Below are 284,476 nucleotides of genomic sequence, written 5' to 3'. Positions count from 1 at the left end.
CACTCTGCCTTGTCAACAGCCCGCTCCCGGGGCGACTGCTCCGCTAATTTAATGAGCGGTATCGAAAATTCGCGTGTTTTTTTTCTTTTTCGGCCGCTCAGGCGCCCCCCACGGAGACTGCGCCCTGGGCGGCTGCCCACATTGCCCATAGCTAAGACCGGCCCTGTCTGCAGCTGTACACTTCATCAACTCCTCTTCCTCTCTGTGGTTCTTTTCTTCTCTTGCTGTCTGTAGGCCTTTTTTTACATTGAGCCCTCCACCAATTAACTAAGCAATTAGCATTAGCATGTTCATGCTGATGTGCTATAGCGCTAGCTGCTCTGCTGTCTCTGTCTGTCATTTTAGACAGACAAGTTCAAATTAAGTGCCAATAACTGCTAAAATGGCCGCCACTCGGCTTCTGCCTGCTGGCTTCTGCAATTAGCATAGCCCCCATACATTATTACTGACACTGCTCAGCAAATTCAGTATTAATACAACAAGCTGTGTCATCATTGCCTTTTTAATGGGCTCTTATTTTGAAGGGACTCTTATTTTGAAAGCCTTCTGTCTTGTCTGTGTGTGTGCAAGTGTGTGTGTGCGTGCTTGTGTGGTCTTGTGTCTGTTAATGAGAGAGTTTTACAATGTCTTTTATTTTAATTGTGTGGTATTATTTCAAATTCCTACAAGTGGGGACGTTTTTAGTTCACTTTTAATAAACTTTATGCAATAAACCTGCAGTTTGGAGCAATTAAATGCTTGACCTTGGGGAGGGAGTAACAAAGTAAACAATGAAAGAAAGTAGTGAACATGAAATAGTAGTAAATAGACAGTTGTGACCATTTCGTCATACAAATATGCAGTGACTCATACGAGAGAGGACATGTTGTATCAAGATTCAGTGTTCATGAATATCCAGTTAGAGTTATCAAATATATATGGACCCCTTTATAATTTGTCTAAGGGGATCAATATCTCATTATGGAATCTGATTTGTCTCTTTAAGCACAATAAGAAAGTACATGTAACAGAGAATAAATCCAAGAGCAGCAAAATTACAGTTCAAATCATGTTTGATTATTATAATCATCATTAATGATAATCAATATGTTTTACTGATCAATACAGATCACCTCCTGATCTGTAAATCTACTCTTTTTACTTTTAAAGAATTTGTTCAACATTTTAAGAAATACATTTAGTCACTCTCTTGTAAAGAGTTAGATGAGAAACCTGGTCATTTAAACCCAAATAGACATGACAACTGAGCTAAAGGAGTATAAGCTCTACTACAGCTGGGAATTCATTCATAAACTGTTTATTGTTGTTGTTTTGTGACATAACACATTATCTATATGCTAATGCATAAACATCCTCTGCATGAAGTAGATAACAAGATAGGGTGGCCTCACCCTCATCTACGTCCACCCCCTCTCTACTGTCTCCTGCAAGGAATGACTGAGCCCTATATGTCAACAGGCTTTGGATCTCATCTAAAGCCCACCTCAATCTTTTCTGTCACATTCACTTCAATCCCCGATATGACTTGAGGACAGACCATCAGTTCTGGTGTCTCACGGCCCAGTACCCTTTCTCCCGGGTTTATATAGGAACTTGAGCCCTATGAATTCATCTCCTCTATTGCTGCAGCAAGCTTGAGAAATTCCATAAGACATTATCTGAGTCAGACAGCTGATTTATGGAGCAAAGAAGCTGCTTCATGGTGCCATGTGATCAAGTGAAAATTTCCAAGCTACAGGAGATAATGCTACACAAAATCATTTCATATCGAAGGTTTTCTTGTTTCGCAGTTTTCTTTACGAGTGAGCAAATCGCTGCAGAAGAGGCTACAATGTTGAAGGCTCATGTGGGATTGCAATAACACTGTTTGTCTCCTTATATCGAAAACAGCTGCGTGAAATGGAAAAACAACTTCTAATAACATATAATGAGGTGAAATAATCTCTGACCCAAGCAGCACAAGCTTTAGATGGCCTATTGTTCTCCTCTCCTCTGGGTATTCAGAGCAGAAACAGTGAAGTATCTCACCTTGGCTCATTGTAACACTACCAGGATTACTGTACCATCCTGTACAGTGCTTCGAGTGTCTCTGAGGAGTTAGAGTGCAGCAGAGAATCCAGGATATTAGAGAACTCTTAGAGTGCATACTAGTTTGAAGTGTAAGACAGAGCAGGGTGGGATTTAACCTTGGCTTTAATAAGGCCTCTTGGGTGTGCCTGTAAAGGAGTCCACTGTCTAGCAGTTCTTTGCTTTTTCAAAAGAAGTGGAGAGGAGCTAAGTCTCGCCTCAGTGGAATGGCAGGGAGAAAGGGACAGTTTGAGTAAAGGGGACAAAAGATGACAACACGGAGATGATGCAACAGAGAGGAATAGTGAAAGGCCTGAGTGTAATAAATAAAAATGTCACATTTTAGATTCTGGTCACATGTGTTCACCCTGTCGCATTAATCAATGATTTCTCAATGTGGAGCGAATCATGTTGTTAGAAGTGGATCAGAGGTTTTTTACTATTTTTGTATCCTTGGCGTTAAATAAACACTGGCTGAGAAAAACCTAATATAATAACAACTAAAGCATGGTGTATTGACCTGTCTGCTCATGCTTGTGTCCTACTTTGTCTATGTGCATGTGGCTGGGTACTTTAGTGATTCACAAGTCCAGTAAAAACACACTGTTAATGCCTCAATGTAAGTGGATGATGGGTGGTCCACATTGAACTGGGTGCTTTGCGTCTGCTCTGGGGTCATATCGTTGCATAAACATAAGTGGCTGGTTGCAGAGAGCTGACAGCATGGTCATGTTTTTTTCCCCACAAAGCACTGAAGCACAGCCGGCTCCTGGTTGGTAACTTTGATGATGCAACCGCTGAGTGCAAATGAAGGTTAAATAGAGAGATGCGGAAAACAGAATTTGATTTTTTTTCCCCTCTTTAATATGCAAAAGTGTCTTTGACAAACAAGTTGTGGTAGTTTGATCACAGGGTTAACACATTTCACAACTTCATTTTCTAATCTTCTTCCTCATGAGAGGGGTCTCTTTGTACTGGCCCCCCAGAGAGCTTTACATGAGACATGAATACCGAAAGCTGTTATGAGAATTTTTTGAAACTTTAGGATCAAGCGATCCCTCTTCATTGCTCCACTTATACCTGTGTGTTACTCAAAAGTGTCCCGTAAACTGCTGCTGCTTTTCTTCTTCACCCTGAAGAGAGAAAAAAGGAAACTCTGTCTTGTCTGTGCAAACCTGTTAATTTGATTTTGTCTGGCTCCTTGGATGTGAACGTCTTGGTTTCAGATATCACAGCCTGCTGACTGGTTTTATGACAACCACCCCTCCTTTATCCCCCTCTCTCTTTCTCTATCCTCTTCATTCTCTCAGCTCTTTGGATATATTCCCCTACGATTATAAATAGATTCTAATTAGCTCCTCCAGCCATGGGCAATAGAATTGTTCATCAAGTAGGGACTGCACTCTGAGGCCTTTATACATTAAAGCTTGTGCAAAAGTCAGAATAATGGCAAATCCCTACTCTGCTTCAATTAAAATTTCCCCCCTGCAAAGCAGGGATTCATTTTCTTATGTTATATCACTTCAAAAATAATTCTTCGGTGTAATCAATTTCATGGGTCAAAAGGACTATTTAGGTCAACCCAAACATATGACTGAAAGTCACACAGAGCTAAAGGACAGGAGGTGGTACAAAGTAATGAAACACAATATGCACAGCTTTTGAAATGAATGCAGTCAGTTATCAAGATATATACACATTGTGTTTTTAGGACTGCCTTACCTGATTGAAATGGGCCAGGGTCAGTACTTGACCCTCAGTCCACTCTGTGTCTCTGCATCATTTGGGTGATAATTAATAGACTGATTTTGACTTCTCTTTTACCAGTGTTTGTACTGTTCACTACACTGATTCTAATTTACCTACCTAAAACCTACATTTTTTTTTCAAACTTTCCACTTTACTAAAAGCTTGTCAAGACCAAAGACTTGATTTCTGAAGAAGAGACATACTCATTCTCTCCTTCTCCCTCATATACACTTTTCCAATTTTGCTTGTCTGATGTAATCCAATCAAACAAAGTCCTTCACAGAGTTTTGCTCTTAAAAATTGTAATTTCTGTTCTCTAGTTAGGCTGTGATGAGTAACAGTCATTAAAACTCCCTGTTGGCAGATGAAATTATGATGCAAATTTGTCCCTGAAATATTGAAACATTTTATCTCTTTGAAATAAAAGATTAAAACAAATCCCCTATCCTGAAGCCTTTTAAAGTTTGTGCACTCACATTGAGTTTAATTTTTTATAACATACTTAAGTTTTGAAATGTGTTCTGCATGTAACTAGAGAAAATAATAATTATCTGTCTGTGAAGTGAATTCATATGAGCTGAATTCTATAATACCTGATCATCTGCAGACAAAGAGCCCAGCCAGAATCTGGTTTCAAGTTTCTGCTCTATTATATTAATAATAATATCCATCTGCTCACCTGGCAGCTGTCTGTCCTGTTATTCTGCAACTATCTATACAGCTGCCTTTTGCCCTACCCTGAGCAGCATCAGCGCTTTGTCTCTAAAAGCCTCCTCTAAGAGATATGCAGGGAACCTGAAAAGAACGTCAGCTGTCAGCCTGAAACTCTGATGTTATCAGCAGTTTTATTCTTGTTGCAGGAGCAAAAGAAATCATCTAATAAAATAATAATCTAATGTTTCTTTTGACACCTTTAAATCCGACTATGTTATCTACATCCTTTATCAGTGAAGAGGGTTGCACATAATCGTCAACATACTGCATGTATGGCATGTTTTCAAATTACCATAAGGAAAACAACCAACAATGTAAACAGAAGGCAATTATTTTGTATATATAATAGCAGAGTAGTTACACTGCCTTTCAAGACCTAACACCCACATGATGGTTCGCATGGCTAGCAAAGTGTAGGTCATTAGCCTTGAAAAAGCCTATTTTATCTCCTACTCAGAGTGCTTTAGTATTTTCCTGAAAATGAGTCCTTAATGCTGATAGCCAAAGGGCATCAATTAAACTCAACAACTAGAAAAGAGCTCCTTAAGCATTTATCCACTCAGCATGTAATTGTATTTTATTTTGCTCAAATGACTTATTGTATTAAAACATGCTTATCTGCTAATAATTACACCAACTTACATCATAAATTTACACCATAGAGAGTCAGATGAGCATGAAAACAGTCTTAAACAGAAATATGTGCTTATAGGTTAAATATATTCAGTTGGGGTTACCTTCCACTAGGTGCCTGAACATCAGTCAACAGATGGTGAGGTGTAATAACATATTGTGTCAGGTCAGTAAAGACATATTGTATGCATTTTGAGTTTCTAAGCTGTCACAATCCTCTTGACAAGAGAGCTCATCTCATTTCCGAAATGTGAAATCTTAGTGAAATCTCTCACAACAGAAAATATTTAAGTAACAAACAGGTGAGCTAGATGAACAAACACAAAGAGAGATAGAAAGGAGGAATGTTGGTCAGGCAGAAAAACAGCAGACTGAATTTTTCATGTTCAACTGTAATGGGCAATTTGATCTGATTACTATTACGTGTGTTGTATAAAGTAGAGCCATGCTGCCCTCTGTCTGTAACATACCAACATGCTTCAACTCGAGAATCAGAATCAGCTTTGTTTGCCAAGTATGTGTTTGCACAGATGGAATTTGACTCCACCGGTTTAGAGTTGCTCTTTAAGTTGTAGATTTACACACAGTACAAAGAGCAATTTACAGAAATATAAAAATAGACATACAGCTAAAAACAAAGACAACAAAGATAAACATAAACATAAAGCTTCTATACCATATATACATAAATAGGTGAGAAAATAAGGTGTATAGAAATTCATAGAAAATGAAACAATGACCAGCAACACATGTATATACAAATCAAGTGCATGTGTACATGCTGTCTATGACAAAGGCCTACAATGATTTTTAATATAAATTAAAACAAATTGACTGAGGCAACTCTAGATAAGTCTATCTATATTAAGTTCCAGTATAAAACTTTTTTTTTTTAAATACAAGTATCCAGTCCCTTTAAATTTAGGTATACAGTCACCTTTGGTAGTAATTACCGTCTTGAGTCTTGGTCAGCAGGTCTGTATCAGAGTACAAGAGTATCACAGATACAACACTAAACAGCAGCTTCACGTGGGTCAAGTTAATTAGGTCAATGGTTAGTGGTGTAAACGTACACTAGCTCAAAGCTCATAATTTAGAAAGTGACACCAGTACGTACGGTTTCTCACGCGCTGACATCAAGCATCACTGCCGACCAAAAATGAGTCTTTTGATGCCACATGCATGCAATGGATACTTTTAGAAATGTCGATGAAGTCTACATAGTTACTTATGTTCCCTCCATATCATGAAGCAATGCTGATGATGAATTATTTGATGAATAAACAATTTTTATTTTTTTGCACATATTTCATTGATTTCCAAAGCAAAATAGCTGAAGTGGCAACTGAAGTTGCCCAGAAATCAAATTTAACTGACCACCAAACCCTTACTGACACTACATTTTACATCCAAAGACCCATCCTGCTCATTGACATATAGATTAATATACTTTGTTTATTTAAAATCCAAGTTTTACTGACATCATTCCTGTTAAACTTCAAAGATATTTTTTATTATTATATTTTTGGTTTGGTTTGTTCCCTCGTGTACTGTCAAGCATCTTATTAAGGTCTTATTAAGGAGGAACAACTTCAGTGCTGCATAGATTATATATGTCTCTGTAACTCTACTGGGGGGATGATGAATACCATTCCCACATTTGATGATCTGGTGGTGGTGGGTGGTGGTGAGTACTATCTAACACATCGCTCCCACATTTCTCATAGGTGTCCATTTGGGTTGAGATCCGATGACTGTAATGGCATAACATTCAAGAGCTCAGTCTGTGGGGACGTGGATGAGTCGGTGCAGTGTGTGGACTAGAAGATGCCAGTTCACCTCCTGGGCACTACAGAGCAAGGCACCGGACCTCTTAGTGTTCACAGCTCTGGCATCTCTCCATTAATGCAATATAGTAAAATAAAGTGATTCTCCAGATAATATTTATACTAGTGCCTTCTGCATTTATCATGTAAATGCATAATTTGTCAATCATCTGCATGCTGATATTTGCTTTGTTTGCAATGCCTCCAAATTATCAATATTGCTCTTTTATATGTATTTCTGGAAGGTTTTTAATACCCTGCAGCGCTGCAGCACTACAGCACTTTTAATTGTATTTATTTGTTATGTATCTGCACTTTGGGTACCGTAAAAAAAAACGTATAAACTTGATTGATTGATTGAATATTAATTACAATAATAATAATAAATTGCACTGTGTAACTTGTGTTATATGTGCCAGCAGAGGGAGCTCATGGTCTAGGAAAGTGGTGCAAAGGTTTACCATTGAAAGGGACAGGGCTGTGTTTATTTTTCCAGTTAATTTTCTCAGGGCTTCACTCGAAGAAACTCAATAAGTTGTAACTAAAACCGTCCCAGAAGAGCAAAATGCACGTAAATACGTAAACACCCACCGGCTACATTACATATTATGTGTAGCTGCTGGAAGCCGACCCCTGGGGGCTTTTCCGAAATTTAACCCCTGCGTGTACAGCATGTCTGCCAATTTGCAAAGCCTACCCTTATACTACCCAACACCCAACGCAAAGCCTGCACCAGCCTACGTGCGTGTGTGTGTGTGTGTGTGTGCAAGGGAGCGAAAGAAAGCAGGAAAGGGGGGACGTTGTCATGGGCTAGCCCGGTGGAGCTCCATGTAGTCGTGGTCTTATCTGAATGGATGCGAGCCTTGAACAACCACTACTGTACTCGCGTATTAAAGTTAATCCATCTGTGTGTTTCCTGTCCTTCTCCGGAGAAGGCTGACGACTATTGGAGTCACTACAGCTGCTGCTGCTGCTGCTGCTGCTGCTGGAGAAGATTTGCATGAGCTGGTTGGACAATCCCGCTCCCAAAGCCAGTCTCAAATCCAGGCTCCATCTTTTCGCGCCATCCTTAGCCATTATTTTATTTACCAAATGCCCATATCCCTCCGCAGGGTCAGAGAGTATTTTGAAGAAATTGTCAAACGATTTACGTGATATTTTCTTCATGTCTCGTTATCGATGTTATAAAACGCGTGTCACACTCGCGAAACATCCCTTTCACCACCGGCCACGCCGATTTGTAAAGATTTGAGTGCCGTTGTTGCGGTAGAGGGAGGCGGGACTAGTTTTTGAGGAGCCTAGAGGGGCTGTGCTACGGTGCCACTTATCATTAGATATGGCCACCGTTATAGAGTACACCGAAGCGTCATCTTCAACTTAATTTTTTTGTGATATTTCACAGTGATTTCGCTGCTCGGCCACTGTGGCAGGCGGGATGTGATTTCTGGCAAGCTGACGTTTGTTTTCACCTGTCTCGGGAGGCGGTTGTTACTGCGTGGCAGGCTGGCTTGCCGAGAGTCTCCTAACTGACTGGCCGCTTGGTCCCGCAGCTTGTCGATGCTGAAGAAAATAGAACCAGTTGCCAACCAAGCGGTCGGCAACCAACGTTCGCGTCGCGCGTCGCTGTACATTCGTTGAGGAGGATCCTCTGCGTTTAAAGTTGCCGTTTCACGGAGAGTTGACTTTTTTTTTTTTGTTTTTTTTTTCTGCTTTGCTTTGCTGCAAGCGCGCTTGGACTTCGGCTTTGATTTGTTTATACTGTTTAATGGTAAGAACATTTTTTTTTTTTTTTTTACTTGGGTGGCTAACACCAACTAGCTATATAAGCCGAACTCGTGCGACGACAGCTGTCATTGGAGAAAGGAAAGTGATCCCCCCCTCCACCACCACCTCCTTCTCCTCCTCCACCTCCTCCTCCGGTCCAAATGCGTGAGCCAGTGAAGCGGTTTTCTGTTGGATTTACATCATCTGCCTTTGCATCAAATGGGCAAAGTTGGGAATAACATTGCAACGTTGGGATACGATGATATGCGTGATGCATTTTTGAGAATCGCGGTGTTGCTTCATTGGAGAGAGGCTAGCTAGCTAAAAGATTAGCTCGCTAGCTAGCTGGGTGATTACAAAAAAAAAAAAAAAAAAAAAAAAAAAGTGCGACGTTTCATCCCTCAGTATTTTGGACATGAAGAGGATAATTCGCTATTCATAGGGGCTGGAAGGTAAGCCACGGTGAGATGTTAAATTTGTTTTATCGTGCAAGGCTTTGGTATTCACCTTGTGAAGTAAAGCTGAGCCAACATTATCCACCTCCAGTCTGATGTTGGGGGTTTGTCGCCGCCTTGGCTTTCATGACTCAGTCTATTCAACGGAACATTCAATAGAAAAAGGCTCAGAGGGTTTTTTTTTTTTTTTTTTTTTTGCTATATAACCGTAAATACAGAGCTGACGTTCACGGTTTACAACACCGCACACGGTCGACACACACACACACAACTAACGTTAGCCTGCAACGAAAAGCTGAAATAAAGGCTTACGTAATTGTATAAGGTATCATTTTCACTTTTTGTGGAGCATTGTAGTTCCCCAGAACAGTTCCGTTTCATTGAATAGACCGAGCCTTTGTGTGTGTGTGTGTGTGTGTGTGTGTGTGTGTGTGTGTGTGTGTGTGTGTTGGGCTCAGTTGTAAGTTGGCGTACATTAAAGCTACCCGTTAAGTTAGCCTTTTTATATCAAACATTAGGTGATTAGTTGCCTATAATGTTTGGTGTTTTGTTACAAGATGAGTTGGCCAACTAACTGCAACCATAGGTAACCTGTTTGCTATGTGAGCCCCCCCTCTCCTTTCAAAGTTGTATTAACAGGCTAATGTATCTCTAAGCCAATTAGCCACTGCCTGCTAATTTTGCTACATTTATTTCTGCTTTTTTTCCGGTCACCTTTAAACGATGTCAGTGTTTACTTTTTTTTTTTGTCTGTGGTCGCCAAAGATCAGGAGTTCAACACAACAGGCTAGCTATCGTTAGCTTGTGTGAAACTGCTTTGTGCCCAAGCTTTGAGTTAACAAAAGCTAACGTTAGCATCGCCTCCAATTGTGCCTGTGGTGGTCGTGACTGCCTTGCACTCACCGGATCCTAACACCCTCACATGCCCTAACAATCAACGTTATTTTTCGTTACTTTCACTTCAGGCTCACCTGGTTGTAAATCTGGTTTTAAAATGCTCCTTATCCAGCTAATTTTTTTGTTACATCACTGGTTACTTGCAGTTTTTTTTTTCCAAGGGGAACAGTGTAAGTCTCTGTTTGTCATCCAAGGATTTAAGCTCGGATTCATAGTTTCTGAATAATTGTACACACAGTCTACCCATTGTAATGACTAATATTTCTTGTGGTGTTTGGTGTTATTGGACCACCATCTGTCCATAGAGCCCGGAGGCTGGTGGAGGCCAATATACACATAAGAGAAAGAGATTTTTACCATCAGGAAAAAAACAGCATGACTAGTTCCCTATAGCAGCAATTAAAAAAAAAAATAACGTTAAAGACAACAGCACATTTATATAATATAAAGTTAGATGACATATCCCCTCAGCGTCAACATTACATTTTACAGATGTGCAATAAGTTGCACAGCATGTATTGTTATGCAGCAAATCCGGGCCACTGTAGTTTATAAACTGCTCTACTGCAAACCTGAAAATCAAGCAAAGTTGACTTTCTCATGACTCATCCATAGTCATAATGTAGTCTGATGTAATTGCATTGTGATACAGAAAAAACAAGCTGGTGAGATTTTTTCTTTTTTTTTGATTGCATTTATATTTCGTAAAAGGAGCAGTCAGTAATCAGTATTACTGTTGAGTGAAAACATGGCACTACTTTTGCTTTTTGAAAAAAGGATGTGGATAAAAATGGGGTACTCTGTCTTCCTTCTTTATTTTTAGGTTAATCCTGGAAATGTTAAGCGGTTGTTAAAAGCAGTAGTGTGATTCATCTTATCAAATGTTTACATTTTCACCATCAAGTGTAGTAAGTTGTATGTTTGACTGTATAATATTAGACGTCGCATGCAAAAAGGTTCGAGGGAGAAAATAAACATAAACTGAAACACAGCCGTCATATACACCAATATGGGCTTGTCAAACAGTTAACTATTAAGTTAGCAAACAGTGATCTGTTTACATGTCCAGTAACCCTAAACCAACATGTTTACTGTTACTCAATGTAAATTTAGTCTTGTCTTGTTTTTTTTGTTTGTTTGTTTGTTTTTTTTCCACCAACTGCTAGATACCCAAATGTATTAAACTGTTTATTAAAGGTCTTGGGAGGTCCTTGTGTACATTGGTCACATAGTAAAAGTAGCACAACAGCAGCAGCTGCAGTCAGCCATTGCTGTCTGAACTAGATGCATGCACAGTACTCCTGTGATATTAGTATTTTGACAGTGCTTTCATCCTGGAAAACAAAAAAAGATTATTTTTATTTATACAAACTTTTTAACGTGCAACAATTAAGCTGTCAGTGATGAGGAAAACACTCTGTGCTGCATCACTTCTATGCAGTACAGTCAAAGCACTGGCTTTTTGAGAGAGGCTTGACAAGACACACATGTGCAGGCAAAAACACTTTTCAAAACAACTTGTGCAACACATTAACAAACACGATAAAAACAAATTCAAATAAAAACCAGAATGAATGAGAAGCATAACAAATTCAGATGCTTTTGTACATCGCACAAGTGGTCACTGAATGGTTTAAACATCAAAATTAAACAAATCACACCCTGTGCTCTCTTACCAGGTCAACCCAGTTGAATACCATCTACCATCAGCAAAACATCAAATGAAGGAATATATTTTGTAAAAATTGTGTTCTCTCCTCCAGTTGAGTTCGAAAGACCAAGCAGAGCATTGAAACTGTTATGGCAACGCTTGGTGGACCAACATCTTATTATGACATGTTTATTATTATTTTCTTTTAAATTTGGCACCTATCTTTGGTTTTACTTGCAGTGGTGAGCTTTTCATAATGGAATTGCTTACTGTGAGAAATCCATAGGAAATGGCCAATAGTCAACATTAGGTGCGGTCTCTCATCATCATCATGTTGACATATCGTCTAACTGTAATTATGAGCAGCTGAGTGGGGAAAAATTGTTCACATCACCCTCCGACTTGTAATTCCAAGTTAGACCAGCCAAATTTCTGACACCGCAGATATCCCCCACTTTGTGTAAAGAACTATAGACATTTAACAAACTTATGGCAGAATTAATGCAAATGCACTATCTCAGTTGCATCAACATAAAATCCAATCTGGTTTCACTTGGGAGCAAACTGCTACACAGGCCCAACAAAAATAGTAATTTTGGCTATTTATTCTGCATGGCTTCCAAGTTAACACTAGGCATAGCCACCTTGGAATGGTCCATTAATGCTCCTAAGTTGGAATAAGGGTTGTTTTTTAGGCCAGCCATTGACCAGAGATTTTCCTAGACGACTAGCTAGGAACTAGTTGATGATATTATTTTTTATACACTCAATGAAAATATATATGCAGCAATTGTTTCGTTGTTTTCCATTCCAGTTATTGCATTGGTGTTCCTTGGACTCCAGTGTGACACATATCCTTTACAAAGAGTTAATGAGGTTGTTGATTGTGGCCTATGGATTGTTGGCCCACTCCTCTTCAATGGCTGTACCAACATGTAGGAAATGGGCATTCTAAGCAAACATAGTATTCAGTAATACCTGTGACCCATTTGACCATCCTTCAAATACCTATCATGACCCATCACTACTGAGTTGCTGGATATTGGCAGGAATTGGAACACACTGTCGTACACACCGATCCAGAGTACCCAGACATGCTCAATGGGTGACATGTCGGATGAGTATGCAGGCCATGCAAGAACTGGGATATTTTCAGCTCCCACAAATTGTGACGGATCCTTGCAACATGGGGCTTTCCATTAACATATCGCTGCATGAGGCGATGGGCTTCAGGAACGAGTAACTGTATCTGTATGCGTTTAAATTGCGCATGGGTTTGTTGTCTGCAGCTTGTACTGGCCCATACCATAACCCTACTGCCACTGTGCTGAGAAAGAATGTAAAACATAAATTTTACAAGTGCGTACAAGAAGTGAGCTGCATGTAAACGACAGTGGTAATGGCAAAAGCGGTAATGATTCTCAATGTATCAGGAAAAACCAGCAAAGAGAACAGTTTCTTTATTTCAACATAGTATAACATAGGTCTAACATTTACAATATTTATCAAATAAACAGAAACACTTTTTGAATTTTATTTTGTACTTGCCAAGTGAAATATTAGTCAATAGAAAAATACTGTGCATTCCCACTGGTGCAGTAACAGCAAACTCTGAAATGTGTGTCAAATCTGGCTCTTATGATTTTTTTTTTCTGTGAGTAACCGACCAATGGAAACTCGGTTAACTAAGTATTCTCATTGACAGAGTCAAAAAGCAAAGTGACCTTTTGAAGACACATTTCAGAGTTATGCAGGACGGAAACCATTGTGGAAAAGAAAGCAGTGTGTTTCCCCACCAACAAGAAGTCGACTGAAAATGAGTTTTTAAAGGCAGATAATAATTACAATTGTTTGGAGCAGGAAAAGTTGATAGCCAATTAATCCTGAACCCTGATATTATGATGGATGTAAAATGGTGATGTGTAGTTGTGGTTTGACTAGGAGCTAGGGTACTAGTCAGAGAGAGTCTGACAAAGATAGAAATTTTAGTTATGTACCAGTCAACCCATGTCTTTCAGTACATGACCCCGTAACAATCACTAACAACCAGGTTTTTCAAAAGACACCAGCAGACAATAAAAAGCACAAAACACACAAAGATTTGAAGTCCACCTCAGTGTATTATGCAGTCAATGCATAATACAAAAGCCACAGTTCAACTAACAATAAATGAATCCTTCTGTCAACAAAAAAAAAAGAAAACCCTCCTCTTTGGGATTTCAGGATTTCAGGAAGCAGACAAAAATACTCAGCCTGAGACTCAACACACAACCACTGGCCAACGAAAACAATCCCAAGTGATGCCTCTTGCGTCTAATAGACAAGCTTAGGCACCTCCAGAGTTGCCTCCTGTAGTCCAGCCAGTGCTCTGCTGTCAGCTCCCTAACTATGAATTACAGCCTTTTTGGCTTGTTGCCAGGGTTTGGCAAACTTACGGACGATCACACTCAGGATATATTAAGCCTCTTCCAATGGTAAGTAGATGCGCCCTTTTTGGTTTAAAAAAAAAAAAGCCAGTGTAGATAATCCCTTAGTTGACTGGTGTTTGGCCGATCCCCACGGTTATGCCCCTGCATGAATGAAGGAGGCTGTTCGGCCTTTGGCCACTAGTAGAACCAAGTTTCGCCAACAACGATAGGTTGTACAGCGTTCCATTGGTGCAGATTCATCTGCCAAAATGATGCATCGATCAACCATCTATAGAATCAGTGGCTGAAAATGCAATGCAGTTCAAAGACTTTTTTTTTTTTTGTAAAGGCGGTGATTTTGTGGTTTCCTTTTAACCACAAGAACTCACTCATGTGGTCCACAACACTTTGTCACTGAACTTGTAAGGAATAGATAAGTGTTAGACATACATAGATCATTAAAATGTAGAGCAGTCACACTGTTAAAACAAGAAAAAAACATAAACCATTCCTCAATTTTCCTTTTTCCCCAATGATCTAATGGAAGAAATGCTTGTATCTGTTCAGATATCTGATTGGACTAGGGTATGTGAGAGGGGTGAGTGTAAAACGTGACAATTTTTAAAAAAGCAGGAGTGTTTTCTGTCACTTTAGGGCACAATTACGTCTCATGAGCAAGCTGTGAATAAATGTTTTGTCTGGCTATATTTGTAGGAATTTGACTGCTGGAGTGTTTTTGTGTTTTTTGGATGCAAATAGCCAATGGATATTTTTACGCCGACTGTACAGTCATTCAAACTGCTTTAAAAGCTCACCAGGTTATTTTCCACTAGACCCTTTCTTTTTTGCTTTTACCACTGTACATGAATGAAGTTTGGAAATACAGCGAAAGATAACCATGAATTTTCGAATGTTTTCAACAAGAGTGAGCTTGTGGACACGTCTTTGCCTGAGTTCATGCTAGGGGTGGGCGGTATGATGATGATAATCTTTCACAGTATAGGATTTTTTTATAGCCCAATATTGCTATATAATATGATATATGATTTCTAGGTAAATGTGGATCAAAATGTTCATTTTTGATGTTTCCAGTGAATCTAATTTTTTTTTCTCCTTTTTTCTTTGTTCACTGATTTTGCACCATTTCTGACAATGGCCTAATTAACCCAGAGAAATTAAAGGCATAGATACATCGGTAAAATGGCATAGGATGATCTTTAGCTCGGTATACAGTCATTTCACCATCTCTGCTGTTTGCCTTTGTTTCAACAGTGCACTCATGCCACCTCATTTCTCCTCACAATATAATATGCAACTAAAGGGCAGCATTCCCCATATTTACCATTGAGCGGTTTGTAGTGGGTTTTCTTTCAGTGGGTGGGTTGCAGCAAATGGAAAACCCGGAGTGGCTGGATGTGGAGTGATGACAGAATGCAATGAGTAAGAAGTGGAAATTGCTACCACTCCTGCTCACATCAGCAAAAGCTGAGTTGATGAACATTTCTATGCTCAGAGTTGGATATTTTTCAATCTTAGGTGAAATGCAGGGATTGTGGGGGAAGGGAAAACGGTAATGCACCCCAGGCAAATAAACTGTATCCAAGATGATTCACTCCCATTGTGTATGATCAGAACTGGATTTCTTTCACGACTAAGAGAATGCACGGGGGTTCAACTCTCTCAAAATTTGAAATGTTGAGTTAATTTTCCAAACTTACTGTGTAACACCTATCATCATCTCATCTTTCTTGCATTTCTTTTTTCAGAATGTCATCAGAGGATAAGACTGTGGAACCCTCTGACCAGGGACCCTCACCGCCCTCAAGCAGTGTAGGGGCCACATCCACAGGAAGCCCTGCCCACGCAGACAAGCGACCACGTGGCAGGCCACGCAAGGATGCTGCTCCTATCCTACCCCAGGCCCCACCCTCATTTACATCTAAGAACAGAAAGAAGTAAGTTTTTATCTTTGACATCCAATGTAATCTCTTTGTATTTTAATGCCAGGTGGTGCTGCCAATATAATGGAGACTTAAAAATAAGTCTCCATTATCATGTGGCAAGATGCTAGGTCCATTATATTCTGTCCCCTCTTTTGTCCATTAGATATAAGAGTAGGCATGGTGCATCTGAACCATTAAGATGGCCCATTCATGTATGCAGTCATGAAGACACTTTACCTAAAATGAATGAATTAATTGAACCTTGTGCATGACCCACAAAGATATGAGAGACAGGTATCCATCAAACTGATTTATCATGACATTTTAAATATAGTTGTGGTCACTCTTTGATTACCATAACCTACAATAAACTGTAGGTCAACAAAACTTGCTTAGATTTAAAACATTTTATTGTTAAATAGTCAAGTAAACAAAGAAGTATCTTTTAAAATGTCTCTGTGTTTGAATGGAAAATCTCAAAAACCAATTGCTAGTTCAAAACGCGTCATGTCCTGGTCATTTAACTAGTAACGGCTAAAGATTTTTAATGAAAATCATTGTCATATAGGAGTATCAACAGTTCAAAGGCAAGCTTAAAAAGCTTGTTTTCAGGTAACGCCAGCACAGAAATGTCTTGTGAAGTATTGTCCCGGCTTCCTTGTGACTTCCATAGCAACATAATGCAGCTTAGACCTATGCTCTGTAATATAATGCCTGCAGGGTTCTTAACTCTCTCCTTAGTGTCCTCTCAATCAATCATAATACCCTGCTCCCAATGAATCGTTTAATCTGCAAGCATCCAGTTAATGCCACAGAGGAAGGATGAACTGGGACAGACTTGAATCGCTTCATGTTAATGAACTGGTCAAGAACGTACCATCATCAGAAATGTGTTTTTCTTCATCTTCTACTGTTCTTACAGCTATTTATATTGTTGCAATGGTTGCCATAATCAGAAGTAAAACTAGTTGCTTATAGGGTTGCAGAGCTAAAATAATTACAGCTATCTTTGCTCAATATTGATACACAATTATACATCCCATCTTAGATTTCATTGAAATAGATCCACTGCACCTCAAGAAACCTCTACAGTGAGTTAATTTTGACTAACTCAGTGATCAGCTTTGTGGACAGACCTTCAGCCAATTCAGTATACCCTAATTTGTGATCTCACTATTGGTCATGGCAAATGGGTGACTGGTTGACATTACCTGTTTGGCAGATTAGAAAACCAAACCATAGTGACTGTTGTAGGGTAATAGGTGACACACTAATCTCAATTACATGCACTTGAGAGCACAACAGCTTAACAGAGCTGTGAATTAATTATCTGCAAAGAACAATCTTGTGTTCAGACCAACTGGCTTCCACCTCTGATGGAAATGAGCAGTGTGTATAAATATTAAAATTACCCATGTTAAGTGTTAAAAGCCAGTTTGCTTGTGACAAAGGAGGATGTGTCAGAAATCGCTCTTGTAGACCTGGTTGTTGGAATTTACTAGATTTGCCCACGCTCCATCTGCTAATGAATCCATTTCAGAGCAGCACGATCCTTACCGGGTTTTCCAGCCAGCACCGTGCTAGCTGGGACTACTTACCACAGCATTATTTTCACCTTTTCCTTTTTTTCTCTCTCTCTCTCTCTCTCTCTCTCGCTCTCTCTCCCTGTGGTGGGACTGTGGGGGGGATAAGTTGTGCAGGGTATGGGGTTGAATGTTAGTCTTGAGCATTTTGTCAGTGAAATAACTGACTGTGTCAGTGCTGAAATTTGATGCCTTTAGTGTAGTTATATATAATTACAGCTGAATGTTGTTTAGCAGTCTAGGTAAAGACGTCACCACCAGCAGCTACTTTGTGTATATGCATCGGATTGTGTGGTTTTGGATGAAAATGTCACACAGAGCTAATTTCTGTTTCTGATTTGCCTTCTGGAATGAAAAAACTACTTGAATGTCATTAGCTGCGTACGATAAAAAGAGCCTGCTGCGAACATGTAAAGGAAACCCTGCAAGACAGACTCGAAACATTTGTATCTCTGCGGCTGTAAACTCATTTAACTGGGTTTAGACTGTAGCCTGTAGTTTTACATATTTCTATTTCTTTCTCATACTAACCAGGAGAAGTATCATACAGAAAATGCATATAATTAGTCTTATCAGACATACTTTTTACTTCCATCTTTACAAGCTCCTCTTGAAAGCAGTAATACACTGAACAAAGACCTTAAAAAAATGAGTAAATCTTTGAATTTTAATAAGAGTAAATTTTGGAAAATTTTGCAAATACAATTCCAATTCAAGACTGAAAATTATTATTGTTGTTGGAAATTATCTTGTGCCCCATGCTCATATCTCTAAAAGACATTAAGGCAGCCCTTCTTTGGCTCAGCAATTACTGTTTGCACCTTCACAGCTGTTAGCCGTTAGAGTTTGTTTCCACCTTATTAAGATATTTATGTTTGACTCGGGCTTATAGGTAATTAAGTTTAAGCCAAGGTTTGCTAGAGGCCTCTTCTGTCATTCTTAGGTTTTAGGGTTGCTCCTTATCTTGATATGGAAGTCATTTAGAGGGAGGGGTTGATTTGGCATCTAGCCATTTGTGATTTTTCTCTCCAGTGGCACTGAAAATTACCCCTCACCCCCACCCCCCAATCACTGCATCTCCTCCCTCACTGCCAAGCCACTGTATCCTCCCGAGTTACCCCTGAGACATGCTGCTCTCATTTGGCCTGCGTTTGCTCTCCCCACTTAGCATGCTAACAATTGATGTTGCTATTTAATTTGTATCCATGACAATTATCCCCTCCACATGGAGCTTCCAAGATTAGTTTAACAGAGCTCCCATTGGAGGATGCTGACACTGACAGATCTCTCCATACTGTACGTAACAGAGAGTCGTGTGTGTGTGTGTGTGTGTGCGTGCGTGTATGTGTGTGCGTGTGCGTGTGTGCATCTGTATGAGTTGGCACACCGGCATATGGAAGTCTGATATGCTGACGGAGCACATTCAGTAAGATATGGAAAGGCTTCACTTTCTGTATAATGGATAGGTTTTTTTTTTTTTCTTGTTTCAAAATAGTGATGGCGTCTTTTAATGAGATGACGGGGAGAAGTGGTGAAAAGGCTAAGTTTACATTTAACATGACACTCAAGAGAGAAAATCTTTGAAAAGGAGCGGTAATGAGATATTTTTGGGTCACTCAACAGGAGGTAGACATGTGAGAAGGGATATCCCGATAAGTTTTTTTTTTTTTTTTTTTTTTTTTTTTGCCTTAGATCTCAGTCCAGTCCTTTTTTAATAATGAATATTTGCCAGTCCACAGTTCTGATCCAGTACTTCTACGTCTTCCTTCAAACCACATCTGCAAAGTACAGTCGAATTTACTACTGTACAATATGTCCGACACCTCAATAGCTCTGCATTGAAATATATAACTAGATATAAAGCTTTGGTTGGATGGTTTTATATATTTTGAATTGTGTCCATCATTATGTGTGTTGAGTGTTGGTCGCCTGCACACTTAAGTTTTACTGCATTTTTCAGCTATCTTTGCAACATATTGTGCCATGGTTCACTTGCTTGCTACATTGTGCGTTAGGAATGTTTTGTAGTGTTTTACCAGGGCACAAAGCTTCTAAAACGAAATTTAAAAAAAGTCAGCATTGCTCCAGGTTTATCACAAAATTATTCATAAATTGATGGGGCTGGGTATTCTTTAACACTACTGCCAGTACAATACCTACTTTTGGTACTGTTACCAAAATGGTAGTTTTACTAAAATATTTCTCAAAAGGTAAATTATTATTTTTTTTCAACAAAATTCATTTTAACATTTAAAATAAGAAGCCAAAGTTTTCAAACGAAAGTGACTCCCAAAAAAACATCCAAAATTGCCATAATTAATATTTTTACAAGGAAATTTTCTTATTAAAGAATATATAAACAACATTAACAATGTGACCAGACACTAGGTCAATGCTGATGAGGTTTGGAAATGTTTTTAAGTTATGTTTCGTACATGCCCACCTGTAAACAGCTGTACTATACTAATAACACGGTTATTATTTGGTTCATCAAGCGTAGTTCACCAATTTGGACCAAAATGCGTACACCCACCCCTAAAGTAAGTAATAAATTGTATCTAGCTTCATATAACTAATTTATTTTTAAAAAGAAACAGTTGAGGCCAATACTGATTACTCAGGACATGTTCATGAGTTTTCACTTAAATGCAGTGAGGTTCTTATGAACAGTGTTTTGTAAAGAGCGTTTTCTTTTGCTTTTAAAACTAAATCAAACAACCTTAATGATTTTAAGTGCTGTGTTGGGTTTTTAAGATATTTCTTTGGTTTTTATACATTGTATTTTGCAAATAGGCCTTTCAAAAATGTGTTGTATATGACTTGCAGCTTGCCAATGACGACTTTCTTTGCATTAGTCAGTGAAAAATGAAACGTTGGAGCGTTGACCTTTTCACAAACCCGCTGTTCTGAAAACGTAACCATCACCCTATTTCTAATGTATCAACGTACATACATACCCAGCTGTGACGCATCTAACCAAAACCCCAAGTAGAGACAGACCAAGCCTTATTTTTAGAGGTTCAGTGTGCTTTCTCTTACTCTCAAATACGTAGTTTCCTGTCAACATACTGTATAGAATAGCTGTTGATTATATATGATAAAAGGTTGTAGCTTTGTCATTTTTAAAATATTTTTCTTGATGGGCTCGACCATCTATTCAGAGATTTATCTCTGTGTCTGTAATCCATGGTAATTCTTTCCCATATGGAGTAATCATTAAAACGGTGATTGATATTGTAGCTTTCACTTAAAGCACCATAATAATGAAATGTGCTGTGTTTTTACAACAAAAAAGACTAACATGTTTTCAATGTTTACAAAGATGTAAATTTAATTATCGTTGTTGTGTACACTCCGCATCATCGGTTTTGTTCAAAGCCTCCATAAACAATGCCCATTTTATTGGGATGCGACATAAACCCCAGTCATGAGTGATTGCATAAAACAATACGTCTCCCCGATACCAAACATTAGTCATGCACATTCATGATGAGATATTTGTTTTTGCTGTCTTAAATTACACAGCTATTAGCATATAATAAGTAATGTCTGTATTGTGATTTGAAATTCAATTACAACATGTTCAGTTGAGTCGTTATCCCTCAGGGGGGCTATCAATGATGAAGGTATTTGTTCCATGTCACTCTGAAGATGAACACACACATTTCAGTTATGGTGTATAAGCAATAATAAATGTGGCTTCGTTATCATGCTGCATAACCCTACATATACGATGTTACATTAAAACCATTAGTGTCTTTTTTTTTTTTTTTTTTTTTTTTAATTTCCAATCTGAATCACATTGCTATCCCAATTGGCCTGCCTCCATCTTTAAACTCCACATACTACCAGTCTGTACTGTACAACCCCCCACTACCACCCTTCCGCCTTGCCCAGCGGCTTGAGTGCCTCCATTAAAAATCAGTGACAGCTGTGACTATATTTAACTAATTCATGACCGCACCACCACCCCCATCCTCCTCTGAGGCAAACCCAGGCACTTTTTTTTTTCTTGTCTTGTTCTTTTTCGCTGCCTTTTATTTATTTGTTTGTGTCTCTTCCTTCACCCTAGGGGTCGCACCAGAGGGAGGGTTGTTGTGGATGAGGAGGACAGCATGGATGGGACTGAGATAACAGAGTCCATAGGCCCTCAGGACACAGGTGAGACTTCACATTTCCCTTTTTTTTGATCCATTATGTACACACTGGTTATGTAGGGAGTGATATATGACTTGAACTTGCTCATCCAGGCAGCCTCATGCAGAGAGTGCTTCAAATGGGTATTTCAGTAGAGGTAGAGGAGTCTCCCTCTCCTGGAGAAGGATGGATGAGAGCTTTTTTTTCTGGCACCCCATGCTTCTACTTCAGGACTATAATTGAAAGGGTTTAGCTTGAGCTGTGAAGCTGCAGTGGGTGTGTATTTTTTTTTCCTCCCCTTACTGCTTCCATCTTTCCTTCTGCTCCGAGATTGGCATTGAGGTGCATCGGGAAAGAGCCCAAGGCTAATGCCCTCTAAAAGCTTTTTAAAATCCCATCAGTCTCTCCAGACCCATTTATGTGCTTTTTTATGTGTGTACATCACATCATGTGACCATGCCTCCCATTCTCATACGTCTCAGTGCCGCCCTGTTTCTGTGCCGGAGATATTGGGGGGATGAAATTCTGCCTGTGGCTATCTTTACTTTTACTAGCAGTGGTTACATATTACATAAACTATAGGTGATTATTAAGTGTTTTTAGAGCATTTCAACAAAATGTTGTTGCTATTTTTGTTTTGAAAGAACAGAGCATGCACTTGAGTTTTGCCTTTTCAGTCTGCCACTGTGTCTGCTAAAACCATAGTGGTTCCCTCGGCAGTCTGTCTGCCTCCAGGCTTATGTCAAAATGAACTATATAGCCTCCATACAGACTCGTCCTTAAAGCGAGGTGTGTCTGCACAGCTGAGGTCAACCAGAGTATATCTGTGCAGTGAAAAGGTCAAAACACGGGCTTAAAATGACCCTCAATTTGTGTCATTGTACAACGTAACTGAAATGTTTTACACAAACCACACAATTACGCACATGTGTGCCTTGAAAATTGCAGCATAGTGACGTATTAAATGCTTAGCAGAATAACAAGCGTAATTGTTCAAATTTAGTTAGAAAAAAACAAAGAGGATATTCAATTTCCAACACGTCACTCTCATCCCGAGACCATAAGAAGTCTTACACAGGTATGTTCGGTTATTAGGAGGTAATGAGCTTGAATTTGTCCTTGTGTAATTCCATTGGATGACACTGAATCATTGCCGTATTAGCCTAATTACATCTCAATGAAACGTTAATAAAAATTTTGCATGGCCCAAAGTCTCAGTGAGAGATACGTTTGGGAGTTGTTTTATTTGATTAGCCCAGTGAATTGAGCCCTTTTTTTTTTTTCTTTTTTTGGAATTTAGATCAAACACGCTCATTATGGCAACAAAATTACGTGTAGTTGTATTTTAGGCAAAATCTTCCCCGGTAATATTAAACCCTTCTTCTTGAGACAATTTGTCACGCCGTGATTCTTTTTTTCTTTTTTTCCCCCTTTCTCCATTGTTGTTGCCATTCTGTACACGAGCTTGATGTTCCCAGTGGGTTTACTGTAATCAGCGCTTGAGCATATGGTCCCCATATTTTACCATCCATCTCACTAATAAAGGCTGTGTTTCTGACCTGGAGGAAACTGACTAGAATACAATCAACCTGCCCTGTGACAGCTTGTATCTGTCAGAGGCTGCATGCTGACAGTCATAATTGGCAATGAATTGAAGAGCACCTAATAACATGGAGGCGAATGTTGAATGGGCAGCAATCTCACAAATGCTCCGGAGGGATTTAATGCACTGTCATTTCTTACTAACTAATGATTTTATTTATTTATTTGTTTTTGGTACCATCAGAAATGCCAATCCAGCCAGTGGAAACCATGGACGTGGTGAACACTGAGGTGCCAGAGGAGGACAAGCCCTCTTCCCCTCTGGCCCAGAGCCCTCCAGCTGAGAGTTCAGCAGGACCATCTGTCCCAGCGAGTAAAGAAGTTAAAAGCAGGTTAGAACCACTAAACCTACCCTGAACCGTAACTGTTTGAGAAATCAAGATCCTTGTGTTTATACGAACGTTTACAAGTGTAAGCCGTAGTATGCAATTGTGCAATGTGTCATGCTGTTAGCCTTGCTGTGTACACATGCACGGATGAACTGAAATAGAGTCATCAGCTGATAGAGGCAGCGCTCACCTCCCAGGTGCCACTCTGTAAAAGGTTGTAATCAATCTCACGGCCTGTCTTTGCTATCGACGTTAGTGATGGAGAGCAGACGAGCAGCATCTCCTGGGACCTTATTAACAAGGCCGTCTTATCCCTTTAAAAACGTGATAAATATTTACCATCCATGTTATTTACCAACTTTCCAGCCATTATTTTATCTTCGTATTTCTTTACTGTGCTCTCTCCAAAGTCCTTTTCTCACACAAAATCTTCTTTTGCTTACTATTACATTTAATCTTATAGGTACATGTGAGAAAAGGTGCTTGTATACTATGTGTTTTTATTGAGTGGTTTATTTTATAAATAAATGTGTAGACAGTGTGTGTTTCTGCCTCACAAATAAACCGTTGCCAGAAGAACGAGGCCTTAATTCATTGTGACATCCGTGGCACTGTATTAATTCACAGTAGGTATATATAATTAAACACCCCTTTCCACCCATTTTCTTTGTTTCAGTGAGCGTCTCTGTGCCTTCTGTTACTGCGGTGGTCGTAGCCTGCTGGGTCAGGGGGATCTGCAAGTATTCAGCACCACTCCTCAGCTTGAAGCACTCTTAAGCCACAAGGGTGGAGGAGGCTCGACGAGCGATAGCGGTGATGGTGATAAAACCACTCAGCCAAAAATGGCCGGAGAGACCACCTCAGGACAGAGGGAAAAGTCAAAGTAAGTAGGCCTGGCAGACACGGTCCTTATAAATGTTTTGGCTGACGGTTTTGGCCACAACAGTAAAGTTATCTGTGATGAGTTCCTGTTGGAAGAAATCAAAATTTGCTTAGGGTTTTTGTTTCTGTGCAAACTGGATACTGGTGGAGAAATGACTGATGGCTTGTTGTCTTAATTGTGACCAAATTTTTAGCTGTTGACCAAAAAAATGTCTTCTTCAATTTTGGGTGAAATTACATGTTCCCCTTTTCCCAGAAAACAGTAAGCACCATCACCACACTGGTTAATAGATGGCCACATACTTCTACATACATGTTTACCCATGCACGAGCATAGGCAAACACACAAACCTCACAAGCTAAAGGGCTTCTTTCCGTTAGCAGGTTGTGTTGTCATCCTGCATTTGAAGCCTAAATTATCACTTTGTCTCAGCAGTCAGTGTCCCCGGGCCCAGGGATGCCTCATCAGGTGTAGGGTGCATATGAACCTTTGCTGTGTGTGTGTGTCACATATTTTTACACTGTGCCAACAAAAGACCCTCATCGGACTCTTTTGGACGGCTGCCTAATTTGTTTTGGTCCTTTGGAAGCAGTTGGGGCGTCTCTGGGCTCCCGGTGACGTAATGGGCAGTGGGAGCAATATCGGTCTGGCAGCATGCCAAGCCAACCAAAAGCTGTTGTGCTGTTGCCATGTGATTGGTCATTGGGGCCATTCCTTAGTTGTGCCACACAGGCACAGGAGGGAGCATAGGGCAGGAGGAGAAATCGTATATTGATTTGTCAGAGGAGCAGAGCTGGTGGACTTTGAGAAAGCAGGGGGGGGGGGGAATTTGAGAAAGCAGGAGAAGATCATTTCATAATTGGTGATGAAACTTTTTGTTCTACAAACAATAAGCTGTCAAGGCTGTTTGTCATGAGTGTGCCATCAGGCTTCCAGAAACCAGTCTCTTGATTTTGGCCGTTGGTTTGTTTACTGGAACTTAAGTCCTTTTTAAATGCTAATGCTCCCTCTCCACATTTTCCGCATGCTATGCAGCTCACTAGTGCAAGCCAGGGACTCGGGGAAACGCATCCTTTTCAACAGATTTTATGAGACAGAACAGCCAGCCTCTTGTGCACGCACCAAACAAGATGGCCCTCTTCCTCCTCCTCCTCCTCCTCCTCCTCCTCCTCCTCCTCCTCTTCTCCTCCCTCCTCCCCCACAGCTTTGTTTTTGCTCTCTAACATTTTTCCCCCAGCTCATTCTCTCGGTCTTCATCTCTCTGCTTTTGTAAAAACTGCACATCGTCCACTACCTTTATGCCTCTACTCTTGATACATTCCTAAATTGATTCAGACTGTCTTTCTCTTGCATTGCATATCTTAAAGCTGGCTTAAAAACAAAACAAAAAAACAACAACAAAAAAAAAAAACCCTGTGCTGACCCGGTTTCTCTGCAAACCTCTTTTGTTCTAGTGGGTCTGAAAACTCCGAGGAAGAACCAGACCCAGCCAGTCGATTTTGGGATGAGCTTTCTCATGTCGGCCTTCCACAAGATCTTAATGTCCAGTCTCTCTTTGAGTCAGGTAAGATCAATAGACACTTTTACTTAGATTTTTTTTTTACCAGGGATTGTTAGCACATTTAATGGAGAGTATTCAAGAATGCACCATCTGTAAACATTCAATATGTTGATGCAGAGTCTGCTCTAGATGGTGTATTTCATTTAATTAACTAGTTGTTATTGTTGCATTCTTTTATGTCTTCAAATTTTAGGGCAATACTGGGCACATCAGAGTTGTGCCTTGTGGTCCGAAGGTGTTTGTGAGGGCGAGGGACAATCTCTGCTTAATGTGGACAGAGCCATTGACTCAGGGAGCACAAAGGTGAGTCAGCGGAGAACATCCGTGGAGTAATAGGTGTTAACACCATCCTAATGTGTTGGGGCAGCAGGGAAGGGACTGCTTCATTGAGGCACGGCAAAGCTGATGGATCAGACTGGCTGGTAAAGGTCGGCCCGGCAGTGTGGATCTCTCAGCTGTGAAATGGGAAAAGGTCACGCCACTCAACGGGGCTGAGCTCTCATGGCAGCTTAGCTCCCAGTGTTAGTAGTGGCACAGCTCACAGCTCTCCGATTGCGTTTGCAGCCCATCGGTGGTGTAGCCCATCAGCAAGTCTTCCACTTCATCTCCAAAATGGCTATTAGTGCATGCACGTAGAACTGAGAGAAATGGGGTATGGGTGAGGTTCTGTAATGAATGCGATCATCTGGTAGCTAAAACAGAGGTATAAAATTACCATTTTCCCAAAAAGATAATAAAGTCCGTCTTTACCCGTCTTTATCAGCTCAGTCACTCATATAAATGTGTTATGCACATATTTTAGAGTTTGTTGTTTTCTTGGCTGTTCGTGGAATATATTAATTTTGATTTTTGTGGCAGATAAAGACATTTTTCGGCATGTTTAATGATCTCTCGCTCTCTGTTTCTGCAGCACTGTGCATACTGTAAGCGCCTTGGAGCATCCATTAAGTGCTGTGCTGAAGGATGTGCTCAATTCTACCATTACCCTTGTGCGGGGGCAGCTGGGACTTTTCAGGATATCAGGAGTCTCTCACTCCTCTGCCCAGAACACACTGAATTGGCCATTCACAAATGTAAGTTGAGCAGAATTAGATAAATAGTATGTTTATAAAAAAACAAAAAAATCATTTACATAAGTGAAGTCTTGACTTTGCATCAGCTGTTCTGTCTAATAGCCGATTATCTCTTTTATTTCCTTGACTTAAGCCCTTTTCTTTCTTTCATTTTTCCTGCCCATAGTTGTAGATGATGTAAATTGCGCGCTATGCGATAGCCCAGGGGACCTACTGGACCAGCTCTTCTGCACCAGTTGTGGTCAGCATTACCATGGGATATGCCTGGACATGGCCGTGACCCCTCTAAGGAGGGCAGGTTGGCAGTGCCCTGAGTGCAAAATCTGCCTGACATGCAAGTGAGTCACCTTCCTACCCACCTAAATAACGTATCTCGGACTGAATGTTTTTGTCCTCTCTATCTGTGCTTTTACTTTTCTTGTTAGTATTTTTCTTTTTCGCTACCAGGCATGGTGCTTACTGCTGGTTTGTTTACCTCTGTGGTTTTGCAAGGAGCTAACTGGATGTTGTACCCTGAAGCTCAGTCTTGTAACTTCTGACCTTATTTAAACAGCACAGGAGCTCTGTTAGCAACCAGGCCTGTTTGCCTTAGGTGAACAATGTCCATTGAGCTTTCACTGCTGTATTTACATAGAAACCCCAGCACCACCAGTTATTTCTACATAGCATGGTGTTTTTCAAGATGAGTAGGGCTTCATTATATGACGATGATATGATATTGTCCCAAACTGTGATGAATGGGATGGCAGCTAAGACTGGCTTCACATTTTCCCATTCCCTAGAATTGTTTAGGTTTAGGACACAAACACCCGTGTGTAGCTTTTATTGTGAAAGTTATAGAAAATCTTACCTGTGTTTTCAAGATGTAAAATTAATTCAAATGCATCCAGTGATTCACAGGTAATGGCCATTTGTGTGTTAACCTTCAAGCTTTCATTTTGTTTCCCAACCCTATTCATTGCCAACCCTACAATTACAGAAGTAGCACCCCCACACTGTGACGCACAGCTGCACCCCTCAAGTTACTTTATGCTCTATAAGTTATGCATCTGGTGTATGCGTTTATCAACAATAGGTAGTCAGTCAGTGAGGCACAGTACAATGCTCAGGCTGTCTTCTAGCTGGTCTGGCAAGCTGGAAGGTGTTTATTGTGGATGACTGTATTTTTCTGTTGTTTAGAAGTACAATATTAAGTTAGCAAGAGGTACACTAAAACATAAACAAGAAATTCTTCCACCATTTTCTAAAATATAAGAACAGGGAGCACATATTGGTTATAGCAGCAAAAGGCTGCATCTCTCTTCTGATTCATTTGTTCAATAACATGATAACAAATAGGATTGCTGTAAAATTGACATCCAGAATTGTAGAAACAGAAAAATCAGTTCAAACAAAAGATGAAAAAATCTCAAAGAAAACCCCTGATGTGCTTTTGTCTTGGTTTGAAAATTGAAAGGGAAACAAGTGCACAACAGAGAACTAAAGCGTTCTGTTAAAAAAAAAAAAAAAAAAAAGAAAAAATCTGTTCAGGAAACCTCTTTAAGATGACTGTTCAAACAAGAGAAACACAGCGACTGTGATCATCCATGTGACGGCTGTAAATAAAACCCTCTGTAGCTTTTGTAGTTTATGTGCAGTATGTCAAAGTTCTACGCTCCCCCATTTCACACAACCGTCTCGCTCTCTGTCCTTTGTAGGAACCCAGGAGAGGACACTAAAATGCTGGTGTGTGACATGTGTGACAAAGGCTACCATACCTTCTGTCTGCAACCTGCTATAGACTCTCTTCCCACCAACGGATGGAGATGTAAGGTAGGAAAGCCTTTATATGATGCCGGATTGTTTATTCAAGGCAATATGAAATAAAGATTGGTGTGTTTAAAATGCTATATTTTTTTGTGCCGCCCTGTTTCCACCAGGTGTGATTTTGCAGCAAATGGCAACACAAAATTGGCATTGTGTCTGGATGTTAATATTCAATGGAAACATATTCAAGATATGAAAACCTGTGAGAATATGATTGTGGTTTGTATTTGTGCATCCTGTGGTTGAGAAGTGAGTCACACCAGCTGATCTTTCAAAGGCCTCAGTTCAGCGTCAGCACCATAAGATAACGCTGTGTGTGTGTACATGCATCTGCATATTAAGTAGACACATCTCTTGGTTCAGCTCCACCCTTCACCACCAGCACCAGTAAATGGTGTGCCTGTCACTCAGGCAGCTGGTTAACACACCACGCAGTTTTCTGCGGTCGAAAAGGAGGCCGTGGCAAGAGAGAGCCAGCAGGTGATGAAAGGTCACACTTGGCTTCTTTCTCTATGTGACTCAGCACAGGAGGAACACAACCCACACACATCCCTTGTCACTTGCTTCTCCCCGGTGCCTGCCACCAACCCCTGTTCCCACTGCCTGCCCACATGGGAGTTTTGTTCTGAGTGCGAACATCTTGCTGAAGGAGAAGTCAATGAAAAATAAGTCATGGTTCCAGTTTCAGTGCTCCGTCATGTTCTTCTAAATGTTGTTTATCATGTACGAGAGTATGATAGAGAGTGGCAGGGTGTGCTTGAAAAACAAGCTTACTTCAGCTGAGTGGCTGGCTAGTCTACTGAACTCGGTGAAGTCAATAAATTGCAGAGAGAAAGTGAGTGCTGGTTGGCTTTTCATGAACAGGTTTTATGACCATGACTAGGAGGAAAATAAAGACTATTAAACAGCAATCATTATGTTCAATCCCCTTTAGCTTTTTCATAAAATTCTGTAATTTTATCACAGGCTTACTGAAGACTAAAATATCATAATGGTATCCATTGACTTTTTTCCCCTTGCCTTCGTGATACAATTGCATAGAGTACATTTAGCCTAAAGTAGCCCTGCATTAAAAATGTATAAAACTATTTAATTATGTTTGAAAGCTGAATAAGTTAACAAAATGTGGGTTAAGCAAACACAGCTTAATTAACTTTTATTTTTTCTTCATTAATCTTTTATCATGTTTTATGATGTTTTGTGCATGGAAAATAATCGCACATGAAAGTTTTTAAGCAAAATTTGGGCAGCGTCTGAGTCTCAGCCTCTTAGCCTTCACTCCGAGCATGAAGACAGTCGTCCTTAACAGTGTTTTGAATGGACAGAATTGTTGTGAATTTTTTAACACAAAGCAGCTCCGCTTGCTGGCGCACACTGTCGATGTGGATATTTCGTCAAATATGCTCGATGCCATTTACTTTGTGGTTCTGTTGTTCACGACTGTGTGCTCAACAAAGCCGGTTATTTGAAAAACAGTGGGACATTTCTATATTCTGTGTACGCAAACTGACCACAAATAGCAAATGAAATGGTCTTTACACAACTGAATCTGATCGATTTTAAAAATAACCCAAATAAATGTTTAAGACGAAGCAGGAAAACGCAAAAGTTCATAGATATGCTCCATGTTTGGATTAGTAGCCTGTTTTGATTTCAAGTGTCAGTTTTTTGTAACACTACTTGGCAGTATGTGGCAGCCTGTCATGCACAGTAGCCAGAACCTGATTAATTTGATGCTGACATTTTATCCATTTTAATCTTAAAAATAGTTAGGTCTTAATAATATTCAACAATGAAATGTTTGTACTGTTGTCTTTAAACTTGATGGCATTTATTTAAAACTATTTTGTCTAAATGATTCTTCTGACTGCAAAACTGTCCTTGTGAATCCATTTCATCAAGGTCTAAAAACATTGATATTTTTTTAGTTATATTCCCATCTCCACCTCATAAATGTTTTTTTGAAAAGAATCATGGTCAGGCACATTCGCTGTGGGTCTGGGCAGCTTTCACGCTTGTTTCCCATTCCATGACTTAAGTGCCAAATGTGTATAGCAGAAACGCTGTATTCATACTACATTGGATCTGAATGGTTTCCAGTGTCGTGTTTGTAAAGAAGCCCTCCTTTGCTCCTCAGAACTGCAGAGTATGCATCCAGTGTGGGACACGAACCAGCAGGCAATGGCACCACACCAGTCTGCTGTGTGAGAACTGCGTCCAAAACCAGGACCCTGCTCTATGCTGTCCCATGTGTGCCTGCATCCTGGACCCTGAGCATCAGAAAGACTTACTCCTCTGCCACACTTGTAAGAGGTAAGGAACATGAGTTTTTTTTTAATTCCTGTGGCAAATGTATGTTCCCTGGTAACACTATAAAAAAACACTAGGAAAACCACAGTAATAAATAAGTCACATTTCAGGATTTCACAGAAATCCCTGTCGGACAGTCCTTTAAAATGCCTGTGCACTCTTTTCAGATGGCTACACCTGGAGTGCGAGCGTCAGAACTCAGGCCAAGCAGAAATCCACCCCAGAGAGGACTATGTTTGTTCCAACTGCAGGTCTCCTGCTGCAGAGCAGGCGCTACAGGCAGAGGATATGGACACCGGCCCAGAGCTCAGCCCTCAGTCAGCCTCCATGCACACAGACTCTGAGACTGGCCTACAGCTGGCTAAAAAGCACACGGACCTAGAACCTGGCACTCAGCTGCCTCCTGAAATGCACAATGACCCCAAACCGGAATTACTCGCTGTTCCATTGCACTCAGATCCAGAGCCTGTTCAGGCTACCGTCCAGGAGGAGAGGCTGGCCACGTCAGCCCAGAAGCCTGGTGGGTCTTTGTTCCAAAAAGGTTAGATTATTCACAGGAAGATAACCGCTCTGATCTCTTTCCTTATCTCATCTTGAAGTCTTTATTTTCCTCTATGCCCAAGCATCCCTCCTGAGAAACTAACTGTTTTATCAGCATATTAATCATATTTTGTTATTGCAAGGTAGAGCCAAGGAATGTAACTTTTTTTTTTGATCATAAAAAATCATACAGAAAAGTACCGGGTTATATGATTGAAAATGAAAGAGAAGCTTTGTAGTTCAGGGTTCATTTATTTAGCCTCTAGCTATGCACAAGCGGTTGAAAGTTTTGGCCATGTAACACGAAATTTGGTGCATAGTGTCAGTGCTGATGAAGTTCTGAAAGTCACAGTTGTTGCTAATGAAAGGATTGTTTGGACCAGAGAGAAGCACTCTCTCTTTCATATAGAGGATGTTTCTGAGGACTCTCCAATAACCAGATGGTGTCCTACTAGCGACAGATTAAAGGGACTCTGTTGTCTTTGTAACTCTGTGTTTTGGAAAACTAACAGTACTTTGTCTCCTTCTTGTCTCATGCGGAGGTAGTACGTGCTGCCTGTCTATATAAATGACAAATTGAGACTTGAGAGCACTTATTTATTTTAATTTATCTTAAGTGCATATCCGAGGAACTGCACAGAGCGACTTGAGGCAGAGAGTTGGCTGCGCATACTTGACTTGAAGTTTCTTAACTTCAGACTAGACCAGACTTGTTAATGCTACTTAACGGAGAGTGATTTTGTTAAGGCGCTGTGACCATGTCTGTAATACGTGTGCATATATCATACACACTGTAAATTATTGGATTCAGGGACTTCGTTGAGCAGAACAGAAGAGCTGTTGCTTAATTGCGGTTCCCTTTTAATACCCTAAGAGAATGACAACGTACAGTATCACTAATCTACAGTGACATTTCTTTATCTAGCCATATTATTTTCAAGTCCGAAACCAATATGGAAACATGGGGCGTAACTCGAACTCCATGTCAAAGAGCAGGGATGCAGCCATTAACTGATTTCACCATTAACCATGGTTTAAAACGTCATGGTTTTGTAATTGGAAAGGCTCAGCCAGCTACACAGAGTGTTTCTGTCATTTACGGTCAATGAAGTGGTGGCGAGTTATGAGTTGGGCATTCAGTGTGACGTAAACCAATGGCAGCAAAGCGGTAAAAAGGAGCACTGCACAGTTTTAAAAAACACTCACGGCATGTAATCCTTTCAAGGGCTTAACGTCTGCATAAAAGATGTTTTCAATTCTTTGTTCATTTTCTCTAAAACTGCATGAAGATTTCTATACTTCCTGAAGGTTGTGCGTTACATTTATGGAGTTGGGATTTTTTTATACCATCAAAATCTATAATCGTAGCATAAGTACTCCTATATAAACCTCACCCTTCACAACAGGTGATGATCTGGTCATGATGCTTCTGTGATGGTCTGTGGTACGAGCTGTACCAACACTGATGCCGATTTCTGCTTGTGTGAAGCTCAAGGCTGCATCTCCGCTTTGAGTCCACGTGAGTTCTGCCTGCAGTGGCGTGGAGTATGAAGGAAATTAACGGTGAGCTGGGGATGCCAGTGGTAGCCATGCTGCCCACTCTGTCTAGACAGCAGACTCCACTGGCAGGAGAGACTGGATAGGAGTAAGCATGATGGTGATGATATGAGATCCCCCGTCTGCAAACCTGCCTCGGAGCTACGCTGGCTCATTCACGACTGCTCGCGCAGCTTGCTTGCTTCGCTCGCCGTACACATGTGCTCTCATTTTACAAGCTTTTTCCTGTGGTCATGAACAGCTTCATCCTTGGATTTCACTGGCAAGGCGATGCGTTTCCCACTGTGGTTTTAAAGATGAGTGTACATGAGATCTGTGTATATATTTAAGAGGAGCTCGAGGAGGTTTATGTCAACCACCAAAAAAATGATTGACTTGAGCTTTACCTGCTTATTTCTTATCCCCTTTTACGCGTGTCATATTGTTGTAGACAAACAGTTAAATTGTTAATTTATCTTTTGCAGCATATTTGGTAATCCTGTACTAAATGAGAGGAGGAAAATTATTTTAATAACGTGCTGAAATTTACTTAGATATTTCCAGATTCTTCATTGTTGGCATTGTTATGTGAGATCACGACTATGCTGCTATTGCCAAACGCCTGCACATGTAATGTAATTAAAGTCATTAACAGGATTCTCCACCACTCTGGAGTTTAACAGCAGGCTTACCGTGACTCAACTGACAGATGCTGTTCAATCCATTCTCTTGACTGCAAGTTAGACCTGGCTTTAGGCCTGTGCTGCATTAATCAAAGCCGTGTATTTATCTCAACCATCACCTTATTCACTGTAGGAGATATAGGAAGCAGGGTGTTAATATGAATGAGAATGTGTGTTCAGCTTGGTCAATAGTTGAGGGCTGGAGATGGTTGGAGGCCCATCTCCTAATTGACTTTCTGGCATCAGCACCGGATGAGCACCTGCAAGCTGCACAGTCATGAGCCCAGAGCACACAGACCCTGGGATGTTGGTTGTCATGGTTACCCCTTTCCCTGGCAGAGATGCTTAGCAGGTGCATGTGTGTGTCAGGATCAGTGTGACATGGGAACTTGTGGATTGAAATGGTGGGCGTCTCGTTAAGACTAGGCTATCTGTACGGTCAGAGGCTGTCTGGCAGAATATTGGCTCGATGTGTGGATGCCTGATAGCCAGGAATGACTAGTTCTATTCATACCAGACTAGCCAAATGTATTGATGTCTTTAATACAAAACCAAGTGGAGAGAGAGAGGGGATAGGAGACACTACAAAACCAAGTGGAGAGAGGAGGCTGGATGCACTAGATTAATGCTAAAATGTAGCCACGATAAAGGCTTGTCTCATTGTCTTTTTATGCATTGTGTTGTGACTGCTTGTTACTCAAAAGATCCTTTTTCACCGAGGCTAATGCCACAGTCCATTAAATCCTAGCAGTGAAATTAATGTCACATCCATATGTATAATGTATAACCTTTTTTTTACACTTATGCTAATATTGAACCTTATAAAAAAATGCCTTTTCCATTTATTGGCGCAAGGCACAATTTTCTTTTTTTTCCTTTTTGTGTTAAATTACAGGTTATAAAGGATTATCGCCCACGTTCACCCTTTTTTATTTTTTTAGAGAAAAAACGCTCAGTGGTTTTATGAAAGGGAAAAAGGTTTCTACGTCTTAGGGATTCACATCATAGCATGGTCTTGTTTGTTTTACTTTTTAAATTTTGGATAAAACTGATACAGGCAGAAATCTCTCTTTTCTCTCAGTGAGTTTGCCTGCCGGGCATCCAAGCATTTCCCTATGGTCCACTTTGTTTTATTCCCTTATCACTTCATCCTAATGTGTTTCCAGTCTCTCCAGGCTCTATTAATGAACAGATATCCTTTTTTTGGTAAATAATCTTTTTGATAATTATTTCTTTTTCTCTTTCAGAAGTCTCAGTGGAAGCAGACGTTGTCGAACAACAGGTTACTGACCCTTCTGTCAACAAAACTCTAACAGAATTCAAACCAGGTTTGTTCACACAGCATATTTACGACTGAATCAGCATTGTGGAACCTCGTATTGATTTGCATTAATGCAACACAACAACAAACAGTGATTGCTTTTGTAAAGTCTGATGGTGTGAGGTTCATTACCTCAAACCATTAACATAACATTATGCTGCTTTTTTTTTCATCTGTTAATGATGTACATGATGTAAAGAGATTCATATATGTTCTTCTGACCACTGCATATTTTCTCCTACAGAAACAAAACCAGCAGCAAGAGCCCAGCTTACATCTACAGAGAGTTCCCTGTCTTCAGTGACTCCCAACCAGGGGTCTGAGTCTTTTCCAGCCCAGCTCTCTATGGAGTCACTACAGACACAGGATACCACATTAAAAATCAAACCAGCAAAGACAGAGGCCTGCCCTGAGGAGGGCATGGCCAACCCCAGCACAAAGGATTTTAAGGCCATCATCTCAACCACCAAAGAACCAAGTACTGCATCAGTACCTTTCTCGGACCAACCAATGGAGATCTCACTACCCCAGCCTTCGAGTATGGATGTAGTCGGGGCTTCTTTCCTGGAAACTGCTCCAAAAGAACTTCTCAAGGAGAGAAATGAGGGTATTTTTCACAGGACCCTGGCAGAGACTGTTAAGCCCTCAGCCTCCAGTACATCAGAGGAGATGTACACTACACCGGAGAGCAACCCTAATCTGTCGCTTTCCAGCCTGTCTTCAGAGGAGAAACCACTGAAGACATCTGTGGAAAGGTTGGCTGAAATGGTTTCCTCTCCTTCCCACTCTTCCCCTCTGGGCCGAGGGACATCTCCCAGAGAACCACCCCAGACTCAGATCCTACCTTCACTGTCTGACCACAGCAGTGTAATACCCACCACCACACTTATACCACTTACCCCTAAGATTGGAATGGGAAAGCCAGCCATCACCAAGAGGAAGTTTTCTCCTGGGAGGCCACGAGTGAAACAGGTAGGAACCTGGATTATCATGTCACAGAAGACCGCTGATTCACTTTGTGTCACTGTCTGGCTCGTTCTGCCTTATTCACTGTCCCAGCCCAAATAATAAACCCATCAGTAAAGACCAATAATCGGTGCTCATACCTTGTGTATTCCTAAATGATGTATGTGTTCTCTGGGCCCTGCTCCGTGAAGGTGGATCAGGATTTTTTTTTTGGTGGTTGAAGGAGCTTATATGGTTCAGATATCTTTTTTTCAGTTATGTTTTTATTTATTTTATTTTATTTCTTTCAGTCGAGTTACACCTTGCAGCACACTAAGCATAGCAGGAGGACAGTATGGCTAATGACGCTTTCTCTCAGCTTCCCTGTGCCCTCTTCGCGTATTTGTCACCACAAGACCAGTCAGTCACACTGTTCATGCAGATCTGAGATGAAGTATTAATTATTTTTTTTAGTAGGAATTGTGTTTTTTTTGTTTTTTTTGTTTTGTTTTTGAAACAGTTCTCACCATAATCCACCTCAGTGGCATTGTCATCAGTCACTCTCTTCTTCTCATGTCCACATTACACACGCCACCTTGTTGTCACAATAAGTTACAAATTACAGTGACCATTATCATGTCCCAGTTATCTCCATATTATCACTATCACCTGCAGTTGGTTACTAATGCCTGAAGAAACTTTTAATCTCCTAATATTAGTATCCAAGTGTCGTTAAATGTAGTAGAATGTAGAGTCTGTCAAACGAATAATAATGGGAATTGAATTACACCCATGGCTATAATATATTATGAATGATGCTGGTGAGGAAAGACTAATTTAGTTTGCAAAATGTTTTTTTTCCCCCACATTATCTCATCTCTTAAATAAACATTATATGGCTCGAACTAATTTGTTCCACGAGGCCAGGGGAAATTTTATTCCAGAAATTTAAAATGTTGCTCCTCTTTAGTCCAGCATGCTTTTGTCTTTTGTCTGATGCGCTCGTGCTGCCGCGCTGACGCATTTCCTCTTGTTTTGTCAACATGCCAAACGTACATGGTTGTCATGGCAAGACGCTGCGCGGCTTCTTTGCTGCTGTATGGTGCCATGATGCCCTGGCAAATTATGCTGCGTTAAAATGCAACTAACACAGTTGTGCTTTTCCAATTTTGCCTTTTTATAAAACCGTCTATTAGAAACATGCCTCTTAGACTCCTGCATGAAAAACCTTGAGGATTGGCTTTAACATAGAACATAACCTCATAACTGTATTTTTGCACATCTGATGCTTTCTAATACTGTAGCTCTGCATACATGGATGTGTATTGAGTAGTTCCCAGATGGCTACATTAGAAGCTCACCACATCTCTCTAACATCTTTCTTTGTATGTTTTGTTTCTTCGCTGGCTTTGTTTTTAAGTTGCTGCATTTTGTCGCCCTCCTCCCTCCCTCTCTCTCACTCTCTCACCCGCCCTCCCTTACCTTAGGGTGCATGGAGCCCCCATAGCAGTGTGAGCTCCCCCTTGTCCTGGTCACCAGACCAGCCAGAGGGGTGGGACGTCCCAAAGACCAGGCAGTTCTCTGGCAACCCCGGCTGGAGCATCAGAGTGGTAAATACTGTGGCTCACCAGAGACAGCAGGGCAGCAGCTGCCCTCTGTCAGCCCTCTGTTTACCCTAGTGACGTGCACTCCCCGAGTGTTCCTGAATGTCACTGTGTGATGTATATCATAGACTGCACTGACAGTAACTAATTACCACCACCTTACAGTGCGATGAAGAGATTTATACACCAATGGGTAAACTAATGACTTGAAACTGAAAGATATGGCTATACTGACAGTGCTGGCTTTGCTCTGGCTCTGGAAGTGAGAGACCAAGAGTATGGTGTAATTAGACATTCCACAGTCTGCACAAATATTTTGGTAATAATTGAAAAGTGTTCTGTTTCCTCTTTGTCAGCCATACTCTGCTATGTTCTTTTCTTTTCTGTCAAACCTGTTCAAGTACTTTTTTTACCCCCCCTTTTTTTTCTTCTTTTGATTTTGACTGTCTGTGGCAGTTAGTTGCCATGGTGACAACCATTACTCTTAGCAAAGCTTGGCGAGGGTTAATTTGTACACTTTGGCAGGGGCCCAGTACAGGTTAAAAAACACCATCTTTACGGTGCATCTGTCAGGAGGCACAGTGGATGGGGGGGTGGGGGAGGAGGGGCCCTGGTTTGGGATCAGTGTCAGATGTGGGGTAAATGGGAAGGGATTTTGGGGCAGGTGCTGGAAGCTTCATTTACGCTTAAGTTTGACAGTCATGATTAGGCAGAGGCCTCCTGTCTGAACGCTGCCAAGGGCACAGTGGAACTCGTATTGCTAGAACAACAGCTCAGACGCCCGTACTTATCTCTCTCACTCGCTGGCAGTCTGGCAGAAACTGCAGTGTGCGTCTCAAATAACAGGATTTTCCACTAACTATTGAGATGGCCAGATTTCTGATGCCTCTCTTTTTTTTATTTTTTTATTTTTTTATTAAATGAACTTAAAATTAACATTTGGAACATCATGCAAACACAAATTCCAGTTGTTAACACTTCTTTTCAAAGCCATAGCAATGCCAATATAAATACTCGAATGCATTAGGTGAATCACTTGTCATGCAGCCTATACTTGCGAGAGCAGCTTGTATCCATGCAAACAGCACTGCAGAATGACGTTAGCTTTCTAGAACTGCATAACCAGTGCTCTTCCTGTTGTGCAATCTGTACAGTCACGAATATATACAGACCTAAAAGTGGAAGAGGTGAGAGGTTCGTTGTAAATCTTTGTCTGTCCACTAAGCAAACTATGACTTGAACGATTCAGCTTGTACAAGAGAGAAAGTAACTTTTACAAACAAGTGGAGCTCCCCATTTCAGTCTGTAAGATGGGGAGTGGCCCTGTTTCCACCTACAGTGTGTCTATACACCCACCCTTTAGGTGACAGGCTCCACTGTTTCTGATTGATTGATTTTATTTATTATTGTGTCTCGCTTCTACAGGGTCGAGGCTCAGGCTTCCCTGGGAGGAGGAGGCCCAGAGGGGCTGGTCTGTCAGGTAGAGCTGGACGTGGAAGAGCCAGAGGCAAGAATGGAGTGAGCCCCAGTATCAACCCTGGGGTATGTGCTGTCAGCTGGATGACATCTCGACATATTTGCCAAATATTGAACTATATGCAAAGCAGTGTTTGTTTTCCCTCCAGCTGAAGACACAGCTGATATATTGTCAGCAGCATTAATGTTAATGACAGTATGAACTGTTAGATAGTTGTGCGGGCTGCACATTTCTTGCACATTTCTTGAGGGCCAGTTCCTAAATATCTCCAAATAATGACTCAGCTGTTGGGAATATTATATAATAGCTAATAGTAACTATGCCTATGTAATATGTGGATCCTAACTAGTTATATTAGTTCTTATGACCATAGGGAGCATCTTTTCATGGTGAAAGATGATAATACTAACATTATATGTTTTGTTTGTGTGTTTCTTTTCTCTGACCTCCAGCTCACCACAATAGAAACACCATATCAAGTCAAAGAGGAGGAGGAGAATGCCATGCACAACACAGTGGTCATATTTTCCAGCAATGACAGTTTCACACTAAAACAGGTGTTTGTTTATTTAATTCTTGCTGATGTGTTTAATTTTAGGTCCTCATCCGTGAATTCTTCCATTCACTTAGATGGTCTGAAATGAAATCTGTGCGTAAAGACCTCTCCCACTGGAGATCATTAATTCTTGTGGAGATAACTGCCAGCTGCCTGCAGGAAATGCAGTCGGTTATATAACACAGGATTATATTGAAATTTTATTGTTTCTTACTTTGTGCCTTCAAAGTAATGGTCCTGTGCTGAATTTAATTCTGTACACAACGGTTGACTGATAGCCACTGTCAAATATTCATCAAGGTTTTAGAGACAGCAGTAACAATGAAGCTGGCAGTGTGGGATGGTACCCCTGTATTGTTGGAGAATAACTGTTCAATTAAAGTGACTAAACAATTTAACAATACAGCCGAGGAGCTGCTTATCACAGCGCTGAACCCTGAATGGCATTAAGTGAAACCGGTCATATCGAACATGATTTTCACAAGTTTAAATTCTGTAGTGCGAAAGGAACAACAATGGAATAATGAGCTGTAGCCCGCAATACCAACCAGATGTTGCATACATGTGCAGAACAGGAAAATGGCTGCCAACCACACGAAAAGGACTTTTCTCCCCCGAGTCAGGTGGACAGTAGAAAAAAAGGACAAGCTTCTGGAATCAGCATTCTGAAATCATTTAGTATAAACTCAGTGTGTGTGTGCGCTAAATAGTCTTGTGTGTGTGTGTGTGTGTGTGTGTGTGTGTGTGTGTGTGTGTGTGTGTGTGTGTGTGTGTGTGTGTGATTAAAAAAAAAACAGTTAAATCTGACGTTATGTCTGTGGTCTCCCACGTTTAAGATTTGAGGTTAAGATTTGAAAGTCCTTTCGTGCGCACTATGCACAACTGAAACTGACACCAACTGACTAGTTTCTTTGTTTTGTTTTTCAACATGGAAAAACAAATGATATTATCTCGGAAAATCAGATTCGGAGGGGGGTTTCTGACTTTAGCTTTAGAATTATATTGTCTGAACTTAATTGCCTCAAGGAAGTGGGGTAACTCATGGTGTCTTATTTCCTTTTAGGACATGTGTGTGGTGTGTGGGAGTTTTGGCCTCGGTGCTGAGGGCCGTCTTTTGGCCTGTGCTCAGTGCGGCCAGTGCTACCATCCATTCTGTGTTGGCATAAAGGTACATTTTACTATTGATTTTGTGCATCTTGAATACAGAGCAGAAATACCGTCCTATCATACACAGGCTGACATATGAATGTCTCATCTGGACTTCCACAGATCACCAAGGTGGTGCTAAGTAAAGGCTGGCGTTGCCTGGAGTGTACAGTGTGCGAGGCCTGTGGCCAGGCTACAGATCCTGGCCGCTTGCTGCTGTGTGATGACTGTGACATCAGCTATCACACCTACTGCCTGGACCCTCCGCTGCAGAACGTGCCCAAGGACAGTTGGAAATGTAAATGGTGAGTATCTTGATCTCACCCAACTTTGCTTCCAGTTGGGCAATTATTTAAATTTGGATTTAGGTTTAGGTTTTAATGCATGAAACTAAATTGTACTTATTAAGAACTGTTGCTTTGTTGTTATAATAAAAACGTAAGCTGTGCACCAAAATCAAATTGACAATCTGGAGTCAGTGTCTTAGTGTACAAACTGAATTTAAGGTTTAATAAATATTTTAATATTTGCAGCATGTGGACAGTGAAGTGGGTAGCCAGGCAGTACAGTTAATCTGCGCTATGCTCCTTTGAAATAACCTGGGTATAATGACCTCTGTCTTCCATGTGTCCTGCAGGTGTGTGTCCTGTACCCAGTGTGGCGCCACCACCCCAGGCCTAAGGTGTGAGTGGCAGAATAATTACACCCAGTGTGCCCCCTGTGCCAGCCTTGCAACATGTCCCATCTGCCTGGTGGACTACAACGAAGGCACCACAATTCTGCAATGCCGCCAATGTGACAGGTGTGCAGCAATATTACAAAACCTAACCTAAGGTCAGGGGGAGCTGGTCTGTAAACTATATTTTAACATCTAAACTTTTTCTTCTTCTATCCATAGGTGGTTCCATGCGTCTTGTCAGGGTCTCCATTCAGAGGAAGATGTAGAAAAAGCTGCGGAGAGTAGCTTTGATTGCACAATGTGCCGAACTTTCAAGACCACTAAAGGTTAGAGCTCAGCCATTCACTCTGAATGTGTATTTGTGTGTGTCTGCTATAGAGTGAATAGACTTAACTGTGACATGTGACCGTTCTGTTTCTGCTGTTTTGTGTTTAATGGCTTTTGTGTGTCTTGTTCTGCTGCAGTTGTGACCAAGGCCAGAGATGCCATTGAGCCAGTACTTATGACACAGATTGTCACAAAGGCTAAAGAAATGGGTAGGTTCACAGTATAAATGACAGATTTCTTTCTGTGAGATTGTGATTTGCCTTAAGTTTATAGAGGTATATGCTCATAGTCATGGTTGTTTTTTGGTCTCTTCAGATCTGTCAAGGACCTACACACAGGATGGAGTTTGCTTGACAGAGTCCGGCCTTTGCCAGCTCCAGAGCTTGTCTGCTACAGCGTCACGCCGCAGGAAACCCAAACCCAAGTTGAAGCTGAAGATCATTAATCAGAACAGTGTGGCAGTGCTGCAGGCTCCTGTAGACCCCCTCTCAGAGCACTCTCGTGATGAAGACATGGAGGACAACAGAGGTACTTGTTTTCCCGCACAAGTTACTTCTTTCTTAGACTGTTTATTAGAGGCTTCAGCATGCTTATGCTAAAATGAAGATAAAAATTCTTTCTCTTAAGTTGGAGTTAGAAAGAGTGTTTTTTTTTTTTTTTTTAAAAGAGAAAATGCATAAAATGTCATAACTTGCCATTAAGAATGTGTTTGAAAATCAAAAAATCTCCCTATAATTGAAGGTCCTCAGTAATGGAAAGGGTTTCAATCAGGCTAATGTCCTTCCGCTGAGTGGAGTTCAGATAGAATTGACCCCGGTGCTGTGTTGAGGGGCCTGGTCGGGGGTTTGCTCTGCTGCAGGCCTGTCACTCAACATCAACGCTCTCTCTCCCTCTTACAGAGGCGGAGCTCCTAGATTGTGAGGCAAAGTCTGACTCGAGCCTGGAGCGCGAGCCAGCAGAAGACGACTCCAAGGGGGCCGATGGTGGCAAGAAGAGGAAGAGGAAACCGTACAGGCCGGGTAGGGCACCTGATTGAAGGAGACAGCTCCTCTGAAGCGTAAAATGGTGCAGTACATGCCCGATGCTGTAGCAATGCACTGCCATCTCAGGACCTCTGATGTACAAAGGGCTCTATCTAGTGTTTCTGAGCTTTTATTCTGAACACACAGGACTGTAGAACCACACACTCAAACTCAGTACATCTCAAAACACATCCCCTCCCTGGTTGTATTGTATTTTTTTATAAGCACATGTATTGACCTATTCCTAACAAATAAATACCTACTCCTTTCAAGGCATCGGTGGGTTCATGGTTCGCCAGAGGAACCGCCCCGGTCAAGGTCCAGGCAAAGCCAAACGAGCCCTCTGCAGAAAGGATTCCTCTGGCTCTGTGACAGAGATGCCTATTGGAAAAGATGAGGGTCTGTACATTAATAAAACACACACACACATCTATTTTACATTAGAATGTCCTCTGATCAGTCAGTTTATGATTTTATTTGAATACATTTTTTTCTTTGTCGTAGGATGGACTGAGACTCTGCCTAATACCCCTGTGGATGAGGCACCCCCTGGACCAGAGGTTCCAGAAAAAATAAAGAAACGCTACCGAAAGAAGAAAACAAAACTGGAAGAAGCTTTTCCCACCTACCTGCAGGTCTGCCATCTTTTGATAGCACACTCCTACTGTTTTATATATATATTTTTTTATATATATTTTTTTATATCTGGACCAGAGGTTCCAGAAAAAATAAAGAAACGCTACCGAAAGAAGAAAACAAAACTGGAAGAAGCTTTTCCCACCTACCTGCAGGTCTGCCATCTTTTGATAGCACACTCCTACTGTTTTATATATATATATAATATATAAAACTAGCTTTAATAATAATCAACACTTAATTTATTTAGTTCATTCATTCTTCAACTCATGTATCATATTTCTGACTTCGCATATTTTAAAGTGACACTTTTTTTAGAAAGAGAGAGAAATATTGCATGACTTTATACAGCTTATTTCATCAGTCAATTGCAGATCTATTTTTGTTTTATTGTTATGCAAGCCTCCCATTCATATGCACAGATTGTCTGGTCTTGTCATGCCATATCTTCATAAAATGCATTTTATGCCACCCTTGGGAAGGTTGGGAATCCAAAGTACATTGCCTGGAAACCACTCACAGAACTTTTTTTTTTTTTTGGAAAGAAGAACAGCCTAGAGGAGCTGACTGCAGAGGATACTAGTCTGTGACCATCCTCTTTAAATGGCTCCTGTCTGGGCTGTGAATTGATGTACAAAATTGTAACTGAAGGTGACTTCGAGGCCCCTCTGTCTCTAGCCAGTATCTGTGTCACCTTTTGTTGGCCAAAACATAGATATGTGGTGTGCATAGGGCACTGGCACCTGTCAGCCCATGCCACCACAGTAGAGAGATGTTCAGTATAACCTAAAGATCTAAGACAGTGAAGCACATTTCATTAATTATTAAAATAACAACACATTGGGCTTTTAATGTCTCAGCGCAGCAGGGAGCTGCACTTGCATGTCGTTGAGGATAGTAGATGACTTGTGGGTATAAGTGGTTGGGGGAGGTAGGTGCTGACAGAAGTGAGGCCAGCAGCAACATGACTGTTAGTTAGTAAGGTAAACTGACAGTGCTCGAAGAAAAGTGTGAACACAGAGAATTTACCCAGTGCTTTGTGTTATGTTCAGGAGGCATTCTTTGGAAAGGACCTACTGGACAAAAGCAAGCAAAACAGGCAGCAGGGGGTCGAATCAGGCTTATTAGAAGAAGGCCAAAGCCAAGTAGAGAGGAAGCATCCCACCACCAGCTTCCTGGACCCTTCATCAGACCCTCTGCTCAGCGCATCAACAACATCTCTTCCCACCAGACCAGCAGTAGGACGTACGTATTCGCTTCAGTTCTCCAGGACAGAGATGTAATGATTCATTAATTGAAAGTGACCTGCTGGACTAAATATTAAATATGACCATAATTAAGAACGGCTTACATTAGAGCACAGGTATTGGAAAGGCCTGACACAACAGGGGTATCTTACTTTTATTTTGGTTCATAAGAATGACTTTTATTCCATGCATTTCTCTCCTTCACCTCTGCCCAATGAGAGTATTAACCCTTTTCATTCAGGAGTGAATGGGTATGACAGAAGTCCACTGAAAACATGTTTAAACTACATTTAACCCATTCATACTAAATGAAAGTCAAGGTGTCAAGGTTAATCTCTGGCCATTAGCATTCACTCACTCAGCTCCATTACTTTACTCCTACACTAAAGAAATACACAGAAGTCAACACCACAAGTGCCAAATGAAGTGAAATTTCTGCAAGCTCACTCTACCCACCCACTCACTCTGTGTCTCTTCCTCTCTCTTGACCCCTCTCTCAACTTTACTTGAAAAACCTTTCCCTGAATGGAACAAAAAAAAATGCCGTATGTCTGTAACTGAATAGTAACTGTGTAACTGTTGAGGCTGGTTCAAATGGAAAAGCTGTTATGCCGTCCTTGTCAACACTTGAAGAAAACTTGAAGTTTGCTTTAAATGAAAATTGAATACACTCTAGTGGTTTAAATGTTACTGAACATGATTATTACCTGTAAATTTTATACTTTGTGCATCACTTCCTCAACAAGGGGCACAGCTTTAGCTACACTGCTGCCACTTTTAACATTAGCTCATAGAGACTTCACATCACACCTGCTGCCTGCACTTATTTAAGCTAGATTGCTCAACTTGTGGCGCAGCACACCGGCACGGCCAAATGAAGCAGAGCCACAGCCGCAGTTTGTCAACACAACACTGATTTAATATCGATGCACAGTCTATCAATGAAGCCAATATGTATTGTATATTGACAGCAGAAACCCATTATAACCCAAGTGATTATTTCTTACTCTATTTATCCAGCAGTTAAACTGCAGTAGAAGGAGATGATGGTGATCCAGTAGCTGGTTTGTAATCTTGGGTTTAGTTACATTTTGCTATAATACTTGCACTTATTAAACTCATTCCATTAAATCTCTTATCAAACCTTTTTTTTACCTCCTCATAGAATTAAAGATGAGTGTCAGAGAGCCGGAGAGAGCTTAAAACCTTTATTGGCCAACGTACAAAACAGTAATTTAGTTGTTAAGCTAATAAGATAATTTGAAATATATGTTGTGTCATGATACTTGAACTTTAGTTCTTTAATTTGAATTTCTGATCTCGATATTAAGTACTCGAAATTGTTGTACCTTTAAACAGAAGTAGATTTGATTTAGAGGGATTGTGTTCACTACTGTGCTTAAAAGAATTCCTGACAGCTGTGACCTTCAGACAGTGATTAGATTTTTCTTTAATCAAATAAAAGATTGAAATAATGAAATTCTGTTTTATACACAACATGGAACAGACGCAGAACAGGACAGTCGCATTTTACAAGTGTGAATATGAAAAATCTTCAGACAATCCTGTTTTGACAATAGAAAGTGACACAAAGCTTGAAGCCAAGGCCAAGTCAAAGCACAGAAAGACTTTATCTTAAACAGAAAAGGATTTATTCAATAGATGCATAGTTATATGCAGTACGTACAAATATATGCAGTTTTCTCTTGTTTACTCAATCATCGTATGGCATCTAAAATAAATGGTTCCAAATCATATTCTCATGTCCGTTCAACATCACCATTGATTATGATTTTTTGGTTTTCTTTCTTTCTTTTTTTTTTGTTTCTTCCTTTTTTCTCCATCTACAGAGACGTCTGAGGAACCATTAGTTGATCTATCTGATGTTCTGAACACTGATGCAGACATCTTGGGAATGCTCGGAAAGCCAAGCAGTGACTCTGGTGCGTCATATATCTCACAGGCAGTCACAGTGGCAAGAATTTATAAATAGTCACCTAGTCGTGGGTTAACAAAATCTTTTCCTCGTGGTTCAGAAATTTCCTCAGACAGCAAGTTTATTTTGCTTTCACCACTTAATAGTTTTTTAAAGTCACATTCTTTAAAAATACTTTTGATTCATCTTTGGTTTTATCTTTTGTTTGCATTGTCTGAAGTGTGTTGTGCTTGTTCTGTCTTCACTATTTTTTCACTCATTTTATCTGGTTTTGGGTTCTTGTAGGTCTTGATTTTTGCCCCTTCCAGGTTGACAGCTCACCTCCTCCTTTTGGTAAGGGTGCTATGGCCTACTAATCCCTTGCTTTAATGCATTCTTCCTCCTCTTGCAGTGTGTGTCTCTATTTCAGTGTGCATGTATATAAGCTGCTTCATACTTAGCTTTTCTCAACCATTTCAGATTGTTTTAACACTCATAGACTGCTTAGTGCTAACCTAACCCAGTGCTCAGTATTCACCTAAATGCATATGCTGTGTCAGTCTTTGTTTGTGAGCCTCCGCAACGTTTTCACAGCGGTTACATTTTTAAAAATTAATAAGGTATAGACAGAATAAAAATAATAAAAAAGTCATAGCTTTCAAAATGTCTTCAGAATGGCAAAGAAACGCGTGGTTCTAAACTGCTCATTTCTTGAATGCCAGGATGTCCTTGTCAATTTAGAGAAGAGGCCTTGGTGAATGTCCTTTCAGTTCCTGAAGACAGTGAAGGCTGGATGACAAAAAGCACTGCAGCACACGTCCTTCGTTCTTTGTAAAAACTACTTTTTTCAGCTTAAATGCCTCATGGGCTGATAGAATTTAGTTTTAATACAGATTGCCAAGTAATGGCTGCAGCCTTTCTTATTTTGATAGAAATGTTGTGTTGAAGAAAGTATTGAGGAAACAGAAAGTATAGGCAAAAGTAGGAAAATAGTTAAGCTGTTCAAGGGTGAGAAATTCCAACACAACTTTGATTTAATCTTGATGGGATCGGTTATTTAAAAGATGAAGTTGAAGGCTGCATGACTTTCTTCTATAGGAATAGGTGTTTAGTACAGAAGACAAATATTAACAGTATTTTCCTATGCAAACATTCAAGTGTTACCATACTGAGAATTAGTATGACCTGTCTGTCTCTTCACAGTTCCCAAAACACTCCTTTTAAACAACACAGGAACCCCCAAGGAGCTGTAATCATATATTGTTGTGTTTGATTGCGTTCCACAGGCTATTAAGACAATAAACGTTCTATATTTATGATCACATCCCTTTGTCTGTTGGTTGGGTTGTTGTTGCTTTGTGTGCTTGCGTATGTGTGTGCATGTTGTGATTTGTTTTTGTATGTCTGTGTGTGTTTCCACAGCTGGCCTGGACATTGGGCCCCTGACAGACAGTTCCCCAGTGGCGCCCCAGTCGCAGGCTGGGCGAAGGACACCTCGAACCCTCTCAGAGGAGCCCCTGGACGGCATTCTCAGCCCAGAGCTAGACAAGATGGTCACTGATGGTCAGTGTGGGATATGAGTCATCCAGACACTTTCAATTGTTATTTTAAAACTTCATAGAAGATGACATTTTTTTTCTCCAACTCTTTTATTTCAGAATCAATTCTCAGCAAACTTTACAAAATTCCAGGTTTGTAATTTCATCCTGTCTTGCAAAACTGTAACCTTTGATCCACCATTGTGTTCCACTCTGTTTATTGTGGCTGTGAACTCCAGTTCCACTCCAGTTTTATGCAGAAAAATGCAATACAGACATATTATTATTAATTTTATCCAGCTTTACTCCTACCATAATGGGAAGGATATTTAATATACACATGTGTATAAAACATTGTGCTGTTGCACTCTAATTCAGAGCTGGAGGGTAAAGATGTGGAGGACCTCTTCACAGCAGTCCTTAGCCCCAGCACGAGCCAACCACCTCCACCACAGGTGCCTCACCCCCAGGGTCCAGGGCCCCTCCCTGCCACACCTGGCACTAGTATGCCTCATCCCAATGCAGGTACTTCATTAATTACCTTGTCGTTGGTTCAAGATAGTATTTCGCTGTTTTTGAAAATCGACTTCACCTTTTAAATCATGCGTGTAGGGAATTCCATGTTTCCAAGGATGCCAATGATCAACGGTATGATGGGACCAAACCAACGCTTCCCTACAAATCCAGGCGCCGGGCCTTGCATCCCAGAAAATTTCCCTCCCCTTAACCGTATGCCTTTCACTGACAATCCAAGGTAATGTACTGCTTCCTTACTTTAAACTATTGAATATTCCTAGATTTTTTTTTCTCTGCAATACCAGAATGCTGTTATTAAAGATTAGCTGTCTCCTTTGTTATTACAGGGATAGAAAGTTTAATCAGATGCCTAGAGATGCAGTTGGCCCATGGCCATCCCCTGCCCATGGCTCCGGCCCTACACCCCCTGGATCTCTGCCCGAAGGGGAGACTGAAGCCATGTCAAATGCCCAAAGGAGCACACTCAAGTGGGAGAAGGAGGAGACACTTGGAGAGCTAGCAACTGTAGCGCCCGTCTTGTATACCAATGTCAATTTCCCCAACCTCAGAGAAGATTACCCAGGTTTGTACATGGCACTGACATGTTTTTTATTGATATCATTTCAGTTATTTTTGCCTATCTATGCATATTTGTTTGGGTGTACTCACTGCACTGTGTCAGTCACATAGTACAAAAATACCTTGTATGCTCTGTGAGACTGTTGGCATGACAACTCCTCTTATTCTTTCAACAGACTGGTCTACAAGAGTAAAGCAAATTGCAAAACTCTGGAGGAAAGCTAGTTCACAAGACAGGGCCCCATATGTGGTAAGATCACTCATACTGTCAGATTTGCTTTCTTTTCCTTCCTATCTCAAAGCCTAAATTTGAACCATCAGATGATGGTACAATAATACCAGATATCAAACTGTCACTACTAGTTGCAATGACATATTAGTATGCAGAAGGCAGACTCCTTTATCGCATCTGGCCTCTTGCCTCTTGCCAATGCAATTTGAAATCCAGCCATTCACAGATGAACTAATTAACATAGGAAGCCCTGCTCAGTGTTAGAACTCACTATGGTCTCTGTAATTAAGTTCACTAGAAGTAATTTTATCTGACAGAGGCCAGTTTCAGAGACCTAGTCTTGATTTAAAAATGTACCCTGCATTTAAAGTTTTTTTGTCACAAGTTACATGTTGTCATTGCTCTTTCATGGCTTTTTCTTTTGATATCTCATTTAAACATCCCATTTATGATAAAGCCACTATAGAAAAAAACATTTTATAGTAAAAGGATGACCTCAATCTTTTGCTACATATACAGTACATAACAGGTTCATGCCAAAGAAGAAATTTTTGCATTTTAGTAATTCAGCTTACTAAATGGCAATCTGGCAGCATTGGGCAACTATGCTTTGAACGCCTTCAGTTAAACAACTCTTTGAGTTATATAGAGCTTTGATCAGTCTAAATCAAATATGAATTGTAAATTTCATATCCATGGGACCATATAGTTTCTTTATCAAACCATGCTCATGTTGTAGCATGTACAGCAAACCATCCTAGCCTTAGGTATGGAGAATCCTCTCTCACTGTATCAACTCTTTGCCAATGAGGAGGGAACCTCCATCCCAAACAACCCCTGTTACTTGATAACAAGTGATATGAAGCGAGTTGTTTTCTTCTCTTTGTGGATGCTGTAGCTTTAGCAGTGTTCACAAACAGCCAGCACTTTCAGGCTGTATCTATTGTATATAGGGATGTTTGTGCTGATGCTCGTCAGCGACTCATACATGTGGGAATGTCATGGCTCTTATGCATTGAGCTGTTGTGAGCATGAGGTCCGTTGGCTGGTAGCTGCACTCTTGAGGGAAGCTGTAAGTCTTTTGATATGAACATGCCTGCCAATATTTAACCCTCCATATATCACTGAGATATTAAAGCAAATGCCATGAAAGAGAATTTAATGTTAAATAGACTAGTTTTGTAGCAGTAGAGTAAAATTTCTGCAATATTACAGTTAATAAAGTGAATCATTGTTGCATGGGGAACCTTATTTTTCTGCAATCATCTGTTTATTAAGTATTTATGTCTAATATGGTATGTTTTTTTTCTTTTTTTGCAATTGTGATTGATTTGCTGTTTAGCAAAAGGCAAGAGATAACCGAGCAGCCCTGCGCATCAACAAAGTCCAGATGTCGAATGAGACGGTGAAGAGGCACCATCCACAGCAACAGCCCCCTGAGGTGTTTGATCCCAACATACCACTAGACACAGAACTGCTGTTTAAAGACCCTTTGAAACCAAAAGAGTCAGAGCATGAACAAGAGTGGAAGTTTAGACAGGTAAGAGTGTATGCAATGAAGTCAGCGAATGCAGCGGCAGGTCCACTTTATATTAAGACAGCTAAGAAGTGGTGGTTTAGTAAAGCTCCCTAAACAACTGCACTGTCCTCCACATTAACCCTGATGACATTGGTGGTTAGTAGGTCCAGTTCATTTTTGGCATGAAACTGATATTTGCTGTGTCCTTTTTGATGTCTAATCCCACTTTGTACTGTGTTCTTCCAACAGCAAATGAGGCAGAAAAGCAAACAGCAAGCCAAAATTGAAGCCACTCAAAAATTGGAGCAAGTTAAGAATGAACAACTCCAGCAGCAACAACAGCAGCAGCAACAGCAAGGCAACAGCCAATCAGAGGGAGATGGCAATAACAGTGGTAACCAGAGCCCAGCCTCCCAGCCCAGCAATGGCAGCATGTCCCCCATGCAGCAGTTCAACTCTAAAGAAGGCTTTGCAAGACCGCAGCTACCAGGGACGCCCACTTCATGTCCTCCAGAGGATGTATTCTTACGACCCCCTCCTCCGCCTCCATCTGGCCCTTCCTCCCAACCTCAGTCCCCACAGGTATTCTCACCAGGTTCCTCCGGTTCCAGACCCTCTTCTCCGTGGGACCCTTATGCCAAGATGGTTGGGACCCCAAGACCACCAACTCTTGGGCCAAATACATGTCGCAGAATGCCCGTGGAATCTGGTAAATCTCCCACCTCCTTGATGGACCAACAGGACAGAGGGAGGCCCTCTCCGGCTCATGAATCTTTTGGCTCTCCAACATCCATGAGCAGCGACCCTTATGCCAAACCTCCTGACACCCCAAGGCCAACTGGGGAAATGGACCCTTTCCTGAAGCCCATGGGTCCCCCTAGGGTCAGTCAGGCTGCTCAGGGAAGGCCCCCAATGGGTTCTCCAGGCAGAGACCCATACTCGAGGCCCATGATAAGAAATGAGGCCTATCAGCGCATGGCCCAGAACAGGATGATCTTGTCCGACCCTTACTCAAGGCCTTTACTAGCACCAATCCCTGGAAGTAATGAGTCTGGCTCGGTCCCTCTGTTCAAAACTCCTATGCCCCCTCCTCAGGCTCAGGATCCCTTCAACCGACCAGGTCCCCATCCTACTGACAGGTTCCAGAATCACCAGAATGATCCCTATGCTCAGCCTCCACATACTCCAAGACCATCTGGGAATGACAACTTCACCAGTCCTCCCAGAATGGGCCAGCATCACCCTCAAGTGCACTCATTTGCTCAGCCAGGACCAATGACTCAAATGTCTAGAAATCCTTATGCTCATGCACCTTCCACGCCAAGGCCTGACCACTTCATATATGACCCCTTTGCCCAGCCCTCTGGTCCCAACAAGCCAGCCACTGACCCTTTCTCTCAGTCTGCAGGTAACCAACGATCCATCAACGAACCCAGTGCTCAACCTCGCCCATTTTTTGAGCCCTATGCCCGACCTCCCGGCACCCCACGTCCACATGATAACTATGGTCAGCCTTCAAACACCCCTAGCCCATCCTCAGACCCTTACTCACAGGCTCCTTCTACTCCTCGGCCCAGTGGGATGAACCAGTTCGCTCATCAGTCACACCCTGGACAGAGGATGTCACCTTCACACTCAATGGACCCTTATGCACAGCCACCAGGTACTCCACGACCATCTGTGGGAGAGAGGTTTTCCAAGTCACCAGGTAGCCAGAGGGGACCAATAGAGCCTTTTACTAGTACACCTGGGACATCAAGGCCAGGGGCTAGTGACATGTTTTCCCAGCCTGGGGCCCTGAGACCAATGCTTAATGACCCCTACGCCCAGCCACCAGGGACCCCACGGCCTGGACCTGATGGGCTTACGAGACAAGGGCCAAGAATGGGACCAATGGGAAACCAGGATCCTTTCTCCCCGCCTCAAGGCAGGCTTCAAGAGCCCTTCCCTCATCCAGGTTCACAAACACCAAAACATCCTAGTGTTTCAGATGATGGATTTACGCAATCACCCTCGAGAAGACCCAGTCAGACACCTGGCCATGATCCATTTGAACAGGCCCCCATGACCCCTCATCCACAGTCAACAGACAAAATGGAAATGAAAGATCAGTCAGGTGTGGGTAACAATGGAGCTGTCCCTCAAGACCCAGGTCAACTGACTAACAACCCACAAATGCCCGGTGCTCCCTCTGAGGCTCAGGGTGTTGCTCTTGCTGAGAGCGAGGAAAGACTCAGACAGGTACATGAATACCGTTATTTATACTTTATTCTAAATCACATCATTCATACATTACTATTAACATTTTGTTTTCATTCATTTCAAGTTATTTCGTTTTTTTTTTTCTTATAACATCCTGGGTCATAGTTTTTACTGTCATTGCTATCAGTTATAATATTTTACTCAACAAGTCCGTTATTGAAATCTTTAAATACATTTCTATTCACAAGTAATCAGATGATCTTAAGTGAGCCCACCTGAAACCTGACAAAATCAGGTGTAATGCCTCATTCCACAGAAAAATGTGAGTGGACAACTATTATTGGTCAGAGATTGACCAGGAACTCGGTTGCCATAATGGATAATTAACACAGCTAGATTTGGTAATAGTTTTGTTTTCTTTCATTTTCTTTTCCAAATAAATAAACTTTTTTTGCAACTGGTCTCTATACCTGACGATGGCTCTTAGATGGTTTGAACCTGCAACCAACTCATAACACATTTGTTCAGATATTTAAAAAAACAAAACAAACATTGATTCTGTCCAGTATGAAACATCGACAGGCAAAAGGAAACACAAGTAAACGGTATATAAAACAAACTTGTAAACCACGTTTTACTCCATTCTTTGGTGGCATTGCATCACTTGACCTTAGAAATGTTGGTAAGTATAATGTTTTGATATCAAATGGAGTCATGGACAAATTTAAAAAATAGGTTTATTCCCAGTATATGTAGATGGAGAACTTCTTGCCATACAGAGGGTCAAATCTTTGCATAAAGCGGTAACATCACCAATCTGTCACAGGCAGACAGTGACACTGTCTAGCAGCCAGACAACAGCCTGCATTGAAAAACAACCACATTAGTATTCCTGCTTCTTATCTAACTTACAGTCTTGTCTTACACCTTAGCTTGTGGAATGAACCACGAAACAAACATTGACCTGGGAATAGTGCTCTACTAAAAAGATTTAGCAGACTAGATAGCTACTTAGATGGTCAACTGCCGCAAACTAAATACCATGTAAATGTACCTGCAAATTGCACTTGGTTCCATTTAAATGCTGGTGTGGTCTTCACCACAGCTAACAACACACACTCTGCCCGTGGCTTGTTAACAACAGCTCACGTTTTGCATGCAAGCTTCAGTCCCTTTCTTAAGTGGCTTTCCCTTTTTTTTTAATAATCAAAAATTACATACATTTTAAAAACATGTTAACATTATTTCTGGTGTTTAAAAATTATGTCAGTTTAAATTTCTAATCTTTATATCTACATACACCTGTTAAGAAAACAGATTACTATTATGTGTAAATAGTGAGTTAGGGGAAGTGAAAACTTGGGTGCATTTGCAGAATTGAAAGTAAACAATGACAGTCAAAGGAAAAAAGGGGACCTGCTACCCATTAGCTGTGCAGTTTAGTTGACCAAATGAACTAACAATGTCTCTGAACAGCTAAAATACAGTATTATTGTAAGCTATGAATGGCTCATGCACCTTGTGTCTGAAAAGGCTTAAATTTCTGTATGCCTGTTGTTTTTTTGTAGCGACAACGAATTAGAGAATTAATCCTCAAGCAGCAGCAACAGAGGAGTGCTATTCGACAGGAGAGGGGCCCTCAGGAGGCTGCTGGTAACATGGCCCCAGGAACACCACGGCCCTGGCCCCAGGAGGGACTTGGGCAACAGGGGGAAATGTTCAACCGGCCTCCTCCACCTTATCCAGGACAAGGACCCATGAGAGGGCCAATGAGGTTTCCTGGACCTTTTCCAGGTGATCAGCGTGTCCCTTTCCCTAATGAGGGACAAATCCTCCGGGGCCCACATCCTGGAGATCCTAATTTGAGACATCAGGGACCAAGGTTTGTGTTGTGTTGTGTTATTTTTATTACACCTTTTGTGTTTCACATTCTGTAATTGACAGCACAGTCTCATCTTCTTTATTTACATGTTTCATCCAATTCTAGGTTTGCATTTCCACCTGGGGTTCTTGGACCTCATGGGGCCCAAGAGTTCTTTCCCCGGGGACAGCACCCAATGCAGGATGTCCCTCCTCAAATGAGACGGTCTATGTCTGCCGAAATGGCAAAGAATATGGGTGGCAACCCTATGGGGCTGTCCCAGCACTTCCCACCACGTGGTATGCCAGTGCAGCAACACAACATAATGGGTCAGCCTTTCATAGAGCTGCGACACAGAACAGCAGAAAACAGGCCACGTATGCCATTTCCCCCAGGTGCTATGCAAGGAAGCAACATGGATCCCAACATGCAGGGTCAAAGGCTACCAGGCTTTCCAGGAGCTCCCGATTCCAGGTTCCCTTTAAATCAGGGACTTAGGATGGTAGACCCCATGGCCAGCCAGACTGGCCATGTACAGCTATCTGCCAGCATGGACAATCTTCATCAGCAAGTCCAAATGTCAGGAAACAACACACTCAAACAATCTTCTTTGATGAGATCCATGAGCCAGCCTGCTTCAAGTGTGACCCAGAACATGGCAGCATCTATGATCCTGACTGCACCCCCTGCTGGGCAGACTGAGACAGTGGCCAGCAGTGATGCTGTGGAGGAGAAACTGGATGCAGAAGAGTCAGCAGTCAAAGATCTTGAGGACGTGGAGGTAAAAGACTTGGTGGATGCTGACTTGGAAAACCTAAATTTGGATCCTGATGATGGCAAAGACCTAGATCTAGAGACAAATGACCTACACCTTGATGACTTTCTGACATCTGGGAAGTTTGACATCATTGCCTATACAGACCCTGACCTAGATGACATCAAGAAAGACATGTTTAATGAGGAACTGGATCTCAGTGATCCTATGGATGATCATGCTGACACCACAGACATCAACAAAAATCCAAGCACAGGAACCGAGGCTTCATCCAGTTCAGCCTCTGTACTGGCAAAGTCAGAGGCCTCAGTTGAGCAGTCCTCAGCTGAAGTCAAGCTAGAAGCCACTGGGAGTCAGGACTCTGCTTCTTCGGCACCTGGGCAGGAAATTAAAACAGAGGTCAAGGACTGTCAGAAACCCCCTGAGGTGTCAGACCAGCAAGCCATTGGAAACACCTTAACTGCAAACCAGCAGGGAGTGCTCTCTGACTCCACCCCGGTCCTGTCTAGTTTACTCATTAAACAGCAGCCTGAAGAGCAGTCATTAAATCCAATCGTTGAATCTGTCAATCAAGGAGGTAACCTCATGCCCCAGCAGAACCAAGTCACTGACGCTCCGCATACATCCGGACTTACAATGACTCAAACAATACCTGACGCCACCACTGCAGGAGAAGCTTCTATGGCTGGCTTTGGGGCAGACCACCAGGTGGGCCTAGCCTCTGGAATAGACCAGAGCAATCTGACCCAGGCACAGCAGGCGGCGTTAAACCAGGCATTGGGTCAGCACGGCCAGCACCGTCCTCTTCTGCTAGAGGAACAGCCACTCCTATTGCAGGACCTCCTCGACCAGGAGAGGCAGGAGCAACAGCAGCAGAGGCAGATGCAAGCCATGATACGACAGCGCTCCAGTGACTCCTTCTTCCCCAACATCGGTAAATCTTTTTAGACCAATTTCTAGTTGTCAGTATAGGTTCATGTTTAAGATTACCAGACTTTTTGCAAAGTGATTATTTCTGAGAGTGAATCATTCGTCATTTGCAGATTTTGATGCCATCACTGATCCCATCATGAAAGCTAAAATGGTTGCCCTGAAAGGCATCAACAAAGTCATGGTTCAGAACAACATGGGAATGACCCCAATGGCCATGAACAGGTAAAAAGTTCACTTTGTTATCGCTTGAATACAATTTCTTCCAGAGCAGAAAATACTGGTAGTGGGAGTTGATGTATTAATTTTGGTTTTAAAGCATTGTAATACAAACATAACCTAGCTATTTGAATAATTAATGAATTGTGACTATGGCTGATTTAAATGACTACTGTGTTGTGCCGTATTATCGCTGTGTTACAGATTTCCTCCTGGTCCTGTAGCACCTTGTCCTGAAAGCACACCGCTTCCTCCACAAGTTGTTGGACAGGTAATTGAATCATTGATCTGCTTAGATGTTATTTAAAATTATATATTAAAAAATATCTATGTTGCAAATAAAAAAATTACATTTGTCAACCTTTCTTTTAGGATGGCAAATTGACACAAGTAGCAAGACCAAATCCTCCCAACTTTGGCCCAGGATTTGTCAGTAAGTTCTCAGAAAATGTATATGCATCTTCAACTTTTTGTTTTGAAGGTTTGTCAGGCCTAGAAATGTTAAGATGTTTGTTTTTTTATGCTGTCAAAATTGCTAACAAAGAGCCTTTTTCTTCTTTCAGACAATGCTCAGAGGGCTCAGTACGAGGAGTGGCTCCAGGAGACTCAGCAACTACTTCAAATGCAGCAGAAGTTTCTGGAAGAGAAGATTGGGGCTCACAGGAAGTCTAAGAAAGCCCTGTCTGCCAAACAGAGAACAGCTAAGAAGGCAGGCAGAGAGTTCCCTGAGGAGGACGCTGAGCAGCTCAAACATGTCACAGAGCAGCAGGGTGTAGTGCAGAAACAACTGGAGCAGGTAAATGTTCGGCCTGTCAAGCTCCACCACTTAATTCTATCTCAGCCCTTCTCCTCACAATGGCTGCCCTAAGCATTGTCCTTTCATTGGTCCAGCGAGCAGAGTGTAATGCTTAAAGTAGGGATCAGCAAATTACAGCCTGTGGGCCAAATCTGACCTTGTACCAGAAGTAGTTGCCCCCACATGAAAGCAAATACCAGGGTACCTAGGAACATATTGTGTGACAGTGTGGTGCTTAAAATAAAAAATATATATAATATAATGAGTTTTATTTAACCAAAGAGACTTGGATTATTTTCTAATATGAAGTTTATTTGCAAAGAAACTGTCATTGGTGTAAAAGTAAGATGCAGACAAAGCCAAGATTCTGTCTTTGACTGTATCATGCCTTTTGTAGCCTGACCTAATTTGTATTAAATAATTGGTCTAATTGATCTAACAGATAGCATAGGGTATGCATTGAAAGATATGCATCTAGGTATTTTCTTTCTGAGCAGAAAGGAAAAATATCCAAACAAACCGAAGATTTCAAAACACACAGCCTTGTGTCTACATCGCACCTGTCAACCTGCTTTGACTCTCTAAAAAAGGAACTAAAACAAATGCCCCTGGCTGATTATACTTTTCAATTCCTGCTTTAAAGTTAAATTCCTCAGTTACTGCTTGACAGTAAAATATTTATTTTTTTATTTATTTTTATTTCTTCCCTTGGGTAATCCCCTGTCTTCATGAATTTGTCTTTTTGCTTGCAATACATCATTTCTTTTGTAATTTTCATAGAGACCATAAATTGCATTTTTTGTAAATATGTCTCATGTTATGTTTCAGATCCGCAAGCAACAGAAGGAGCATGCTGAACTGATAGAGGAGTACCGAGTGAAACAGCAGCAAAACAATATGACACCCATAATGCCTGGGATGCACCCAATGCCAGGCCCTGCTGGCATGGTCCCCAGTGGACCCCCTATGGTCCCCGGTGGACCCCCTATGGTCCCCGGTGGACCCCCAATTGTCCCCGGTGGGCCACCAATGGTCCCCGGTGGGCCACCTATGGTCCCCGGTGGGCCACCTATGGTCCCTGGTGGGCCACCGATGGTCCCCAGTGGACCACCAATAGGCCCCAGTGGGCCACCGATGGTCCAGCCTCCAATGAACCCTATGATGCAGATGCCACTTCATCCTGGCCAGCCAAATGCCCCTCAGTGTATACCCAACCCACCACCTGGTTGGCATCCTGGTGGTGGACCAGGAATGCCACCTATAATGCCCCCCCAGGTACCTGTAGTAAATCCAGGCCAACCTCATCAGATGGCAATAGGTAACATACCTCAGCACGCACAAATGCCTGTGGATCCCCAGGCAACACCAGCTCCACCAGGTGGTCCAAAACCCATGCAGGCAGGTGGTGTGAAGTTTGATGACAACAACCCATTCAGTGAAGGCTTCCAGGAGCGCGAGAGGAGGGAGAGGCTTCGGGAGCAGCAGGAGAGACAGCGGGTGCAGCTAATGCAGGAAGTTGAACGACAGAGAGCCCTGAAACACCGTATGGAAATGGAGCAGCAAGGGATGATGGGCCCAGACGGGAACATGGCACCGCTCGCTCAGATGCCTTTTTTTAATGCAGAGCTGCCACAGGACTTCATGCAGCCACAGAGGCCTCCTCTGCAACAACAGCAACAACTTGGACCAATGTTCCCCCAGCAGCAGGGCATGCAGCCTGGTATGGGCTCACCACCAGGGACGTTTATGCAAGGTGAAAGGAGAGCCATGATGGGCAATGGAATGATGCCCCGTGACATGGGGCCTAGCTTTGGGTCTGATAATCTTCCCCTACAAGCACCTAACTTTCCCCAGGGTCAGCCCAGACCTCGTCAGTTCAGTGGACCAGGAATGATGCTTCAGATGCCAGGAGAGGGTCCACCATTTGGAAGTGACTCAGCTACACCTCTGCCATCAAACTTTCCGGGCTCGGGTCAGTCTCTAATCCAACTTTACTCCAACATCATCCCAGATGAGAAAGGGAAAAAGAAGAGGAACCGCAAGAAGAAGAAAGATGACGATGCAGATTCAGTCAAGACACCTTCAACTCCACACTCAGACCTTACAGCCCCTCTCACACCATGTGTGTCAGACACCTCCTCAACTCCAACAAGAAACACCCATCTCTTCGGTGACCAGGACTTGTCAAGGTCCCCCTTACTGGGATCTTCTACCCCCAGTCACTCAGAGCTGGAGAGGCAGCTTTCTGGTGGCCAGTCCGGACATACTGGTCACTTATCAGACACAGCAAGAACCCAGGCTCAGGAACATGACAGGATCCTTAACAACATAAAGCTGGAGCAGACTGATGTCAGCGAGTGTCATGGGCCACGAGACGGGCACATGGGCTCAGAAATGAGCTCTGTGAAGGAAGAGGGTAACAAAGGGAGTGTGTCTCCCTTCCCCACAGGGCAAAGTCCAAACAAGGGGGAGGCTGGCAATGAACTATTAAAACACCTTCTGAAGAACAAGAGCACACCTCCACCTGGATTTTCCCAACAGAGGTCAGAGGAGAGCATGCGCTCAGAGGAGGAGGATCCCACAGACTGCAAATCCCTGCTGAGGCAAAGCTCCATGGACAGCAACGGGGTCAGTCATTGTGTTAGTCATACAGTTAGAGCGCTACGGGGGTGATCAGCATAGTGAGTCATAGACATGCTAAGTGATTCAGATGGGAGGCGCATCATAACTAAATTAGAATGAGTCATAGCTGTCAGGTTGTTGAATGACTCAGTTGTGTGTTTAAAAACACTTAACTTGAAGCCAAACTGCTGTTCAAGCAATGAGAACATTATTTATGCTTCTTTTTTTATTTTTTATTAATGTGTCAACTTTTTCTCATCTCCAGGCATATTCCGATGGCATCCCAGACTTTCCTGGACCTCTGCTCCCTGAACAGGAGAAGAAGAAAGGGAGGAACAAAAGGGCTCCGAAAGGAGGGGAGAAACCTGCCTCTCGCTACAAGAAGAGGAAGAAGGAAGGGGACGAGAGGCAACTGATGCACTCTGGTCCTGACAGTGTGATGACTCAAATCAAACAGGTAAGATTGATTTTTAGCACCCTTATAACATGCTCCTAAAATTGGTTGGAGCTGCACCACTTCCTGTCTTTGGGAACAAAGGATGGTGGAAAGATTGTAGCTTGAGATCTGAATGCTTTATTCAGAGTTTTACAGTATTAATTACTGCCAGAATAGAAAATTGTCTCCACCGAGTGCACAGACACTTATTTCACATATCATAAGCATATTACTGTAATTAGGCACACACACAGTTGCACACACAGGTATTAGAAGCTGTTATTATTCGGGAGAATGGAAGAGGATTCATGATTATATTGCAAGTCCCTCATTGATTGAGGCTTATTGATTTAAACTTTATGAAGCTGACTCGCTCATTAGAAATACAGTATAATAACATCTCATCATCACAGCAGAACTAGATGAGCAGGTACTGTAGTGTGCTAGTTTCTCACGAGTATTTCATGAATTTGGCTATAACTGTGTGGCTCTCTGCCCCCATTTACCTGCATTGTTCTGTCATTTACAGCGAGGTAGATAACTGGACCAGAGACTTTATTCTTCCAGTATTCAAACTCGAGGCCTCATTCTTAGAGATACCAACTGAGACATGATTTAGCTACATCCACGGTTTCTTTATTTGAGTTATTTAGAGGAGGTCAAATGAATATGTAATGAAACCCTAAACGGCAAACTCTGAATTGCTAATGCTTGTTAGCTTAACAACTAAAGGTTTATTTGATTTTTTTTTTTTTTTTTTTTAAACAAAAAAAAAACTTGCAACTGCTGCATTACTGTAAAAAGATAACTGTGACTTCTTCTTCTGCTGATCATTCAAACAAGGAAACATTTACACATTCTGCAGAGTAAAATTATGTTACACGTCATTTCATCCAAGATAAATGATTCTGGGTGTGCTAGGTTGATAATATACTTTCTCATTTGTTCTGATTTCATTCCTCTCCCCTCCCCTGGTTCTGTTTTTTTTTTTTCTGACACAGCAGCTCTCCCTGCTGCCCCTCATGGAGCCATTGATCGGGGTCAACTTTGCCCATTTCGCTCCCTATGGCAGCGGCCAGCTTAATGGAGAGAACCTCCTGTCTGGTACCTTTGGCAGCGCTTCACTTGATGGAGTCTCAGACTACTACTCCCAACTGGCCTATAAGGTGAGATGTGCTTACTTTACTAAGTCGGAGCCGTGTAAACAGTGTGATGCGTGTTAAGTGTGTCTGGAGCATGATGTGCTGACATTGCATCGGTTCTGATTACTACAGCAGAGTAACCTGAGCAATCCACCGACACCACCTGCGTCTCTTCCTCCCACCCCGCCACCTGTGAACCGCCAGAAAATGATCAATGGATTTGCCACAACAGAAGAGCTTGCCAGCAAAGCTGCTGCCATGGGTAAACATTCATGAAGATGTGTCAAAATGTCACATTTAACCCCCTAATGCCCCACACTGCCATCTAAAGGAATATTACACAAATCAGATATGCAGTATTTCTCATCACAGGCATGCATGTTTTAATAAATATTGTGCTCCTGTTTTCATATAGTGTCCAAAGGCCTGGTCCCAAAGCCACTACATGTCCCATTTAGGACTGAGGAAGATCTACTAGCCCGGGCCATCGCACAAGGACCCAAAACTGTGGATGTTCCAGCCTCCCTCCCCACCCCTCCTCACAACAACCAGGAGGAGCTCAGGTAACATATACATAACAGTATCAGTCATTTGGAGGGCTACTGCATCACTTACAGCTGTCATAACATTTGATTGTGTTGAGTGTTCATGTAATCATGTTACTTTCATCATTTTGCACCGCACAGCCTTGACTGAGTCTCTTTCTCTCCATTAAATGTTAACAGTAATAGAGGACAGGAGCCTTGTAAGGACAGGGACACACCTGACAGTTTTGTTCCATCCTCCTCTCCTGAGAGTGTGGTTGGCATGGAGATCAGTCGCTACCCAGATCTGTCTCTGGTAAAGGAAGAACCACCATCCCCCTGCTTGTCTCCTGTCCTGCCCATGCTTCCTGCACCTGCTGGGAAAGGTAAAGACACACCTCCAGCATAAATAATCAACACTTAATCATAATTTATTGGATTTATTGGAACACATGCCTCCAGCATGTCTTAACAGCGTGGCAGATTTTTATGAATGTTCTCCATTTTCTTTGTCTAGGGTCAGAAATCAAACTGCAGGATATCAAAACGGAGCCTTCTGCAATGTTTTTCGGCTCCCCCTTTGGCCCCGTGTCGAATGATTCCAAACAAGGGCTGGTGTCTGTAGCTATCACACTGAGACCAGCTGCAGCAGAGGTAGGAATACTTGACTTTATGGTGAATTTCTGTGAAAACATCGTACATCGAGTGCTGTCTGTCTGTAACATCGAGTTAAAAATGAACAAAATCTGGGCAGTCAGTGAGGGATGAGATGATAGCTGCTCGAAACTTGTGTTCTGCCAAACTTTATCATGGTTATTGCAAATGATGTTTGTTTTTTTTATTAATTTTTACACATTGTTTTACAGCCTTTCATATCTTATTCATTCTTGCATACATGCAACATAATAATTCAGTTTTTTGAATACATTTTACTAGTCTGTCCAGTCTTGTTAGAACTGCCCCTGATAGTTTTGATGAAAGATTTAATTAACTAACACGTTCACTGTTTACGTTTGTTTGTTTTCTCAGAACATCACAGGTGTAGTGGCAGCCATTTCAGACCTACTGTGTGTTAAGATCCCCAGTAGCTACGAGGTGAGCAGCACCCCAGACAGGGGATCTCTATCTATACTCAGCGGTACAAGGGTGGGCCCCCATGGCATGGAGTCTCGGCCTCCCATGCTCTTCCAAGGACAAGGAGACAATGGTGGGCTTCTCGGACGTCCGGGGCAAATGATAAGGCCGGCTGGAGCTCAGGCGATGATGATGCAGCAGCAGCAGCAGGCCCATCATTTCCGTTTCCATCCCAACAGCCCAGGTGAGGGAATAAAACTAAATTAAACATGAGTGTCTCTGACTCCCCCAAGTACTGTAATACAGCCTGTAATTGAAATGTCATGTCTGATTTAAGCTAAACATAATGGCTTTCAGTGCAAAGCAGCAACGTAATCACAGTATGCGATTGTTTATCCTTGAACGTCCACAGGAGCAATTATCTTTCTTAACAGTATTTACAAACTGCCATTTTGTCTTGCATATCATTATTAGTCTGGGGCTGAGCGTATAGCTCAGGTGCTGACAGGCATCCTTATTGATTTCACTGATTCTCTCAGCTAATGAAAGAGTCAATTATTTTTTAGGACACTGTGGCAAACAAACTTCTGCTTATTGCTGTAAAAACATAATGAGTGTTGTTGTTTTGGACAAGGGAACACTCAGTCCAAGGCCAGTCGCCTCACTTATCTTGTCTTTCTTTTACTTCTGAAATAGTTTTATTATCTGAGCTAAAATGTACTTCACTTTATTTTTAAAAACATTTTCTCTGTTGCTGCAGGTGCAGCTCTCGCCCGAGGACATGACCAGAAGACCCCCGCCAGCCCTGGATGTAAACCTCACTGGTGCTGCCACTGTAAGGTGGTAGTTCTGGGAAATGGAGTGCAGAAATCCATCAAAGATCTTCCCGCTCACATGAAGGTACCAAATTAATTAGACTTAAATACAACACGTTGAAGAAGTTAGGGTGGTATTTTAAGTAGGCAGGCCAACTTTTAGCTGTAACGCTTTGATGTTAAAAATGTGATTCTGAGACTAATAAAGTATGTCATGTTTTAAACGGATACCTGTTCGTAAAAAAATCTTCTCTGCCAACCAACTATGGATCCTTTCATCATCGATTTCACAGTTGGGGGAGGCTAGATGAGTCATGACTGGATGCCCAGACTTACTTTAGAGCATATACTTTTCAGCCTGAGGGGCCATGCACAACTTTATATACGCAGAGCGCCGCAGTAATTCTACTATATCCTCTGATTATGTAAATCCTGCCTGCTGGAGTTGAATCCATTTCAGATCAATTAGTGGGTTAAACAGCAATACCCTATGACTCCAGTCTTCAGAGTATTTTGGTAATTTAAATATTGTATGTGTTTGATGTTTATTTCATAGCTTCTTTTAACGTCAGTTGAGCTTAGGCAGTTCACATTGGCCAGGGTTACTCATTCTGTATTCAGTCTGTTAAAACTACTGATTTCTTTCATTAGCAATCTGAAGGCCGTTTGAAATCCGAAGAAGACCTGGTCTTCTGCAGTCACAGCTGTTTCCTTCTCTACTGTTCATCACCACTGCAATCCAGATCAACCACAGAAACTAAGGTTTGTAGCACTGTAACACAGAGAAAGACCACTAAATGAAATGTACATAATATGACTTCATATTATATTATATATATTATATATAATATGACTTTTGTTTTTTTTTTTGCTGGGCGTCATGGATCTCGTCTTATCTTTTCAGGAATCCGTGTCTCTTCTCCCTGCCTCGGAGCAAACAGAGAGCCTGAATAAGATTCTGCACCAGTACAGCAACAACATGTCATCACTGGATGTTCACTGCCTGGCCCAGCTTCAGCCCAAACAGTCTCCCCCCTCTACTCCTCCTATTCCCTTCCCCACAGCAGGTGAGACATCCAAGACAGAGGCCAAGTCTGATGCTATCAAAGTGACAGTGAAGCTGAAGGCCCGGCCAAGGTCTCATGACGGCTGGCATCAGGGGAAGAGACAGAAAGGACTCCGCTGGAGGAAGTGGACCGTCCAGGTGGTGGTGCCAAGAGGGAATTCCCAACTCCCTGATGAGGATAAGATTGATGAGCTCCTGAAGAAACTCGGGGCCTCCCTGCGCCCTCCTGCCTTACTCCGGGACCAGAGGCGGTGCTGTTTCTGCCACCAGTTTGGAGACGGGATCACTGATGGGCCTGCTAGGCTTCTTAATCTAGACCTTGATGTATGGGTTCACCTAAACTGTGCCCTGTGGTCAACCGAGGTGTACGAGACGCAGGCTGGCGCCCTCATCAACGTCGAGCTTGCACTGCGTCGCGGCCAAACAGTACGCTGTGCTTACTGCCAACAGACTGGAGCCACCAGTGGCTGCCACCGCCTGCGCTGTACCAACGTCTACCATTTCACCTGCGCTCTGCAAGCTCAGTGCACCTTCTTCAAGGACAAGACCATGCTTTGTCATGCCCATAGGCCCCGGGGAACAGCTGGACAAGCACTGGAGCATGAGCTGCGTTGCTTCGCCGTCTTCCGTCGTGTCTACGTTCAAAGAGACGAAGTACGTCAGATTGCCACCGCTGTGCGGCAGCCCGAGTTAGGCTACACCTTTCGAGTCGGCAGCCTGGTGTCGCATGCAATTGGCCAACTAACCCCTCTACAAATCGCGACCTTCCATTCCCCAACGGCGATCTTTCCAGTTGGCTATGAGGCTTGCCGCATCTACTGGAGCATGCGCCACGGCAACCGCCGTTGCCGCTACGTCTGTTCTGTTGAGGACCGAGAAGGACTGCCCGAGTTTACCATCAGAGTCATCGAACAGGGCTACCAAGACCTGGTCCTGACTGACGCCTCTGCTAAAGGTTTGTCCTTGATTCTGTACTCTGAAAATGACTTTAAACACACATTTCTGTTCAGTTTTTAACCATCACCTGTTCTTGTCCCACTGATATTAGGAGTGTGGGATAAGGTTCTGGGTCCTGTTGCTGAGAAAAGAACTGAATCAGGAACTCTAAAGCTCTTCCCCATTTACCTGAAAGGAGAGGACTTGTTTGGACTCACAGTCCCTGCAGTCACAAAGATCACTGAATCGGTTTGTAGCTGCTGTTTGTGGTTTTACTCCGATGAAATTATATTAAATTAAAATAAAGCTGTAGAGCATATTCTGAAGAGGATGCATGATATAACCCTTTTTTTTTTTTTTTTTTAATTCCAGCTCCCAGGAGTGGAGGCGTGTGTCAGGTACTCATTCCGTTATGGACGCAACCCTCTCGTAGAGTTGCCTCTTATGTTCAACCCAGCTGGCTGTGCCCGAGCCCAGCCAAAAACCAGCTCTCCTTGCCCTTCACTGGTGATAAGGTAACTGTGACCAAAGCTTACTTCTTTTGTTTTGTTTTCTAATTTGATTAACATTTGTTTTTAATATTTTTGTTGTTTCTCAACATAAAGGCCACAACCACAGGTTGTTTCCAGCAGCAGTGCAAGGTCTAACCAGAATGTAGCTCAAGGAGAAGGTGGTGCCCCCCATAGCAAGCCTCCAGTAGTGCACCCGAGGTCTTCTCAGTACCGCTGGATGAAGAGTGAGTGGAGAGCCAACGTCTATCTGGCCCGCTCCCGTATCCAGGTCAGTGTTAACGTGACTTATTTGATTTATTTCTCATTTTTGACAGAGTAAGGCTGGGACGTTTTCTGTGGACATGATGAATATCTGCTTTGAATACTGTGTTCACAGGGCCTGGGGCTGTTTGCTGCCAGAGACATTGAAAAACAAACTATGATGATTGAGTACAATGGAACCATCCTCCGAAATGAGGTTGCCATCAGCAAGGAGAAGATCTACAGATCTCAGGTAAATGTCTGTTTTTAATTATTCATTTATAATGAAATTCTTTTTAGTTAAAAATTTCTTTTGTGAGAAGTTACGTTTGCAAGAACAAACAGCAAGTAAATAATCCTCTTACCCCGACAGAACCGAGCAGTGTTCATGTTCCGCATCGACAGCGAACATGTTGTTGATGCCACTCGAACTGGAGGGCTAGCAAGGTACTGTGAGATTTTAATTGGTTATTTGACGACATTATTTTTTGTTCTTAATTAGACCAGATGTTTTTAAATGTGGATGATCTAAATATAAAGTGTTTTCTTAATGGGCATGTGTAATAGTGAGAAACATCTGTGTCATCTTTTGTTAAAATAAGAATATGATAATCATAATAAAATATAGTCAAGGTTTGGTTGTTCAAACTGGAAAAACAAAGACAGAATAAATAAAGGATTAGCTTTTCAAACATGGCAACCCATTCGTTTCAGTGAAACTGCTGACTCAGCCTTTAAATATTCGGTGCTGGACATATCGGTTCAAAGCGTGATGATACTTTTTCAACTGATGTTTGTGGGATAAAGTCTGTCATGGTCCTGCAGCTCTTGTCTTTCATCTTTTAATAAAAACACTGGATACTGTTTCCAGGGTGGCATCACTTTCACTCTGCTACGCCAACATCGCCTCACAGCCCGGCACTCTTCCTGGAGCCATAAATTACAAGCAGGCCCAGTGTGTAAGATTTAGGGAGCTTTATTTAGAGCTAGAAATCAACTCAAATGAGCATAACTGCGTTTTAATGAGTGTATAATCACCTAAAAAATAATATTTATGTTTGGGACCTTTCTACAGACATAGCAGGTCCTCTTCCACGTTGAACCGGCGAGTTTTTAAAGAACTTTGCTGATTTTCGACCAGCTTTTTATTATTACAGTGTAGGTAGTATATGCTAATACACAATTATGCAAATGTATGCCAGATGACGCAAAATAGAAATTCAAATATGAATCAAGATTATGTCACTGCATTGTCTGTTTCTTGCCTCAGATGTTTTCAGAAACCTTAGAACTCTTTAGCTGTAAACAATAAAATGGCTGCCATTTTCCCCTGCTTGAAAACAGAAAAGACCAAGAACTGCCCAACTTCGCAGTACGTCATCCACCAGCCAGAACATTTATTGGTCTGTTGCAGCCCAGTGCATTCTAGTTCTTGTAGGATTTATACCTTTCTAAGTGCCACAGTCTATTTTCTCTGACCATGTAGCACCAATTTCAAAAATGTTTGTCTCGTCTTGCCCAGTTTTATGAAAAGGTGAAATTCCTCTTTGATTTGTGTAAACGTGCCCATTAACAAAACAATTTCCAGTTTTTTGAAATTCAGATCCAAGAAAATGATTTTTAAACGTAAACTGAATGTACCATTACTTCATAGTACTGCATATCATGTTGTGTAATCTGAAATAAATCTCTTTCTTTTTGTTTTCCAGATATATCAACCACTCTTGTGGCCCAAACTGTGTTGCTGAGGTGGTCACATTTGAAAGGGGTTACAAAATCATCATCAGCTGCATTCGCAGAATTGAAAAAGGAGAGGAGGTGGATATCTTTTCTTTGTTTAGACTTCTTACACACGCAGTTGAATGAACATACGTGTCCAAAGTGTAAATGTGATGTTCAGACACTGACGTTTCCTTTTTTTTTTTTTTTTCTCCCCCAGCTGTGTTTCGACTACCAGTTTGACACTGCGGAGGGTCAGCACAAGATCGCTTGCCACTGTGGAGCTCCCGAATGCAGGAAGTGGATTAACTGAGGAAACACAAAAAACAACAAATCTAAATGCATTCCTTGCTTATATAGTGTGGATGCTGCACAGAGGGGGAAAAAAAAGGCTTCACACTAAAAAAAAAAAGAAAAATGAAAAAAAAAAGTCGTTTTATGAATGAGCAGAAGGCCTGAACCCTTTGGAGAGATGACTGAATTTATGTTGTTGGTTCATCAAGAGCAAGGAAAACAACTGGGCGGAGGAAGGGAAATGTAACACAGTAGCAGGATGTGACTTGTGCCATATGTGGGAGGCTCTGTTGTATGAGATGCCTCTGTTTGTCTGTCTGTATGTATCCGTGTGTTTGGTGTACATGGGGTGCGGAATCCACCAGCGAATGAGAAAGCACTGTGCAGGGTGCGGCCTTATTGCTTACTAAGGGCAGGCCCTTTTGTTTCATACTGTTAATGTATACCGTATGACTAAATGTAGACATCACTGAATGAGGAATGTACAGCAATGAATACTGCGAAGGGAATATTAACTTGCACTAAAAAAAAGAAAATAAACAAAAAAAACACAGACACACACACACACACACACACGAAAACTTTTAAAATACTTGATTCCATGAGTCAGTTTTATCATAGGTCTCTGTCATGTGATTTGTGTGGAATTCGAGAGGTTTTGTATTTATTACTGAGTGAATGAATTTTATTCTCAAAATGATGAGATTGAGTTAAAGAAGGCTAGATTGCTATTGTTTTTGAAGATTGAGGAAGACATGCTGTTACTTTTGTATAAATGTACATAAAGAAAACTATAGGAATAACCGACCAAATACTACCTTAACCTTCTTGATGTTTGGGTGTTTTTAAATTGTTTTTGTTCTGTTTGTCATTGAAATTTATTTAAGATGGACGTTATTTCAGTTTGAGAGTATATATTATGATTATTCTGTACAGAATTTGTAATATAACCACAATAATTCACAAAGTATTTTTGTTGTATTAAAAGTAAGGTATTGTAGCGTAGTGTTTTGTGACTTACACATACTTTGACCACTCAAAAAAGAAATATTTTTGTTGACTAACGTAACAAGTTATCGGTTACAGAATCGAGAGAGGGGGAAAAAAGCAAAAACAAAAAAAAAAGACTCTTCAAATAGTAAGAGATCAGTGTGATCTGTTTGCTGTTAATCAGGTTTGATTTTAAAGAACTGTGAATTAGGTTTTGAAACCCAAAAACAACTTTTTAACTTTTTAACACAGATAGGAACACCAACATGTATTTACCTGTTTTTGTTTTTACATTTCTTTTAAAATAAAGGTGCAAAACGTCTAATGATGATGTGAGTTAGACGAACCAGTGTGTGACAGAAAGAATCGTATGGCGAACTATTTGGAAACCATGAGGTTGTTCTACCTTTTTAGACAGAAATGGCATTCTCCTTAATCAGAAATATTTCTTATACTGACACTTCACAAGTCACATGCTTAGAAACGGAAGAGTTTTTGCGTGCACAATTTCAAGTTGACTGTAAAATTTTGGAGACAGTCCTAGAACTTGTAATGTATATGGCATGTATTTTTTTAACTTTCCGAAGACTCAATTGTATATATTTTCTCAATGAATGGTTGTAACAAAATTGTTTCTTGGATATTTTTCTTCTCTTGTATGATATTACATCAACCTGCCAGTGTGTTTGTGCTACATTTTCTTGGTCGTGTAGTCAGATTTTGTTTTTCTTTCTTTTGTTTCCTTTATTTTTTCTTTTTTTTTTTTTTTTGAAAATGCCTTTTGAAGTGTACAGAGTATGAGGTTTGGAGTTTGTGGAATTGAATTTAGAAACATTTACAAAAATAAACTATTTTACATGTTAGCCAGTTGTGTATGTGATATCAGCAATTACACATTTTAAATTGTAAATAAATATGAAGAAATTAAGCCATAAGAAATCTTCCCCTGGCATTGGTGGTTAAAATAGTGTTGTACTAATATTCAACTTTCAAACGAGCTAAGATCAAGGGGATATGAAATTTATTTACATAAGAAATATTTGGTATATTTAAGAGAGCATTTACATTTACATTTAGTCATTTAGCTTTTATCCAAAGCGACTTACATAGAAGGGAACAATCAAGGTACAGTCCATTAAGAAGTGCTGTGACAGTTCTTAAAGGGGTAGATTTAGCATGTCTAGTTGTTGGTAGTGCTGAGCAACCTTTTAAATGCAGTTTATTGCCAAGGAGCAGGCAAATACATCCACCGTTTTCTGCCGTTATTAGGGCTGTAACTAACGATTCGATAACTATAACAATCACGTCAGTAGACCAAATCAATAATTTGGTCTATGAAATGTCTGAAAACGGTGAAAGTGCCCATTATGATTTCCCCGAGCTCAAACTGACACATCTAGATTGTGTGTATTAAATGACCAACAGATAAAAACCCAAAGTTTATTATTATATAAGAATAAGAAAATCTGAAAATATTCACTTTGAGGATCTAACTCCTTCAGAACCAAAATTGTTTTGTTTGAAGTTATCTCTTCTCTCTCTCTACGCAGAGTATCACCTCAATGTAGGTATGAATTGTGAAGAGTTAAGCAATTTTCCCTTCAAACTTTGGTTCATTTGAAGGATTTTAGAGGCCGGGTGAGGTCAAAATATCTGAATTTCCTAAGGTCTATGTTTACTATGTTTTATTCAATCGTCATAAGATGCAACAGATTCATCTTGAGACCTTATGGAGGGTGACCTGACCCCACAGGTACAAAGATGCATGAGAATTTTGGCTATAATGTAACTAAATTAAACTAAACCTAACTTTAATTTCATCTGTTTGCTCTGTGTGCTGGGCCTGGATGTTTATCAAGCATCCCAGAAACACTCCTGAGAGTCTCAATGCAGGTTTGAGTCTAACTAAAAATACTGCTGCTGCCTCTAGATACCTGACACTGCTACGGTAAGAGGGAAATTTTTTAAATCATCTGAAACATCTTACATGCACTTTGAGCTGTTAAAGCTGTACTTACAGTGTGTGTTTAAATAACATGACACATAGCACACCTTACATTAGATCATATTTTATTGTTAGCTACTATTGGCAAGTTTTGGGGCAAATACTGTATGATTAATTAAACATATTGTCTGATGTGCATTGTACTAGATCTAGATGGTGACAGGTTACATGTACAGTGCAGGAGGACCTACAGCTCATTTGTTTCCAAAGGGGCAAATCAGGTTAATCTGGCTGAAACTAAATTGCAGCTCGAATGAGATATTTTACTATTTTTACTGCCAGAAGCTATCAGTATCGTATTTGTCAACAGTCTATCAGTGGCTCCATCTGTCTTTGTTTCATATCATTATTTCAGATTATGTAGCCACAGCAGTTCTGTGGAGTTCCTCAAGGTTCTGTTTTGGGTCCTCTTGTGTTGTCAGTCCTTTTGTTTCATTGTCATATATGATTGTACGAACTGGAAAAACAGATGGAATGAATAAAGGATTCGCTTTTTAAACGTAGGAACCCACTCTTTTCAATGAAAGCTGCTGACTCAGCCTTTATAGAAGTGTCTGTTGCTTCACTTCCTCCTCAGTTGCTCGTTACACACTGCTTGCCAGTGTGGTCACTGCATTAGAGCCTGCACACCTAATTATATCATTAAAGTAATGTCCTAACACAGCTGTTGATGGCTTTTACATATTAAATTTTTTTAAAACATACAAGTGTAACAATTTAATTGTTAATTATAATATAATTATTTAATTGGTCACACTCCCCACTTTCGCATCCATGCGCCTTGCACTGGCTACCACTGGATTTCACTGAAGAAGATACTGGCACTACTGTAAACTGTACATTTTAGGGTCTTTTCATAAAACCTTGTTATCAAGAAAAACAATAAATATATACTAATGGTGACCATGCATTTACTGTGATCTTTTTCATTGTGTACTTTTAATGTCAAAGTTTTAAAAAAAAGTGATAATTTGGGCTCATTATCTAAAAGTTTTGGCATAAAAAAAATAATTAATTAATTCGCAGTGACATTTTTATTATTATTACTACTATTATTATTATTATTATTGTTAGTCGTTCATTTTATTTGTCAGGATTAGTTTTAAATTATATAAAAATATAGAAATTGAAATTATTGAACAATGTACACAGTCTGTTTCTGTTTAAGTTTTCACCAAGCGGCAACCTCCGTGGCAGGGAAATGAAGCCAGCGCACAAGTGCCAAAAACTGCAGTTCCTCAAACAGCCACTTGAGGCTGGCTCCAGAAGTGAGTCAGTCTCCATAAGCGGATGTATTAAAATGTCCTATTTAACAGCAGAAATAAACACATTTACAACCTGGTTCAAAAAAAGGTTTCGGTCTCTATAGCTCATTTCCATGTTCATGACAACTGTACTGAGGCTGAATTCTCACCGGTTCAAATTATATGAAGGTTTAAAGTTACACATAATTAACTGCGTGGCCACTTTAACTGACAGGTAGGTGCTGTTACATGATCAATGCCAATTTTTAAATTAGCCGGGGGGGCAGAAGAGAAACCTATGGGTGATGTCATGCATACACTGTCTAATCTTATACTGCGATTGTAATTTTTTTTTTTTTTTAATTAAGAAAAATATGTAGTTAATATATGAAATAAATTAACTATGAACACATAGTCTATATACATACATATTAGTGGCTCTCCTCTGGGACTCTATATTGTGCTGTAGGTTTGAATTATTATTATTATTGTTGTTGTTGTTGTTGTTGTTATGTTCTTTGCCTGTTTGTTTACAGCAGGTCTACAGTGTATCTCCCTTTTGTCCAGTTAATCAGTCAAACTCTGAGTCGCACTGACATCTGTTGGTGAAGCATCTGCACACACGTGACACTGCCTGGTGTTATGTCAAATATAGCTTCCCCCTGCAGGCTGCGTGCCCTGCGCTTTACCTTTTCTTGTTTTGCCACCTTACAAGGAAATGATTGTGGCAGAGAAAGGAAATGCGCTCATGAAAAAAAAAAAAAAATGACACAAATTTACAGCCTTACTTCCTTATACAGCACAACAACAGCTCGTGGTTATAATCACCTCCCATTTTAAAGAAGCAGTAGGCAGATGAGTGCGGACAAAAGACGAGAGTGATGCTGTGTTTCCTTTTTTACTCTGAAAACACAGCAGGGCAAGGGGGGGGGACACACATTTCTCAGGGGTGCAAACTGTGACATAACACCTGTAAACATACAGTCCTCATGAGGTCGTTTGGACATTGGGTGCCCTACCTCTTTTCATGGCCAAACCTACTTCCTGGTGGATGAGACAGCGCCTCGGTGTTGTCGTAGTAAGTAGACTGGGCAGCAGCTGTGTGGAGTGAAGCTGGACTCGGTTTGCTGATGGTCTGCAGTCGTGATACAGCAGTTAGTTATCACACTTTTTTTTTTTTTTTTTAGTTTCTATTTCTAAAGAACAGAAAAAAAAAATTTAAAAATAAAAAATGGGAAGCACGGTGACGGAGTCTAACAAGGAGAGCTCAAAGAAAATGCCAAAGAAGAGGAGAAGTCTGCGGATAAACATGCCGGTGAGTCGGTGAAGTATCAACTCGTTTGACTTCTTGGTGTGACCGGTAAAAACGGTCAACTTTCATTTTTTCAGCCGTTATTATCAACCCCGTTTTGGTTGCATTTTGCACGCGATGTAAAAAAAAAAAAAAAAAAAAAAAAAAAAATGATTGGCAGCTGTCTGTTGTTGTGTCGCGCGACCTTTCACGTCGTCTGCTAAACCAAACACACATGCAATTTATTTTTTTCAAGTTTGATCTAACGTTTGCCACACATATCAATAGCTGCTTTTTAAATGTATATTAAAGCATGTTCATCAGCATGTTTTGCAGTAACCCTTTAATGTGATGTCATTGCTCTGATATTAGCATAAGACTGTAACTAAATCTTATTAGAGGTAATCAGATGACAGAGGAAATACTATCAAAATGGTTGAAGATTAACTTCTAATCAATGGATCGACTAATCACTGTAGCTCCAAACTTCAAACCTGCAAGTGATGATTCATTATGGCCACTTTACTGAAGGCCTTTGTTTATTTGACTTCATTTCAGTAGCTCAGCCTGATCCACAGAGCGTGTCTATTCATCAATCTAGACAGTTGTCTGGGACTGTGTTTGTCTTTGCTTCGCAGGCTGAATGATACCACTGTGATCTGTAAAGATTCATTAACCCTTCTGTTTTTCAAGGTCCTGGATACTGTGAGCACAGTCTGGTGACAACTCATTTGTTTTGTCTCTGGATCTGACTGGAAGGCATGTTTGCCCATCTTATTTGTGAATAGATTGGTTCAAATCTGTGCTCCAACAAAAAAATGCAGTCAAAGGTCATTTTCATGCTCCAGTCATGTGCAGCTGTATGGAGCTTTTTACCCACCACGTGAACTTCCACTTCAACTCTAATACAGTTGCATAAATTATAACAGAACAGGTTTGCATGGGTCGCTTCATTATGTCTGTTTAATTCGACTGACTTTCTGCTGTAGGATGCATACCATCATTTGTCTAAAGTGGAATGTAAAACCCAACCCTTCATACGATTAAGCAAAGGCTTCCGTCATGGCGAAACATGTTTTTCTTCTTTTTGACTGACATGCTAAAAGCCTGTAAAAGGCCGTGTTCATTCTGTGTTATAGATGTGGATAAAGCAAAATGCCTGCTACATGTTATGCATTTTTAACACTATGAAGGTATTCTTGTTACCTGTTGTGACATGTCACTTTGTTTTTCCGCTGTTTTTCCTGGAAGAGAGTTTTAACCTTGACACTTGACATCCCTTTATGTGCAGGACTTTGGTACATTTACTTCCCCACAAGTGGAGACGAGTGGCTCAACCAAAAGTGGTGCTCAGACGGTACAGAAATTATTTTCATTTAATCATTTTTCTGTCATGTTTTTTTTTTTTATTATTTACTTGCCAATTGTTTGTTTTCCCAAGCTTGTTTTTTTTCCAGCACATGATTTATCTTGTCTCTTCGGTTCTTGTTTGTTTGGCTTTGAACACATTTAGACGTGGATATGGGAGAGCAAAATATTACACAAGGCCGTCTCTCCTGTTCTGCCAACCCTCACTGGCTTACAGAAACATTACGCCCACTGTGACCAGGCATAGCAGGATCGCATACAGGAAATTGATTTTTCTAAAAGAAAGCAGCCTCTTCTTACTGTCTGCTCTAATTGATTAGAATAGGAGTAATCATTGATCATTACCTCATATCCACCAGGATACATAGATCAGGTTTATGTCTGTAATATTTGAGCAATGCTGATAACAAGCCCACATTCTCTCTCGTGTTTTGAAAGAGCTGATTTATACCCAGACAAAACCCTGATAGCTGTTCACTTGCCTTAACAAGCTCTTGCACAATGACAGAGTGAGAGTTGTTGGCAAACAGAAAAGATGGGCGTGTGCTCACGCTCCCTCAGATTTGTCACAGGATTGGTTTAAACAGAAATGTGCGAATGGAGTAGAGCCAGCCTTAAGCAAATACTGTTCTTGTCGAGGAAACTGGACAACACAACTCTTCCCTTTTTTTTTTTTTGATTTATATCGTTAAAAATTCAGTTTTACTATCAGCTCACTATCTTTCCTGCAGAGCAGCAGTGTTTTTTTTGCGCCTCACATCAACATCTTCTTTTTTTTGTTGAGACCGGTTATTATGCAGGCTTTTATCCACCAATAATGCTACCAAAACACTCCTGTTGCATTTTATTGTTTTCTGTAAATACAAACCTCCGAGCTGGAGATCACTGCATATTATAATGCTTCGCTGTATCAGAGCCCACAAATGGTTAAAAGATTTGTTGTTGGCACATCTAGAGCAGGCAGCAGTCAGCGGTGGGAGGAGGCTCTCTCTCTCTCTCTGTCTCCAGCTAGATTGGCTGCCGTCTCTCATGTTTTGTTTTGGTATCTGCACTGCGAATAGAGAAAGATTTCTCAGTCTATTTACATGATATTGACCTTGCAGAAACAGACCTATAAACACATTTATGTTGGAAAATATTGTTTCACTAAAAAGACGCGCTGAATGTCTGATGATGAACCTGATCGTACTTGTGTTGAGGGTGAGGCAATAAAACATGATGCCCTGTCAAGGCATTGTGCTGCATGGCATTATGTCTGGAAATGAAGACTGGTTTTGTGCAATGTTTCTAAAAAAAATCTTTTCAGTTGATTAACATGAATGCAGCTTGACTTGCAAAGTTAAAATGAGATGTTTCTGCTTAGGACTGTCCTCCAGTACCTTTTATCGCCTTCCCTTTTATCGCTTAATTGCACTTTGCACACGATACTCGCATACTTTTTATGAGATGCCCTGAAGAGTTACAGAATCAGAATGAGAAAAAGCTTCATTGCCAAGTACACATAAAAGTATTTTTTGTTCTGTTGTCGTTGGTGCATAACAAACGTTCTCTAAATATAAACTGTTGAAAATTACAGTGTGGCTAACTAAACAAAACAGCATTTCGCATGTGGAAAAAGAAGAAGTAGGCTAATCAGAACTCCTACAAAAAGTGCAATCAGTGGCTGTCATTTCGCAATGAATCTCCTCTTTACATTTCCTCATTCACTGTGGCCCTTTTTAGTTTGGATCTTTTTCTGTGCGCATGCTGTTTTTCACAGCATAACTCTGCAGCCTCTCACCATCTCACACAACACTGTGGGTACACACCAAACATGAACCACACATTCACCAAACTGCAAGACAGTAAAACCTTCTTATTGTCTCTCAGGGGGAGCGCCGCATCCGTTCAGCCAGCCCCATCAAAGGAGTGAGCAGCCCGGCCAGCGCCCTTCTGCCGCCATGTCCTCAGTCTGCTCCAGTGCCTGCAAAGCCCAGCTCAGGTTCACCCAAAACTATCTTCCCCTATCCCTCCCATCAGGACTCCCCACCCAAGTCCCCCCGTCGCCTGAGCATCAGTGGTATCTTCCGCTCCTCATCCAGCTCCTCACCTACAAGCATCAAAATCTTCTCCAGGACCAGGAGAGGTGAGTCAAAAGAAAAGTGGCCCCCTTCAGGATGAACACTCAGGTTGTTGTTGGTGTAAAACTGAGAGCGTGATTGTTGTAATGTCAGTTTGTAGATTGACTACAATATTATCAAAATGCAATCACAGGAACGTTGTTAAATGTCATCTGACGACAGATTTTATTGCTGTTTTTGTGCAAGAGCACATCAAGGGAGAAGACCGTTATAAAGGAAGTGAGACACAAACGATGAAACAATGGTGTCTCTGAGATTATGTGGGTTTCCTGATGTATGTGCGATGTAAAGCCACACACAGGAACCAGTGTCTACCTGATTGAGTTCACCAGTTCAGATCATTTCAAGCTTTTGACAGCACTGACCTAAAAACATGTCTTGCAGCATTTTCTGTGTTTAACACATGGGAGTAGGAGGAAGTAGAAGCCCGCATTTCCTCATGGTAAAAAAAAAAAGAGACAAAGAAAAAGTCCATTCCTTTGTTTGGTGATCCCCTGCAGACTGATGTGGTCATAACCTTCCTCAGATAAATGTTCCTTTATTAAGGGGTGACGTCTACTTTCTCTAGAAAAATGAAATGGTTTGCTTTGTTTATTGTCACAGTTTTTAGCTCCGGATTCCTAAAACTGAGCAGTGCATTTCAAAACTACTTTCTTAGATTGAGTTACAGGTTTGGCATGCTGCAGGTGGTGGTGTCCAAGCCATAGTACATTCTCCATGTTAAAATTAAAAGTCATTAATGACATAATGGCAATACTGGCATTTGTAAAGCGCTGGAAATGAGACAGGCTAGGCAGAACAAGGCCTTGTTTTATAAAGAACAGACCTGGGCAGATTTTCAGCTCTCATGTCTCCATGTATTTGGGTGGCTGATTATTACATAACAAAAACCAGCCTGTTTTATACGGAAACAGCCCTGCTGGAAGCAGCATCAAACAGCACAAAGATGAGTCATATGTTTTTTGGCTCGTACAAACGCCCATTCTTCTGTTTCCTCACGGAGGGTCACTTTGGCAGCGGCTGATGGAATAGTTTTTTTAGGGCCAGACCTCAAGAGTCAGCATGCTCGGTTTCCTCTGGAGACTGTTATTGATGGTAACCAAACTAAAACACACCAAAACACGCCGACTGCTCCAGCCAGCTGCCAGCTGCTTAAGATTTCTAGAGTCTGATGTGGTCTGAGACATTACATCTTCTCATTTCGTTTTCTGACTAATGATGTGGCTTTAAATGATGGGCCAATGATAATATCAACGAAACATGCTCATAAATGAATGTGACACAGCGGCTGAGGGGGCATACCATCTTCTCCTTTTTTATTAGAGGGATGTTTTTGTAGGCACCCTACTTTCGCCACAAGGGTGTGCTGAAGGCATACGTGTAGTCTAGTAGTTCTCAAACTAGTGTTGAACATGATGTCAGTGACATAGCCCCTACATTATTATTGTCAGTATGTTTTATTAGTAAACAGGAAAGTATTTTTAAGGTTCCTGAGCATCAGATTTGTATAATTTTTATATTTTTAAGTAGGTGTTTCTGAGGTGCTTTTATGTCCATGTTTGCTACAAATATGATCAGAATGTTTCCTCATTCCTCATCTGGTCTAAACATGTGTTTTCCCATTGCCTGGACATTGTCAGTCTCTCACTAGTGAAGGCAACTCAAGCGCTTTCATATCCTTATCTGGAAGTGACCAGACTCTCAGGAGCTCGTCATACAACCATGCAGAGTTTTTTTTTTTTTTTCCCCTCTCCCTTTCTCTCTCACTGTATCTCTCTGTTGCTACTGTGTGCTTGATGTTGTCAGTAAATAAAAAGGAACCTGGCAGTTTTGACTTTCCAAATTCACAAAACGTAGGCCTTACAAGGGCAGAACTTTAAGCTTAGGCTAGGGAAGAACTTCACAAAATACACCCAAGGACACCACATTTGAAATCCTCATGGATCTGAAACTTGGCAACCTTCAATACAAACTGAAGCTAATGCATTTCATCAGGATAATGAAAACTTTATCGCTCTGAACATCGCAGGTTATTTGAGGTGACTGATTTTATCATTGATGTTTTAGCCCCACGCTTATATATTGGCCATTGCCCCGCTTGAGTGCAGGGGAACACTTGTGTAACATGTTAATTGAGATCTGTACTGGATATACTGGAGTTAATGTGACCAACAAATACTGAGTGGGCCATCTGTTAGGGTAAGGGAGGCTGGTGACTTTCTGATCAGCTGACAGAACATGGGATGTCCCCCCTGCTGTCATCTGACAGGGGGTGGTTTCAGCACACTTAAAGGTCAGGAGCCTAAAAGTTACAGACAAGAGTGTGCAAATGACAGAGCTGCAGTACTCCCAGCTTAAAATCACAACCTTTATGTCTTTATTTCTAAATGTGAGCTACAAATTAAGAGAAATTAGACATTAAGACATTTCGTATTAGGAGACAGAGTATGTATGTTACATTGTGTGAAGACAGAGTGAGACAGATGTGCCTGTGCTGACTGTACTCTGTGGAAAGAGGGAGGGCAGTGGAAGAAAGAGAGGGGAGGGCGGGGAGATGTGACGCCTGAACCAATCACTGGTGTATCCCACATAGACTGGCCTCCTTTTACAGGCTGCTGACATGCGTGCTATATTAAAGAGACGCCACCCACAGCTGCACCTGACAATTTTACAGCACTGACACCGGCATAGAGGGGGGGGAGGCGCTCCGGTCCCAGTTGGTATTTGCATCACTTGCGAGAGGTGTATATACCTCAGCTGAAGCTCTGTGGGATTCACCGCTTTCATACTCTCCGTGTCTTCTCCATTAAATGTATAAGCTGACACAGCTGCTGACTCTATGCTCCGTGGCCGTGGAGGATTTCTTTATGATTTTGCCTGGATATGCAAGCTTAGCCTTGCTGCAGTTTTCATTTTGTCTGTAAGTAGCACTGCTGGCTCCAAGAAAACGTGAAATCAACTTCATGAACAGCCAAAATATTTTTTTCTTGTGTAGAAGCCAGAACAGCATTAATATATATTCTTCATCCATCGACTGATGAGTGACCAGTGAACATCTCTCTCTCTGAAAGAAGTCTAAACAGCTTCAAGACACAGATTGGATTTACTCACTCAACTCAAATTCAGTACGTCTTTCTTGATCTACAGTAGCAAATGGATTAACTGTCACTCCGGACAGATTTGAGACATCTCTGCACCCCCATCGTGATGCGGATGGTCATGGTCAAATTTAGTTTTGAACCCACAACCCAGTGCGTTCCATGAAGCGGTTTGGCAGCCTGCGAAGGAGCAAGAAACGGAAGGAGCAAGATGGGCTAGGAGGGAGACACCAGTCCGAGGCGTCATGTTTGTCTGGTAACTGTGTTTGCTCTTCACCTGATCCATTGCTCCTTTTTATTCAAACATTTTCCTGCAGTGGCCGATCTACGTATCTTCTATTGCTTATATCTAGTGAAGGCAATTAACTGCTAGAACACATTTTAAGGATATTATATTTTAAAATAAACTCCTGCATGAATATCTTAAGATGCAAGTTATTCTTGGCATAAAGAGCTATATATTCCTTGTGGTGTTAAGTGCTCCATATAGTTTAGGTGCTGGTTACATGGCTGGTCTCTGGTTTCACAAATACATGTGCATGAAGTTGTGGGACACAAACCAAAGTAGTAAAGTTATCTGTGAGGCGTTGATCTGGAGCAGGAGGTCAGCTGCCACTTTGCTTAAATTCATGGAGATACATCTGATTTAACTGCACACAGTAATGTGTCTCCATTTATTACAATGTTAAAGCGATGTTATTTAAAAACAATGGTTTGTGACGGCGGTTTGTCAATGCAATGTTTAAAATGAATACATGTGAAAGTTGTTTGTAGGAACCCTATTATATATGGAAAAGGAATTCATACTGACTGTGACATTGTGAGTTCAATGTCATTATTTCTGTCTTATATCCTGAGGGAGTCACTTCAGAATAGCTGCTCCATTTTGAAAACTAAAAACTAAACTGACACGAAGAATTATAGCTGAAGGAGGGATGTTTTTTTTGTGTGTGTGTATGTGTGGGAACAGTATCTCTGTACATAATATCCCTTTAGGTTTTCATGACAGAAAGCAGGCCTTGAACAGTGATAGAAAAGAAGATGGATCCCAAACAAAAAGCACGGACCACCATGCAGACTTAATGCAGTTATCATAAACCGTGAGGCGAACTGTGTGCTGTTGAAGTTTATCACAGACTTTACAGCTCCTGATTTAGAGCCATTCTGACCTCGGTGGAGTGGACGAGAGGAGCAGAGTCCTGTCATAGTGATGTACGTCCATATGTGGCTGTATAAGATATAGAGCTCATCGTAAAGGGAGTATACGACGTGGTGACACCTCAGCCTAAACCACACTTCCTTTGATCCAGAGCTTCTCTACGCTGTGACAGCGTAACTGTGTCGCTTACCTTGTTCACTGAACCATTTTAAGAAGCTGACATCTACGTGAGAAATTTCAGTAGTAGACGTCTCTGTGCTTCTCAGCAACATTGAATATTCAAACTTGTATGTCAGTTTTTCAATTGTTTGCCGTGGTGCAGTTTGCACACCTCTGTGAGTTCGTGAAGCTGCCATTACTGAACTGCTGCACAGTCTCGTCCTTTGTTGCAGAGAGCCTGCATTATAGCGTACCTAGCAAATGAGTTTGAAGCCCTTGTTGCTAATTGAAGTCGGTGACTATCCTGTCCCCCGCTGCGTCACTATCCACACATCAGTTCTGACCGGTGCGGCTATATAAATATAATCACTACTGTCGTGATTCATCGTGGCCGAAGGAAAGCTGCGGCAGCGTGTCCATTGGGCCTCATTACTTCTCTGACGTCAGCTGTGGAGGCTCACATTGCTCCCAGAGTCACCATAGCCCAACGTGACTGAAAAACCTCCATGTCAACTCCTCCGTGGGGGGGAACCCAAACTGAGAGGATCTGCTTTTATGGGCGCTACATTAACAAGCTTGCAATAAATTACAATTCTATAAACCAGTGTGATTAGCTTCTGCTAACCTTCTAACCTCTGAGAAGCCTCTGCAGCTCTGGATCACTGCCTACATCTCAGATTAATTTCCAAGGATTCAAATAGCGCTGCCGTTAATGTGATGCTACATTTTTTTTTGATTGTTTAGTGTATCAAATGTCAAAAAATAATTATAAATGCCACCATAAGTGTCATCCTTACATTGTTTAATTGCAAACATATTTAGTTTAACTTGATACAAACAAATCAGTAAATCCTTTTCATTTGAGAAGCTGGAACCAGAGAATTTTTGGCTTTGAAAATAACTGAAATGATGAAATGATTATGGACATAGTTACACAATATTTTTTTATGATTTCTAGGAAAGAGACATTGATGTTATTCAAATATGTTTTGGGGTTTTTCTGGCACTTTGACCACCACAAGCCAGGCCAGACATCTTTACGACCAATATCTGATTTTTGATTTTGGGGTGAACTGTCCCTTTAACCTTAAAAATTAATGCACCTTTTGTCTTTTTCTGGTGGTGGTTTTTATGGTTTTTGCTTTTTTTTTTAAATCTGTGTAAAGTTAAGTGAGCTGGAATATTACTACTAGTACTTCCAATCCTTTCCCTGTTTCCTGGGTGGTGTCTAGCTGTCCCCTATTAACCAGGCAGCAGAGAGGGCTCCCAGCCCTGCTGTTATCTCCTCCTGTGGAATGTGCCACAACAGCGTGGCTAAAATAAGAAGGCTACACAGCGGAAGCAGGGCACGCCAAAGAGGGCTGGTGCATGCCAACTAAATGTCAAGAGATAGTGTGGAGTGCACTCGGACAGACTAAAGAAAAATATTCAGTCAAGACCCAGGGATAAATCTATGAAGAATGTCTTCTAATTAAATATTAAATATATAAAATATTTTTATGAAGATTATATTTAGGAGTATGCACAACCTGTTAACCTTGCGTTGATCTGATGATTTATTTCGCATTAATGATCTCAGTTTGTTTCATATGACTGAATCAAGTCAAGTGATTCTTGGATTTTCATGCAGGTGGTTGGGTCGTCATGTAACATTTACATAATCTGGCTTTACTGTCAGTGTTGGATGTCTCACAGTGGAGGCCCTGTGATGTGAAACATTTGGTCCACATCACCCGTGTCACTCTTTGTCTGGCCTCAGAAATATGTCAGGGTGGAGCCGGGGCAACGTGAGTGTCGCATGTCACCCTGCGTAGGACTGTAATGCCTGATGTGAGAGAGCATGTGAGGGCTGTCATGTGACTGACACCTTCAGCCGGACTCTGCCGCAGGAGGAGCTGCGTCACAGACAGCTGACTGTTACACCAGGGTTAAGTTTAATGCGGCCGCTTATGTTGTAATCGGTCTTGTTACCATGGAGGAACAGGAAAATGACAACCCAGGTGATTCATTGTGTTTCTTTTTTCCAGTATTGATCCATTATTGATCAGTTTTAGAGCATTCAAATAGATGAGTTGGGCTCTGGAGCGCCATCAAGGGATTTTTCATTAGCACAGAGTGATGCAGATGTCAGTTCACTGCAGTGTTTTAGAGGAATATGCCTTAGGAATTATTATGGCCTAGAGATAGCGGTTAAATGTAATCAATTTCATGATACATTACTATTTTAAAAAATACATTTACATAAATATATTCAGTAAAATCAAACCATCATTAAACATTCAGTCTTATATTTTTTATAATATTATTCCCTTTTAAGCCTTCACAGTGTCTTTATCATCCACATTTTAATATATAAAGACATGCAGGCAATTTGTCACACTAAAACTTTAATGAGGTCCCAACTCACAGACACGTAACAGGAGCTCTCTGGACTGCTCCCTGATTCCACACAGCATTTGAGCCACCTTTTCCCGAAGCTAAAGAGTGTCTCTACTTTAAAAGATGAAATAAAACAAGACGGAAAACAAGTGTAAGTTTGGAACACACACAAGTGGAAGGATTAACAAAAACTTTAAGTCACTTCTGGTTAAATTAGACTTGTAGTCGGATGGCGCTATGTTATAATTACATCCACACAGTCATCAAAAGAAGTCTAATCAGGCTAATTAAGTGGAAACATACTCACGTGTTGGCCATTTTTGAAATGTAAATTTTGTAGATTTAATGATCGTTTAAAGACATAATGAAATACAATTTTACAACATTAACAGTGAATGGATCATTTAATCTTCTCTCGCTTCTCCAACTCTATGTAACTTACTGCAGGTATAATCTGCCGTGAGAAGTACGTAACGCTTTACAGTACTTAGTCACACACCACCAACTATTTCACTGACTTTCAGTGAAAATGGATCATATTTTATGGAGAAAATGTTTTCCTCCTGATGGACAGTATACTGCTGTAATCTATTTGCTGCTTTGCTGCAGCTAGTGTTGTATATGTCTTCGTGATGGCAGTTTACCAAATGTATCCCTGTCTGTCAGCGAGTGGGCTGAGGCTTTATCTCTGGTATCTGTGTTGTTCCTCAGTACCCAGGACTCTCTCAGTCCCTGATGGATCAGATATGCATTCCTTCTCTGTTATAGCATGTGACAGCATTGATGGTATCTGCAGCCATCACAATTGTTAGCACCTCGGCCTTAACTACAGCGAGCTTTTCAGCCAGGTCAATCCGTTCTGCATCACTAAGAACGCAGTATGGACTGACACTGAGAGAAAACAAGAGATAACTTTTGGTATCTTTTCTGGATCTTTTTATTTCTCTGCAGCCTCAGGACTCTCCACACCACCACCCACCACACCAACCCAGTCATCCAGCCAACCCGTGTTCACCCAGGAGGCCCAGCTGACCAGGCCCAGCCCCGAACGCCTGGAGCCCACCTCCCGATCCCGCTCACTCTCCACGCCTCCGGACACAGGACAGCGTCTCAGCCTTCCCTCTGCCAAACCCCCGATCCCTTCCTCAAGTCCTGTGCCATCTTATTCTACCTCACAACAAGTGAGTCACACTGCAAACTAATTTAAAAAAAAAAAAAAAAGCTATTTAAAGTTGAATGCCAACTGTTTTTAAATATTCATGTTATTTTCCTTGGGGCACTTCAGTCACTGCTTGTGAACAATGAATAAATGTGTCCATGACTCAGTCAAATAGACGTCAACGGCGACGTCACCTATAGGTTTGTAAAGAGGTGAGGATCAGAGTGTGGTGGTTCGGGCTGTTATCTTGGCAGTCCTGCTCCCAGCTAAGATGTGGATCATAGGTGGAGCTGAGGTTGGCTGAATGTAGCCTGGTTGCTCAGTTCAGCTGTGTGTGATGGCACCCACCTGTCAATTAAAACAACTAGGCTGTTAATTATGCATAACTTATAGAATTTGAATGGATGAGTTTTATGAAAATTCATCCCAAGTACAGAAATCAAACGATCAAGGAACTTTGTTTAGAGATCAAATCTGTTTGTACCAGGCTGCAAACATGTTTTTTTCTGCTGCTTAGTTTGGCATTTTAATATGGAGGCTTATGGAGATTGACTCATTGATTGACTCAGGCTCAAGTGGCCGTTCGAAGAACTGCGGTTTCACATTGGGTTCATTCAGCCACAGGGATTGCTGCTTGGTTTAGACATAACATCAAAGTCAGTGCAGCGCGTATTGTCTCAGAGAGATTTCACGTCACAGGTACAAATCTAGTTTAAAGGTCACCTCTCCAGAGAGAGAGGGGTGTGAGTTCACAAGTAAAGACTGAGGCTCAGCTATAACATATGCATGTGAATTCTCAAAACAGTACTCTGAGTATGTGACTGTAGCTGTGCACCAATTCAGTATCAAGAATGCTAAGTCATAAAATACTAATAAATACTGCATGGGTCACAAGATGTTGACACTAATAACTGTATTTCCTTGCACAACAATGGCCTTCTGTCTGAGTCATGTGCTTCAACAAGCATGGATGATGAAAATCTCCTTCATTCAAGTGCTGATACTTGAGCATACTGTGTATCAGCAGGGCTGTGTTTGCAACAGTGGCAGAGCGGAGGGTGTAAATATTATCTCGGCATCTAGGCAATATCTCACACAGCGTTGGATGACGGACTAAGTGGGTGCACAATTGACTGTTACTGCAAAAGCAGCTCAAGGCTTTTTTTTTTTTGTGGGTTTTATTTAGGATTCACTACAGTCTGACTCAGGGTGTGAGACCAGATTTCCAACAGTTGATGAGGAAGTACTTCTAGTGTCCGTGTAATGAATAATTATCTGAAGGTCTGTCTCGACCTGTCTGCTCTGAGTGATTGTGGATTCTAGCCACTGAGGATAAATCAATATTTCATCACCAACATTGTATACAATTGATATTACACCCAAGGACTCATGACAAATGGTTGAAGAGCGATGAATCAGTGCCTTTCAGTCCCTCTGTGCCCCTTCGCCCACATCCCTCCTCCCTCATACATAAGGGAGGCTCATAAAATAATCTTCCGATGCTGTAGTTAACTTTTTTTTTTTTTTTTTTTTTTTGCCAAATCCAATCTCAGAAGCAATTAAATTAATGGATTTGTGTACGCCTCTCTGGAGTTTGCTATGATGTCAAAGCAGCCTGCCGGGATGCAGCGAGGCCAGATTTATGAAAGCGCAGTAGTAGTTTTTTGGCAAGAGAAGCGCTGTGTCACCATTGCAGGGGCTGGGGGGGGCGACACTGGGGACTGTTTAGTATCCCGGAGCAGGTATGCAGGCTTTCTCACACTGCTGCAGTGGCTTTGTCGTGGATTTACCTGCAAATTAGGGACAGAGGGAAATCATGTATCAACAAGCACCCTCTGATTAGGCAAAATCTCATCAGCATGACACAGCATATTTCATGCTGGGAACTGCCTGCCTTTGTTTTGTGCAAAATGCAAATTGCGCAATTTGCATGTCAGGTTTTTTTTTTTTTCTTCCCCCCCCATGTCACTTGCCACTGAGAGGGTCCCAGAAGAGTTGCTGTTCTAGAGCTCATCTGTGTTGCTCAATTTCTTGCAAGAAATTAAGTCTGAGGATATGACAAGGCATCTCCCACCCCCCCTACCCACCCCAGCTTCTTGCTGCTAAGCAACGCAAGGGATTTCCTAATATGGTGAAGCAGCCAGGTTGCTCCGCATGGAGGGGTGTGTCCACAGCGTGCAGGAGCTTCCTGCTTTTTCCTCCCCATTCTTCATGTGAGAGACTTTTTCCTGTGGTGAGTGTCGTTTGGCAGGCTGTAACTATAACAATGAATCGGGCTTCTTTTATCGTGCTGGGGTTACTCCTCATGCGCATGGGTAGTGGCTGTTTGGGCAGCGTGTTTGGCATTGGTCCCCCCCCTGCTGCAGCAAATGGATCAGGACTGTTCCACTTCAAGTTTTAAGGGGTGTGTTTGTGTGTAGTCTAATAATAATGTGCCACTAAAGTTGCAGCTCCACTGCACAGGTTTTTTTTTTTTTTCTGTCACGTTACCTGTGTATATTTAGCGGACCTGGAGAAACTTTCATGTCATCGGTAAAACACCGGTGGCGCACGACGTTTGTTTGTATTTTGTTGCTCTTTTGCGGTTGTTTTGGTGTTTTTGCGCACCGCAGTCGGTGTGATCCAGGTCTGCTGGAGTCACCGGGAGGGGGAAAAGTCGCTTCACCCTGCTGATCACTCACAATTTAGAGCAAAGTTTTTGTGGTGGCGGTGCCGCGTCTTGTTGTTGTTGTTGTTGAGGATTTTTGCTGCGCATCTTCACTGCAAACTTGTGCGTTATTTCCTCTTCCACAGGTCTACGGTTTGTTCGAAGGCATGCTGGAGAAACTTGAACTAGATGATGATGGTAAGTGTTTATTCCCTTCAACGCACTTGTAACGTAAAGGTGACTCCATCAGGAGGCATTTTAGCTCAAAGGACAGTCAGAGCATGCTTCAGATATCTGTGTTCGTAATGCGCAGCGTCTGCTCGCTGCTCTCCTCAGAGATCTGCGATACATCTGATCTGAATTGTGTCCGAAATGTGAGGGGGGTTTCCTCTAAAACCGGGTGGTCATTCTAACAGACCTGTTTATCTGAATAATTCCCTTTAATGAGTTAATTTTGCGATCCTGCGGTCCTGATTAATAATGACAGACAACATTGTTTGTGAAACGCTGGGGAGACTGCTCCATTTAAATATTCAACAGGCCTCCTGTCTACAGTTTGTCATGGTAATTACAGCATTTTAAACTTATTGTCTTGCATGTAAGGCTGCAACTAAAGATTTAAAACAATACATTGAAATATGTTTGACGCAATAAGCATTAAATCAGTAATATCACAAAAAAATACCCAGATCCCAGAGATGTCTAAGTTTAAAATCATATAAAAGTTTTATTTTTTACTATTAGTGATTAAATATGAATTGCTTTTTTGTCAGTAAACTCATGATGGGAGGGGAAACATACTGTAATCATTAAGTTCCTGCAGTACTTTGCTGTCTGTGTTTTTCCACTGTTTCTGTGCTCGTTGATGAGCATAATTATCAGTAAGATGGAGCACTAAAGTGGCTGTAAGTGGTCCAGACCCGTAATGGTTGTTTAGGTTCCATGTAAAAGAGAGTGTGTTTTGTTTCCAGGCTCTCATATATATATATATAGTCCCTGTGAGATTTCCTCTAAAAGTGTTTTCCTGCTTTTTTATTTTTCTTCTTACAGCTGCTGAACCTGAGAGTGATATTTACATGCGCTTTATGAAATCCCACAAGTGCTACGACATCGTGCCCACGAGTTCAAAGCTGGTTGTGTTCGACACAGCGCTCCAAGTTAGTATCATGCCTGCAGACTAACCCATATATGATCTGGAGAGCTGAAAGAGACGTTCAGCCTGAGTTAATGTTTCATAAAATTAAACCGTAGGGACGTTTCTGTGAGTTCGGTGGTGAAATTGCTTTAAAGCTGTTAAACAGTAATCCCGGTGAGGCCTGACCTCTTTGATGTGTAGATCTTCAATCACTAAATCCACTGAAGGTCAGAGTTAAGAGTCCTTATCTAAAAGAAACGGAAATACTAGAGCCAACACGAAGCCACCAAGAGACCAGAATGTGCCTAATCAGAAATGCATCACAGGTGGCTCTTTTTCTCATGAGCATGTAACAAATAAGTTATCAGACGAGGGCTTCAAACAAAGATCATTTTCAATTAGTCATACATTTGTAGATTTCATAGTTTATGAAATGTGTGTATGTTTTATCCATCGAACAGACCAAAACCTAAAGATGTTCAGTTCCAAATCATATGAAACGCACAAAAGTGTGCAAATCTTCAAATTCAGAAACGTGGACCAGCGAATATTTACCATGAAAAGTGAAATGGATTAATTGATGATCAGAATTGTTGCAGATTCCTTTTCCATCTATCAAATAATATATATCATTGTGTTTCAACTCCAGAGAAGATACTCACATATTGTTATGAGTTATTGTGTTTAATCTAACTGGATTTTTCATTCATCGATTTTGCTGATTGACAGGTTAAGAAAGCGTTCTTTGCCTTGGTAGCCAACGGTGTGCGAGCTGCTCCGCTATGGGACACAGAGAAGCAAAGCTTTGTGGGTAAGAACCCCAAAACCACCTGTCACTAAATTGACTTTATGGCTTTTCCTGTCTGCTCTCATCGCATACTAAAATGCCTGGGCTTATAGTGTTAAGGAAATATTGTTTTCATAATATAATACTTTAGAGTTTTCAAAGTTTGTTTTCTGATTTTTGTAGCTCAGGTCAAAGTTAGGCATGTTTTTATGGGGTTTGAAAGGGACCAGTGTGTTGGATTTAGTGGCAGCGTTGTTGATGATTGCAACCCCATCCTGTCACCCTCTCCATCCTAGCCTAAAGGACAAACTATGGTGGCCACAAACATTCGAAAAAAGGAGACGGGCCCCATTTACAGCCAGTTAATTTGTGTTCTGGCAATTTAGTCCCCCAAATCTTACCCAACGGATCTTGTACTTAAAAGTATTTTTACCGATCAAGAGGAAAAAGAAAGGCTCCACACTCACACAAAGAGAAAGAAAGCAAGAGGAAATATGTTTTGATGCCTTTATTCTTCTTACGTCTTCTATAGGTTTGACTAGTAGAGACTTCAGTGTGCAGTCTACATGTGTTCGGTCGATAATATCTCTTAACAGAGATGGAAAATATCCGCTGTGCTGGTGCGCCCATCGCCAAATGAACACAGAGGAAACTGTGTATCAATGCTGCTGCTCATGGCTAGTGGAGCATGGTGCTATATTGAGCAGAAGTCATTAGAGCCGCCATAAACCATTAAACACAGGAATGACTCCTCTGTATTGACCGGTGCTTCGAGAGAGTAGGAGATAATATTTAACCACACCAAGAAAAAAGAAAAAAAAAAGAAAAAGGCAGCACATGCTCTAAAACAAATACATTTTCCGTTAGTCAGATGGTGTCAAAAGCCAAACCAGCTGTGAATCGGCTTTGTTGTGTCATTTTTTTTTTTTTTTTTTTCCTGCGGAGAGTTTAGTCAGCGTGTGATGAATAATGAATGCCAAGTCAGCGTGAGGATAAAGCGTGAGGGGAGGGGAGGGGGGCACGCCCTTGTAAGCACTGTCTCTTCTACCTAATTGCACAATGCCTGCAGGCACAGTGCTGTATGTTGTGTATAGGCTCAATGTTTTAATGCTTGTTTTCATTGCAGGAATGCTGACAATCACAGATTTCATCATCATACTACACAGATACTATAAGTCGCCGATGGTGGGTCCACTTGACAGATAATGTTGTTGGGATAAGGGTTGCATGGGAGATGTTTCTTTCTGTTTGTTTTCTTCTTACAAACTTTTATTTCTTGCTGTGTTTCAGGTGCAAATTTATGAATTAGAGGAACATAAGCTTGAGACGTGGAGAGGTTAGCATCACGGGCACACTGTCATGTTTTTGTCACATGCATAATGTAAGATTTTAGTGCTGTTTTCTAAGCACAATATAAAATACTTAAATATTTCATTTCTTTCTTCACAGAGGTTTACCTTCAAGCTACGTTCAAACCTCTGGTCAACATATCACCCGATGCAAGGTACATTATCCCACTATAAATAATGAATCTTGATGCTTTCACACAGTTTTGTGTGTGTACGTGTATGTGCAGATGTTCTTGTGCTTCTTGTAACCGGTCTCTGTGTTTGTTGTGTTGCAGCTTGTTTGATGCAGTGTACACCCTCATCAAAAACAAAATTCACCGCCTGCCTGTCATCGACCCTGTCACGGGGAATGCACTTTATATTCTCACACACAAGAGGATCCTCAAGTTCCTCCAGCTTTTTGTGAGTCCAACACACTCCCCGCCAGTCTGTCTGTGAATGAGTGTTTAGCTCGCATAGCATTTTAATCTACACGATGGATGATTAGGCTGAGAACTTGTCCTACTTTAACTTGTCTGCTGCCTCCTAGTGTTCACCGTGGAGATTAATAAGATGTGACATTAATGAATTGGGTGGAGAGTGGTCACACTAAACACGTCAATGCCTCATTGTTGAATTTATGTTCTCCAGATGTGTGAAATGCCAAAGCCAGCTTTCATGAAGCAGACTCTCGGGGAGCTGGGCATTGGGACGTATCACGACATCGCTTTCATCCACCCGGACACGCCCATCATCAAAGCGCTCAATATCTTTGTGGAGAGACGAGTGTCTGCCCTGCCCGTGGTGGACGAGTCTGGTGAGTTTACAACATAAAAATAAAAATGCTAAATTAAAAAAAAAAAAAATAACCTACTTACATACTGGAGTTCTTTTATGTGCTCTTGCAGGCAAAGTCGTGGATATTTACTCCAAGTTTGACGTGATCGTAAGTAGAAATTTCTACAATTTCTGTTTTTGAAGAGACAAAAAGCCAAAGATTAGACTTTAAACTGCTCCGTCATTTATACATTTTCATATGTGTGTGTAGAACTTGGCTGCTGAGAAGACGTACAACAACCTGGACATCACAGTGACACAGGCTCTGAAACATCGCTCTCAGTACTTCGAGGGAGTCATGAAGTGCCACAAAATGGAAACAATGGAGACCATTGTGGACAGAATAGTGAAAGCTGAAGTGAGATTTTTTATAATGACAAAGACACACATACTTTTATTTACCCAGGAATTACCTCAGGACTGATAAAGTTCTTCTGTAATCGTGTTTTCTTCCAGGTGCATCGGCTGGTGGTGGTGGACGAGCTGTCCAGCATCGAGGGCATCGTCTCCCTGTCGGACATCCTTCAGGCTCTGGTGCTCAGCCCTGCAGGTATAGATGCTCAGCGTCGCTAGCCTCAACTCCCCTTCTGTCCTGGACCCTGAGTTCTCTCCCCACCCCGCCCTCTAACCCTGTCCCGGGTAGGAAACACATGGATTTGAACTCCCGGCTGGTTGTCGTGTGTAGCTGGCTGTAAGATGGCATGATGCCTGACGTCCTGTTTGTCCTGCTGTTTGCAGCTGTGTGCAGCAGTGCTGTGTGGCCTTTTGCGTTAGGATGAAGAGGCACCGCTGATGGTACACAGACAAATGCAGTGCATTGAAATATATTTGGTATATAAACGTCATGTAGTTGTTGTTGATTATACAGCAAAAATGAGGAAATTGTGTCTGTTCATAGTTGCATAGATAAACAGATTGAAAGAAATCAACTTGGGCAACACGTCTGTTGCTTTCACTGGTAGTGTAAATTTTGTTAGGAGCATGGTCACACCAAGCATGTTCAGACTGGAGCTTTGAATGTGAAGAGATGAGCTGACATGTGACAGGCAGCAGTGATGCTTAGAGAGTCAAACTCAACACCATGAACTGAGGTCAGACTTGTCTGTGCTGATTCAAACTATTCATTCATGTATTTCAAACTCACAAATACCCAAACTCTGTCCATTCCTCAATATTTGTTGCACTTTATTGAAAACCTGTGGTCGCAGGTAAACAAAATGCAAAGCGTCAACAACGGTCACAGTGGTTTCATTCATAAATGTTCGGTTTTAACAGAAACAAAGGTGTATTAGTTATGTTTGGCTTTTAGCAAACGTAGCTGCATTTTGCCAGTAGCGAGCTCTACTTTGACATGAATATGTTTGTGCGAAAAACAGGTATCTGCATAATTTTAGTGATTCCAGTTTTGGAGGTTTGCTGTGTGTTCAGCCTGCAGAGCAACTTGGTCTGAAGGAAAATGTGCCTCCACATGGTTTAGGTTCACAGTCTTTCAACACGGGCTTAATTGAAATGTGTATCATTTATATTTGTGCGTAACACAACCTGAATTTTGTGAAACTAACCAGTCTGCAGCAGCTGGAGTTAAACAAGTCCAATGGGACAGGGGTTCAGAAAGAATGGATAATCTTGTGTTTTGAAATCGGGAATCTCAGTTTAGACAGACATGTTTTACGTGTTGTACAGTAAAAAAGGGCAGAATGATGCTTACTGACTTTTATTGGCTTAATTTCTGCTAGTTTTATCCTCTCAGACGTACAAAATGAGTCATCAAAACTTTGATTTGTGAAAATGTTTTGGTAGAATGCATTAAAATGTGTCTAACTAGAGATTTATCTTGGTTTTGAAGTCCTAAATTGTGTGTGAGATCCTGCAGCTGGTTAAATAACACTAACCCTGCTTGTGTTGTGGTGTTTAGTTTTATTTATCTCCCTGTTGTGTCCTAATCTGTGCTTTTTCTTCTTCTCTGCAGACGCCTGTAAAGAGGAGACCCTGACTGAGTGAGAGGGGGGGTGGGGGGCTTCAGCTATAGTGGTGACATGGTTGGGAGTAAATAAGTTTGAAGGTTGAGGTAGGGAACGTGAGACTGAGCAGAGTCAGTCTGAAGGACCCAGAGACGCCTGCAACTGATGCACTATAGAGGCTTAGAAACCAAAGAGCTAGACAGCTGAATGAAGTGGAGTTCCTGCACTGAGGATTGATTTTCTTTTCTTTCTTTTTTGTTTTTGTTTTGTTTGAACACTGATCAGATGAACACACATACACGGTGTATTGTATTTACACACACACACACACACACACACACTCATACGCAAACATACAAAGAGATGGTCACCAGCGGAGGGGAAAAGAGGTGAGAAAGTCGAGATGAACAAATCGGGGCTTCACTGTTTTGGTTGTGTAGTTATGATCACGCTGCTGTCATCAGTTTATTTTTAGTTGCATTTCGTAGTCAATACTGAACCTCCAGGAAAACCTGCATTCTTCTCAGTATTTGTTGTAGAAAGGTGAACATTCACAGATGCAACTTATTGTCTGGTAGCAAAACTACACTTCACCTACAATGTGGCCATTTTATGACTTCTGTCATTAAAGGAAGTGCCAATATGGAGGGACTGATGCCCGATCTTTATTTGTGCCTTTTGTTTGCCTTTGCCCTAACCAGTTACAATTGGCAGTATTTATGTCCTTTGACTTTTTATTGTCAAACGAGTGCAATTATTTGGAATTTCTTTAGAGGTGAATGTGTAATATTTTAGGAGTTGGCAAATTGTACCTGGAAAAAATATTTTTCTTTATTTGGTTGTATTTAGGGTGATTTTTAAAACCATGTCCGAGGTGTGGAAACATAAACAATAGATTTCATTCTAAAAAAGATCCTAAAATCCTAAAATAGAATCAGTCATTTTAGAATAAAAACACAGTGGCCAGAGGCAAATACACCTGTAGATGAATCAGGATTCTCTCAGCCAAGAACTAAGAGTCAGTACCATTTTACATCAGAGGGGTTAGAGTCATTGCGACTTAAGCATTGTTTTTAACGGTATAACACGACCGAGAAATGTCTTTTAAGATGTTTAAAATGATGAAAAGGTAGTTGTTGTTTTTTTTTTTTACCTTTTATTTTTTTCAGTTGTATTGATGCTTCAGATAATCTGACACTCAAACATGCAAATCAAAAAAACTCTATCTCAGCTGTAGCTCGACAGGACTCATCTCCATCTTTGACTGTAAATAGGATCGTTTTTTTCGGGAAACGTGTCACATAAAACTTTATTTTTATGAATGTGTCAACATGTTTAAAGAGACTGCAGTTTTAATGTTATTTTTGTAAATATATTGTGGCAATATGTCCGGTTCAAAGAGACTTTGTATCAGATCAACATGTACTGTAAATGTGCAAGCATGAGAAACTACACTTCAGCAGTATGAATGTTCTTTGTTTTACTTTTTCTATTTTTCTGGCTGCAGGAAAATAAATGGACACTGAATGTACTTTATAGACGTGGTCGTACGTTTTTATTTAACTGTGTGTGTGTGTGCCTTGTTTCACTGGTCAAAGGAAGTGTTTCCACTAGCTGAATGGTTCCCAATATTCCCAATCAAGCCCTGGCAGATGGTCTCAAATAACCCTTCGGTGGCTTTGTGGCATGTGAATTTATACGCAAATTACTGACCTGTTCAGTCAACATTCAAACTACTACTTAGGGTGAAATGTCCTGATTACTCACAGCTGCCTTTCACAAAATTTGTAATCCTACTTTTTCTTCCTGAACACAAAGATATGGATATGCTCCATATTATTTTTCCACAATATTCACGTATCCCCTGGTAACTGCACCCTGACTACCCTGCATTTTAACTCCTCGACTCCCAAAACGTATACATTTATAAAACCAAATCGATACGTCGATCAACAGAAGATTCATCTCCAACTGTTTTGATAGTCGACTAATCTTTAAAGTAATTGTTTTTTAGTGAATATGCCAAATATTCTTTGGTTGTACCTTTTCATTTACATCGTTGACTAAATATCTTTGAGGTTTTTGCTATTTTACAGACCAAATTATAATAATTGGCATATTAATAAAAAACTAAGATAATCGTTGCAGCCTTAGAGATTTAGTCGATATTTATTCTATTCAGCATTTGACCAGGCAAATGTGTATTTCAACTAAACAAAAAATAATAAACCATTAAAAAAAATCATATTTTACAAGAACCTTTTGTCTCTCTGATGGCCAAACACACAATGACCCTTTAAGACCTTCAGTTATTTTCATGATGGACTCACAGTGTTGCAATAGTTTCATATTTTTGCATTTTCTTTCATACTCCACAAAAAGCATTAAAGGGTTTTATCTGAGTTTTCTCAGCTTTGAACACACCGTCTGTACGGGTTTGCTGCTGATCACTTGATCACAAACATGATTTGTAGTTTGTGGTCAGACCAAACACTTTGCATGTCTTCTTTCCTGCTTATTACCATATTGCACGAGATTTTAAAGATGTTTGACTCACACATTTTTTTTCATTAGACCTTTTTAACTACAGACGGCTGAACAGTCATCACCAAAGCTGTGAGCTGCCGAGCTTTCAGCCCTGGAGCCTTTTCTCTTCATGGCATGCTGCCCTGAGGATATTTTAGTGCAGGGATAGGCAACCATGTGCCAGAGTGTGCTTTTTATTTCACTTGAACGCTACAGCAGCTGATGGTTCATCCTCTATATTTGAAGACGATCTGCTCAGTGAAATCAGCTGTCGTTTCCTGTAGATGAGGTAGAAATCTGCAGGCCTGATGTCTTTTTAAAACCCTGCTGGGGTGTTTGTGGATCAGCCACAAGGTGACACTGTAGTACACAGTTCCTTAAGCACAAATCAGTTTCTTCAGCTGATCCCATCCTGGTGTAATAAGGAACGACCTCTTACTCACTGAATATTTACATTCCAGTATAAGAGATGTGTTTTTTTCACTCCCTCTCTCTTTCAAGGAAATTGCTGGATTTCAGCAGGAAGTTTTTCAATGCAGTGAAGGTTTTCCCCAAATGAGGCTAAGGTATGGATCTGATGGACTTCCAAATGAGGGGTGAAACTGGACCAGACTTACCCCAGACAATCTGCTTTGATCTCCCAATCTCCCCTGTGATACCCAGCGCTGGGAAAGCCTCCTCTACACCTTGTAGCCCTAAAGCAGAAGAGGCAGGAGGGCTTCACTACCCTCTCCCCCTCACTTCACTGCCCATCTTTCTCTTTTTTACACACACACACACATACACATTCACCATCCACACCCACACTGGACTCTCTTTTGAAAGTCTAGGGCTTGATTTAAAATTCCTCTTCAGAGCGTGTCATGCATTTTATATGCATGGCGAGTGGGAGAGAAGAGGAGGGATTGCGTGGAGCTCTAGCCCAAATGAACTTCCCTCCGCTGATGTTGGTCTCCTCAGGGATGTATCCACACACACACACACACACACTACCACTTTCTTTCACTCCCCTAATTTCCTCGCACCCGCTCAACTCTTTCAACATTAGTTTTACTGCATCATGCTTTTCACAAATTCCACCAAGCAGCAAGAGTGCCGTGGCCTTTGAAGACAAGTGTGATCAGAACAGAGGCAGGGGGGTGTAAAAAAAAACCTGGCCGCAGGGCATTTGGGTTTTTGCACTCGTGTTTAGCAGCGTATGGAGCAGAAGAGGGAGGCTGACAAGTGCAGTGTTTGGGGACAGCTTTGATGTCTGATGGGGTGCGGCTGCTACTCATGCACAGTCCCTTCACAAGGAGACTTGTCACTGTCTCATATTTACAGTCCATAGCTGTGGATAGATAACAGATAATCAAAAGAGCACGGTTGATACACTGTTCTCCATCTAAACATCTCTTATTCTCTTTCTGTCTTGCTGACAAGCTGAGAGATGAAGCTGAGAATCAATAAAAAATAAAAAAAAAAGCAGAGGCAACATGAACTTGGACTGCAGCTGCTTGAGAAATCTGGTTTATTAGGAACAATGTGATCCCGCTAGCTTATCGTGGAATATAGCAGTAAACAACAGAACACAATTCACTTTTCTTAAGTGCTACAAGGTTTGTGATTATAGACATAAAACAGTACAGCAACCAGAATGCCTACATTCATATATGCACAGAGAATATAAAAAAAATTACAGTATATTGCTGTTAAACTGTTCCTTTACCTGCTCATAAATCACCCTCTGTTTGTCTCTGTACCTCACCAGGAATATCTCACACTGTGACCTGTAGTGAGAATGAGATGGTTTATGGTGATATCAGAGACAAGTGTGGCAGGTCAACATTTTACAGATAAGCACTGAGTTATCATGGGAGCACAAAGTTGACAAAAGTTAAGCTGATATAGTACAGTAACACTAGACAAACCCTCCACAGGGAGATCAGAAAGTGAAGCGATGTGTATTTTTGTGAAGCTACTTTTTTTGTTTGTTTGTTTGTTTTTTTAAATTAAAGATTAATACAAGTTAACTTTGGTTTCCAGCTCTCTATAACTATACTGTAAAACTGTGGCAGTTTAAGCTGTAAGTAAAAGTTAAATCAACAGTATAGCAGCCTTAAGCCAATATTAATACGACACAGAAATTCACTTTTTTAAACATTTTTCTTGTTATAATAGCAGCCAGGGGAAAAAAATGTAGTTACAGTGTGATTCCATAGAATAGAAAAAAGTGAAAAAAAAAAATTTCATTAAAGTACTGTTAAAAAATCTGTGATCTGGTACCTCTCAATAAATAGAAAATGCAACTCCTTTGATGTTATTTCTTATCTTCTACCCTATTCTTTATAAATATGGTTACACACAGTGAATATTTGTTGTGTGACGACAGTATCTTTCATCCATGCAACGAAGAAGAAGATTTTTAATGACAGAAACCTTTTTTTTTTTTTTCCATAACCAACTTGCTAAGTACTGTGTACAACAAAATATTTAGGAGCCCGTGAGCATTTCCAAAAAAATTTCTATCAGACTGTAACACAAGACAAACATCAATAAAACAGGCTGAAAGGAACAAATCAATGACTGAATGCATTTGCAGACCGGAGAGAAGGGACATCTCAGGTTCCAGCATTCGGGACACACTGGCTCTAGACCTGAACTGAAACCCGGCAGCCGTGGTGTTCCACTCAGTCATCTGTGGCCAGGCGAGGTTTCCACAGTCCACGTCAACAGGCGCTTTTGTCAAGAGTGGATTCTAGCATTACAGAGCCGCTGTGGGGCCTCAGCAGCTGGAGGACACATGTTGACAGGGTCAGGCTCTGAAACCTGCGTGAGCCCAAACAGTCTGACTACAAACGGAGTAAGAAAGCAACAGAGGTAGAAAATAGAAAAGAACTGATTTTAGCTTCTTTTTTTTTTTCTTTTTTTTTTTTGTTTGTTTGGTACTAATCTGATGATGCTTTTAAAGGGGAGTCGTTTCTTAGCAGAGGAGCAGTCTCGTTCATCACTTTGCTTGAGGAATGCACGCTTAAAAATCTTGTCCGTTTATGTTGCAGGGGCAACATACTCCTACTCCCTTCTTAAAATGCAAAACGCAATGTTTCTTTTTGTTTGTTTGTTTGTTTGTTTTTTACTTCTACCTCACTCTTTTGTGCTGTGCTCAAGATTCTTCCCAGCACTGTCACCAACATTTGACATTTCTATTCAAAGCTTCTTCTACGTGTTTTTTTTTTTTTTTTTTTCACTCCTTGAGAAAAATCCCATTGTCTCTTTCTGCAGCAACACGGCACAATTTAGGATTTGGCGTGCTGCAAAAATTAAAAACCGACATACAAATCTCAATCAATGAGCTTTCAACAAAAAAAAAAAAACAAAACCCTGCAAAATACAGATCAGCAGACCTCAGTCTTCCACCAGCTCTTTCTCTACTCATTAAAGGCCAGGGGGAGTATAATGGTGCAGTGTGTTCAGAGTTCACTGAAGCTGTCTGAGGAGTGAAAGCAGTAGACACACAACTCGCTGGTTGTAGCTAGATGTTTCCATTATACATTCTGAGCAGCTGTTCTGTGGAGGAAGTGCTTTGAAGGACGGCTGCAGGAGGAGGGGGGGGTAACTGGAGTCCACAGTTCAAACGGGGCTCTTCACCCTAACAAGGCGGGGCGGGGCTGCGGCCGTTTCCTCTCCGGTGCGTAAGCGTCATTGTCCCTGCACCCCCATCATCAAGGCCTCCAAATAGAGGTCCCGCATGAGCTCTGACACATGCAACGTCTACACTAACACTCAACATTCATGCTATAACTAGTACAGAAGCAGGCAGAACAATAAAAATCCTCCTTTCTCCTCAGTTCTACTCAGCTTAGTGTGATTACATCTAAGCCGCCTCTTTTTCAAGACATCCTTTGCTCAGTATGGGCCGTTCATCTGGTTGCTTCAGTTGTTTTTGATTTGTGTCTGTTTTGACATGAATACAGGCGAGGAAGAGGGAGTTTTCTTGAGAGAGGGGCTTTGAAGAGAGCCAGATTTGGAGTCTGAAGGTTTGTCTCGGAGGGGTCAGGGGTATATTTAAAAAGGAAAAAGAAAGAGGCACGAGGCGAAGGAGAAGGAGGAGGATGAGAAATAAAGTCACGCTGGTAGAACGAGGGCTCGTTCACTTCTGTGTAAGGTATGCCCCGATGGTGAGGCTGGCTGCCCCGAGCGCAGCCATACCGAAGACCGTCTTAATGGAGGGCCAGGAGCAACTGAAGACGGAGTCCCTCTGTCTGTCATACAGCTCTACAAAGGCATCCTGGGAGAGACACAGGGAAAAGAAAGAGAGACAGTTAATTGGGCTGTTAAAGAATATGTGTTTACCTATGTGTGTGTTCTTGCGTCAGTTGGTTATCTGATGGGTGGAGTCGAAAGAAAACACCACACAAGCCAAGACTGGCATCTCGTCTGATCCTGGAGATGCATATCTTCAAAAACAAGCCACAAGTATATTATATTATTGATATAAAAGGCTGGGCACTGTATTATTTATGAAGTGAACAGTGCAATTGTTGGGGACTATTGTATACGGTTGCAGATCAATACACATTTTGTACTCCATTCAGTATTTACAGCAGCAGGACAGTTACAAGTAAGTAGGACTGACTCCATGTTTTTGTAATGAACTCAACCTGTGCAACAGTGTGGCTCAATAATGTGTTTTTAATATTTTTGGACAATGGAGCTCTTTGGCACAAAGGAATAGGACATATCAGACTTTGACTACACATCCAATACTGAGTTCATTTTTGGTTTTGATCTTTTCATGGGATTTTAATATTTTTTAGTGGTTTCTAGTCATACAGCTAGAGCTAGTTTCACTTTGATTTCACCAGATTTTGAGATCCTTTGATATTTGACAATAGAGGTGAATGGAATTTGTGGTAATCATATCAATGAAAAATAATGTTAAAAGCAACGGTATGCTGCTAACTCTCGATAACCCACAGTGGGACTCATTTTTTAGTAAAGGTTGTTTCTGTATTTATTAAATCTAATTTTCAAGCGCTGAGAGCACCACAAACAAAAAACTCCACCATCGAATTGAAGGCAAAATCTCAGATATGTCTAGACCAGAGTAAATAAAACAACAAATGTCTGCATGGCTAGATATCTCTCAAGGTAATTGAGAACATATTTTTAAAATGTTTTCTTTGTTGTATATTTTTGGTATTTCGGGTGAACTGAACCTTTAGGATGTAAATCCCTCGCCCACCACCAGTAAAATATAGGTGGAAATAGAGTGTTATTACACCCATTCAACAAGCAGATCCATTAACGTTCATTGGCTCTCACACCCTCCTACGCACAACCTCAGATGTCCTTCATGAAGAGACACACAACACGCCCAGAAACACACTAAACAAACACAGGAATAAAGATGTTGTTTTGTTTTTTTCAGGATGAGCGCCGCAGCACTCATAACGCATAAATATATTATTGCTATTCAGAGGTTCTTTCTGCTGCAGGAGTTGAGGAGAGAATATGTGAGGGCGAGATCTGTGGAGAAAATAAGCACGGCTGTGTGTCATTAGACGAGGAAATAAAGGCATCTGCTATAGGCAGTGACAGCAGGAACAGCTGGACAGGAAGTCATGGTGCTAAGCTGCCCCCCCTCCACACACACACACACACACACACACACACACAAGTAGAAGATGAACTAGAATGAAGAGTGTATTTTAGCGTGGATATATCAACAGTTTCCTATTGAATATCAACTCTTTTGTTATGTGACGCTAACCACATTATTACCAGTGTTGTCGAGCTGTACACTTGAGCTCCTTTGATGCCTGTTTTTGTGCTGTAACTTGACCTATCTGTGAACAATGGTGAATTGTTAAGTTTAATTCACTACTACACATTACTGTGTCAGTTCCCATGGGAATGTATTATCATTCTATTTTAATCCGCCATCATTTAACTCAATTTACCTACCCGTAATTATGTTTTGTGTAATTCTAACTGGGGTACACATGTTTTATTCGACCTTGATCTAGTAGGAGAAAGACTCTTTTTTTCACATTCAGTGTCACATTTTAATACACAGTTTCCTTTTTATCAAACAAAAGCCCACACAGGACTAAAAAAAGGAATCATCCATTCTGAATTGCTGTGGGGAGACAAAAGTATTTCCTGTTTCCCTCTCCTCCCTTTCCGTCCTGTCGCATTCCTGAGGCTGGGGGCTTGTCGGTGTCACAGAGGAGGAAGGATCAGCAGTTTCTTCCGACTTTTAGGCCCTCTGGTGTCAAAACACATTGCACTCTTAAATCAGTCAGCAATATCTTTAACCGCATAGCATTTCCTTTGTTGTAACTGAGCGTTTTTAATTATCCATGCTAACATGGCCTATCGGCTCTGTGAGACAGGCTCGGCTGTGCTTGGAGCCAAATGCTAATGTCAGCGTGCTAAAATGCTCACATTGGAAATGGTAGAATGTTTAATGTAGGCGTGTATAATGTTTACCACGTTCACCACCATAGTTTAGCATGTTAAAGTATTAAACGCAGTAGGCTACAGCTGAGGCTGGGGAGCTGAGTTATGCAGGATCATCGGTTCATACAAGGACATGAATGTCTGACTAAATTTCATGGAAACTCATCAGATAATATATATTTCACTCAAAAACACAAACATTTACCTCATGGTGGCGCTAGAAGAGAGGAGCATCATAAGGATTCATCCTCTGGGTACCATGACTGTCTGTACCAAATGTTCTGCCCATCCATCTAATGTATGTCGAGATATTTTACAGGATAAATGGAAACATCGACCTGCTGGTGGTGTTAGTGGAGAAGTCGGGGATCACCAGAGTCCTCAGGATTTATCCTGTGGGGATCATGAATGTCTGAAGAAAATGTTTCCATCTTTGAGACATTTCAAACGGGACCAACCAACATTGCCATCCCTGTTTTGACGACGCTGACATAGCTGAAAATTACCATTAAAATGTCAGGTAGATTTATTGTAGATAACTTTGAGCAAGCCAGGTCTCTTAGCGATGATACATCCACTGCTTCTCTCCAGGATACAGGTATTAATTAGAGAACAGAGCTCCGCAGTCAAACCTCCAGCTGAGGGGAATGTGTTAGTTGGCAAAAACACTGTCTCCATGTCTTTCTTTTTTTTTACCACCTACTCTAGGAAAATAACGCTTTGCTGAGGCAACAACACAAACCAGCCACCGGATTCAGCAGCAAGTGCATGTGACTGACCGCTAGCAAGGCTTTACAAAATGGCAAATTCATGATGCGCGTCCTCAATATGTCCCAGACAGTCGGCATAGATTATCATCTATTTAAGTCTGAAACAAAAGCGGGCCAATTACTGTAAGAGGTTCATAAGAGCGATGATGGATGTTTGAAAGAATCCCACAAGGGCACGGACGGTAATAACTCCAGACTGACCCAAGGGAGGGCTGGGAAGCAGAGATAGAGAAGGGAGGGAGGGAGGGTGTCAGGTGGATATCATGAGACTGAGGCATGCTCCACTTCAGCTACGGGAAGTTTTTCACTCACACGTTAGCAAGCAGCCCTGCCACAACCATGTGAGTAGTGTGAAAAACAAACCTTGCTACCTTCTATTTTTTCCTTCCTCTCTTCTTTCTCCTGCTGTCATTATGAAAACCTTAGTCTTTGAAGAAAATAACAATAAGCAGGTGGCAAAGGAGGACATAGGAGGTTGACAGGGACAGGTAAGGACAAAACATCTGCATTCATCACATCAACAAAAGACTATAATCCTCAAAAACTCATCTCATTGCCCTGCAGCGAACCATCTGCCATTGACAGCAGGTGTGCATCTGGGAAAGGTACAGCCAGGCTGTGGTTCTCTGCAGTATTCAGTTTTTTTGGATCAATGGCTTTTTAAAGGTCACAGCCGCCCTACAGAAGCCAACAATCCAATGGGAAAATGCCTAGCGAGGTTTACACACTCCCTTTCCTTCCTTTTTTGTTGCGCACAATGAATCCCTCCGAGAGAGACATACAGAGTAAAGGAGTCAGACTGAACAGCAAGGACTTCAGAGGATCCCATACTCAGCCATAGGGTGACAACTTGCTGCCCTGAGTGTCATGGTTACCCAGACTGGAAGCTTCACACATGATTTGCTTTTCCCACCAGCGGGAGAGAGACTGTCCTCGACCTCTGATTTGTTTTTCACATGATTTAGACCTCTGGGTTTTGCTCAGCGTCTTCCTCATGGACACAAAGAGATTCTACACTTTTCCTTGGATGGCCGGCCTTATGCTGTCTTAAATTCAACAGGAAATACCAAACATTTGCCAATTCCTTTGGGAATCCCCCTACTATTGGGAATGATCCCTCGACTTGTGTGGAAGATAATGAGTCATCTTGTGCGCTTGACTAGCTCAGTTAAAACCCAGAGCAGCGCTTTTACCAAAACAGAAAAATGATTAGGCAGTCATCTCTGTTTTGGGACGTTTCTGTGGGTAATTGCGGGCAGACTGAGGCTGAGAGAAAGGGATGTGGGTTAAAGTTCAACTTGTAATTAAAGTGCCTGTTGTGGCTTCACTGCTATATTCATCCCTGAACCGAACTTCTCCCCACGCTCTGTTTATTTCCAAAGCATTCACATGGTAACATACTTATAATATTGCATACACTGCCGCTGCCGCCCTTCTTTGATTTTCTAATGAGCTTCTTGCAGATTTCTTTGCAGCTAATTAAAGTCAAACAAAACTCTCATTTCAGGAGCCGGGGGGAGGGGTAATGGGAGATTAAAAAAATGCAAGGAAGGCATTAATGTCCTTTGCAATCGATCTGTTTTAAATGCATACACAGACACAGGGGAAAAAAACAAAACCTCTTTCCAGACACAATAGGTGACAGGACAGTAAGCACTTGTCTGGCAGCAAGGTCAGATTCGATCAAATCTCTGGAGTGTCATTCATCGACTTGCCTGGCAAAAATGAGATGACGGAGGAGTTTGTTGCGATACTCATTACCCAGCGAATCCCCCTGTGTCAGCACTGCAAAACAGCTTGGAGCTGAGGGCACTGAGCCCTTCACTATGCTGTGACAATACTGCAATACTTGGAAACAACAACCTCACAGCCAAGTGATGACAAACTGAGTGGAAAGCTGTACAAATCTGGAAAATACACCCAATGAATGTACAAACCTTCAGCGGTGGCTCAGACAAACAAAGCTGTGATGCTTGTTTAAATGTCTGAGAGGCGTCCTTGGTTTATTGTATAGTCTATTACTGATTAGGTGATCAACAGAAAATTACATGTTTGCAAAAGAAATGGTTTTGGCAGTTTGGGAAATATGCTCATTCACTTTCTGAGAGATTGATGGCACTCTCCTCTCTGTACGCTAAATACAAAGCTACCACCAGCTTAGCTTGCAGAAAACTGAAAATAGGGGGAAATATTTAGCCTGACACAGGAAAGGGAACAAAATCTCCCTACCAGCACATTTAAATCTCACTAATTAACATGGTATACCTTGTTTGTCAGGCTGGCAGAGATTCCAGTAAGTTACTGGTCCCAGTCAAGATGTAGTTCTCCCTTAAAAACCATAAAACCATAGTCTTGTGTGAATTGTTTTTCTACCTTTTTTTATACAGATACATTTAAAATAAAGAGATATGTGTTAATTAGTGAGCTTTAGAGGTTCTGGTAGGTGGTTTTGTTATCTTTGGACACCCGTTTACTCCTGTTTACTCCTGTTTCCAGTCATCATCATCTTCACCAGGAAGAAAACAGGATAAAATTGAATGAAATGGAAATTGTAATAGAATATCTGTGGATTTTGGACTGCTGGTCAGTTAAAATGGTTAAGTTAGGATGTCACCTTGGACTCTGGGCACTTTAATGGGTATGTTTTTAGCATCTTGTGACATTAGATAGACCAAACAGTTAATCAATTAATCAAGAAAATTATCAGCAGATTCATTGATAATGTAAATAATAATTAAATGCAGTCTTTATCCAATGTGTGATTAATTTAATGAATCACAGAGAGCTTAAACCTGCTTTATAGAAATTAAATTGCTTCTGAAAACCTCAGAAGTGAGATGAATAATTGTTTTAACTAAACCATGAATTCTGTCTTTACAGTTACAAAACTGAAAGACATTTTCAGTTCACATAATGACATATGGCCTTTAAAATATCAGCCCCTTTAAGTATTCCCATAGATTTACCAAAGGAATTAACAGCCCTTTAAATGGCTAGACAAGATGGTAACTATGGCTGATTAAAAGGGAACAAAAAGTAAGTGCGGACTTCAAATTCAAAGGAAATGTGAAACCTTTTTAATTTGCTTTCGCTTTGGGTGCCCTTGAAGACTCAGGTTTCATACTTGGCAGTGTACTTTCATTAGGCTCAACTGTAACGGGAGAAATGGATTTAACGTTGGATGCTACCCTAAAGGTTCATAAATATTCAAATTTACGTCAGCAGCCGCATTTGTGTGTTTACAAAACAGCACGCTCTCCCGTGGGAGTGAGCCTGCTCTACTGGAACATGAAACGTGATCGCCAGTAAATCACCCACACTCCTCATGACACTCTTTTTTTTTTTTTATTGTCTCCATTTTTCATTGTCTGAACCGCCAGATAAACGAGGACTGTAACTTTACACATGAGACTTTAGTTTCTTTGGAGATGAATAACGCTTCACTTGGTTTTTATCCCATCAAGGAGACGAGAGGAGACAGAGGAGGAGGAGGAGGAGGAGAACCGCTGCAGTTAAACCATCCAATTTGTGCAGCAGCACTGAGATTTTTTGGATAGCACAAACAGATTTTGATTAGACAAACATTCCTGATCTATTTCCTCAACCTTGACTGAGCAGTTATGTGATCCTTGCAGGACGTTTATTCTTGTAGAGCCCATCGACTTGTATTGAACAGCTTTGATCCAACATGAAACGAAGGACTGGGTGACCTTGCAGCCTCACAGAGGTAAAGGGCGAGTGGATGGACACAGACTGTGTTTGCTCTCCTTTAACCTGCTCTCCTGGTTTATCTGCACCTCTGCACACTTTACCAAAGCTCAGTGTATCATTTACAATCAGCCACTTCTGCATGCAGAGCAAAGAGACATCAAAGCAATACCACAGAGAGACAATCCTTTTCTCTCACGATGAATCCGACAGCTCAGTCAATATGTTTCTTTCATTCATTTAAAAGAAGCCAGTCCTGTGATTTTGACCTTGAAAACTATTTCAGCCCCAACAATTCATCCAGAATCCTTCACTGTTGCCAAAACTTGGCACAATGGCTTTTTCAAATAGATAACAATGCAGCTGAAAAGGGATGTCTGACTTGTCTGAGGATGTCTGCACAGAGCCCATCCGGCCCCCACAGCGGAGGAGGAAGTGACAATACTCAAACCGGACAGAAGTGGCAAGACTGTTGTGCTGCTATAAATATCAAGAGGCTTCATATGAGCTCCTGGTTCAGGGCTGCTCGGTCTAATAAAACAACTCTCACCACCACTGCTTGGCCCATTTAAAAGGCCACTGATGACGTGCAAGAACAGAAGGAGAGAATGGAAAAGGGCCACTGAGTCATCATCCACACTTGTAGAGGCTGGTGTGTTTGGAGTGCATTAAACCTGGCTTGAGTGGCTTTCCAGTAAAGACAGGATGTCTGCCACTTGGCTGTCTAATAGCTCTGTGTTCTCTCCATGGGAGTCTTGCATAGTACATCGACTGTTCTGGTGACATGTTTGTGGTTTCAGAAAACCATGTAAGCATGTGCAAAAACCAAAATGCTGTAGTGTTTTTTTCCTGAGATAATCGTGTTTTGTTCAAATTTCGCACTGCAGGAATGCAGGGCCACTTGTGCAAAGAGCCACTTGGTAAACTGGAGTAGTATCTGTGGCATTTAAAACACGCCGAGGCACTCAGCTGACAAAAAAAGCAATGCCATGTTTCTCATTGACCCTGCAATTTAGGTCAATTATTAAACACAGAGGTAAAACTTTCACATTTCAAGCTGCTCTATCAGCTTTAAATCAGCTTTGAATTGCTGTATACAGGAACCAGAGCACCTCTTACTTTGGCAAAACACTGACTCGTGGGAGTCCCCCTTCATAGCTGAGCTGCTCTGCTTGATTGGTTCAGATAAAAACCTCTGATAGAGACCGTGGGAACTAGCGGATTCCCAGGTGGCCTGTTGCTTCTCCTGTGACAAACAGAGCCCATGGGAGAAGTTCATTTCCTGTGACAGGGGCGGCACGCTGCTTCAAGGCTTAAAAGTCATATCCACTGACCCCTTAAGACCTTGAGACCACACAACCACCATCTCAAATGCAGCAGTGCTCAAAATAGACCAAGCGATCTGAGCCAAAAACGACTACTGTATACGGTGTAATGAATGGGAACACCATCTGCAGCATACTTGATGCGCAACACGTGTGGGGGTTGATTGTTCTCAACTTGCCCAAGATATGAAGTCATCTGGTCTCGTATTTTCTTGAAATGGCGCAGCTTGCTGTGGTTTTTTCAAGCTCGTGTCAAAGTGTTTTTTTGTTTCAAGCCCTGATGTAACAAAATGACACAATCCTGATGTTCAAAAAAAGGGTTTGTCATGCAGCAATGATTGGGGAGGTCTTTGTAAAAGAGCTTGACATTTCAGTTAGTATTAAGTCACTTCCTGTGCCAGATGCTGTGGGGATGACATCACTGTCTGGTTTGAGACTATGGCTTCTCTGTGGTAGAGCCAAGTATGGTTAAATCACAGACTCTGTGCGGGTAACTAGGGAAAGACTAGAGGCAAGCCAAACATGTAGTCATACTAATGCCATGGAGAAAGGGAGGGGGAGCAGTAGCAGAGAGCTACAGTTGGTTAGACACTGTAACTAAGAGGTTTGTATTTGTTTGGAACCATTAACAGACTCCTAAATCCTAGCTCCGAGTCAAAGAAAAGGCAAACTGTTACACACTGGCAACTTTTATGATCACAAAAACGCAAGAATGTTGTTTTTCCTTTGATGAAGACCCAAGTTGCCCTTGTAATTTAGGAAGCACTGCCAAACAAATCGCGTGTAATAGCATCTAATGGAGAATTAAACGTGTCAGCGAAGGAGAAAGTATTAGAACATCAAAGCTAGATGCGAGGAGCCTCTCATAGTCTCCTCTTTCATGCAGGAGACGTCTTGTAAAGTCGGCTTGTCAGTTTTGGCAACAAGATATTGGAGCGGTTTACGTGATTGGAGTACACAGAGCCAGGTTTCAGGTTCAGCAGTGTTCTCCGTGTACCCATGTTAATGAGAGAGGCCGCAGTCTGGGAGAGGGCATGCTGCGAGCAGACCAGATTGACGATCTCAGATGTCCGATAATGTCGTAGACAACAATAATCTGTTTGAGGTGCAGCTCCCTCAGGAACACCTTTGAAGTGGTGGAGAAGAGGAGGCACAATGAGGAGAACCACAATGAAAATTTTCCACAAAGTCAAAGTGAATCTATTGCCAGTGATTGAAAGTGAATTTACTCAAGTGCCTTATTTGCTGTAAGTACACTTGAATGGCACTTTAGAGGGAAATATTGTACCTTTTACTTTGACTTTTTACTCCATTTCCCCCTGTGATTATTAAAGTATTTCAGATTCTGATTCTGATTACATTTATCTGACAGCTCTAGTTACTTAAAACCTTAAATAACCTGATGATAAATCTATAAAATACAAGCAGTGTGTAAGGTTTTTCCTTGCCACCATTGCCAAGTGCTCGCTCATGGTGGGACTTGTTGGGTCTGTTGGGTGAATAATATTAGAAAGAGTACAGTCTAGACCTCCTCTGTATGTAAAGTGTCATGAATGACTTCTGTTATGATTTGGTGATATATAAATAAAAATGAATTGATTGATTGGACTAAACTACTACACAGTTTGTAAAGTAGTTACAACTAGCTCTTCCTTCACTGATAAGTGTCAATCAGCATTAATTATGTTAATACAGCAATAATGAGGACCCTTTTTCTGCTTTCTGCTGAGTACTTTTACTTTTTATACTTTAAAGAACATATTGTTGATAATACTTCTGTAAGCCCCTGAAAACTTTGTGTATAAAAACTGAGTTGCAGAAATCATCAGCACGATGTGGGTGTGGATTTATCCTGATGGGTGCAATAGAAATATGTGACATCATCTTTTCCTAAGCCCTGCCCAACTCAAACTAAAATCTCTTGTGTGAAATAACCAAGTCATGTACGATCCTGTCACTTAAAGTAAAAGGTTAAGTAAGAAATGTAGGATCTCTACTTCTTATAGAGCGTTCTTAACTTCCTCTATCCCAGTGTACTGCTGTCATATTTAGGCATTAAAAGAAGAAGCTACCGTGTTGGAAGACAAAGCAAAACTCAATGTGGGACGGGAAGGAGCCTTCATAGGCTGAGGGCTGAAGTTGTGAAATGCACAACAAAACTTCTCCATCCTGAATGGAGCATGAGGTCATTTTGAAATCGGGCTGAAGGGGAAGCAATAATCATTCTTACAAAATCTAACTTCCGGCTGAGCATGACTGTATATTCACAGCATACACTATGTTTGTCAGCCCTATTATAAGCAATCACAGAATGAACTCTCCTGTTCTCCAGGGTGAGAAGACTTTTTTTTTTCTTCCTCCTCTCTTTCTCTTCTCAGGGAACACTGGGGAAAAGTTCAATGACCTCTCTCAGGCAACCAGCTGATTTTCATCCAGGGGGAGAGGAATGAGAGGAATGCATTGATGTGTGGAAACAAACAACTGCACTGTGTGTGCCTGAGAGGCCTGATATGAGAAGGAATGAACCTTGAGATAAGCAAGTGGACTGCAAGGAACTTAGCTACACCATACACTTGCATTATGTAATATAATAACTGCATTTAAATCCTTTTTCAGATATAGATTCATGTAATTTGAGCCTAATAAAGCAGCTAAAAGCGGGGGTGGACATCACTTCTATTCCTGGTGCTTAATCCTTTCTTTGGTCTGAGTTCAGTGTGACTTAAAGAGACCCTGGAGAGAGCTATGTTGAGCAGCGTGCTTTAAAAACGACTGATTGTTTGAACTATCTGGAGCAGGTTGACTCACTTGGAGCTGTGTGACCTTCCCTGTCTCTATGCAGAGACCAAAGGGAAACAAGCACAGGCAACCTGATGAATGATAATAAGTTGCCTATTGTGACACTGAAGGTCTGCAGTGAGAATGTGCAGAAAGCTAATAAGGTACATGCCAGAGTAAAGTTTTTTTTGTCTTTTGGCATTTTCCCTGTGGAATAATCCATGGGAAATGTCATTAGTGGTATTCAGTGACTGCCTATTGTCAGCTGAGGGGGCCTTGATGCTCCTATGCAGTGAATATTAGAAGATACTGCCTCAAACTTTAGCTCACGTGGAAAAATCTATACACACTATAGGCCTATGTTAAGCTGTGGTGGTTGAAAATGTTCTTTTTGTGCTATGTAATGCCCATGTGGATGTTTTCATCAGTACATTCCTCTGTTTCAAAGTCAGCAGATGGATCAGCTGAGAATCAGATGATTGTTGAGTCAGATGACTTTAACAGGCAACCTTATCCAAGTTTGCTCTGTACATTTCTATGGAGTGAGCTAATCTATTCCTACTTCTCCAGCTCTCCACAAAAAACATGAATTTCCAATGAACTCAAAATCATTTGCTCTATTAGCTCTGTTTTGCTTTGGTCTTTCAACCCTGGGCACCCTGGGCATTGTACTTTGCCAATCATCCGTACCTTTTTCCAGCAATTACCTCGTCTCAACCTGGCTGCTGCCCATATGTCAGTAAGAAGGACTGGACTGCCTGTTTTCGGAGTTTATAAGCCTCCTCCTTTTGCTTGCTCCTCATCCTCATCCTCCTAAACCCCGTTAGCCTCACCTCCTGATCAAAGACACCTTGTGAAGTCTGGTCATTTCATCCAGGAACATTTTCTAACACCCTTTCCTCCCAGAAGTGCAGGAATGCGGACTCTCATTAATTCAAACCTGGAAACATTGAAGGTTGAGGGGTCTGAGTGCCTGTCCTGATAGATTGGGTGGTATCAGAAAATGAGTTTGCAAACTCAGCTGATAATTCAGCACAGTCAAAATCAAAGATATGGTGCAATTCTGTTGATTTAATGAGAGAAAGTACATCTTTCTTTCTTTCTTTCACAGGTCTTTCACCACGAAATGAAGATGAAAAATAAATGAAGCACTTCATAGGTCAATTTGCAGAGTTAATTAAACCTCTGGTGGTTAAATTTGCCGACATGAGACTCGTCTAGACATGTCACAGTTAACACTCCTCTATAAAGCAAAATGGCGCCTGACATAACTGAATCCAGGCATCATAAAAATTTTGTGTTCTGACATAAGTCACAAGATGATTGCACCCTTAGAACATACACAGGCATAAAGCGCAAGAGTAGTGTCAAAAAATACTCAACAAAATATTTAAGAAGAAAAGGAATCGCTGCCAGTTCTCCTTTTTCCAATTCTCCCTGTTTTCTTTGAAGTATCTGTCATTATTTGAAGTTGTAATGACAGGCCAACAACCAATTAAAGGCAGCACACCTTCCGAGCCGACCCGATGAAATTGATGTAATATAACGCCATAGTGTTGCACAGGGTACAACACTGCCGGCGAGATGTCCTCATCAGAGGTAGCATGTAGTAGTCCTCTGAAAACAGCAGGGGTTATCTGTGAGGGTGACAACAACGTCTGTGTGCTACAGCATGATGACAGAATTTGGTTGTAGGTTTGTGTGGACATCAAGAGTTCAGGATGGCGAGGAACACGAATGCTGAACGCTGCCCTGAAACAATGCAGTAACATTCCCTTGGCAAAGCTTTTATCTTCCAAACATCAGGGGAGTATCGTTTTCTCTGCACTTCAAACCTAATCAGTTGCCATCAAAGGTGACTGCCAACAGGGTGGTGCTGTCTTACCAGGAGTGAGAGCTCCTGGTTGCACACACTCACACACACGCACACAAACGCACACACACCAGTTGAAAGCCTGTCAGCATAAAAGTGCTTAAAACATCTCGTCATGGTCTTTCCACAGACACTCTTTCCTACAGCATGCATATCAATAAATCACCTTCATATACATTCTGACATTCGCAGCCGCAGGTTCACAGCGTTAATTGAGTCTTCGCTCAGATATACCAACATAAACCATCGGAAATGCTCAATCAATACAACGTAGTCAAAGTGATATCCGAGCAATGGCTGACCTCACTCAGTGGGCCACTGAAACAGATCAGATTTCCTGTGGGCTGTTTGCTCTGTTGGCAAAAATCACATTGGGGAGGGGGTCCAGAGAATTATTTACCCCAGACCTCCATGGACGAGGCAGAGAAATCTATTTACCATTATCTGGCTGTTGTCATTTTTTTTTTGGGAGGGCATGTACTCAGCATTTCAGAGAAGAGCCAATAATGGCATGCTGTTTGTTAATGGCCAGTGCTGTGGCTAGTTGCACTGGGAAATCCCAGTGGAGATGGCAGTGGTGTTTGTGTGTGTGTGTGTGTGTGTGTGTGTGTATGTGCATGCGCTTGTGTGTACGTGTGTTCAGGCTGAATGGCATGGCTAACAGGAAGCTAGGCACCCCGGGGCCATCTGCTCCCTGCCATGGCTCACATGTCACCCTGTGACAACACAGCATTATTGATTCACACCACCACATCCGCTTCTGTGTGTACACGCTGAATGCGCCACAGTATATGTGTATGCAGATGTGTGTCATTGTGTACACGGCCATTTTGCAGACAGCAAAGAACTGATTAGCATTAGTACATCCGCTTTTGTGTTTGCCTGTGTGTGTATATGAACTCTATAAGGGGTCAGTTCACACAAATCTAGCCATGCAGATAGTTTCATTATGTAAAGTTTTAAAGATATGACAGACTGTATTTTTTTGTATTAAACATTGATTAAATGGTTTAGAAATTATTTTATGAATTATCAGCCAACTACAGGTTCCATTTTGACTACTTTCAGCTCATTGTTTTGGTTTCATAACCCACAGCTTTATTGTTTTGGTTCCAACTCTCTACTCTCAAAAACCTCTTTCATCCAGCAGACAAAGTTAGTGACTATCTGGTGAATGGCGTATTATTAAAACACACAGATATTTTCCCCCAGGCATCGATTTAGACCAAAATGGAAAGAAAAGCAGAGTGAACATTAAACATAAATTCGCCAAGCTGCCAAAACCATTAGTTAAAAAAAAGGCAAATACTGGTCTTTGTTTGAATGTGTAAATAGCCACTAGGCTATGCCAATATTGAGTTTACAGCTAGTTTCATTGGTAATTACTGCTTTACAATCTTTGCTGCTCAGTCTTCTGCCACAACCCCAATACAGTGGAGCCGTATGAAAACGTATTTATTGTCAGCTTAAAAAGAAAATTCATCACCAATGTTTTCTTCCCAGAAACAATGTAGTAGCAAATAGTTCCCACGTGTTATCCTATGCATGCAACAGGCTTTCTCTTTGTGAACAAGAAAGTCATTAAGGAGACACTCCCAGCTGTATTTATTGTTGCCCTAGAAATTAATTGAGAAATTCAAACCTTTTTTAAAAACCCTTTTGGGGGTTTGTCCCAAAAATATCTACAGTAGCTAGACAATGGGAGGAACCGTTTAACCTTGCCCTATATTGATATGCCGCGCAGCTTGCAAGGGTGTGCCCAGTGGCAAAGTCAACTAGTGTCTCAGTAGGCTCCTCATTATCCAGCTCCCACCATGACAGGAAAGGTGGAAAACTCTTTTTATCTGCCGTCTCAAACGGTTCATTAGGACATTTTTTTTCATGCAGATTGGCGGCGGGGCTTGTGATGTGAAAGTGATGATAGCACAGAAGCAAACAGGGCAGGGATTTATGTGTAACATGACAATTAAAGGACCACACGGGAGCAGTGATGGCAACGCTTCTATATTTAGAGGCCTCTCACATGTCCCTGCATTTTTCAGGAATCTGGAACGTTACCTGACACTAAAAGTCAGGTCTCAGGGTATTAGCATGTCGTTTGTGAAGGGACTGGGCACGTGTAGGCGTGTAAAAGAGTATATGTGTATGGCGGTGGGGTAATAGACAGACAGAGGCAGAAAGAAGATGTGAAAAAAGGCGAGAAAAAGAAGAGGTAAGCTCTCGACTGGAGCGCAGACAGCCTTTGGGGTTGTACTTGAGGGACATCCATTTAGTGTCCGAGTTTATCTGCTCCATATATTATTCATCAGTGTGTGTTCTGACTGGGATAGTAGTGCTTTTAAACAGCTCAGGCACGTGTCCCTCATGAAACAGGAAAACAGTAGGTTGAGGTGATTACTGACTTGAACAAAACACAAGGAAACACAATGATATAGCCAAACACACAAACACCGATCTGTATGCTCACATAGGCCCAGAGGCCTACACACATAGAGTATTAGGAAGAAACTAAATAAACAAAAAAACGCACAGATGTCAGCACTCAAACAGCCTACAGGGGTGATCCTGAATGAAGTACACTCAGCTGAAATGATCATCCAACGACAAAATCACCCACACCCTTCACCGGCCACTCAGGAAAGAAACACCCAGGTCGTCTACATTATTTATTTACAGTCGCCGTTCTCCAGCAGACATTCTTCCAGCTCTCCTGAGGAGGTCCAGAAATAAGCACACAGGACAGGGTGGGAGGTCTCTGGAGAGAGATGAGGTCGTAGCACTCACAGAGCACCAGATTTATGTTCTTGAGACGGTGACAGACGTGTATTTCTGTTCTAAAAAGTGATATCCATTCAAAACAAAGGTGCACATTTCCAGAGTGTTCATGAACTGTTCGGCATGTGTGGAATGGTAAAAAGCAAGGAGTGTCATGTTTGAGTGAATGCCTGACCTTACCTTCTAGTCAACAGTATGATAATACTCCTTTGTTTGACTGAATTTAGCTTTAGAGAGACAATGTGATATGCTGTCTTCATACCAGACGTTTCTATAGTTAAGACCGACAGCACGTCTACAGTTTGAGGACAGACTTCATTTTATTGTCAGAAAATAAAAGGATTCCAGTTTAAATTCTGAATAACTTCCTAAATTATTCATTGCATCGTATCTAGCTGCAACAAAATGTGCAATGCAGAAATTGGACTTGCTGTAAGCAAATAATTTTTGGTTTCTGGTTAAATTGGTCACAAAAAGTTTCAAATTTGGCATATTTCTTTTGTTAAGACGGTCATGGAAACACTCAACCACTACCTTCATTCAAGCAGTGACTCAGATACAACTGATCTCAGCATAAAGTCTCTTTACTGTCACTGAAACTGCACCTACTAAACTATAAATGGTTATTAAATCTGCTCTCCAAAGTATTTCCCCACACAGGACTGAATGTTTGGAACAAAGGTCTTTGTGCTTTGAGCACCTCAGATACCCAGATAGGAGAGAGACTAGATATCCCTTCGGGACTGTCCCTGAAAGAAAGTATTCATGTCAGACTGATTCAGAAAGTTACAGCCCAGAGCTCCCTGCGTCTGTAGGAAATGTTTCTGAGATTACAGTTGTTGGGCTGATGGGTGTAAACACAGTGGCAGATGGAGTTCAGTACAAGGGGGGCTGGGGGGGGGGGGGTTTCTTGGCTGCTTCTCTCCACGCTGAGCTGTTTTTGTGGTGCGCAGACTCCGTTTCAGAGCTGACAGTCCACATCAACAGATAATATTGTTGTCAAAATCTCCCAAACTTACAGATGTTTTTCTTCTTCCAGCAGTGAAATGATGTTATGTCTCTGTTTTGAAATGATGGGTGGGAGGGAAAAACCCCAAGATGCTATTTGCATGAGTAATGTTTTATTCCACTGTCTGATTGCTGTTCATCCTGCACACTAATTTTGTGAGGCCAGACTGATAAACAACTACAAATTAACACATGAAAACAACACACAAATGAAGAGAGAAGGAATGGAGGGATCAATCATGAGTTATAGGGCTCATCACACTGTAAAAGCACGTGTTCTCAAACATAGCTTGCCTTTTACTGTCTTTTTGTTGGGAGAACAGTTCAAAGTCATGGGAAGCAGCCATGAATACTTCCTGATCGTTTCCACGGTTAGTATTTGTGTTTAACAAACCAAATTTGCATCTAGGAGACACAAATTGGATGTAAGTGAGATCATCAGGATTTTCCTTATGAGTGGCTTCATGTGCCTCCTTTGTGAGCAAATTTGTTTGGATTTTTTCCCCCCCTCCTCTACTCTGCAGACATGTCACCTATATGGAGATTAATGACTTCCCCGCTGTCCCAGATCCACTCAACCTCAACAAGAGAGGAGAGGGGCTCAGCCAGATGCCCGCAATACCGTAGCAACATGCAAGTCCCACCCGCCGACGAGCAGATTGTGCTCAGGGAATCCCCCACAGGATGGACCCAACCCAAGCCAACTTACATTGTGTTCCCCTCAAACACACACATGCATGCACACAGACACACATACATACACACCTGTAACACACAGAGAAATAGGCCACCTGGCCAGCAGCATTCCACAGACACCTGATCCTGCTGTTTGAGACTTCAAAAAAAGGTTTACACGAGATTCAACTCCTTCTCCTCATCTGCTACATGAAAAGATGTGTTTATTAGGCTGGACAGGGCTGAGTGCTTATGTAAGAATGCTAACATACTGGTGTTTAGCAGGTATGTTTGCCATCTTTGTGTACCTGTTCATCAGCGGTAAACACAAAGGACAACAGATGCTGATATCATTTGTTTTAAAGGTATAAAGCAAAGTATAGACCAAATTCAAATGTTGACATTGATGATAGTGCTGGATGGAAAGTCAAGAGTTAACCAAACCAACCTCATGGTGGCACTATGGGTAAGGTAAAGGGATTACCAAAATAAAGGATTTATATTCTAAGGACAATAAATCTTGTGGCGATCCACCCAACAGTTGGACCAATGAAATTAATGTCCTAACATCATATCTGGAGCTGTTGACAGTCGGCCTTCCAAAGTTGTGAAACCACTGTTTTTCTCTTGCAGCACATTTTGGCATTTCGTTTCGAACCACCCCCTCAGCCGGATGAATGTCTGAGGTCAAGCATGTAATTTCAGAAGTTGGATGCCGTCTGCCACTTTGTTCAATCACTTGGTATTTACTGTGAAAGCGTGCAAATAAACACAGGTGCACCGTACGTGGGTGAGGCTGCTGCCTAAATGCAATTGTCCCCCTGATGGGTGCAATTTCTGCCACCACAAAGGATGAATTCATACAGGTGGAGGAAACTGAGTGTTAAGGACAATGGAAGGACAGTGTTTTACATACTGGAGTGTGGGAAGTAATCAGTACATAATGTGAGCCATTACACCCTCAGCTGGGTTTTTGCAAATACAGTAACTGCTTTGTTATTTCTAGAGGTCAGATTTTATTTAACTAAACTATTTGACTCATCGGTGATGCCTAGACTCAACAACGAGGGCACCCCTGTTTTGGGCTCAAATTGTCTCAAAAACAACAGGAAACAGAGGGTGGCTGATAGAAAGCTGTTTCCACACCACTCTCACATGTCAAAATGTCAGTAGTAGGTTGATTAGCCCCCACCTTTGTTTTAAAAGTGGTGGAAAACACAAGACTCACCTCTAGCACACAATAACACAATGGACAGTGTAAGTGACTATAAATACAACCTGTCCAAACACACATATAACTAGGTTTATTCAGTGTCTTCATTATTATAACATGTGGCCTCACAGGAAAGAAGGCTGCAGTGACTGAAGTGTAAAATTTGTTTTATCCTGACAGATGATGGATTAAATGAACAAAATATTTATGACCTATATGTATCTTCAAAAAATGTGACCCCCAAAAAGGATGGAAAGCCCTCAGCAAAGTCCATCATGAGCAGATTAGACATAAAAATATAGCACATGTGTGTCATTCACTCAACGTTTTCACACTAAAACAGATTGGCTGCAAGATTATATTCAAACAGTGGCTCAATTGTAGCATTGAGGACACCAAGGTCACGTCCTCGGTTTTTATGGGAATTTGTTTGAGCAACTTGGGGTGTTAACCTTCTACAATTAAAAATGTACATGTGGTGGGTAATTGACTGTTTCTAGTACTTTTAGGGTCAATATAGTTCAATTCGACTACTGTAAAGCCAGAAAAATTAATTAAAAATGAACAAATGACTCGACAAGACTTATTCCTAGAGTGGGTGTATTGGTGGGTGAGGGGGCCTCGTACCTCAGTATCTCTAAGAGCCTGGCTTCAGCTCTGAGACCACTTAGGAGGGAAGTGACTGATAAGAAATCTCAGGAACTTGGGGTGTGGATGTATAATTCAGGAAGAAATCAAAACCAAATCAACAAACTTTATACTTGCCCCATACACTAAAGAAACACCCCAGACTCTTCAGTATATATATATATATATATATATATATATATATGACACCATTTAGGCCCAAGTGTAGCAACAAACAACATGGTAAAACGACCTTTTTGAGCACATACTGAATTATCCAGGGAGTTTTCTACATTTTCAAACAACTGCCAGCAGGTAAACAAAAAAACAAGAAGCGTTCGAGAGCACAGACAAAGCTCTGCGTCTGCAGTGTCAGTTATTAAATGTCAGGTAATAACTGAAACACAAACACATGCACCTCAGGAAATTCCCCACCTGAAGGGCATTCAAATGATTCTATAAATCAACTGTTGTCTGTTAGACTCCTATCTGTCTAGGCTGAAGCCCAAAAAACTCACAAGCTCACATGAGCCAGTGTTAATATGTACTGTATTAGGTTTTAGAGTCTAGTTTGAGCCAAAAATAATGTGTATATGGTTTCCTAAGTGCTGGGAGCAAAGCTCTATGAAAATGACCCAAAATGGAAACACACGCTTTTGAATAATCCTGAATAATCCTTTGGATTAAAAGACTGCTCTCTCTCTATCTCTCTCTCTCTCTCTCTCTCTCTAAAGTGGACCTAGAGCAGCAGACATGCAGTCATCTCTGCCCAGCTGGAAAACACACACTATGATGACCTACATTATTGTACAGTGGGCACAGGCTCCAGAGACCTCGAGCAGCCTAGTTTGCGCCAGCTTCAAGGCACAGGTCTAAAAAAAAAACAGACAAAAGAGTTCCAACCTAGATGCACAGAGGATTGTATGTTAATCACAGTGGCTGCAGATTAGTGTTCTGTGTTCCTGGAGGGCCCTCCCTCTGTTGCCTGCCTTTGATATGTGGCACAACCTGCCACCTCCAGGGGCAAGCCAGACTCAAGGGGAATGTTAAACGGTCCTTCCCTTTGAGATGAAATGTTCGATATGAATCATTGATGACCCCCTACCCCACACACACACACACACATACATACACACACCTTATTCTGATACCTTCCGGCAACCCGGCAACACAAATGTTATGCTCTCATTAACAGCACCTCTGCTAATTAGGGGCTAATTCATGGCAGATTGGTTTAATCGACTGCTGTGCTCTTTGGTGGCTGCAGAAAAGTAGAAATCTTGCACAAAAAAATAAATTGATACGATACTGCATTTTTTCCCCCCTGATTAAACCCTCCTTTTATTTCTCTGTGGATGAGCACAGGTAAAAGCAGAGTGTAGATGCCTCTCCTCATTAGTACCTGAAGTTTATGTGTCATTTAGATGTGCAGCGAACAGCGCTGATAGCTGAGCCCTGTCCAGCTATGCCCAGAGGCCTAAACACATTAATTCAATAGTTCTCTGTTTGCTGACATGTGTCTGGCCTCTTCCCTCCTGGTACATCCATGACCTAATCATTAAAACATCACATCCCAGCAGCACTGGAGCACTTTTCAGCATTTACAGGTAAATATTGAAACGACTATTTGTTTTTGTTTTGTTTTTCTAGATATTACATAATGATCTTTAATTCCCCCTGGATTATACTGGACTATCACCCCTCCTCTCCATGACAGCAGCGTGGACACCACCGTGTCTGCGGATGACAGGGCGGCCTTTATTTAGAGCGTCGGGAGGTGTGACACAGTACGCCATCTGATTGGTCAAGTGAGTTTAACAGCCACCATGAACGTCCAATCAGAGCGGCACATAAGTGAGGACGTCCATCTCGAGCGTTGGCTCTGTCGCCCTAATGGGCGCATCTAGAGATTTATTTTCATTAATGATCAACTACAGCTGTTGTTTGGATACTATGGTGTATTAATATATCAGAAGGCACGTTTTGATGTGTGTTAATCATGCAAACACTCACTGAATTTACTAATTCAAGCCTCTTCAACCAGAGCAAAGGAGGACTTTTGCGCCCCCGTGGCACACAACTGCAAAGCGCTCAACTACACGGAATCAGACCTACCCATCCCCCGTTATCTTGTATCCAGCTGTTCAGAGGTCCATTTAAATACTCCGTCATCCACTCCGCGATGTTGTCCACCTGCGGTGTCATCTCCTCCTTGGCCACGCACTCCACGCACACCGTGCCCCCGAACTCGAAGAAAGCGATAATCCGGCCCCAGTTCACCCCGTCCCGGAACAGTTCGTCTATCACCTCGGCGAATCTCCTCTGCGCCGTGGTGGAGGTGAGATACAGCTGCCGTGACATCTCCGTGAAGTCCGGCTGGTACAGTCTTTCAAGTTCATCTCCAGCCTCGCGCAGGACTCTGTGGATGGCGGCGTGCGGGTCGGACTGGGGGAGACGTTTGCAGAGGTGGGGGATGCTCTCGGTGTCAGGCCCGGTGCTGGCCTCACGGCACCGGCGGACTAAAGTCGGTGGAGGAGCAACTATTGACCCGTTATTAGCAGCATCTTCATCCCGGACATCGTCAAACCCCCACACGTAGCCCTGTTTGGAGAGTTTATGGCAGATATACTTTTCCACAATGTTGCGGTTACGCTCGTTCGCCATCCCGGTTTGATTTGGCACTTTGTACACACAGAGGTTATCCTACATAAAATGCATTATGATCGAAATTGTGCACTGTTCAATGCACAGCACAGGCGTATCCACAACGCGATTGTATGTTAAATATAAGCAATGCAAGCGAGTAATCCCGCACAGGACGCAAATGCTTCGTGAGTTGAAAAAACCAAACAAACAAACAGCTGATTAAAACTGCGTAAAATGTGGTTCAAAAGTCAAAAAACACTGAGTCCGTGTCCGCAAGCAGTCTTCATTTCCCGAATCCTTGGAGGGACATTGGCGACCTTCTCTTTGCATAGAAATCCAATATGCGGAAGAGGTTGGAGTAGTGTTGCTCTATTCCCGTGCACATCACCCAGACGTGGATGGGTAGCGAATAAAAAAACATGAATGAGGGTTAAAGTTGAAGCGGCTTCAAACGCCGCCAACTATTTTAGCAGGCGCGAAACTGTGAGCCAGCCAGACAAGGTCGGACTGAGTCCTCTTCCACGATTGCTCCTCATATCCTCCTCACCGCCAGTTGGCCGCACTGTGCTGCTGGTGAGGTATGTTCCTGACGTCAGCCACGCAAAGTAATTCCTTTGGCTGCGCTCGGAGACTCCAAGTGCGCATGAAGAACTGCACTAAAAAAAAATGTCAATAACCCATATTGTCACGATTGCGTGTTCAAACCATCATTTTTCATGAGTGAAATCAAGACAACTTTACCCATGCTTACCCAGAGATGTGCAGGGAGAGCCCTTTCCTAAATGGATCCTGGGTAATTCATGAGGAGCACAGTACATTCTGCTGCTGTGGGGTTGCTTTGATGTGATCCGGCCACCCCCTTGTGGATGATCCAACCTTGCAGTACAAGATAGATGCACCTGTATAAAATGTCCCTGTGTTCTCTGATAGCCCATCTTATCTACCTAACCTGAATCTCATTCTCTGACAAGACAACAAGAGAATCTAACATCCCGTAATCTTCAAATCTGAGCGATGCTGCCCTGGAAAGCTCCTTCATGGAAGACTTAACTCTCATCTCCTCAAACAGAATACTTAAATCACTCCAGTCTCCCTGCAGCTCTATAAAGTAGAACATAACAGGAGAGAAATTGTTGTCACAAAGCATATCGGGGTCAATTTAAGAAGAAACAAACACCCAAAACTAAATGACAGACTAGAAGTTTGATTTTTTCGTCACAGGTATTTATTTAGTTTATCATGTAAGAAAATAAGACAAAGAAACGTTCCACTTCTCACATTTTCTTTCAATGGCACACAAGGTGAAGGTGTTAAGTTTTTTGGCAGAAAAAGTAATAAAAAGCAAAGAAAGGATAATGAAACAAGTGCGTTATGACTTTCATGTTCAATACTTAAAAACTCATTCAGTATCTGATGATGACACCGCTGAATAGGGGAAACTAGCGTGACTGTTACAGAATTCACATCTTGACTGTATGTTCAAACATACTGTAAGCATAGGCTTCATTTGCATAGCTTAAAAGGTTAAAACAAAACTGCTTTTATATGGGCTACATGTTCTATCAACTATGTGTTGCTACCTCAAGGTAAAAGAGAAATTCTGATGGCAATAAATATACAACAATGAAAAGCTTGAGTGCAGGACAGTATGCCTTTAACCAATATCAAATGAGAACATCATCCAACACGAGTCATCCATTCTCACTTTCATATCTTGGATCCCAGTAAGGCTTCTTTTTAATCATAGAAAGACAAAATACACACCAAAAAACAAAACAAAACAAAAAAAAACAGCTGGCATTTTACACAAAAAAGTATTAAAGATTAAGTTTTAAATGAACTGGTAAACAACATGTGGGTTAGGCCACATTGTTCTGTGGACGGGCCCATTCTTATAGCTTCATCAGTAGTCGCATCTTAAGGCTTAGAATGGGTCCCTACGCTGCTCCACAGCTTTAACGAACTAACTCTAAAGATCAACAGAGCAGCAACATCGAAATCAATCTCAAATAAATGAATTGCATCTACTGAAATTGTCTTAACACATTTTGGCATTTAAATATTGGTCTATTTAAAAATAATATTCCTGTGTTCTGATTTGTATGCTTTGTATTAAAGTACATTCTCCCCATTTGTGATGGACCAAAGGAAGACTTTCAACACTGTACTTTTAAATCCCACTGTATGCAAAACATAAAGAAATAAAGAAAGAAAGAAAGCATATGGAAAATAAGATTTTTTAAAGGCTTGACAGAAATCAGGAGGGAATCGATATTGAGGGAGCTACAAAGTCCCAACTGTGCATGACAGCAGAGGGGCAAGGATCACACTTCCGTGCTAGTCCCTCTACTATTTTGGCCTTTATGTAAAACAAATCTCTAGCGCCCCCACTAGACCTACAGGGACATGACTTGAACCAGCAAGTCTTGCCGTGCCCTGACTTGCACCACCCCAACAGATTATGGATCCTACTTGGATCTTGAAGGAGGGAGAGGCTGAATATGTGCACTGACACACATAACTGTACGTAAAAATGATACGATTCCCGTTCACACATTGAATGGAAAAGAGAAACATGCATTTAACTTGGTCAAATTCACAGGTGAGAAGTGAAATTACCTGTGCACGTCTTTCCCCGCCCCACCCACATTTTTAACCCATGAATGGCTTTGACCCATAGTACCTGCTTTCCAAATAAAATGGTAAGATGAGAAAATAATTTGGTGCTTTTATTCCCGAGACAATATAATCTAATGGCTTTTTTCTCCCCAGGGGTTGGCTCAGTCACAGTAAACACAGACACACATTCATTGCACTCAGTTCACCCAAAAATCTTTGCCCTGACAATGAGTCTAACTTTTTTTTTTTTAATTATTATTTTCTGGAAATTATGTTTTTGCATTAGTAAAATTTAAGAAACAATCAAAAACACCAAACACACACTCTCTCTCGCTCTCTGATATCAATGAAGAGGAGAGCTGTATCACATCTCAGTTCACACGCAGAGCACAAAAACAAAAATATCCCACAGCATAAGCAAAACGCTGAGGGTCACGACTGGTTTCACACACAGAGGTTATTCAGTCAAACAGGAAGGTGCTTCGCCTGCAAAGACTTGTGGTATGAAAAGTTGAAGAGGGAGGGCCTTATTTAGTGAAAACTGTAAAGTTCTTATAAAGGTGGGCCTACTTTTGAGATACATGAAACAATATGCAAAGCTGAAAGTCACTGTTCTGGTTTTCACTCTAGCCCCTGATGGGAAGGAGCCATATTTGGCACAACCGGTCAGACAGGCTATCTGTCACTTTTCCTCTATGAGAAAAACACACACACACACAAAAAAAAAACAGCACTGTGCGAGTGGAGACAGGGAGGCCTGATATCTGCAGTGTCAGTGGTTTAAAATCCTACCTACTTTAAGACCAGACTGTTGGATGTTTAGTCTGTCGTCATTCCCTTAAAGTGAGGCTGCTCCCGCAAACAAAAGCAGGGAGACACATTAAACTGAAAAGTCACTGGAATCCTCTGAGAGGAAAAATGAAAACAAACTATGAAGTCTATGAAGTGAGTTACATCACTGGACAAGCAAACAGTAAACATCTGCCACTTTCTTTCATCCCATCTGTTAAGGTGATATCAGTAATGCGCTCAAAGCTTGGCCTTTTTCTCACCTACGGTTGTGCACTAATACAGACTGGAGGAGGAGGGGTTAGGATGGGGGTGTGTGGAGAAGGAGGACAGGCATTGGGCTGTTACTCTGTCTTGTCAGCTGCTTTCGACTGCTCCCTTTGAATCATGCAGCGACGCACAATGCTGTCAAAACTACCCAGGTAGAAGAGGGCGATGGTCCGAAATAATCCCATGGTAACAATCTGTACAGAAAATAAAAGTGATGTTGGAATTTGCAGATTGCACAACAGTACTCCGGCCAATGTGATGATATTATGTAGACAGATTTACCTGCTGGAGACCTTCTGTGATGGAGGTGACGGGTGACATTCCACAGGTGAGGGCTGATAGCATGTAACCATCAGGTCCCACAGAGCTGTTAAAGTTCCCCTGCTACAGGAGTAAAGGAAATAACAGGCAGGTAGATTTACAATCGAGGTTTAAAACTAGACAAGAAGCATGGTGTGTTCAGTGGCAGGTGAACTAGATTTCTTACCACTGCATCCCGAACAATGATTTTGGCAACTTGGTCTGGTTGGCAAACTCCAGCGGTTTCAGAGATTAATTTGGTCTCTAGAGGCTGGTAGAGGAAAGAACAAAGAAGGACAAGGCTTTAAATAGGGAAGTGGATTGTGTAATTATGTTACTATCTTGTATTTAAAAAGGTGATTACCTTTGTTTTATTTTCTTCAGCCAATCCTGGAGTGTCAGTGTCAGGGGGGTAGGCCACAGTCACATAGATATTGTATGGCTTTATCTGGAGTAGAGAGACAACAACAGTCACTGAGCATCATCTCCTACCAGCTGACCTTGATGATAACGTTTAACACAAAAAGGTCTTCATAAAATAAACTATTAATAGCAGGCTAGGGACTTTCCACAAGCAACTCATTATCCTTCAACAGAGTGGTGGAAAAAACAATATGAGTATTCATTTAAGTAGAAGCATTGTAAAGTTGACTTAATGCAGCATGTTTGCTTGGTGTGCTGTGGAAATCTGTGCAAAAGGGTAATCAAGCCAAAGGCCAAAAACTCACCTCCATCTGCAGCGACTCTGCTAAGCCACGCAGGGCGAACTTGGATGGGGAGTATGCAGTGTATCCAAACAGGCCGATCTGGCCTGCTTGGGAGGACACAAACATGATACGGCCCATTCTTCGCTCCTTCATGGTGGTTATGACGGCCCGTGTCGGGTAAACGCTGCCCAGGTAGTTCACCTCCATCATTTTCTGATGGAAACAAGGCCGAGATTCATGCACGTTATAATGAGGTTGTCTACGGTGTAACACTGCATATCTCCCCAATATAATATTTGCTACTGGTTGTAATTTGCATTAAGTATTAGTTGAGTAAATACGTCTTTATCTTATCCGACAGTGACTAAATCATATAGAGCCAGACCAATTATGTGATCCTTGGGTGTAAATTGGTATATTTGTCTAGATTAAATAGATTCGTTTTTGTTAAGTAAATGGTTAAATTACATTAGTTTGATTGCTAAAAGGCAATTTCAATGGATTAATATTGCTTTCAATCTCACATCCCAAGAAAGATTCAGGAGAGTGGTTTAAGTATTGTTCCCATTATAACTTCAAATGTATGGTTTTACTTAAACTAATTTGAAACATAAACAAACAAGAACATGGCCACATCTTGGTTACACTCCCAGGTACGTACTTTAAAGCGGTCTACATCCATGTCCTCAAACTTTCCAGAAATTGAAGTTCCAGCACAGTTCACCAACATGTCAACAGGGCCCAGCTTCTCTTGAGCCTGCACAACAGGAAAAAGTCACTTCATTACTTCGACTGAATTATTAAAGGAATCTGAGATGTTTCACTGTTGCTAAGAGGGTAACATTACCTGTTTTATCACACTTTCCACCTGGCTATAATCACTGGAAACATCGACCGATATGCACAACACCACCTGAGGAAGGAAATCGGGTGTGACTTTATGCAAGGAAATGCATTTTTGCCATCAGTTGTTAAACCCTATACGAACATGTATACAGTCATAACAGGTCCTTTAAAAAAAAATCTTAAAGTAACATCTTTCATTGAAATAAGTACCTGCTTGTCATTGATGGCAAACTTCTCCACCTCTTTCTTTGCTTGAAGCAATTTAGCCTAAAGGAGAAAAGTGTTTAGTTAATCTTATGTAAGCACAAAATGCCAGAAAGCTCCACCTACAAACTAAACAAAAACAAGTCAAACACTCACATGCAGGCAAACAAATTTTACATAAAATAAACTACATTTTGCACATGGATGGAGTCCATCCTTAAATAGACAGGAAGCAAAATCCACCTCATGCTTGGGTTAGATAACAAAAGGAATGATTGGTTGAATGCAGTTTGTGCTGACCTCATCCCGGGCCACCAAAGTGATGAACGCTCCTTGTCTGTAGCACTCTATTGCAATGCACTTCCCAATCCCACTTGAGCCTCCTGTCACCTGAAAGAAAGGATGGAAGAACATTAATAAAAAAAAAGGTCAAACGTAGGGTAGTTGATCTGCAACTCGGGTAGAAACTGTACAAGTTACCAAAAATGTTATGCGACTTAATAAAAAAATAAAGACGTGAAAGTCAGTTCTGCTGTAATGAACTGAGTCAAAGCACTCTTAATTGATTGGTTGATAGTTGTGAATGAACCCTCTCTGCATCTGTTTCACCTAAACTCATTGTAGCCTTCATGCAGGTAGGATATATCATCATGCTGTAACGCGGTGTACCTTTAAAAACTGCTGACTGGGGTACGTTTTGACGTTAGCATTGGCTAATTAGCCGTGAGGTTATTTAACGCTGTCTGCCCCCCCGTGGGCGTGTCACTCCTTAAAACCGACGTCTTTAAATTATATATTTAAAAACATGTTGTTCTGTCTAAAAGTTATAACCAGTTGTAACGTCAACGCCAACGACGCGTACCATACGTTTATAACGTAACTAACAGCTAGCTGCGAAGCTACAGTCATGAGTAAGACGTTAGCGACCGTTACCAGTTAGCGAGTCAGTTAGCACTTACCACGACGTGGGACCCGTTCAGCTTCAAAGGTTTGGGACTAATAAGAGGCGATATCATGTATAACAGCAACACGAAGGCGACGATGAAGGCGGCGACTACGAGGAGCATTATGAATGGCAGAAGGAGCCACCAGGAGTTGATGAAAAGCCAATCCGTGACCGTTGAGCTCAACCCTTCTTCAGAGGACATGGGTGAAATCAGGCAATCAGTTAGCTTATTTGCTAACTAATAGCAGGCCAGCTTCTGGGCTCCGATAACAGAGCTACGAGGGAGGCGGTGGGCTTGAAAGGGAGAGGGTGGCGAAACACAGAGCTGGGAGGAGGAGTTGTTCGTCAGAGAGTCAAAAGGTGTGTGACGGCCAGGTTAAAGTACCACCGGTGGACTTTTGGCTCCCCCGTGACAAAGCGCAGTCTGCGTAAACCAAAACAAATCGAACTGTGCACTATAAACGGGCGGCCGCGTGGTGCACTTGGTACTTGTAGTTCTCTAGTCGAGAGCGTTCCTCTGGAATCCTAACGTCCGCTGGGTGTGCATGGACAGCAACTCCCACAATGCAACGCTCCGCTTCCTCGTTCGTCGTATCCGTTTCAAGTCAGCTACACTAACGCACGTACTGTAACATGGCACACTTTATACTGTCTGTGGTTCACACCCACCCAGCCAGCCAGCCAGCCGACAGGTATGAATGACACTGACACGCCCCACAACTCTGACACGTCTGCAGATTTTTAAAAACGACATGCTGCCTGCAAAACACTGAACATTAAACACACGTTAACACATCTGGACCCGTTTGTTTTTCTGTTTGCATAAAGGTCAAAGTTAGTGCTGTGAAAATATGTCACAAGTTTAATTTACTGCTAAGAAGGTGTCATTTGTCAGCTGCAACTGGGCATTTTAAATATCGAGTTTTAAAATTGAAGCAGCTGCATTACTGTAGTTAGAGCATCTGGAAAAAGGTCAAGTCAAGTCAACTTTATTATCAATACTGCTATATGTACAGGACATACAGATAATTGAAATTGCGTTTTCCTCTATCCCGGTGCAAACAGCACTAAACATGAAGTATAAAGTATATAAGTATATAAATACAAAACATAAGTGAAGATGTGGAAAAACAAATAAAAATATAAAATAAAAATATAGATATAAAAATATAGACAAGCTAAAAGACATCAGAGAATAGCAAAGACAGTGGTATGTCCGGAGATATAAATAGTATAAATATGGCAATATTGGAATGAACAGTATAAACAGAATTATCAATATAAATATAAATATGGCTTTATGGACAGATGGACAGTTCAGTGTTTGAGTGTCTTTTGAATGTTTCAGACAGTTTTTAACATTTATTTGTGCATTTATGTTTTATATGTGTTTAATTGCTTACTGTTAGGAGTTAAATTATTAATGTATTCATAGTTTGTTTGGATCAATTGGTGATTAAATACAATCTTAAATTCAAAGATTCTACTAAAATCATCTAATATTTATTTCAGCCTGATTGAGGTAGTTTTTAGTGTTTTTAAACGATTGTATGTGTGTGCTTAGTTTTTCTCAAAAACTGAATTTGACCACCACTGAAAACTTAGTTTTAAAGTTTAAAACATTAGCTATTTAAAGTTGTGTTCTCTTGAACCTTCATGTTTGTTGTAAATATTTGTCAAGTCTTGAATTCGTTAAACAAAAGTAAACAGCTTTTCTTGACGTAACTTTAACTTTAAAATCATATGCATTAGCGCCTACTTCACAATTTACAGTAAAATAAGAGATTATTTCAGTCAAAACCCAAAAGAAAGTGTTCATACTGTAGGAGCAAAGTAGCTTACAAGAAATGTAAAGACCATGCTTTACAGCAGTCGTTTAGCTTCTCTTAGTGCATAAAACATCCATTTTTGATCCTACAGGCTGTTAAACTCATTCTGAATTAATTCAAAATCATTTATAGCAGTGCCTCCTTGGCTCCTCAGATTTTTAAACTACATACCAGTAAAAAGTTAGAACCGGGGACATGCATTACTTTTAATTTCATTGACCACAACTCAGTAATTACAAATAACTCTGTTAGCTCATCAGACTTACCCTGCATCTGAATCAGGAACTTGTGTTAATACGGGGAATCGATCTCATCAATGAAGATGATCAGATCGAAGGCTTGCGCTCCCCTGCAAGGCTAATAAGATTCTTCAGTAATCTGTGGAGCAAAGAGATGTTTGAAAGAGAGAAATTACACGACGTGCAGCTGGCTTCAGTATATTTTATGCTTAACCCGTGATATGAATGACTTACTTTTTACTCTTCTCCCAGCCATTTGGAGTGAAGGTCAGACGAAGAATTGCAGAAGGCTGAATTATTTTGCCTCTGTGGCAACAGCTGACTGAGGTAATTTTAGGGTGCTTTATGTATTATGTATTGTATGTGCGCTTAGTTTTGCTCAAAAACAGAATTTTATTCTGGATCACCACTGAAAACTGAAAACATTGTGTTTAAAAGACAGTAAACATTGACTATCTTAACTTGTATAATCTTTTATTCTTGGAACCTACATTGTAAATATTTGTCAAGTCAATAACAAGTCTTGAATTTGTTAAACAAAAGTAAACAGCTTTTCTTGACGTAGCTATAACTTTTATTTACATTATGGAAATGAAAAACAGAAAATCGTATGCATGGTTGACCTCTTCACAAAGAAAAGGCTCGACAGGTGGCTATATGTATAGACATTTACAGTAAAATAAGAGATGTTCCCTATTGAAACTCAAGAGAGACATTTTTCACACTGTAGGAGCAAAAGAGTACAGTTGTATACAATCTCTAAAAGAGCTTACAAGAAATGTGCAAGTATTATACAATTGCCTTAGTTGTAGTGACAAAGCACTGGATATATGCAGTATGACCAATTTAGAAAATAAACCAATGATAAAAATTAAAAAAATAACTTTGCAGCTTTTCTAGAAGGCACATGGTGCACACTGCCACTTATGGCTACATAAAGTTCATGCTTGGAGATGCATTCCTATGTAGTAAAGTATACAAGAAGATGATCTCTCCACCTGAGACATCAGTGTCCATCTTCAACACTTCAGTCTAGTTATCAATCAAAACTCGCAATGTGACGTTATCTTAGTATAAGGCTTAAGTTTTTTGCAGCTTGTATTAAGGATATTCAGAAAAACCTGTTGATAGTAATGGAAAATATGTACAGTAGATTGTGAAAAACAAACCATGAGCTGAGTGAAAAGCAATAAAACGCTATTGAGTCCTTGAAAAATGGTCTGGCACCAATGGTGGTCCACCCTAATTGTTGGGTTTACTTCAAATGACAGAAAATGGTCAACGAATACAACTGTCATTTGTCAGTAACCTCATGAAACAATCCAACATTTCCACAGGGCCTAATGCAGCTCTCATCCTGAGTATATGTCTCTAAACATCCACCACCTCAACATGCTTCACTCCCCCAGACCAAGATTTATACATTCCACAAAGTACAGTATTCACTATAAAAATGCTAGTTTTTTCTTAATAAAAATAGATATGGGGGGTGGTATTTATTAGTCGTTTGAGTTGCTGACTAGAAATAAGGACACATGAGCAAGTCCTGACTTTAAATAAATTATCTTGATTTCAATAGTCTCATTTGCTTCTTGTTGTGTGTGCCTGCCATCATTTTCCTTAAGTTGCTTGGATGTTCTGCTCAGTAATACCTTTAGTCTTTAGTGCATAAGTTAAACAACCTTCTAAGTTCCCTATGTCGTACTGATTTTTTTTTTAATCAAGTCAGCTGCAGGTGGGAAGTTTTAAACTTCTTTGGACATTTGTGAATAGAAAATAAGTTTTCCACCCTTGGTGTGGTTATCAGATTGGAAAAACAAAGCAGTAACCTTGTCCATTTATGACGAACCACAAGGCCTGATGAGTGATTATGATGAGAGAGAGAGGAAAAAACAAAACAAGACAAGGACAGTAAAGAGAGACAATCACAATTCCTTTGGTTTGGCTTGGTTCACTCATCCCACCTAGCCTTCCTGTCCAAAGTCCTCTGTGAATTTTTTCAGCTTGTCCAGGTCTTGTTCATTGACTGTTGGCTTTGTGTTGGCCAAAGACCTCACCATGTCAGACTGAAAACACAGAAAACAGTGTTATGGTCATATGATCTTAAAGTGAGGGCCCTAATATGAATTTATAATACTGTGTAGTATTTTATATTCTTACCATGCATACTATTGGCTCCAGCAGCTTCTCCCCGGGGACTTCCATCCATGTCATTTCAACAGCATTGGGATCGCCAGGTGAGCAAGGAGTCAAGAGGTCATCTACAAGCATGTTGGGGTCATCTCTTGATGGACCTCGTACCTTATTTAATCATAAACAAGGAACAAAAGTGAAAATTAGTCAACTACAACACTGAGGGACAATACAGAGACAGACATTTTTTTAAAAAGACGTACCCGTTTGAAGTGGGTTGCTGACTGGACCTTTCGAACAGGCTGCATTAGAGCATCTCTGACAATGATGCTGATATCTGCTCCCGAGTATCCATCTGTCTTTTTGCCCAGGCTGGAAAAATCAGACTCTGTGAGGCTGTTGGGGGTCGAGCCCAGATGGAGCTTGAACATGAAGGAGCGGGCGTGCTCCTCAGGCAGCGGGATGTAGATCCTCTTTTCAAATCTGACAAAGTATTATTGGTGTTGAGTGAGTGCAGGTGAATGACAATAAAGTTATTAACGACATTCAACAAAGAAATAACCGTTACCGTCTCCTGATGGCTGAGTCTAGGGTCCATGGGATGTTTGTTGCCCCAAGTACCAGCACTCCCTCATTGTTATTACCCACACCTATGAAAAACAAACACACCTAAATACATAACATTTTAAACAATGACACTCTGCTGCGTTAACTGACACATAAAAGTCCCCGTAGCTTTTCTATAGAGCTGAGACCAAATGTTACATTTAAGGGGCAGCAGCCCTGATGCTGACACAAACCCAGTTATGCACACATAAGAAGTAAAGCTGCTGAACATGTAACGTAACTATAACAATGATAACAATGGATAAAAAGGTTATAATTGCAAATGACACTAATATAGTTTACTGCACCGAGTAATGGAATGCATTATGTTTTACAATGTTCATGATATTGGGTCCATAGATGTATTACATATGAAATGTAACTCTATTGTAGACATTATTCACTTAAACAGGGATGCAGTTGAATCATTTCTTTGAGCTAAAATAGTTATTAATAGAAGAAAGTAGCTGTAGCTGCACTTCTGGCCACACCTTATCAGTAATGTCATAGCAGGTGTTTTTCCCCCTCACATATTTGTTTATGTGACCAGAATCAGCATGCTGATAAAAGTTTCATTATTTTCAGCATCAGACTTTAAAGCACCGTACATCAGTCTGTTTAGTTGCTTCCCTTAGTGCATAAAACATCAATTTCACATCCAGATCACTTACAGCGGTGTTTCCTTGGCTCCCTCAGATTTTTAGAACTATTTTTATTTTATATTAATTTCATATATTTTTTAGTTCCCCAGACTTACCCTGCATCTGAACCAGGAACTCGGTCTTAATACGACGAGCAGCCTCACTCTCATTTTCACTTCTTGATCCGCAGAGGGAATCAATCTCATCAATGAAAATGATCGAAGGCTTGTGCTCCCTTGCAAGGCTAAAAAGATTCTTCACCAACCTGGGAAGCGAAAGAGAGGTTTTTCAGAAATTAAACAGCAACATGCTGCTGCTGATTTTGTGGATTACTGTTATGATTTGCACATGACTTACTTTTCACTCTCTCCCAGCCATTTGGAGACAAGGTCAGACGAGGAGATGGAGAAGAAGGTGGAGTTGTTTGCTTCTGTGGCAACAGCTTTCGCCAGATATGACTTTCCTGTACCTGGTGGTCCAAAGAGCAAGATCCCTCTCCATGGAGTTCTCTTCCCTGTCAGTCAAGCAAGACGGTAATTTAGTCCATGTTAAAGGAAAAGAGATTAAGGAAACGAGAATAAGGAAACAGGCTAAATTAAAATACTGGCAACAATTCTGCTTAAAATGCTCCATGACCACAGGGTGGAGGTGTGTTTGATTGTGCTGAGAAAAAAAAAAAAAAATTTAGAAAACATTTTATTTCCCTGTATGACAGGCATTCTGACTATCAGTGCTCCCTCTCAGTCATTCCCTATGTTACACAACAAGAGGTTCCTTCTGTCTCTCTCTCATACTAACAGTCTCAAACCAACAGAAACTTCTTGGTGTCACTATTTTGCAGTATTGGCTCAGTCGTAGAAGATTGGTACACGAAATAAACTATATTGAGCTTGTAAATTTAGGCTGCAGTGCCCCTTTTTATCCGCTAGCTGTCAGTGTTGCATATCGTTCCTTTAACGGCACCAAAAAACAATCATCTGCACTCTGACACAACTTTCGCCATTTAATACAGATGTTTAATTCTACCATTTAAGAGCAAAATAACGAGGTAGCCTTCCTAACGAATACGATTTAATACCTGTGAAAAGGTGGGGAAATTTGATTGGAAGAATAACAGCTTCTTTCAAAGCCTCCTTGGCTCCCTCTAAACCAGCAACGTCACTCCATTTGATGTTTGGTTTCTCCATAACAATTGCACCTGGGGAAAAAAAAAAAATAAATAAATAAAAATACTATGCATTACTGAGAAGTCTAAATAATGCCTTAATGTCATGCTACGTTATGTCAGATTTTATGTAACAAATTTACAAGAAATCAACAACTATTATGACCCAGTTCAGATAAAAAAAGGCCTAATATTCCCTTAAAGCGACATTACAAACCTGAGAGTTGATTTTGGAACTTCTTTTTCTCTGGATCTTCACCATCATCACTTTCATTCCTAGAAACACAAAAAACACAAATATAAAAACTCTATAAACTTTTGTCTACATATCTTCTACAAAACGTTATTAGATTTTCAAATATAACAAAAGGAACACTGATCCAGGTCACCCCGCCCATAAACATACCCTTTGTCATCAGACTGTGACTCTTTGACAGGCTTAGCGGGTGGAGCTTTCTCTTTCTTCTTTAGATACTCCTTCAGCTTCTCTGCTCTGTCCAAATATTCTGCACACTTTGCACGGATGCTCTGTCTGGCTTTGTCGCCCTGGGCTTCATCTGTCAAAAAAGAAGATACACAAAAAATTAATTCAGCATCGTCACCCTCCTCTTAACATTTCAGCATTAGTAACTGTGATTGGTACATGAAGAACAGAACAAAAAAAAATCACATCTAACACCTCTATTCAGCGATCTTGCCTTCACCACTGCTATGACAGATAATGAATTCATAACAAGCTACCAGCCATGTGAAGAAAGATCATCATCAGTCTATGGTTCCTGTTGTTACAAACAGACCATGAACTTACATTTCACCACATGAAGGAAGTATTGAACAGCAGCTTGGTACAGACGCAGAGCCTCCTCATAGTTCTGAGCTTTGTCCTCCTGAGCGGCCTTGCTGGCGAGATCGATGGCTTTCTAAGACGACAGAGACACAGAACGGAGTTAGTTACAGGTGAGGAACAATGTTTATGATTCAAGACATGACACATTTAAGCCAATTGACACAAATGTAACCACATAAAGTTTTGAAATTAACTGACTCAAAGTGATAAATACTTAAGTTAATATGTCAGTCACCTTTCATATGCGTGTACACACACACACTTAGTGTAATCTATAGGAAGGTCAGACTGAGTATTACACCTGTCTTGATGATGACATGACAGAGAGGTAGGAATGCCTAAACCTAAATTTAAATCACTTCCCTTTGTTTACCGTGCCTATAAAACACAACTAGAGCTTGTAACACAATCTGAACAGAACAATTTTGCTTTCCGTTTGAAGTGGATATTATTTTAGTTGCCAGATAAAAGTTAGCTCGCTGACAAAGTTAATCCCCATTAGCTGACTTATGAAACTAACGATAGCTACATGACATCAGCCACAGCTGCATATACCGTAACAACGGTTAACGTTGATATTTATAACCACAGGCTGGACACGGTGTCCCCCTTTGCTGATCTTTAGCTGCTCAACACAACTTGTTCACGTTAGCTACGTTAGCCTGCCATGCTAACTAGCAGCTAACGTCACGTTGTTTGTAGTTATGAGAGTTTATACCGAACTCCACCCAACAAAACCAGACCAGACGGATCGAGTGTTAACAACTGCAACACTTCCTCAGTTTAGTCTCCGTCGTGGACAACTTTGTGAGCGTATTTGGTGAAGTTATCCGCGTTAGCCTCCTCTCTGGGTTCGGTCCCTCAACTTACCTGTAAATTGTTGTTGGTAGCCATAACGGCTGATCACCCGTCCGATAATCGAAGTGAATATAACGCCGCCGCCGAGTAATCACTTTCTTTTTTCTTTTTTAAAGACACTGCGTTGTGGTTTAACCTCGCAGGTGGAGTTTTAAGTCGACGGTCGATGTTTTTTCGGAGGCTTGTTTTCGTTTGGCGGATCGCTCCCGAAGAGCCGAGGAGGGAACTTCCGCGTTAACAGTCGATACTCGCGTGCACGGAATGTGATGACGTCAAGACGCAGCCCCGCGACCGTCCTGCGTCTCTACGTCTATTTTAGATCTATGAGGTAAACACTGTTGGGACTGTGTTTGTGTCAAATTTAATACCTCAGTCTAATTATACTATGGTGATGTCTTTAGTTTGTATCTTTAGCTCGTACCTCTTTATGTGCCGTGTATAAGTTTACCAAAATAAAACACTAGCAGACTATAAATGAACTATTAATATAGTCCTTCTTAATCTTCTTGACATCCTTCAAAACATGTTGACATCTATCATCTCTTGGGCACTTGAATTAAGTTTAAAGAGTCATCTTACAGCATGTGACCAAATGACATTACTGTTACAATAAAATAATATCTATCTATGTAATGATAATGTATTGAATTTATGTGGCAACCTCTTTATTCGTTAGGTACTGCTGTAGTTCTTCCACCCTGTCCAGGTACTGTTTACATTGATCTCTGATCTTCTGGTTGCCACCTTTACCCTGAGGTTCACCTGATGGGAAGGGAAGGAGAACATTCATTCATTATCACTTTGTAATGTTTTTGATTTTCATTATGGACCTTTTATAAATAAATCTATTCCAAGAAGTTATGAGGATGGCACAACTTAAATTCAGTACATACACACACAAAGAAAAACATCAATAGTAGTAATTTCACTTGTAGATGCTAACAGTCAGTGGCATGACGCCCATCTATAGAGCATTAAGAAAATGTCTCAGTTATTGTTGGTGTGGTGTTTTAGCCTGACATTAGATGCATTTCTTTTACACCCAAGGTGACGCACGTTTAACAATGTGTAGAAAATACTTGACAGCATGTTGATAGGAGCGGATGGCCTCCTCATAGTTCCCATCTCGGTCTTCCTGTGAGGCCTTCTGTGCTATAGCAATAGCTTTCTGAAAGAGCAGGAAATTAATTAATATTTCATATCTTATGGTTCTATTGAAATCACTAGATGACAGAATCTGTAAAGGAACCTTAAGCTCACATCACATCACACCAATGTTGGTATACTAATGGTTAGATTATAAATAGGTCATTATTTCTTTCTAAAGCTAGTGCTGAAAAGATAAATTGACTCACTGAGCTGATTAACAAAAAACTAATTAATTCCACTTTTGGTAATCCAATATTTTTAGTCGTCATTTACTGTGTAATAACAGACCTGTTTAACAACATTTCTTGTACTTGTCATTGCAGCAAAAGTGCATGTGTAATTAATAACATGAATTATGGCGAAGTGTACAAGCAAGTAATTCCAGTAAGCCCACACAGTTTGAAGAGGAAAGGTGAGAGTACAGTCCCCTGCGGTGCTCCCGTACTGCTTACCACCCGATCAGACACACAACCCATCAGCCTCACAAACTGTGGTCTGTCCATCAGGTAGTCAGTTACCCGGGAGATTGTGGAGGTATCCACCTGCATCACATGGCGTTTCTCCCTCAGCAGTGTAGGCTGGATTGTGTTGAAGGCACTGGAGAAATCAAAGAACATCATCCTCACAGTGTTGCCAGCTCTATCCAGGTGAGAGAGGGCCTGCTGAAACAGGTAGATGATCGTGTCCTCAACACCAACTGAGGGACGGTAGGCAAACTGCAGCGGGTCTAGGGAGGTGGTCACCTGAGGTCTCAGATATTCCAAAACCAGTCTCTCCAGGACTTTCATGACATGAGACCTCAAGGAAACTGGTCTGTAGTCATTAAGCACAGCTGGGTGCGACTTCTTGGGTACCGGAACAAGGCAGGATGTCTTCCACAGCACTGGAACCTTCTCCTGCATCAGACCCAGGTTGAATAGGTGCTGTAGAACCCTGCATAGTGGTCCGGACTCTGGGGCTGATACCAAGGCTTCAGCTTTGTTCCAGCATAGTCTTTCCAGCTGTATCCACTAGCTGCTGCAAACAGTTAGGTGGGTGGGGTTCATTGCCTCTGTCCAGGTTTACCTCATTCTGACTCCCCCTCACCTTGAATCCAGTGGTCCTCATTCCTGACCACACATCCCTCACGTTGTTTTCCTGGAGCTTTCGCTCCAGCTTCTCCCGATATGCTTCTGTGCCTTCCCTTCCTTTAAAGTGTTATTGATTGCACTTGTGATTTTTGTGCTGTGAAATGCCAAAATGTCTCCTGTGAAGAAGGTCTGTCCCACAAATTTGCTCATGGATGCATGCATTATCTGTAATAACTTCATAGAGCAGGGGTGTTTAAAGTCTGAGACTGCAGGCCTCCCCTTAAACAAAGCTTGGAAAAAGATGCCACCCACGCCCCCTGTTAGTTTAATTGCTTATTTTTGCTCAATGCCTGGATGCCAACGGGATCATGATTATGTTCTTTGAACCCACAGACACTCAGCAATTGAGCTAAGATGGCCTAGTATTGCTGTTTGACTTCAGACTACATCAAAGGCACCTTTTAGTTTCTTACTTAAGGAAAGTGAAAAAAACTCTTTATTTTAAAACTCAATATATCTCTTTAACCAGATCATAAACATTTAGGCTATTCTACGTGATCTCCTAACTAATAAAATATAATATATAATAACATATTTTAAACTTCCATTCACTGAGCCTCCCTTGACACCGATTGGAGCCCCCCATGGAGAGGCAAACCTTTGCTATGGAGTTAAGTAATAAATGATAGTCAGTTCAAGTCATTTTTTATATGACAAAATGATTTAAGTGTCTAAACAGTAATGAATGAGTAATAAATTATTATATGGTATTATATTTTCTGTATTAAAACAAAGTAAGAGCAAACACTATAACTCTAAGTGAAACAAAGTAGCAGATGGTCTATGTGTCCACCTGATCTGTGAGCACCCACCTATTTCAGCACTTTAAGGGTACCTGATTTGCCATCATGGATGCAAATACATTACGTAACCCTCTCAGATCACAGACAGTATATTGTGTCTGATCACATTTCCTGCTTAAAACATTTAATTAACTGTGAGTGAATCCGTTCACAGGCTGACACTGAATGTGTGAACTTGATGTGAATCGCTATCTTTGGTCAGTGATGAAGTCTGGCACAAATGGTTCTGCATTCAAACTAGGAACTGCTTATTAAAACACGGGAAGTAGTTTAGATTTAGCACACAATACCCTGAGAAAAACCGAATCAAACTTTGTCAGACTGAAACCTGTCAGATTATACAGACAATAACACTCGGTAGGTTTTTTCCCAGCTCCCAGTTATACATTCATTCCACTCCACAGACAAATATGAATATCACAGATTATTATCCATCCTACCTGTAGATTTGTTGGCTCCATATGGAGTCCTGTGGGAAATTCAAAACCACAACAAAGTCTATCCGTGGTGATCCCTGTCCGGTCTGTTTCGTTTTACCAGTCGAGCGTCCCAGCACAACAAGTTCCTGTTTGCTTGTCACTCCCTCAGCACTGACACACACGCTCCGAGGAAAGCGGTCTGCCCAGTCTGAGGAATGACAACGACGCCGGGGCACAGAAACCCTCCTGCCAGTGAGTCACAACACTTCATTGTTGTCGTGCAAGTTTCAAATGAGACAGAAGTTTTAGAAATAAAATAAAAAACAACTTTCATTTAGTTTTTTGATGATGTGGGCAACAAAGTAAGTACAATACAACGGAGAGGAGTCGTTTTACCTGTAACATGGTCTGAGAGGTGTTATTACACACAGGTCAAGTAACATGTATAACCTGAGAGTTCAGCTGTGTGCGCATGCGCGACAACACCAAAATCCCCCTTCACTAATGAGTCTCATGTGATGAGTGTCTGCTCCACTAGGGGTCGCCCCAGCATCACTATGAAAGGAGCCTTACTAGTGGGGTACTGTACAGGTTTGGGATCTCTCTGATCCAGCTATAAGACATGATGCTATACTTTCATATCAAAATAAAAAAAAAAAATCTAAAATAATGTATATAAAATAATTAGAATATAAAGAGTGTATATGTGAATATAGTAGGCTTCCTAATTTTAAGGCTTTCATGTTTAAGGCACACAAATTTCATGTCGGAAACAAAATCTAACATTTCTGTTTGTGCATATTTTGTCACTTATGCAAGTTTCAACCAGATGAACTGCAGAAAACCTTCTGTTTTAAATAACACAACAGCATTATTTTTAAAAAAAATCTGTGAGGATAATGGTAAAATTATAGGATACGTATATATACAAGTTTCTACAAATAATAAACGCATAAACACTTTAAGCCTATGTGTGTGTGTGTGTTTTAAACTTGTAGGAGAGAGAGTATTTTGAGTTCAAAGAAAAGAAAAGATGTGCTGCTGGGAAACGCAGTGTACACTGTGACAGGAGACCTTTGGCCCCACACGGTGGATTAGCGTCGCGCTCAGACCATCCACAGCCTGACACCTGATAGCTCCAGTGTGGCGCACAGTATGGTCAGGAAGACGGAAAGCTGGCGTTGTTAGTTTGGAAACATGCGGCGGAAAGAGAGCACACCGTCAACAGCAGGAGACCAACTTAAAGCTTTGCCTCTGACATTAGAGGACGTCTAGTCCTGCTGAAGGAGTCCCCGCGCGTAACTCGCGCAGCCCATTAGGCGCATTTTATGGAGATCTATAGATGACAAGACCTGCGCGCTGCGGGTTGCTCTCAGCATCTACTGGGATCTCTAATGTGGAACATGGCGAGAGGGATGAGGGCAGCTCATCTCCTCGCTTTAATTTGTACCTTTTCAACAACACTTTTCAGGGACGCAGATGGCCAAGAAACTTTTGACGACTTAACAGGTTTTAGTTTGAGTCCTCCGTATTTCAACCTCGCTCACGGGTCTAGTATCTCCGCCACAGCAACCTGCGGACAGGATGAGGCTGGGAGACCGAGAAATGATTTATACTGCAAACTTGTCGGAGGACCAACCAACAGAGTTCTTACTCAAAATATACAGGTAAGAAAAACCTGGCTGAGGTTACGCTAAAGCTTTCAGTCCGTGCGTATAACAGCAATGTGCAGGAACTAAAATAGGAAATCAGATTTTAGTCGGATATATATGTGAACCTAGGTTGTATTCACTGTTATCAGAAAGAATATTTAGTAGTTTTGAGTGATTGTGTTACTTTATAAATGTTGTATATGTCTTTGTAACTCTGCCCGCCACGACCAACTTGTCCAAGTGCCAAACATAGTGCTATGCCATTGTAGTTGAGTTTTCTAAAGGAAATACCCTTCAAAAGTGGTCTATAGCCCCCTCAGGAGTTCTTCTGAAAGTCCCTACATTATGCTATAAGAGCAGCACTTTTTTTTAACTTAAGACTGTGGTTGCATGTCTTTCATATTTCTATTAGGTTAGGCATTTGCCAGTGCTTGCCTGCCTCTAATATAAAACCCACATGCAGTTTGTTGCAATTTTTTGGGTGTTTATGAATGAATGAATATGTGTCTGAATGCCAACTATTTGACACCATTTAGGGTCAGTTCTGTGATTACTGCAACTCTGCTGAACCAAACAAAGCCCACCCGGTGACCAACGCCATCGACGGGACAGAGCGTTGGTGGCAGAGCCCTCCTCTCTCCAGGGGACTGGTCTACAATGAAGTGAATGTTACCCTGGACCTTGGGCAGGTGAGATTATCATACCTTACTCTGCTATGAACAGCTGTTTACCTGCTGCTGCTTGCAGTTTGAATAATGATTGCTGTGTGGTGACAGTGAAATATAGCACCTCAGTGTTATTGAGGGAAGAGAAGGAAAGTTTTCTGCTTTGGTCCTTGTTCTGCAGTCTTGGGATGAGATATGTTATTTGTGTGAGCTGGTGTGAAACTGGAAATGTTTTTTGCACCATATTCTTCCTCTGCGCTGTGTTTTGCTGCTGCTCAATTGTTTTGGATATGCAAGGAAGCAACCTGATTGACCTATGGTTTCATTCACAAAATATTCCAGAGGTGTTACATGATTATTATTTTCAGTAGGAGCTTCATCACCTCAGCTAGCACTGATCATGTGAATAATGTGCTGCAGTTGGTTGCTTTCCAGGAATCAGATTTACGCCGCCATTGGTCCATCAAATATACTTCCATCATGACCCGTGTCTCTGGAAGGAGTTTGGCTCAAGGCCCATAAAACTGCACCTCACACTCAATTATCCATGTGAGGAAAGAGAGGAATTCTGTCTTGGGATTAGGGATCAGAAGGATGTGAAATCAGATTGGAGCAGTGCAGGTGGAGGCCTGGACATCTTGTTTGAGGAGGTTCTTTGACTAGTTTTGGAATAGACCTAGGGAGCAACAAAAGAGTTCCTCACCACACGTGTTGCATATTTGGGTTCCAGTGGGCACTGTGTCAGACAATGGGTGTTGGCTTTTCTATCTCTGTTTTTAGACAGACTGAGCTGTGCAAAAGATCCTGCACGGCTAAATATAGCCCGCACTTACAAGAGGATGGACACATGCAGGGCCTTTAGGGATGTCTGACTTTAATACGTGGTAATACTGAGTTTATTTGGGAGCAGGGGGTAAAGTAGCATTATTGCATTATGGTGTGCTAAAAAGAGCATGGCGAGATCTCTGACACAACACCCTGCCCTCCCTCACCACAACACCAACACCTCAACCACATGCACACACCTGTCACAAACATTCTTTCTTTTCATGGCATGTGATGCAATCGCCAAGAGTGTAAACAATGCTCACCTGCCACCATTGCATTTTTAGGGCATACATGTGTTTTGTCACTCAAATCATCTGTGAATAAAAATTAGTCTGCGAGGCAAAAAGATCTGGCATCTGGTGGAGCAGATTTGTGATTAACTAATAATAACTAAGAACAAGTTTCTAATCTCTTTGTATCAAAATAAACTCCTGTTTACTGACAAAATGCAAGTGGAAGAGTCTACATTGAGAGAAAATATCACTCTTTAAACCTGAAATAGCTTTTGATTTGTGTTTGGAAGGAGGTTTTCTTTAGGCGTCTACCTTCAAATAAGTGATTCACTTGCCCTCCAGCGTGCTTTATCACTCTTCTCCACCCTATCCAAGAAGGACTAAGAGCTGTCAAGTTGTTTGACTGGTTCATATAAAACTTTGATAGCTTTGAGGATTTTTTTTAAACCTGCAGGAAAAATTATCCGTTCAGTGAAATATGTGGGTTAGACCGAGCTGAATGGATTTTGTGGTTTCTTTTAAGACCAAAGCAGGTGGCTGCTGTTATCTGTATGGCTCTCAGTAGATTTTTTTAGATAATGGCACCGTTGATGTTTATGTTAAAATAGTGAGGTTCAAAGAGAGGCTTTTTTGACAAAGCTGTTTCCGGGTTTTCTGTAAAGGTGATTGTTTGAAGTTACTTTAAAGCTAGACTAATCTGACTAAAGCTGAACTAAATAGTTTGTCAGACAAATTGCACCAAAACTGGCCATACAATACAATTTTGTACCTTTTTTCTGTTTTGCTACACCAGCAGTATTGCTCTTGGCGGTTGCAGTGTTGATCGACCACCAGACTAAAATAAATCAAAAACAGTTTGATGTATATCCGTGACATCTTTTACAGGTATTTGTGTTCCCCAGAGGACTAACATTACTTAAGTAACTTTATATGCAGCGCCATAATGAGTTTGACATTTTTGAGTTTTAGACAAATGTCTCCAGACAGCTATTGAACATTTATTACCATAAATGTTTGGTACAGATATTCACATCCTCCTTAGGATGTAATGACTTTGCTGATTTTTTGTTTAATGCCATCATCAGGTCAAAATATTCATTATTCAGTATTTTGGTTTATGACTAAAAACTACCTCCATTTGTATGCAAGTATGCGTGCAACATTTCAATATGCTGATGTTAGCATTTACCTGCTGTGTTGACATTCTATCTTCAAAGTGATGTTATCGCTCTCTAAATCGCCTCCAGCTCTGAAATCTTCTCTTGGTGAGCCCTGTGTCTTAGACAGGCCAATGTGAGCAGATTAGACATTCCCTGTTTTTGTGACTTCTTGGCTTTTGACCCATGACCCATAACAAATCCTTTCTCTAGTCAGGAAATGACCTCAGTGATCTTTAGTTGGCTTCTGTATGGATAAAGATGTTTTTGGTATAAATGTTTTGTTTACCTTGAGAGTAATTGAGCACAAATTAGTAAATTTTATTTAAGTATATATTTATGGGAGCACAGATCATATCATATCTTTTACCATGTATATGTATACCTCTGTTTTATTTAGACAAGTGCACTCAGATGTCAAGAACAAGTCAAGCATTTCTTGACCATCCCTTTATAAATTGATTCTACATTTGTCCACACCAAAATACTGTCTACTTTTCCAAGAACTTTTGCTCTTGTTAAACTATTTACAGGACACAGTAGGCAAGCCATTGTTCTGGTAAACATTTAAACACCATGCATCAGACTGCCAGTCACTCCTTTTTTCTGGGGAATGTATTTTAGGAGCCCTGACCACATGTGCTTATCTGCCTGAGTGAGCCCAGAGTAGACCATGTGAGACAAACATACCAGGGCTTACCGCTGTCTGTCTCTCATCTGATGAGACTGTGTTGATTTTGATTATTCAGTATCATTGAATGATTATTGGACATTACTGGTTTAAATGAAGCTCTGTTTAGTTGCTGGATTAATGTTCGAGGGACTTAACTGATATTTTTATGTTAAGGTCAAGGCTGTGGATTATTTCTGTGGGTGACAGGTGTTTGTTGTGTTGATGATGGAGATTTGTGTGGTGGTTTTGTGGCTTTAAATGGACAGATCTCATTTTTTATCTGTGATTTATAGGTTATTTGCTCAACAGACTGTAAAGTTGGGTTTACTTGGTTTTCACTTTATTGGGAATGTGAATACGTGCAAGTACAATGATTTTCAATGCCAAAGTTGGTAGACTGGGAATGGTCTGGTTCAGGTTAACGCAGTGGTTTTGGCACTGCACACAGTTCTGCAATCGTCAAGAGACAAAGCTTCCAAGAACTCAATTTTAGAGACATTCCCCTGGAACCTAATCCCCTCTCTCAGGGGTCCACCTCCCACCGAAGTTGGTTTGAATGTTTTATTTGCAGCCGTCGCCCCCTTTTGTGTTAAAATCCTTCTAGGCAGTATTGTGTGACATCCTTTCTGCGCTCTCAGACTCTCACAAAGGTTTGGTTCTTTCTAAGCCTCACTGAAAGTGACCTGGTCCTCTCTTTTCACTATATAAATGGATAGAAATGGAGAGGTGGTGTAATTTGGTGGTGAGAAAGTACTTAAACAGAAAACACGCACACAAACACACAAGTCTCAGAAACCTTAGATTTTCCCTTGACATCTGCCCTCTGACAAAGTAGACGTTCACGCGTATGTATGATGTTTGCATACGTGCATGCTTTGTGTACGCAGATGAATTGTCCATGGCTGCATCTCTTTAAATCATGCGTTAAGTGTTTAGCAAACAGAGGCCATAATCCTAATCTTATCATGTTGTATATGCTCAGTAGTTAAGATTTGTTCATACTGTGCAGTGGGCTCAGTGCGACCCTAGTGACAAGGCTGTTTGACATATCCCTATTGCTGTGGTGACGATGGAGGTGATGTAAGTGCCTGTCTTTAGCCAGGCTGCCTCAGGCGCCAGGCCAACCCAGCAGATATTTACTACTACAGCCACCTCATGCTAGTTAGCAGTATAGCAGTCTGGCTTGGCGAGTGCATCACGGGTGACTGTTGGACTGCAGTTCATCCTAAATCTGGAGCTCCGATGTGGAAAAGCTTGTGGGGGTTAATGGGGGATCTAGTCACCTTTTCAATGCCTTTGACATCAATTCATATATGGAAATGCTAATCGGTGGCCACAGGTTTACTGACGCAGGCATTGATGCAATGGGAGAGCAGGAGTTTTCCTAGGCCCATTTGATATGGGTGTTTGGTGAATAGTAATATACCCATATGAATTGAGGTCACTGATAGAGATGGAAGGAAATACTGCATCAGTATAATCAGAAATCCCACACATACTGTATTGAAATGTGAGTGTCCAGAAACATTATATTTTGTGCTCTAATTTCAGGATCTTTGAATAAGGCAGAGTTTTTGGTCTTGAACCAATTGTAAGAAAGTTTCCTAAAATCATGTAGCATTTCCAATCAATGCTGAGTACTGTATGTTATAGACAATTTTGAACCCTGCATGAGTTCTCAAGGTTCTCTAATAATAAATATAATATAATAAGTTAAAGAATGACATTTCGTAAAAGAGAAAAACCTGTAGTGTTCAATGCAGAAAAGCAAACAGACCATTATTAATTAAGCAGCTGCACCTCAGGCTTTTACAGCGTGAAGAGTGCTGACAAGCAGAAACACATACTGTATGTTTTCTGATACACCTACAGTTGTCTTGTGACGTTGTACCCAACCTTTCTCTGTTACCGTATAACTAATTCTGTCATGGAGACAGAGAGAAATACACCAGACCACCCCGCTCCCCTTCCCCCGCCCACCTGTTGCACACAGACAAACAGTTGTACATTGCATTGTTACAAACCGGAGGGCTCCGGTATGCCGTGTCTGGTGGGGCTGATCCACTCTAACAGAAGGCGATGCCTCCTCTCCTTTGAATTGCATTCCTCTGATCTCACATCAACCTCTCAGGAGCTCGTTCAGATGGCCTCTATCTGTCAGGATCCTGATCTCATAGATTTAGCCCTCTTGGCTATGCGGTGCCCCTTTGGTTGGAATTTGGGATTCTTGACTGCACTTGCTGAAATTTTACTTATTGCTAGCTCACCTGCTGCTGCTCTGCCTGAATTATTACATTAAAGACATTTTCATCAAGTAAAGTGGAAATCCTTGTGTATGAATATGCTCAAATACAAGTAAAAAGGAGATTAGTTAGAATGTACAAAGGCTAATATAAATATAATATAAATACATTTTAAAAAGCCCCATGGGACACATTTTGATTTGTGCAGTCTTTGCATACAACAGATTATAAATACACAACTGCCTTCCTCCTGACTAGAATTAATCAGAACAAAACAAAAATGACAGACTACATAAAAAGAGTATAGACACATGGTGCAGCAAGCATTATAAAAGGTCCAGAGATTTAGGAGAATCTAATGGACTATATTATGCATAACCATGTTTTCATTAGTGTATAAACACCTGAGAATAAGATGTGTTATGTTTTTGTCATTTTAGAATGAGCTCTACAGACGCCACCGATCCTCTTCTGTCTGCCATGTTGAACAAACATGTAACTAAACACCGGTTCTAGATAGGGGTTCTTGCATTTTTTTGTAAGTGTCGCAGCCACTGTTTCCCCCTTCACGCTTTGAAAGAAATAGTTAGGCGAGGGGTATTTAGTTACTTGGAAAGTGCAACCTTGCTGCTAGATGCCGCTAAATCCTACACGTACTGGACCTTTAAGACACATAATTTAAATGACCTATAGAATCAACAGTAGCATAAAAAGATCGCCAAGGCAGACAACACAGAGACTGCAGCCACAAACACACAGGCTACAGTTTCACACACCATGTACCACACACACATGCAGCGCTTTAATTCTGGACAACACACTGTTTTTTGACATCCTCCTCTCTTACAAACAATTAGGGAGTTTATTGTACTCACAAAAGTACACAAGTACTCAAAAAGACAACTGTGTTATAGTAACAGTGATTGAATTACATTCAACTTACACGTATACTGTAACAGTTGTTTTGATCCCTGGATTTTCATATGTTCTGTGCTGTACACATATCAACTCCTCGTAATAAGACACATATCCTACTATTAAGGCATTAGAATATCAAAAACGTGGATTATAAAATCAAGGAACAGTCGCTGCAGACACTATAGTTTCTTATCGAGAAGGCAGCGAGAGATTCCTAACCAGTCTACTTTACTGTACACTTCGTTTAATCAACACAAAGAGATTATAATTGAAGAGATCCACGTGGCAGCGCAGCAGCAAAGCAACTGGCAAAAGGTCACGCAATCGGGCCTCTTTTAGAGATCCTTGATTGTTCTCTGAGCTCCACTCTAAAACCTGAATTACAGGCATGTATGAAGTTAGAGGGGAGGACTTCTGTGTAGAGGCTGCAGTTCACACTTAAGGGTGCACATTTATCACTCTTGAGTTGACACACACACACACACACAAACACAACGTGAACTGTCAGGTCAATAATCCAGCAATAATAACACACACATGAAAACACACTGTGGGCATGAGCCGTCATGGGTCAACAGATTTAAGAATGTGACTGTGTGTGTTTTGTCGAAATGCATTTACATGTTGCTGCAAGCGTATTGAAAGGAAAAATGTTAACATGCTGTTGTTAAAATGGTGTTTGGTCATGAGGGAGTTTGTTGGCTGTGTTGGCTGTGTTGTGTTAATTAGAAGGTTAGAGGAGATCTGGATACTTTATACCTTGTATATGTGACACTATTAGAGAGGGTCAAGGTCAGGAATTTGAGATGGGGTAAGAAGACAGAGAGGGAGGGAGGGTGCCAAACAGTCCATACCTGTCACAGTTCAACCCCTGAACTTTTTTGACACCCACCCACAGCCTCCTACACTAAACCTCCTGGCATGACACTCTTGTCTAAATGCTGCAGATGCAGGGCGGGGCAGAGGATAACTCTTCTCAAGTGTTATTCCAAGTGTTTTTGCCACAAGCTTGTCAATCTGTTTCATGTCTTTGTACGCCACTGGAATCCTGTGCTGATGTGCTTAGCACGCCATGGCGATATATTAGGCTCTCTGCAAACATTATGTAGGTGCTGGACATATTTCAAGAGTGTGTGTTTAGACTGGCAGGACACAGTTGGAGAGACAGGCCTGAAATTAAGGAAAGCCGTGCCAGAACAGGCCCTGTCTTCCAAGATCACGCTGTCTGTTTCTGACTGGGTTTGTTTCCGGAGCATTCTTCTAACCATCACTCAGTTATTGGCATCAACTCAGATACAGCTGTGTTTGGCATCACCACACTCAGGCTTGATGAGAATGATGTAAAGTTGGATCGATGACTTCTTGTGTTACCTTGTAGATAACTGAATTTATACAGTAGTTTCCAAGGAAGTGAGGGGGAACCATAAAATACAAGATAAGATAATATAAAATAGACTTTACTGATCCCACAACGGGGAAATTAACTTGTGGCATAAGCTTGTGCACACATCTCTGGATAAGAAATTGGTCTTTGCTCTGCTGAGTTACCAGCGAGACCAAGGTGAGTTCATTCAGCCATGTCTCTGTGAGGCACATGATGCTACACTCTCGATACTTCCTCTGTAGCCTGGGTAGCGCTGTTAGCTCCTCCATCTTATTAGGGCAAAATCTTATATTCCCCATCATAACAGACGCATGGTTTGAGGTGGTTGGATTGTTGGATTATTGGTCTTTTCTGATGAAACAGAGGTTAATTTTCAAACAAGACTTTACTATTTGCAGACATTCAGTTTGCTTTTTGATTGCAGAAAAATACTGGTATCAGTGTCATATCTTTTACCACTGAATGCTTTTGTTATATTCATAGTTAACATACTGACTCATATCCAGCTCTATTCACAAGTCCACAAGGTAAAACTTTTACACAGTTACAGAAGTACACCTGTGTTAGTTAGTGTAGGATTATCTTTCACATTTGACAACACTCGGGTGAGATAATGCAAATGTGTAACCAACCCCACAAATCCTCAGAGGGCACTTATTTTGGTGTTAGGCTGGACCAGAACTGGAACAAATTAGTTTTTTTATGAGTGAGGATGTTGTTATTCTTGGCAAAAGGGAGAATTTCTTGTAGTTACCTATATCTCCATGACAAGTGGAGAAGATTTTCACTGCTGTGCGTTGCTGTCTGTGACAAGTTCCTGAAAGCAGTGGCATGCTCTGCTTTGGGGGCATTAGGAGGGAAGGGGAATGTGGCGCTATGTTTGGAATCTGAGATGGGTCCGCATGCCAGCCAGCACGTCTCTAGCCACCCATACCCATTTTACCCTCCCCCCATCTGACTCTCCAGCCTCCCTTCCCCCTGCCGGTCCTCCCTTAACGTCATCGCGGCCCGTGTGAACTAAACATCCTCCTGGTCCTCAGCAGAACTAACATATTGATAGAGGGCAGCTCATCTGGAAAATCCTTGCTTCTTTTTTTAGCTGGATGGCAGCCCACATCTTGTTTGCCCGCCCCATTCATCTTTTTTTTGCACATCCTGTTGCATGAGGGTGGAAGTGTTCTTTGATTAATTTCAAGTCACACCCCATTCAAAGTTGAGGCCAGAAAGAGTTCTAGGCCACTTTATTTACATAGAGAGTGACTGTTTTGGTCAAAGGCAACGATGATTAAAAGGACGGTCAGAAAGGCTAATTTGCAACCTATTTTGTTGTTTGTTATTAGTGATTTTTGACGGTTTTCAGAGGCCAGACATTTCCCCGGCTGACCTCTAAACTCTCTGACAATCTATCAAGCCGAGAGCTACTTGAACATCTGGCCATTACTTTTTAGAGTTCAGGGGAGAAATCCATCAGGATTGTGGATCCTTTTTGACACAGTCCAGGACAGTGCTGTGTTCTACTTTGCTTTGATATGAGTGTTAGCCTGTTTCATGCAAAGAGAGATAGCAACATGACTGTTTCAAATGCCCGCGGGGGTTTTTCATCAAGGAGCTGAGGGATGCTAGACGAGTGCGGGCCTGCCTTCATTCTTCTCAAATAGAAGCCTGTCTATGGAGATGTCTTTTATTTAAATAGCACACAATATTTAGGTATACTTTTCATTCATCACTCAATCCTGATGGCGTAGCAAATATGCCTACTGTACTGTGTTTTTAAAACATGTTCAAAGTTGCTTTAGGATTCCCACCAGTGCTGAAATTCAACTGAGATGAAGTGTGTTTTAGCCTCAGACAAATAAGACAGGGGTGTGGTGGTCAGGCATAGGCAAGGCTTTTTGTTGACACTGCAGATGTCATGTGCAGGTTGGTGTCACAGTCCATTCCAGATCTTAACAAAGAGAGCTTTGATTTTCACCAATCACCGTTCCATTGTACAATGTTCAGTCATGCTGAAGTCATCCGCTTTTAGGGCTTGATGAGGATTGTTGATGAACGGCAAAGGAAATATACTGCTCAGAGCGTCACAGGCCTGACAGAAAGCTCAGTGCTGGCAGAAACAATCATTGGCATCATTTTCTGCCCTTGTATGGACTGCATATTCTGATGGAAGGAGATAGAGAGTTCAGAGAACAGAAGCGGATCATGTGGGCTTAGCTCATGTCTTTTCACTAACCTAGCTGCACCTGCACCACTTTTATTGACTTCATGCTGACAAATGTTGGCAAATTGTTTGTACTTTGCTATATGGCCACACACAGAAGCTGCAAGTATAACAGCACAGAGCAGGAAGCTTTGACTTTGGCTCATGGCTGCATCCTCATAAAAGTCAATTCTGTAATTCTATGGTGATTATTTTCAGATATACAACAATCAAACTGATGTTATGGCCTGGCTCTCCCAAGAAAGGAAATAAGAGTATTGTCAGAGCTGCCGGCCAACACTTACTTGATAGTACAAGGGGAGTACAGGAAATTACAATGCTATGCCAAAATCCGTTCAGAGGAGTGACTGCTTTTTGTTTTGCCTGCTCTCTGTGTTCTGGTTTTTAGCTCTTCCATGTGGCGTACGTCCTCATCAAGTTTGCAAACTCACCTCGTCCTGACCTCTGGGTCCTGGAGCGCTCTGTAGACAACGGGAGAACCTTTATCCCTTGGCAGTATTTTGCACGTAAGTTCCCATGTGATTGTATTCTGCAATGTTTTAATTCACTTCCTGCATACTGCCTCATTGCTTGTGCTATAACTCAAATGTTGAAACATTATGATTGAATTCCCCTCTGGAGTTGCTCTTATTATGGGCTGTAAAACCAAACCAGTTGTTTTTATGTGTAATATACCAGTTCCCCAGCTGTCAATGATTTGTAAGTAAATCTGGTGAATCTGGAATGCATGTTGGTATTTTAAAGTAATTAATTTTCCTGCAGATAAATGTCAGCAATTCTCAGTTTCTGACTGTGTAACACAACAGTGATTTTAGCTCATCTTCAACTTGACAAAAGCCTTTTGGTCATAGCGCCTTGTAGCAGGTTTTCTATTCAGATCCGACAATAGTGTGTTTGGAATAAACAGAACAAGATTGAAAAGATATTTCTTAGAAGAGCAGAGCGGAAACAGCAGCAACCACTCGTTAACAAAATCCTTTAAAAACATATATATGGAGGCTTATTGTGTCTTCGTGATAAACAGTTATTGAATCATAGTTAGCGGATTTTAGATACAACCATGACTTGTTCGCACAAATGCACAGATGTAACTAATAATGTCATGTTCTGCTATGCCATGCCTGGAATCAGTCACAGAGCATGGAACTGGCACTGCTGAATGGAAACATTATTATCTTTATTAATAACACCTGTGTTTCTCCTGCTATGACAAGCCTGCTCTGAAAAAGAGCCATTGTGAACAATGTATCTGAATTTTCTTCAACATCCTAGTCTAATCCTGGCACACTGATCAGACTGCTTAAGAATTTATCTCAGGAAGTGTGTGTGTTTATGGTGAATTAAAAATAAATCAAAACCAACAGACAACTCGAGCTTTAAAAGAAATCCAGGATTTTGTGTAGAAAGTAGCAGGTGGTGTCTGTCATGCAGTAAGACGTAAACCTAAATGCAAACCCTGTCATTTCTATATAACTTGAACCATATACTCAGATTTAGTTTGCTGAGTTGGCAAATCTGAGTTACGATGACTAACGTTTGTGAGGCACCTGTGCACACAGACTGCCAGGAGGCACAACTGTGACTCAACAGATATACAGTGCCAGAGCTTCTTTTTGCCATCAAGCTGATGTTCATTTAATGATCTTTCAAGAGTCCAGCACAGACGCTACTTCTTAACTCTCATGATTCATTCACTTAACTTTAATTCTCTTGAAGGCTTTGTCTCCTTTTTCATGTTTTGTGTATTACAGATTTGACTTATTCTGATGTTTAAAGTTCAGATGAATCCATTTAGCATGATACTTATTTGCTGTTTGCCTTCTGGGTTTGATTGTCCAACAACATAATTTGTAAATGCAAGGTATTTTGGCAGCCGACTTGAAGCTTCGTGCAAGCACCTGAATACAACAATTATCATGTTTCATTAACTGCTACTTTAGTTTACTAACTACTATTACTAACCTTAACCTTGGTGCGTTTTTAGTGATAGAGAGTAGCTTTGCTAAAGCCATCCATAAAATGAATTTTTAAAAAAATAAATAAAAACATTACTATCAGTTTAAAATGAAAAATAAATGGAATATGCTGTAAAAGTTTAATAGGTTTTATTTATTTTGGCAGATTCAAAGCATGAATGTATTGAAAAGTTCGGAAAGCAGCCCAATGCTCGTATATTAAGTGATGATGACCAAGTCTGCACCACAGAATACTCACGGATCGTCCCTCTGGAGAACGGAGAGGTAAAATATCATATCAAGTTGCTATATTTGATGAGGTATCTAAAACATTCTATGTGTAATAAGTATGTGTTGTCCAGATTGTGGTGTCTCTGGTCAATGGTCGGCCGGGGTCCAGAAACTTCACCTACTCGCCAGTTCTGCGAGACTTCACGAAGGCCACCAACATCCGCCTGCGCTTCCTCCGCACCACCACCTTGCTGGGACACCTTATCTCCAAGGCCCAGAGAGATCCCACCGTCACACGCAGGGTGAGGCACATACTGTACAACCTGACACAGAGGTGTCATGCTGGCAGACTCTTGTTCCCCATTTGGGCAAGCCAGATTTACGACTCTGCACCACCTACCCTCAAGCTTCCTTTTTGCTGACACAAACACACTGACTTGCTCCCTCCTGCTCACACATTCATCCTTGTCAAGGCTTGATGCCAGATCTGTCCAACCTTCATGGTAATTCATTTGGTAGAGACAGCGAGGACTGTCTTGGACAGGACAGACAGCAGGCACATAATATGATGCAGCAGGAGAAACCTGCAGCATCCAAGTGATGAGTCTAAAACCAGCATTTCTTATTCTGTCTTTGAGTAGTGTCTATTCTGTAACAGCTTTAGTTAACCTGAAATTGGATAAAGTAGACACAATTCCAGAAATGTATCCTCAAGATTCAATAAACAGCTCATTAATTCTTCTTTATTTGACTCTCTAAAAATAAAAAAACAATGTCAGCTGTTTGTATCTCATCTTTTATATACATAATGCACCGATTCACCCCATAAAACTAGCCCCAGCTCATGGATCGTGATTTAAGTTTGTACTTGTCAACATGTGTGACTCACTTCTGCTGCCAGACATTTGTTCTGGTGTGGCTGATGTTGCAAAATTGCTGATAAAATCGCCCTTACTTTGAAATCGTTGGTGGTGATAACATTTTCCTCATTTGTTGACAGTATTACTACAGTATCAAAGACATTAGTATCGGAGGACGCTGCGTTTGTCATGGGCATGCACAGGTGTGTGGTGGGGCGAGTAACCAGGACAATCCAAACAGGTTAGTAACGCTCATTATGTTCAGCACAGCATAAATATTTGACAAAGTTGTGTGGTCAAAGGATTTTTCATCACTTAATTACAAACTGAACTGGATCTGAAAGCTCAAAAGTTGACTTTAAAGTTGAACTTCCACCAGTAAATCTGTCTCGCTTGTTTATTCATTAACGTGGCTGAATAGTCTTTCTGTACAAAGGCCTCCTGTGTGTATCCAGTATACTGAGATGACTTAATGCTGAAAATGATGTGATACAGAACAAAGAGATGCTGCCAAATCTAGTGATTTGAATGATGGTGAATTGTTTTGGAGGGAGGGTTAGCTCATGTGTTTGTACATTGACTTCACCGCTGTAAAGGGCAGCAGATTATTTTACTTACTCTGATTACAGGCTGTGACGTTGTAAATAGTTGGTAAAAGGGCAAGATATGTGATAAAGTCCTACTTTGAATTACTGTTGATCTCTGTATCCTGAACAAATAAACAACAGAACAACATGGCGTTCATAAAGGGTACATTGTGTTTTATTGTTTCGGCATTTCAAATGAATGCTCCCATTGTCTTAAAAAAATATTTTTATACTGACAATGGATCAAATCAATGTTTTTAGTGATGAACATGCACACGATCACCACTTTATAAGGTAATGATATGTCAGTAGTTTGTTTAAAGTTTGGTCTGTGGTCACCAAGCGGTTAAGAAAATGTATTAATGCAGGTTGAAAGTTTTGGGATTTTTCACTATAAATCAGAGTGTTGTGTCTCGTTTCCTGTCTGTAGACTCCAGTGTGAGTGCCAACACAACACCTGCGGTGAGTCATGTGACCGGTGCTGTCCAGGATTTAACCAGAAGCCTTGGCGTGCTGCAACTGTTGACAGCCCCAATGAGTGTGAACGTAAGTGTACATGTATAATGGTTCATTCAAAGTACAAACAAACCACACTCTCATACTCCCCGTGTTGCTGGCTCCTTGAATTACGACCCCCAGAGTGGACTGAAGTGTCCTCTGATATTTAAACCCTGTTGTGGATGCCCTCATATGGTATTGTAGAGAGCCTCAGTGAAGAGTTGAGAAGGACATTCCTCATATGGCATGTGTGATGAACAGTACAGTGCATAACTAGCTCCAGGATAACTGCTTTCTGTCATCTTAGCCAGCTAGTGAGTCAGCTAGCCAGGCCCACCAGATAGTCCCCCATGGAGGTTTATCTGCGAGCCATCCAGTCAGCCAGCAGCAGAGCCTGTGTCAGCTGGAATCTAATTGCTTTGGGCTGTTGACAAATCTTCCCTTCATGAAACCTGACCTTGTAGAAGCCACAAAAGCAGAGAAAGACTTGTAATGTAATCAGTGCAGAGCACAGTAAAGTGGAAATCCGCCCGAACCATTCATAAAGATTAATGAGAGACAGGGGTGGTATACAGGAAAAGGGTGAGCCATCTTATTTAGTTTGGATTTTATAGTTTCTCTTAATACTTAACAACCAGATTCACAACCCCTTTTTGGATAATGAGTAGCTTAAGGTGTTTAAACACAGACAGGGGACTCAAAGGTAATTTGCTGAGGCATATAGAATAATTCTTTGTGTGTGTGTGTGTGTGTGTGTGTGTGTGTGTGTGTGTGTTTATCTCGGGGGTTTCCTTCTCAGCCTGCCAGTGTTTCTCCCATGCCTTTGACTGTTATTACGACCCAGAGATGGAAAGGAGGGGAGCAAGTTTAGACACCTTCGGCAGGTTCAACGGAGGAGGAGTGTGCATCAACTGCCAGGTATGAAATGCATGTCAAGTCTAAACTGATTCCTGTGTGTGAATGTGTGCAGTTGAAGGGGAGGTGGAGGGTATTAGAGAAAAAAAGAAGGAGAAAAATTCCACGTTGTCTGCATACTGTACAGTTTTATACAGTTCATGGAGCATTTGACACTGCACCATTTACTCTACAAGTTGGGCTTGTAAGGCTAAAACAGACCTTTTTCTTTAAAACACTTTTCACTTACCGCTCCAAGAAATTAGTATTGTGTCATTTTCTTTAGCCAAAACAAAGTTGTATTGAGTATTATGTTGATACAAACATCCCTCTGGAACATGGCACTGATGTAGAGTACATGAAAGCATTCCCGTCACATGTATCAATGTGGATTTGAAACATTCCCCTTTACAGAGGACTCTTGTGCTCATTCAAGGACGTCTTTTATTCTATTGTCCCTGTTCAATTATGCAGGATTTATGGCTCACACTTGATTTTTGTGTTCATCTTTAGCACAACACAGCTGGTGTGAACTGTGAGCAATGCCTCGAAGGTTTCTACAGACCTTACGGAGTACCTCCAGAGTCACCCACTGGATGCATACGTGAGTTGCGATTTCTTCTACATATTTTATTCCTCCACTTTTTCATTGTTGTTGCTGCTACTTTATTTGTCTTTTTTTTTTTTTAAAGAACTTTGCATGACAAGTGAGACAAACAACAAATGAGAGTAGAAATACCCATTGAGGCTGTAAGTGCAGACATGTGTGTGCGGCATCCTTGCAAACATTTCCAGTGGATGATGAATATTTGTTGCTATGGTGGTCTGCACAAAAAATAAAAGACTGTGTAAATATGAAACTAAAATAGATATTGAGAAAACATGCACATTTCTCAGCATGTTCCCCGTATCATTTTGTGAAATCTGTAACAAAACATCCTTCGGATACAAGTCCAGATCAGTTTCTGCAGTTGCTTTAATTAATACAATGAACAATGCACATTACAAAAAAATGTTACTTGTTTTGGTGTTACCATCTGTCAAAACAGCACTAGTAGACAAGTTTGGTCCCACCATAGTGTCTCTCAATAGTGTCTCACAATGTAGGCATGTGACATACAGTATGCATGGCAAACAAGTGAAGCCAAAACAGGGTTATATTCAAAGAGAGGCATCAGCGTCATGTTTGAGACTGGACACACAAATGGCACCATTGCGCAAGCTCCACTGGCACCACCACTGCTTGTATTATTGCTAAACTGGGCTCTGCTCTTGTTTACATTACTTTAATGGTCCGTGGCTGTTCCTCAGCGTATAAATAGCTGCCAGTTGTGTTTGGACATTAGAAAGTAGTGGAATTAAACCGGTTGCCTTGAGCACTTTGAAAAGTAAACCATAAAATCCACAAACTCAATTAAGTCAGCTTAGCAGAGGAAGGTGTTCATTTTGGCAAAAACAAAGTCACTAAAGGTTCAGTAATTATTTTCAGATGATTGATAGTTGAAAGCTTCCTGTGCTTGGATCTGTTATGTATGGTAAATAAATCAATAATTATGTGCTGTATTAGTTTATGTTGATGTATCTGTTGACATGTGTGCACGTCTGTCTATATATGTTAATAAAAACAAAACATGTGACCCCACCAGGCTGCAGGTGTGATGAAAGGACTACAGCCGGATGTGAAATGGGGTCTGGAAGGTGTATCTGCAAGCCACAGTTTACTGGAGAATACTGTGATCGCTGTGCTGACGGATACTATTACTACCCTCAGTGTATTCGTAAGTTCTTTCTTTTTTATCACGTACTGGATGCCCCGTTTACCTAATGGATGAGTGGTCTAATAAATGGGCAGTTGTGAAACAGAGATGCCATTTTGGTGTCATATGCTATGAATAACGTTTGTGATAGCTACAAGTTAAACAGTGTCTAAAAGAAAGCTACATTTGACTCCTTCCTTTGTCCGTTTGAGTCACGATGATGAAATGATATCACTGTGTTTGGGAGTTCAGTGTGTCAAGGTGTACGCTGTGAGCTGAAACTGAATCCACCCTTTGAAGATAGGACTCAGTTTCATGTTTGCCCTTTTTTAGCCTTTTGTATCAGTTTTCACCTTGAGGGAAAAATATAACCCGTTTAGACCACCTTTAGAAATATGCCTTTATTGCTAAAGGTACTGGCTAACGCACATTCCCAAACCTCCATCCAAACAAATACAGCAGAAGCAGATATAGGACTCACAAAATTTCCCCTGTCTTATCTCACTATTCCACTCTGATCTGGCTGCGGGCTCAGTAGGGCGTAGAGATAAGTCTTTCATCAGCTCATTTGGCTTTTTAAGTAATTTTTGTTTTCCTAGTCTTTCGCTTTTGTTTCTCCTTGTCTCTTCTGTCAGACTGATTGACATACTGTGAGGCTTTTCAAGGTTTGTGCATGAACTTGCTGCAGAATTCCAGCGTATCTGGAATTTGGATAAACATCTCACTGACAGTCACTTTTTCTATCCATGTGAAGATGTCTGTTGCTTTCTATCTGTTCTTTTATAACCCTTATACATGAAAAACAACAACAAATCTGATATGTGCCTCAGGTGTATTGTTTCATATGTCAGATAAGTGTGAAATTAATTGTGGAATGACAAATTCAGACTTGGCATTTTATGATTAAGAAAATCACTTATTACTAGAAGTTATTATTACAACACAGTTCTCTCATCTCCAGGCTGTCAAACTAGTCTAAAACCTCTCCTGGACCAGGACCAACCTCTCCACCTCTAAAACTCACTAATCAACATGTTATGTTACCTTGTCTGTTTAATTTAGGCAAAAACAAGAGCGTAAAAAAATTGACAAGTTGTGGTTTAACAGGAGATTTACTGCTGGCTCCAGCAGTACTGATGTAACAGCCTCATCTACCTGTCAACAAAAGCGTGTATGAGCACAAATTGTGAAACTATTTCTTCAACAATGTTTTCCGCAAATTGCATTGCTGTCTGTTGTTTATGGGCATTTTTTTAAATGTGACATTTTAATCTAAATCTAATCAGCACACTGCAATAAATAACAGTGACACTTGAGGTTTTTCTTACACAATTTCCCATCAGTGGAGGTCTGAATTTCGTGCCTTTCCTTTGCAATTAGGATATCCCGTATACCAGACGACCACCGAATCCCCTGCAGGACCTATTGTGGGTGAGTTCAGTAAACAAGATTTGTGTCTCATACCACTAGTTTCTCAGAGGTTTTCTTTAACATCATTTAAAATGCTGTCACTCTTTCTTTTCTTTTCTTTTTTTCCTGTAAAGGGCCCACTGCCTGCCCTCAAGGCTATTTTGGCTCCCCAAGCTGTCAGCGTGAGTGTGCTTAGACTCGACGTGTTGTGCTACTATATGGTCCTTTACACGGCTATGCTATGTTAACTACTTTTAGAGTGTTTTCTCATTTGCATTCACCACATCTACATAAAAAAACCCTGCTGATACTGTATCCTTTTGAAGAGCTTTTTTACAGGACAGACCTCGACTTTTTTTGGTCACCTAAATCCTATTTATTTACAGGCAGCACAGGTTGTTTTACAGGGGCTTTAAAGGACCATTTAAGGCACCACTGAGTCTAAATTCTTCAGAGTTAAATCTTAAGAACTTGTAACAGAGGTCAAGGAAATGCTTTAATTCATGTGGACACGACTAAAGGTCAGATCATGTTTGTAGAACTTGCAATATATTATTGTTAGGTTCAAGGGGATGGTTTAAATACTTGTATAATATATCCTCAAAATGAGTAAATCTGCTGCTCAGTGACAGAAGATCTCTGTTGCAACTGTTGCACACTGATGATTTTCACATGCATCAGTGGGGATTTAAGTTCAAGTGTCCTCTCCTGATAGCAGTAGTCAGTTGGGACTGTTCGGTGAGAACTAATCAGTCTATTCTTAGTTATAGGCCTTTTTTCCCCCAGTTTCCTCCAAGCTGGGAAACCTATTATTAGTATTATTGCATTTTCTAGTAAATCCTGTAGCCCGTGGCATTTTCTGTCTTATCATTTGTTGATGAATGTAGGCAAACATTAACTTTCCTTTAACTTGAATAAAACGTCTTTCGTTCTGTAAACTGACTGAGGAAGCTGATTGAAAAGCTGATTTTAGCGTTGCTTCGGGGCAAAGAAAACGGTGGCAGTCTCTCTGGTTGCCGTCCTGTCTTTGCGCCAAGCCTATTCACATAGCAATACCAGGATAGGCTTGGCAAGACTTGGGCACCAGTGTAGCCGTACCACTATGTGCCACAATCTGAGAATAGTTGAACTGACTGAAGTATTTGTCATTCATTGTTGTTCAGCTGGTCCAAAAAAAAGGAGCTCAGACTCATTTATAAGCAGGCCTCAGGGTTCAGCGGGGTTACTCATTTGAATTTCTATTACTTAGGGTTTAATTTGTTTGCTTTTATTGTTTTGCACAGAGTGTATATGCGACTACAGAGGAACAGCGTACGGGGTGTGCGATGCTTCAGGACGCTGCCTGTGTCGTCAGGGTGTGGAGGGAGAGCGATGTGACCGCTGTCAACCAGGATATCACTCCTTCCCAAACTGCCAGGGTGAGAAAGAATCACCATGCCAATGAGCACTCACCTCCCCCATAGACTATAAAGACACAACGTCATCAGTGTTGACTGAATGGTCATGAAACATGACCTTTATTTTGAAAGAGATGCATGATGAAGAGTAAGACAGGAAGCCAGAAAAGGACATGGGAATATGTTTCCACATGGCAGAGTAGTCTGTCTGTCGTCTGTAGTAATAATTTGACCTTATTGCAGACATTTACACAGAAAGGTCTTTATTATTACACAGAAGTGTCTCTTTGTCAGCACCAACCTGCTTCTGGTAGTTTCCTGGAGCCAGCATCCTTCAGTTTCTTAAAAACTAATTTGTTAAAGCAGCAGCTCATGATCCTCTTTGTTTTTCCCCAGCGTGTCTCTGTGATGGTGCTGGTGTGGCCAACAGTGTGTGCAGTCCGAGTGGCCAGTGTGTTTGCTTTCCCAACTATGGGGGGCAGGAGTGTGATGGATGTTCACCAGGCTACTATGGATACCCAGACTGTGCTGGTGAGTGTGCTTGATGCCTGTATGTCCACAGGGTAACTATGATAGATAAACCAGTTGGGGATCCATGTGATCCATGAGGGCTGATGGGAAAAAGAAAATGCTGCTGCTGGTTTCACTGGGCCTACTGTGGCCTCTTCTCATGACTCTGTGGAACAAACATCCTCATACTCCCACAGTACCATGTAAAACCCTTAGTTGTTATCCACATTGATATATTTACAACATTTCACAGAGAGCTGGAACATGAGACATATATGGAAATCTTCCTTCAAGGGAATCATATTCCCAAGAATAGACAGCTGGGAATCTCGGAAGACAGGGGTCTTTTTAGATATTTCATAACTGATTCACTTCACCGAAATGACGATATGGGCTTATATTCGAAGTTCTTGTTTCCTGTCCCCAGCCTGCCAGTGTTCACAGGAAGGCTCATATGGTAGCATATGCAACCCACTGTCCGGTCAATGCCTATGTCTCCCAGGGGTGGTGGGCCAGCAGTGTGACCGCTGTGCCTCTGGACTCAGGTTCCCCCGTTGTTCAGGTAACCACATCAGGAATAATAATACACATATATGAAGCCAATTTGGGACTAAACAGGTGGCAGTCTTTTTTGGTAGGGGTCAGTAATATCCTATTACTGTAGGATATAATTTGTGTGAATGTGTTGATAGTCTTAAAATAAAAAGTTTGACTACCTTTGGGCCATGCTTTAAAGTCAGCTGCAGAAATTAACTTTGGACTGATTTTCTAATGTTTTTTTTTTACTTCATTTTGTGCCTCTAGCCCCCATCAGTGTGTGCAACCCAGCAGGAACTGAGCTTGCTGATCCTCAAACGGTATGTCACTCTTAATAAACTTAAGTTTTGTCTACCAAAACTCAGCCTTGGTCATGTTTTTATTATCAGCTTTGATAACAGAAGCGGTCTAAATGCAGCACTTTTACCTCAAAGTCGTAAAAATGATAAAACAACTGTGCTGCCAAAACGTCTTTCAGCAGGTTTTAAAAGGAAGTTTTTTTTTCTGACATTGTAAATGCAATTAAAATGAAGGAAAAGAGACTTCCTTCCATTTCGCAGAGGAAGAAAAACAACAGTGAGTTTCTGAAAGGGTTTTTTTTTTTTTTTGGTTCATTTCCACCTCTGTTTGGGACCATATACTATATTTGAAAGAAGAAACAATCCTTAGAAGAAACAATCCTTAGATTCCTTATCTGTTGTTTCAGGGCTCCTGCCGCTGCCTAACAAACGTAGAGGGAACCCTGTGTGACAGGTGTAAACCCCTTCACTGGAATCTGGCTACAAATAACCCTCGTGGCTGTATAGGTAAGAAACCGGAAGTCTAACGTGAACATAAAACTATTATGAACCTCATTTTGTAAAAACTGTAAAAAAAAATAGTTGTACTTTCTTGACCTCCTGTCAGCCAAAAGTGCCGTCATTTTTCTTCTCCAGATGTATTAGCTCTGGTCACTGACCCCATTTTTCTTCCACTCCATTAAATCACCAGTAGCAGTCAGACAAGGCACTGATATGGGTCTTGGCCCCCCTTAACCAGAGGATATGTCAACATACCCCTGTCAACAAGGCCAGATCTGCCTTCCTGTCCCTCAGCGGAGAGCTGAGGAATAACACATAAATGCAGGCAAATTCCTGATAACTGCTTTGAGTTTGGAGCTGCAAGTAAATCTGTGAGATTTCATGCTGTGATTTTGTAGTGTAATGAGTAGCTGCACAGCAGCACATTAAAAACAATACCTCTGGACTTATTTTTTTGTCCCTTTGCCAACCCTACCAAAAAATAACTAATCCACTGAAAATACTTAACACCAGAAATATAACTTGGCTCCCATTATATAGCTAGTGAGAGAACAGTTTCAGGCTTTGTCTAGATACTTGTCTAATGTTACACTTCTGCTCTGTTGTCATTACCACTCTGTCTGAAGACACAGGAACGAGGGGAAAAAAAAGAGCTTTTAATATCCCAAGAATGCCTCTGGTTCACTGTAGACGTTCTTTGAGCGGAAGGTTTTTTTATGAGGTTGAAAGCATGCAGTGGCAGTAAATCTCCTCCGGACCTTTGATGTAGAGATCTCTGGAGATTGTGGGGTTTTGTGCTGTTGTGTTTCACCCGTGAAAGTGACAGAATCCTGTAATCAGAATCTATTCACCGTAGATTTCTATTTTCACAACCTTTCTTCTCTCGCTCTCTCTTTCTCTCTCTCTCTCTCTGTTTTCCTCTCATACCAGAGTGTCAGTGTGATGTGAAAGGCACCCTGAGTGGTGTGGGAGAGTGTGAACAGGTGAGTATTTCTTTTCTACCTTCTGTGGCCGTTATACATCTATTAATCAAACTGTGCCTTAGACTAGACATCTTATCGTGCAGAGTTATGACTGCATGGCTCAGTCGCAATTCATTATTTTGTTTATCTCATATTCTTCTGATTATCTGTTTGTCTAGAAAAGTGGAAAGTGTCACTGTAAGCCTAACACATGCGGACATGCATGTGACACCTGTAAGAATGGCTACTTTCTGCTGCAGAAAAAGAAGTATTTTGGTTGTGAAGGTAAGTTATCTTTCTTAACCAAACATCTAACGTTGCATCTCAATTACATGTACTGTGTACTGTTAATATGTTACGATATATATATATGATAATATGCTACTGGCTTTAATGAATAACTTTCCAGGCCATTATCTTCAACATTTTACAGAAGATTTAAACCAGGTTCACTTGAAAATCTTGTCTTTGCTGACTTCCAGGCACTGATTTTCAGGCTGGTATTAACTTACTCTTTAATAATGACTTTTACTCTTTCTGATAGGTTGTCAGTGTGATGCAGGTGGTGCCGTTGGCATGGCTTGCGATGAGATATCGGGACGATGTCAGTGTCGGGAGAATGTAGTTGGCCTTAAATGCACTGAGTAAGATATAGATATCCTTAATGTCACCATCCATTAAGATTCAGACAAAATTGTAATATTTTTCACTTTCTACAATGTTCTTAAAATCTGTTACTAACCTATTTAGTTTTGATTTAAATCTCCACGTACGTTGTTAGGCCAGCACCGAGCTACTATTTTCCCACTCTGCACCAACTAAAGTTTGAAGTTGAAGATGGCACCACACCAAATGCTAGACCAGTACGCTTCGGTTATAACCCCCAAGAGTTCCCAGATTTCAGCTGGAGAGGTTATGCCGTAATGTCTCCTGCACAGGTTCGTACATATTTTCATAAGTGTCTTACAATATAAGATACACTGATGCTATTATTCTAATAAATGACAGTATGGCTGTGAAAAAGTCTGTTTTTGGGACTATCTGCCACTTTGGTAACCTTAAAGCTTCCTTTTTCAGTCTGTTCTGATGCCACTGTGATTGTTTTTGCTTTTACCTCTGCACTGATGTCCCTGCTTAAAGCACACAACCACAACCAACAAGCTGATGTGAGAATGTGGACACCAGCTCTCTTAGAACTAATGCTATTTCTCTTCAGCCAGAGGTGATCCTAACGCTTACCCCAGACTTTCCTGGCCCTTTCCATATTGTAATGCGCTACTCCACCCCCCACCAAAAGGGTAGAAAACGTGTGAGAGCAAGGATCTTGGTGGTGGACGAAGCTGGCTTTCAGTCTTGCTGTGACTGTAAGTGAAGGGTCTGCCTTCCTTTGGCTGTGTTTTTCCCTACTTCACCTTTGCTTGCTCTCTGTTGATTAACCCGCTCTGTTTGCTTAAGTTCTCTGCCCACCTGACATGATTTTTAACCTTTCTCTTAACATTAAACCCTCATCGTCTACTCAAACCTGTACCATTGCAGTCAGCTGTGTGTCACTCTTGTCCCTGCAGAGTGAGGTCAGAGTTACAGTGCATGTTGACCCAAATGATGGGAGGCAGCACTTATTCCGTGTGGTTCTGCGGTTCACTAACCCGAGCAGCACCAGTGTGACAGGTAGCATCAAGGCTACCAATAACAGAGGCACTGCAGGTAAGGCTGCCTCTGACATTTAATCAACTCTTACATTTCATGTACATTTCATATCATTTCTTTAAATTTAACCTCTTTCATTAAAGAAATAAAATAAATAACCCATTCCCTTTATTGCATTTATGTGTAAGCTGTGTGATGTGTCTTACTGTATGCTGATGATGTCCCACACGTCATTTATTTTGTATGCTCTCAGTGTAACTTTACAGACTTTTCTGCTTTGCTGTTCAGCAGGGTCAGATCAGAGTAAGGAAGTAATATTCCCTGAGAGTCCCTCCCCATCGTTCCTCACTGTCCCAGGAGAAGGCTTCGCTGAGCCCTTTGCATTGACACCCGGGAAATGGATCATACACATAAAGGCAGAGGGGGTTCTGCTGGTGCGTTTTTAATCAAGACAAAGATGTAGAAGTCATATAAATGTTAAAAGAACATGAAATCCTGTGTACTTCCTGTCTAATATTAAGTCATTCCTTTGTTATTGGGTCACTGGAGAAAAATAACAAATGTGCAGCAGACCATATACTTAAATACACATTGTCACTCTCCTCCTCCTCCAGGACTATTTAGTGCTGCTGCCCCGGGATTATTATGAGGCACCTTTGCTGCAGGAAAAGATCACTCAGCCCTGCACATACTTACCGACTGCAAACAGAGACACAAAGTAAACCTTTAAGATTTCTGTTCAGTAGTTCAGAGGTTATTTCATACTCAGCATTCATGCATGACATTCTGTAAGTAGGTTTCTTTTTTGTAGCTATCCATCTTTTTCTTCATACTGCTAAGTTCTCCTTATACAGATACCATCCATGCAATTATTGGCTTGGTTAGGCAAAACCTAACTAGACCTTACAGATCCTATCATTATAAATGTGAGGGTTTATTCTTGTGTAAGGTGTTTTTTTTTTATATAGCTGTAATAAATCATGGTGTACAGATGGTTTGATATTCCAAAGGGTAAGGTGTGAAGTCGCCTCATTTTTTAATAGACTGTAAAATGCATGATATTAGTGTATGAAAGCAATAGATGTCATAAATTTCAAATATTCCATGCATTATAGAGTCTGCTAGACAACATTTTATAAATATGTTAACTTCCACATTAAAATAAAACGGGATGATCACGTAATCGTTATCTCTCATCATCCATGCTGACTCTGCCTGTACCTGTGTATCTCTGGCTCAGCTGTCTGCTGTATAAGCATGTAGCCATGGATGGCTTCAGCTCTGCACTTGGTGCACAAGGAAAACTCTCGAGTCGCAGCGGGCGCAGAAGGAGGCAAGCTCGTGTGCGGCGTCCCACCTCGGATCACCCTGAGATGGCCGATCTCAGTGGCAGACAGGTACAGCAGTAGGCCTGGATTTGCTTACATAAAAATACCGAGCTGTTGGATTCAGAATTTGGCTTCAATATTGTAGTGAATCAACTTTGAAGCATGAATAGGTTGTACACAAAGTTATAAAGCAGACTGAGGTCCTTGGAGAGGTTCTTATCAGTTGTTTCAAAGTCCAGAATAATCTTTTACTGACTATCTTTTACCTCATTTTATTTTATTATTTTATTTTTTTATTGAAGTTCATTAAAATGAAATAAAACAACTTTGTATGAACTGTTTGGCATAGTCGCAACTCCAGCTGAGTCTACGCGTGCCTCATCCTGGTCCATACGCCCTTGTCCTGGAGTATGCCAGCGAGGTGGACACTGTCCAGAATGTCAACATACTAATCAGTGGCCAGTCAGGTGACCACATCCCAGCCAGAGCCAACATTTACAGTTGTGCCTACAGGTGAGTCCCTACATTTGTTGCTGCTTCATCTCTTGTACTATTTTGTTGATTTGTGTGTTTAAAGTTAAAACATTTAAGTGTTTCTCAGCTGTTGTGTGCCTTAAATCTTGCAGCTTTTTGTGCCGGAGTGTGGCAGTGGACAGCAATAATCAGGTGACGATGTTGCAGCTTTCTCACAAGACAGAGATCCTTCTGCAAACTTCCACTGCAACATTCCTGCTGGTGAGAGAAGTGATTGATTTGATAATAACTCAATATCTTGACAGCAACTTGCAGTTTAAATATACATTTGTGTCTCTCTGTAGTATAAAGTGTATGCAGTCCCTGCAGAAGAGTTCTCCATTGAGTATGTGGACCCCAAGGTGCTCTGTGTCTCCACTCATGGCCGCTTCACTGAAAACAGGTACGTCACCTTTAAAAAAGCTGCAGTTAAGAAGATAATGCTACAGGGTGAGACCTCTTTGTTGTGTTGTTGTGTATGGAGACACACATCTGTTTTCCAGGTGTGATTATGCACATTCCTCCAGCTGGGCAAGGTCATATACAGTACCTGAGGCTGGACTATGGGTCAAACTTTACTCTCACTTTGCACCTAATGACTACGTTACGCGTTAAATTTACATGTGATTCCAGCTGTCAGTGTGAGTCCTGTCATTCACCCTGAACAATGTACAAAAAGGCGAAGCAAAAAGGGGGAAAAAATGTAAACAAAGAGGTAGTTACAATCGTTTGGTGAATTTTGTTAATTAAGCAAAACAAATACACAAGTAAACGTGATATGCAGCGATGGATTAATATGCAATCGACTCACGCTGTGTGTTCATGCCTTCAAACTGTGTTTGTTTGTGCACTGCTGAGCATTTGAAATGTTTGCTGTTGTATTTATGTGCTTTTATGATGATTTTTTTGGGTCAAATGTTTTTTTGACACATTCTCTGTTTTACAAAACAATGCATCCATATTTACAGAATATTAAAGATCTTTTTTAGGGCTAGAGATTAAAAGTAGGAAACATATTGACATGTTTGTGTAACCAATTTAATTTCTAAATCTGGCCAAGAGGAAAATTCAGGGAAGTGAGTTTGACCAAATATTGGAGTGAAAATGGGAAGAACTTAGCCTGTAATACTAAAGCTTTTCTTGTGTAGTGTGTGTATATTTAGTGCCTGATGTCAGCATTTCTGCACATTGATGCGAGGCTGTGTGATAACCAGAGGATTTCATGGTTTAAAAAAGGATTATTGGAGATTAATGTATTTTCATTGGTTGCAACCTCTGACAGGCGACAGTTTTCCCCACAACTCACATTGCTCTGTTAAGATAGCACTCAGCAAACACCTCAAACACTATCGACATGCTTTAGGTGACCACATCTTGTTGCTGTTTAATGTTTCCACAGTCGGCACTGCATTCTGAGGCAATTTGACAAGCCGGCCTCAGCCTGGATTTTGTATGCTGCCCGCGATGGACAGCTATCTTCAGCACCAGCTGTTTCTCCCCAACGAGGAGAGAATGAGGATTACAGATGGAGACGACAGACCGGGGTGTTCCCTGTCCATGAACCTCAGAGTGATGGAATACTGCTTAAATTCCCTCAGGTAAAAACTCTGCCCTTCCTAACCTTTTTGAATAATTTGAGTTTTTCTGGATTTCACACTGCTGCTAGGTGTTCGAGATATTTAATGACCAACCTCTGCCCTGACATTAATTTTCAATTTCACCGTGACTGACAGTTTGGAGCTTAAACTTTCTCCTCACTTTTTTCCCAGACGGAGATAAGTTTCACTCCCAATGTGCCCCTCCCGGGCAGGTATGTAGTTGTGGTCCATTATCACCAGCCTGAACATACCTCCTTCCCCGTGGAGGTCCGAGTGAACGCAGGACGTGAGTGGAAGGGTGAGTGGTAGGCTTACTCCTGTCTAATGAAATACAACTAGAAACTTTCGAAAGAAATTTTGAGTGTGCCTTCCTTCCTTCCTTCCTTCCTCTTTCCTTTCGTAATTTTTTTCCTTCCTTCCCTCGCTGTTTTTTCCTTCCTTACTTCCTTCCCTCCTTCCTTTTGCCATTTTTCCTTCCTTCCTTCCTTCCTTCCTTCCTTCCTTCCTTCCTTCCTTTCTTCCTTCCTTTGTTTTTTCCCTCCTTCCTTTCGCCGTTTTTTCTTTCCTTACTTACTTCCTTCCCTCCTTTCTTTCGCCGTTTTTTCCTTCCTTCCTTCCTTACTTCCTTCCTTCCTTCCTTCCTTCCATCGTTTTTTTCCTTCCTTCCTTCCTTCCTTCCTTCCTTCCTTCCTTCCTTCCTTCCTTCCATCCTTTCTTTCCTTCCTTCCTTCCTTCCTTCCTTCCTTCCGTCGTTTTTTTCCTTCCTTTCTTTCGCCGTTTTTTTCCTTCCTTTCGTTGTTTTTTCCTTCCTTCCTCACTTCCTTTCCTCCTTCCTTTCGTTGTTGTTTTTCTCCCTTCCTTCCTTCCTTCTTTCCTTAAAGACCTTAGATACACTTCCCTACATGGCTTTAAAGGAGTAATGGATTATTGTGTGGCATTTTTTCTATTTCTCGTCTCAACTCTAACTCCTTTAACTTGTCTTACAGGTTCAATAAATGCATCCTTCTGCCCTGCGGTCACAGGCTGTAGAGAGGTTGTGATCGCTGATGATCGCATTGCCCTTGACTTTGACCAGAATTCTTGGCAGCAGCCCACCATCTCTGTGATCGTGCCACCTAGGAAGACGCTTATTCTGGTCAGTGGCTTATGCAATCAGTCAAACACTGTCCAAATTATGTTAACCCACTCAATTAAATGGGAAATGAATAATAGAATTGTGAAACAAATAAATAAATAAGCCATTCGTCTATGTAAAGCTTTACGCAGCTTTGAGGAGTCTGTTTTGTATTAGAGTTGTTCAGGTTCAGGGCTTGGCATGCTTAGGTCCTCTATCCTCAGTGTTATGCCATATGCCCAACAACAACAATGAAGGGACTGTACTCCACCTGGCAGCCCCACACAGCTTTATAAAAGCAAAGCTTCCAACCTCTTTAAGGAGGGGGCAGGTCGGGTTTTGCTTTGCTTTCTTGTTCACCTGCTTTCCTTTTACATCTTCAGATAAAATCAAGCAGAAGAATGTGGCCAAAACTCTTCAAATGCTCCATTTATCTGTTTATCACTCTCTCCATCATACTGATAAATACATTATAAGCACAACATAACACCAACCTAACTGAACGTTTCTGGTGTTTGTTTTCATCAATTGCCTTGATTTTTATCTTCTGTTTAGGATTATATCTTGCTGGTTCCTGACAGCAGTTACACTCCTGATCTCCTAAGAGAGAAACCGCTGGATAAATCTGCAGATTTCATACAACAATGCAGAGGAGAAGGTTTCTATATTGAGTAGGTATCCACCACGTGTGAAACAAGGACTCAAATTCAGCTGAAATTGAACTTTGACAATGTGATCAGACATGATTTTGTTCTTCTTCTCTCTTATTATCTCTGAAATATTGATACTTTGTTTTCTGTGTTCACACTTTTACAATATACTTCACAGAAATGGTGCCCTCTGGCTGTGATGATGGAGTATACAACCACATCTGTATATGAAAAATTATTTTTCTGCCCTTTCAGCCCCAGAGCTTCTTCACAGTTCTGCAGAGACTCTGCCCGTTCTCTTGCAGCAGCCTATAATGACGGCGCTCTACCTTGCAACTGTGACAAGTCTGGCTCCACAGGGTCCATTTGTGACCCAGTAGGAGGACAGTGTCCCTGCAGGCGGCACGTCATCGGTCAGCAGTGCACAAAGTGTGCCACAGGATACTACGGCTTTCCATACTGCAGACGTGAGTGAATGGTTACTTCTTCCTGTTTTGGTGAGAATGCAATCTATCTTTCTGCTCTAAATTTATTTGTCTACTTTCTGCAGCATGTGAGTGTGGCCGCCGGCTGTGTGACGAGGTGACAGGAAGGTGTATCTGCCCTCCTCAGACAGTCAAACCAGCCTGTGATGTGTGTCAGAGTCAGACTTTCAGCTACCACCCTTTGCTTGGCTGCGAAGGCTGCGAGTGCTCTCCAAACGGCATTAAAGCCAACGCAGGACCTGAGTGTGACCGCATCACCGGACAATGCAGGTAAGTGGTAACCGCCTACCTTACAAGGCTGAGCACTTTTTAAAACTGGAAGTTAGAGTTTATTAGTGTGATTAGCAAATTGAACAGTGTTCTACACATATGTAGTTTGGTGTGTATCATATAACCAATCATGAATGTGAAACATGTATTGCCATGTTAATGAAATTTTACCTGTCTGAAACATAAAAGTAAAAAGTAATTCAATTCAAATATAAAATAAAGATTGTCTTTTATTTAATGACCAGTGAAAAAGACTTAAATGCTCTTTTTCACCGGTCAATCAATCATATCCTGCAACGTTTCTGTTTATTTTATATTAATTAGTTAGTTTTACTGTAATCTTCTGTACAGTTAAGTTGTAACTTCATTTTAAGTTGCTCAAATATACCACTGTGTATAATTTCTTTGCAGTGTATTTAACAAGTAATGGTTGTCCTTTTCCCAATACGTTCTCTCTTTCATGCTCTAATTTTTGAGTGATGAAAAAGGCTGGAATGTGAGGCCTGCAGCCTCTAAACATTGAAAGTGAAACATGACACCAAACCACTTAAAGTGATAAATGAGGGCATTAGTTCACAGTCCAGTCATGTTATAAATTGTCTTTTCTGTCATGTATGTTCTAAGGCTCAAAATCCTCTCCAGCTCTTCAGTTGATGTTTCTATTAATACAAGAACAAATAGCAACATAAGGCAACATACTGTACAGTAATGCATAAAATGTGATTATACTTTATTTTCATATTGATCACACATCAAGATCAATCTTAGTTTCCTTCTTTTTTGGACATATCTGACTTTATAAATGTATGCACCCCGTATAACTGTTTTATAAATCACACTCCGTGTATTTTTATGAAGTTGCAAGCCGAGGATTGGGGGCAGGCAGTGCGATCGCTGTGCTCCAGGTTATTATCGCTTCCCTGACTGTATACCTTGCAACTGTAAGCAAGGTGGTGTCACACCAGACGTGTGCCACCCAGACACTGGGAGATGTCTCTGCAAGGTGAGTTCATTTCATCAAATTGCCGATTTAAAAACGTTTCTTTAGTCATTTTTATCTGTTTTTGTTGTCTGTTGTTGTTGTCTGTTTTTTTTCTCCTTTCTCTGACTGTCTCTCTGTTATTGCTGCCGTGTTTGTAGAGAAATGTTGCTGGTGTCAAGTGTGATACATGTCGGCAAGGTTCCTTCTTTTTTGACCCTTACAACCCTCATGGCTGTACCAGTTGCTTCTGCTTCGGAGCAACTGACCGGTGTCAGAGCTCCAGCAAACGCAGGGGGAAGGTGTGTTTGCTTTTCGTGCCTTTGCATGTCTGTGAATGCCTTTGGGAATTTTATGCCTGCAGAGCTTTCTGGCTGGTTATGTGTTTAATGTGTTTTTATTGAAAGCTGAACATGTTGCTCAGGAATGTGATGGGATCTGGGTACATTCTTTAATACACTGTCACCTCTGTTTCATGTAAAGCTAACTTATTTATAATAGTATGTGTGTTATAACCCCACCGAGTCACTTATCACCTATGAATTGTGAACATAATGCCGTTTTAAGATGTATTTTTCACTTTAACCCCTAAATATTCCCCGTTATTAGTTTGTTGGGATGCAGGCCTGGCGTTTGGAAAGCCCTGACCAGGAGGAGGTCATCTCTGTGCTGAACACAGCCAGTAACACAGTGGTGGCAGACATCCAGGAGCTTCCTCCCACAATTCAGACTCTACACTGGGTGGCACCATCGTCCTACTTGGGAAACAGAGTGAGTCAAAGAATGGAGAGAGCATCATGACAACGAGAATACTGTTCTCAGTATGTTTTAATATAGAAACAGATGCAGTGTATACAGAGATAAGATGTTATGGTTACTTTATTACAAAATCACGCCAATATAAAAGGCAATATTAAAAATTAAAAAATGAATTTAAAAATGCTATCATGATAATAATAATAATAATAATAATAATAATACATTTAATTTATAATGCACTTTACATTTGAAGCAAATGTCAAAGTGCTACAATACACACATACAAAGCAACAAGTACTGTATATCACAACAAAAGAAATAACGTTAAAAACGATATGATGTGGAAAAGGACATTTTTAAGTCCTTTTTTAAAACTTTCAAGGGTCTGTGATGCCCTCAGATGGTCAGGAAGGGCAGTCCATAGGCAAGGTTCAGCGGCACAGAAGGCTCTGTCGCCCATGGTGCTGAGCTTGGTCCTCGGGCAAAGGAGATAGGGACTCGATAGTGTCTGCAGTCCTTTTAGATAAGCTAACAGATATTTGGACTTTCTCCTTTTGTCTTAGGTTTCTTCTTATGGTGGTTTCCTCACCTACCAGTCCAAATCCTTTGGGATTCCCAGTGAGGGCATGACACTGTTGGACAGAAGACCTGATGTTGTGCTGACTGTGCGTAGTGCTTTAAGTTTTTCTACTATTAGACCTTGATTATTTTGTTTTGGCAGAAACAGAGTTTATTTATCCATCTCATTATCTCCCCCTTAGGGTCGGAATATGACCCTGATCCACATGGCTCCACAAGTCCCACTTCCAGACAGGCTGTATCAGGGCAGAGTCCAGCTCCTGGAGGTAAAGTAAACATCAGTTCCCAGTTTGTGTGCAATTAATTATGCACAGAAAGTGGGACTAGTGAATGAATGTGATTTTTTTTTTTTTTAGTTCGCAGCAGTCTGCCATTAGATTTTGTTCTTCTTTGGATATATGTAAAATTTTATTCTACTAAAACCTTTAAGATTCATCCTCAGACAATCATAAATATTCATACTTCACACTTGTCGTGCAAGTGTTAAGTAGAATATAATACATACATATATATTTTATATACATATATGCTTATCTTGCGTTACATCCTGTTAAATCTAATGAACTTGTTACTTTTGATAGTATCCCCTTACAGATTTTCTAGCATTGGTCACAAAATATTTGATCTGTTGTCTGCAGGGAAACTGGCGCCATGCTATCACCAACAGACCTGTCTCCAGAGAGGAGCTGATGATGGTCCTAGCTGGTCTGGTTGGTCTGAGGATCCGAGCCCTGTACTTTACTCAAACTCAGCGGCTCAGCTTAGGCGAGGTGGGCCTCGAAGGGGCGACTGATACAGGGACTGGTGGTCCTGGAAACACTGTGGAAGATTGTTCCTGCCCTCCTCAGTACACCGGAGACTCCTGTGAGGTGAGGGGTTCAAAGGCGATCAGATATCCCTCATTACTGCTCATTTTTATTTTTTCTTGAATAAAACTAAGGTGTAAAGTTTGTAGATAAACGTTAGAAGAGCATATTCACAAACCTGTGTATCTTTCTTCAAATCAAACAGATTTAGAAAAAAAGCTTATAATCAGAGCTTCATTGACTCTTCCAGACTAAATAAACTTTTAGACTTCAAAAAAGTATCCATAAAGATGTGTAAAAAATGTGAGAGAAGAGAAAATATGGTGGGATTAGAGTCATTTTGTCAGGTCTGAGAAGCAGTGGAGCTAACAAGCAGAGTGACGCAAGGTGTTGAATGAAAAGGCATCTTGTCATGTTTGAGAATCTGGACCTCCTCCTCATATTTTTAGGGTGTCTAGACACGCCTGAACAAAGCACCACACCCTTTTTGTAAAGGAAAAATTCATCATCTAAGGAACGCACTGGAAAATACCATCCAGAGAGACGAACAGCCAAATTGTGTAGCCCCAGGCTGGGATGTGATGCACAATCATGCAGACATAATATTCGTGATTATACAGCCATAATCACTGGCGTAGCTACAGCTCACAGAAATGTAGAGCAAACAATCCTGATGTAGTTGCTAAGGAAAAGCTTTACTTGAATTCTTTTTCATCCTGGGAATGGCACTGACTTGACTGAGTGTGTTTGTGTGTCTTATATCTGATTTGTTTGTACATGATTGCAGCCCACAAAAGCTAATAAGAAAGAGAATGGAGAAACCACTGATTAAAAGAGATTTTTTTTTTTATGTAGGAGATCATTTTATTCATGGCGAGAAACGGTAATAGCAAGAAAAGTTTGAAATGTTTGAGTGCGTGCTGTTGCCATAGATGTGGTAACCTGCCTGTGTATACATGAGCCATCATCTCACTGGGAGTGTTTGAAAGGAAGTTTTATGTGCCTAGAGGCTGTATGACAAGGTGCCTCACCTTGACACATGGGGTGTGGCAGTTAGCAACACACTGTTACTCATAAACCTGAGTGCGTTCACCTGAGTGCACCCACAGTGCGTGTGTCTGAAAGTACAGGCATACACACCCAGTTGTGTCTGTTATGTGTGTTTGAGGAGCGTGATTCAGGTGTGAATTTGTTGTCTGAGGATGTCTGACTTTCCTCTCAGTCACATTGGCTTGCACAAACAGGGTTACAAACCACACACACACACACACACACACACACACACACACACACACACACACACACACACACACACACACACATATACACACATATAGAAAATATTAATCCACTGTTTAATGTTCAACTTGCATTTACAAGTAGAGGCTTTATCACTACACTCTGTAGCTTTAAGTAAACACAGCAGCATTTAAAATATTGTGATTTTCTTTTTCTCTATTTAGAAGATTTCCTGTCCATTTCACTGTCTGAATGTGTCTCAGTGTGTGTGTGTGTGTGTGTGTGTGTGTGTGTGTGTGTGTGTGTGTGTGTGTGTGTGTGTGTATTTGCAAGAGAGATAAAGAAAAAAAGTTGAGAGGGTGCATGTCAACACTTGCATGTATGTACTTGTGTGCATACACTCATGCTGATCTGCAAGACTGACTCAGGTACGAGATGGGGCGTGTCCTATTTGTGTGCGTGTGCATGAGTGTGAGGATTTGTGTTTAAGAGGCTGAGGCAGAGGAGTGTGAAGCATTATTTCACACAGACTAAACTTTAGGAATGTCAGATACGTGTGTGGATAGACGGCGGCATACAGGGGTTTTGTTGCAGACCCTGCTATGTTGGATTTTTATTGAACTTTGCTGCGCTGGACACAGGCCCTATGAAAGAGGGGAGCGACAACGCTACGCCAGGCTTCATGACAGATGGGGTCAGAGGATACAGTACCCTTCACTTCACGACCAGGGAACTCAGAGGATAGAGTATCCATCAGTGAATGATGAAGGTACCCAACGGGTACACTACCCCTCGGTTCATGACAGAGGACAGACAATTCTCTATCCTTCTGTTAATGACAGCTCTGCCGGTTTTCAGATTCAGGTAAAAATCAGTGAAGATGTGACATATCTTGTTGTCGAAGGAATGTTGTTTTACCGTAGCTGTAGGTTACATTTCACAACGTCTCAGGTGTGGCTTGTTGGTGACCTGAGGACTTTTATCTCTGGAAGCAAAGGGCACGCTACAGCTCGTCTGTATTAATTTGCAATGGCGTTCAATTCAGGTCAAGTTTATTGCTTTGTGCTCGGCAGATTCTCACACTTCTTGATACCAAACAGACTCTCCCTGTCCGGGGGAGTAGTTTCTAATCATCCACTGTGAAGGCTAAATCTCTGGAAACACTGCTTTGTTTAGGGAAAATAAAACTGATTCTGTGTTTGGGCTTTTAAAAGTTTAGTCTGTCTGACAAACTGCAGCAATAATTGGTGTTTTGTACATTTGAATAGAAGAAGAAGGTCAAAGATTTGAGAGTTTAATTCACATTTATACTATAATTTACATGATTTTTACATCATTGTAATGAACACACTTTTTTTTATTATTTAATTTGTTAATCCATTGGATTAGCCAAAAACAGAATCTCCTGTTATTTAATCTATTAAATGTTTCTCAGTAGTAATTTCCAAAATGATATCATGATGATGATAGCAGATTTTATCTAGAGATATATTGCCCCTTCGAGCATCATAGTTGCGCTAATAACATAAAATCCATTTAATTTATCATTTATTTTATGTTTTTCTTTTCCAGAAATGTTCTCCTGGTTACTACAGAGATGGCAGTGGGCCTTTCCTGGGCCGCTGTGTGCCCTGTCAGTGCAACGGCCTGGCTGATGAATGTGAAGAGAAGACAGGGAGGTGCCTGGTAAGAAACACACTCACTCATCACCCTTATTAATGACATTATGACCACAGGCCTAAAGTGCTGACACCCACACAAACCTAAAACCAAGAGTGACTACACCTGGCCCAGCTGCTCCAGTGTGTGAGCCACAGTTTAGTCAGAGTCTAGACCTCTCACCTTTGGGGTACATCTGTGGGCACATAGCTTTGTGGTTTTTATATCAGCGCATCAAAAGCCCCCCTCGCTTATTATTCTCTTTGATGGGGGAATAATTCTTTACATACTTCAAATTTCAGCTATCTTGGTTGTGTGATTGTTATGCAACATACTCAAGACCAGGCCTGTGTGTGTGTGTATGTGTGTGTGTGCAATGAGTACATGGATCCACACCCTAGCAGCTCAAAGCCAAATGGACACAAGCAGGCTGAACAAACTCTCTCTCTGATTGATTGGCAGGGAAATATCTTTTCCTCTTTGGCTTCAGATGTTTGCATTCCTGCTTCAGTGTAATAAAGGACTTGATGTTCGGTCGAGTTGGTACAGCCTGTGTGTGAAAAAGCAAGCCGCAGTGCACACTCAGTAGCTGAGTTTTGTTTTTTTTATACATTCCCTGTTTGGTATTTTTGCTTGTTCGCTCGCTTCATTCTTCACATATGGTTTACAAGTGGTTTAATGAATACATTATATCATTTTCAGAACTGTCAGTACAACACAGCTGGGGATCGATGTGAACGCTGTAAGGAAGGTTACTATGGCAACGCGGCTCAGAGGACATGCAGAGTTTGCCCCTGCCCATTCAGCGTGGCCACAAACAGGTGGGTGAAAAACAAACAAACAAAAAAAAACACGTCCAAACAGCTGTACTATAATTAAATAGAAGAATTAAAATTTTCAGAAATTCACGATCATGATCTTTCTATCAATGTGCAGTTTTGCAATAGGTTGCAGAGAAGTCTTTGGAGACTTCCAGTGTATATGCAGAGCCGGTTACACTGGGGACAAGTGTGAGAGGTGAGTGTGGACACAAGCTAAATAATGATGTTGAAAAACTGATGCAGATATTGTGTATTTTAGAAGAGTCTGAGTTTATCAGTCATTATTCTCTTATTTGTCTTTCCCATAGCTGTGCTCCTGGTTACTATGGTGATCCACTGACACCAGGAGGAAGTTGTCGGCCTTGTAACTGCAATGGCAATGGTAACAACTGTGATCCCAGGACTGGAGGTTAGTTTGTGAACTTAACAATGCATGAATCCACTTTTTAATTAGCTCAATTGAGTTGTACTGTTTTTAAAACATTATATATCATCACAAATTTCATTTAAATGCTTTTCTCTAGTTTGCAAGAACACACTGGAGCCAGGCGACACAAACACTGATGAGAACTGCCAAGGTGATAAAAACAACTGAGGTCCGCCATTGTGACATGCAGCTTACAATGAATGATCCTTTGCTAATCCAATCCTCTTTTGTGTTCCAGAGTGTGATAACTGTGCCCAGACTTTACTACACGATCTAGAGAAGTTGGATGATGAGCTGGGAAAAATCAAGGGCCAACTGGACAACGCCAATGCCAGCATGTCCTCTCAGGACAGGCTGAAGAAGCTGGAACAGGCCCTGTACGACACCAAGGTAAAGATATCAGCGTAGTGTGAAAGCTGAAGATAGGTGTGAAGATGAAAAGGAAGAAGAGCGTGTAAAGATATTTAAGTGTCATAGATTCTGTGTAGACATAAAAGTCAAATGATGCCAAAGCTTGATGCCAAATGTATTGTCGCAGGCACAATGAGATCCATTGTTTTTTTTTTTATAATTTGAACTTTGCACATGTTTCCGACACATACACACAAACAGTATGGCACAGGATGGGTGTGCTTGTTCAAACATTTGGGATTCCTGCCGATATACAATCTCACTGAATTTGGCTGACAGCCTGTGTGTCGACACAAGTTAGAAACCACACCATTAGATGCCATTGGATGTTTGTCGCACCGACCTGCCGGTTCTTGTTCTCTTATAATCTTATAATCTATTTTTTTTCTTCATCTGAGTGTGCCTTCATGAGGCACAAATATAATTCCCACAGCACGATTTGAAAATGACCCCTATCAGCCTGAAGTCTTGATACACTAGACTTCATCTGAATATGACTTTGTGCAGCTTCATTTACCTTCCTGTGTTTTTTTTCAGATTCTTGTCAACAAATACAGCACCACCATCAACACCCAAAAATCTAGAGTCAACCAGCTGAAAGATGACACAAAGAATCTCTCAGATGACATCAGCTCCCTCAAAGACAAGGTAGAGTGCTGGAGACGAGGCCTGGCATTTTATTAAAATATCAGCATATAGTAATAAGTGTGTAAATGTGTATTGTCGGTCTGCTTTTTTTTTTAATTTAGGCAGATGAAAGGGCTAATGAGGCTGACATGGCTGTGGAAGATGTTGAAAGAACCCACAGGAGGGCTAAAGATCTGGACTCAGAGATTCGAAACACTCTCAAGAAAATCCAAGGTGAAGGGAAGCTTTAATTAAGCAGCACAACTCTATCCTGTAGTGACTTAATATCATGTTTTTAACTATCTTAATCTCCATTTTCTACTGTTTTCTGCATTTATGTTTGGTTCAGCAACATATGTAGCTGATCTTTATATTTAGTCTAGTAGTTTCCAATAAAATTTAAGGGCACTGACTGTCAGAGCCTAAATATTTGCTTTAACAAGTGTTTTTTTGTGTGTGTTTGAAGCGCTGCTGGACCAACTAAACGAAGGCAGTGGAAGTGGTACCCCAGCACCTGGTGGAAACCTGTCTAAAATGCTAGAAGATGCTCAGCGCATGGTGGATGAGATGAACAATAAGAACTTCACCCCTGAAAAGAAAGCTGCTGACAAAGAAAGAGACGAGGCCAAGAAACGTAAGATACATGAATCTCTGATGTCGAAAGATTTAAACATCACTGCACACCAGCTGATTACACTTTCATTCACCTATTCTGCTCTGTTTTCTAGTGCTAGACTACATCAAAACTAATGTAAGTAAGCAGTGTGACCAGAATGAGGCTGCAGCAAAGAAGATTCAGGGCCTTTTGAAGGATTATGAGGACAAGCTGAAAGACCTGGACAAAGCTATCAAGGAGGCAGCAAACTTGGTGAAAATAGCCAACACCCAGAATGGACTGAATGCTCAGGCACTGAGAGATCTGCAGGTATTAACTCACAAGTAGTTAATCAGTTATAAGAATCACGTGGGCTTGTTGGTTAATGGTTAGGAAAGAAATAGCAATGACGGTCATATTTATACATGGGATTATGTATGTCAGCACAGCAATGATGACATGGTTATAAGATCAAAGTGTATAGCATAGTATTTACACAGCTGTACTCTAAATTTACTTTCTCCCTGCAGGAACGCATCGAAGACTTAAAAAAGGACCGGAAGGTAGTCGAGAGCAAGATGGCCATGGCAGAAGATGAGCTGCAGAAAACACAGGATTTGGAGAAAATGCTATCCAACAGCAAAATGGTACGCTTGACAAACTGTAGCCTGCATGTTCTTTTTATCTAAAATATTCTCTGCACGCTTAACATATCTTGTGTTGCATCTCAGCATCCAAAGAAACCAAAATATTTTGATGCACTGTAGCTATGTTACTATTACTACTAGCTATGGACTCATCTCTGACCTCACACTGAGTCATCAGGTCTTAACATGCCTTGTACTTATCATGATTATAATGCCTTTTGTGCTCTGCGGTGAGTTAAATAGCATTTCCTGCCCTCATGATATAACTTCATCCTTCTTCTCTGCAGGAATATGAACAGCTGGCAGCACAAATGGATGGTGCCAAGACTGACTTGACCAAGAAGGTGAATGAGATTTCCAAGGCTGCAGCCAAGGGGGACATTGTGGAGGCAGCAGAGGAACATGCTAAGAACCTCGCCAAGCTGGCAAAGGACCTTGAGGAGTAAGTCTTTTGTGCAGACAATAAATAAACACACAAGCTTTAATCAGTGGATTTGGTTGATTCTGGTTCAGTTCTTTTCAAATGTGTGTTTTTATGTTTTGTGTGTCCGTTCTCCATGTGTCTTGGGTTTATTTTCTTCCTTGTTATCATGTATTACAGTACCGTGAAGAATGCAAGTGGACGCAGTGAAGTGCGTAACGCCAAAGATGCTATTGATGCCTACAAGAACATCACAGATGCAATTAATGCTGCTGAGATTGCAGCTAAGGAGGCCAAAGATGCAGCAGACAACGCCTTGAATGTAAGCCACAAACTTGATACCTTGAAGTAACTGTACTAGCTTCTTGGAATAATGAATATAACATTTGAGAGTCACTTTAACCAAATAGTTTTTTCTTCTTTTAGAATGTAAAAAAACAGAACCTGACAGAAAGAGCCAAAAACCTGAAAAAGAACGGCGAAAACCTGCTGCAGAATGCAAACCAGGCGGAGAAAGACCTCGAAAGTAAGCCAGTCCTACTATTAAACTGTTGTTTTTAAAACAGCACAATAGCTCAGTGGCTAATTCTTGTTTTTCTCAAATAGACGCTGCAAATAACCTTACTGACCTGACGGAGCGCATGCAGAACGCTGACGAGAAGAAGAAAGCTCTTCTGAAAGACCTGCTTGATGCAGAGAACCAATTAAAAAACATCAAGAGAGGTAGGACAAGTCAAGGCGTTATAGGACTAGCATGACTATTTGACTGAGAGTTCTGTTCTGTAGTTCTAGTTCATAATTTCTTTTCGTTTTTCTTCAAATCAGATGACATCGGTAATATAATTGATGAAGCCAAGAGGAAGGCAGCTTCAGCCAATAGCACGGCCACTGACACCATGAACAAACTGAATGACATCAGGAAAGAAGTTGACAAGATCAATGTCAGTCCTTCGGACGCCAACCTGAAAAATGTGTTGGATGGTGTGGACCAGACAGGTGAGGTTTTGAACAGATCTCTACAGGCACATTAGTTAATACTTTTTTAGTGCTTTACGGTACAGAATGACCAATTAAATTACTTTGTACTTTCAGTGAAGGACTTGTTGAAAACTATCCCATCTCTGGATGATAAGATCTCAGAGGTGGAGAACCTGACCTCGCAGTTCTCCACTAGCAACATAACTGAGAACATCAAGAAGATCAAAGAGCTCATTGAACAAGCCCGGGATGCAGCTAACAGGGTAAGGTCCCACTCTCAATCACATCGACCTGTCCTCTGTTTTTCCATGTCTAATGTCCTTGGTTTTGTCTTTTCTCCAGATTGTGGTCCCAATGAAGTTCACAGGTGATGGCCATGTGGAGCTGCGTCCACCAAAGAATCTGGATGATCTGAAGGCCTACACAGATCTGTCTCTGTCGCTACAGAGACCTCTTACCAGTGGAGATAGGGGAGATGGAAGACGCCGACGCAGACAGACCAGTTCCAAAAATGACATGTTTGTGTTGTACCTTGGCGGCAGAGATGTAAGTGACTTATGTATGTGAATGTTTTGATATAGAGATTTAGTTTGTACAATTGCACACATTAACAAACTGTGTTTTGTAGTCTAAGAACTACATAGGTATGGTCCTGAGAAACAACGTGCTGTACGGGGTGTACAAGCTTAACGGAGAAGAGCTGGTGATGAAAACAGGTTTCATCACTAAATCTTCATTTGAGCAGGCCATGTTTGATAGCGTGGAACTACACAGGTAAACCGAATTCTGTTGTATTCAGTGTTGCATGTATACTTTTCATTTTCACTCTGTGACTTACTACGAAGCTCTGTCTGTTCCTTTTTTAACATTTTAGAATTTATCAAGATGCGGAGATGGTCCTCACCAAATACTCCGCCGGATCCTCAGGCAGCCAGCCAATTAAGAAAAGCGAGCAAGGACAGGACATCAAGAACCTCCTGGATCTCACTCCCAATGATATTGTTTTCTATGTTGGAGGCTACCCTAGCAATTTCACTGTAAGCAACAAGGAAATAAGAACAGGAATACCATTATATTGTTTTAGCTAGCATGGGTTTTATTAATATCTTTTGCTTCTCCTCAGCCACCAGATTCTCTCAAGTACCCCGGGTACCATGGCTGCATTGAGTTCTCCTCTTTTAACGACAAAGTCATCAGCCTCTATAACTTCAAAAATGCAGAGAAGATCAATCCTGAGCCTCCATGCAAGAGGTGGGTCCTGGTGTGATTAATGACTAGAGTAACTAGATATTAAAAACATGCTTCTAATCTTTGATACTATTTCAATATTAAGCAAAAAAACAAAACAACAACAATAAACAGGTTGTCTATTCATGTTATTGCCATCAAGTGACATTTTCAGTCTCACCCAACCCCAGTTTTTGATGTCCTCCCTGTGGCATGAATGGATACAGATTCCCATCCCACCCCTTTTTCATCGCTGCCCGAACAAGGGTTTTAAACTTGGCATTAATGCGTTCTAAGTGGCACTTAATACGACCCTGATTCCTGTAGTGATCGGAGTCTTTCTTTTGCAAATGGTCAGGTTGGTTTGTCAGTTTGTTAACCCTATGTGATATCTTTTGCCCTTCTTCGTGCCCACTGGATGGTTTAGTGGTCCCCAGCCCCACTGAGTTGACCCTGAATATGTGGGGATAGAAAAAGGGTAGTCATTTTTTTTGTAATGGGTAATTTTTTGAACACAGACAGACATGTAATCTGCTCAAGTAAACATGTTTAGCGTTAAATTGTTAAAGATGAACAAAGGCTGTGATTTCCTAACTTTTTCTCCTTTCTATCCAGATATAAATCACGAGGGGACACCAGCTACTTTGAAGGCACTGGATATGGAAAAATGAAAATAGATTCTAAACTCTACATCAGTATGAATGTCTACACTCGTTCAGAAAACGGCCTGCTGTTATACATGGAAAATGAGGTAAATGATTTTTTATATGGTTACTCTATAACTCTTAACGTTTAAGGCATTTTTAATAGTGGTTACTCTTCTTTCTCTTCTAAATAGGGCACTTACTTCACCTTAACCATGGAGAAGGGCATCATTTTTCTACGTAGTAATTTGCTTGAAGCTGCTACAGATAATGTGAAAATATTCCCGGTAAGAAGCTTTTTTTTTTTGTTTTCTGCAATCACTCATGTTCTTCCTTGGCAGCTTCCATTACTAAATCAGACAAACACTTGACTAATAAAGAAAAATGTATTCAACTGCATCTTGCTCCACTATAATCTTTTTCAGAGGGACAACTTTGCAGACGTCCTGTTCTATGCTGCCAATAACAAAATAATAGTCCGGGCGAACAGTAAACAGGTAGTCAGCCGCGATCTTCCCTACGACTACAGCAAATTTAAAGAATGCTACATTGGTGGTGCCCCACAAGATCTGAGGGAGAGGTATTTGCTCATTACTTTTCCTCTCAATCATTGCGTGTTGTGAATTAGATGGTCAACCTTTTTACACTTTGTCGAGAATAACTTGAGTTTCTGTTCCTCCTCACAGAGATAACATCACCATGCGGCCATTCAAAGGATGCATAAAGGACTTAAAGCTGAATAGAAATCATAAAACTCTCGATGAGGAAGTGGGCATCAGCAACGGTTGTCCTAAGGATTCCATGGTAAGACATTAATCCCTATATCCCAAACCAGTTACTAACATTCGTATACTGCCCAAACCACACTTAATATGACTTATGTGTGTCATCTAATTAACTGTCCATGTTCTTGTCTAGGTTACACGTAAAGCAGAGTTTAACTTGGGGAGCTCCCTGTCATCTGACCTCGCAGGCTTTAGTCTGGCTGGTAATGTTAGTGTCTCCCTTGGGTTCAAGAGCACAGAGAATCAGGGTCTCATTCTGCAGTACAAAAAGGCGGTCAGTCCTCACATCTACTTAACATTTAATGTACTTAACTGTGACGTTTGAAATCAGATTCTTAGTTGAAATTGGTCCGATTTTAAACTTTTTCTTCTGTTTTTCCAGAGTGAAGGGTTGATGAATATTGCATTGCAAAATGGCTATGTGATTGTCACTTTGAGCAGTGACATGTGGAAATCAAACAAACAATATAATGATGGCCAGTGGCATTATGTGACTGCAAAGAGAACATCTGGAAGGTACGAAAGAGGACATTGATTGCAAATATATAACAAATCACTCTGGCATACTCAATAACTGCTTGAATCTAATGTTTGTTTTGTTTTTTTTCCAAACAGGACTGAGGTTATTATCGACGATGAAGACATAGCTCAGCCGCACAGTGGCAGCTCTTCCACAGCTGACACAGCTGGCTCCTTGGTCCTGGGACAAAATGAGTTCAAAGGCTGCATTTCCAACCTCTACACAAGACGGTAATTTTCTCGCTACATAGACGCATAATTACTACAAGATTTATTTAACGTACAGCTTTTATTGTTGGAGTCATACACTGATTGTTTGTGTATCAGATATCTACGTACTTTGACATATGGTATTTATATTGTATCTGTTATTTGTTCTGTTTGCAGGCCAGATCATCTGTACAAGGCTGAGGATTTCAGCACCTTCGGTTCTTCTGGGAATGTCTTCGTGGATGTCTGCACTGCAGACAGTCCTGCTCAACAGATGCTGGACCGCAGCCCAAAGAGGGTGAGTGTTTGTAGTACATGTCCACACATACTGTAATCCATAGCAAAGATTGTTTTTCTAAACAAGTGGTTCTGTTTTCTTTGAATGAAGTGATATTACTGTTTGTCAAGTGTCAAAACTAGCATGTCCATTACACATGGTGAGTTGACTGTTCACTTGTGCGCTAGTCCACTCACTAGCAGTGAGTCATACCCACCTTTATCTTTGTAATGTTCATGTATTTGTACATTGAATGCTATTGTTAGTGTGTGTTAACATTGTTTACATTATATTTTGCTGCCTTATTTCCAGAGATGAAGAAGAAGGAGCCCGCTGATGCTGACAAGAATCTGATATTCACATGAAAAAGTGGCAGCTTGCACCACAATGCTCTGTTGCTAATGTACACGCTCATTCATCTGCAGTGTACTGAAATAAAAAAAAAAGTTGCATGAACATTCCCAATAATAATAATAAGTATTAAATGTATTGTATCTTTGTCTATTCTATTTAAAAATCCAGTAATTGCAAACTTGTGAATAACAAGCTTGAAATCAACTCATGTCTCTTTTCTTTCTTTCATGTAACCACTTTCTAACATCATTCACAAGCACGTGTCTAACTCACTATTGGCACACCTAATGGAAACACATGCCTGGCTATATAATGATTTAAATCAAAGTATTAATCATTTCAGTTATATTCAATAAACAAAACAGGATTTTGGTTTTCAACATTTTCTGTCCTGTTTTACCAGACAAGATTCATGTAATTTGATTACTGGCATACTTTTATATTCTACTTTTAAGGACATAGAGGAATACAAATTATATATTTTAAACTTGTCTAATTATTTCAAATTAAAACTCATATCAAATGGAGACTGGGCCAGTAAGCCTTTGTGGGATTTTGTATGTAATACTGGGCTACGCAAATAAACTTGTCTTGGCTGAACAACCAAGTCCAAGTCTTCGATCTATTGAAACTCTGAATGGGATCCCAGCATTAAGGTTGAGACACATTTTAATTCTATGTTCACAAAAGCATGACTACACAACTTCTTCAGATCGCTGTGGATCTTGCATGCCCATCATAATTCACTAAGTTCTATATATTTGATTTGGAGGATCCGATTAGGGAGCTTATATCACTACCACAATCTATCCCTGACACACAATAGATTGCCCAAATAATTAATGAATTTTTAGCTACTGCATGAGCTCAGCAATTGTCAGTTGACGCCACAGTACACTACTACGAGAAATTCAGTCATAATTCATGGAGTTCTCATATTACAGATTAATATTATGTAATATCTGTGTGTAAAGTGATTGTTTTTGATGTAAGCCAACCCTCATCCAATATTTGTGTTTTCTACAGTATCAGGCCTTAATGAGCCATTTAATATATATATATATATATATATATATATATATCTGCACATCATCCCTTTATCCTTGAGTGTATGCCCAGCTGAAATCACTCAAATCACATAAGCATCTACCTTCCTTCATGCTCTACTCAACAGTTTAACGAGCACAACTCAAAATTTTAACTTAGTTGAAACAAAACACACACATCTAAGTAAGCAGAACGTTTTCTTGGATGGTGCTACTACAAAAAAACTCCATGGTGTAGTTACAAACCTCAATGTAACTCAAATAAAGCATCTAATGTATTATTTTGTAGCTGAAAATACAGAATCCACACTGACCCACTGATAAACCCACCATCAACTAACTACATAGTATCTACTATCTAATCTATCTAACATCTGCTAACTACATAAGTGATGAGTACAAGGTTATATGTGGCTATTTATCCAACCTACATCTATAAATATTAAAAACTTACATTCTGGTAGTTAACTCTCTTTTTGAGACGTTTCTGGTCTACATAACATTACATATGAAGTCATTTTTGAAGCAAGCTTCGTTCACAATATTTGTTGGTTTTCTCTGCCTTCTATGTCAGTAGACTGAATACATTTGGGTTATGGACCTTTGGATGCACAAAAGAAGATAACTTTCAGGCTTTCAGAATTTGTGATGAACTTTTTCACCATTTTCTAAAATTGAATTGATCAAACTTTTAGTTCATTAACCTATAAAATAACCTTTAGGAGAACTGATGATGAAAATAATAATTAGTCCAAGCCCTGTGTTCATTTTTTCAGTGTAACAACGCATCCTGCTTATCTTTTGTTTCATTGTTTGTGGAGCCGCAATTTAAAACAGTATATGCAGTATTTTATATACATTAACTATGTCATTCTTATACATTGTTGTACCCCTTCATCTTCATTTATTGATATTACAGAGCGGAACCCCTTTGGAGACTTCCCAAAGATGTCTGAACAAACAATGGTTTCAGGGTTTATTTTGAACATTATGCTGAGTTTCTGTTTACGTGTGTGCTGTTTTAGGATGGTGTGATGCAGGTGATAAATGAGAGTCTATCAGAGTGTGCTTTACCAGCCCTGGTTCAACATGCTTATCGTATGGGCGGCCCTAGTAGCAGCCTGAGTTACAGCCTTCCATTCCAGGTCCTGCAACCAAGGTGAGTAAATGGCACCTTTTTACACATGCATGCATGTGGTTAGCAGAGTCTATCATCTCAAGAATCTCTCATCTCAACAATGCAACACTTATGTCAGAGCCAACACAAACAAAAATTAAATATGATGCCTTCCCCCAACCTCCGCAGACCTCACTTTTCTCTAGATGTCAGGACTCGAGCTCCTGAGGGCCTTCTGTTCTTTGCTACTACCAGAGGGGGGCGCTCTCATCTTGCTTTATACATATCCAAAGGCAGGATAAGACTGTCTGTAGGCAAACAGAAGGAGATCTTCAACAGGGAGAAGTACAATGATGGGAAATGGCACTCGGTCAGTGGACTCCTATCATACTAATCACATGTATTATTAAGCCAAATACTTTATTATTTATGTGTATGGTGACTGTTGCCTGTAGATCATATTCAGTTTGGAGAAGAAGAAATTTCGATTGGTTGTGGATGGGATCAGAGCCCAGGATGGCCAGCTGACAAATGCTGAATTGACATCCATGCAGCAATTTGTGTCACCTATGTATCTCGGCAGTGTCCCAGAGTCTCTCCACAAGGAATTGAAGGTAAACAAAGACAAAAAAAAGTACACACAGGCCAATTCTCACAAATATACACACAAAACAATTAATTCGCAAATTATAATGTCTATACATATATTTAATTTAATTAATTTTTTTACTTTTAGTCGAAGGCCCTCCCAAAGCAAAGTGTGTCTGGCTGTATCCGCAATTTTAAAATGAACGGGGCAGCGATGTCAAATCCAACCACAAACCATGGTGTTGGCCCCTGCTTCGAGGGACAGACACAAAGAGGGGCCTATTTCTCAGGGAATGGAGCACATGTCATCATCAGTGAGTACATCTCTGCAATAACACTGTGATGATAATGCAGAAGCATTTCTAATGACTACACTGATCTCTGTCAGCTTCTATCTCTGATCAGGAGGAACATCTGCAACCACAGAATGCTAAGAAATAAAAGTCGTAGTATTATAGAAATATCTGAAAGGTTGCTAGAATAGATTTGAACATAGTGGGGTTTTTTTTATTTTGAAATCAAAAAGGCCGGTATATCCAAGAAAAGGGATGTAAGTGACTGAATGTGTATTAACACTGAGCTATAAAACCATTAATTTCTCACAGAACTGTTGTTTTAGCCTAATTTCTTTAATAAAGGCTTATTTCAGTGATCTCTTAATTTCCTAGGAAATATCCTGAAAAGGAATATGTCTTAATGAGTAATTAAGTTTGATACTAATTACATTTATTTGAATGATTGAGGGGAAATGGAAATTATAGTTACATTAGGAAAAGAGCTAAATTGGAGGTTATAAGCAGTTGTGAATATTCACAGAAATGTATTTGAAAAAACAAAACAAAAAACTGCCAAAATCTTCATAACTGGGAAAATAAAACAGAGATCTGTTTAATTCAAGTAAATATGAATGTGTATGAATATGTTTTAATACTTAGTGTACATCTTAACACAGTACATTTTCAGTATGCTAGTGTTGTACAAACACACAGGAAGGTGAATTTTATATTTTTGCACATCCAACTTACCTGCTGTGCACTGAGTGAAGCAAGTTACACACTAGATAGTAATTGCAACTAATTAATTAAAAGAACACCGTCTCTAGCTACTCTATAATTAGTACCAAATTAGAAAGTCCTTTCAAGGACACTTCCCAGGAAATTAGTTACATGTCAGTTCCTTCTAAGAAAGATTCTCCTTGATGTGTTCTTTTTATGGCTGTCATCGTTTTGATACTTACAGTCTGAAGTATGATATTTAACAATGCCAATGATGATATCTGTTCTGTATTTCAGATGACTCCTTTGTTGTGGACCCCAGCTTTGAGCTGCTGTTTAGTATTCGTCCACGGAGTCCGACTGGACTCCTGCTACATGTTGGTGATTTCAGCAGGAGCCAAAATGGAATTACGATGAGCCACTATCTCAGTGTCTACATGCTCAGTGGAGAGGTGAGGCCTGAATCCTAAGCCCAAAATGTTTGTTTTTGGAAAATAGAGACTTTTCTGAATTGGAACAACACAGCTCTTAGTGTTTTAATAATAATAGCTGTGCTACTATTTAATTTTATTGAGCTGCGGACCTTAACATAACAGAACAGATCCAAAATATCATGTAAAAAGGTGTAATGAGTAAAAATGTGTCTTTACTTAAAAGTGTCATCCCTGTACATGTGAATAAATGCATTGTGTTTGGCTAAAATTTACAGGTAGTGGCACAAGTGAACAATGGAAAAGGGGATTTCATGGTGTCGGTGAAGCCAAAAGCTTCTTTATGTGATGGAACATTTCATAAAATCTCAGGTAAAATGCACACAGTCACTTCACTAAAGACCAAAACTACATTTAGAACATTTAAGATCATTAATATAAATGTTATTTTTGCATTAAATCACTGTCTTGGTGTCTTCTAGTAATCAAGAGGAAAAATGTCATACAACTGCATGTGGACACAGTAGACAATTACAAAATTGGACCACCATCTTCCACTAATACTTTGACCAAAGACTCCTTGTATGTGGGTGGCATTCCTGGTAAGTAATCTGTTAATCTGTGAGTTAATCTACTTTTTTTAGTTTTAGATATGTTTATTCACACATTAAAATATCACAGCAAAAAAACATTACGATATGACAGAGGTCTTCAAAGTGGGAGGCAGGCCTTCGCATGGGGGCTCAAATTTGTTTCAGGGCAGGCTCAGGGAATAGAAAAAAAGAAAACAAATTACAATCTACAGTGAGAGCGGGTCCTCTTCCATGGAGTGCACCATGTTGAACCACCATTTTTCTACAGTAGCCCAGAACAGACAAACCACACCTTGTTCTAGACATGGCCTCTTGCTTTTAATATCCGTTTGGCTAGAGTTTTTTTACATGCTTGAGGAGATTTGTATTTGTTTAGTTGCACACTAGATCTTTAAAATATAACTACATATAAATGTAAAATACTTTTAATACACAATACTTTACTTTAAATGCATAATAAAACAATTCAATAGTTATAGTTAGCATTTCAAGATTTCATTTTCATAAAACAAAAAGTGACAAGGATGTCAAATGTCCCTCAAGTTTATGTCAATTAGCTAAAAATATCAAATACATTTGTAAAAATAAGCTCTAACAATGTAATCGCTTACTAGTTCACCACATGTGCCTTTCTTCTGCAGAGATGTCAATGCAACAGATGATCCCTGTCACATCGTCCTTTGTGGGATGTATCCAGGACATGAGGATCAACAGTGAGCCAGTCTCTTTCGACAGGTTGTCTGGTGTGTTCGGTCCAGTCAACCTCAAAGAGTGTCCGGGCTGAACGAGCGCATCTCACTGCATAATCATTAAAACAAACCCTGGGACCATGTCCACCGCCAACCATGTGCAATCTGTTACCAAGACAGAGAATGTGTTTGTTTGTAAGAATGTATATATTATGAGGAGTGTGTTTCAATGTGCGAGTGTGTGAGACTGTATGTGTAATAGAGATATGAGCAGCAGCTTACAGGTTCATAATATTTGCTGCTCGGTTATACTTTTCTGTATTTATTTTGTGATAAAATCATGTATCACGGCACCATTTCACAAATGCGTATTCTAACAGATGTTTTACAATCTGATGTGTTGGTCCATTCATTTCCTGTCGACAATCAAATGCTACTGAATATGCTTGTGATTGGTCAGGGCTGCAATTTGAGCAACCCAGCACTTTAAGAAAACAAATGATGCCTTTTTGTGATGGTGCTTTAATGGAGATCAACATTATTAGTTGATTTTTTTTGTTGTTTTGTTGGAAGTTTATACTAGAATAATTAAGTTTACACCCGTGGTGCTCAGTTCAGTAACATTTCAGGCCTCATATCCACATGCCAGCATGTAAAATCTGGATTTGAAACTGGTTTAACAGAGATTGAGTCTTCACACAGGCCATGAAAATCACTTTTTTTCCCATTTTGTATTACTGTTATTCTCAATTTTCCATTTTGCATTCCTTTTTCATGCATGAGGATGTTCTGTGTGGCTGCTGACATCAGTTACACCAGAAAACAGCATGTATTGAATTTTATGGAGCGATGTCTATGAGCTGAAAAAACAATATAAGTCTCATAAGTCTGGTCAGTCATGTTTGGGACCACTTAGCCCACAAAGTTGAAAGTAATATGATAAAAAACCAAAATGTATTTGATGTGTTTGAAACTCCCCAGAAAATGTTTACTTACCTGCTTTGTACATTTGTGGAATTGTGTGATATGAGAAAATATATATATATATATATATGCATGAAGATTGGATAGATTTTTACATGCATTCCTGTCTTGTGACCACTGGTTTGTAAACCATTTTGTAATCTGTTCATTAAGAGAAAAAAAAGCTATAAAAACCTACCTGACCCTTTGTGAAAAAAAGAGTAATTGCCCCCTTTGTTAAATCATGAACTAACTGTGATAAAACTATTTTTTCAGTTCAATTACACTGTTCACACCTAGGCCTGTTGAATCCAGAAATCACTTCAATAGAACCTGTTTGAATGAAGCGAAGTATGCTGAGAGATCTCAAACAGCAACACATCATGTCGTGATCTCAAGAAGTTTAAGAAAAGATGAAAAAAAGAAAATCATTGACAACTGTCAGTCTGAAAAGAGTTACAGAGCCATTTCTAAAGTTTTGGGACTCCTTATATGTATTAAGACATTTTTCGAAATTTTTGAAAAGGTCTTATGTTTAATATTGGTGTGAGGAAATTGTGATTCTACTGTGTTGGAATACAGTATAAAATGTTCATTTGTCTCCACACTTGTGCCCACACTTTTGTAGCAGAGTGGTTCAGCTTGAACTAGAAAAAGTTAGAGGTTAAGTGGTGGTCAGTTATGACCCTCTCAGTCAGGATTTTCCTCTTACCACACTTTTTATCCTAAGCGATACTAATATTTTGAATCAGAATCAGAAAAGGCTTTTATGCCAAGTGCGATTTTACACATAGATGGAATTTGTTCTGGTCGCTGGTGCATGACAAACATTCTCTAAATAAAAGAAAGATAAAGAAAATCAAGTATTTAAAATATAACAATATAAATTTACATACCCAATATGTTTTAAAAATAGAAAGAGCATAGCAAGTCATATCTTCAGCATTGCTTCTTGAAGTACCCTGGAAGTAGTTAAGGGTTCGATATCTTGCTCAAGGGGACCTCGGCATTGCCTAGGAGGTGAACTGACACCTCTCCAGCTAACAGCTCAACTTCTATACTTGGGTCCATGCTCGACCAAATCCCTATAGACTGAGCTACTTAGACTTACACATAGATGTACACATGTAACTGTAATGTCTTATTATTAATTTATTTTTACTAATTCGCTTTTGGTGGAATGAATGGTTTTAATGAAGTGGAAATCATTTGGGCTCTGACAAGTAAGTAACATAAACTTGGAGGATCCTTTGCAGCCTTGACTGCAGAAACCATAGACATATATACATATATATGTATATATATGTATATATGTTTATATGTATATATGTCTATGGCAGAAACAACCACGCCCACTCCGATGCTGCCTTCACGGACTTTTTTTTTGAAGTGGTGTGTAAAACTTGCAAAAGTCGTGCGTACAGGTGCAGCGCCAAAATTAATGACCAGTCAGATTCTGTGACCTAATTATTTATTTAAGTATATTTAATATTTATCACACTCTTACATACCAACATAGCGGTTAGTTACTGTCACTTCTAATCGCTGTAAAGAACAAATGAATCCCACAGATACAGACGTTGACGCAAATATACGATTTTTAGCTATCAAAGTAAAAGTGAAAAATAAATATAAACATAGAACAGAATGTTATGAAAATGTCCTTAAAAAAAATAAAAATATGACGTAAAAAGAAAAATATCAAGTGCAAAAGGAGAAGATCCGATGAGAGAGGCGATATTTCCGACAGCACTGAAAGGCATCACGTTTCCTGCCTGCGCAGGAACGCGCGAGCCACCGGTCAGGCGGCAGAATACGGAACAGCGACACGAGCGTTGGACAAACGGCTAGCTCACGCGCTCATGTCGTTAAGTTATTTGAACCCGTCCGCTCGTGCGAGGCTATAAATATGACCGCGTTTGCTCAAAAGTGCGCCACTGGAGGCTGAGACTGTTCTGCAGTGTGAGTGAAACTAAACGACACAAACACACGGCACGGTACATCACCTCCTCCTCCTCCTCCTCCTTATACAGTTCCTCGCCTCCGGTATCGGGTATCTCAATGGCGGACCCCAAAGCACCAGCCCCGGGTAGGGTGGAGGATGAGAAGACCGACCGTATCAACGACGCAGAGCTGGCGCTGAAAGGAATCAATATGCTGCTCAACAACGGATTCAAGGAGAGCGACGAGCTCTTCAGGACGTACAGGTTCGTGAGCTATCTTTCTGCTTCTGTGTGTCACTGATGGATACTTTAATACTCTCTGCAGGGGGGCTGATGGATGCAATAACAAGGGTAACACGAGTAGTGCATCATTTCCCCCACAGCACTGTCACTGCTTAGTTTGCAAAACAAAAACCTCAACATCTCTGTCACACTGCAAAGCACCATATGATCAAGTCACAAGCAGGGTGGATCTTGTTTGAATACCCTGAGCAAATGTCTACACCCAGGATGTGACTTGTGATGCACAAACAAGTCTATTGACTCATGGCAATGCTGTCTTTATAGAAGCAGGGTTAGGGTTCATCTCATGCCACCGACTGGCTTTCACTTACTTTAAATGTGTCATCTTGGTGCATGTAGTTTCTTCACAACACAACCACAAGTCAGCTATTGTGGATGGATGCACCTGTTATTTAACTGGAGTTATCCCCACATCCTTTTGGGGTCAGGACCCTCCGTCATCTGAAAGGATGCGAGCCAATTTGTCACACATAATGCTCATTTTCCACTTTGTTTGTGTGTGTTTTTGAAAGAATAAGCTAAACTATTAGTCAAAGTCAAAGTCAACTTTATTGTCAATGCTGCTATGTGTACAGGACATACAGAGCATCGAAATTTCGTTTCTCTCTTATCCAAAACAGTATGGACACAAGTATAGTAAAAGATGTAAAAAGAAAAGTGTATAATAATATATATATAGAATAGAAATATACAAATCTAAAAATATATACAGCAAAAGACATCTGTGAGGCAATATGGCACAGTGTAAACAGAGTTATTACTATAAATATAAGTATGGTAATATGGCAGTATGGACAGGATATGGGTTACAAGTAGACATTACTTCATTAAAAGGGGTCACAAGGTAAAAAAAAGGTCAGGACTGACCGTAGTCCACTCGCTGATTGCAGGATTTGTGTATACCTCCTTAAGTCATGCTGTTTTGTCATTATAAGAGGGCTGATTATCTCCAGGCTTAGGCTTTCAGCTTTAATGTTGATGCCACAGAAGGGCAAACCCCTATGTGTCCCGACCCCTGTTGAAAACCTAAATGTCACCTCGACGGCTAATTGCCTTTAGCACTAGGTGTCACCCTGCTTTGATTGCCTCAGCAAAAAAAAATATGGAGGGATGTGAAAGAGCAACTGTCAACCAGCTTGTGACAGTGCGTTAAATCCCCAACCAAGGCCTTGACAGGACATGTGTACCCACTGAAATGATCACATTCTGTCATGTTATGCCTCACCTTGTTCCACAGAATCAACCCTGTGCTTAATGCGTGAAACAGGCTTAACACATTTTTGTTGCTCCACCCACAAACTCCTTTTATGCCCTCTAGATATAACGTCTGTTCACACCGCACATCTCTAATCATGTCACCCGTCTTTGTCTTGTTTCAGGAACCACAGTCCTTTGATGAGTTTCGGGGCCAGTTTTGTGAGTTTTCTGGTAAGTGGAGGGTCAACGTCCTGTGCAATTTTTATATTCACTTTGTGGCCCAAAATGCTGACAAGAAATACTGTAAAATTCCTTTTAATAACCACTTCTGTTTCGTAATGAGGTTCAAGGAATTTCCCTGCCAGGGCCAGACTTTTTTTTTTCTTCTAGCACAAAAACAAGTGTGACAAACAACATATTTATATATGACAACATTCACATCGAATGTCGTTTTATAAACGAGTTTTCATCCTTTATGACGTTAAATTGCATTAATTTAACCATAGCCACTTACAATAAGTGGACTCAAATGCGTTAGAAGACAAAGACAAGATATCATCAAAAGTTGGAAGTGAAACCCTCCGAAATAAAAACAACCCTAACTCGCTTTGTTTTTAACCATATCACGAGGTCTTTCTTTGTCAGCAGATAAAATAAACATGTTTTTGGTACAAATATACCTTAAATTCTTAAACTTAGTAGTAGTACTAGTTTTTGTATCTGGTTGTTTGCAACTTATGTGTAGCGTGAATGGTTGTGTCACTCTTACTGAATGTTGCGTCATTCATTCAACACAGTACCGTATATACTTATACGTATATACCGTATACGTGTACACTGATGGATGCCTATACAGTCTCTCTCTTATCTCTTAAAACACCTAACAAGACATAACCTGTTGGAGTTGGCCGAGGCTACAAGAAACCTCAGCACTCTGCACATATCACTCTCAAGAAAACCCTTTGTGTGTGTGTGTGTATGGTGAAGCCTGGAGCATGCCAGTGGAATAAATTCAGATTTTATAGTGTCTAATTAAAATTAATTTAGTGCTTTTATATTAAACTAGCATGTAAACGATGCATCATAAAACCCAATGTCAAAAAAAGAACAATAAAAAGTTCATTAAATCTGCCAATTAACAACTCTACTTATTATTCTGTCTTCAAGTAATGAATATTGACTTTGTCTTCAATTTACTCATCATTTTCTACCTTGCAGTGTATTTAACTTGATATTTACAGTTTCTGTTGCGTGATCACTTCAGCTTAAAGACAACTCTCTGTAATTTAGAGATACATATGCGCAGCTAAAAATTAAATGTAGCTTTTTTTTAGTGTGGTTTTTGGTTTTGTGCAGGTGGCTTCATGTAGCGGTTTCGAAAAGAAGGTCATTGCAAATCACCAGCATTTATATTAGCGTAGTTTTATGTATTAAGTTATCAACCTGGATGTGTTTTTTTTAGAACGCCATGATGACCTTTGAAGAGGAGAAAATGCAGACGGCCTTTGAGGACCTCAAAGCGACAGAGCGACTGTGTGAGAGTGAAAACACTGGTGTCATTGAAACCATTAAGAACAAGATCAAGAGGAGCGTGAGTAACTTCTTTTTTTTAACACTTAATTTGATTAGATGTAATAAAATGACGTATGTGACAAATGCAATTTGCCTGAAAAGGAGCATTTCATGTTGGACTGTAATGTCCAGGCTTGTTAGCCTGTTTGTCACATCATCAGTGAGTTTTTTTGTGTGGGCAGATGGACTCTCAGAGGTCGGGGGTGGCTGCCGTGGACCGACTCCAGAGGCAGATTATCATTGCAGACTGCCAGGTTTACCTTGCAGTGCTGTCTTTCATCAAGCAAGAGCTGTCGTGTAAGGGAACATTTAGTAGTTGTTGGTATGAATACTGCACATATTTTGAACTTTGCAGATCTGTAAGCTGAGTTTTTAATTTTACCAGATGCCATTGCAAACGATAGCACATTTTCTGACCTCAGTTTCAATCTCACGACAGCGTACATCAAAGGAGGCTGGATCCTCCGTAAAGCCTGGAAGATGTACAACAAATGTTACAGCGACATCACACAGCTGCAGGAGGGAAGCAGACGTAGAGCGTCTGAACAGCAAGCAACGCCACCTCCATCTCTGTCCTCCTCCTCTGACCTGTCCCACCACAGCCGCTCCTCCTCGCCCGGGCCGAGCCCATCCCACAGAGTGGACGGCGTCAGCCCCGAGGCTCTGGACCGGCTAAAAGGTTCGGTCAGCTTCGGTTACGGCCTCTTCCACCTCTGTATCTCGATGGTGCCGCCGCACCTCCTGAAGATCGTCAACCTGCTGGGTTTCCCAGGCGACCGCCTTCAAGGCCTGTCAGCGCTCACATACGCCAGTGAAAGTAAGGACATGAAGGCCCCCTTAGCTACGTGAGTATGTGAGTGAGTATGTTTGTGTATCTGTATTCTGGCTGTAACTGAAACATGATCCAACTAATTCAGTTGTACAACAATTTGACAGTAGAAGCATCATTACTTTGTGAGATGATCTGTCTTGTGCCGGTTGCTGCTATGACTCATGCCATGAATGAATATTACTGATCTAAAATTACCTGAACGTTCACTGTTTAATGTTTAATTAGCTTTTCAGCCATATGGGATTGACCAAATATTTACAAATACAAAATCTGTGAAATGCTGAGCATGAAGTTAAAAGTCATTACAACTTGTTCTAGTTTTTTACCAGATGGTGTCAGCTTTACAAAAAAAAAAAAAAAACCTCTTATTACAGTCTCTGTGCTTCCCTCACAGCCTGGCCCTCTTGTGGTACCACACAGTAGTGCAGCCCTTCTTCGCTCTAGACGGCGCAGACACACAGGCAGGACTCATGGAAGCCAAATCCATCCTTCAACAAAGGGAGGCTATCTATCCAAACTCCTCCCTCTTCATGTTTTTCAAAGGCAGAGTTCAACGCCTCGAGGTAAATACATCTTAAGAATAGACCTTATTATCTATGTTCCTGACTTGAGGAAGCTCAATAATAATGCCTATAAGTCACGCTCAACAAAAAACCCCTTCCCAGTGCCAGATCACTAGTGCCTTGACGTCCTTCCGTGATGCCTTAGATCTGGCCTCTGACCAGAGGGAGATTCAGCACGTGTGTTTATATGAAATAGGTACTATTTTCCCGTCTCAGATTTCAAACCACCATACTCAGCACAAGTCTGCATCGTAAATTCTGATTGTTGAACATTTTAGGTTGGTGTAGCATGATCGAGCTGAACTACAGAGAGGCCTACAAAGCTTTTGAGCGACTGATGACTGAGTCTCGGTGGTCCCAGTGCTACTACGCCTATTTAACTGGAGGTGGTAACAGTAAAAGTGAATACATTTTACGGCCGTTTCTTATGAGTTTGGTGTTGGATTCTAATCCGTATCATGTGTTTTTGTGTTACACAGTGTGCCAGGGAGCCACGGGTGACCTGGAGGGAGCCGTCCACGTGTTCAAGGATGTTCAAAGACTTTTCAAACGCAAGAACAATCAGATAGAGTTGTTCTCCATGAAGAGGGTGAGCATGGATCCAGCTGATTGAGCAAATTTTTGGTGCAAAATACAATAAAAAATAAAAAAAAATCAGGGAAGTATGTTTGTACACATGTTATCAGGCCGAGAAGCTAAGAAGCACCAGTCTGTCCAAAGAACTCTGCATCCTGTCTGTGATCGAGATTCTTTATCTGTGGAAAGCTCTGGCCAACTGCTCAACCGCCAAGCTGCAGACGATGACACAAGGTACAAGGTTTTGTGTGTGTGTGTGTGTGTTTTGCAACCGTCATCTGTTGTTGTGTCACTGGGTGTAGCTTAACTTTCTTCTTCTTTTTTTAGTCCTCCAGGGAATTGACGATGCCTCATGTGCAGGCCTGAAAAACCTGCTTCTTGGTGCCATTAACAAATGTCTTCATAATACCAAAGATGCCATTCAGGTACACGCGTAATTAATAATACAATGTTTGGGGCTTGGAAACACGAGGCACTGCATGATACACTGTAGTTAAAGGACTACTACACAAAAGCCAATACTGTCGTGATAAGACCTATAACTGATTTTATGTGGTGTGTCAACTGATTTTTTTTTAATTTCTTTTCTTTTTTCATTTCTCGCAGTATTTCCGTCTGGCTGCGAGGGATGAGGTGGGTCGCCTGAGCAACTCTTATGTGCAGCCCTACTCCTGCTATGAACTGGGCTGTGTGCTGCTGAACACACCAGAGGCAAGTTTTTTTTCAATGTGTGTGTAACAGAGAGAGAGAGAGAGAGACTCTCATGTCTACATAATCTAAACATTTTATTCTCTTTTTCAGTCTGTAGCGAGGGGCAGAATGCTAATGCTTCAGGCCAAGGTACAGTACAGTAGATTTTTTTTTCTTCGTTCTACATATTTGTGCTTAACACTCATTTTCATTTGCTCATTGACTATATAAACTTAAAATGCTCAGTTGGAAGTTCTTCTCCAACAGGCCTCATTATTGGTTTACTTCTGACAGATCTGTAAAAGATCTAAGATTAAATAAATGTATGAAGGCAACGTGCCTGATAACTTATTTAGATGAAGTGTTTTGATTTTGTCTTATTCCTGCCTTCAGTCAAAAATTTTAATCAATGTCTCTCAGGATGTGCACCCACTGACAGATCAATACGCTCACTGCCTAATCAGACAATAGCACACCCAATAAAAGAGCGGTGGTCCTGCTGCTTGGTTCCCCTTGAAGTTAGTGAACTGAGTACAGCGGCTCGTCTGGGTCAGGGGTTGATGGTGTCACAGCAGCCGGAAAAATGGCTGCCAACAAACTGTATAGACTGTGGATGTAGCCTGCATGTCTAAAGAGACGCTTGTTTCCCACCCTGCTGCTGACCCAAAACTAAAACACTGCATCTTATGGAGGGGTGATGCTCATTTGCCAGACATTGATGTTCTTGAAATTGTTGAGTGTGGCTGGGTGAAGCTATGCCAGGTTCTTGTCACTATGTCTTTGGAGAGCGGCCAGTGAATCGGGCTTCCCCTGCGCCGCTGCCCCATGTTGAGAAAACCAACCATGTTCTGCACCCTCAGGGAAAGGGAGACCTTGTACTTCACCTCGTTATTTTAGGTAATGTGTATTTGTGCTGTCTGATATCACTGAGGTCATGAAACAGCAGGCCACACCTCATCCAGACTGAGCTGAAAGGATGCGTCTGAACACCTTTTTTAGTAACGGAAAATTAACCTGGTGACACCCTGTTCCAAATTTGATGAAGGCTGTTCCAAGAGGTCACATCAGTACACTGCACAGTAAGTTGTACAGTAAACAGTATCTGCATTACCTGAAGTTCACTGGGTGCAGCCTCACCCACCTGAATTAACATCTGAGCCGTCTGGTGCTGCAGCAGCATTGACTTTGTTAGTGGATGGACAGCTGACATTGACGGAGCAGAGTTCACAGTCTCTGCTGGCCAACTCTTCATGCCTGAGCAGATGCAGCAGTGTCTGACAGGAGCACAGCAGGAGCCGGGCAGCAGGCTCTCTGCTTCTTTTAATGGGTTTGCTACTAAATGATTGGGCAGCGAGTGCATTGATCGGCCCGAGCGTGCTGACTGCAAAGCTTGTTAGAAGGCAGAACGCAAATAAAAAAAATAATACTTTCCTCACTGTTTTTTGTCTCTTTTTTTTTCATGGATTATGCAGGAGGACTACTCTGGCTACGACTTTGAAAACAGGCTCCATGTTCGTATCCATTCAGCTTTCGCCTCGATGAGAACTGAAGCTCAGCCTTGACATTTTATCTGCACCTCAGAAAGAACTGGAAGAAATGTCTTTATGAGAGCCACACCATCATTCTGGTCATTAATGCTACACTGTTCTAATTTATTTTCACATTCTGAGCCAATGTATCATTTTAAAACGTGTGCAATATACTGTAAATGTTTTATGGGAGAACAGTTACAATAGGGGGATTATGTTACGTTATTTGCTATAAATTAATACATTTGAATTTTGTTGTTTACATTAATTCCAAAACTTGATGCCAGTTAAATCAGGTGAAAATCTACGGACTCATTTTGAAAAGAATCACTAATATTGCTTCCACAGAGGGACAATTTTGCCTCTCATATGGAGTCAAATCAGGTCAAATAGAGTAATGGCACATATCAAGTATTAATGACAAAGTGACGACTTTGAGAAGCCAATATTCTTACCATCTCTGTGTTGGTTGGTGATTTTGACATTTGTGCTGTAAAGGCTTTGCTAATTCATACACATGAGTACAAACAGTTTTTTTTTTTTAGTGTAGTCCCTTTTTTAAGTACAGTTGTTTTTAAATCAGTGTAAATATGTCTTGCACACAAGTTTTAATAGATATGCCAACGTCATGTTGTGCCACTATGCACACACAGTGCTACTCTGCTGTAAACTGGTTCTCCTTTTTATTGTTTGTTTAAGATAATTAAAATGAATATTGTAAAATGGAATATTGTTTTATATCCACTACACTTAATTAGGTAACAGTGTGGGACACAAAGGTATCCTTGATAAATATACTGCATTGTGCAACAAAAAATTATCTTGTAACAGCTAATACATTATGTTTTCAACAATTTAAAACAAATAGACAGCAGGTACTTCACATTAATATTTTATGTTTGGACAAAATAATAGAAACACCTCCCTCTGGTGCAGTTTACCTGCACCACAAGTTACGGCCTCCAAAAGGATTATAACATTTAATCAATCTAAAGAAAGACTGAACAGTATAACCTTTATGAAGGAATGATTTATAGCGAGACTGGTGTATTAGACTGTAACTAGGTGTAAAGAAATCTTTTTTAAAATAGGGATTTAACTCCTGCCTGGATTTTCCATCTGATCCCTTAGAGATCTGTGGATGAATTGTGAAACAGTCCGCACAAGTTGGTGGTAAATCACTAAAATAGGAGCCCAAGACAAATGTTATGTTGGGTCACTAGGGGGGACAATAAGTAGGACATGTCCCGTGGTAGATGGGATACAGTAAAATATGTAAACATGTTCAAAGCTGCTCATCTTTTAATACCGTAATCAAACAGACGTCCACCTAATTCAAGCAGGCTTTCGTAAAAATAAAAGCAAATTGCAGAAAACAAAAAAAAAAAAGTTCAATTAACATTAAGCTTTTATTTAGCAACAATAGAAATTCCGTTTTGATACCCAAAAGAGTGGTAACAGAAAAAAAAAACTTTTACAGCTATCCAGAACATGAGGAAAATAAATATTCAGTGCTTGATTGTGAAGGAGGTAAGGCTTGCATAGTTATAGTGATGCACATGCATTTATTGTGATGGTTAAGATTTCAGTTAGAACAACAGCACTAGGAATGTAACTAATTATACTTGAACTATTGCAAGACCTTTTATACACACGCACACACAAATCTATAAGTGCCGAGCCAGTGTCCCTGCTTCAGCAGAGTTAGAAAAAAGTGCTACTATATCAACAAAGTCAGGTAGATTCATGTGCATCTATTTTAGTCTATACACATCTATACAGTACATAATTCAGGGCTTAATGATATCTTAAACATTTATTTTATTGTAAAAACCCAAGTCTTATTGTTGTAGTAGTGGCCATGATTCTTGTCAGATGTGCTAACATTTCACTTGCCATCATCTTTGCAGAGAAACAGCCAGACACAGATTTACAATCAATTGCAAACAAGCAATTCATTCAGTTAAACTAATTCATGTACTAACTAGAAAGTAAGAACAAAAAGGCAAATGTTCCCCAACAGTCCATTTTAATACTTTGCACTGCATTAGTATGCATGCACAAGTAGAATAAGAGTCAAATAAATGTCTGATCAAAATGCTCAGGATGCATCATGCACTCCATTGTAGCCGTTTGTAGTGTTGTTGTCTCATGTATGTCTGCATTGTAGCTGATGAGTAAAATGTTTTCATGACCAGCAGGAATTATGAACAGACTACCAACAACAAAACCAAGTTTGCTGTTTAAACACTCCATCCATCTAACATAATATAAATATTTCTAAAATACATTCTAGTTTTTCCAATACATGCCTATAACCATATTTTTAAGTGGTCAAGGACCACAATAAATAAGCAAAAGAGAGTTTTTGTGCTTTGTTGTTCACACATCTATTGAAGAATATATGCCTCTGGGTTCATTCAGTCTTCTACTGCTTAAAGTATAGGGTTCCCTAGAACAAACCCCAGTACAGCAGATAAAGTCCAAAGGTGTATGTTCTTTTTGTGTGTATTTATACTTAGTAGATGTCAGGCATGTTAGTGTAGTTCCTGTCCCAGTAGCCTTTCAAGTAGAGCCAGTCCTGAGCTTTATTGTGAGGGTTGGGTCCTTGCTGAAACCACCTGCAGACAACAAAGAAGATTTATTGAATATGAATTCAGAAGTTAGGAACAAAAAGAGACAAAAGAACCGCAGGACAAATCAAAACGCACACAAAAAGGCGTCACACTCGTGGTGTCAAAAGTTGCTAGCCTCCAAACTAAATATCCACAATCAAACACCAGTATCTTCAGGAGTACCAGCGTCTTGACAAATGCAGTAACTGCACAGTTGCAGTTGTGCATTTTGTCCTGAGGAGGGTGGTACAGTGCAGCACTTCACACCAAGAAAGAAATACAGGAAAAAAAAAAAAAGCACTACTTTGAACCAAACCTTGGGCCGAGTGCAGCATTCCTTCGCAAGTACAATGAAAAGGGGACGGCAGAGTTGGTAACACAAGACAATAGTGAGGCAATTAGTAAAACAAATTAGCGACGGGGCGATGGCATTGCATCATGTTACTCAGCGACTAACCTTGTTTTCCATTCATCTGTTGATTTGGTGCGATTTTTCCGGGCTATTCTCTGTTTCTCCTCGAGCCTCTTCTTCTCTGCACTTGCCAAATCTATAAATGAGGACATGGATGTAGAAACGTGTATACCACCAGAGATGGTGTATTTAAGCTGGTGTGGCATAATAAGGTCTCAAAATCAAGGTCGTACACTGTACCTATATCTCCATTCTCCATGGCCCGGATGTCAGGTCTGAGGCGACTATCTGTCGTGGGAACAACACCCTCCATGCTCGTCTCCAGCTCATTTAGGTGCATGGCGAATGTGGAGAATGCATAGAACTGCCGGAGAGAGCATGAAATTGCTACAAAATTTTCGGCTGTCATAGAAGGAGCAAAGATGAGAAGGCGACAAAATAACACAAATACCATCCCCTTAGCTATTACGCCTGATCTGCCTTTTTCAGATGTGCAAATTGTTCCTCTTTTCCACCACATCCTGTCTTCTCATACCTTGGCTGAGTTTTCTGGTCGAGGCGTTATCTTCCAGATGAGCTCGCTGCCTGGGATGATCTGGACCGTCTCAGCCTCAGGTGGAGGTATCTCTTCTGGCTCCTCATCCACATTGCTCTGGAGCAACAGAGACACACACACACATAGAAGTTTAACTTAAATGGAGACAGGACGTGGGTGACTTTGAAAGCAATAAAACCGAATACCTGTTTGTTGCCCTTTTTTTCGTCTGAATTCTTTCTGTCTGTCTTTTTGTGGTTGTCAAAAGTAGCAGCGTCTACTGTGTATAGGCATTCAGTCCATTTGCCGTATATTGCACAGAGCTTCTTTTTGCTGCGAACACACAAGCAAATGTTGATAAAACACTGTGTTACTCTTCTGACAACACTGATGGGAAAAACTCCTAAGATATAAACTGTCTTACATTATTTATGACAAAGTAATTAACGATGCCGTAATTTATGACAAATTTACATTACATTCAGACAATATTAAACATCAGATGAATAATTAAATCCCTGCTAATTAAAAGGAAGAAGATACCTTTTATCGAGGATGTAACCCTCCACTTTATGGAGCTCATTTCCAAAGAGGCCACAGGGCTTGAACGTCATGCTGCATCTCTCTCCGGTCCTACCACAGAATGACAGGCTGTTTATCAATTCTTTCACTATTCTCCTTCTGCGAGTTGAGGCTTTCAAACATTCATTATCCTGCTCTTCTATTCTAACTGCAACTGTCCCACTTCTGCTCCCATGATCAATAAGCTGCATCTGAAAGTAGATCAAGACTCCACTGCGCAGCACAGAAAGAAAGATATTGATGCACCAAAGTCTCAGTGCACATGAATGCATCAGGGCGAGCATGTGTTTGCAGACAAACAGGACTCGTGATTACTTGTGATTGATAACTTCCACGCTGCCGTACTGCTCAATCCAAAGCTGACCAACAATGATGTTGTGGACACAACAGGTAGGATTTGTCCAGGTGTAGGCTTCATTATATCTGCAGAGGAAAAAAGAAGAAGCAAAGGGTTAAAACATGAAATAACATGAGATGACACAAAGCTCAAAGGGAATCAAATCAGACTTACAAAGCAGTCTTCTCAAGACTGTGCACTCACTTGGGCAGTTCCAGTGTGATGAGTCCCTTGGGTTCAGCTTCTATGCTCTTTCCCCAAAACTTAAGTTTAGGGTAGATGGACCCATGGAAGATGAAATCCTCCTTGAGGCCCTCAGCTTGAAAGGCACTGACTGGAGGGTGATGGCTTACTTGCTCCGACACCCACCTAAAGCCCAAATCGTCTCTGATGGAGAACAGAGATGTAATTTGGTACAGCAGGAGAAAATAAAGTGTCACTAAATGCAAAATGTTTTGTGACTAGGCATGCTCATGAAACACATTTGTGCATTTAAGGCACTGCTGTTGCTCACCTGATAAGCTCATAGGTTTCCCCCAGTAGTGGGTTGAAAGGTTTCCCGGTCCTCTCCCACTGTGACGCTACAGCTGACACAGCAAATGCTGCAACACACTACAGAGCATCGACTTATGATTACCAAATTCCAGATAAGAAATTCAATATTTGATAAAAAAAAAAAAACAAACAGAACTACTGAGTGTTTGTCTTTATTTAATAAAGTAAACACGGTGGTACCTTCATCCTCTCGACAGAGTCTGTTGTGGCATTGGCCTGATGGATGAGGTAGGTGTGTTCCATGTACTCTGTTAGCCGCTGGAGGAAACTCAGAGGCTCATTAAATATCACAGGCATGGCAATCTTTGACAACTCCTAAAAAAGGAAGTGGAGAAGATAAAGAAAGTGTGAGGACACAGACTCTTCCACAACAACCGTGTGTGTATGTCTGTGTTATTGTTTTTTGTTATTATGTTATAACTTACTAACTTCCTCTTACTTACTTACTAATAAAATATAAAATCAGTTTACTGACACGACACAGTTAAAGACAATATCAAACATACTTATGCATACCCCATGTGTTTCTTTATATCCATCTTTCTGTCTACAGAACTGCGTATGCACGAATCATTAGCCATATTTAATTGGGGAATAAAACATTAATAGATGTTATTAAATGTAATTAAATCCAGACAGGGGCTGAGTGAGGACTCCGATCCCTTAGGACTCCAATACACTGATACTAATGACTATACTCCTAAAGCCACGTACAAAAACTAATTTCTCACAATTACCCAACTTTTTCTGTTTAGGTTTTTTTTTCCCCTCACCAAACCAGCTTAAAAAAACTGAATCTGAAGTCAGCATTCATCTTCTCCAAACAGCGAATTGGAGCAAAGTGTAAACGCTGTTCTCACCATGCCGATGCATTTTTTCAGGATACTCCAGATGCTGACATCATTCCTTGAGAACATAGGAGCCGGTAGACATGTTCTGTGGGACAGAAGTATAAAGAGAGGGAGAAACAGCTATCAGACAGAATTATGTGAACAAATCAGTGTGCTCTGATATGCTACAATATCCATCTAGGTGTAAATATAACAATTTTTTAACTCTATCCATGGGAAATCATCGTATTTGTTTATCTTGTGTCAGGTTTACGATTTTTTGGAGACGAAAATTGATGCCCTCCACTCCACCACTATCTACTGTTTTAATATGGCACTGAGCACAAATTAGATAAACCACACATTAAAACGATTATTTTGTCTAGTGCATGCGGAGAGCTTTAAAAGGCTGCAGAGAGGACAACATAGCTTGAACCACCATTTGGGAACAAAGTCATCTGACACCCGTAGGCTAATGAGCTTTCAGCCAGTCTGGTCAAGCCTCATGCAATACCCATGAATGGATGTACAACTGTGTGAGTGTGTGAGTGTGTGTGTGTGTGTGTGTGTGTGTGTGTTGGTTTTCAACACTGGTTATAAGAATCCTTCAACTGGTATTTTTGCATATGCAAAGCACAAGATAAATCATGACACATCCATTAGATTGATTGTGGAAACTTCCTTTGCCTTTTTCTTCCAGCCTTGCTAACAACTGAGGTGTCGACTGTTTTACAGGTACAGTATGCTGGCTGGAGGCAGATGGTGTCCTTGTTTAAAAAATGAGTGCTGAGGCAACTACACAAATAAAAGCCATTACTTCAGCTAAATAAACAGAGAGGCAGGGGGTGGGGGTTTGCTCCATCTGTAGGATGAGCAGAGCTGTGATGCATGGCAGACTATACTTCTGGCCTAGTTTGTGTTTCATCAGACTCGACCCCAAAATGTATTTTCTATTTCTTTCCTTGGACTTTTTCAAAAACAAAACATGACAATGGGGTTTTCTAAGTAATTGCCCTCTACTACTATATTTGTACATGTCTGAAGATTTATGGGACCTGTAGTTTTCAGATGTTTTCTGAAATATAGATACATTTTAAGCTAAACTGCTTCGTTCAGCAGAACCTACTCAAACACAAGCAAACATGGAAGAGAGACAGGATTCTCCATCACTTTGAACATGCCAAATCAATACTGTGAAGCATTTCTTACAGACACTGTCTATGGTTCAACTATATCAGTCTTTTCATTCATTACATGCATGAAATTGACATTTACACTACCGTATACTTGTGCCTTCAAGTCAAAAACAAATTGTTGGGACATTTTTTGGCAACTTTATAGTAAGATGTCATCATAGAAAGGTAAAGAGTGTTAAAAACAACTAGACCTAAGCCCAACTACAGGCAACCAGGGACAGACATATCTTTGAATGACAGGAGTAATTCCAAATAAACAGACACCTCATAAATCTTGCATAAATGCACAACACACGGAGACACACACGCACACACAGCTAGCCAGTCAGACAGTCAGTCCCCTTTCCTCCAACTCCTACTCTGAGCCAGCACATGCTCAATTATTCATGGATCACTTGTTGGATTAAGGAGGAGAGGGCCAAGCCAGAATCAGCATCCACGGAAATGAAAGAGATTGTCAAATCTTCACGAAACCCCCGCTGCCACCACCAAACACCGAGCGCTACGATGATTGCTCACTTGGAGAGTTGGATCCGTCAGGAAAAACAAAACAGGCTATTCTCTGTGGACTGGGAGCTCAAACAAAAAAACACCTGACGACAAAAAACACACCAGAGTGGAAAGGAGGTATCTTATTACACCAACTCTGCTATTTACTTGCCTGATTGAGGTCTGCAACCTATCATCAGACATGCATACAAAAAAACAAAATAATAATAAAAAAAAAAAAAAAAATAAAAAAAATAAAAAAATCACATGTACGATATTTATTTAAGCTGCTCAGCAATGTAAAGTTATATTCTACTGATTCCTGCTACCTGATGTGATAATAATAATTATTATTATCGCTCAAAACAGTGAATGGCTTGTCTGGAGAGCACTCCCCAACGTTACATTTCCACACGTCTCTTTCCCATCATTTAAGCCAGTAAACAAGCATGACATCATAACTGGAGCATGTCCCACCTGTGCTTCTTGACTCCATTGTACTGGGCTGGTTCGTTGCCATGGTCACCCTCCCCTGACATTCCGGTAGGCCCCCTGAGTGCGTTGGGATGGCGGAGGCTGCTGAGAAGGGGGGCGTCTCTCCCCTCGTCCTCTTCACAGGAGTGGCTGGCCACAGACAGGAAGCCGCTCACAGAGAGCTCCGACTCCGACTCTGTGAGATGATGACAGGGGGCAGATGCCTGGTCATGCCAAGTGTGCCAGGTCAACACTCACACATGCGTACATTCATACATATAGGTTCGAGTGGCCCCGGCTCGGAGATGCTGCAGCCTGAAGAGTACACTGTCCGCAAATAAGCACTTGTGTGCTCGAGTTCCTCTCCAACCTTCCCCCTCCCTGCCGCCAGCCAAACCCCACCTGAGGATTGTGTTCCAATGAGAGGCCACACAGAGGCTTCATTTCCTCCAACATTGTTTGCTCTGTGCTGCTGGATGCTACTCCTCCCCTACCCAGTGCTGTTAGTGACAGTACAGGTACTTTCACATACACAAAAGGAAGGGGAGACTAGTGTTGTGCCGATTGTATATGTTACTCTGAGATATGAGTGCTTATTGTGAGTACATGTATAGTGAATAATGTGTCGACAGAAAATAAAACTTCACACAGCTGCATGGCTGTAACGTATGTACTGTGTTCCAAGTTGGCAGCGGATACAACACAGCTTCATAAACGTCCTTTATATAAACAAAAACACGTGAGTGGGCTTTACGCACACAGCTCAGCGTGTGATTCTCATATATATGCTGAGCACAGTTTGGAGTCTACGGGCAGAGTGTCTCTGGCTAGTAGATAACTCAGGGCTATCTATGAATAATGCAATGATTCCTGAGAAAGATTGGTCCACAGTGCACAAACATTTTGTAGAAGGAAGTCTGCTGTAGACAGTGAGGCTTTTGGGTATACGACAAAGGAAATTGTGCATGATCCATTTCGCCACAGGCGATACTGTGCATGATAAATGTAAACATTGTGAAATAATCTTGTCTAACCACTGCTGAATTCTACTTAAAAAAAACTAAAGCAGCAACAGTGACACTACCTCATTACCCTTGAGTATAAGAGAAGAGGACATCGGCAATGTTAAGTGTCACCGGGTAACTATGCACACACGCACATGGAGTACACGCTTTAACTCTGCTCGTTATTCTGTATATAAAAGAGAGAACTGTATGTAAATACAATTCTTAGGAGTTGCACTGTGGAGAACAACGTTATGTCTACATTCAATGTTACTTAAGAGCGTTCATACTTTATATTTCTAACCCTGACAAACTTTAAATGCCTTCACCATAAAACATTTTAATGCAAGCCAGCACACTTCTTCTTCCCCCCCGCTTTTCTTGGCAAATTGCTGCACTTCTTTGTGCTTTTTGCTGCCATCGACTGTCAAATAGCAGCAGAAAAAATGCTGCATGCTTGTCCACATGCACAACGGGGACCTACTCGTAAAAATATTGCTCTATAGCATTGCTAGACGTCAAAATCTGTGCATGATATCTTTAATGGAAGTTCTGCAATGGAAGAAATGAATGAAAATACATTTAGCTCAGTGTTACTCTACGTGCAAGATTAGTAAAATAACTTCAGATAATGCTTATGACTACATTTGTCTAATTTATGACCTGACCAAGGCACAGCGTGAAGAACAAGATGTACAGTGAGGATGTACTGATCTCCCCAGTATATTAACTTCTTGATTACTTCACTAAGGGCTGCTGACCTGACACAGCATCATAGAAGTCATCTTCAGTGAGGGTACTGAGGGTGGATGACCTCCTGTTCTTACACAGGGACTGCTTGAGTTCGTAGTGCTCAGTTGCCAATGTCTGCAGAGCCTCTGTCAGAGCTTTGTTCTTCTCCACCTCCTGCTCTAACTTCAGACTCCACACCTGCAAACAGGGCCACCAGACAGATGAAAGATGATCCAACATGTTTACATTATAGAAAGTCTTATTGGTAGATTTGTGATTGACTGATGGTTTGATTGATACAAAAGGTATTGATCTGCTTATGTTGTCGCAGTGCGTGCGTCTTTGTGGTTCTGATGGCAGGTCATTGTTCTAACCCTGCCCACAGATCTGGTTTCCTCCAGTCGGAACCAAACACCCCAGCCTCTGAGAGCTCTGTAGCCCAGGATTGAGTGTCCCTTCAGAGCAACCTGAGCCAGGCCACTGTGGAACAGACCAGATCAGTGTTTCCTATTGTCTAATGCTGCCGTTTGTCCTTTACTAAATAAACAGGAGTCGGGCAATTAAATGAAAAATCCACAGATGCTACTAAAAATGATATAGAGTAAGATAATAGCTATAACAACACATTTTTCTTAAAAAAACAAAAACTTTAAAGAAATTTAAAGTTTTATAAACCGACCACAAAAAATATTCACAAAGGAAAGAAAGTGCACTGATCATAAAAATGAAGTATAGCCTCTACGGTTTAGAAAAACTCCCGGAGTCACCTTGAGGGAAGCAGTGGGATCTGAAAGAAACTGGAGCTTGTAAATCACACTATAAATCTGAGACTGCAAAGCTGGGCCAAATCCTTCTCTTAAAAAGACAAAAAGTTCTTAAACTGCCTGAGGAATTATCAATCCAGTGCACAGCCGCGCAGAAAAACACCTGTTATCACATCTGCTGATGTGCTCAAGGCGGGTTATAATTCATACCTGTAACCAAGTGTATCTGCGGCTCACCCGTTTCCCTTTCAGATAATGTGGCTGTAACCGTCATGGAGACAATGTTTCAGTGATCACTATGGAGATTTTTTTGTGGTCCACGAGGTCAAATTTCGGTGGAATTCTACTCCAAGATGTTTACGATCATTAAAAAAACAAAATGTGAAATATGACCTAGTGTCAGTTAAATTTAACACTTATTTTAATGAGACTTTCATAAAGAAAATATACAGTATACAAGATAATGTCCCACTGCAGTCAGCAGCTCTAACTTAACCTCGGGAACATAAACTGCTTCAGACTCCTGTGTGGTGGAGATCAGTGACACATGATGGACGAGGCCGTGCAAACACTGAGTGACACTGTTATCTATTTCCTGATTAGTTTTTTCTGATCAGCAAACTTCAAGGCTGCCGATCCAGCCATTTGTAATGAATATTGATTGATTCCAATCCATTCATACTCGATCGGAGCACCCCTAAGGGTTTAATATGTATATAAAATGAGGGAAATACTTAATGTAAGCCTGATTTCTTCCGTGTCCAAGGCTTGACTCAGCAAAACTTAATTATACATATTGTACAGTAAGATGAGATTGACTCTTGTGCAACAATATACTGATCCCGGCTCTGCAGAGAGCTGTACAAAATCTCTCATAGGAATGTTTCAAGCTCATTAATTTTACAGCACTCATGACTTTGCCACATATTACATTTCTACAAATACACACATTTGTAACCAGAAACCCACAATCACACTTGTTATCCACGATTACTTTATATACACCTCGATCCTGTTCATTTAACTGCGAGAGAAGCTCACGAGAAGCTTCTTTCACACAAGGTTCAGCAGCTGTCTGGCACCTACAGTCAAAGGCAAGCTTCACACTTTTGGTTCTTGCTGTCATCACACTTGTTATACTTTATGTTCAGTCACGTTGCTCTGTGTAGAAAGAGAAATACAGTATCACTGTCGATGTGCAGATTCTGTCCCTTCCATACAGATAACAGAAAGTGTAGTGTTTTTGAGACAATTAATCGGCAAGTTAATGTTAAGCAAAACACAATTTAAAAGAAATGTAGTGGTTAGAAATCAAGTGTCTATTTTAAAATCTGCCAGTTTACCAAAATATGATCTTCCAATCAACAAAAACACACTGACTGCTGCAGATAAGACACATTTGATATAAAAAGAATGTTCTTGCAAGGCATCAAGCCTTTTTTTGCTGTTTTAAAAAAAATGTATGGTGTATAGTAGATGAGCTTGCTGTGTAGGGGCCTGTGATAACACTCCCTGGCACTTGGCTTAAGAGCACATCCAGCGACAGAACACTTTGTTGTGTGAGTATCCCAGCCAGCTTTTTCGCTCTCACTGCATCCTCTTCTCTGAGCACAAACAGCACTATTTTAAGCCCTGCTGAGGCTGTGTGCAGTAGCTTTTGCTGAAGCCTGGGAGGGAAGCTTCTCCTTGGCCAACACTCCAAAGGGTAGAGCTTTTACTTTGTTCTGAAATGCGTTTTCTCTGCTGAAGGGGAAGCAAATCTCAGAGGCAAATTTATTATAGCTCTATACAGTATGGTACTCTGTAACTACGTCAGACTTTACATGACTGTGATGGCTGGGAGCATACATTTTTTCATTGGAGCGTAACGTGAGTACTGGTGCAGCAAAGCAATTCAGTAACCAATTACACCGAAATACTCCCAGGTACCTCTCTACACATACACACCCTTTTCTTAAAAAGGTCAGAATCCAAAAAGATATGGTTGAATATACACTTCTTCTTCTTATACTGATCGCGTGTGACCCGATAAAGAATGAAGGCAGCGCGGGGACCTGCAAGAACATTTAGCTGTGCCCGGTGAAGTCTCTCCTGGGTGTGAGATGACAGTCAGTAGGTCAGTTACCCATGTGGCGATGGTTAAAGTAAAGGTCAAACGGTACTTTGTGTTCCCACCAATCCCCAAGGGTTTGAAGGGCAATCTGCCTTTTTATAGTCTGCAAATAAATTAGAGGGAAAAAAAAAAGATACTATGCTGCCATTCTCCTGCCCTCAGAGCAATACAAACTGACAGATCTGCTTATCTGCGTGTCACCACTAAGTGGTTTCATGCTGTAAGCCTCCATTTGTTTTCTTGACAGGTGTGGAAGCCTGCTGCCTGGGTTGAGCTTATAAATCTGTGTGTGTGTGTGTGTGACTGTCACAACCCCCAAGAGAGTTTCTGCCCAGGACTGCCTATCTGCAGCTCAATCTTCATGACAATGTTTTTGTGAAGCAGCACAAATCTCTCCACTGCGTACAGAAGTCACCATGCAGTCATACTGCGCCCTGCACGTACGGTATGAACGTGGCACTCTCACTAACATACTCATTTGAGCAGCTGCTGAAATGGGTCAGATCACATATACTCTGCTGAGGGGCGTTACTCATCTGTTCTCCCTGTAATTGCTGTAAAGCCTGGATGTCAAAGCACATGCACAACAGCATGTGACCACTATATATTAAGTACTGTAGAAAACAAATGTCTGCATGGCAGCAAATAGAGGCATCTGGGGTGGGACAATGGGAATGTGGGATTAGAGTTAATACGCCATAATACAGCCAATCTCAGCAGTGTAGGAAATATAATCCTGTTAGTACATGTGGTAGCTCCATCTTAGCATGAGAGCAGTGGACGAAAGTTGCTTGTTAAACAATTTTTTTATTCTCATCCTATCAGGTTGTCAGAAATTAGTTAAGTATCCATTGTTATGACACTTTCAGCGTTTCCTGTCTGATGAGACTGTAGTGAGTGTTCTCAGCCTCCCCGTGATTACAATGCAGGGTTATTCCTTGTGACAGGACAGCAGCTGTTGCCAATTTATACTAAGATAATGTGGTTTGACAATGCGCACATCACTGCGTAAACATAATGCGTTTGGGCATTATTGTGCAGTATTATATCCAGTAGACTACCAAAGTACAGTTTTCATGTATCCAGTGCAGGATTCTTTCTGTTGTTCTACAAAACCAAATGTAGACTCAGGAGTCCTTAACTGCATCTAGATATAAATATAATCTTAATTCCTGCTTCGCTGATTGTTTTGCAATAAGAGAGATGCAGCACATCAACCATACTGTTACCAGAAATCAGTAGACACAGTCTCAGCATTTTAGTGTTGCATTTTGACAGCGTGCCAATTTAAAATTAATTGGTTGCGAGACAAAAAAGTAGTGCGAGACCAATTTATCATCGTCTACAGTGCAGTGAATCACAACAACTGCTGCGTTGAAACGGTTGAAGCCACAATCTTTATCCCAAAAGCCAAACTTTAAAGTATAACAATATCAAATATGTCCTCGATGCAATTTAATCGACCCCTCCCCATGCCCTTACTTAAGCAGATTCGAATCATTACATTACAATTGATCTTGTTAAAAGAAAGAGTCAGTAGCGCTTCAAACATGCTCAGTTTACACTCTAAATTCAGATCATTAAATCCATAGGACTGACCTCCGCATATTGATGATTTCGCATATGCCAATGCTTCAGACCAGCCCTTATATCTAGAACACACTTAAAAACATCTTATCTGTGCCAAACTTTAAACATGTTACACTAAGTCATGAGGGAACAGCACACTTAAAACACAGACAGTTCAACCGATTATAATAAAAGATGCAAGAAGATGCAAGAACAAGTGTTTTGGTTTGTACCTGTGCAGATACTGGATGAGAGTGCCGTCACTGTCTCTTCTTCCTCCTGTGCTCGGATGCTCTGGCATGTGGAAGTGTGCCTGCGAGCGTGTATTTTCACTGTGTGAGGGTGAATGCATGTATCTCCAGCTGGGTCTGTGAATATGCATGCGCTTCAGTTCACTCGCTCAACGCACACAGCCTTTCCCCTAGAGCAGGAGTGTGTGGATCCAAGTCCAAGGGTGTCTCTGTGTGTGTGTCTACACTGATCTGCGAGCTGAATGCAGACCTAAGCATAAAAGCGGATCTTGCCTGTGTCCTTCCGACAGACATGCCAGTGATTACTACACGGTTCTATTGCTCCCTCCCCGCCCCCAAGGGTGCAGCACAGCCACTGGGACAGGTGGACGGGGACACACACACGTTCGCGCACACAAACTTCAAATCTGATTGCTATGAGGCAGTGAACGTAAGGGGAGGAGCTTGAGGTTCTTGTAATCATTCAGTGGAATATATTCAGCCAATAGGAGCACAGCACATGGGTGAGCGTATGGGAGTCAATGAGACGAAGATTCATACATGCTCACTGGGCTGCAGCTAATGTGAAAAGAAACAGCTTGCTTCCAAGACTATTACATCAAATACAATATTGCAGAAATTTGTCACAAGGCCAAGAGTGGCAGAATGATGTACTTGAGTCCTAAAGGCAACTGTGTTGTCTGGTGTACGGTTGATACAGGCTTGAGTAGGATGAAGGAGATGCTTACTTACCTCCTCTTGTTTTGAAAGTAGTTCAAGGCACTGATGGAGAGCAGCGCAGGTTTCACTGGAGAGCTCACCGGTCTCTTTGGCTTTCAGTAACAGAGGGGCAGCCAATGCTTTCAAAAAATAAATACATTTTGGCATGTTATTTTTTTAATGTTGCTGTGACTTATTTTTTATTGCTATTGCAATGTACACTTTAAAATTTATTAAAATATTCAAATTAAAACCACATGGTCACGTCAATGTGACGTCAGCAGGGGCATGTACAAACTGGTTAGGCTATAGGTTGTATATGTCTATAAACTTTAAGCAGTTAAGCCAAAGAGTGATGTTTCTTTCTCAGATTAGATTTTTAGATGACTAGATGTAAAACGTTCCCAATTCTAAAACTTTCACAATAAAATAAGCAACAATTCGATAAAGGTCAGAAAAAAAAAAATAGCTGAAATATTTTTCTCCTTACCACTGAACAACAGGTTGAGAACCACAGAGTCAGATCTATTGTTTGCAATTATTTTTCTGTCCACCGAGTAAACAATTAATGTACTTGTAGACATTAACTACATGTATATGTGACCAATTCCAGGACGCCTACCACAGTTCTCCTCATTCTTCACCATCGATAGAAATATTGACACTTCACTCTCCAATTTCTGCTGGAAAGCATTGGCCGCCTGCAAAAGCACATGCCAAGAGACACACTTAGACACTGGAATCCTCCTCCCTCATTAGCACTTCCTCCCTACTGTCACCTAATAACACACCCCTATTAAAAAAAGGTCTGAATTTAATTTTACCTGAAGGGCGTGTGACAGATTCCTCACTGTGGTGCCACCGTCACCATCTGCATCATCGATAATCTTTTCCTCAGTGCAGTGGCGAGTACTGTAAGACGAATGTGCCTCAAAGGCATCCAGCCATCTCTAAGTGGACAAATATGATTAACATTCGCAATGCTGTTCAGCCTTGTAGGCACACTTAGACAAATTAGTTAGGATGTAAGGGTTTAGCAACAGCATAGAAGGTGAATCTCATCTCACTTTTCTTGCAGACACTGAATCTGTCTTTGAGGGCACCTTAAAATAATGTACAGTGTCATCAAAGCACCTGAGCATGAAGAAGCAATGATCCCATGGTTTGACCTAGAATGACAGAATGACATTACCTACAGTCATGCTTGCTGCACTAAACGTCAAACATGATGATGTCATGTCATGTCGATACAATGTGACCACAAGTGAAACATCGCAGGACTGAGCATCCTCGTGTAGTCATGAAGGTTAATGACAGTGAGCCTCTAATCTCTTATTACCTACCATGCAGTAAGATTGTGTTAGAGACTTGGAGCCCTGTTTTCTGACACCAGCCTGTGCATCAGCTCTATAAAAAGAAACACAAGAGAGCACATTGACATGACATCAAACCCAAGACACCCGCTGTATAAAATAAGAACCCTACCTACAGCTACTCCACTACTACTTATACTGATGTCTCCATTTGACAAGAAATATCTGGAGGAAATGCTTTTATTTATGGGTTTTTACAGACGGCGAATCAAGGACAAGCAGCAAGAGAGAAACTTCTACCATGGCAATATCAGCATGCAAACTATACTATACTTACTACTATATTTATTAAGAAAAGAATGCATACATATAAAAGCTATCTCACTGTCTGTGGTACCAGGAGAGAGCTCCATCTTCAATCACAACCCAGTGGGATCGCCATCCGAGAAAGCGTGAACTCTGCCAGGGACATGAAGTCAACAACAGATCCACTATGCAGCAAAAGTGAACAATAGAAATGTATGAATCTAGCATTTCACAGACACCCTTGACATGAAATTTAATAGGAAATTGTTTCAGAAGATATGTAGAATGTATGCACATCTATATCGTCAAATGTGGAGGAGTGTGAACAAAAACATTGCCTGACATATGAAGTGTGGAAAAGAATACACTTCAGCATCTGGGTACCTTCCAGAGAGGGCCTTCAATCTTCTGCACCCCACTATTCGCATCCTTTGTGGGGAAGAAAATAATACTTTTCAAAAAAATTATAATTACAGACTGAGCCTGGTTGACAGTGCTGAAGAGCTTTTGGTTATAGCTCACTTCAATCTGCATAGTTTCAGAGGTGAATAAAATATATTTTTAATTTACCTAATAGCTTAGTGCTTTTTTAAAATTTTATTTCCACCATGACTATGCAATGCTCTGCAGTGAAGCTGTGCCAGACTAATCAGATATCTAAGCAAGAGCAAGGACTGCTGACTTGCAAGGCCTTCTCTCCAGAGTCACCAGGCCTTAAGTGGAAAATGTATAGAAATACATGAAAAGAGGAAGTGCAGAAAGATAGCTGTTGGCAACAATTTTTAAAGACCAGGTGCAGGAAAGCAAAGTCTACTTTTTCCTAAAACGGAAAATGCAAACAACTAATCTGTGATTATGGTGCTAGACACACCAAGTGTTGATTTTAAGTACAAAAAAAAAAAAAAAAAAAAAAGTAATTGGCTCATGGAGAGTCCAAAATTAGAATATTTAATCTTCTGGTAAACAGGAATGAGATCAGTGAATTTCACAGCAATCTGTTCATTAGATTGTGTTTTTTTCTGACTAGAAAAAAAGATCACTAGATCACTAAAATAAATAGAAATTGTCCTTGTGGACCATGACTCAGATACCAAATTTAATATGTGGTGTAGAGCTGGAAGTTGGACAGAATGACACCAGCTCACAGTACAAGCACAAATGTTTTTACATGGAAGAAATGAAAAAATGTCCTGCTGTACCTCGATTTCTGTACCTGTACCTCAGGTTTTTCTTCTGGAAAGAGGAAAATGTCATAAGATTAACTCGTCTGTCCTTACCTTGACTTGATAGGCTGCTAGAATAAGTCTCAGTTCATCACTGCGGATCAGGTCTAATGCTGTCTGGTCTGCAACACAATCAGCCATGCAATAAATTATCGTGCAATACACTGGGGAAAACAAGAGGTGATCTTTAAAGTTAAGTGATGTACCATTGCTGTTTTTAATACATGGGCTGGCTCCAGACTTGAGCAGCTTTATAATGCACTGCTTCTGCCCTCTGTAGGCTGCACAGTGTAAAGGCGTATTCCCCACCGAGTCCCTGCAGTGAATATCTGGCGTTTCTTTTCCACTGAGCTGGAGATCAGGAGACCGAACAACAGAAAATTAACGAAGCATAAGACACGGACATCTTCCTTTTACAACAGAAACTAATCTTTATATAAATATATAAGTATCTACCTTAAGTCAGTAACAATACACAGACAAAAGGGCAATTATAATTTTGTTGTGACGATTTTCAAAAAAATCTGCTCTGGTTTACTAAAACACAACAGGACTGGGACATGCTACTGTATCTCATTTGTGGAAGTCTCTGATACAAACTTGTCGCCTCCTGTCTGAGCATCAGACACATCAGACACTTGTTTGATGTTTGCGACCAAGAATCTGGACAAATATAACCATAATCCTGCAGTTTGTGCATATTCACAATCTCAGAGACAACAGAACTCATGAAAAGGCACAGATGCCTCTTTCTGTGTATTCTGCCAAAGTTTTTAAGAAAGGTCAGACGCTGACCATCTTAGACAGAGTAGAGATGTCCCCCTCCCTGGCTGCTTCCAGAAGCTTCTCCTCTCGTCGCCTTGTCTCTCTTCTCTCTGCAGCTGCACAAACCAAACACTACTTGAGAACAAAGGTATAGTAATGAGTAGAAAATATATATATATATATATATATATATATATAATCCCATCATTTCATACCCTCCAGCATTGTAATGATTTCATCATCCTCTGTGACATCTTGGGGATTTGAGCTGTTCCATTGATTATGTTGGAACAGGCATCATACCGCGCAACAACAGACAATTTCCTGAAGGGGTCCAAAGGAAGGAAAAAAGGAAAATCTGACCATCACTTGTCATCTCACAGGCTTCAATGGAGGAAGGAAAAGGTCTATGACAGTGATTCCCACTCAGTGAGAAAATACACTGCCCCTCAAAAGCTACTCGATAAATATATAATATATAGATATTAATATTATATAGAATAATGATACTATTATAGATATTATAGATATCTGTAGTAGTATGTATGTAATATATATATTATTATATATATATATATATATATATTTATATATATATTATATATATATATATATATATGAGCTGACAGGTAATGTTTTACCTTTCTCCCAGTGTAGGCTGCTTTGTGTAGAGGTGTGTCACCCATGTTGTTCTGCAGATTTACATCAGCACCTGCCTGCATGATGTGATCCATATTACACACAATATACCGGCTGAAAATATCTACTGCACTTAATATACAGAGTGACATCAGCTCTTACCTTGAGCAACTCCTCCACAACTTCTCTGTGTCCAAAGTAACAGGCCATATGGAGGGGCGTCCATCCTGAGCTGACTTTAGACCTCGCTGCAGTGACAGAAAGCAACATGCAACACTCTCCTGTGATACATCAGAGTATCTCATGTTTTTACTTACATCTGCAGTTGATATCCAGAGAGGTGTTTTGATGGATCCTGGACTGAAGGAGCCTCTCAATGTGAGGACAGCTGCCTGTTTTAGCATAGAGGAGAAGCTGGTTCTCAAGCGTGTCTGCCTCCATCACCACTTCGCCTTCTCTGGCCCAATAACACCGGTTATTAACAGTAAATCCCTGTCCGACATATTAGGGACAAAAAGCTATTAGATAGAAGCAAATACAAACAGTTAAAAGAGCACATTTAAATGCTTAGTATTAACTTGACTGTGCAGGAAAAAAACACAAACTTTCCAACAGGCCATTTACTTGATCACTACGCTAATTAGGCTTACCTAGTCTGTTAAAATGAGACTTTGACTTTAGACTTACAGGTAAGGGTTTTCAAGTCTTTAATTCAGCCCACTTTCGCAGACTTTGGTCTCGTTTAGCCGCAGCTGAGACGCACAAACAAACTTCACAGCCGAAATTTGATCACGCCGATCAGCTGACGGTCATGTGACCGGGCAGCTGCTGAACAGGTGCAGCCAGTCAGACTTACCTTACTATTTTTTTACGTTTACAAATATTATTTTTTAAAACAATTAAAAGGCCTGTTTGAAGATATATATATATATATTTATTTTTTTGCATATAGATGTTTTTGATTGGGTTATTTTTATGTGGCTGAAATATTAATGTCCACAGCAGTGCATCACTCTGCTTCTTTGCCTGGATCTGATCACACCCAATAGCACCTGCTCCTTACAAAATCTTTATCTTTGGTCCACCTGTTTCTGTCACCACTAGCTCCAAATTGTCATTGTCTGGGTGTCCTTTTTGACAGTCCCCTAAGTTTTAACAGTCAGGTCAGTAATGTTGTTAAGAGTAGTTTTTATCAGCTCAGAGCCATCGCCAAATTCAAGCCGTTTTTTTTTTTTTTTATCTCAGAAGGATGTGGAGACAGTCATCCATGCTTTTATTACCTCTCGGTTGGATTATTGTAATTCCCTCTACATAGGGCTAACTGACTCCACCCTTTCCAGACCTTTCCAAATGGTGCAAAATGCAGCTGCAAGACTTTTAACTTCTTCAAAAAAAAGACAACACATCACCCCAATCCTGGCACACTTACACTGGTTGCCAGTGAAATTTAAAATCAGTTTTAGGATTTCATTAATTGTTTACAAAGCCCTAAATGGTTTAGCTCCGCTATATATTTCTGATCTCTTGGTTCCATACCCTGCCCCCTGATCTCTCAGGTCATCATCACATCGGTTCCTCTCAGTCCCCCATTTGCGCCTAAAGACTAAAGGCGACCGTGCCTTCTCTGTTGCTGCTCCCAAGCTCTGGAATAGCCTACCCCATCACATAAAGTCCTGCCCCACTATTGACAAGTTCAAATCCAGTTTAAAATCTTACTTTTATGATCTTGCTTTTAGCTCAGTCTGAGGCTGCACTATTAATGATTTTGTCTATTTTATTATTCATTTTATATTGTTTTGTTGTTTCTTATAACATTGTTGTTTTTATTCTTGCGATAAATTGACTTGACTTAACTTGACTTGGATCTCTGTCTGATCCTCAAACCTGGGGGCCCGTCTACTGTAGGTAATATTGTATATATCTATGCATAAGCACCTCATACAACCGCACTCCAATGGAGGGAGCTGTCAGTCAAGCATATAGTATTCAGAAAGAAGTCTAACCATGCAGCAAAAGTTTGTGACCATGGGTGTGTTTCTCACTAATGATACAGCGACATTGCTCAAGTGGAGCATACAACATACATCATCAACCTTAATAACTCAGGATACTTGTGTCCAAATGGTCTAACAAATAGGCCTACCATGTAGCTGCACATCCCTAGTAAAATACAACAACACCAACAGCAAGTGCTGTTGTCTTAAAATCTTCCATATGTGTCGCATTAACTGAAACACTTGAAATGAAGACAAAGGTTTACATTAATGTTATAACCACCCAAATTGTTTTACACCTGCTGGCACCAGCTTTTCTGCTACATTTGTGTCACTTCCAGTGAGACAACTGAGCTAAACTGAGGATTTATTCATTAAACCTTAAACCTAACTATTGTTGGCACCTTTAAATATTTATAGCAATGCCGCTGTGTTTCCAAATGTCAACATTTAGACTACACTGGTGAGAATTTTACTGTATGATAACCATATCACATACTTCTCATATATCCTTTGTGAAAATCTTGTGTATTCTGTGCTAAATGATCCCTACTTTACAGATAAAATCCTCTCACGTGTCATTAAATATAGCATATGATATTTTCTTAGTGATTTGTTAATGAACTCTTAATTGAATTACTCACTAGAGCCCAATTCTTTCTTTGTACACTAGATGGAAGTATTTACTGCACCAGATGACGTCCGCACACGTTAGAGCTGCATTTATTTATTACTATGCTTCTGTCAGTAAGAACACCTGAGCATCACTGGCACATTTTAAACCTTCTACCCTTAATTGTGCCTTACTTCTATTTTAAAGGTTACTCACCCTAGACATTTTGGGCTCTGCTATTCTGTGTATAAAACCGTAGCTGCAGACATTTTTGAGATATTGAAGGTCAGTTCTCTGTGAGTGGCTTTGAAGGCCCTTCGAGCAATTATGTCCCCTGAGGCATGTGCATATCTGGCAGAGAGGGTGCTGGGAGGTTATTGCTGTAATGAATGTTGTCAGAGAGGACTTCAAAGATGAGTTCCTAAGTCACCTATGAGAAGAGAGAAGTCTTTTTGAGTGGCCATGTTGACCAAGAACATGATCACAGGCAAGGCTAATATACAGTAGACCTGCAGGGGGTAGACAAAATAACAGAAACACTCGATGGACTTGAATGCTGGATGCTAAATTACATGCACAAACCATGCTACACAGGTGAGTTCTTTGGGTTTGAATAGCATTTGTCAGCTGTAAAATAAGTCTGTAAATCAGCACTATATTATGAGTTTTCAAAGCAACATGAGACAAACAACTCAGTGGTACTTATAATGCAGATGCGTCTGTCAGAACAACTGCAAAATCCATCGTCACAGAGTAACAAGTTCTTGAAATCTGCACAATTATGCCAAGCAGGGATAAACTGCTGCACTAAAATGTAGCTATAATGGTTTTGGGCTCTGAAATCATTGATAAAAAACAACGTGTGTCACATGTTTGTCAGTTCTAAGCATCATTATCCTCTTACAATATTTTCATGGTTGAGCCAAAGTGATGTTGTAGACTATTAAGGAGAAAATGTGCTCAATCTCAGGCCTCTCACTTGAGACGGTCATGCTGGGAGAAGAAATAGCCTCTTCACAACTTCATTTTGATTTTCAGACAGTGTATATATCTGGTTGTTATTATTACTGGCATGCCCTACATACAGATATGAGGCTGTTGATATGAAGGAGCCATTGTTTCCATCAGTTTTCAAGTCATCATGGTTGAGCTGATCATAATTTGCTTCACACTCTAGGGATGTTTGTATTGATCTCATTGCAGTTTCTGTGCTGCTCCTTACACTGGTCCTACCTCTTAATAAAACCTTCTGAGTAGCAGGATTTTCTCTGTGTCCTTCAAGAACAATGGCCTACATTTTATTTGTTAACACGCAGTAGTCATTCATAATCATCAGTGACATATTTAATTACAATGGTGCGGAAGTTATGGAAACACAGACATTAATCAAAGCATATTCATCAAATCGGGTCTGGTGAGGGAAAGAAGCGCACTGGGCTAGTTCCTGCTAATTAGCATGGCAATTATTGTAAGCTGTCACAGTTCTTAAGCAACGGGGTGGACTGTGTGTGCTCCAGAGCGTAATCCTTCACAAATTACAAGATAATGGAGGCAAAGAGAGGCCACTGCTTCAAAAGGAACCAGGAGATAGAATCCCCAGCAGGGACATTTTAGGGACAGACAAGGAGAGAGGCAGTGAGTGAGGGAAAGGTAGAGGAAAAAAGTACAGCATGTATTCCCTTCACATGGAGCAGTGAGAATAGGAAAGGCTTATTTGACTGCTTAGTAAAGTGACTGGCTACAAAGGAACCAGAGATGATAAATTGGTCTTCTTTTAAAACATTATGCTTTTGTGCTGTAGTTGTAAAATGTACTTTGAAGCTAATAGATGGCAATAAATTACATTTGAGTCTATTTTTTTCTTGATGTACAGCATGAGCTTGGTGAATGGTTCAGCTAACAGCCACAGATCAATAGTCCTTCTCTCTGTCCAACATGTGGCATGCTTACCTGTAGTGCAAAACTATTCTAGATTCACTGGTTGCTTTTAGTGTCTTAGGTTCTTGTAAACTGTTTTTTTGTTGTTGTTAAAAATCAAGAAAAGATGAGTTATGAACAGTCCACTGCAGCATTTCCAATGTATTGTATGTAATTGTGTCCATCATATATTCAGCATGACAGGAAATACTGACCCCATTTAGGTGTAAATGTCCAGACCACATCGTATCTCATACATACAGCAAGAGAAAAAACTCTGCCTACCAATTCACCTCAGTCTCCTTTTTAAAACAAGCCTGGCAAAATCTACAAGTAGTAACACCAGCTAGCAGATTGTTCCTCTCAGAAAGAAATGTGAAAAGGAATGACGCCCATGCATGGAAATCGTTCATTTGACCACGGCCAACCTATGCTTATTTACAAGTTTGGCAACCCTGCCTAAGCAATTTGCATATTGAGATTTCATAAAAGAGTGGACAGAGTCTAAATAATGGGAAATGCTAATACAAGCTGAAAACGCAGAGGTCCATGGATTGAATGCTGTTCCAGACAATTTATTCAGATGCAGCTGCACATGTCAGTACCGGGTGTAAATGGGGCCACAGTTCAACATTGATATGTTGCGTCCCAGGGTGCACAGCCTCTCAGGTGTTTGCAATTACTTTGGCTGATTAGACCTCTAGGCAGGTGGGGCTATGCTGGGAATGAAGCGCTGTCAATAAGAATGAAACAAGTTATCAGGGATCCCACATCTTCTTGAACATCAAATTCAAGTTAAGGACTTTTCAGTTCCCTCAAATTCAAGGACCTAACACAACATAGTTTGGACATGGAGGTCACTCATCACACACGACTGTAACACTTTGTCAAAGCAAATGACACATTTTATTAACCACCCAGCAAAATTTGAATAATTCAAAATATCGACAAGTTTATGAACTTAGGTGTCAAAATCAGGTAAAAATGAGCAGTATTCTCAGCTCCAGGACTGTGGGGGCGTGTCCGCTGAATGTGATGAAGCCACGTCCATTTGTGGGAGGAATCAAGCAGCAATTTTGAAGTGACTGAAACGTGTCAGTTCAGTAAATGACATGACTAACTTTAAAACACTCTGAGAAAGATGAATTAATCTCTATCTCTCTGCTAGGGGTGCAGGGGTATGCTCAGGGTGCCCTCAGTGTGTCATCAAGCCACCCTTTAGGACCGCCCACAAAATTCTGGACTGAAAACTGGTGAAAAACTGTTTTAACCTCTAACTCCACATTTCAGTAATATAACGTTAAAAGTCTTTTCACATGTTTTCAACAACTATTTTCCAACATATTTTGAAAGAATTCTCAGAATTGCCTTTACACAGACTTTAATTAAAAATTTAATTAAAAAGATTAAAAAAACAAACATTTAAGTATATTATCAAAAACTTTCAAGGCTGTTTAAGCTTTCTTTTCCCCTTAAATTCCCAAACATTCAAGAATTTCAAGGACCAATGGGAACTATGTATCGATTAAGAGCTGTTTGTAAACACTGCAGAGCTCTAATCAAGGAGATTAAGTGAAAGCACCTGTGTGGGTGGACAATGACTGTGGTTATGGTTTTAATGAATCTATAAAAATCATAAAGATGTAACTTCTCCCACCAACAAAATAGGCAGGTCAGGCAGATATCAAGATGTCCAATCAGGCAAAACTTTATATTTTATAGTACTTTGCACAACTTGTTTTAAAAAATATATGGTGCAAATAATTATTTGTTGTCCTCTTTTATGTTATAGCCTTTTATATTGAAATGAGCCCAGATGCTACTTTTATCACACAGTTTACAGTGCTTGATAAAATAACATTCATTTCAAATGTGACTCATCTCCAGACATGCATTGTTCTTCTGAAAAGCCCTCAAATGCATTGTCTCTTCTTTGAATTAATCCCAGTGCATCATCAAGTTTTAGAATGGAAATTGAAGTAATCAGCCTAATTTTATTTAGTATTTTTAACACATTTATCTAACAATAACTGTAATTTATTGAAAAGCAAGTGGAAGCAGCAAATCTTGACAAAACATCTCATTAGAAATGAAAATAAACCACCAGTTTGATATGCATCATGGTCAAAGCAAACATTAATACTTTGATTATTTATATATTATTTACATTTGAGACATACATTATACTGTACCACATTATATTTGCCATTCTGTGTTTTCACAACAAGCACTAATTGTATGATTTAATTGATGTTTTAGATTATACATTTTAAAACATATTGACTGCAATTCATTATTTATTTTCTGTTCCCTTAAACACTGTGTGCGTTCTGGCTATGTAACATTTAGGGTTTGCTTTTAGTGCCTACATAATTCTTACAGGAATAATTACTGCATAGTGATGTTTGCAATGATGACTTGCTCAATAAAGCTTGATATGAGGGTGGGGTGCAGTGATACATGGATTAACCAGCTTGGTGCTTTTGAAAATGAGATGAAAAATTTAACAAGTCAAAATACTGTCACAAAGAGGCACACCCACAGCATTTCAATGAGCTTCTGTGAATGTGGAGCATAAGGTAAATGCCAGCACCCTTCATCTCACAAGCAGCACTGCCAAACAGACTGTGAGGCTGTGAAGCTATCCAACAATGAGTTCAGTTCTCTCATTAGTGATTAGCATTTATTATGTAAACTGTGACAGCTCTGATGTGATGTGGAGACTGAGACTACCAGGGGATATTTCTGTTGTCTTCAAATGGAAGTTAGTCCAATCTCAGCATACTGATGCAATCCTGCATCTTCAACAGTCACCTCACATTGAAATGCAATGAAATTGTATTGAAATTTTGAATGTTTGACTTTCTGAATGTCTTCCATAGCAATTGAATATATATATTATATAGCATTCATGAAAATCTATGGGTGGGGACAATAGCTGTAATGCTCTTCAATTTCAATTATCACCACTAATTGTCTTTTTATGACAGAAGACAGCCACTCCTGCATTAGTCAGAACTGCGTGGAGGCGAGAAAACTCATTACTAAAGTAATCCAAATTAATGTTCATACTTTTGTTTGCTGAACATGAGAATGATACTTATTCATTTCAGTGAATCCAAAAATGGCCAGAGATGGGAACTAAGAAAATGTAAAAAAACAAACAAAAAAAACAGAACAAGATTGTGCTTTTTTGCCGTAGCTCGTGAGACATTTTTGGTGGTCTCGATAGATGTGCAGGTTTATATTTTGAGAATTTATGAGGCTTCATACCCCAAATACTAGAACGAAATTAAATTAGCTTTCAAATCTAAAGGGCAGACTCATACATCTACAGTGGAAATATGATTTTTCAAATCAAGTATATTCAGCTAGTTAAGTATAATCCTGACCTGCTATTCAACATCAAGTTGAACAAGTTTTATACATTTGTTTGCTTGTTTTATATATATATTTTTTCTTGTTAAATTGTACTCTCGCTCTCTCTCTCTCTGAGAGTCTGACAAGAACCAAAACTGAAAAAGTCTTTTGTGTGTTTTTTTTTCCTCAATGGTTTGATTTAAATGTCAGGACTGGGTGTTTGCAGTTTTGTGTTTAGCTACAATAGTGTCGAGTAAATTGGTCTATTTCTAAACCTCAAATCTAATCAATAATAGATGATTGAGAAGTCGATAATACAGAACTGAAACAGTTTGCAAAAAATATTAATGTTAACGATGTCTACCTCAGATCTACAATTTGCACTACAAATTTGTAAATTGCAACATACTGTGTGCTATGAATATAGTTTTGGAAAACCCTCCCCTAGGTTGGGAGAGCTGGGATGTGCTCTGTACATGTTATCATTTAATTTGAGCCGTGTTTACTGTGGATAGGCACACTGTTACAGTATGATAGCATCAGTACTCTAACCCAGCATCCAAACACAAACACTTGAGTACTAGAGTAATGGAGAGCCACAGCACTGCTTTGTTTTGGAGTGCCCTCCATTTTCAGATGAGTCACTGCACATGCATTTCCAAACCCAGCGACAACGCACCTGCCAAATTGATTGCTTCCCTGACACACTTTTCTTGCATTCTGTTTAATATGTATGCAGTAGTTTAACATATTTAACACAGGCAAAGTCTAATTACATTTAAATAAATACACTGTGGGATTTGGAGATGCTGTTCCCGATATTTGATTTTTACATTCTGTATGCTATAGACACCTTTAGCATGACCTTTAGAGCCGTGATCTAATATTAATGTCGGGAGACACCTGCATGATCTTTACATTATGTGTGACACTAATGTAATACATGGGGATATAATATTTATAGCCTGGTGAAAGCATCTGCAGGATAGTAGACAAGTAAACAACATTTTCTATGAAGCAATTATATATATATATATATAGTGCAGCACTGGTGTAAATCTTGCAAATTGTGCATTAGTTTCCATGACGGCACAACATCAGTTTCCATGGTATCTCAGTGCCTTTGTTGCGCTTTCTTTCTTTCTTTTTTTAAATTATTTGTACTCATGGCAAATGGCAGGAGGAAGTGTACAATGTATCTCAGCAATGATATTATACTTAGCAGCTTTTAATGATAAATGACAAAAACAAACAAAATAAAAATAAAAGCAATAACTAAATGAATTACACAAACAAACAATAACACAACTCAGTGTAGAACATACCATCTGTTTGCACATTTTAATAACTGACATTTATATTAATAGGTATTTTATTGACACTAGCCTTTTAACTTCCTGAATATTGAGTAGGGGACAGTTCTATATATAATCACTTAAGATTCAACAAGTTTGAGATTAATTAAATGTCAAAAGTTATTTGTCACTCATCCCTTTTCTTGTATAAATAGAGCAGTTTATCATACTCTATATGACTTTTAGCTGTCAGCTTATACGTAGTATGTAAAATATTGCTGGTATGGCCTGCATGCCGAGCTTCTTTTACTATTTCCCTTGTGTTGGTTTTATGTAATGTATATATTTTAACATGTGGAATTGTTTTTCCTGTTGATGTCTTGACTAGGACTCCCCAGAAGAAGAGATCTTGTATCTCAACAACCCAAATAAAAGATAAACACAGAAAAATATATGAAACCGTCATCCCCTAAACAAAAATATCCAATACCAAATGTAGAGGCACATTTTCTTTTTGATGATTTTGTCATTATGAGGAGCTAATCACACACACAAATTCTTGTATTTGATCATTATAACACATTTGTCACTTGATGAAACACTCAATCATTACTCTTTTGTCAAAACTGACGCATTGGATATGAAAATTGCAGCGTATGATGACACCGGCTAATTAAGACAAGCTGTAAAAGCAGATACGGTTCTAAAGAGCTGATTTAGACAGACATTTCACTTTAATTGAGGTTATTGTGAACAACACTGATAAGGACTGTGAATGAAGCTGCACATAAACTCCTACACTTGCCATATGTGTCTTTGCCTGCACAGATTCCTGTCTTGCAACCGTGATGTTACTAAGTCTGAGAGACAGTGTTGGTTCCATTTGTGAGAAAATAACAGTAATTCAAGCTTGGCTCCTTCAGTCACTTCGACTGTTCTGTAGTGTTTCTCATTTTTCTTGGACCACAGCTGGGGGACTGACAGGATAGTATCAGAATGCAATTAAGGCCTACAGCTTCTTCCACTCTATGCCAGAGGGATGTTATAGACACACACACACACACACACACACACACACACACACAAGTTACTAAACAGGTACATGAAATATACAAATTCCCAAATACTGCACTTTGAGGTGCCACAGGCAAGAATACTGAATATTTAATTACAACTGGAAAAACGCTTAATCTCAGAAGGTGTGTTAATGAAGGCTTTAGTCAGACATCTCGTGTGTGTCTCTTTTGTCCATCATGCTGCTGCTGGCTTGCACAGCTTTGTATATCAGTCTGATTGAAGGTACTGGCTGTTGGGCAGCGAGGGAGGGAAAAAAAAGGGGAGTGTGCTAACAAAAATATGAGATTTATTATAGGATACAATATCTCTAACGCAAGATATAAATCATATAACTGTTGTTGGGTGTAGACCTTGGATGTCCAACTTTGTAGAAACAAGAAATATAGCCTTGAAATAATAATAATAAAAAAAACACAGGGTAGCAGTTGTTTGTTTATAGCTGCAAGGTAATGTTCCTGATACCTTGTACAGTGTGGGATGAGGTAAGGGTCATCACACATGCACAACTGAGTGGGGTGGTGGTGTGCTTATGCATCAAATATGAGGTCGATGACTGTATTCCAGCAGGGGAAATATCTGACTGGAGACTGGAGTTGAGTCACAGCTTGAAAGAGAAAAAAGAAAAAGAAAAAAAGACTGTTTGACGTCAGCCAAATTATTTAAAAGCACATATCTCAGTTTATATTTCAGACAGTTACCAGGTGTGCTGTGCTTCCAAAATCCACTGAATGAACACCACACTATTTCTTGGTGTAGATAATTACTTAAATATGATATGAAGCTTATTCTGCCATAAAAAAACACAATTAAATCACAACCTGGCACTACATGGAATATGTAAAAACAATTTTCAATTGCTTGGAGAAAAAATCTCATTACAAAAGGCTTTATCTGTGTGCGTAATTTACGGAGTGTCCGGACAGCGTTTTGTGGAGAGGCATTGTGCGCTCTCTCGTGGATATTCTGGCACATTGTGCTCAGTTTGAACAGGAAAGCGACGCTTTCAGAGGATATATGGGGCTTGTTGGATTCACTGTCTTTTCGCCTGGCACCTGTTGCTGGTTTATGAATTCCCGCGCCTGTCTGTTGAGGATTTAACTACAGCGTCGTTCATCGGCTCATATATCAGGATCATGTCGGAGGAAGAAACTGATTCAAACTCCAGTCGATACTATTTTGGCAATGCCTCAACTAGAATCCAGAGCAGCTTCGTGTTTTCAGGACCCATATTTGTTATTTTGATGATGATGATGGTGACTTTGGTTGTTGTGATAGTTTTGGGTAACGCACTGGTTATTTTGGCTTTTAAAGTGGACAAGAGTTTGAGGAGACAGTGTAATTACTACTTCCTGAATTTGGCAATATCAGATTTTCTTGTAGGTAAGTCAAACCTTAGTCATCTTATTTAAATATTGGACACTATTATTTCTGTCATAAAGTCAGTTTTCTCGGCTATGATATCTGTCCATGATGGGTTTTGAAGTTTTGAAATCCTTCACATATATTTGATATATTCCTGTCAATGTCTCTGTAGCTGCATTTAAATTAGTAGCCAATGGGACCATCCAATAAATAATTTGAATACTTGACACATTTTTTTATATTATTTTGCAGTGTCATTTCCTGATTTATGCAATCCCTTTATGATTTGTTCTTTCACACTTTCACTCATCACTATTTGTCAACTTCCTGCTTTTAAAGTTCTGAAAGGTCAAAAATTAAATTATTTTATGGTGACACTTTACTTAAATTTGCCCCTGAATTGACAATCATAAGCATAATATAAATATTGAATAAATGGTACATAATAATGTTATCATAAGAAACGTATTATTTTTTATTTTTGTATTTTTTTAATGGGCAGCGTTTTCAGCAACAGTTATAACTTCTCCTATGAAGTTTCATGTCATTACAACTGTGTTTTACTATAATGCCATTGATTTTTTGTTCATACACCAGCCTCTATTAAAACATACGTATATATGCTTACATTATACTGCATTAAGTGTGTTATGAACCATGACTAAATGTTGATATACTGATTATAAATGCTTAATGTTGAGCCTTTCTGTTTCTGTAGGGGCATTCTGCATCCCAGTCTACATCCCTTACATCCTCACAGGCAGGTGGACTCTGGGTCGACGACTGTGTAAGCTATGGCTGGTCATGGACTACCTGCTTTGTTCTGCATCTGTCTTCAACATCGTCCTCATCAGCTACGACCGCTTCCTGTCAGTCACCAGAGCAGTGAGTGGAACATCTTGTGCCTCACATCTGTGATGTGCAGAGCCATCAGAGTGAATTTAGGATTGATTGACACACAGAAACACTAGCCTGCCAAATGTGTGCAAGAATCTAAAATGTTGAAGGTATCCTAAAATATGTTCAGAGTTAAGTCTAAGCTTGGGGTCATTTTTTTCCCCCCACGTTTGAGTGAAGTTCTCAAAGTGTTTAAATCTTTAAAGTCCTTTCTTCCTTGTAGCAATACAAATGTTCACTGCTTGTGGTGTGTGGCTTAATTTCTGACTGGTGAGTCTCCCAGGTCATTGGTAGGGGCAGTGGCACCTCATTCTCCCAAATGTGCCCATCTGCAGAGGTTAATCATTCCTGACCCATTCAGGCCCAGTGCCACCCCTAATTATAGCCCTTCCCCTTGACGAACATAAAAAAAGTCACATTTCGACTTTGGGACAGACAGAGCTTCAGAAAAAAAAAATGTATAAAACAACACAAGTCTGTCAAAAAGCTAATATTAGATAACTAAAATTAAATACTTTTAATTTTCCACCAGCAGTTTAATATAATTTCATCTCCTTCTGGCTACTGCTTTGTTTTTCTGAAATACACTTGTGTGGTGTCAATAATGCAGATTTTTATATGTCTTGGCTCATATCTAGTACTTAGCATATATTTATACCTTGGCTGCTGTTAGGCCCACTTAACCTTCTGTTGGTGCTTCTCTGTGCATTAGCCGACTGACTGTATCCTATACACATGTGTGTTAACTCAAAGGTGGGATGAGGCTTGGCATAGTGGACAAAGAGAGTGTTCTGTTTCCTTTCACAAGCAAACACTTAACATCAGAGCAATGAATACAAATAACACCAGAGAGAGAGAGAGCCTCTTCTTTAATTAGCTAGCTTTGATCATAGAGATTCTCTTCGGTGCAATGGTCCTTCCGACCTAGAGAGATCAATCATAGCAGAAACAGGCCACCGGCAGCCAAGTAGCATTTTCCTAAAAGCATTTCTCTCTGAACATTGAAGGACAAAGGGTCGTCAACAGCCCCAGGACAAAGTTTGTCTTTTAAAAGAAAAGATGGGGTCAGATTAGATGCATACATTTGGCACCTTAGATGAAATGTCAGCACATTAACGAAATGCTAACTGCACAGTATTAGAGAGATACCTGTTTTGTGTAAGGTATGATTATAAGGGTGAGCGAAGAATCTTCCAAGAAGCTCTCAGGAGGAATCTAACAATTTGAAGCGATAATGCAAAAATCTCAGATTGGATTTATGAGCACACCAGATGCTTCTCCGCTGAGTGAAGAAGAAGAAGTACTGTATACCAATTAATTTATACAAACATAAGTGGAACCATTTTTCATCTCTTTTGAAGATGAACTGCAGTTAATCTTTTGTCATTCAGGACCAGGGCACATCTTCAGAGCAGGAGACGGCGTAAAGTACGCCCCTTGTTCAACAAGAACATGGACGGGGACGTAGGATTTGACACTAATTGACAAGGGTCATGAGAAAAAGCAACATTATGTAAGACATGTAAGCATCAAACAAGTGTAACAACACCAGACATGGTAGTCTGCTAATATTACTCTCCAGTCCAACAGTAAGAAGCCCAGCTCTGTGTCTGTCATCTTCCAGCCTTTTATTTCACAAAGCTCTTGCCAGCAACTAAAAGCCAGTCTGAGATTTACTCTTGCACGGTCACTTTCTCCTTTTCTCCTCTTATCTTCCTCCATCAACGTCCTCTTGGGTCTCTTACCCTCTGTTATGTCCACAGAGGCTGCTGAGTCTGGTTACATTGCCCACTTGCTCCATTTCTGGCACGATACAGCCTCTGCTCCCTGTCAGCATTCCCGACTGGCTCCCTCTCGCCCCGGACCTGAAAACCTCCTCCTCCCGGCGGTCCAAGGCTCTTTTGCTGGTGTGAATTCAAACACTCCCATGATGCTTTAAGCTCCCAGTGGGGGCAGCATGGACTGAGCTGACTAGTAGTTACTTAAACTTACTTTAAGAACAAATAAAGCTTTCTGTCCCCCAGTCTGGTGTCCAAAGTTACATATTCCAATAACGGATGCATAGTGGGAATGACAAAGGCATCATTCACCCTACTATAAGTCAATATAGCATCAAAATGATACTGTAGTGATACTGTTATTTTATGGTAGAAAAGTTACATAATGTTGCTTTAATTCTCATTCAAGCACTTTTCTGCTGTGTACAATGTCAAGATGTTGAAAATAATGGTCCATATATTATGTTTCTCCATCAAAATGTTCATTCATTTCACAAACATGTGATTATTACTTGATTTGACTATTGATACTTGATTATATTGTAAAATTGTCCCCAGGTTTGAAGCGTTTCACTGTTCAACACTGATCATCTGTGTTTAAAAGTCTTGGATCAAACCTCTTCCATCACTGCTGTTAAATGAACATCGCCTATCTTTTTATGACCACAGACACAGTGTATGTTAGGAGAATAAACTGTAATTTTGCCCTTTAACTATTTCTACAATAATGGTAGGATGCAGCAATTCCACATAAAATTAAGCCGACATATTACTCAAAGTATATTTTCTGATTTACACTTGTATTTACTGCAGGTAAGTTATCGTGCCAGACAGACCATGACTCATCAAGCCATAATCAAGATGATTGCTGTCTGGGTGCTAGCCTTTGTCCTGTACGGCCCAGCTATCATATGCTGGGAGCTGGTGGTGGGCAGGAGCCGCGTGCCAAAGGATGAGTGCTTTGCAGAGTTCTATTACTCTTGGTACTTCCTGCTGAGTGCCTCTATGCTGGAGTTTTTCTCTCCTTTCATCTCAGTGGCTTTCTTCAACCTCAGCATTTACCTCAGCATACGCAGGAGGAGGCTCAACAGCAGGGAGGCCCAGCTCCACCTTCAACTGAGCGAACCTGCATCTGCCCAGGGGGAAGGTATCCCACTGTCCCACAACTTGGGTTTTGGGATGAAACTGGCTGTAAGAGGCTCTATTCACTCCCACACCTCCTCTCCCACTTTGGGTAAACTAGATCCCTCAACCAGCAGGGCTGCCCAGCCTAGCCGTCTGTCCAGGGATAAGAAAATTGCTAAGTCCCTGGCCATCATAGTGTGTGTGTTTGCCATCTGCTGGGCACCGTACACCCTACTGATGATCATCCGTGCTGCCTGCAGAGGGCGGTGCATCCAGCATCACTGGTACGAGGTCACCTTCTGGCTCCTGTGGCTCAACTCTGCTATTAACCCATTCCTCTACCCACTTTGCCACAGTAGTTTCCGCAGGGCCTTTAGCAAGATTCTCTGCCCAAGGCGGCATACTACTCCCCCATCATCTGTTCTTCGAGCTGGCCAGTGACAAGTGGATACCCATGGATGGATGGGGGTGAACAATGTGCCAAAACTATGGATGGAAATATTCACTTCTAACCCATAAATTCTACAGTTTTAGCAGAGGAAGTTAAACTGTACACCACGGTTTGTCATATGTATAGATGTTTGTTGTAAGGTTGGTAAGGTTGGTATAGTACACTTCACTGTGTTCACATCTATGTACTAAACATTCATCATGGACAGGGAAATAAGTCTCCAGCCTGAAAGTGTACCAACAAAAGTATTGTGATAATTCATATAATAGAGTTTTCACATGCTATAAGAACTGGGCAAATGCCAGAGTGAAAAAACACAATGCAGACAGTCCAATAATGAGATCTGCCAGTTGTGGCTTATGTACTGTATGTATCTTTAGAAATAAGGTATAAGAAATGCATTTTCCTTGACTAATTGCCACGTTCTTTGACACATCCATTGTCCATTTCTGTGGTTATGTGATAGACATAATGTAGAAAATGAAACGTAACTAGATTTAATATTTGTCTTGAATGAGTGCCATACAAGCTGCGAGGCAATTATGTTGTCTTGTTCTTTATGTTATGCGGCTTGTCTCTTTTACACGCATCACATGGAGGATTTATGTTCATAAAAAAGACGAGTGTCGCCCTCACTGTGACATCTTTGCTTGAGCCGTAAAGTAAAACAGATCACTATCACCCTCTGCTGTTAGCTGAGAGTTTATTACTGTTAATATTACAGAAGCACAGTGATGAAAACACAAAGTGCCATTAAGTATAAATGTATTGGGGTGCATTCTTATATAATAGATGGATTACACACTGTATCAACACACTGCACATTTGAAAACAAATAAATGTTGTTGTTTACTGCACTGTGGCAAAACAAAAGTAAACATTCATCTTTATTTTTGACTGTTATTACGTTATTAGTGATTATTGGTACTGAAACACCCCATAGCCGTGTCACCACCACTGGTCATTATTATTATCATTATTTATTCTGAATTTGTTTTACAGAAAGCATTTGGACTTGTTTAATGTGTTTACAATACAGTATATTTATTTACCACTAGATGTCACCATTAACCTTTACTGCTTCCTGTGTGTGCTCTTCTTGAGATTCTTCAGCGTATGAAGTGAGTCTTTGAGATTGGCCACGGTTTTGATTACCTGTCTTTTAATTGTTTGTGTTTGAATTGTCATTTTTAAATACAGGCTTTATTATTATTATTTTTTTTTTTTTTGCACCAGTGACTGGTTCAAATTGTAACAGAGGAATGTAATCTTACAGTCGTAGGTCTACGAAACTGGATGGTGCTTTTTTTACTCACAGTAAATCACATATTGTCACTTGTAATTGCAAAACTTGATCAGATACAGCATGTTCTATACTTCAGCAAAATGTTTCAAGGTGCTGTTATGTTATATATTTTTGTGTTTGTGTAACTTAAATATTAAAATAGTTTAATAGTAAAACTTTAAATGTTTAGATGCATCATAAAAAAAACAACAACAAATAATCAATGTTTGTGTTTATTTTCAGCATGTTCAATTTAAGGTTTTTCAAAAATAAACAAATCTCTATTACTGGTTGATTACCTTCATATAAAATCTAAAATAAATGATTAAATTCAGCTGCATGATGCATTTAAAATAGCAACATTGTGCCCTGTAGTTGTCGTCTACCTGATGGCTAATTGGGTCAGTGCCAAGTGCAGAGTGGATTTTGTTTGATGTGCAGATGAAATGCTGAGAGTGCAGAACAATTTTTGTATTGTTCCCTAGTCTAGGTAGGTTTGATTTGATATATTAAATGAGTTCTTTCCAGATGTAGACTTATTAGACGTGTAATTACGCCATCATGTTAGATAGTGGGGTTACATTTGCAGGTGCCTGGGTCCCACAAGGGACTTACATTGCTCAAATTGTTGCTGTTGCCCATGTGCACATCTGGGCCCCTGGTCAGGTGCTGGGAATAAGGGCACAGCTGCAGGGAACAGGACTGTCCTCCCCCCCTCACTCCCCTCTCTGCCTGTGGCGTGGAAACGGGGAGGGGGGGGGGGGGGGTGGGGGACTGAAGCACACTTTTGACCAGAGGGATGCAAGCACATTTCCCATGGGGTGACAGAACTGCATTTATCAGCAGAATGGCTAGCCTGGGTTTACTCCCTGTGTATCTAAATGCGACAGCAAGAGCCGTATCACTGTGTGGAGCACTCTCACTGTGTGCAGTTATATTAGGAGAACTACTGCTATCGATATTGTTGATAGATTGAAATGTCATGCCATGTGTGCCAAACCAATTGGCTAACAGACTTGGGCTGCGTTGGGGATCATGCCAGTTTAAATTGGTCTTGGAGGGGTATGCGGCATTGAAAAATACAGATGAGAGATTTTAATTATGTGTGCATGCAAAGGTGCGTGTGTGTCCTTTCAATCTTGTTCAATGTGTTAATGGAGGGTTTGGATGTCTGTGACCCCAAGCAATGTATCTAAAAGCTGTGACCCCAAATGGAGTACACCTGTGCCCCTTAAGTTTATAGAGCCCCATTAGCAGAGACCCAGTCGGTGATCAGAGGGGATGGGGGGGGGTGCTATATAACTTCACCATGAGAATCACTGAATAGTTAAAGTCTTAGAGACTCTTTGTTAGGATGATGTAATGCTGACATCTTGTTTTTAAACACCTTGGTCTGTAGATAAATAAAAAGGGACAGATGTGGAATGAAGCCACTGTAATGCTTGGCAGGAAAAACACAGAAGGCATTTTCACATGTGAGTACTCTCTGCAACAAGACGACCAACATGCTGCGCTAATATCTTAAAGTTAATCTGGAATGCAAAAGTAAACCAACAGAGAAGACCAAACCACTTTAGTCTGCAGACACAGGTCAAAGCTGTGACCCCTTTTGAAGTTGTAGTATCACTTAGTGTACATTTGTAGGCTGTTCACTTTCTCAGCTAACCAAATGTAAACCACAGTTAATATTTCATGAGGGACATACTCAAAAAGAAAAACAGACTATTTCTGCTTGATTTTTTGCCTTTTCCGTTCTTCCGTTTTTCCCTCTGCCTTTTTCCTGCAGTGTACTTCCTGACTAGAGATTAAATAATTCCATTGGAATCCTCTTAGGATGGGTTCCCAGCACTTGGCAATTAAACAATTACATTTAATCAGCATGGGGCGACGCTTCAAGTCACCCTCATTTCAGACGTTGATTAAAAGCAATTCTGCAGTGGTTATTGCTGTCGACTTTCGAAACTGTGGTTCACTTAGGTTTACTGCATCTGTGGGGTCAGGTTGGATAGCAATATGGCAGGTTCAGTGGTGGTCGAGAGCTGTATCAGCCTGTGGTGGGTAAAACAGTAATGACAGAACTCATCGCAGACCTTATATTGTCCCTTAAGTCAGAGCTAGTTAGATTACTTGGAGACATTTTGACCCTACAGCAAAGAAGACTCAACATACAATAGAAAGAATAGGGACATTGATTTATGCATGTGGGAGCCTAGATCTTGTGAGTGTGAGTGTGTGTGTGTGTGGCATATTATTTACATTAGACGTGTATTTAAGCTGTTTCTTTTTGTATCTATGTTGAAGTGCATTCGGTTTGAATGAAATGCACCTTGACATATTTCATCATGCCATGCAATAACATCTCCCTCTGTGATGGCAAACAAGCTACAGAGAGGGCACACGGGGAGGAGGGCTTTTGTGTGAGCCGTATTTGACATTACACTCGAGTGAAAAAGTGCTACGTGGCATAGCGCTGGAACGGACTTTAGTCTTCCCTGGGAAACACAGATGAGTTGCGATGGATACCCGGCCCCCTCTTGTGAAACCCAGGTGCCCCTGTTTCATAAGGCACCCCACTGGCTCCCCAGCCCTCTTAATTAGCGGCTTCCGTCAGCTGGCACCCAGGCCTTCAAGCACCAGTCACTGGTCTCTGCTGCTGATGGATTCCAGTTCACTCCAGATCTTCAGCTTTTCTAACAGATGGATACATGGGCGGGCTGAGCGCGAGGCATCAAGGTTTTTGCAAACCTGTAAATCATTTGTGAATTTCCTGGTATCTCGATCAGACGCATGCTGGAAGGAGAAGAACATGCTGTTGAATGATTTCGTCAGCGTGTTTCTTGCTTTTAATAAAGATGGGCAACTGCAGAGAAAGGGTCCATGAGTTTTAGTCTCAGCTGCAGATACCCTGTAACAAGACGCTGATGATTTTTATATGACGAAGTCAAATATAGATAAAGGGTTTCACCAGGATGGGAATGTTGCCTTTTTCCTTGTGCAGTTTCATAGCAGCACTGTAACAATAGTCTCTTCTAATGACATTCCCCTAGTAACTTCTTGCCTCTACGAATCTCAGGGGGGAAGCGCTACAAAAAGTGATAATTACATGAAATATACATAGAGAATAAAGGGAGCATGTTTACATAACCAGGCCCATAAATATCTGACGGAGAAGACATTGTTCTCCGACTCCTTTTAAGCTGATCTCCCAGGGATGCCATTTTAATGACATGATGGTTTAAAGAGATGCTGCTCCATCTCGTTCCATATTTAATTAACTTTTGCTTTTCTGACGCAGAGGAAAAACAGAATAAAGAACGCGTGATAGAGACAAACACACACGATAGCGAGGAGACAATAACAAATAGCTGGGAGAACAGAGAGGGAGGCAGGGGGAACATGAGCAGAGACCTTGTCATGCTTTTGTGAGCTGTTTACAATACAAGAGATGCAAAGGGAGAGGAGGGGTGGTGGAAGTGGGAGAGCTTTTAAATTTTAAAAAAGAAAAAGAAAAAAAGTGAGGGATAGAATTAGGAAAATGGAAAAGAGGAAGAGCGGGGGAAACACCTTATTCTCCCAAGGGGCTCCATTATGGAGCATTTTTTAGTTCATCACCAATAAGAGGGACATAAATGTGAAACTGACAGGATGTGTTTAAGTGACATTCCAGAAAATAAATCGAAACATTAACAAAAATACAATCTAACATTTCTTGCAACACGTATCCGTTTTTGTCTGCCACGTGTTCATTAAAAACACATGGCAGCAAGCAAAGCAAAGTTCAGCATTAATACGGACATATATAGAGATTTCTGCCCATTATAAAACACAACCAAAGACACTGAAATGAATCATGCAGACTCATGTTGACTTTTATGATTATTTGGTCACACACACACCCATAGCACTGAAACATTTGAACTGGTTTCAGCAGCCCCAATGAACTCAAATCATTTAACCAATGAATTCATGTTCTGGCGCTTAGATACAAGCGACTCAGCCCAGAATTCGCTGTGCCCTCCTCTCTCTCCGGCAGTGTGTTTTCCATTTTTACTGTCAGCTGTATACGGTGTACGCTGCATTATTGATACTTTCTTTCCCTCTTCTCTCACTTGTTAGACTCTTCCCTTGTCCTCATATCATCACTGTCCGTACTGGCTGTGGAGCCTGGAGAGTTGCAGTGAATTTGACCCCACCTGGTCTATATTTTATTGCTTGGTGTTTAATACATTTTTGAAAATCCCTCCCCACCCTCCATCCCATCCAAGAAAAAAAAAAAAAAGAATATAGTGCCTTGTCTATTTCAAGTGTTTGTCTTGGTAAGGCAGAGGGAGATGACTGGAGGGGGATACTCACCTTCAGCTCTCCCAGTTCAGGAGACAGGGGGGATCATTAGGAGGGGCTACAAAGAAAGAAATGGGAGTGAATGTGTTTGTTTGTCTACATGTGTGTTAGTTTGGTGATAGACTGGTGACTTGTTCAGGGTGGACCCTGCTTCTTGCCCAATCTAGGCTGGATAGGCTCAAGACCCCTGTGAACCTGAACAGGATAAGCGGTTTAGAAAATGGACAGAGGGATAAAAGATGCATCTTTGCTACATAAATCAACTATGAATGAATGTGTTAATTTAAAGTACATTTATTTACTTTTTATAGTTTTGCTGTCATGTAGATTATAGAGTAGGACAATGGTGAAGGTGATATCCAGAGCTCGAGGCCACTTTTCTAATTATTACCTATGAACTGTCTTTTCCGTCCATGTGTGCGCAGAAGAAATGTTTTTAAAGTAACTTTACTCTGAGGACGACAATTGGAGATATATATTTTACTGTTGTTCTTGTTCCTATAATTATATTCTAAAGACACAGGAAATAGTTGTAAACAAAATGACACAGGAGATACACAAAAAAACAATAGTAAATGCCCTTGGCTAAATCCATAAACACTGTGGCAAGGCTACATACTGAGGTTGAGGCGTCCATTTTGCTGACACAGTTCTGAAGTGAAAAGATGGCTCTCTGGATGTGGAGTGCCGGTGTGAGAGATTGGGTTACCCCAGACACTCCCAGTGGATCTCCCGGCCAAATGGATCTGGATCTCACGCTTGGGCGCACATATTGAATGCCATAAGAGGTCTCTGAGGTCTCCTTCAGTGGGAGGAATGCACAGCCTAACAATGTGGAGTTTTCACCAAACTAAATTTTGCACCAAAGAAGAGTTATCGCAAGGACACTGGAACACAAGGGACAAGCACTGAAATGCATACTTACATTTGTGCGGGTTGTTCATATTGGATAAAGTGGCACATTTGCAGCTTTTTGGATGGCAACACACTGCACAGGTTCAGTAGGATCTCATAATTCTTTAATAAAGTCTTAACACAGGCTGCCTCCTTTTCTCTAGAGGACTATGAGTATTAGCCTGTCAAATGAAAAAACAAAATGCCATTTCACACACATCCTGGACAAGAACAATGGCATTTCAGATACTCCCAAACATCTGGCCTGACTGCCCAGTTTCACTAAGGACTGGCCAGGCTCTTAGCAACATTGAGTGCCACTTGCATTAAGGTTATGTTCAGGCGACGACACCGTAGAGGATCAGCCAAGCTAAGTTATCTCTGAACAAGCCATCCATTCTGCTGCTTTCTGATGGAAGAATACTTGGGGGCTGTGTAATTATATTGCTTTAAATGAACCCCTGAGAATGCCCCTGCCAAAGCGCCCACAAAGTCTCACACTTGGGCGAGTGTCAGAAACACAGCGCTTGTGTATGCACTCATGTGTGTAGTTGCGTGTGTGTGTTTTTGCTGCTTAGGCTGGCGTTAAAAGGGAGGCCACAGTGCTTCTGATACGCCTCACAAGTGAATTTAATTAAATCATAAATATGAGCTGGAGGCCGCCACCCAATTTAATGTAATGGATGATGTGGGCCAGTCCATCTTTGGCAAAGCAAAGTTCTGGACCCGTTCAAATGCCCTTGAAGCTTATTAAAAGTGCCTGGCACAGGGAGATGCTAGCAAAGTTGTTTAATGGATGCCCAGCTTGCATTCAGTATGACAGTTAATGCCGGGCCATACCATCTCTGAATTGGATGAGGGGTCTCCATTGTGGAAGTCTGTCACTGTAAGAGATCACGTCCATCCGTCATCTGATCCTCGTTATAGTAAAGTAATAAAATCTAATAGATGACAGACAACATGCGCATTCGATTGAAATAAGAAATTCAATAAAACAAGCTTCAGAAACCCTGATTACACAGATGTATTGTAAAATACAGTATGTGATTATTTTCTGTGACAAATAAGCTTCAATATTATCACCCAGCGGGGTCACATTTATATGTTTTTATATATGTTCTGCACATAATAGATCAAAACAGCATATATAGGGACGTCATTGTGCTTCTCTTAGTATCCCCATTTATGTTTGCATACAATATATGCTTCATATATTTCACATACACAGCATCTAATTAAACACAGCATCTTCTGTGTATTTCAAATGGATCATAAGTTTATAGTCATTTGTTTCACACGGTATAACCTAGTTACAATGCTACGAGCTGCAGTGCTGCGCCTTCTCAAAACAAAACTGAAAGCTTCAACAAATGTTATGCCGCACGCGTGTCACCATTGATGAATCATTTGCTGGGACAGACAGATGTTGTAGCATGGGTTTTGTCCCATTCGGCAAAGGCAGAAGAATCTTTTCCTCAGTCTCCCGGAGTGCTGGAGGCTCCCTAAATAGACCTAGCGCAAGGGTGTGTAGAATGGGACCGCACAGGGTGATGGGTAATGGAGTCATTAATAACACAGACCTCCCTTAAGATGCTCAGATGTTTGTTAGCGAGAGCCACGAGGGAGTGAGGAAAATAGGATGCAATTTGATACAATGAAAAAAGGCAGTGTAAGCTTTTGATGATGATTGTGTTTATGCTGTCATAGGTCTTGTCTGATGGGTTAATTGTGTTCACACAAACACACACACACACGCACACACTCCGCCGCACACACTAACGCAGACATTGTATTTCAGATAGATAATGAAGGGACAATGAAGCAATTTCCTCATACAGTTTTTAATATTTCCATCACATGTGCAACACAAAAAAAACGAGGTCTGCCAAATACAGAACTCCATATTTGTACAATACATTTTAATAACATCAGAGATAACTGTCCTTTTGCTGCAGGAGATGGTGATTTCCTGTAAACTGTGTACGAACAATTCTCAATCAAAATGTCAAAACATTAAAGTTTTATACAAAAGTGCATCTCAGGTTCAATGAATGCAAAACATTTACATAACAGAATGGTTTAAAGTTTTGTATGATGCCACAGTGGCTTCCAGCTTGAGCAGAGAGCAATGAGACACTGCAAAGCAAAAAGAGGAGTACTTGGGCACTCTCCAGGAGAGCCAGGGACAGAGTTTAGTAACTACGGTATATCCCCGAGACAGACTGAAATTGTGTTCAGTCTTCATGACCCCAAATCCGAATGGATTAACTCCCCCACTGCGAAAAAATATGTAGAGATAACAAAACATAAAGAAAAAAAATAAATTCCAGTAATCTCCAGGCTTCAACGAGCAGTAAACATTAACAACAGAAATGTACAGGTTGAGTCAGTGGGCTGGAGATTTCCCCATGCTCTGAGAGCCACATGGGAGCTTCACGCCTCTGTTCACGAGCCAACCAGAGGAACTAGCCTTTTCTAAATCTGTGTCACTGCGTTTGCATATATCAGCATCCTGTCCTGTTTTTCTGTTCTCTGTGTTGTTTTTTTCTTTTCTCTCTCTCTCTCTCTCTCTTTTTTTTTTTTTTTCCCCGCCTCTCGTCTGAACTCCAGCGCAGGCAGTGCAGATTAGACGCACCGCCGTTCTCAGCTGGTCCTCTGGCAGCCATGTTACGATGGACACAGACAAGATCTCAGCCTATGCTGGTGAATCAAGCTTTTCTACCCCAAAATGATTGACCATGTCAGGATACAGAGTGACATACTGCGCAGTAGGAGTGGCGCTGATGAAAAGAGTCCTCCTGACAACACTTGCCGGTTCCTACAGCTTCCTACGCTCTCAGTGGCACCCTGTTTCTCCTTTACACAACTGTCTGAGTCCCATCTGGTCTGATTGACAATGTCATTGATCTTTTTTTTTACCCCCCTTCTTCTTTTTTGGACAAACATTTTGAACTGTACATTGGCAAATACTGTATAAGATTGCAATATAGCTGTAGTTAAGCAACACATGAAGAATTCTATGTACAAACAAGTTGGCTTTTTCTTTATTTTTGAAATAATGGTTAGTAAAGATCGGAGAGGATTCTTTTATGTTCTTTCCCCCTCTCTCTTTTTTTATTTTCTTTGCTTTGCTTTTCTTTTTTCTTGCTGTGGCATGGTTCCTTGTGGTGTAACTGAATCGAAAGTTCAGTGCAAGATGGTCAGTGGGAAACTGGACTGACGGTAATTGGCGGTCAGACATTATTCTCCGCGTCATGTGATCCTTGTTCTCGGCCACGGCGCTGATCTTTGCCATGTTAGCTGCTGTGCTGAGTCAACGTGTGGTTCTGCAAGGACACAAAAAGAAACAGAGGGAACATTATGATCACATACAACAAATGGCTCTTTCATTTGCCTTCCCTTTCATTAAAAAGGACACTGGAACATTATTCATCTTCCATTCCAAGGACACTAATGCGCTATACCTAGAAATTAATTTTAAATGTTATGATTGACAAGCACTGCCTTTTGATTATTGTGGCATTTAAATATCATCATTATTAGGCTGTCATTCAGATCCAATTAACTTGCGCAGGAGTCAAATCTATGTGTGGATCAATCGCAGTTGGCTTTGGGATTAAGCATAGTTAAGTCTTGGTCTAACACAAAAGCACAAGACCACTGACAGATAACAGCCCATTCCTCAGAAATCCTGTCGCTCAATTCAAGACTGTGTCCATGGAAACAAATCCATAAAAAGGCAATGACACACCTGATTGAATATCATTCTGAGAGTCCTGTTTATACTGTGCCTACATGTATTGAATGTGCTGCAAAAAAAAAAAAAAGGGTTGAGAAATACTTAAGGTGCAGGTGAGGCAGCTGATGATTTGACCCTCCACGCTGCTGTGAATATGTAATGGTGCACAATTTACTATGACGGGATAACAAGCTGACAATATCACTCTGTTTTGCTGTATCTCCAAAATTTATGCAGGCACACACGCAGACCGTTGAGAGTGGTTGTAGTGGGGCAGCTGTGCCAGGTTCTTTAAAGGGAGTGTGGACCAGGGGGTGTGTAACTGGTGTCCCTGGTGGGCTGAATCCAGGTCATCTTTTGAAGTGACTGCTAATCCCTTTAATGCAAACTACATGCCCCACTTGCTGCGCTCTGTTTAAAACACGGCCTTGGACTCTCTAAACTGGCATGGACTAGACACACCTGTCACAGAGTCATCAGCACGCATGCATGCATGCGCAAATACACACACACCCCAGCGCACACATACATTTCGTTGTGCACAAAAGGGAGAGAATTTAGCGTCACGAGTATGTGAAATGACATTTTCACTGCTGAACTAGTTTGAAAAAAAAAAAGAGAGAGAAAAAGTGAGAAAGAGAAAATCTAAAATGATTACTGCAACCTCAGTGAGAAGGTTTACCAAAGCAGTCACCTTCAGTCCTGTTGGTGCAGAGTCCCTCGGGCAGTGCTTGGAGACGACTATTAGCCCCCCTTGCATTCATTCCTTCCCTCTTTACCCTTTCAGCTGCCTCCATATAAAGCATTTAAACACCTCGACAGCTTTCCTTTCAGCTAGGGCGATTACTTCCCGACAGGTGGGGTAATAAGCTGTTTGACGGGGAGCAGGAGTGTGACCCCTGTAAGGGTTAGCGTGGCTCGCCTGGGCCCTGCTCTCCCTTTTTTAAAGAGGCGGCCCCGGACAGCTCCTCTGCTTCCCTCTCTCCTCTCTTGCTGAAATAAAGCTCCTTTAAGTGAGTCTGGGAGGAGACTCCCCACGGGACGCTCCCTCTCTCTCTCTCATTGCTCCACCTCACCTCCTCCTCCCCCTCCTCACACTCCACCAACCCCCTACCCCCCGGTGAAGACATCCTTGGCGTTGCTGAGGAGGGACAGGAGCACGGCAACCTTATTAATGAATGCGGCCCATTACCCGTCAGCCTGGCTCCTCGGCGACTCCCAGAAGCCCCTGCAGTACGTGACTTCAAATGGCAGGATATTGACACGAGGAGAGCAAAGCGGCTAGGACTGAGTGTGTGTGCCCGTGTGTGTGTATATGTGTGTGTGTGTGTGTGTGTGTGTGTGTGTGTAAAAGAGAGAGAAACAGAGAGAGAAAATTTGTGCTCAACTGAGTGTGCATGCCTTTGTGTGAGTGTGCCAGTGCGTCTAGGTGTGTGTGTGTGTGTGTGTGTGTCTGTGGACCCCAAAGGAACGTAGCTCCTTGGATATAATGTAGGGCTCGTAACAGCTATTAGAGGGGAAAATAACCCCTCTGGGGAATGGCTCCCCCCCACTGCATGTCCCAGCTCTGTCTGACACACACTGCATTCTACCTTTTCCTTAAACATGCCAGGAGTTTTCTCACTGAGGGCTTTCTCAAGGACGGTGTTAAACGACTTCAGTGGCTGTGGCAGCCATGCAGACTAAAGGGAAATAGAGGAAAAGAAGGGGGGGGTAAAAAAACGTTAAAAAGAAAATGAAACTGATACCTTTATCTCTGTGGATACTGAACTCCGCAGAGTAGCTATAAACTGTTCTGTGTATGAGTATGGAAGGTGGAAAAGAGGGAGACAGGAGGGGAGTGAGGGAGGGAGGGAGGGTGGAAATTCACTTTCCAATCCTCATCCTTGTCAAGTTCTTCAGGTACCTCTGCACCAGCGCTGTATAAGTTAAATACCTATAGTACCCCACCACAAATGTCAAATTAGATGTGAAACACATAAAACACAAGAAAATGACCGAAATGTCAACTGCCCGGCAAGGTGGATGTCACTAATGGTGTCACACCAGAATCACTGCAATTTAGGATTAGATGCCCTCCATTAAGCCTTTTAGCTCTCATCCTGACTCCCGCCTTCAATGCCATCCTATTCCCCCTGAAACTCTGCCATTCCCCTTATCATCCATTTCCTTCCCTTCTATCCAACCCTTAATCTCCTTCTCGATCCTTTCAACCACCTGCTGGCCACACAGGCCTGCTGCAGGGCCCAGTTACCAGCAGTGTTCAGGTAAACCATAGCAGTCAATTCTCCACTAAATTAAATTTTGCTCTGATCAATAATGCGCACCCGCTACTCCCTTATGAAGACTGGCTGCATTGGCTCGGAGCGAGCCTCTTCCTCCACTCCTATTCTTTCACCGGCTCTCTGTGCCACCGTTAAAACCACCACTTTCATCTGATTACATCACCCTACTGCAACGCCCTCAGGGGTAGTAGAAGAGGAGGGGGAACATCCGGCAGGGGTCTTGTGTACCCATGCAAACAGGTGCAACATGTCTTAGGAATTTAACTCTGCTGCAGAGAAGGAGAGGGTGAGAAATAAAAAGGGGGGGGAACGATTGGGGAAGAGCAGAGAGTAAGAAAGTGCAAGGAGGCTGGGGAGTTGATTTATTAACTAATCATTCTTTATGTCGTTCCCCATTGCTCTGGTCTCCATCGATAGCACCCGGTCTCCAGTGAGGCAACAGAGGTGCATCTCTTACATCAGCTCTGCAAAGGAAGGCCAGTGGACCAGCAGACCCACTCTCTCTTTCATCTGATCTCGCTGTATTAAAGACAATCTTCACATTGTCCAACATCACAGAGAGAAGCTTAACCGCAGCGCTAACAATGCTTAATTAACATAACGTTAATACCTGCGGAGCACATGTTACAGTTAGTCATTCGTGTCTGTTCTTCTACCTGCCGTTATCCAGCACGTAACATTAAACCCAGGCTTTATCGACTGGTTGCAGAGCTGAGTGAGCAATAACAAGTTTTTAAGCCGTAGTCTCTATAAGGTGCAAAGCAGTGTAGCACTTTACACAAGTAAACTGAGCAGAAAGTGTGGGCCTCGAATTCAAAGTGCTGTATCATTTGATTCTAACAATATATTGATAATTATATAGCCTTAAACACACTAAAGTATATTTAAATATGCATTAAAGTTCATAAAGCTAAGCTAAACTGATACAAAATGCCATAATAACAAAGACAATTTCAGAATGTAATTGGTCTGTAACTACTACTCTTAATGCAGACATGGTATAAAAAGGTGTATAAAAAAACAGAAAACTGTATAAAACTGTAAGCCTGGAGGTAATGCAGCGGTAGAGCAGGTTATTACACAGTTATTTACGCCACATTATTTTGGGACCTTATAAATGTATAAACATCTTGAGTGGGCGTGAATGCCATAGTGAAGGACAGTTTGGTGAATATTGCAATTGTATTTTTTTTGTTGACAAGAAGAAAACAAAATATAAAATATGATTTACATTTTGCATTAGCTCACGAATAATTTAAAAATAAAGACATTTATTTATGTCTGTTAATGGACTAGTCCGACAGTAAAGCATACATTTACTTTTGTGAGTCGAGTGTGTGGTGCTTACAGTAAAGATTACTCATTAAAAAAAAAACAGTTTAATGAGAAGAGTTAAGCACATTCATTTTAAACCCTGCGGCTAAAGTGTCTTATTTAGTTTATCTATAATCAAAAAATTTGAAGGAACAGTTAAAACTGTAAACATCCCCTTCTAAGCTCTGATTAAAAGTCTTATCAGCCTGTGCCGACTTTCTCTCTTACCCTGCATGGCTGACATACAGTAAGTCTGCAAACTGCATCTGGAGCACGGGGAGTGTGCACAAAACCACTGAGACCTGTGCGCACCCGTACTCATCACTCAGGAATTTAATTAACGCATACGAGAACGTCATCAAACGATACTAAAACAAAGAACCTGTGGTCTTTCTGTGAGGCTCCAAACTGCAGGGCGACTTTAAGAAATTAGATCACTTGGATATTTAAGCTAATTTATGTTTGCGTAGTGATTGAGAGGTGAACAATGGACCTCAAACAATAATGACCCCATTGTGTCTATGAAAATTCTGCGACTGTGTGTTTTCTTATCGTTCCAAACTGCTGTGGAGAAAGACAAGAGTACTGCATTCTGCCTTGATGTTTAATGGTGTGTTGAACTCGGTCCAGTATTGACTCAGTCCTCCCTTTGTGCATTCCCTACTGTTGACCAGTCCACTGAGGGAGTAATCCTTTCCTGCTTTGACCTCAGGCCAGGCTTACTGCTGGCTAGTTTAGCCAATGAAGAACACAATCAAATAAATAAATAATACAACACTTGGCATTCTCCACAGTCATCACTTATCAGGCCGTAGGGAGGGTTGACCCCAAACACTGTTGTGCCACAACCGGCCTGGTATCCTTGGTAACAGACTGTCTTGTTTGAAGTGAGGTACCCGGGGAGTCATGGTCATACAGTAACAGCACTAGGCTAGGGTGGAGTTGACAACAGCAATGGATTTCCATGTGTGTCATTTTGTGTCCGGTCGTTTTCGCACTGAACGCTTGTAAAAATATATAATAAATCCATAATGTTTGAAATGCTTTGATTAGATGTCTAACTACCCCAACCAAATGCTTCTGAGGTGTAACCAGAGATGACGGACCACCCTTTTTGTGGGCTGGTGCTTTGTAGCTCCAAATGATACTCATTACCCTGTCTAAGTAGACAAGTGAATGGTACTAGAAACACACTATGCAGTGATCCTGCTGTTTGACTGAGGTAGCAAAACAACTGCACAACTGCTGTGTTATTATGGGGCCTCATTAAGTGAGGAGAGAGTGGGAGACGGGGAGAGGGAAAGCAATAGAGAGAGGGCCAGCGAGAGGGAGAGAAAAAAAAAGGAGGAGGAAGACAAGAGAGCGATACAAACTGTATTCTGAGGTGATAGCAACACACAGATGCCTTTCCAGCCAAAATGAAGACTATGACTAAAGAACCCAATTAAGGGCTTTCTTAGGGGAGCCATCTTGGGAGGGGGATGGGTCTTCCTGGGACATGAGCCCTGGGCTACATCCTCTAATTAGACAGAGCGAGGGGGGAGGATCTCTGCCTGTCACTGGGAGGGAGATGGGGTCCATGGGGTTCCACATGTCAGTCCCAGAAACAAAACACAATTACTCTCACATTTAACCACTTCAGTCAGGGACAGACTTTGACTAGGGATGCTACAGAGCACCCCCCCACACACCCCCACTCTTCCCTCCGTTCCTCCCTCCCTTCCTCTCCTGTGCTGCTAGATATGCCACTTTACAAATGCGTAGATTTTTGAGGACTAAATTTTCTCCCTGCACTTCCGCGCTTCTTATGAGAAGGCGCTCGTCGATGTGCACGCTCACGCTTTCCCACCGAAATGGAGGAGCGAATCAGAAAATTAGATTTTAATTGACCGGTGTCATTCAACATCCTAACTGAAGAGTTAAATTACTTTGCTGTTGTGACGCGTGAATATGACATTCGAGAGGATATAATTGCTCTGATGGTGTTTATTTTAGCCTCTGCTGCATTTTGTTAACACCAACAGCATAATAGACACTTGAAAATCAAATCACTACAGGCAGTAAATTAAACCTGTAGCGAATTTTCTGAGGAGCACTTAAAATGGCATTTATCAAAGTTGTTGAAAAAGTCAACTAAGAAAAGTAAAGGAGACATGTTTGAGGGAGAGATCCGGTGATGGATTCTAGCACAGTACGCCAAGCGTCTCCTCTTTGTTTGGATTTAACTTTCCCCAGTGGTGCAACACAGGAAAAAGAAAAAAAGAACAGCTCAAAGGCTTCTGGGAGTTTTTGTCATGTCTCCCTCCAGACAATGTGTTTGCATGCACATATCAGACCCTGGGAGAGACAGACACAAAGACAAATACATACAGCACGCACACAGATGTACACACACACACACACATGCACTGAGGAAGAGAATATCCTCCCAGGATCATTAGGTCTGTCATGCTGTCTAATTCTGATCCACCTACAAAACTAGAACACCACTATTGTGACAGATCACTAGTCATCTAAGGGTGTTTATGTCCCCATTTACAGTGTGTGTACTGTACAGTGTTGTACGTAATTACAAATAAGCTTAAATATTAATGATGGCGCCTCACGAGCAGCTGTTTTTTTCTCTAATTCATTGTTCTTTTATTTTGTAGTGCAACTTTTTTGAAATGGTGACAGAATTCTGAACACCTGGGGTGATGAAGAAGAAAACAAGTTGTCATATAAAAGGAAAAAAAAAATATATACACAACTTTCAAACGCGTGAAGAGCTGTCATACTTGGCAGATCAAGATATTCAGAGATATGTGTGGTGTTTGAGAGCCGCTTAGGGACAAACGCACGAGGCTTTGCTTTTTGTGCGACACTTTTGGGACGTGGGGCAGTTAGGGCGTTTTTGGGGGCATATTTTAAAATTCATGGAGAGAAAAAAATGAAAGAAAGAAAGAAAAACTTCTGGGGAATTAAGTCTCTGTGAGTGTCGTTCTTCAGATTTCATGAAAAGTAAGGTGGAAGAATAAGACCTAAAGTGTTATTTTTAAGAGCCATCACTCATACAATCATCTTTAATCATTTAATGCATTTTACTGTTATATATTAAATACTAAAAATATAGCATCTTAGGATGCATTTACCCATTTCATGTACTCTCTCTCCCCTATCGCCCCCCTTTTCTCTCCGACTGTCCATCTCTCACTTTCTCTCCCTATTTTCTGTCTTCGATGGACGTTATGACACGCATAGCTGTTTACACCTGCTGACCGTGAAGCCTATAAATATGCTTAATTAAAACAGTGGAATTGGTCACAGCTTGGCAATAATGGCTATCACACGGGGAGAGGAGAATCTCATTTGTGTGGGGAAGTAGAACATGATGCAGATGTGCTCTTGTCACTTTCAGCACTCATTAAGGCCAGGGAGCTTTGGATTGTCTTTGAAGGAATCCTTTTAAAAGACACTCCAATTAAGGTACGTGTCCTGCGGGCGTCTGAGGAGAGGGAGAAGTCATACAGTACCCCAGCCTTACTCCTCCGTCGACTTAACACATGACTTACAATCTCGTGTCACTTCCAAAGAATGATAATGAAATTGGAGGATGGAGGGGGGAAAAAAAAGACAGCCCAGCTTAAAAGGAACAAGGGAGTCTCGTGCAGAAAATGTCATCTTCACTGTTGTGTAACTTCAATCTCATTGTCTTGTCTTTGGAGGAATTGGGATCACTGGGAGAGAAGCCTCCGATTGCAGCCCTCCAGTACGCCGCATCGCTGGAGGAGCTGAACTTGTGGGTTTCTTCACAAATGAGCTGCACTCAGAGAAATGTCAGATTTAAGCTGTGGCTAATACTGTGCATCCATCAGTTAATGAATCTGGCTAATTAATCCAGCCTAGCAGCATTGTCAGTGGCTCAGTTCTTTTCGCGAATGTGAAAAAAGCTACTATATCTCAGGCCGACGCAAAGGGAAAAAAAAGTTGATTGTTAAGTTTCACATTGCAGTGTAGCCTTCGCTACAACCCAGAGATATTTATTTTTCTCATAGGGGTGGGCTGCTTTTAAAATGACAGGACAGTTCATCTTATTTGGGAGAGAGGATGCAGTCTCCTAGTTGCTCAAGGGGTGGGCAGTATTTGAGGGTCAGAGAGAGCACTGTACAGCCAGCCCGCTTGCCCTCCCCATCAGCACCTCATGAAATATCTAGACTTTGCTCCATATTTTAATGGGGTGAGGGAGAGCGATGCGCAGGGTGGAGGCTGTTTGAGCGCGTATGATGGTAGTGGGGAGTTCTCTGGAGAGTTTCGAGGGGAATGGTGGTCTATGCATCTCGGTGCTTATTTTTTGTCTGTGAAAGAAAGAGGAAAGGGAGAAATGGAGGGAGAGAGAGGGAGAGCAAGAGAGATTATTCTCCTTTGGAATCTGGATTCTGGGGCACACAGGCCCAGGAGTCAGTCAATCTGGCCAGTCTGAGGGGGGCGGCTGGGCGGGGGGTCCTAGGAGGGCTGATTAGACGGATGCTCTCCCATCATCCATCTCGACAGGCTGGCGAAAATTGGCTAGCCCCTCGCAGGGTAGAGTTCACGGGAGGAGGCGGTGGGGGAGGATGTGGAGCGGTGCACTTGGATACCTGTCACAGCCTTTGGTCTGTTTCAGGATCTCAGCAGCAAATTAATAAAATATCGTTCCTGCTTCCCTTTACCTGCCGTGGCAGCTCTCCCTCTCGCCGCTCCTTCTCCCAGCTTGCACTGGCCCTTTGACCCCTCCGACTACTGTGAGAGATGAGGAGCCCAGGCAGCCTGTGAGTGGGCCAGAGTGTCAGGGAGAAATAGGGAGAAACTCCAAACTCAAGACCTGGCAAAGAGAGAGAGCTTCCACTTCTCTCGCTGCTAGAAGACAGCTTCACTTCAGACAGACTGACAAACGACTGCCCCATGTCGGTGAGACATTTTGAAGTGTGATGCATGGGAAATGGCAACTGCAAACAAACAACAACTAAAAACAAGACTCCAACATGCACTGTTTGTTGAAGGCTTTAACTATAGACAGTGAAAAAGGCAAATACTATGTCCAACATTACAAAGTTCAGGAGTTTCATCCAAAAGCAATATTTAAATAAATATTTCACCTTAAAATGACAGCTTCAAAATCATTTTAATGGTACACTAATAGGGAGAACGGTGCCTCTTTCATTTACCCTCAACACCCTGACTGCCAGTTCTTGCACTATGTAACTTGAGTTACATGTAACTTGGGTATGATCTCTCACAAGAAAGCTTTACGGCACTAACTCAGGCATCTACGTCACTTATTTTGGTGAAACTGGATCATACTTTATGGACTAAATGTTTTTTTTCATCAGATGTCCTCCTGCTGCTCCACCTCAGCTCAACTCTACAGAGTTTCCTGATTGCAGGTAGCTTTATCTGTTGCCACAGTAATTGCTGGTAATTATAGCTGCTGTTGCCGACTGCCAGAATGGACAGCAGAACCTGACACAGGCAAGTGCAGCAGAACCAGGCTCAGCAGCCTCTACGGGCATCATGGTAGAGGCGAACAGGGTGTAAGTAAGGCAGAGTAAGCTAAGAAGATTTAAAAAAAAACAGAGGGTGACTGAACAAGAGTAAATCTCTGACTCTCCGAGAGCTTTGTGAAATAAAGGGCTGAAAGACAGACGCCATGCTGGGCTTCTTGCTGTTGGACTAGCTGACTGCGATGTCTTATGTTTGGCTGTTAATAGTTGTTGCTAGTTTGTGATCATAAGTAAAGTAATCATACGAAGTGCATGTGTAACACTATCCATATTTCCAAGTGTAGAGGTCCAAAATGACAAAAATATACCAACTCTTGCGAAATGTTGCTTTAAAAAAAAGATGGATCTATGAAAAACCTCCAAGACTTAAGGAAGTTTTGAGTTGGTTACAGTATAAATAAAATGTGATGTTGTGGATTTTTCTGCAGGAATGTAATAGGAAACACATGTGCAGGCATCTATATGAACTACATATGTGCGTGAATGAGAGCATGCACTCACATGGGACTGCCTTTAGAGCATGGCACACGTTGAGCATAATGATCGTCTTATCCCCGAAGCTCATTCCTGCTCTCCTTTCATAACCCCCTGTTTCACAACAAAGTGCCATAGGTCTTTCATGTTCTACTCTTGTGTCTTCACGCAGAGTGTAAAACAATATAATCATGCATGAAACAACACCTGCGGGAGGTGGAGATCGCTTCATTCCAAAAAATGTCAAACCAAAAAAAAGTAAGAAAACATCCCCAGGTTATTTGAGATTGTTTACAGGTACCTGCAACAACCCTTGCTATATAGCCAACACCGGTACCAATGAGAGATGAAAATGTGATAAATAGGAGGCCTTGGCATGAATGAAAAGACTCCATGTTGGCAGTTTGGTGGAGCACGAGTCTTGCATGCTGGTGGAGCAAGGCTTGTTTTATTCATGGTTGCAGTGCTCAAATGACCAGCAGATAATGATCACATTCACCTTCCTCCTGGCAGACACACGCCTGTGTGTTTACAACCTGAATCTCAATATGAAAATCGTTGCTGATCAATGGGCAGCCAAGCCCCGGATACTTCCTCTGGCTACCTGTTAATACATAGAGCTACTAATCCAAGTTTTAGATATGTACTTGAAGGATGTGCTTAGGAGCTATCGGTTTCTTTTTGCACTTTAATGTGAATTAAGAACAATCTCAGTGATTGGATAGAACACTGCGGTTATAAACTACTCATATTTTAATGATTCAGTTTCAAAAGGTAATAGAAAAAGATCTGGATATGAGAAGTGCGCCATGTGTACGGTAAAGAATCCCCTAAACAAAACAGAGCTGTTTGAAAACACCACCACAGTGAAATAATATAATAAGGTCTGTTTCATTTTTTCAGGTTCTCCAAGGACCAGAGAAAAGGATTGCTAGAAAATGGATTATCTCTGTAACATTGCGAGTTCATAAGTCCAACTACTAACTTTGTTGAAGGGCAGATATGGTCTCCCTGTGGACAAAGCTCATATTTAGCCACGAGGCCTCCTCTGTGATTAGGAGGGGAGATGCAGGCATATTGACTCAACTATGTTTTTGCCCCTGCACTGTATGTAATTACCTCTTCAAAAACGAACATACCACTAATCCTCTAATTCCAGATATTTTAGTGCTCCGCTGGTCTAATAAGCAAATCAAATCATATCTGCACATCACAAATGAGTTTTGGAGACGGACTGAAATAATTCCTTCTGAGTCTCTCATCCCAGTCGGGATGGAGGGGACAGCCGGAGTGCAGCGAGTGGTGTTTAGTGTTTGTTAAGCTGTCATGTGTGATTAGCGGTCGCAGGTTTCTGCCGGTGGCCCTTTTGCTCCACCGGCCTGAGGCTCACCTGTAACTCTGTCTGGAAGAAGAACTTCTGTGGGCACTGCGAGCAGTCGTAGATCTTATCCTCCTGGCCGTGGGCAGAGAAGATGTGCTGCTGAAGCTTGTTGGCGTGGACAAACACTGCTCACATAGAGGGGGAAGGAGACACAGGGACAGAGGGGAAGACACAATTTAAAGACTTTTTATATTGCTTTTCTAAAATTGTCACTGTAAGATGCCTCTACTCTATTTTTTATTTTGGATTGTGGTAAATTAGAGTAGAGCCTTGTTCTTTGCATTAAGGGAACAAAGGCAACATCATAATTGCGTCTGACTGAATAAAGACTGAAGACAGACTATGTCAAACGGCAAGGAAAATTACGTAATTGCAAACAAATGAATGCACTATCAGCAACAGAATTAAAAAAAAAATGTTTTATGAGATATCTAATTGAAAAAAAAGAAGCTGAGAACAATTTAGATGTTAACAGTGAAACTAGAGTGGTCATATTCATGGCACTAGAGCTAGTGAATGCATAATGTTTTGGGAATAATGATGCTCTTTATTTAGCACTACTGTGGGGACAACAAGCCAGAAAATAAACAACCACCAAAAATTGGCATGGCTTCAAGTGCAAAACATGGCCTCCATTAGTCTACATAGCTAATTATATTGACAATATAAATATTCATGGTGTTGTGCTACTTATTCATGCAGACTCAGGCTACATTCACCATCATATAAACACACAACTCGCTGGCACTTAAAACATATACTATACATTTGTGCTTTAATTAAGCCATAGTCCACGCTGAAAAGCTAAGGGGGATGCAATTGTGTGCATCTTGAGTGTGTGTGTGTGTGTGTGTGTGTGTGTCTGCATTCTCCAAGGAACACTTCAAACATGCCGTTTGTTATCCCAGACCCTTGTGCTTTAAGGATGGCTGTCTAATCTCAAAGGTCTGGATGCTCTGGAAAAGTTAGCATGTGGGGGCTTCATTTGAATTTCTTACAGCTCAAAATAACTTTTCTTCTAATGCATGCACCGTGGGGCCACAAGGAGAGGGAGGAAGAAAGCACAGCCACAAAAGGTGAGGTGTCTGTCGGAGATGGCTTTGGGGTCGCTGCAGCCCCGTGGCGGGGCCTCTGCAACATTAACGTGTCCCAATTTGAGATCACCTGGGAGAGCGGTTATTAATTATTGAGCTGCGTACACTTGAGACGAACTCGGCTTCATTGAATGTCACACTACTGACCTGGGAAATAAAAGTTTAGATTCAAAGCAGACACACTGCAGTGATGCTTTCAGACTGCTAATGCTCGGGTGACAGCTGTCTCTGGAACATGGCAGCATGTTAACCAGAAATGAACAAACCTCCTCTAATGAACAAACAACAACTCCATGGTCCATTTCTGAGACTAATGACCACAACAATATGAAGACAAACATAATTTCAGATAGATGGCTGGTTTTACAGTCTGTTACAAAACATTTACGCTCAAGGTTAAGGCCCCGGCTATCATGCACATTTGTTCCTCTATTATGCTCCAGAAAAGACGACAATTTTCTTTGTGGGAAATACAAGCTCTGAAAGAACAAAAATGCGCTGATGAACAATAGCTTTCTTCTTTTGCGGTGTTTTGTCTGCATATACTGTACAGAAGCAGGTCACAGCAGCTGCAGGAAGCCTTCATTATGTCTTTGGTTAGAGGAAGAAAAAGTCAATACAGCAAAAATAAAAATGGATTTGAGACTTGGGGGGCCTTCAAATACTGTACAATAGGGCCAAACACAACTGAGATGTCAAGTTAGCTGATTCTCGCTGTTTACATGCCTATCTGGTCCAGCTCTAGTAAGAGACACATTTAATCAGCTGTGCATTTATCAATTTATAGCTCTGCATTCATTCATATGCAAGTGGACAATGATTTAAAGTGACAGAGCCTAAAATGCACTAATGGTACCTACAAGAACAATAAATACTGAATGGGCTTATGACATTTAAGGCAAAGATGTAAATGGAAGCTCAACAACTTTTTTAGCTAATTTATATAGTTCAGTTTTGACATTTTAAAAGGCTTGGGTTATATTTATGACTACTATAAGGTGATTGGAAAATTTACTGCTAATATAAACCGTGGTAACCATTTAATTAGTGGCAACAGTTAAAATCAAGACTCCTTCTTTGTCTCAATCATCGCTCTCCAAATTAGCATGCAACGTGTAATAAAAGGATAAGCTGAAATGGGCAATGTGCAGACATGTATTGGTATTTGGCAGCATGAGTCACATATGAAATATGCCATTGCAATGCCCATTTAGAGGGACAGAGGAATGTCTTCCAAGAGGGTTAAAATGAGGACATAGAGAAACAGAGAAGAAATAATCCAAAACCACATCCAAACAGGATCAGTGGCTGGCCATTGTGTCTCTCCCTGCTGAGAATGCGAGCGAATAAGGGAGGGAGAGAGAGAGAGAGAGAGAAAGAGAGAGAGAGGAAGAGAGAGAGAGAACTTTGTGGAGTTTGTTGGCCGTGGAGCCAGAGCAGAGCGGAGCTGAACAGAGCACTGAGCCGGGTTGGGCGTCAGGGGTGTCAGGGCTGAGGGGGCTGAGGGGCCAAGGTCTCCTCGCTGTGGGGGATATTAAGCCCTCTGATTAGATCTCAGGGGCCGCCCATGGCAGACGTCTCCTTTACTACAGGCCCCAGCTCATCTTTATTTTGGCAGGGTGGTGCTCTCTGCAGGCTGCACTGCACCAATACTAAGCTGTTTGTGCAGAGAGGAAAAAAAAGTTTATCCTTTTTTCCCCCTTTCTCCTTTTCATTTATTTATCCGTCTAGCCTACATGTGTTCGTTTCTGCTTAATCCAAGAGTTCACAATGCAGAGACTGATCCAAGTGGTCTGAGGCAACACAAACAAGTCGGCCGGGTAAGTTCATTCGGAGCTATAAGCTGATAACTACTAATTTCGAGTTAAAGCTAAGCTTATGTTTTTTGGATGTAGGATGTCATAATTGTAACATCACGCACCGGCAGAACGTGGGCAGCAACTTAACAAAAAGCCAATTAAACCGCTGTATTTGTCAGACTCTTGCAGATTTGAAAGCAGAAGCATCCTGTAGTTTTTCAAGTTTGTACTTCATACTGTGACATAAGTAAAAAAAAAAAAGAAAAACGTGTACACACACACAAACACACACACACGTACGACTTTCATCAGGCACACTTTCTTCTGTTTTGTTTGTCTTAAGCACATATTCCCAATCACAATTTCCACACCAGCCCTCACTACCGCTCCTAAGGGTGCAGGCAGACACTTCTAGCTGCAGGCTCCCCCACTTCTGAAACCTGTCAAATCTGTCCTGGGAGAGTCAGCCTCTCTCTCATCATCCAGGGGCTTATGGACCTCTCTCCATTTACCCTCCCTTCCCTACACAGTTCTCTTTTCCTCCATCTCTTTCCGCCTTTCATCTAACATCCAAACTTGCCAGTTGCAACCTTCTCAGCTTCCTCCAAGTTTTGTCTCCTTTTCTCCTCTATTTTGTCTCCCCCTCATCTACCGTCTACGACTTACTTTTCCCCTCATACTTTCCCCCGGACTGTTTTGCGGTATGATTTGTCCTCTTCCCTTCAGTGTGGATTGAGGATAATCAGGTATGTCAAAAGAATGAAAATCACTCCCTGCCTCCCACTGAGTCTTTGGGTCACGGTAGGATAGATCAAACTAAAACATAGGCATCGAGTGGGGATGATCTTTTAAACAAAGAGTAACCTTGTTGATCGAGGGAACTCAGTGACCCAGCCACTTTTACTGCCACCACCTAGTTTGATCAAAGTTTTGCTTTTATGTTCAGACACATTATGTCTGTAACAGGGATCCTTTTAATCTGTAAACAAAGTGATTAATCAACAGCAGCTCATCCACACTGGCTAGAACCTCAAAGTAAATTATAAATCGTCGGCTCTGGAAAGTAAAACTTTTAGGTATTGTACTTTATATTTATACTTTTCAGAGAAAAATGTTTTACTTTTTATTCTTTTTTTACTACATTAAATATGAAGAATACAGTAGAATATGATGCATCCTTGAAATACGGTGTCAGACATTTTTATGAAGCGTTCAGTATCATTCATGTTCACATCATGTTGACAAAAATCCCAGTGGCTTAACTTCAAAATGTATTTGCTTTTGCAAAGTGGTAATAAATAAACATAATTTCAGTTTGTAGTCTTAATAAAAATCTTTGTTGTGAGTATTTTAACTTTGTTTTGTTGATACAAGCACTTTTACTTAGAAGATCTAACTATATATCTAACTATATACTCTGTTGGTTTATGTTAGTGTGTAAAAGTAGTGTCTTTTCTCGACTTTCTGCCAGGCTCAACTTGAAGAAATATATTCAAGGACAGCTGTCAGCTTAACTCTGAGTTCCTCCTTTTCCTCCGTGTGCTCTGACTACAGTCTGCCTGTCCCCTCCATCCCCAACAGAGGGAGGCCTTTCAGTCCATCCATACTCTCCACAGCCTGCCTTCCCCAACACCATAGGCCTTCGCCCATCTGTCTGTCTGCTCTGCGACCACTGTCCTGAGGGTGTACTCTGTCTCTCCCTCCTCCCTTCTCCCTCTCAGCATCCTTCTCTCTCATGCGCCGTGATCGATATGGACGCGGAGGGAGAGGGGGGACCTGTCTGTCAAAGCCGGCGGTGGAAAATGAAGGCTCAGATGAAGGAGGCATGCTCTGTATATTAAATGCTCAGACCCCTGTGAGGGGTGGAAGGGGATTCAGGGTGGGGATATATCAATAGGCTTCTGCTAAAAGAGAGATAAGACCAAAACAGCAATGGGAGAAGTAGAGCAGAGTAGAGGGAGGGGAGGGGAGAGAAAGAGAGAATTGAGGAAAATGAATAAGGAGCCGAGCAGTGAGGTGGATGAAGAGGTAAAAAAGATCTTTGAGCAGAATGTGAGCTAATGATGTTAATTGATGTAATAACTGGAGGAGAGACAAATGAGGTTTTTTTTGGGGGGCGGCGGGTGGATAAGGGGAGGGGGTGCAGGAAGCGCAAAAGAGGGAAATGAGCTGAGGACCCAAAAAGTGCGAGGAAGAGTAAAGAGCTGAGAAGGGAGAAAGAGTGAAGAGCCGAAGTTAACGACTTTGCAGATTTCATTATAGAGATAGTTAACCCTGTTGACACTGAAGGAGGGCGCTATCCTCTCAGGAGGAGTTCGGTCCTTCCACCTCCACGCACAGAGACAGATGAGATCATTACAGCTATCAGCACCACTGCCATCCACAATTAGCACATCTCCTTTTCTTTCTCCACTCCTCCATCCCCCATCTCCCTTCAGCTCACACTGTCTTCCCCCCTGCTCTCTTTCTTTATCCCCCCCTCACCTCATGACACTTCTTTGGCCTTGATTTGGAGGCAATTTGACTAAATAAAAAGCCACATGCAGCAAACTCCTCTCAGCTTTAGACGAGCTGCTTGCTTGACCTTTCCCAACTAATTTAGAACCCATTTGGCTTTTCACACACACACACGAAAAATGAATAAAATGTTGCATATTGAGAGTGTAAATGTCTCTGAAAAGTGAACATGTATGTGTAAGACTCTTTCCACTGGGTTGCAAATCCATGATACGCAAATGCTCTCTTGCACACAAACACACAAACTATACACACCTGTAAAGCAGACCGGACACTTGAAGGTTCCTCCCATCCCCTCAAAGCTGTGCTCAATCAGGTGGCATTGAAGCTTCGCTGGTGAGTCGAATGACTGACTACAGAGCTTGCATTCATGGTTCAATCCTTCCTCTGCAGAGAAGAAACAACAAAAACACACAGAAAATCATAAGAAGGAAAATAAGCAGAGCATGAATGTCAGAGGTCTACCTCGATCCTTTTCTTTCTCTTTCCTTTTTCTTTTTTTTTTTTTACTTTAGTCTCTCACATGAAATTTAAATTTAACAAATTTGTGGCAAAGACTCCTGCCTGTGATTTTCATGACTCAGACAGGAAATAATATAACGTGTGATCTGCTCCCATCAGGCATAAATTAGATGACCAGCCGGGGTCCTAATCGCTCAGACGAGGCCTTGCACTTTGAACACGGGGAGCAACATCTTTCTGATTAACTTACATTTACAATAATTTATTTATTTTTAGTGTCTGCAAATTGAAACAGGCGTGAAGTAACTCTAAATGATGGAAAGTATTTTGAGCTTTGCAGAAGGTGAATCATAATAAATCAAAACTAGTAAAAGAGTCTCATTCAGATGGTGCAGAGGGTTATTACTATTACTGCAAGGACAATAACGATTGTGAAATCATTTCCGAAATGCAAATTTTATGTCACCAAACATTATATCTCATCTTCAGTGTCATTGCTATTGGAACAAATTTCCTTTTCACAACATGCTCACATGTCAACATTTTTAATACAGAGGACAACAGATTCCCAGTGTATCTGCTTGGCATTAGAAGTCCCTACACGTCTATCTAAACATTACCCCAGCCGAGGCCACTGATAGCTTAAATAAATGTCGCTCAGACTGTGAACCTGCACACTCATTTGCAGCACAACGATCTGCTGACTCAGACTTCCAGAGAACTGCCCATCTCCAGTGCGTCAATAAAAGGCCTATACACTCTGCCATGGGGCCGGACTAGTGCTCTATCAAACTCCTGCCAAACCTGACATTAGGCCAGCTACTGCAAAGGGGGGTGGGGTGGATACACTGGGGACTCATCTAGGGTTTATCCCCAGGTCTCTACAGCCCAGTGCCCACCACATAGGCCCTGGGTACCAGAAGCATGAATACACAATCCACCTAACCAGCTGTGCCTGGCTGGAGCCCTGGAGGATCCAAGTAGAGGGTTAATCGAAGGTGCTTTAGGCAAATCTGGCAAAACATATCTGCTGAAAAAAAAAAAAGGCAACTTGCAACGGACAAACACACTAGTAAATTTCTTACTACTCATTTTTATTTTTTATTTGTCTATAGACCCATAAAAGCTCCCCTGAAACTCACATTTTGTTCGGGGTTAGGATTATATGTCGGGTAACTGTTTTGTAATTCTCATTTACTGTATCTATCTTTTGTTCACCATCGACTTTCTTTTTTCCTGTTTAGATTTTTGTTTTTACTAAAATCTCAGGAGAGAAGCAGTTTAACAAACTTGAAAAAATACTGTGCAATATTATGAAGAATGTGACAAAAAATACACCCCTATCAGGAATTTTAGTTTACATGTTTTCAAACTGCTTGGTGTGTGCCCGATGTACTTTGTCTATTCATTGGAGGTATATAAAAAAGGTAGTATCTCGGTAGTTTCTGTGCCTATAGATTAATTCTGACAACTGCAACCCAATGACCCCTGATATTTCCAGGAAGAGGGGGGAGAATGGAAACTCCTACTGTGCCAAAAGAAACAGTGGTAGTGTATACATATTGAAACTTATTACCACATGTTCTTTTACAATCTTTTCTCAACAACATAAACATATGGCATGGTATAACCACATAAGGTGGTGTCAACATAAAAACAAGCCATAAGTTGTGCATCAGCACAAGCTCACAGACTATGTCCCTCATGACTGTCTGGTAAAAGGTAAAGGCCGATTAAGGCAGCTTATAAAAGGAAACAAGTCAATGGTGTGTTCTGCAATCATGCATTTGACAGATGAGATATTCTGTAGCCTACATGTGCATCTAAGTGTAACAGCAGGCATCAGCAAAATGGGGGGGAGGGAGAGAGTGGCACGAGTGCATCCACATAGCCGTGCAAGAGAATCACTGCCCTCTTTGATCACCGTTCAGTTTGCTTGTCTGTGTGAGGGTGTACACTAAGGTCAAGCTTGCTGCAGGGTTCACAGATCTGTTCTTCTGCCATATGCGCAGCCCTCATTTGACCCTAGTGAGCAACGCTGTCCCTTTGGAGACCTGGCCTGCTTCATTATGCAGATAACTCTGCACCTGCCTGACTGACCTTGTGTGCGTGCATGTGTGTGTTTATGTCTGTGAGCAGGTGCACCAAGGGAAAACGGCAAAACCCAGTATGCTTCAAATTTAAAGAACAAGACTATTGTTATTTTGTGTTATTCCTTTTTTTTATTGCTAACAAATACCATTAATAGACTAAAACCAACAATGTGTTAGTCTGTCTCTCAGTGTTTTCTGGTTTCCACTTACTGTGACTCTTGGCCCCGAGCCCACTCATTCCTATTGATTCATTTTTAAAAGAGGCTCAGTAATTCCCTAAATCAGTTGGGTGTTGTCGTTTTTCTTACCAAAGATTACTAAAACAGGATTAAAGTAGTGCCTTTGTTTGGAACTATTTTTCCAGATTAATATGGTGCATTTAGGATTGACACAAAATAAGCTACAGTATTCATCGTATATTTGTATATTTTATTTATTCAGTATAGTTCTATGTCATATGTTTATATGCACCTGTGAAAGATGGCAGATGGCTGCCAACCGTGAACTGGGTTGTGCTCGACTCTGTTTCTGCCTCTTAAAAGAAGTTTTTCCTTGCCACCATCACCAAGTGCTTGATCATGGTGAGAACTGTATTGTTCATAATATTATGAACAATACAGTATCTGCTTTATCTGTAAAGTGACTTAAGATAACTTTACTATATCAATAAAATTAAGTTAATTGAACTGAATTAAAAGAGTCCTGGGTAATATAGAGATAAATATAGTTTCAGTTTTCAGTTTTTTGTCATATGTAGGTTAGCACCGGGTCAACAGTGTAATGAAATGTGTTGGATGAGAAAATCAGGTCAGCTCAGCATTAAGAGCACTAGTTGCGATAACAGCGCTAGACAAAAAAGATCAAATAAAGAAATCTAATTAATTAAAATACATTTTTAAATGAAAGTAGAATATAATATATAAATGAAATAGACATTACAATAGAAAATAAAATACTTATAAATGTAAGATACATAAGTGTACTACACTTTGTATACATGATAAAAGGATTGTGTGTAAAGATGACAAATAGATACAGACAGATGGAAAGAGAAAAGTGGTTGAGAGAGCAATAGAGGTTTTACTGAGAGTCTATAATGAGTAAATTGTGCTCTGTTATCCGCTGTGATGCAGCCTGTGTAGGGCTGGGTTTGTATTCAGCAGTGTAACAGGGGTTGAATCAGGCTGGCAGCCTGTTTCTTAGTGAGAGCCAAGGGAGGAAGTCAGCTCGCTCGCCCCTACAGCTGCCTCATTGGGCTGAGGTCACTTCCTGTCGCTCCCCCAGCCCTTCTCCAGGGCTGCCCAATCAGCATGGCCCTGCGTGAGCCCCCACCCCTCTCTATGCACTGAGCAGACTCTGGATATAGTTACAGGGCCACAGGGGACTGTCAGCTCTCTCTCTCTCTACCCTCATCTCTCTCTTTCTCCCTCCTCCAACTCTCTGTTTTCCGAGTCTCCCGAGTGTTCTCCGCTGCCACCACCCTGTCCCTCTGCACTCCTAAGAAAATCCTTTAGATGAGAACTGCTCCTGTGCCTGCTCCCTCTAAGCATCCCTGACACCAGCAAAGTAAGCCCATCTGCATATCCACAGGGCCTTGCGTTCCTGTGGCTCATGGTTTATGTATTTCACAGCTCCTTAAAACACAAACGCCTAATATCTCTCCCATGTGGAAGACAGGAGAGGGAGAGCTAGAGGAAAAACTACTCTCAAAAAGAATGGTCTTTATTTCTCAGCGCTGTTTACTTTTTTATCCGGGCTGAAGTTCATGTGCCGTTGAAGGTTGTTTGGGACGCTGGGGCTTGCAGGTCTGGCTTGGGTAGTTTTGTGAACTCTCTGTGTAACAGCGACACGGCTGCAGCATATTGAATTCTGTAAGTTTAAGAAGGTAAAGGTGTCCGTGAATTTGATAGAGACGTCTTAGTTTGCTTTGAGTGTAAACGCACAGCTACCAGATGACTAAAGTAACTAAGGACGGTCTAACTTTCTGATGATCGTGTGTAGTTAAGTATAACGCAGGGCACTGCTTAATTAAAAACTCTCCCTCAGCTTATTCTGTTCCAACACCACCACCCCCCTCCCACCACCACCACCGCCACTGCCCCTTACTCTATTTAAACAATTCTGCTGAGGAGCAGTTTGAATTGGAGGGGAATTCAGGATCACTTTTAGCATTTGGCTTTAGAAGAGAAAAATCTGATACTTAGATTTACACTCCTCTCCGGGGTATAGTGAATGGTTCTCTGAAGCTCACTCTTAGAGGGACCCATGCTGCTTGTGTCGCCAAAGCAGCACACTCTAACAAATGATATTAAGGACATCAATCAAGGCACTTCTTTGCTGAAAGTAATGAGTAAACAAGTGGGAGAACAAATTGAGAATATTTAGTAGGCAGGAACGGGTTGTTTTGGAGAAGCCACAGACAGAACTAACATAGTAATCAAAGCTGGTCCAGTGAAACTAATAGGTCAGCGCGATACCAGGTTTCTAATCTGCCGAACCTTGCCATAAAACAGTAATACTTGCTTGGAGCAATCTTGTTTATGAGGGATTTCACCTTTATCAAGAGTTTGCTTTCCGTTCTACCATCTGTTTCATAATGTTGGAGCTGTATGTTAATAAACCAAGAAGATTTGGTTTTCAGCGGACTCGCTGCAGTATATACAACCCACTGCGGGATTGTGGATGGTAGACAGCTTCAGGCCTGTAAACAGTAGGTGGGTTTACTTCTCTCTTCTCTCCGCGGGAACTATCCATTAACAGATAATGGGGGGAAAATCAGAGTGATTAAGGCCCAGGGAATTATGGGTGAATACAAATTGACTCCACCTCCGTGTGGTGTGCTCTCTTGAGGTAGAAGCACTGCTCATAAGGAACAAACTCATTTCAGAAGTACTACAAGGCCCATTAAGGCCTGGAGAATGCTGCGGATGGGGGTAGGAAGGTGGTAGGTGGGAGCGCAAAGGGATGGACTCCCTCTGGACCAAAGCTGATTGGAGAACTGGCGCCTGGGGGGAACATTAGTAATATCTATTTCCTGTCTCCACAGTTTGAGAAGGACAGAGTGAATCAAGTGCAAAATGTAAAAATTAAAATGCTAGATTTAATCATAGCACCTTGAAAAATTCACCCCATTCTATCACAGAGTTAATATATTACACGAACAGTGATGGAAATGTGGTCGAGTGCTAGCTAATAAAATCAAAGAGATTGGAAAACTACCACAGCATGAAAGGAAAAGCTTTACTTCGGTTTGCCTGTAGGGAAGTGGGCATGTAAAAGACATATTCTGTGAGAGAGAAAAGAGAAAAGAGAAAAGTGAAAGATAAGCTAAGCGAAGACCCCATGTCAGGGTCCCAAGTTCGATGCATGCCACTGTTTTCCAACCTCCAGAGGGAGAAGGAGGGTTGAGGCGAGATTGTTGGCTGTGACATGTCAGTAGTGGTGACGCCCACGCACAGCACGAGCAAAGGATTCTGGGGGAACATGTCTCTGGGAGAATGTCAGCTCTGATGCGTGGCAGCTCATTGGAGGTGCTAATCAGAGCAGGCCTAGGCTCATGCTAGGATCAGCCACTCAGCGCCTACATTAACCGCCTCACAGCTCCCCTGGCTACCGGGCCAAAGGTAGAAACACCAAACTGACAGGTTTTTGTGTCGAGATAAACATGCGTAACGCTTGAATGGATGTTACAAAAGGTTTATCCGACTAGAACACCTTTTGGAGTTCACAAAACATGGGGGACAAAAACATAAGGACGCTTCTTCTCCCTAAAACGCACTGAGCAGACATTTCCACTTGAGTTATTTGCCAAGAGCCCCTGTGCATGCATACGGCGATACTCAGAATTTTTACTCTGTAGCAGAAAATAAAGAAGCCAAAGAGTCATTGTTGAAGCGTTAATATTACGGATATAAGAGACAAAAGACACAGCTTTTACTTGTATTTTTATTACGTGAAACCATTTCATACCAGAGGACCCGGAGGCTGGATGTGTGAATGATTTGGTCTGCACAAAATGAATGCATGTGCGACTACCCTAAACAGAGCCTGATAGTTTTTTGAAGAACCTGCTGTGTTCGATGCATGGCTTACATTAGGCATTTACAATCTTTTATGACTCATTTGACTCATCTCATCTCATGACTCAGCTGTGTTATGGCAACGCAGCTAATGGCAGCATAATATCAAAGACAAAATTAAGGAAATTTCACATCACTGTAGGCTGTTACATCTAATTTTATATATCTATAAAACAGACAGGTGCTACGCAAGACACGTCAAGAAATCGAGAAATGTACTGCAAGAAATTTTAAAGTGCCAAAATAGGGGCATATTTAATATTTTGTGCATATATATATTTTTAGATTTGAAACTACACTGAATTTCATGTATCACCCTGCATCCTGCCAAAGGGAAACTAGCTGTTAAACCAGACAAAGCCGGTGTTTCAGCAGGATCTGGCGCTTCTGTATGCTTTGAAGGATGGTCTGCCATTTTGTATTTGGCCTCGACCACATTACCAGCTATTCTTACAGATGAAACCCACAATGGCTAAAACTCGGTCAAATGAACAGTGTGTAGGTCATAGAGGCAGAGAAAAAGAAGAAAAAAAGAGAAGGGAGAAATCCACAACAACAAAGGCAAGAGCCGAATACTTGTTAACGAATGATGTGTAGGCGCTGCAGCTGCAGGCAGGTATGGAGGTCCATTGGGGACAAATAGTGCAGGCTGCTGAGATGGATTGCATGGGAGCGCAGGACCCCCTGCAGCCACACAAACACCATTCTGCACTGAAATGCTCTAATTTACCGTATACATGCCTATTCTAAACTGCTAGTTTTTTTTCTTGTTAGAAGGAAATAAAGGTCAAGTGACTACGCCTTGACTTTCCAAGACTCTTGTGCTCAATGAAAGTCGCCCTGCAAAAAAAAATACAAACAAGCAAAGAAACAGTAAAATGGGCAAAGAAAAACTTTCTGGCAAGCAAAGAGGAGAGAAATAATGAGGTGTGAATCTAACCGGAATCTCTTTCAGGTCTCAAAAGAGTGAGTGGCCTGAATGTAAAAAGTTAATTACGGGCACATGCCCGGCTTTTTTCGCTAGCCTCACTGTGGCATTGTCAGGCTGAGGTATGTAGCTCTATGGGGTCTGTGGTCCACACAAAGGAGCAGGGAAAGAGAGCGTTGTGGAGAGGCCCCTTGGCTGAGCTCACGGCATGGAACACTGTACAATTAGCCAGCCCCTGCGTTCTGCCGGCTTATAATTATCAGTGCTTGCCTTAATTGACTCCCTTAGCTACCGCAGGATGATTCAATGATCCCCACGTCCCTGACGCTTTATTTTTGGAATAGCACATCTTTAGCAAGAGCAGTCACAAGACTGAAAGACAAACAACTGAACCCATGAAACACTGAGGTTGAAGAGGCTGTCAGAGAGCCTGTTTTCTCTCTTACAATCAAATGGAATTGAACAAAGGTTACTCTATGGGGCTTTATGGTAAGGTGATATACGATGCTGCCATGGAATTTGCAATGCATGTCTTAGCACTGTCTGACTCCAAGGAGGGAGGGAATGGTAATTACGCTGACCTCTGCCCCTCCCTCTTTCTGCCCTGTGGGTAAAAGCCTGAGGAGGTAATAAACAATAGATAGATTTGTCTTGTTTGTTTGCAGCTGCCGCACTCTTAATGACACACGAGATTGGTCTCTATTTTGAAATAATGCATGCCAAGAGTTGCGGTAGTCGTGCTTGCATTTTTAATTGATTTGTGCAGAAATATCTCAATCGGATGTAAATGAATAGGAGCTCAACCTGAGAGTTTACTGACTGTTATTAAGAATTAGCAGGCTGGCATGTAGTATGAATTGATTAGAAACCATAAAGGGCTAAAATACAGAGAGAGATGCAAACTGGAGAGAGAGCAAACCACCTACAAACCTGTTGATGAGGCCGGAAGGCTGAAAAGCTTAGGGAAGTTTTTAATGGGACATACAGGCTGTTTTCCTCTGCTGCTTTCAGCTGGATGTTTTACAGCTGAATCACCGTACATGACACATGGTAAGAGGCATTAGATGACCACCATACAACTAAAGCAGATTATTCACTCTGAAATACAAAATACTTCTAGGAATTAGTCAGCTAACGAGCTACATGAATATCATCAGGAAATATTTGAAAAAGCATAACTTAAAATAAGTAATTTTATAAGCAGCTGTGTCACAGTAATAAAAACAAACTACTGTATTGCATTATGTAGCAAATCTTAATATTGGCACTCAATATTGGAGGAAAAAAAAGGTGGAATTCTTTGAAGTGAGGATGTCTGATATTGCAATGAAACATTTGAATCTACAGTATGAAGCACAATATTATCCACCCCCAATCTCACATGTCATTTGGCTGTTTCCCTTTCCACTCTAAGTTTTTTTTTCTATTGCTTCTTTGGAAAAGATGATATGAAGCATGAAGCAGAAATAGTAATCAAACAGTAAAGGCATTTCCTCTAAATTATTTAGAATGGGGTCTTTTTATAGACACAAGGCTTACCTATGGTCCTACTAAAAGCTTGTTCTTAGCACAGTTTTCAGAGTGTCTCTATCTCTACAGTGGATCATATGCTCCTAGTGCATGATATTTTTCTATCATTCAGAATGACGATGCCGTTATGGAAAGGGAGGGTACGTCTTGATGTCTGCCATCCTGGAAATGGGCGGCAGCGTTGTTTGTTTGTCTACTTTGTTCCATACACCAATAAAAATACACTCAAAATGAAACCTTGGTGTAACGATGACCTTAAACGCAATGACCCTCTTTCCCATAACATTGTCCTGTCCAAGAGTCCAGAACTCCCCAAGAGGCTTTACAGCAAGTCTAGGAGGAACCAAATGAGAGAGAAATCGATTACTTCCCTCTCTCTACTGTCTCTGCCCTGGCTGAATTACTGAAACAAGATGCTGCACTTAGAGGAGTCTTTGGAGAGGCAGACGAGAGAGAGAGAGAAAGAGAGGTGGGTGGAGAGAGAAACACTTTTAGGACAGGGTGCCATTTAGACTAGGACCATCTTCTCTCAGAAGCACTAAAAGCAGCGAATGATCCTCTTCCTGTCCCTGGCTGGGAGGCGGTTTAGCCTCCTGTGGTTAGGTGAATACAGAACATACACTCAGGTTGAGGTCAAAGCAAGATCATTAAAAAGAATATAAATTCTGGAGTCCAAGCATAAGACTGTATCAGTTCATTCTTAACTTGAGCTAAGCATGTGTCCGTGATGGGTGCGTCGAAAAAAGCACGAGACCAGACCACATGGATAAAATCTGATGTTGTTTTTTGATTTGCTAATGTCAAATGGGTGTGTTTAACATCCACACCAGGTTTTTATTGTCTGAACTATGAAGATGAAATGAATCCCGCTCGTTTGGTAGACAGAAACGTGGTGCTTAAGGGACCCAATCCTGTAAGTGCCATTAAGTGGAAATTGCCGTTCACATATTCCAGTGGTTTGATTAATTACACTCTCATGTGCTTTCATAAAGGCCCAATGAAATATGGGGAGCAAATTGCATTGTGTTCCTGTATCCTGTTATGTAAAAGCGTTTAATTATTGACACATGTTTTGCCACCTGGCAGGGGAAAGGATGGTTGGACATGAATAGAAATCATACAATAGATATTAGGACGGGTAGAGCTAGCACTTGAGATGCCATGTGTTTCCCTACTGTGACCAATTTATGTCCCCGTCTTCACCTCGCCTCAGGTTCTCCTGCTGAATCAGAGCAAAGAGCAGGCGCGATCAGCTGGATGTGTCACAGTTGTAAAGGAAACATTTTGGTGAAAATGAATGCACTTTAAAACCTGTTTAACTTTGTGCGGCAGGACGGCTTTTGAAAGGTCTCTTCTAATAAATATGTAGTTCAGGAGATATTTTTTGAAGGCTACGCTGTCTCTCTCGGGGATTAAAAGATCACTGCTGGCTTTTGTGTGATATCTAAGATAGCTCTTTTGATCAGAGTACAGGCTTAGACACTGCTTAGTAACTGACACGCCGCTACTTTGAACTCAAGGAAGCAGTGTAAGAAGACAACAAGCAAATTTTCTGTTTTAACATAAACGTCTTTATTCCCTTTCTCCTCCTTTTTTTTCTTTGTTCTTGGGCAGCGTTTTCCAAGAGCAGCCTCTACTGCCATGGAGACTAAACAACAGAGTGTCAGGGTAGTGCATCCCTTCTGTTGTAGCCAGTAGTACTTAGGCTTCACTCTATTCGTATTCTACAGTGTATGTGGAGGTATTAGCTCATAAAACCCTCCTACTGTCCATATGAACCCACTGACGTCCCAGAGCTCTATATGAACAGCAGGGCTCTGATACTGTATCCCAAGTGTTCCTGTTTGCCCAAAACGATCAGGCCTGGCCTCGTGCTCTTACTGATCTATTGACTGGGCTGTGTAAGTTAGGTAGGCAGTCCCTGTCTCCATCCCCCCTCTCCTCCCAATATGCACTTGGACCCGGGCTCAGGCTGCACCTTTTGTGTTCCCAGGGAGTAGGGGGGCCAGATGGAGGAATTTGATTAACCAGCAGTGGAGGACCAAATGTTCAATTGGATACAGAACCAGTTGGAAGGCGGGAGGGAGCGAGAGATGAGGCAGGGGAAGAGGGAGAAATCTAAAATGGCTGGTCATGTGCGCGGCCAACACTTTCCAAAGGGGAGCCCAAACAGACACTGAGGTGTAGTAATGCAGAAGCCCTTTTCCAAGTACCAGCTGGGCCTTTTAGGAGCCTCTATCCCCACACAGACACTCGGCAGCCTCCGAGCAGCTTGACTTACCATAGTGGAACTTTTTTATGCTCCACCTGGTTTCCCCAGGGGACCTGTGCCGCTGGGACGCCGGAGGCAGGTGAATTGCTCTTAATGCAAGGCACTGAATCACTGGGCCAACAACATGAGGGAAGTGCCTAGGGAGAGGAAATGGATCTGCAGAAGACTGGCGCGACTGGCGCGACCGCTTGGAGCTAGTGCCCGCTGCGGAGCAGAAAACGAGGCCGCGTGACTGTCATTGTGCTTCCACTCACCACACACCTCCGCTTTAATAATCCACACTTTTATTTCTTACATAACATTACGTATCATTCCTCTAATGCTTTTTCAAAGTGGAACTTAATCCATTTGTAAACTGAATGCCTTTCTTAGTTTCCATTTAGAGCCTCTGAGTTTGTCCCTGCCTCTTCATTTCCCTTTTATCTGTTTCATTCTAGCTGTTTCATGTAATAATCTATTGATATGGATTTTGCAGTATTGGTTTAGTAATGCGGTGTGACGGGTTCTGCTATACAGCGTTTTTGTCACACTAATATCCCCATGCAAATACTAATTTACTCAGTGACATCAGTTGTTGTACCTCTGGCTGGTGATAGATTTTTGCCTTGCATAGTTTGAGAGTCCAGACCATCAGGACAGGTAGGCAGATGAGGGAGAGTTAGCCTGGACAGTGGGGGTGTGGTCACTCTCCTGCCTGCACCTGTCTCACTGAGTCTGTGGCACAAAGCCAGAGGCAGGGGTCACCACAGGGGGCTGTCAAGGTCAAAGGTTTTCACTCTCCGAGGGTCCTGGAGCCATCACTCAGACCCTACAGTAACACACGATCTGCCCAGTTGAGTTTTTTCTTCCCCCACTTTTTCTAATCCTTCCAAATGGCTCGGGCAAAACTCCTGACAGCAGCAAGAGAAACAAACTGTGGGGTGTGGACTCAAGCCATCAGCTGGAGATTTCACTTTGAAAAGAGTCCCTTTTACTCACTGCCCTTTCCACCAATCAGAGAGCCCGCCAGAGTCCGGGCACCCAGAGCAGCTGCCCTCTGACCCTGCCAGGCGTTGTTGTTTATTTTTTGGGCATTTAGAGAGGATGGGGCTGCTTTTGACAGGTCAGGCAGCAGGACTTGGATGAGGTCTTTAGCAAAGACAGCCAGAGAGGGAGAATTTCACAGCTCGAGAAAAGACTCAACTACCCCAAGCTGGTGTTGCAGTTCCAGTATTACACTCATATGCTGGAGAGGTTGTCATATTCATTGAGACATGTGGAAAATGGCCCATTTCAGGGGGGGAAAGAGGGGCCATTCATGCAAAGTCAATTCCATCAAGCAGACAGAAATTCCTCGATACCCTGTTTATGCAGCTGTGCCCTCCGATCAAATTACACCAACCCTCTCGCAACACCCACGCCTCCCTCTACCCCTATGCCGATCTCCACCAACCTCCCGAATGTGCCAGGAGCCTCTGATGGATCTCCACTCACCGGGGAGGTTCGGAGAGGTAAAGGGACAAGAGGGGGCACATAACCAGTGTTCACCTACCCGTAGCAGTAATTGGGGCAAAGCCACGGTGCTTCCATGGGTCAGAGGAGGGGCCTGTCATGTGAGAGGCACGTAGGGGCAAGCAAAGGAGGCACATCCCCAGGGAAGTACTAACCGTCATGCTGTAGCACCAATCTGACAGACCAAGGGAATGGACCCGCCGCATCGAGCCTGTCAGCTGTTCCGCAGCGCAGAGCGATCGTGGAACCCTCCGCTGGGACGTATTACTGAAGGCTTTTCTTCTCTGCCTCTGTTTTATTTTTTGGGTGGGGAGGGCAGGGTTGCGAGTCTATGTGCGAGAGGGGGTGTTGAGGGTATAATTGAGAGCACAAGGGGAGCTTCGTCTCTCCATCTTATGATTGGAGGTGAAGACAAGCGCCCTCGGGGCCCCCTGTCAGAGCTTTTGGGCGCGCTCAGTGCAGACTTCAATAAAAACACACAAAAAGAATTCCCCCACAAGGGCGCCTGGCTGAATTGCTGACGCCAATGTAAAAGATTCCGTTTCTGTGAATCATTTAGTACGCGACCCTGAGCTCTCTACACAACGTGACAATAACAGGAAACCCCCCTCTGTCCTCCTATCGTGAAAAAATGAAAATTGCAACAAAACCGGAGAATGCCGAATTATTTCTTTCACACGTACAATTTCACACATCGATCACCCACTGCCCACCTCTATTTTCCTCTCCCCTCCCACCTCTCACTCCTCTTTTCTTTTATCTTCTCACTGTATTCCTGTCATGACAAAGTCAAACACAGTCCGTTAGGAGGGTGTTTTTTTTCTTTCGGTAACCAAGAGCTTGCCAAGTCGAATGGCACTGGGACAAGACTGCTGCGAAAGCATCACATTGGAGCATCAGCATCAGATATTTCTGTGAAAGTAACAGAAATGTTTGAAGGTGTTGTCACAAAGCTCACAGGTTCCTGCTGTTTGTGTGCACCAGAGGGAAATGGCGCCTTCTCACCCCTTTGTCTCTACCCCCTCCCTATTGTTGTTTTTAAACTTATTTCTCTTTAGTTGTTATCACTTTTATTGTATTTAGAATCTCAGCATGGCTGTTTTTTTTTGTGGGTTTTGACGAGGCGGTCGGTGTTGTAGTCAGAGTTAAAATTAGAGGAGTTGCTTTTCTGTGTGACTTGGAGACATGTCATCTTCTAGAAGCGGTGGGGGAGTCTGTCAGTCACAGCCATGGGTGTGTTTAATCATCTCTGTCCCACTTGGAGATGCGCTGACGGTTAGAGTGAGGGTTCCCTCCCCTGGACAATACCAGTATGCTAGAAATCTCATACACTCTGATGTCAAACGTAGGAACCAGTTAAAAAATATGAGACGTTTCTTCCTCAAGTTAACCTACAAATTCAATGGGGGAATCAAGCGACGTCTTGTGAATTTGAAGACACATCAACAAGTGTGTTTGAAGGTTTTTGTGATCTTTCAAAGATATGACAGCTGGAGGAGATTGGCAACAAAATAGCAGAGTTGTCACTATAATAAGAAAATGAAGCTGATAGAATAATCAAAACCCAAGACGTCTAGAAGCTTAATGAGCGAGGGCTCCCCCAAGCGAGCAATAATAATAGTGTTTGTAATTCTTAGCCCTTTTAATATACCACAGGAATTTTAAATAGACATTTCTTTGTAAAGCAAAGTAGGTTAGACTGCAATTGTATTTTCCATAATGTAGCAGTAATGATGGAAAGCGTCTTTACAGTAGGTTGTTGTGAGACAACATATAGCACAAAAGCCAGGAAACGTGCGGCAGAAGCGGGCTACAGATTCCCTTAACCCTGTGCAGATGGCCATGCACCATACCCATCCAGCTCACACTCCTTTAACCCCAACCCCGTCTGTGCATGCTCCCTGCAGACTCTCCAGAGGTATGGCCTCTCATTTCTGAGAGCATCCTCTGACAGTCTTAATGGACAAGTAGTCTCTCTACAAGGCCAGGAGAGCTCTCGCTGAAAAGACCACTCTGGGCATGTCGGGGATAAGTACTGTTTCCCCTCTCTCTGTCTCAGGCGCATCTAAGGTTGTGTTTATGGCAGAAATTAAACGGAGCCGTCACACGTCAGTGAAATGGAAGATGGGGAGAGGAGATTCTTTTGATGCTGTATTCACTTTAGGATATAAAAAAAGAGCCGGTAGAACTGGTCAAGAGATGCGTGGCAGCATCTGTAATATAGAAAAATATTTAGTTATTAGGAGATCAGTTATATATATATAATTATGATATATTAAAAGGTGTGAAATATAACTCTTAAGCATGACAGCGTTTCTAATTACAGCTGGAGTGAGGAGATTAACATTTTAGGCATTTAATGTTAAGCAGAATGACGTACACCACTAAATTGAGCTTTAAACAGAAGTACTTAGAAAAATATTCCTACAAGCCCCAAGCAATTAGTCCAGCTGCCTGCCTTTGTCCACCTACCCATTGTGTTCTTTGTAACAACCATTCTCTTATACCTCCACTTACTCCATCCTTTGAGACGCCATTGGAAACCAGGGCTTGGAGTTGAACCCACAGTTGGTTTAAGTGTAATGAAAGTATGTCATGTCTCTGGCTCTCTCCCTCTGGCTTCCCCTCACCCCTGGCCCCCTGAAAGCACTGCCTTTGACAGGAAGGCCTCGTGGCTTCTTCTGCAGTGATCTTTAGCCCCTTCAGGTCCCACTGACTATTTCAGGACGTCCTGCGATTTGAGGGTGGACTCGACGTTCACGCATGCTTCAGAGCATCGACTGAGGAGAAAATAGACAGATAGACGGAGTGGAAGCTTCGTACAACTAAACCAGCCCTCTGGGAAATCTTACCCTGATGCCTGGCCACATTAAAAAAAAAAAAAAAAAAAACATAGCCTCTTATTAATGTTTTACAGTATGCTTATTGAAAAACACCAGCTTGGCGGTGCTTATTATACATGCTGTGGACCTTACTCTGCGGTTTACACAGTTTTTTTTCTGTTAGTGTGTGTTCTGTCCTCTACACATAATAGAAACAGTGACGACAGAAGTCAGGTGCAGTTTTTTTTTTCCTGAAATGATCCAAGCTGAGCCATTCCAGATGATGCACATTAAAATTTGAACCTGTATGACTCAGTTGCTAGTATCTGTTTATTTTCATATATTCAATCTCATGTAGATGAGGGCGAACAGATCATGCATGGAACACTTACCTTGCATCCGTATCTGTGTATGTTGATGAGGCCGTGTATGCGATTTACCTGAAGCTTTTGTGAATGTGGGACGGCGTGTATGGGAGTTTGTTCCCCTGTGTACATCTGTGCGTGGACGTGTGTCTGTGCATGGATATTGCAGCTTGGAGAGAGTGTGCATGTCCACTATATATAGACAGAGCGTGTGAGGGGTGCCTCAGCATGTGTGTACTGCTGTCTGTTCAGAGCTCTCGGCGCCAGCAGGGAGCGCCATTCCAATTTACCCATCAGCCGCGGAGGTAGGGGGTAAAAGCGCGGGGCATCGCTGTCGGAGATTTCACATTCGAGGGACGAGATTACCAGTCAGGGGACCCCTGTGTGGAGGTGATGAGGGAGGGAGACTGCAGGGGCACAGTGTGGGGGAGTTGGGACTGTTGGGGACGGGGGACTGGTGAGAGGAGGGAGGGCAGCACGACTCAGAGCCACCCTGGAATCCGTGGGCTCTCTGTTTTCTGGGGAGCGTAGCTGCCAAGCTGCACATCTGTTTGACACCAGGCGCTGTGGTATGGCAGTCAGGGGCTGTCTGTCCTGATTCACATCTCTCGCTCTCTAGTTTGTTCTAAGGATCTGGACAACTGCTAAAGCTCGTCTCTTTAGAGATTTTGCAAAACTGGTGTGTTTTGGAAAAAGAAAACCCCCAAAACCAAAGGATGCAGGATCCTTGCTTTCATTATAGCAAGTTATTTTCCGTATGTCTGTGTTTTTCCTTCTACCTACTGTAACAACATCCACAGGAAAGATGTGTTTTGTCTTAAAACATTAGAACATAATCATGGCATTGTAAATCATCTGAATAGTTACCTCAGACCCAGTCTCCTGTCGGCGTGCTCGCTCAGCCTGTGTTTGAGTGTCGGCCAAGTCAGCTATGGCTGCCCAGAGGCCCTGAAGCCTGCTGGGGAGACGGGACATTCCAAACAGCATAAACTCATACTTTACACCCTTTCTGGTGCCATTAGTTAATTATATGCAGGTGTTTCCTTTCTCAGGTTTTTTGCTGTAGATCTAATAAAATGTAACCATAAGTACATAAAGCCAGATAGACGGAGAAAAGGGAAGGGGGAAACAGTGTGGAGGAAGTGCTGAATGTGCTGTGTGAAGCAAATTATTGCCCCATGTAGATTCATCAGTTCTCCCTGCGGGATTAAGGAAGGGCCTTTCTAATGAAGTTCGCCCCGTCAAATGAAGGGACTAATTCTGATTTAGCTGAGGTAATGAACTTCCCCTCTCCTAGTGAGAGCAGCACATGGGGCGAGGAGAGAGGGGTGGTTGTGTAGGGGGGGGGGCGGGGGGGGAGGGGGGCAAAGGAGAGTGCAGAAGAGAGAGAACATGAAGACGAGACAGGAGAGAGACATGGAGTGAGGACAGAGCGATAGACGGGAGAGAGAGAGAGCAAGCTAGGTGGAGAATGAGAAAAAAATTATGCAAAACGGCTGTCTCGTATTTGCTGAGAGTATTAAATTTCCAGTGCGGGTGCCTGTGTTATAATAAAATTAGGCTAATGTCTTGTGCGCGCTGCGAATGGCGGCTTGCTGGTCCTGAGCATGCGTGGGCTGGCCGCTACACGGAGCGCACTCAGTGGGACTCAGCTTTTCTATTAAGGAAAACCTCTAGACACCTGATGATAATTCTCTCTCACCAAATGTTCCCCCTTTTTTGTGTCGAAAATATGAGCGCTTTTCTAAATGACTTTGGAGAGCCCGGCATGGCACTGCGGCCTGCGTCGAGCAGGGGGGGAGGGGGTATGAGGTGGTGTGGATGGGGGGGGGGGGTCCATTGCAGCAG

The 284,476-nt window shown here is 41.2% G+C and overlaps 10 protein-coding genes across 41 annotated transcripts in view; 5 read left to right on the top strand and 5 right to left on the bottom strand.

Annotated features, from left to right (window-relative positions):
• The first annotated feature begins 7,904 nt into the window (after positions 1 to 7,904).
• Positions 7,905 to 70,697, top strand: kmt2cb (lysine (K)-specific methyltransferase 2Cb). 9 transcript variants are annotated; one of them, XM_027290119.1, is made up of 62 exons: positions 7,906 to 9,205; positions 15,931 to 16,119; positions 21,763 to 21,851; positions 23,614 to 23,761; positions 24,435 to 24,641; positions 26,096 to 26,205; positions 26,396 to 26,505; positions 27,113 to 27,275; positions 27,442 to 27,613; positions 28,973 to 29,087; positions 31,219 to 31,394; positions 31,559 to 31,932; positions 35,398 to 35,478; positions 35,716 to 36,443; positions 37,904 to 38,026; positions 39,446 to 39,562; positions 39,950 to 40,054; positions 41,117 to 41,221; positions 41,323 to 41,504; positions 41,837 to 42,001; positions 42,098 to 42,204; positions 42,343 to 42,414; positions 42,521 to 42,733; positions 43,105 to 43,224; positions 43,501 to 43,626; positions 43,732 to 43,787; positions 43,944 to 44,018; positions 44,916 to 45,108; positions 46,961 to 47,053; positions 47,332 to 47,379; positions 48,448 to 48,588; positions 48,684 to 48,716; positions 48,942 to 49,088; positions 49,176 to 49,317; positions 49,427 to 49,662; positions 49,835 to 49,908; positions 51,233 to 51,430; positions 51,659 to 53,650; positions 55,180 to 55,493; positions 55,599 to 57,181; positions 57,291 to 57,402; positions 57,601 to 57,667; positions 57,769 to 57,829; positions 57,960 to 58,192; positions 59,021 to 60,820; positions 61,080 to 61,271; positions 62,252 to 62,416; positions 62,525 to 62,654; positions 62,808 to 62,955; positions 63,118 to 63,302; positions 63,434 to 63,570; positions 63,946 to 64,234; positions 64,751 to 64,890; positions 65,457 to 65,567; positions 65,710 to 66,826; positions 66,920 to 67,056; positions 67,180 to 67,322; positions 67,413 to 67,587; positions 67,696 to 67,812; positions 67,933 to 68,006; positions 69,269 to 69,377; positions 69,499 to 70,697. In XM_027290119.1, exons 2-62 carry the CDS (start codon positions 15,932 to 15,934, stop codon positions 69,589 to 69,591), a joined length of 15,156 nt encoding a protein of 5,051 aa, XP_027145920.1. In that variant the 5' UTR covers positions 7,906 to 9,205; position 15,931; the 3' UTR covers positions 69,592 to 70,697. The 9 variants fall into 9 exon arrangements, with proteins under 9 accessions (XP_027145926.1, XP_027145920.1, XP_027145933.1 ...); XM_027290125.1 differs by lacking the exon at positions 43,944 to 44,018 and having other exon boundaries at positions 7,905 to 9,205; positions 43,732 to 43,862; positions 62,255 to 62,416; XM_027290132.1 differs by lacking the exon at positions 43,944 to 44,018 and having other exon boundaries at positions 31,559 to 31,911; positions 43,732 to 43,862.
• A 3,968-nt stretch (positions 70,698 to 74,665) lies between these two features.
• LOC104918292 (5'-AMP-activated protein kinase subunit gamma-2) lies at positions 74,666 to 96,775 on the top strand. 7 transcript variants are annotated; one of them, XR_003464036.1, is made up of 16 exons: positions 74,666 to 75,126; positions 76,394 to 76,459; positions 78,340 to 78,595; positions 86,337 to 86,566; positions 89,338 to 89,389; positions 90,242 to 90,348; positions 91,056 to 91,137; positions 92,240 to 92,298; positions 92,404 to 92,449; positions 92,563 to 92,617; positions 92,738 to 92,864; positions 93,093 to 93,258; positions 93,350 to 93,387; positions 93,490 to 93,636; positions 93,735 to 93,917; positions 95,248 to 96,775. XR_003464036.1 is itself a non-coding variant. In XM_027290153.1 (16 exons), exons 1-16 carry the CDS (start codon positions 75,043 to 75,045, stop codon positions 95,277 to 95,279), a joined length of 1,641 nt encoding a protein of 546 aa, XP_027145954.1. In that variant the 5' UTR covers positions 74,667 to 75,042; the 3' UTR covers positions 95,280 to 96,775. The 7 variants fall into 7 exon arrangements, 6 of the variants coding, with proteins under 6 accessions (XP_027145954.1, XP_019117790.1, XP_019117791.1 ...); XM_027290153.1 differs by having other exon boundaries at positions 74,667 to 75,126; positions 93,735 to 93,828; XM_019262245.2 differs by lacking the exon at positions 76,394 to 76,459 and having other exon boundaries at positions 74,667 to 75,126; positions 93,735 to 93,828.
• A 2,483-nt stretch (positions 96,776 to 99,258) lies between these two features.
• On the bottom strand, positions 99,259 to 124,387 carry bcl2b (BCL2 apoptosis regulator b). Its single transcript, XM_010729997.2, has 2 exons — positions 123,077 to 124,387; positions 99,259 to 102,032 (listed from the first exon to the last, which is right to left on the bottom strand). Exons 1-2 carry the CDS (start codon positions 123,623 to 123,625, stop codon positions 101,895 to 101,897), a joined length of 687 nt encoding a protein of 228 aa, XP_010728299.1. The 5' UTR covers positions 123,626 to 124,387; the 3' UTR covers positions 99,259 to 101,894.
• Positions 124,388 to 124,824: 437 nt separating this feature from the next.
• kdsr (3-ketodihydrosphingosine reductase) lies at positions 124,825 to 131,042 on the bottom strand. The gene is made up of 10 exons (XM_010729998.3): positions 130,302 to 131,042; positions 129,643 to 129,732; positions 129,349 to 129,405; positions 129,140 to 129,205; positions 128,954 to 129,049; positions 128,314 to 128,505; positions 127,950 to 128,033; positions 127,773 to 127,856; positions 127,568 to 127,669; positions 124,825 to 127,479 (listed from the first exon to the last, which is right to left on the bottom strand). The coding sequence occupies exons 1-10, from the start codon at positions 130,488 to 130,490 to the stop codon at positions 127,360 to 127,362; spliced, it is 1,080 nt and encodes a 359-aa protein (XP_010728300.1). The 5' UTR covers positions 130,491 to 131,042; the 3' UTR covers positions 124,825 to 127,359.
• Positions 131,043 to 132,907: 1,865 nt separating this feature from the next.
• Positions 132,908 to 142,329, bottom strand: vps4b (vacuolar protein sorting 4 homolog B). 2 transcript variants are annotated; one of them, XM_010729999.3, is made up of 13 exons: positions 142,129 to 142,329; positions 139,663 to 139,774; positions 139,268 to 139,368; positions 137,710 to 137,821; positions 137,308 to 137,458; positions 137,119 to 137,177; positions 136,815 to 136,934; positions 136,094 to 136,250; positions 135,853 to 136,001; positions 135,058 to 135,139; positions 134,753 to 134,972; positions 134,517 to 134,657; positions 132,908 to 134,422 (listed from the first exon to the last, which is right to left on the bottom strand). In XM_010729999.3, the coding sequence occupies exons 1-13, from the start codon at positions 142,147 to 142,149 to the stop codon at positions 134,321 to 134,323; spliced, it is 1,527 nt and encodes a 508-aa protein (XP_010728301.1). In that variant the 5' UTR covers positions 142,150 to 142,329; the 3' UTR covers positions 132,908 to 134,320. The 2 variants fall into 2 exon arrangements, with proteins under 2 accessions (XP_010728301.1, XP_010728302.1); XM_010730000.3 differs by lacking the exons at positions 139,268 to 139,368; positions 139,663 to 139,774; positions 142,129 to 142,329 and adding an exon at positions 138,619 to 138,893.
• Positions 142,330 to 143,213: 884 nt separating this feature from the next.
• Positions 143,214 to 196,183, top strand: LOC104918308 (laminin subunit alpha-3). 4 transcript variants are annotated; one of them, XM_019262255.2, is made up of 77 exons: positions 143,214 to 143,774; positions 144,296 to 144,448; positions 154,467 to 154,584; positions 156,200 to 156,318; positions 156,396 to 156,566; positions 157,265 to 157,365; positions 158,142 to 158,257; positions 159,009 to 159,127; positions 159,617 to 159,707; positions 160,750 to 160,881; positions 162,241 to 162,291; positions 162,405 to 162,452; positions 163,554 to 163,688; positions 164,064 to 164,198; positions 164,605 to 164,739; positions 164,982 to 165,034; positions 165,421 to 165,520; positions 166,445 to 166,497; positions 166,656 to 166,761; positions 167,021 to 167,120; positions 167,258 to 167,414; positions 168,042 to 168,180; positions 168,415 to 168,557; positions 168,738 to 168,841; positions 169,364 to 169,520; positions 169,801 to 169,964; positions 170,078 to 170,186; positions 170,270 to 170,367; positions 171,364 to 171,562; positions 171,734 to 171,860; positions 172,549 to 172,697; positions 173,232 to 173,347; positions 173,582 to 173,793; positions 173,877 to 174,081; positions 174,940 to 175,084; positions 175,222 to 175,362; positions 175,670 to 175,831; positions 176,383 to 176,484; positions 176,581 to 176,664; positions 177,037 to 177,267; positions 180,016 to 180,129; positions 180,805 to 180,923; positions 181,039 to 181,119; positions 181,232 to 181,332; positions 181,448 to 181,501; positions 181,589 to 181,740; positions 182,299 to 182,409; positions 182,511 to 182,622; positions 182,855 to 183,022; positions 183,117 to 183,313; positions 183,514 to 183,630; positions 183,918 to 184,072; positions 184,232 to 184,373; positions 184,478 to 184,577; positions 184,658 to 184,774; positions 184,877 to 185,047; positions 185,144 to 185,292; positions 185,372 to 185,575; positions 185,658 to 185,803; positions 185,904 to 186,066; positions 186,153 to 186,280; positions 186,872 to 187,007; positions 187,095 to 187,187; positions 187,326 to 187,480; positions 187,587 to 187,704; positions 187,819 to 187,959; positions 188,068 to 188,201; positions 188,301 to 188,435; positions 188,592 to 188,712; positions 191,117 to 191,250; positions 191,398 to 191,578; positions 191,664 to 191,822; positions 191,945 to 192,110; positions 193,089 to 193,243; positions 193,501 to 193,594; positions 193,705 to 193,824; positions 194,457 to 196,183. In XM_019262255.2, the coding sequence occupies exons 1-77, from the start codon at positions 143,502 to 143,504 to the stop codon at positions 194,597 to 194,599; spliced, it is 10,239 nt and encodes a 3,412-aa protein (XP_019117800.1). In that variant the 5' UTR covers positions 143,214 to 143,501; the 3' UTR covers positions 194,600 to 196,183. The 4 variants fall into 4 exon arrangements, with proteins under 4 accessions (XP_019117800.1, XP_019117799.1, XP_027146600.1 ...); XM_019262254.2 differs by having other exon boundaries at positions 168,412 to 168,557; XM_027290799.1 differs by lacking the exon at positions 175,222 to 175,362 and having other exon boundaries at positions 168,412 to 168,557.
• A 1,042-nt stretch (positions 196,184 to 197,225) lies between these two features.
• LOC104918296 (tetratricopeptide repeat protein 39C) lies at positions 197,226 to 205,395 on the top strand. Of its 3 annotated transcripts, XM_010730001.3 has the most exons (14): positions 197,226 to 197,674; positions 199,093 to 199,141; positions 200,373 to 200,501; positions 200,665 to 200,779; positions 200,922 to 201,327; positions 201,709 to 201,877; positions 201,980 to 202,073; positions 202,156 to 202,263; positions 202,357 to 202,466; positions 202,564 to 202,687; positions 202,781 to 202,878; positions 203,060 to 203,164; positions 203,255 to 203,293; positions 204,616 to 205,395. In XM_010730001.3, the coding sequence occupies exons 1-14, from the start codon at positions 197,529 to 197,531 to the stop codon at positions 204,703 to 204,705; spliced, it is 1,782 nt and encodes a 593-aa protein (XP_010728303.1). In that variant the 5' UTR covers positions 197,226 to 197,528; the 3' UTR covers positions 204,706 to 205,395. The 3 variants fall into 3 exon arrangements, with proteins under 3 accessions (XP_010728303.1, XP_027146110.1, XP_027146109.1); XM_027290309.1 differs by lacking the exons at positions 197,226 to 197,674; positions 199,093 to 199,141; positions 200,373 to 200,501; positions 200,665 to 200,779 and having other exon boundaries at positions 201,163 to 201,299; XM_027290308.1 differs by lacking the exons at positions 197,226 to 197,674; positions 199,093 to 199,141; positions 200,373 to 200,501; positions 200,665 to 200,779 and having other exon boundaries at positions 201,224 to 201,335.
• Positions 205,396 to 206,062: 667 nt separating this feature from the next.
• LOC104918298 (oxysterol-binding protein-related protein 1) lies at positions 206,063 to 224,894 on the bottom strand. 6 transcript variants are annotated; one of them, XM_027290289.1, is made up of 28 exons: positions 224,763 to 224,894; positions 224,393 to 224,567; positions 224,238 to 224,323; positions 224,078 to 224,152; positions 223,652 to 223,760; positions 223,467 to 223,552; positions 222,878 to 223,022; positions 222,726 to 222,793; positions 221,833 to 221,877; positions 221,528 to 221,601; positions 221,173 to 221,236; positions 220,933 to 220,998; positions 220,654 to 220,779; positions 220,452 to 220,530; positions 219,863 to 219,969; positions 214,463 to 214,631; positions 212,701 to 212,893; positions 210,569 to 210,644; positions 209,889 to 210,023; positions 209,668 to 209,765; positions 209,358 to 209,540; positions 209,132 to 209,239; positions 208,778 to 208,867; positions 208,441 to 208,567; positions 208,235 to 208,351; positions 207,940 to 208,063; positions 207,745 to 207,835; positions 206,063 to 207,293 (listed from the first exon to the last, which is right to left on the bottom strand). In XM_027290289.1, exons 5-28 carry the CDS (start codon positions 223,659 to 223,661, stop codon positions 207,191 to 207,193), a joined length of 2,484 nt encoding a protein of 827 aa, XP_027146090.1. In that variant the 5' UTR covers positions 223,662 to 223,760; positions 224,078 to 224,152; positions 224,238 to 224,323; positions 224,393 to 224,567; positions 224,763 to 224,894; the 3' UTR covers positions 206,063 to 207,190. The 6 variants fall into 6 exon arrangements, with proteins under 6 accessions (XP_027146090.1, XP_027146083.1, XP_027146084.1 ...); XM_027290282.1 differs by having other exon boundaries at positions 220,897 to 220,998; positions 224,763 to 224,893; XM_027290283.1 differs by lacking the exon at positions 224,763 to 224,894 and adding an exon at positions 224,726 to 224,741 and having other exon boundaries at positions 220,897 to 220,998.
• Positions 224,895 to 235,484: 10,590 nt separating this feature from the next.
• On the top strand, positions 235,485 to 240,040 carry LOC104918310 (histamine H3 receptor). Its single transcript, XM_010730020.3, has 3 exons — positions 235,485 to 235,711; positions 236,412 to 236,578; positions 239,182 to 240,040. The coding sequence occupies exons 1-3, from the start codon at positions 235,573 to 235,575 to the stop codon at positions 239,932 to 239,934; spliced, it is 1,059 nt and encodes a 352-aa protein (XP_010728322.2). The 5' UTR covers positions 235,485 to 235,572; the 3' UTR covers positions 239,935 to 240,040.
• An 8,249-nt stretch (positions 240,041 to 248,289) lies between these two features.
• Positions 248,290 to 284,476, bottom strand: part of LOC104918299 (zinc finger protein 521) — a 104,720-nt gene continuing 68,533 nt past the window's right edge. For all 7 annotated transcript variants that reach the window (XM_019262177.2, XM_019262178.2, XM_027288088.1 and 4 more), the window contains 3 exons: positions 266,842 to 266,973; positions 261,186 to 261,301; positions 248,290 to 249,790 (listed from right to left, as the gene is read on the bottom strand). In XM_019262177.2, the coding sequence (XP_019117722.1) occupies positions 249,761 to 249,790; positions 261,186 to 261,301; positions 266,842 to 266,973 (278 nt within the window). In that variant the 3' untranslated portion in view covers positions 248,290 to 249,760. The remainder of the gene's footprint in view (positions 249,791 to 261,185; positions 261,302 to 266,841; positions 266,974 to 284,476) is intronic.

The sequence above is a fragment of the Larimichthys crocea genome, chromosome II, assembly GCF_000972845.2.
Source record: "Larimichthys crocea isolate SSNF chromosome II, L_crocea_2.0, whole genome shotgun sequence".
Lineage (NCBI taxonomy): Eukaryota > Metazoa > Chordata > Actinopteri > Sciaenidae > Larimichthys > Larimichthys crocea.
Note: the sequence above shows the minus strand (reverse complement) of the source record. Positions and strands in the feature narration are given on the sequence as shown.

Excerpts from the sequence above, each read along its gene's own strand:
- kmt2cb (XM_027290119.1), top strand. The coding sequence starts at position 15,932 with ATGTCATCAGAGGATAAGACTGTGGAACCCTCTGACCAGGGACCCTCA. Across the intron at positions 58,193-59,020 it reads TGCAGAAACAACTGGAGCAG|ATCCGCAAGCAACAGAAGGA; the intron begins GTAAATGTTCGG and ends GTTATGTTTCAG. Across the intron at positions 60,821-61,079 it reads GCTCCATGGACAGCAACGGG|GCATATTCCGATGGCATCCC; the intron begins GTCAGTCATTGT and ends TCTCATCTCCAG.
- LOC104918292 (XM_027290153.1), top strand. The coding sequence starts at position 75,043 with ATGGGAAGCACGGTGACGGAGTCTAACAAGGAGAGCTCAAAGAAAATG. Across the intron at positions 76,460-78,339 it reads CCAAAAGTGGTGCTCAGACG|GGGGAGCGCCGCATCCGTTC; the intron begins GTACAGAAATTA and ends ATTGTCTCTCAG. Across the intron at positions 92,618-92,737 it reads AACATATCACCCGATGCAAG|CTTGTTTGATGCAGTGTACA; the intron begins GTACATTATCCC and ends GTTGTGTTGCAG.
- bcl2b (XM_010729997.2), bottom strand. The coding sequence starts at position 123,625 with ATGGCGAACGAGCGTAACCGCAACATTGTGGAAAAGTATATCTGCCAT. Across the intron at positions 102,033-123,076 it reads TACAAGATAACGGGGGATGG|GATGCCTTTGTAGAGCTGTA; the intron begins GTAGGTCTGATT and ends TGTCTCTCCCAG.
- kdsr (XM_010729998.3), bottom strand. The coding sequence starts at position 130,490 with ATGTCCTCTGAAGAAGGGTTGAGCTCAACGGTCACGGATTGGCTTTTC. Across the intron at positions 129,406-129,642 it reads CTTTGGTGGCCCGGGATGAG|GCTAAATTGCTTCAAGCAAA; the intron begins GTCAGCACAAAC and ends TTTCTCCTTTAG. Across the intron at positions 127,857-127,949 it reads CTGAAGAAAATAAAACAAAG|CCTCTAGAGACCAAATTAAT; the intron begins GTAATCACCTTT and ends TTCCTCTACCAG.
- vps4b (XM_010729999.3), bottom strand. The coding sequence starts at position 142,149 with ATGGAGCCAACAAATCTACAG. Across the intron at positions 135,140-135,852 it reads GTTCCTGGTTCAGATGCAGG|GTGTGGGTAATAACAATGAG; the intron begins GTAAGTCTGGGG and ends TGTTTTTCATAG. Across the intron at positions 134,973-135,057 it reads GACTCAGCCATCAGGAGACG|ATTTGAAAAGAGGATCTACA; the intron begins GTAACGGTTATT and ends ATACTTTGTCAG.
- LOC104918308 (XM_019262254.2), top strand. The coding sequence starts at position 143,502 with ATGTGGAACATGGCGAGAGGGATGAGGGCAGCTCATCTCCTCGCTTTA. Across the intron at positions 164,199-164,604 it reads TGGATACCCAGACTGTGCTG|CCTGCCAGTGTTCACAGGAA; the intron begins GTGAGTGTGCTT and ends TCCTGTCCCCAG. Across the intron at positions 185,048-185,143 it reads GGATGGTGTGGACCAGACAG|TGAAGGACTTGTTGAAAACT; the intron begins GTGAGGTTTTGA and ends TTGTACTTTCAG.
- LOC104918296 (XM_010730001.3), top strand. The coding sequence starts at position 197,529 with ATGGCGGACCCCAAAGCACCAGCCCCGGGTAGGGTGGAGGATGAGAAG. Across the intron at positions 201,328-201,708 it reads ATGAAGGCCCCCTTAGCTAC|CCTGGCCCTCTTGTGGTACC; the intron begins GTGAGTATGTGA and ends CTTCCCTCACAG. Across the intron at positions 203,294-204,615 it reads TGCTAATGCTTCAGGCCAAG|GAGGACTACTCTGGCTACGA; the intron begins GTACAGTACAGT and ends TGGATTATGCAG.
- LOC104918298 (XM_027290282.1), bottom strand. Across the intron at positions 220,999-221,172 it reads TAACACAATCTTACTGCATG|GTCAAACCATGGGATCATTG; the intron begins GTAGGTAATAAG and ends CTGTCATTCTAG. Across the intron at positions 208,568-208,777 it reads GGTTACATCCTCGATAAAAG|CAAAAAGAAGCTCTGTGCAA; the intron begins GTATCTTCTTCC and ends GTGTGTTCGCAG.
- LOC104918310 (XM_010730020.3), top strand. The coding sequence starts at position 235,573 with ATGATGATGATGGTGACTTTGGTTGTTGTGATAGTTTTGGGTAACGCA. Across the intron at positions 235,712-236,411 it reads AATATCAGATTTTCTTGTAG|GGGCATTCTGCATCCCAGTC; the intron begins GTAAGTCAAACC and ends CTGTTTCTGTAG. Across the intron at positions 236,579-239,181 it reads TCCTGTCAGTCACCAGAGCA|GTAAGTTATCGTGCCAGACA; the intron begins GTGAGTGGAACA and ends TATTTACTGCAG.